Source organism: Labeo rohita, chromosome 16, assembly GCF_022985175.1.
Source record: "Labeo rohita strain BAU-BD-2019 chromosome 16, IGBB_LRoh.1.0, whole genome shotgun sequence".
NCBI classification, from domain to species: domain Eukaryota; kingdom Metazoa; phylum Chordata; class Actinopteri; order Cypriniformes; family Cyprinidae; genus Labeo; species Labeo rohita.
This window is the reverse complement of record NC_066884.1, coordinates 5,613,615-5,901,972: the sequence shown is the minus strand read 5'-3', so window position 1 is coordinate 5,901,972 and position 288,358 is coordinate 5,613,615. Positions and strand designations below refer to the sequence as shown.

Sequence of the window (288,358 nt, the reverse complement as noted above, 5' to 3'; positions counted from 1 at the left end):
TTCCTGTAACACATCAGAAACAGCTCTGTCACTGGTCACAGTTGGTGGACACACGGCAGCAGCTTCAGCTGAGCTCATCTGCTCCACTTGTTTTGTCTCAAATCAGTGTGTCACGGGATGCAGTTAGTCAGACCCTAATCCAAACATCTCCACCTCTCAACACGACGCAAAAAACATCCAGCGGCAACTGGGATGTGAGCTGTTTGTTTCTGAATTACATGCTTCCCTAAGGGTATAATGGGAGGAACTTTATATCCAGTGTCAGATGAATTATGTTTATGTTTGACTTCCATAGAAACAGCTGATGGAGGAGACATTCCACAATCCGGTAATCCACAAGATCAACACTGGCCCATGGAATAATGACAGCATATTCCATGAATGGATGTCCAGCCCTGTACAATTTGACCAGGGGGAATTTACCGGTTGTATTAGGTTATGCAAATACATTTGTTGTAGCTGGATGTCAGACAGTTTCTGTGCTTTTGAAGGAATAGTTCATCTAGAAATAAAATTCGATATAGTTAATCACGTGCATGGCACTCCAAACTCCTATGACATTTGTTTCTGTAGAGTGCAAAAGGAAATGTTTAGCCAAATGTTCATGCTGCTCTTTTCCAATACAGTAAAAACATACTAGTCCAGTGTTAGTATTATTCACTACAACTACTAACAATCTTATTTATTCATTTATTTATTAAAAAATGTGACCCTGGACCACAAAAGTAGTTTTAAGTAGCACGGTTATATTTGTAGCAACAGCCAAAAATACATTGTATGTGTCAAAATGATTGATTTTTCTTTTATGCCAAAAATAATTCGATATTAAGTAAAGATCACGTTCAATGAAAATATTTTGTAAATTTCCTACTATAAATATATCAAAACTTAATTTTTGATTAGTAATATGCATTGTTAAAAACTTCATTTGGACAACTTTAAAAGCAATGTTTAGATTTTTTTGCATCGTCAGATTCCAGATTTTTAAATAGTTTTATCTTGGCCAAATATTGTCAAAAAATGTACCCTTATGGCTGGTTTTGTGGTTCAGGGTCACAAATAATAATATTAATATTACATGAAAAGTATTACATGAAAAAACAATGTTAGTATTATCCATTAAAACTATTAACAATCTTTTTATTTAATTTAATTTTATTACTATTTATTTTTTATCAAAAAAGTAAAATAATATTACATGAAAAACTTAACTTGAATATTAGAAATGTTTTCTTGGCAACTAATTGCAAATACAGTAATAATAATATAATTAAACACACACAATACATTGACATATTAAAATTACTAAAACAAAAACTGCGATAAAAATAAATTAAAGCTAAATATAAATAATACAAAAATGACAAAAGCACACAATAAAATGACTAAAAACTTAAAGTTCAAAAGAAATAAAATAAACATTTACTTTTAAATAATTTATAAATATTAAAACCTGTAATAGTATATAAATATATTATAATTTTAATATTAAAATAACAACATGCTAATATATTAGAATTATTTTATTATACTATTTTGTGCATTTTAATTGTCCATTAAGGGCTTCATAATTACTAGAGGATTTAAATGGCAGTGCGTGCAAATAATAATAATAATAATAATAATAATTAAGTAGGTTGTTTCAAGGAATTAACATTGAATATTCACAAATGTTCATGTATAGTCTGTGTAATTTTTTTTCGGTCAAATAAAAGAATTTGATGACCAGTATAAGCATTTATATTTGTGAAAATTAATTATTGTCTTCATGTAGTGGAAAACATTGCCTGCTTGTCAAAATGATGGTTTACTAATTAAAAAATACCAGTCTTTTAAGCCATCTAGATCAAATAGCTGTATAAATACTGAGACATACTGCACTGTAAATAGCTAAAAACATTAAGAAAGAATGTGTTTGGGTCATCCAACTTTCGTCAAACCCACAGAGTATCTGCAGACAATAAGGAAGGGCTTTTATGTGTAGACATTGGCCAAGCATTTCCATCTGCTTTGTTTAGGCCGCTGTTTGTGCATGTGCACAAAGCGTGCTCATTTTCATACAGCTCCTCGTGTAACAGTCAACTCTGTGCCCCTCACAAAGCACATTCTGTTCTAGTTTCACAGCACCAGCCCCTGTGCAAAGCAAAGCACTGGACCCTTTAGAGAGTCAGGTACTTACAGCTAAACAGTTGAACTAGCTTCCCAGAGGATGGTTTTATTGCTCAGTGGTTGTGTGCAAAAAAGTTTTGCATGAAACCGTATAATGCAATGTCACCAGTTTGCCAAGTTATGTTCTCTGCTATTGGTTGAAAGAGTCAAATGGGAGCCATAACCGGGGTGTGCGGTGATGAAATATCTGAGAATGATATGGGTGTGAAAGCTTTAAAACATACGGCAGTTCTCGAAAGTCACACATGCTGTCTGTAATCGTGTCTAATGGAAATAGTATATAAAGCATTAAGCTGTAGTGTGTTTGTTCAAAGATGTGGAACATTATGCAATGGTAAAACCTCAGTGTCCCGTTTTTTATCTGTAGAAAGTCTTTAAAATCAGTTAAGAAGCTGTATGGTGTATGCTGGTTTTTTTTGTCTCACAGGAATTAAGGTCAAGTGCATTGCATTGCATTGTGGGATAAGCATTCCATACTGCAAATGACGTAGGTCATTCTGGGTATTCTGTGCATAAAGTTCACACTATCTTAACTTTAAATAATAATGTATATAAAAGAAAGAATGAAAATAAATGAATATTAATGTTAAATATAGAGTTGGTAAGATTTTATAATATTTTTGATTTTGATGCTCATTTATTTTAAAAATGCTGTAAAATTGTAAAATATTATTACAGTTTAAAATAGCTGTTTTCTATTTGAATATATTTTCAAATGTAATTTATTTTTGTGATGAAACCTGAATTTTCAGCATCATCACTCCAGTCTATGCTGATTTGCTGCTCAAGAAACATTTATTATTATTATTAATTCTGAAAACAGTTGTTCTGCATATTTTTGTGGAAACTCATCTTTTTTTTAAGCGTAGAAGGCACAAAATGTATTTAAAATCTTTTTTCTAATATTGTAAATGTCTTTATTGCCACCTTTGATTAATTAAATGCGTTCTTGTTGAATAAAAATATTAATTTCTTTTTAAGTAAGTGATTAATTAATTAATTTTATTTTACTGTATTCTTCCTGTGTAATTGTTGAGGCTTTTTAGTTCCTGTAATATTAATACAGTACTAACATTTTTTGGACAGTAAAATTTTCAGTGTTTTTTAAGGAAGTCTCTTCTGCTCAACAAGCCTACATTTATTTGATCCACAGTGCAACAAAAACAGTAATTTTTAAAAATATTGTTACTTTATTTTTATTTAAAATAACTGTTTTCTATTTGAATATATTTCAAAAAGCTTTTAGCATCATTACACATGATCCTTTAGAAATCATTTTAATATTCCAATTTTCTGCAAAAAAAACAAACAAAAACATTTATTATTATTATTATTATTATTATTATTATTGTTATTATTATTATTATTATTATTATTATGTTGAAAACAGCTGAGTAGAATTTTTTAAGGTTTCTTTGATGAATAGAAAGAAGAACAGCAAAATAGAATAGATTTTTATTTCAGATAAATGCTGATATTTGGATATTTCTATTCATCAAAGAATCCTTTAAAAAACTACTGTTTTAAATATTGATAATAATAATAATAAAATATGTTTCTTGAACAGCAAATCAGCATATTAGAATGATTTCTGAAGGATCATGTGACACTGAAGACTGGAGTAATGATGCTGAAAATTCAGCTTTGATCACAGGAATAAATTACATTTTAAAATATATTCAAATAGAAAGCAGTTATTATAGAAATATTTTCAAATTTTACTGTTTTGCAGTACTAAATAAATGCAGGCTTGGTGAGCAGAAGAGTCTTGTTTGAAAATCTTACTGCCCAAAAACTTTTGACTAGTAGTGTACATTTCATTTACATTTTTAGTACTGTGTACTGAAGTTACCAGTGTTAAATCCAGGTTGTGAAGCAAACCACTCATTCACAGCTTATTAGAATGGTTTTCAGTAGTAATCCTGCTTTCTTTTCACTGCATATGGGTCAAATACTCATTGTGTCTGTCTGTCTGTGTCTCTCTGCAGTGTTTCCTGCGTGGCGGGGGGCTGGAGAGGGTCATGGCTGGGGCTGGGCTCAGTGCGTGAGGTGGGAAGCCGGGGAAGGGGGCCCGTCCTGGGGTCTGGAGTGTCCGCTGTGGTGCGTCCTGTGTCGAGGAGGCAAGGAAAGACTCAAGCAGGCCTGCCAGAGAGGGAGGGGAGCGCTGTGCCTGCCCGCAGACATGCTGAGCCTCAGACTTCCGCAGCTCTTTGACATCCACCAGGTGCCAAAGGTGAGGAAGGGAGTATCTTTCTGAGCATTTGAAACTGTTTATTGTTGCACTTTGGTTCCCCTTTAAGGGAAATCCCTGGGAAGTCCTGCAGGTACTTAAAAGTTACAGGCCAAATGAGCAGGAGCAGACGGTGCAAGCCACCGATTTTAGTTCTGCTTAAATCTGTTTCCAGCACAGTTTCAGTAAGATTACATTAATTGAATGACTTGAATTCAGAGTTTTAAAGCATTAGCTCAGCTAAAAATGCATCTTCTAACCTTAAAGTACCATTAGTTCACCCAAAAAAGAAAGTTGTGTTGTTAAAGAAGTCCACTTCCAGAACAAAGATTTACAGATAATGTACTCACCCCCTTGTCATCCAAGATGTTCATGTCTTTCTTTCTTCAGTCGTAAAGAAAATATGTTTTTTGAGGAAAACATTTCAGGATTTTTCTCCATTTAATGGACTGATATGGTGCCCCAACTTTGAACTTTCAAAATGCAGTTAAAATGCGGTTTCAAACAATCCCAAATGCGATTGTAAATGATTAAATGATATTTTTATGAAAATAACAGATCGTTTTGCTAGATAAGACCCTTTTTCGTTGGCTGGGATCATTTGAAGCCACATTTAAACTGTATTTTGGAAGTTCAAAATTGGGGCACCATAACAGCCCATTCATTATATGGAGAAAAATCCTGAAATGTTTTCCTCTAAAAACATAATTTCTTTACGACTGAAGAAAGAAAGACATGAACATCTTGGATGACAAGGGGGTGAGTACATTATCTGTAAATTTTTGTTCTGGAAGTGGACTTCTCCTTTAATTACTCACTCTCATGTTGTTCCAAACCTGTAAGACCTTCATTCCTCTTCGGAGCACAAATTAAGATATTTTAGATGAAATCCGAGAGCTTTCTGACCCTGTATAGACAGCCACGTTCAAGGCCCAGAAAGGTAGTAAGGACATAAATAAATATGGAAAACTGAAAACCATATGTTGCCATAACTTATTGATCGTTTCGTTTTTTTTACAGTGTAGATGTTTGCATGTATTTTAGATGTTTGTGTGCGTCTTTGCAGGTGTTTCGGGAGGACGGCATCATGTCTGGGTACCGTCATCCTAGGAGCTCAGCGCTGGATTGCATTCTCAGCAGTTTTCAAATGACCAACGAGACGGTCAATATCTGGACCCACTTCCTGCCAACCTGGTAAAGCGCCCAGTTAAACATGTGATTCCTTTTTAGTGCCAGAAGTAGTGGTTTGTCAGCTTTGAAGCTTTGCTTGAGCTGCTTCATTATGCAATTAGGATCTAGCCTATGAGCAGACGCTTGTATGTAATATCCGATTTTACAAGCACTAATGCAGGGTAGTATGACCTAAATCTTGTTTTTGTCACATTATTATGTTTTACAAATTAATGGTGCTTTGTTATTTGGTAACGGTACTGCTTTGATTATTTTCTTATTTTTAAATTTGTTGAATGGAAACTAGAAGATTATTATTCATAATGCATGATACATGCAACATCCATGCAGAAACATCTTTACATTATGTAACTATTTAGCTACTTCTATAATATAATACAAAATTCTATACATCATTATGTCCTTTATTTAACCAGGTAAGAGATTAAAAATCTTTTTTTCAGAAGTGACCTGGCCAAGATGCAGCACAACATTATCAAGAGGAAAAACACAAAAACATTGTTACAAAACACAATTTAAAAACATTTACAAGTTGATTCTTCCTTTATCAGCTTCCTTTATATATAATAGAAAAATGTCTGTAAAAGTTATACATATATTTAAAACCTTATAAGAATATAGAATATATGTGACCCTGGACCACAAAAGCACGGGTATATTTGTAGTAATAGGCAAAAATACATTGTATGGGTCAAAATTATTGATTTTTCTTTTATGCCAAAAATCATTAGGATATTAAGTAAAGATCATGTTCCATGATGATATTTTGTAAATTTCCTACCGTAAATATATAAAAAACGTAATTTTTGATTATTAATATGCATTGCTAATAACTACATTTAGACAGTTTTTTTATTTTTTTTATTTTTTACATCCTCAGATTCCAGATTTTCAAATAGTTGTATCTCAGCCAAATATTGTATAACCATACATCAATTGAAAGCTTATTTTATCAACTTTCAGATGATGTATAAATCTCAATTTTAAAAAACTGACCCTTATAACTGGTTTTGTTTTCCAGGGTCACATATTAAATAAATCTATATGTATAAATATTAAGTTATGTTTATTTAACTTTTAAAAATATATATTAAATAAATTACAAATAAGTAAACAAGCTATTTATTAAATAGGGGATTGTATGATTTAGAAATTATTTTATATATAATATTTTTATATATAATATTTTTGAGTAGTTGTAAAATATGTTTGAATATTTTTGAAATAGTTTTGAATATTTTTAAAATATTTTTAAAATATATTTGAATATTTTTAAAATATTTTTGAATATTTGAAAAAAAAATCTTATTAAAAAAATTAAAATAACTGTTTTATATTTAATATTTTAAAATGTAATTTATTGCTGTGATGCAAAGCTAAATTTTAAATACAGCTTTCAGTGATCCTTCAGAAATCAGTGTAATATACAGATTTTCTGCTCAAGAAATGTTGATCAATGTTAAAAACAGTTCAGCTGCTTTTAAAACATTTCTTCCAGATTTATATGAATAGAAAAAAGTTTCAAAGAACAGCAATTATTTGAAATAAAATTCTTTTGTAACATTATAAATGCTTTGATCAATTAAATTGTTTTCAAATGTGTGTGTGTGTGTGTGTTTGTATATATATATACACACACATTAGATTTCTATTTCAGATAAATGTTGTTCTTCTGAACTTTCTATTTATCAAAGAAACTTAAAAAAATTACTCAGCTGTTTTCAACATAATAATAATGTAATAATGTGTTTTGAGCAGCAAATCAGATAATTAGAATGATTTCTGAAGAATCATGTGACTGGAGTAATGATGCTAAAAATTCAGCTTTGAAATCGCGGGAATAAATGGCATTTTAAAATATATTCAAATAGAAAACAGTTATTTTAAACAGTAAAAATATTTTAAAATGTAACTGTTTTGCTGTACTTTGGATCAAATAAATGCAGGCTTGGTGAGCAGAAGAATCTTACTGTTCAAAAACTTTTGACTGGTAGTGTGTATATATTGACAGTTGACAGTTTAGACTCTGATCGGATGTGACATAAATGCCCCATGAATGACCTGAGCTGTGCTGTTCTAGGTACTTCCTGTGGCGGTTCAGCATGCTGTGCTCCACTCTGGACTTCCTGACGGAGAGCTACACCTGGCCACTGCTTGTCTACATGCTTATGATCTGCCTGTACCCCTTCACCTCCAGCTGCGCTCACACCTTCAGCACCATGTCGGCCGAGGCTCGTCACATCTGCTACTTCTTCGACTACGGCGCGCTCAGCCTCTACAGTCTCGGTAGGCAACGGTTCTCACGGGTGATTCTGTCCTGTTTGTTTGGAGTGACATTTAATGTACTGTGACCAGTAGACCAGCACATTATTATCATTACAATCACACAGTGAGTGCTCTTACCAAATATTTCTTATTTAAACATCAGTGCATGCCGATAAGGGTGATTTAGTCATGCATATCCAGAGTTTTGACTAAAAACCTCATCTGTGGTTCACACTACGGCTTGTTTTACAACAATTGTTGATAAAAATAGAGCAGCAGACTGGCATGTAAAGCAAAGCCTGCCTGCATTTTTTTGTGACATTCACAACATAAATGAAAAAAGAGACTTGATGTATTCAGTGTATAAAATGTGCAGACATTTCAGTGCTGCTCTAATTTTATGAAAAGTGACCCATTTTACCTACCTTTACACTACTAAGTGTCTCAAACAAAACTTTCAAAATATACAAAAGTATTTATCATGTCTTTGTAGTACTTAAAAAAAAAAATATGCAACTTATCAAATTAATTTATTAGTTCATCAAAAGCACATATCATCTCAACCAAATATAAGATGGAAAACTTAAACTTAAAGAAAAAATAAAATTAGAAAGAAAGAAAATTTTGAAATATTGCATTGAAATATGATTAAGTTTAAACTAAAAAGATTAAACAAAAAAAACTAAAATAAAAATATAAAATAAATGAAAGCTAAATAGAAATAAAAAAAATGACAAAAGCACATTGCAAAAGTACAGTAACCTAAAATAAAATTAAAATGAACAAAAAAAGCCAATTCAAGATATTAACAAATACTGTAATGGTATATAAATAATTCTTAAATAATCCTGCATGAATTTTTGTTTTATTTATTAATGTTTATTTTACTATTTAAACACATATCAATATTTCTGAATAATATTATAGTATTTATTAATACATTGGAACTAAAATGATTAAAACTAAAATAAACTAAAATAAAAATAAATGAAAGCTAAATAAAAATATAAAAATAAATAAATAAATACATAAAAATGACAAAAGCACATTGCAAAAGTACCAAAACTTAAATTAAATTACAATGAACAAGATAAAAATAAAAGCCAATATATTAATTAATACTGTAATGGTACATAAATAATATGTAAATAATGCTGCATGAATTTCTGGGGTTTTTTTAAGTTTATTTTCCATTTTAAAAACATAATTTAATACTATTATAGAATTTATTAATAAGTTGACAAAAATTATTGAAACTAAAATAAAACTAAAATAAAAAATAAATGAAAGCTAAATAGAAATATAAAAAAAAAACTAATAAAAATGACAAAAGCCCATTGCATAAGTACTAAAACTTGTTAATTTTAACTAAATTAAAATGAACAATATAAAAATAAAAGCCAATTCAACATATTAAATATTATAATGGTGTATAAATAATAATTAAATAATGCTTTGTGAATTTCTGGCTTATTTATTATAGTTTATCATTACTTTTAAATAAATACCAGTATTTTTGTATACTATTACAGTATTTATTAATGCTTTGAATTGGCTTTTATTTGTATATTTTTAGTTTTCATTTTAAGTTTAATTTTTAGTAATTTTGCATTGTGCTTTTGTCCTTTGTTTTTTTTAATGACAAAAGCACATTGCAAAAGTACTAAAACTTAAACTAAAATTAAAATGAACAATATAAAAACAAAAGCCAATTCAATATATTAATAAATACTGTAATGGTATATAAATAATACTTAAATAATGCTACATGAATTTCTGTTTTATTTATTAAAGTTTATTGTCCATTTTAAATAAATACCAATATTTTTATATACTGTTATATTATTTATTTATGCTTTGAATTGGCTCTTATTTAAATATTTTTATGTTTTAGTAATTTTGCAGTGTGCTTCTGTCATTTATATAAATGTTTATTTGTATTTATTTATTAGTTGTTTTTTTTAAATGACAAAAGCACATTCCAAAAGTCTTAAACCTTAAACTAAATTAAAACCAACAATATAAAATAATAGCTAATTCAAGATGGTATATAAATAATGCTTAAGTAATACTGTATTAATTTTTGTTTTATTTATTAAATTTATTGTCACTTTTAAATAAATGCCAATATTTTTATATACATTTATTAATGCTTTGAATTAGCTTTTATTTATATATGTTTAGTTTCCATTTTAAGTTTGAATTATTTTGCAGAGTGCTTTAGTTTAGCCTAAACTTATTTTTATTTTAGTTTTAGTAATTTTCACTTAGTTTCCAAGTCAACATTTATTTTTCTTTTTATGTTTTTTTAAACGTAACGTTTTTTTTTTTTCATCTAATATTTATTTTATTTCAGCTTTATTTTTAGGTAACAAAAAATGATTTTTTAAAGTTTTAGTTAACAATAACACTGCATTTCTTTATCTCAAACAATACAGCATAGATCTAGCAACACCAGGGTCGTGGGTTTGATTTCCAGAGAATGCATGAACTGATAAAATGATAGATTGCACTCTAGGTTGCTTTGTTTAAAACAGCAAATGCAAATGCATAAATGTAAATGAATGTGACATGGTGAGATAACCATGAACTAGAACGCTTAGACACACACAATTCTGATGTAAATCCGATGACATGTCGGAGAAATTCACGATGACCGGCAGTAGAAATGAATGGTTGATGTGAGGTTACGGAAAGCCTGAGCTTTGGAGGAAATGAGCCGTCTAACACACTGCTGCTGGCGCTTTATTGTATGACTTCAAAGGAAAGAAAGCAAACGCTCTGGCTCCAGAGAAAACCTCTGCAAAGTCTGCATTGATAAAAAGTGAAGGCTGAAGAACTAGACGTATTGTTCGAGCCACTTATGAAGAGCTAGTGCAAAATATAAGCGCCATTTGAATATGAGCCGAACACTTTACCTTACATTGAGTGAGGGATTTTAATGCACCTTTTTAATGCACATTAAAGACTCATTTCCTTGATAAAAGAATGATTGTTCTTTCAAGTGGAAATCGATTTAAACGTATATTTGAAAAGTAAGATCATTTCTGCAGTATTTCCCTTCATTTGACTTCATCCGGCCTCTGTGCTGGATGACGGTACGGTCATCTGTTCAATATCCTGCGTGCAGAGCAGTGAGTTTTTGTTTTAAGCTCCTGTAGTCTAATAAAAATATTATTCTTTCATATGTGGAATCCATCTCTGCTCATGTTTTCCAGTTGTGGTAAAGAAAAGCCTCTTTTACTGCCTTTGAGAGAAGCAGAATAGCCGTGTATGTCCAGCATATGTGGATGTGGCACAATAGCCAAGCATTACAAAAGAAGAAATTCAGTATCACATGTATTTTATACAGTAACCCACAAACATGCTCTTTTTGTGCAGAATATGCCATATACTACCTACTGTTTTTCTTGAAACATTGCACAGTATGCAACATTACTGCACACGGTTTTTGGAAATAATTGTTGATTTGCATTTTTTCATTTTAAGTGTAACTTTGTTTAGGCAGTTCATCCAGTTTGGAACTTTTTTGTGACATATTGTCAACATAAATGATAAAAGAGACCTGATAAAAGTACCTTGAACACAACTTTACAAATATGCAAAAATATGTATCAGATCTTTGTATTACTTGCGTATCTAGCATATCAAATTTATTAATTAGCTCTTCATCAAAGCAATTATTTCAATCACGTACCTTGTAAACATGACATTTTTTGATTGTCTGTTTTACTAAGTTAATGAGAAAATAAAATACATATTAGATGAAAAACCAAAACTTAAAATGATGCCTTGGCAAATAACTGAATAATGTTTAAGCTGAAGCACTAAAATTATTAAAACTGAAAGAAAAATAAATCAATGCTAAATAGAAGAAGAAAATTGTGAAGAATAAAAAAAACTAATAGAAAGGACAAAAGCATATTTGAAATTAAAATTAAAAGTTTAAATATAAAAATAAAAGCTAATTCAGTACTAATAATACTATAAAACTGTATAAAAAATAAATAAAAAAGTACCAATACCAAAAAAAAACACTAACAGAAATGACAAGTGTAAATATAATAATAAAAGCTAATTTAATATTAATAATATATTATATTAATAAATACTATAATACTACATAAATAATACTTATAAATAATAAATAAATAAACACCAGTACCTTGAATTGGATTTTATTTTTATATTTTCAGTTTTCATAGAAGAAAATTACAGAAGAAAAAAAAATAACAGAAATGACAGAAGCACATTTAAAATTAAAATGAAAAGTGTAAGCTAAGTTAACATTAATAACACTATAATACTATATAAATAATACTTGCAGGAATAACCATTTTATTTATTATTGTCCTTTTTAAATAAATGCTGATGTTTTTATATACTATTACAATATTTATGATTATCTTGAATTGGCTTTTATTTTTACATTTTCAGTTTTCAGAAAATTGCTAAAGAAAAAAAACTAACAGAAATGACAAAAGCCAATTTAAAATTAAAAGGAAAAGTGCAAATATAAAAATAAAAGCTATTTAATAAATGCTAAAATACTATATAAATAATACTACAAACTGTAGGAATGACAATTTGATTTATTAACATTTATTGTTAATATTAGTTAATACTAATATTTTATATACTATTATATTTTATATACTATTTATACTATTTATGTACTAATGCTAATATTTATATACTATAGTATATAAAATGGTATATACTATATAATAGTATATACTATTTTATATACTATTACACTAGTATTAATTAATATCTTGAATTGGCTTTTATTTATTTTTCAGTTTTTATTTTCATTTTATTTGTACTATTACAGTTTTCAATATTTTATATATTATTATAGTATTTATTATTATCTTATTGCCTTATTATTGCCTTTTTTTTACATTTTCAGTTTTCATAGAAGAAAATGATTAAAGAAAAATTAATATAAATGACAAGCACATTTAAAATTAAAATGAAAAGTGTAAATATAAAAATATATAAAATAATACTTAACACTGCAGGAATATTTTTTATATACTGTTATAGTATTATAGTATTTATTTTTATGTTTTCATTTTCAGTAATAAATAATTCAATAATAGTCCTTTTACATTTTTAAGTGTGTGCATTTTTAAGTTTGCAATTCATCTAGTTATTTTTGGAGGAAAAAAGCACATACTATGCACAGTATGCATACCACATACTGCAGAAATGATGAAAGTATTTTAGTAATATGCTATTTAAATACATGCACTGAAAATTATTTGGTTAAAAATAACTGGAAAAAAATCAGAAATGTGCAAGCATCATACCATTTTTGTTTGATATTTTATGAAATAACACGATAACATTTTTCTCTCTAAATACCTTTTGGGACCATTGGAATTTGGAAATGTAATGTTTACAGTTTCTTTGTTTAGATCTCAATCTATTAACTTCTCTATTTATAAAGGATTCAGTTAGTCAACCAAGAATGTGCTCTATGCAGATCTTAAAACATATTGTAAAACTCAGAATCATATCCAAATGAAAGCATGCAGTAATCTTCAATGTTTTTGTTGAATAGAAATGCTTTGCAGTTTGGACATTTTTGTGACATTTTAAAAATAAATGATAAAAGAGACCTGATTGCATGTGCATCGACATTTTAACACAGCTCTAGAGGATTTTATGATAAAAGTGGCCCATTTTACCTGATTTCACCCTCAAACTTCATCAGAAGCACTCCTCATATAGACTAAGTTCTTATAACAAAAAACTCAGAATCATATCTAAATGAAAGCATGCATTACAATGTTTTAAATATGCCGCACTCTTTTCCAGGCTGTGCCATCACATACGGCTCTTACGTGATGCCTGATTGCTGGGTAAACAGTTGGCTTCATCAGCATTTCGCGACCATCGCCATCGGGAACTCGCTTTTTTGCACCAGCATGTCCTGCTACTCGAGGTGAGAGTGGTTTTAGAGGGTAATTAAGACTAGGGCTGTAGCTGTTGATTATCTTAGTAATCGAGTAGTCTACTGATTATTCGAGTAATTGGATAAGAAGTAATTTTTCTTTATTAAAGAGCAATTCTAAATATACAAGAGAAAATAAAATAGGTTTCTTAAAATAAACAACTAATTTGTTTCCTTCTTAGAAAAATTAACATTTTTATTGCTGAAATTGCATACATTAATTACCATGAAAACTAAACCCATTTTAATGCATTTTTTGCCAAATTACAAAAAAAAAAAATAAATAAATATATATATATATATATATATGTGTGTGTGTACATACATACATTTTCTTCATAAAGTTAAAAAACAAATCTAAAAATGTCTAAATTCCTATTTTTTATATGAATATTATTATTTAAAATAATAATTATATTTATATTATTATAATGTTTAGATTTATTTAAAATATTTGTTATTTTTGCATGATTAAGGTCCTTTCACATTTGCTTCATAAAGTAAATTGAAAAATGTCTAAATTTCTATTCAAATATTTTATATGAATATTGTTATTTAATATGATAATTATATTTATATTATTATACTGTTTAGATTTATTTAAAATATTTGTTATTTTTGTATGATCAGGGTCCACTCACATTTGCTTCAAAAAGTAAATAAAAAAAAATCTTAATTTCAATTTAAATGTTTTATATAAATATTATTTTAATATAATTATATTTATATTATTATAATGTTTAGACTTATTTTAAATATTTGTTATGTTTGCAGGATCAAGCTCCACTCATATTTTCTTCATAAAGTTAAAAAAAATTAACAGACAAAAAATTAACAACAAAAAAAATCTAAATTTCTATTAAGATATTTTATATGAATATTGTTTAATTGTAGTATTTAATATTTTTATGAATATTAATATTATAATCATCATCATATTTATAGAATCATAATCTTTATATATATGTATTTCTTGCAATATTTGTTAAATTTGTTTAAATATATTTCTAACATAAACTTTTAATCAAGAGTAGACAAATTGTAAATGTATTTATGTATTTTCTTGTTTTTTGTAATCAATTTTTAATGTGGTAAAATGAACATATCCATATGTCCAATAAAAACAGTAAGTTCAGTGCCAAGCACAACTTTCATTTTCTTCATTGAAAAAGTTTTACTTTTCTAAAAATGTTGTAAATGTAATTGTTTATTGTATTATATTAATATTTTATAAGAGTTTTAATATAATAATTTATTTGTAAATTTAAAATATAATTTTCATTTAAAATAAAAACTGGGTAAATATAATTCACTATATTATATTATATTATATTATTTCATAAAATACAATTTTTGTAAATATGATTGTTTAATATTTCTATTGTGTTAGTATTGTATATGTGATTTTAATATTAAAAATATATATAATTGGATAAATATAATTCACTATTATATTATATTATATTATATTATATTAGAATATATAGTTCATTAAATATTTTTTGTAAATATGATTGTTTAATATTTCTATTGTATTAGTATTTTATGTGATTTAATATTATATAATGATTTATATTTATTTCAAATATAATTTTCTTTATAAAATAAAAAATATATATAATTGAATAAATATAATTCACTAATTCACTATTATATTATATTATATAGTTCATAAAGTACAATTTTTGTAAATATGATTGTTTAATATTTCTATTGCATTAATATTTTATGTGATTTTAAATGTTATTGATGTTATTTTAAATTATATTAGAAACAAAACCCTAGCCACCACATAAAAACATCCTCGCTACCAACCACTGTACCTTTATTATTGTTCTAAAAGTCTTTAAATTTTATTTTATTTTATTTTATTTTTAACTATAAGCATAACACATTGTCTGTATTAAATAGTTTTAAATGAGAGAACATTGTCCTGTGTTTTGCAAGTTTGCAGTATTAGAAAGATGTTATTTTGAACATCTATAAATATTATTTTTTAACATTTCATGATTATATTACATATTTAAAATATTTATCTTAATTCATTTTTAACTAAAAACCCTATTTATAATAAATACGTTCTAAACAATGGTACATTTTCCTGTCTTTTGTACCAGGTTTGTAGAGTTACAGTTCCCACAGAAAAGTAAAGTCCTGCGAACGTCCGCGTTTGTCGTCCCCTTCCTCTTTGATAGCTTCCCGCTGTTCTTCCGCGTAAGTACGCTCACACCTCACTGTGTTTATGTGCATTCTAGTGTTTACACTGCAGATATGAATGCTCCCTTTCTCTTTCCACGTGTGTCTGTAGCTGCTGTCGTGCTGTTGGGGGAGCTGTAGTCCCAGCGAAGCTCTGGCCAGCCACTCGTACCATCTGCTCTTTGCGTTTCTCACATGCTTCCTGTTTGCGTCCCACCTCCCCGAGAGACTGGCCCCTGGACGCTTCGACTACATCGGTACCTCATTTTAATGATTTCACAGTCATCTTTGTTTAGTTCTCAAAGGTTCACATCACGGTTCTTTTGACCACTTTTTCCACTCGCTCTCCTCCAAGGTCACAGTCACCAGCTCTTTCACATATGTGCGGTGGTGGGCACCCATTTCCAGATGGAGGCAGTGTTGACAGACATGGCGTCCCGCAAAGATTGGCTGACGTCGCACTCCGTTCTACCTTCGTTTCTGGGCACCATGGGGGTTCTCGCACTGGGCATCCTGCTCAACCTGGGTATCATCGGCGTCTTTAGCGCCTGTTTACCGCGAATGCCTCGCCAAAGCACTTCGGCCTCCAGCGGCGCCCACCTTCATCAGGAGTAACAAGCTTTTTTTGACCACTCCACACCTCACTGTGCACCTTTCTGGACGATTTTACTCGATATCGCACTTACACAGTCACTTTCACTGATATATAAGCCTCTAGCATTGATACTTTTGTACTAAGAAGCTAAACATGTATGCTATTCAAGATTTATTCTAGTTATTATCTCAGCCGAAAACCCTAATGATAATCACGACCTTTCAGAAGTTATTGTTTTTTAGTCATCTATATGAAAGGTGAAGGGTTGAATGACGCTAATATCGTATATTCTAACATAGTTTGGTTTTTTTTTTATAAACGCAATATGATGTTTGCATCATTACATATTAATGTTGTGTAACATTAACTGGAAAGTGATTAAGTAGCATTAATCAGGGATTTTATATTTGTATTAATATCATCATGAGTAACAACATTAATATGATTAATCCAATTTTATGATGTGTTGCATATCAAAATATACAAAAAATTACTGGCGGGTGGGTGAAATTGTGCCCTTTTAAATACTCATATTTGTAACGTCCCTTTTTAGCGTTATTTTGATTCATTGGAATGCCTTTGAATAATCTCACAGATGCAACTAATTAAGGGCTATTTTAAAAAAAAATCATTTTTTTACAGTTTCTCTTACTAAACTGCATCTCATGGGAATATGGGGCTGCACTGGAGTCCTTCGCTCTCGTTTAGACGTTTCTTGGTGAACAGCTTTGAGTTGTGTGTCCTTCTCTGCATCGGCTCACACATCTGTGGTATTGTTTGTTCATTGCAGGTTTATGACATACAATACGCTCTGTTTATATTGAAGCACAAGGTTTTTATATTTAATGCATTTTATCAGTGCACTCGTGGATCCAGTGCAAACTCGAAATAGTATTTTGCTCATGTAACTCTCTGTTCTTAAACCAGAAGTCAAAGCTAATCGTTGCATGTGGCTAAGCTGTTAACCTCCGTCTTTTATTTTGTCTGACCTAGCGGTGCAAGACAGGTACGTCGGCTTGTAATAATTCAGTGCAATTATAGTTTTCGCAGAACCCTTTCCTAACAAGCTCTTAAGGTCAGTCACGTGGTGGAAAGTATTTTAGTTGGTGTTAATGAAAGGGATCTTGGGTTAAAAGGAAAAGTAGGTGCTTCAGTGGTTAGTGGCGGAAAGATTCTGCATTTCTCCAAATGCTTATTTGTAGTTCGACAGCAGAAATTCACGCTTACCGTTCGGTAAAAGTAGGTGTGTGTTTTTCCAGGCTTCAGCGCTGATGCCGAGTTCTTCTGCTCAAAGAGGTTTAGATGTGAATATGACTGGTGACACTAGTATTTTGTGCACTAGATTTAAATGAAATGTAAAAGGTTGTGGATTCCCAATCCCTGTGTTTGTTTGTTGGCCCAAATGAATGTATTGCAGTTTTAAAAACTGTGCCATTTAATGTTACAAAGTAGCATTTAAAATTGCCAAGGAAACTCTGATTATTTAAATTTTGTTTTAAAAATGTTCCAAAAATTTTTTTTTTTTTTTTTTTACTATGATGCTTCCCTTTAAATTTGAGAATTGAAATATGCAATCATGATCGCAATGCCTTTTATTTGCCATTGTCAGTTTTGAAGTGTTTTTGTAACAAATGTGAAGAAGTGCCTAGAATAAAACTGACTCATTGTTCACTACAGTGTTTGTCCAGCTGCTGTGGTTTCATTGAAGACAGAGCGATTACGCAAATAGCATTATTGGCTAAACACAAAGTGTATGAGCCAATTCTGTTCCTGTAATTTTGTTGTGTAACACATGTTTTTAATGTTTGCAATATACTTTGACCTCTTTCAGATTTGGTCCACAACCCTCAATCCAGTTTATAGAGAGTTACAGGTATCTCTGCCTTAAAACAATATTAAGTATTTTTTTAAACTTTTTTATTTTATTTTATTTTTAATTATATTAAGGTTTTTTTTTTTTTGTCATATTAATCATTATTATTTATATAATGAAATGCATTTCATTTAATAGTTTAACTAACACTATTATATTATTGTATATTAAAATGTTCACTTGTCACACAGCAGGAGCTTTAAAGTGAACTGCTGATTTTTTAAATTTGTGTATAATTACATAGTTTTTTTTTTGTTTTTTTTTACCTTGTGACCCTGGATCACAAAACCAGTCATAAGTGCCCATTTTTTGAAAATGAGATTTATGTGTATAAATAATCTTTCTATTGATGTATAGTTTGTTAGGATAAGACCATATTTGGTTGAGATTCAACTATTTGAAATTCTGAAATCTGATGGTGCATAAATAAATAAATAAATACTGAGAAAATCGCCTTTAAAGTTGTCCAAATGAAGTTTTTAGCAATGCATATTACTAATCAAAAATTAAGTTTTGATATAATTACGGTGGGAAATTTACACAATATCTTCATGGAATAAGATCTTTACTTAATATCCTACTGATTTTTTGGCATAAAAGAAAAATCGATCATTTAAACCCATACAATATATTTTTGCCTATTGCTACAAATATACCCATGCTACTTAAGACTGGTTTTGTGGTCCAGGGTCACTTATTAATAATTGAATTATTAATTATGTAATTAACTTATATAAATGAATGTAATAAGCAGTTGAACTAAAATTATTAGAAATTTGTATCTTAAAATGTCCAATTGGCAAGTTGTGGAAATCAATGTAAATTTATATAATCAATTTAAAAAAACGAGATAGATATATGTTTAGTCCTAAAAAAAATTATCTGCTAGATATTAGGGTATTTATTCATTTTGTCCAATCTCAATAAGTAATAATATTCACCTTTAACGTAGAAGTAAGCCTGTGGGTGAGACTTCCGGTTCATTAGCCGCTATAGGGAAATAACGAGAAGAAAAAACCTGCAGTAAACGGTAAAACTGTTTGCACTACAAAACAGTGCGCTCATAATTAAATATAATACGTTAAAATAATATGGTAAGACACACCAATGTGCAGTAACAAGCAGCAAAACAAGCTGTTTTGTACAAAAATAGCTGGACGCGGATGAGACCGGAAGCCATAAAATTTACAAATGGCCGCGCCTGCTCTTACGGTGATATAACTTAAATAATAGAAATATAACATTGCGAATGATGATAAATGTCCAATTCAAATTAAGAAACGGATAGTTTCGGTTTTGCTGATAGGTCAAAACAACAATACAGGTACGAATCGTATTACTTCAGAATACTTTTTCTATTTTACTGGTTACATTTATTGATTTTCTCCCCGTCTGAAGCTCGACAAGTGCTACCGTCAACATTATGTTCCACTGAAACGATTTATGTGATCATTTCTTCTTTTATGTCCAACGGAAAACAACGGTAGGCTTTTTTATATGACATAGCATTTGGAAACGACATGAGGGTGAGTAACGTTAACTAATGACTGTCTCTTTAATTGTGCATGGCTAGTCATTTTAGCATCTGAGGCAGGAATACACCGACTGCCTGGAAAAGAGGTGAAATGGAATAGTGGTCCAGACACAAATGACCCGTGAGAATTGAGTTTAGGCACCGCAGAGCTAACGATACCATTACCCAGAATGCATTACAGTTCTCTAGAGTCTATGAGCTGAGATTTCAGGCAAAATAAATGTGTGGAAGCGATAGTAGGCCTGTTTCGTCCTCCCAAATAGAGATATACTGGATATACTGTATGTGTGATAAGTGTTTGGCGTCCTTACGAAAGCAGTTCAGCACAGCGTCGTGAATAGCTGATTTGTTGTCGAAGATTCACAGATGCCACATTTCTAATGTACAGACTGATATTATGAAACAATGGGCTTTTTCAGGCCGCAGTACAGTATGTTCATGGTATGTATCTGTGTTGTAATCTGTAATGGTACTGAGGTTTCAACTTCACCTCCATCTGTCACTTTCTACCAGCATCTCTTCTGTCCATCTGTTGCTTTCTGTGAAGATTATCTCATATCACCTCTTCTGAGTTATTTAAACTCTAAACTATGTTTTTATTTATTTTTTAGTTTATTTTACATTTAAAATATTTACAAGTAAAGTGATAGTCCAACTTGAAGTAAAAATTTCGTCCTGTATGACATTATTTCTTCTGCAGAACACACAAGATATTTTGAAAATATTTTGTTGGTGAACAAACAGTATAGTGTAGACAAGAATAATATAGCAGTCAATGGGATCTGAAACTGTTTTAAGAAGGTGGAATTATACATAGGATGATTTGTGACCATAATAATGCATAATATTAAATATCATCTTCATTTTATAACATTACTTTGTTTTAAAATGTCAAAAAATACTGTTTATTTACAGGCCTAAATGAGATTTTGAATTTTGATTTTCAATGTGATCTCAAGACTTCTGGACGTCATCCCACTGCATGTATAATTCATTTTATATAAAAACAATAGCAGTCTAGGATGTATTTGTTGGGTGAAATGACTGATATTATACACATTTGTACACAATTCTACACATGTATACACAATATGAATATCATGCAGCAATAATGTAAGATTACCAATATTACGACATACAAAAACTGCCAATAAAATGTTGAAGAAATTAAGTTTAGTACAGTTATTGTACATTGTCCGTCAACAAAATCAAAACCAAAGTCTATACAAATTAATATTTATTTGTACAATGAAACAAAGATGCCAACACTCTGTGACTGTTGTTGATTAATTAATGTTAAAGGAAATTATGTTTAAAAAATGTACTGTTATGATTTCCAGCTTGTATTTGTGAAATAATAATTAATTTCTGAAACACTAGCTAAGATTACAGTTTAAAAAAAAAAGAAGAAAAAAAATAGAAAACACAAAAAAAGGATCAAAATGCAAAAGAATGCAGCCCAGTGACTAGGTTATGTACAAGAGGCACAAAGTGATGCACCCATTAATGCAATAATAAAATGGTAAACAGTGACCACTGCAGCTTAACATGCTGTATGATAAATAATATTTGATTGAGTGATTGATCTCTGCCCTTACACCAGTATCATGCTGGAATTCAGGCTGTGTTCAGAATTGCATACTAGCGTACTGCAGCGTGTGGCTCTATAGTGATTAGTCACATGGTATTTATGGCTTAAAATACAATAAGGCCATGACTGAGAGCCCATGAGCAGAAATGGCGTCATGCATGTTATGTACTTTCAGGGCTGTGTGTGCCTGCTGAGCCATTGAGATGAATAGGAAATGCTCATGGAAAGCAGGTATTATTATAAAATTCATTGAAATGGACATCTAAAATAGCAACTTTTTAAATTAAGGCAAGATACTACAGGTAAAATCTGTTTTTTTCATGCACCTGTCAATTTCAAGGACTATTTTGTTTGAAAAACATCCAAATTTTCAATCCATCCAATTACAATACAAAATGAGTTTTTCTTAAATACCAGACTATCCAGTTTTATTATTATAAATATGAAGGCTTTTAGAGAATGTTTTTTTCGTGTAACATTTGTCAGAGTGTTACACTACCAGTCAAAAAATAAGTTTTTTAAGAAGTCTCTTCTGCTCACCAAGCCTGCATTTATTTGATTTTGAAATATTTTTACTATTTAAAATAACTCTTTTCTTTTTAAATATATTTTAAAATGTAATTCATTCCTGTGATTTCAAAGCTGAATTTTAGCATCATTACTTGAGTCACATGATCCTTCAGAAATCATTCAAATATGCTGATTTGCTGCTCATTATTATTACTATTATTATTATTATGTTGAAAGAGTACCTTTTAGTAGTATTAGTCAGGTTTCTTTGATGAATAGAAAGTTAAAAAAATGTTTTTATCTGAAACAGAATAATAAATACTTTTTAAATAAAAGTATTACATTTCCAAAATTGATTAAATATATATATATATATATATATATATACTGACTCCAAGCTTTTGAATGGTATAGTGTATAATGTTACAAATGTTATAATGTTAGAAATTTAGCTTTGATTACAGGAATAAATTACATTTTAAAATGTGTTCAAATAGAAAACAGTTATTTTAAAAAAATATTTTAAAATTTTACTGTATTTTACTGTAATTTTGCTGTACTTTGGATGAAACAAATGCATGCTTGATGAGCAGTAGAGACTTCTTTAAAAAACATAAAAAAATCTTACTGTTCAAAAACTTTTGACTGGTAGTGTACATACTGTATATACCATTTATTTTTAAAAATATGATAAAAGTTATTTTTTTCAGGCTGTTTACAGTATTTATTGAGTGATAAAATAGGATAAATGTTCTGTAAAAGAAATTTAAACTTGGCTTAATCCAATGTTCCGATTTCTATTATGGAAAGCATAACATTTAATAAAACATATTATACAATTGTCTTAATGCCCTGTGATTAATCAAATGTATGGTGATTTATTAAAATCTTTACTCTATTCACCTGTAGCGTCTTGCCTTAAACATCTGACACAACTAGTGCTTGAAAACATTTCCGTTCCACACTTTATACGGTTTCAAATAAATAATAGTATACAGTAGGTTAGTACTTTATTCCGTACACAGCCCATGTGTCTCCACTGTTGTGTTGTTGCTGACCTTGTTGATGCTTTTGATATAGAAAATAAAGCAGAACTCTGAGCCATAACAGGACATTGTTGTTAAACATGGAGAGATGTACAATACATGCATGTGAAGATCACGCATAACAGATTGATGTAATATATGCATAGTCGCAAGACACAGAAAAGAAACGCGGTCAGATTGGCACGACATGTAAATCACAGTAACTTAAGGGTCTTTGTTCAGGGGGACATGTTATTAAGAAACTGCACATGATGGTTAAAGGTGAAGTATGTAATAAAGATGACATCAGAGAACCATATGCTAAAACAATCTGTATTACAGAAGCTTTCTATGGTAATTTTAGTGTTAAGATTTGAAATCAAGAGCAGAAAGTCTTGAATTCAGTCATCTGTGGCATTAAATATTAAATATTTTTATATTTATCTAAATATTCTTAAATCAAGATACATTTACTTGAGATGCAAAATGAAGGTATGGTTTTGTGAGAAATTGAGTGAGTTCATGCTTAAAACGAGAACAGATAGCTAACAATGAGTAGATATTTTGTAGATTTTTGTGCATCTCAAGTAGATATATCTTTTTGATTTATGAATCTTTAGAAGAACTTTTTTATTTTTTTGCAGTGTGATCAGTAGGTAGTCTGAAAAAGGCTCTAAAAGTCTTAAATTTACCTTCATAAATACTGCAGAAACCCTGAAAACAGATAGAATAGGATTATTATGAGTTCAGATGATTCTGTAACATAAGCCTTGGATTTCAGTCTTCCCATTGGTCAAACATACAGCAAGTCCCGCCCCCAAACTCACGCCATTGGTTGAGGCTGTTGCTATGTCCGGCTGGGCAGGATGCTCAAACAAACAGAGCCATGGTTTTTACTTTTATCTAGAAAATCAGTTTGCATATTAGACTGGGCTGAGAAAAAATTACACACTTCACCTTTAATGACCTTTAATTACAAGACCTTGACATCAGTAACCTCATATAGAAAATCTAAGTGTCTCTTCAGAGGTGAGTCATGAAGATCCATGAGCAATTTCCACTAATGCATATTCAGAGTGTCCACTGTCTATTTACTCAGTCCATCTATGCACATGGACACAATCTTACACCTCCAGTGGTTTAAAACGTACACATCAACAAACACTGGAAACGTTCATACTGCACATCTGAGACAGTTTGTAAATTGTGTCCTTCCAAAACCCACCATTGATTTCCTCCTTAAAACAACCTGCTTCCAGAAGTATGTCTTTTCCATGCAGGTTCGATCAGGGTGCTGCTACTCCAGGATGTCCAGATAGACGGGTGGGTTCTTGACGAGGGCCACGAGGCGGTTGTAGATGTCCTTGATGACGAGCCTCTGCTGCGGTTCTCTCTGCCAGCAGCCCTGCATGAGGAGATGCACTTCCTTCGGGCAGGTACGTGGCCGTTCAAGCTCTCTGCCCTGTGTGATGCACTCAATGGCCTGGAAATAGGGTAAATATTTCTTATTTACAGTCAGAAAAGTGGAAATGATGGTAGCATAGTAGTAGTGCTACTTTAATCTGCTACATTAACCTACTGTTTTCTATTAAAATCTATATGGCATTAATGTAAAAATGCCATATAATACCATAATGTGACCCCATTTAAATAATTGAAATGTGTGTGAGTATGGATATGCATAACAATTAAAACTATTTGTGAGCAAATATATCAATTGAAATATATAAACAGTTTTTTGTTTTTTTTTTATTTTCTGAGGTTCACCTATTGAGATTCTGGACAGTGTTTTTTATTCTTCATTTATTTTGAGTAATATATTGACTTTATTATTATTATTATTATTATTATTGATGATGTTTTTGTTTTTATTACCTGAGGTTCACCTACTGAGGTTCTGATATTTTTAAATTTGTCATTTTTTAAGGTAATAATATATACTTGATTATTATTATTATTATTATTATTATTATTATTGATGTTGTTTTTGTTTTTATTTCTTGAGGTTCACCTACTGAGGTTTCAATTTTTTTTTCCATTTGTCATTTATTTTACGTAATTATATTTACTAATTATTATGATTAGTTTTTCTTTTTCTTTTTTGTATCTCCTGAGGTCCACCTACTATGGTTCTAAACTTTTATTTATATTTTTTTTTTCATTTGTCATTTATTTTTTAAAACCATTTTCAACATCACTATGACCTTTTGAAATAAACTGCCCTCTTCTGCAGCTTTGTCTTTATGATTCCTATATAAGCATAACGTACAGTATTCATCTATCTGACTTTAGAAAGTGGAAGACATCTGGAACGAGCAGTTCGTTTAACTTATTGTCAATAAATGCTCTTTTAATGTGGAGGAAGTTCTAAACAATACGGTACATTTTAATAGCACATTACATGTATTTTATTTTTGAAAAAATCAAAGAAAATTGGATTTCTTTGACTCTACTTTCTACAGGCAGTAGTTGGCTATGAAAGCACCCTCCCTCCTCTCCAAGGCTATTCCTGGTGGCTATTTAAAACGCCAGTGACTTCAAGCCCTTATAACATTGCTTCTTAATCAAATGAGGTGAAGAGACTGTCAGCACCACACAACATCATTCTGAAATGGGCTTTCAATCACTGCAATAAATTAACAAAAATTCACATTGACCCCTCTGAAAGTCTGGCACCCTCTCTCCTCGCAGATGGAAAGTCACGAACGATCCGTCTCCGTCCCATACAATTAGGCTCTGGATAATTAGCTGTGTCCATCATGGCTCGAGAAGGATTAGGTTAACAAGGTTAAACAACGTCGGCCCAAGGCGAAGATGAGGTTTAATCGGATTAAAATCGAGTCGGTGGGAAAGTGATCTACCTCTCTGTTGAAAGAAGAGAGGCCTCTCCAGCGTAATAGTGCAGTTGTGGTCACACCAGAGTCCACTTTTTGGTGCCTAATCTGAGAGGTCTGGATCACTCTGGAACCGAAAAAAATCTATTGATCTTCTTGTTCATAAGTGCTTAAGAGCACCGTCTGATCAAGTCCAAAATGGATGTTCACATCACGGTGAAGGTTGGGAAAAGCTGCTCTGTCTGTTTGACTCACTGACCAACACTGATGCCATCAGACAGTCTAAATCACGTCTGTCATTGCAGGTAAACATTACAGGAATTGTTTACTGTCAAATGAAAAACACTCTTGACTTGTTGTTCTAAACCTGTATTTTTTATTTGTTTTTAGTTGAACACAAAGGCAAATATTTGTCAGAATGTAAGGTTGAAAAGCATAAAAGTCTCGTTAAAGTACTTCTGTATTAGATAAGAACATTTTTTACATTATAGCCTCATTCCTGAACAAATGAACTGTTCAAATGAATTGGTCAAAAAAAAATCTTAAGTCATGTCCAAATTAAAATGAACCACTGTTACTGTGTAATGGCTTATATTAGTTACTAATTACTGGCTACTATCTGAAAGCTGAATAAATAAGCTTTCCATTGATGTATGGTTTGTTAGGATAGAACAATATTTGTTCAAGACACAACTGTTTGAAAATCGGTAATCTGAGGGTGCAAAATAAATTAAAGTATTGAGAAAATCACCTTTAAAGTTGTCCAAATTAAGTTTTTAGCAATGCATGTTATGAATCAAAAATTACGTTTTGATTTATTTGTGGTAGGAAATTTACAAAATATCTTCATGGAACATGATCTTTACTTAATATCTTAATGTTTTTTGGCATAAAAGAAAAATTAATAATTTTTACAATTTGTCATATTGTTGGCTATAGCTACAAATATACCCGTGCTGTTTATGGGTTTTGTGGTCCAGGGTCACATAAAACAATTAGGTAAAGATATGATTATAGGTGTTTTGTTTGAATGTACGCGGTCATTTAAAAGTTTGAAGTTGGTTAATAAGTTTTAAAAAGCATTTATCTGAAATAGAAATATCTTTACTGATCAATTTAATGTATAATTAAATAAAAAATTATACTGACTTTTTTTTTGAACGGTAGTAAATTTGAGTAAAAATTTAAATACGTAAAGTAGCATTGTTAACTATTTTTATCCTTGAAAATACTACAAAAATAATTTATGGGATCAATCAACAACAATTGTTACATTTTTTTTTATTGCTATCCATCTACAGGAATGACTTGAGAGTGAGTAAATGACCGAATTTGCTTTTCTTTTTTTTTAATATCTGTTTGTTTGTTTGTATTGTTTTAAACACTGACAATAAATGAGCTTGGCATTTTGTTCAGCCACACATGGTTGATACTAACTTTGAACATTAAATGTGGCACTTTACCTCACTGTTGGATAGCTGATACCATGGTTGTTTGCCGTAGGTGAAGATTTCCCAAAGGACAACTCCAAAGCTCCAGATGTCACTCTCCGTGGTGAACTTCCTGTACATGATGCTTTCTGGTGGCATCCAGCGAATGGGCAGCATCGTCCTCCCACCAACCTGAGGACATGAATGACAACAGATTACAGCCAAACATCTCTGTTGTGGGTACATACACTTAAACAAAAACTTTTAAAGGAAAGGAAGACAAAATCACAAATGAGATCTCTTTAAATGATCTCTTTAAACTTGGATGTTTCTCCCAGACCTTATCGAGATGCACTTTTGTTATTTACAATTATTTTTTCTCAACTTTAGGGGGAAACATCTCAGACACTGTTGATATTGAAATGGTGTTGTACCCTGTAGTAATCAGTGCTGTAAATGTCTCTCGACATCCCAAAGTCCCCGATCTTCACCACCAGCCCTTCTCCGACCAAACAGTTCCTGGTGGCCAGGTCTCTGTGGACGAAATGAAGGGAAGCGAGGTACACCATTCCCGAGGCGATCTGAGCTGCGATTTGGAGCATCTGAGGAAGAGTCAACTGACCCATCAGAGGAACCTTCATCTCATCCAGGATACGAGCATCTGGACCGTGAGCCCTGTACAAAACACACACACATCATATAACAACACATAAGCATTAACCTGAAAAAAAAAGGATTTTGGATGTGTTCAAAACGCTGGGTTAAAAACAACCCAATTTGGGTCATTTTGGCAACCAGCGCTGGGTTGTTTTGACCCAGCGAGTTGGGTTGAATTATTTGACCCAGCATGCTGGGTTGCTTTTTTATGGTTTAAAATTACTATACTGCTAGCCTAAAATGAACCCAAATTGAGCTAGGCATTAAATCTACAAGTCTTGTTTATTTTAAAATCACTTTAACAGACAGAATGACTATCAAAAAGTAAATATTTATTAAAAACTACAACAAGAGAAAACAGTCAAAAGTAACATGCATGTGAGAAGAAATGCAGTAAAGTGTGGCATTACCAGGTACAGAGTTTATAAATGAAGGACTGAACATTTGCTGACATCTATAACGTTATATATACGTTTATAATGTTTCTATAGAACAGTGGTTTTCAAACCAGTCCTGTGCACATTTTCTGTGTCTTCCTCTTCTATCACATCTGATTCAACTTATCAGCTCATTAGTAGAGACAGCACGACCTGAAATGGGTATGTCAGATATGAAAGACCTCGCAGCACAGGTTTGAAAACCACTGCCACAGAAGAACAATTTTGGGTTCTCTAAAAGAACCTTTAAGTAAACATTTTTAAAAGAATAATTTTTCTCAGTGTGAATACATTTTAGTAATCTAAAGAACCTTTTGTGGAGTTGAAGAGTTCCATGAATGTTTGAAGGTTCTTAATGGAATCATTGATTCAGATAAAGAACCTTTATATTTAAGAGTATATGTGGAATACTGTATCCCACAATGCAGTGTGCTCTACTTCATTCTCAGTAGAGTGCTGCACGGATGATTTACAGTGGTGGCCAAAATTATTAGAACACTAGTATTTTCAACTAAAAATGGTTTTAATTCTGTTATTTTTATCTTTTGCTGTAGTGTTTCAGTAGGAAATATCAGTTTACATTTCCAAACATTTATTTTGCCATTAATTGTAATAATTCAGTAAGATTTTTGTTTGTTTGAAAGAGTCTGACAACAGCCAGTGCTCCACACAGAGATCTGATCTCATCATCATCATCCAGTCTGTCTGGAATGACATGAAGAATCAAAACAAACTGGGACAGACTAAATCCAGAAGAACTGTGGCAATCTTTCCAAGACGCTTCAAGAAACCTAACTGCAATGCAGTATTTTTAAAAGTTTTAGGCACTTGTGTAAAAATGCTGAAAAATTAGGATGCTGTCAAAAATAATGTCATAAATAGACTTTCATTATCAGTTAACTTCTGTTAACTAAATTAAATCAACATTTGGTGTGACCATCCTTTGGGTTTAAAGCAGCTTTTGCCCTAGGTGCACTTGCGCATAGTTTTTCAGGTAGCTTTGCAGGTAGGTTTCTTGAATTTTGCAATCCAACCTGGAAGTTAGCGTCACAGTTCCCTCAGGAAAAGCCCAATAGGATTTTTTCCATTGGCGTTTTGGATTTTTTGACGTTAATACAACTTTTGAAGCCTAAATTCAAACCTACACCACAGTGGCACAACTTTTAATCTGTACTTAAAATCTACAAGTTAAAGAGTTTGAGTTAAAAACGTTTTTATTAGCGCAAGTCTAAACAAAAAAATGAAAAAGCAACTAGTGAGTAGATGAGTTTTCCTGTTTGGCATGGTGACATTTAAAGGAATAGATAACGCAAAAATTACAATTCTGGCATTAAAGTGCTCCTATTATGCCTTTTCAAACACAGTAAAATTTCCATGTGGTTTATTTATTTTGAGAAGATGCTGTATCCTACGCTGTGAGAGTAAATTTGTTTTATATTCACTTCCAAAAGATGAATCTACAAAGATTGTATTTTCTAGCGATCGTTCAAAATACATAATTGTGTATGTTATGTTGTGTGTAACAACCCTGCACATGTCTTGCTATCCGGATAACTCATGTTTCTGTGGTTCTGTTGTTCAAAATTTGTGATTGATGCAGCTTGACTGTCATTCTGTCTCATTAGTTGGAATAATGATAAAGGATGGCGCTCGAAGCTGCTTTCACACTGAATGCGGAAAGAGCTGCGCTATGAAACCCATCTATTTCAATTGCTTGCGGCGCACGAGGATGGCTTGTTTCTGCATCGACCAAAGCGCACGCGCAGCGGAGCACACCACTTGAGCGCAAGGCATGCACGCTGCGCTCAAAGTTCAAATTAGTTGCCGCTGCGCTCTGAAGGGCTGCAGTTAACCCAGCGGCCAGCACAGCACTTTTTTTAATGCATTATACAATGTTGAAGTTTACAACATAGAGGTGTGCCCGGTTCGCTTACCTAAGCAAATTGCAAGCACTTTCCACGGCAGTCCGTGCTAACTTGTCGAGCCACTTCAGCCGTTTCATCGTCAGACTCCAGCTCGAATTGGTAAGGTAAAATCGATGCCATCTTTTCTATGTATTGACAAGTCTCCAGGGCTGTCATTCAGTTATGGCAATAGGCATTTCGTTTTCGACACGCGCTGTACGCGATAGACCAATCATAAAGGACTGTGCCATCTGACCAATCACAGCAGTGAGGGCTCACGGAAAGGAGGGGTTTAGAGAGACTGATTCTTCAAACTGCTTCGCACAAGTCGTTTACGAATCATGTAGAAATTAGGTAAATTTAAATCTATTTTTGGAGAAAACTAAAGTGTTTTTTGACCTTGTATACATGTAAATTTGTTTTAGGAGACTCATAAAACAATATTAGAAGCCTTTAAAATGGCATAATAGGAGCACTTTAATTACTCACCCTCATGTCGTTCCAAACCCCTAAGATCTTCGTTCATCTTCTGATCACAAATTAAGATATTTTTGATGAAATCTGAGAGCTTTCTGACGGTGCATAGACACTAACGCAACTGACACATACAAAGCCCAGAAAGGTAGTAAGGACATCATTAAAATAGTCCATGTGTTCGGCGCTGATAGCCTTGTGGCCTGCGCACCGATATACAGCGCCGTTGTGCTATGGGCTTCCCAAGTTTGAATCCCAGCTCGAGGACCTTTCTCGATCCTGCCCCCTTTTCTCTCTCCCACTTCACTTCCTGTCAGCTATGATCTATGATGCATTCACAAAAGTATCACAACGTATGTGTTATTTTTGTTTTCTTTACGCACAAGAAGTATTCTCATAACTTTATAACATTATGGTCGAACTGATGTTACATGGACTTTTTTAACAATGTCCTTACTACCTTTCTGGGCCTTGAACATGTCAGTTGTGTTGCTGTCTATGCAGGGTCAGAAAGTTTTAGATATTTTTAAGATTTCATCAAAAATATCTAAATTTGTATTCCGAAGATGAACAAAGGTCTAATGGGTTTGGAATGACATCAGGGTGAGTAATTAATGACAATTTTAATTTTTGGGTAAACTGTTCTTATAATGTCCCAGCAACCTCTTTAGACTTCAGGATGATGGAACTGGAAGTTTAAGAATGTCAACTTGCTTCCAGTTTTTAGGAGTCATTCATGCACCACTATATTCCGACTGTGACAAAAATGAACTGAAAGCGATATCGTGATCTTGGCACGTTATTTAACAAACTGATTAAGAAATTTTTACACAAAATTGAATTAAAAAAGTACAAAATTTGTGTATTTAGAAGATGATAACTGGATACCGCTCACTAGCAATATGACAACAATACAGCATACTGCTTTGTATTGTTATATACTGCATGCTATTTCACATTCCGAACCATTTTATATATCAGCATCCTTGTGGTTAAAAATCTAAATTGGTAAGACCAAGTTTGCATGAATTATGCTTTAAGCTTTTGAGCAAACTCCAGATTGAAGCAAGTGTACTAAAGGTCACTTTGTATAAGAAAGCATCTGCTAAATGACAGCACAAGCACCATTGGTCACCATTGCTTTGCGTGTCAGGCCTCAATGTGCAAACCTCTCTCACCATTCATCCTAATATAAACTCTCTGCCACTCGCTTGCCTTCTGAGGTTTAGTATGTGATCCCTATTAGTTTAGCAGGCAGGTGGCAGGATGGGGCAGCTGCAAGCGAGACTGGAGCCACATCCATACACGTGAAAATGCGATTTCATCTCCCCCTCAAACATTCACATGTCCCCACTCCCAATCTGGCCCCAGCAACCACCTGGCAAACAGACTGGATCTTTACGCACTGAGACTCAGCTGTGCTGGACATATGGTCAGTCAGTCCCCCATCAGCCACCTCATACTTCAGGCAACTTTACATCTTAATTAAGACTGGAGCATCACAAAGCTGGATCTGCATTTGGGCTCCATCGCTCTTCTACTTAGTTAGGGATTCGAGTTTCAGATGTGAATGTGGTTGAAGATGGAAATGTGGTAAACGAAAGGCCTTGAATTTGATGCAATTTTTCATGTACCTTCTTAAAAATAAAGCTTCACAGGGGGGTTTTCAGTACCTACAGGAACCTTTCAGTGAATAATAGTCTTAATAGTCTTAAAGTCTTAAAAAGTCTTAAAACCCTTTTTCACTATAAAGAAAGATTCATTATTGGCATCTGTGGGTCCATGAAGAACCTTTAACATTTCCATTGCACAACAGGTTCTTCAGTTCTTCAGATCATTAAAATGTACTTCACACTAAGAAAACAGTTATTATTTTAGGAAGTGATCACTGAAAGGTTCTTTGATGAACCCAAAATGGTTCTTCTGTGGCATCGCTGCAAAAACTCCTTATGAATCTTAAAAGTTCTTCTTGGAACCGTAGATTCCTATAAAGAACCTTTAGTTTTTAAGCCCAAAATGAAAAAGTTGACTTGCAGGCCAGATTATTAACTAGTAACACGAGGGTCTGAGGGTTTGTTGTTTGCTATAATGGAAAATAAATAAGTAAACCATGTAAATTACTCTGGTGTTTCCAAGGTTGTCTAAGAATGTCATCTATAGATTGAAGCTCCACAAAAGCTCTTCAGTTTCCAACCGCTGCACCACATTGCTAGCACTGTAGTTAATTCGCTGTGAGTGGCTGGTGGTTATTAGACTGACCTTAGAAAGCGGTTGAGGTCTCCGTGTCGCATGTACTCAAACACCATGGCCAGAGGTTCTCCGTCTGTACACACGCCATAGAACCGCACTATGTGTTCATGCTGAAGCACCGTGAGCAGCTCAGCCTCGCGCTGGAAGTCCTGCCGGGTGGACTCGTTGGCGACTTTCAAAGTCTACACAGACAAATTAGATATTAAAATATAGTGAGCATATGACCAAGTATTTAGACATTTTTCAAGAAATTGAACATTTGAGTTTTAGAAAATCAGTGTTTCTTTTTGTTGTTGTTGAAAATGGCAGTTGTAATTTAAATTGTTTTAAATTCTGTTTGCTATTTCAATTTTAAATTTTAAATTCAAATTGCAATTTGAATTTCTCAGTTCAGTTCTAAATGGCACTCAGCTCTGGTTTAATGCTTTGCAACAGTGTTAAGGTCAAAAGTTTACATACACCTTGCAGAATCTGCAAAATGTTAATTTTACCACAATAGTAGGGATCATACAAAATGCTTGTTATTTTTTAGTTAGTACTGGCCTAAACAAGATCAGTACTGCCCGATGTTCTTCAGAAAAATCCGTCAGGTCCCACAAATTCTTTGGTTTTTCAGCATTTTTGTGTATTTAAACCATTTCCAACAGTGACTGTATGATTTTGGGATTCATCTTTTCACACTGAAGACAACTGAGGGACTGAGGGAAGACAACTATTACAGAAGGTTTTCATTAAGAGCTGGGGGGTAAAAATATTTTGAATTTGAAGATCAAGGTAAACATGTAATTATCTTCTGTAGTTTCTGAAGGGCAAACATTTTGAAAAACATATGATATTTAGGCACAATAAGAAAAATGTACACATCTTCATTCTGTTCAAAAGTTTACTCTCCTGACGTTTTTTGCATTGTTTTTCCTGGTGGCGCATCAGTTAGGATTTGAACCTTCTGTAATAGTTGCATATGAGTTCCTCAGTTGTCCTCAGGGTGAAAAGATTGATCTCAAAATCATACAGTCATTGTTGGAAAGGGTTCAAATACACAAAAATGCTGAAAAACCAAAGAATTTGTGGGACCTGAAAGATTTTTCTGAAGAACAGCAGGCAGTTTAACTGTTCAGGACAAACAAGGGACTCATGAACAACTATCACTAAACAAGAAAACACAGCTGTGGATCATTCAGGTAACAACACAGTATTAAGAATCACGGGGTCATGGGGTCATTTTTATAAATTCAATTAATATTTTCTCCTGTGGACTATATGTAAACATCTTGTATGTGAAATATCTTATTCAGGTCAATACTAAATAAAAAATAACAAGCATTTTGTATGATCCCTCCTATTTTGGTAAAATAATTAACATTTTGCAGATTTTGTAAACTTGTAAAGTTTTGACCTCAACTGTACTATTATAGTATTTACTAATATTTGGAATTTTTATTTGTATATTTCAGTTATAATTTTTATTTGTTTAGATTTTAGTAATTTTGTTATGTGCATTTGTCCTTTTTAGTGTTTTTTTTTTTTATATCTGTTTAGCTTTAATGTATATTTCAGTTTTAGTCATTTCAGTATTTCTTTCTTTTTTATTTTAATTATCCAATATTTATATTTTAATGCATTTCATTTTTAAAACTATTTATTTTCTTCGATTTGCAAATGTAAGTTTTCTGTGGTTGTTTTGAATGTTGTTGCAAATTTTGCTTGTTTAACTAGCTAGCTAATGTCAATATTTGCTAGAATTGTGAACATGACTTGTGACAGACTTGAAGGAATCAGAATTGGTTGAAAATCAGTAATGTTTTGCATTGTATACCATCAGTCTTAAACAAATGTGTGGTGGTGCATATGTGTTAGCTCTAGAATTTCTGTAATAAAAGCATTTTTAGTGTGAAGAAAAAAAAGTAATATTCTGTAAAAAAAAAATGGAATATCTTTTCTGGAACATAAAAGTAAATTTCCTTAAAAAACATTACATAATGCTTATCTACACAAATGTTAAGAGCTGATAACATAAAGCATGATCGCAGACCTTGATAGCAACCAGCATCTTGTCAGTGTCAGGACAGAGATTGGCACATTCCGCCAGGTAAACCTTGCCAAAAGCTCCCTCACCCAGTTCCCACTTCAAAACAATGTCTTTTCTTTTAATGTGCTGAACACCTGCAAAATACAAAGAAGTTTTCACCACATTTAGTACAAATTGAATCAGCAAGCTGAAAACTTGTGTGATATTGTTGAATTGTAAGACACTCACACATGTCTTTATCTTTGATGATGCCACAGAAGTACTGCGGGTTCTCTACAAAGCTGGACAAACCAGAATCCAGCGTGCCGTCATCTGAAGACGGAGGACTTGCACCAAAGTTCATGAAGCGGAGAGATACGGCCAAATCATCCTCCGTGCCTAGAACAGATGAACCTGTGGGCACACAGATAGGAAGTGGTTCTCAAGCAGCTCCGGTTTGGCATATTCTTTTCCTTTCTTCACATCTATATCCTGACCCATGTTAGGTTAATCAACTTATTGGCAATCACTGAGTCATCTGAAGTGCTCTACAAAGCTTCCTGTGTATGGTTTGACAACATAATAGACATTACATTCTCTCTAATTTCCTTGTATATTTTTAGCCAGTCACGTGTAACATTTTCACAGCCGTTAACTGTTAAGTTGGTCACTTAAAGTGGTCTACACTGTAAAAAATCCGTAAAATTTACGGTAAAAAACAGCAGCTGTGGTTGCCGGAATTTTAACCGTAAAAAATACTGTAGCAACATTTTAGGTTTTATGGTTTTAACTTAAATTTACATTTAAATACTGTAATTTCATTAATGATATAATGTTAATATAGTAACCTATTGAAGTACTGAAATCTGTTTTGTACCTTTGTAATACACTGATAACTACCAAAAGCAGGTTGTGATTAGAAAATCACATGATGAACCGTAGTCCATCACAAGCAGCTTTTAAATACTAATGTATATAAAAGGTGCACAGTGTCATTCATACAAACACTAAACATAGCAATAAACAATTTAATTACATTAGACCCTAATGTATGTAACCCAACTAATAAGAAAAAACTAAGGAGAAACATAGTTATTTCAACAAATAAACATTAAATTTGAAATTTAAGGCAGGGAATTCTAGGAATGTCAATTTACAGTTATTCAATGTAAATTTTACGTTCTTTTTCACTTCTGAAAACTGTATGCTACCTTAAAATTACATGCAATGTTCAATATAGTTTTTCACCTTATATAGTAGGGGAACTTACCGTTAACCATTTAACAGGTTTTAACCATAAGTCTTTTACCGTTAAATTCACAATTTTTACAGTGTAGGTGATCAAATAACTAGATTTGGGCATTGTTATGTAGTTGTTTTTTAGAAATTTGGCTAATGTTCTGTCAAGGTTCTCCCAAACGTTCTTTCAGAAACACTTATAGAATGTTAATTTAAAGTTAATTGTCTTTAAAATATGTTCTCAGAATGTTTTTTTTTTTTTTTTTTCACACATTTTAATTGCCGGTTTAAATGTAAATTTAATGTTTATAAAAAATAAATAAAACAAAACAAAGTCAATTTGACATAACATTAAAATAAAAATAATTGTGATTAAATTTATAAATGAACAAAAGCATTTATTCGTATTTATAATAGAAAATGTTCTCAGAAAAAAAAAAAAAATTTAGAATGTCCAGAGAACATTCAAAAGTAACATTCCAATAATGTGTGAAAAATTCTAAAATGAATGTTTCTTTACAAGGGTAGTTTACCCAAAAATAAAAATTCTGTCATCATTTACTCTCTCTCTTCTTGTTCCAAACCTGTATGAGTTTCATTCTTCTGTTGAACACAAAAGAAGATATTTTGAAGAATGTTGGTAACCACACAGTTGACGGTAGCCATTGACTTCCATAGTATGGAAAAATACTGTGGAGGCCAATGGTCACCGTCAGCTGTTGTAGGGTGAGTAATGATGACAGAATTTTCATTTTTAAGTAAACTATCCCTTTAAGATTTGCATAACCAAGAAAAAATTAAAAAAGAAGAATTCAGAAATTATGTTTTTATAACTTAATGGGAACGTTAGCGAAATGTTGATAGAACAGTGGTTTTAACCTGGGACCCAAGGGAGTGTGGAAAAGATTAGAAAAAACATAAAAAATATTAATAATAAATAAATAAACAAACCAAAATCAATTTGACATAACATTAAAATAAAAATAATTTTAATTAAATGTATAAATGAATAAATGCATTTGTGTATTTATAATAGAAATTTGGTCACACTTTATTTTAAGGTAACAAACCATTAACTGTGACTTTTGCCTCAATAAACTACTAATTTGCTGCTTATTAGTAGTTAGTAAGGTAGTTGTTAAGTTTAGGTATTGGGTAGGGTTAGGGATATAGAATATGATCATGCAGAATATATGCTTTATAAGTACAAATAAATAGCCAGTATGTTATGAATAAGCAACTAGTTAATAGTGAGAATTGTTCCCTATACTAAAGTGTTACCATACATTTTTCACAATATACATTGGGTCTTTATAAATGAAAACATTACACAAAGATGAATAGTATTTGGTGGTTTCTGGCATCTCTGAAATTGAAATTCCCTGCTTTGAAAAAGTAGTATTACAACTTTCCTCAACAAGCAGCGAGTTTTGAGGTATCATGTGGCGCAAATGATTACATCGTGTAATTTAATACTTGAGGCTAGGAGTTTGTTCAAATCTGGAACCCTAAGTGTGAGAAGTAGTGCCTTGTTATATGTTGTTTAGAACTGACAAGAAAATGCATATACAAAACAGCATCTCCAAAACAGATATCTGTCCGAATGTTTACTTGAGCCGAAGCAAATCACTCTGGTTTTTAGAAAGCAGAATTAGACGCAAAAGCTTCTCCTTCAAATCACAAAACCCACTCAAGCTATAACCGCAGAGACCCCAGACTGGGCAGAGAAGAGGAACGCGGGGAATAGAGGGCGAGAGGGGAGGGAGGCAATCAGGTCCACTTAGGCACTTTGTGAGCGGAGCGAGTGGACCTGAAAAGCCTGGCTCCATCACTCTTCTTTAATGGCTCGCTCGCGGCTGGGGCTCCCGATGCTATTTACTTTGCATGCTGTAATTAAGACCTGGCAGCACTTTGCCGAGCTGTTAGGCTGACACTGTACAAAGTTACAGCTTAGAAGAGACTGTATTTCGCTGCCTTTTTGTGCCTTACTTAAAAGCAACACAATGCCTCCTGTGGAACTCATTCAGATTCCAAAATAATAATGGAGAAAGTCATTTTGGCATGGACTGTGATTGTGCTGTCTCCGGCTTTCATTTAACACTAACTTCTTCCATGTTGCGTGAGTTGCACCTGGTTTGTTTTCGCGACGCATTTGTTTGCGATAGTTCTCTTTCCCATGAAAGACCACAGCGTCTTCATTTGAGACTGATTTAGTCTTCTGATTAACTGCAAATTGATCTGGACTTTGAAGAAATGTTGAGGCGTCCAACTATGATTTGAAGATAAATTGTCGTACTTTTGATACATTAAAAAGAAATAAAGTCAGTCATATCAGTAGCCTAACAAAGCAGTTTTATCCTACAGATAGTGGCTGATATGTTTAGATCACATGTCTATGACTACTACTTCAACCAGTAATACGTAAAAAAAGTAATAATGAACTAAGGTCTTACGAGTTTGGAACGACATGAGGGTGAGAAATTAATGACAGTATTTTCATTTTTGGATGAACCAGCCATTTAATTACATGCCGTTACATGCCAAATTTGATATCTGGTGGGAGGACATTTGGATTTGTAACATCAGCTGAAAGGAAAGATGTTTTAGAGCAGTGCAGAGCAAGTTTGAAAAGCAACATGCACAATATGCGTCATGTTGTTCATGTCAGATTTTGTTGCTGTTTTGAACTGTTACTCGTGACCCTGGACCACAAAACTAGTCTTAAGGGTACATTTTTAGAAATTGAAAATAAGCTTTCAACTGATGTACGTTTTGTTATTATATGACAATATTTATCTGAGATACAACTATTTAAAAATCTGTAATCTGAGAGTACAAAGAAATGTAAATAATGAGAAAATCACCTTTAAATTTGTCTAAATATGTTCTTAGCGATGCATATTACTAATCAAAAATTAAGTTTTGATATATTTATGGTAGGAAATTTACAAAATATCTTAATGGAACATGATTTTTACATAATATCCTCATGATTTTTGGCATAAAAGAATCAATTTTGACTCATACAATGTATTTTTGGCTATTGCTACAAATATTCCCGTGCTACTTAACACCGGTTTTGTGGTCCAGGGTCACATTTTGCGAACATTTCCTTTTTCAAGTTGGACTCGCATACTGTCAAGTGAAACTGACTTTCTGTGATATGGACTTTAGAAATATGAAATCTTAATCACAACTCATTTTGCATTCATAATCTGTTGCGTTTCTGTGCTGAACAGGATGTTTAATGAGAAAAAAAATGTTTGTGAGGATTGATTGTGTCCGCTAAGAATTAATTTGATTTGAAAAGTGGATGTTACTTGTCAAAATGGGGTTTTGTAACTTCAGCTGAAAAGGAAAGTTGTTTCAGAGCAGTATGGAGCAAGGTTAAGAAGACCAAAAAAAGCATTATTAGGAATAACATGCATTAAGAAAGCAAATACCAAAATTTTGATTTCATGTTGACATTTAAGCCTATATGTAGAAGTAGAACTTACGGTGGATGCCAAACTTGGAGTGCTGTCCACATTTATTGATGACGACAACCATGATGACCAGAAATGTGCACGCAAACACAGCGAGACCCACCGGTACTGACACCTATGAATGTGCAAAATTACAGTGATAACTACTGAAGCCATTTCCGCTACTGAATAAAAAATGTAAAAAGGTAATTGCGACTTTTTATCTCACATTTCAGTTTTTCTTTTCTCACAATTGCCAGTTTACGTCTCACGGTTCTCAGAACTGCGTAATATAAAGTCAGAATTGCGAGACATAAACTGACAATTCTGACTTTTTTTCGCAGAATTGTGACTTTATAATTCGCAGTTGTGATTTTTTTTTTCTCAAAATTGCTTATATTAAGTAGGAATTGTGGGATGTGAACTCGCAATTCTGAGAACATATCAGTCTTTTTCTTCCCCTGTTTATATCTCACAGTTCTGAGAAAAAAAGTCAGAATTTTGAGAAAAAAAAGTTTGATTTGCGAGAAAAGAAAATCCAAATTGTGAGATACAAACTTGCATTTGTGACAAAAAGTCAGACTTTATAACACCAAACTGTGTTTATATTACGCAATTCTGAGAAAAAAGTCAGAATCGTGAGTTTTTATCTTGCAATTCAGACTTAATAACTAGCAATTGTGAGTTTGTATCACAAAATTCTGAGAAAAAAGTCAGAATTGTGAGTTTAAATCTCGCAATTCTGACTTTATAACTCGCAATTGTGAGTTTATATCATGCGATTCTGAGAAAAAAGTTTTTATCTCGTTTTTATCTCTCGATTCTGACTTTTGAATCGCGATTGTTTATATCATGCAATTCCAAGAATTTTTTTAATCTCTTTTTTATCTCGCAATTCTGACTTTATCGCGATTGTGAGTTTATATCATACATTCTGAGAAAATTTTTTTATCTCGTTTTTATCTCACAATTCGGACTTTTTAATCGCGATTGTGTTTACATCATGCAATTCTGAGAAATTTTTATCTCGTTTTTATCTCGCAATTCTGACTTTATCGCAAAAAAAAATTTTCTCGTTTTTCTTGCAGTTATGACTTTTTATCGCAATTGTGTTTATATCACACAACTCTGAGAAAAACGTCAAAATTGTAAGTTTATATCTTCAATTCTGACTTAACAACTAGCAATTGTGAGTTTATATCATGCAATTCTGAGAAAATAGTTTTTATCTCGCAATTCTGACTATATTTATCGCGATTGTGGGTTTATATCATGCAGTCTGAGAAAAAAGTCATAATTGTGAGTTTATATCTTGCAATTCTGACTTTATCGTGATTGTGAGTTTATATTAGACAATCTGAGAAAAAAGTTTTTCTTGTTTTCTCGCAATACTGACTTTATTTATCACGACTGTGAGTTTCACGCAAATTATAGAAAAAAAAAAGTCTGAATTGTGAGTTTGTATCATGCAATTCTAAGAAAAAAGTCAGAATTGTGAGATGAAAAGTTCCAATAACCTTTTTTATTTTTTATTCAGTGGCGCAAACAGGCTTCCAAAGATAACAGTTATAAAACAATATAAAAAATAATACGTTGTTCATCATATATGACACATCTCTTACCGCAAACACTCTGTTCTCCATTTTAACCGTCTCTGTTGACTGGTTAGTGGGAGCTGCTAATGTTAAAACATTTAATAAAAAGTTACTTTATGAACACTGCAAAAAATTACATTCTTACTTAAACTATTTGTCTTATAGCAAGACAAAAATATTAAGATTGTCATTTTATTATACAAATATATAAAGATTCTTAAGTCAAGATACATTTACTTGATAAGCAAAATAACTTAAGATAGTCTTGTTATCTGAAAAACATATCAAAATTAAGTGAGAAAAAAATAATCGTATTCTCCTATTGAATTTATTTCATTTTAATTAGTCATTTTGCCCATAGTCAACTCGATTTAGGAATGTTTAGATATTTGTACTGGAAAACAAGACAAATATACTGACAAAGTGTGCGCCGTGAATGAGATCAATGAGTATTTAGAACATTTGATTTAGAGGAACTTACTTGGGTCATCGGCAAGAACTTGCATGTGGAGAGAGATTATAACAATAAATTAGTCAATGTTCCACACAGCTGATGAATTACATGTTTTTGCATTGATGTATACTCACCAGGAATGATGCCCTCCGGGTCTAAGGGGTCAAAAGGATTGTCCATGAACTTCCCGTTTGCCGTCGCCTGGTCTCTACCCAGTTTATTCTCCACGATGAGCGTGTAGTTGCCGTTGTTGAGGTGCGTTGGCTTGTTGAGGAACAGGCAGCCGTGTTGAACGGAGCCGTCGGCCGCGTCTCGGATCAGTTCGGTGTAGGCGTAGCGTGTTTCGATGAGAGGCGTGTTGTTGTACAGCCATTTGATGGTGGCGGGAGGATTGCTGTCCACAGCGAATGGGAAACACCAGTGATGTTGTGACTCTGGGTCTTTTAGAAACAAGATCCGCACTGGAACTAAACACATATGGGGAATAAGTTCACACACGTGTGCAGTGAGACATAAACTGATATTGGATATTTAATTGTTTCAGCCTATTTTGAGATTTAGGTTACTTTTGATATCATCTTGATTCATGTAATGGGATAGTGACAGATTTTAGTGAACACTCGTGAAGAGCAATTCAGCATTAAGAGAGTTGTGTGTGCAATATAATAAAACGATAGCAGGGCTGTGTGCATATATGCATAAAAGAATTTAAATTTGTGTTTTTTTACTATTTTATTATATTTTTATTAACTTTATATTTTTAACATTTTAAAGAGACTTCAAAAATGATATTTTGAAAATTATTATTATTATTATTATTATTATTAAAGTATTTTAATGAACTTTAGTTTAGTTATTATGTAAGAATATGATAAAACAATAGCAGAGCTGTGTGTGCATATATGCATAAAATAATTTAAATTTGTGTTGTTGTTGTTGTTGTTGTTATCATTATTTTATTATTAAAGAACAGAATTATTAACTTTTTTATTATCATAATATATTTTATTAACTTTATATTTTGTAACATTTTCAGGAAACTTCAAAAATGATATTTTGAAATTATTATTATTGTTATTATTATTATTAATAAAGTATTTTAATGAAACTTAAACAATAGCAGAGCTCTGTGTGCATATATGAATAAAAAGAAATACTGCTGTTGTTGTTATTATTATTATTATCATCATCATTTTATTATTAAATAATAGAATTATTAACTTTCTTATTATCTCATTATTTAACTTTTTATTAACTTTTAAAATATTTTTAAGGAGGCTTCAAAAATAATATTTTGAAATTATTATTATTATTATTGTTTGAGTATTTTAATTTCATTTTGTTATAAAATAAGAATATAATAAATCAATAGCATTGCTGTGTGTGCATACATATAAAAAATAATATTACAAATATTTTCTAAAAAAAAAATATTAACTTCATATTTTTTAAAAAATTATATTTTGAAATTATTATTCTTATTATTTTAAAGTAGTTTAATTAACTTTAGTTATTATATAAGAATATTTAATGAATAACTATAACTTTATTTGTGATTTTTGTGTGTATTTTAGTGTCTCACTTTTTACTATTTATTTTATTTTATTTTATTGTATTTTTTATTTCTTTAAAATGTGCAACAGCCTTTATATATTTGACAATCTAATCAACTGTCAAGAGGTTCCTACTCTTATTATAAGCTTTTTTTTCAGATTTAAACCATGTATTTTGAAGTTGATTTTAAAAAACAGCATTTATTGTTGTTATTATTATTTTTATTATTAGCATTATTATTATTATTATTATTATTATTATTATTATTATTATTATTATTATTCATATACTATTTTGAAATCAGCTCTGTATTGTTTAAAAATATACTTTAAAATATATACTGTAATAATAATAATAATATTAAATACTATTTTTAAATAGGCTTTAAAATACAAAAATATAGTTTAAAATATATACTATTAATACTGATGATGATGTTGACGATGATAATAATAATAACAATAATACTAATGATAACAAATACTGATAACAAATAATGATTGAATATATACTTTGAAATCTATACTAGATTAATTTTAACAATAACAACTAGGGTTGCAAAATTTCTGTGAAAATAAAAAAATCTCCCTTTTTTAATTTCCATAATTGAAAAAAATATAAAAAATAATAACTAATAAATAAATAATTTTTACATTTATTATAGAAAAGAATATTTATTTAATATTTAAAGAATATCTTTCACACTGTGCTTTAAAACATGGTGTGTTAATTTGTGATTTTTTTTTTTTTGCTTTTATCCAACTGCTGTTCTAACTGTATCAGGCAGTTGCCTGCATTCCTATTGGTAGTCACTGCTCATCTGCATAAAGTTAAAACCTTTGGCATTCACGCTCAATTAAAAAAGTTCATCTAATGTTCTTATATGGCTAATGCTTTTCTATATGCAGTACCTGTTCATCAGAATAGCTCAAATGACCGGCACATCCGTCATAATTTTTTCCACGAATCAATGTGCTCCATCTCTACAGTAAACCTGTTGACCTGTTATAAATAATAAATTCCTGTCTGTTTAGGGGACCTAACCACAAGAGGCACTTGAGAGCCTGCTGAAGGTGGGATGCAGGAAATGGTTCTTTTAGCCGGGAGAACATGCTGATGCGCACGGCCCGCTCTCTGCCTCATAACCATTTCACTGCTCTTAACCCGTGACCCTGCCTGCGGAAAGTGCTTCGCACGGAGAATCGCAGTCATTTGTGTCATGGCCTAGAGTTCACGCTTAAAAACCGTCCTCGTTACACCGACCCCACGTTAACGGTCGAGTTCGGCTGAGATCGAGAGCCATCTGTGAACTCCGCTAATTGTGGTAATCAAAAGGAATTAAATAATTGAACCACCAGGTTGCGGTTAAAGTAGATAGCCGTAGGTGAATTTCATCATCTTGGAGCTACAGTTAGCAGTAAGTACAGTATGCTGGGGCCATTACTAACGCTGGGGAATTATATTATCGATTGGCATCTGGGTTTAATAAAAGAGGTTTTGGATCGGATTTATGCTTGAGCGTGCTGCGGGATTTTGCGAGCACGTTGCTGTAACCGGCCTGCTAATTTACGAGCTAATTAAGCAGCGGCCTTTGACGAGCCGTTGTCCACCCGTCACATGATTCTGATAGACTGGCATCTAGCACACTTGCTATCTGCCAATCAGTCCTCACAATTATATTTCCGGACTATGGGGGAGAGAAATCCATTAGTAGAGAACAAACAAGATCTGAAGACGGTTATCATCCCATTTTCCTGACAGTCATTATCGCTCCCCTGATGGCTATACATTTGTCTGAAGTCAAGCACTGTTTTTCTTCTTTCTGAAGAGGAGGTGATAAACAGTGATAATTGCTGTGGTGTGGAGTCCGGTCATATGGGAGGATTTTCGATGGAAAATCTTGCTTGCTGGCAAGAGCAGGATTATTATCCATTACTAAAACTATTAAAACATTTGTAAGCTTTTTTAAAGTTTAAATAAAATATAAATATTGGATGAAAAACTTTAAATGAAAATTAGAAATGTTGCCTTGACAGCTAACTAAAATACATTTAAAATTAAATTAATAATAAACTAAAATTCAAGTACAAATGAAACTGAAATAAACGAAACCTAAATAGGGTTATTATCCATAACTAAAACTATTAAAACATTTTTAAGCTGTTTTAAAGCTTGAATAAAATATAAAAATTGGATGAAAAACTTTAAATGAAAATGAAAAATGTTGTCTTGACAGCTAACTAAAATACATTTAAAATTAAATTAATAATAAAGTAAAATTCAAGTACAACTAAAACTGAAATAAATGAAACCTAAATAGGGTTATTGTCCATTACTAAAACTATTAAATCATTTTTAAGCTTTTTTAAAGCCTAAATAAAATATAAAAATTGGATGAAAAACTTTAAATGAAAATTAGAAATGTTGCCTTGACAGCTAACTAAAATACATTTAAAATTAAATTAATAATTTTAAACTAAAATTCAAGTACAACTAAAATAAATGAAACTTAATGGGGTTATTATAGTTCAATAAAAATAAAACACAAAAAAAGCATTTTTCTTAATAAATATTAACAAAAAAAAACCTAAGCTAAAATAAAATAAAATAAAATAAAAAACACTTTCAGCTAGTTGCAAGGCACCACTTTTTTTTTTTTTTTTTTTAATTTTAGTTTAACTTGATGTTTTAAAATAACTAAAAATTAAAATGAATTTTAAAAATAAAAACAGCCATTAAACAACTAATAAAAGTACAAGGAAAAAATACTAAAACTTTCAAATAAAAATAGAAAAAAAAACTGCTTGAAAATATTAAGAAAATCTATGATAGTATCACGTAAAAAAAAATAACACTGACTCTAGTAATGTTAAAACAGAAAAAGATAAAAGTACCAAAAGAACAACAAAATTACTAAATATTAAATTAGTAAAATAGTAAAATAGTTTCTATAAAATATATATAAATATAAATTCAAATAAAAGCTTTAAAGAAGTCTCTTCTGCTCACCAAGCCTGCATTTATTTGATCCAAAGTAAAGCAAAAGCTGTAAAATTGTTAAATATTTTTAAAATGACTGTTTTCTATTTGAATATATTTTAAAATGTAATTTATTCCTGTGATTTCAAAACTGAATTATAGCATCATTACTTCAGTCACATGATCCTTTAGAAATCATTCTAATATTCCGATTTGCTGCTCAAAAACGTTTATTATTATTATTATTATCATCATCATGTTTAATACAGCTGAGTAAGAGTTTTTCAGGTTTCTTTGATGAATAGAAAGTTCAGAAGAACAGCATTTATCTGAAGTAGAAATCTTTTGTAACATTATAAATGTCTTTATCATCATTTTGATCAATCTAAATATCAGATAAAAGCTGATCTTTGGATCTTTCTACTCATCAAAGAATCCTGAAAAATGTACTCAACTCTTTTAAATATTGATAATATTATTAGCAAATATTAGAATGATTTCTGAAGAATCTTGTGACACTGAAGACTGGAGTAATGATGCTGAAAATGTAGCTTTAATCACAGGAATTAATTACATTTTACCATACATTCAAATAGAAAAGAGTTATTTTAAATAGTACAAATATTTAACAATTGTACTGTCTTTGCTGTACTTTGGATCAAATAAATGCAGGTTTGGTGAGCAAAACAGATGTCTTAAAAAAGCATTAAAAATCTTATGGCTCAAAAACTTTTGACTTGCAATTGCAACTATTTTTGTGCTGTTTTTTAAACTTCACATCACAGTTACCTTTTTAATTACCCAGACGCAGAAAAAAAAGCTTATTTGCACTTGAATTCAGGTTTAAAAATGCACTAGCAAACATTTAAGCAAAACTACTTCGTTTTTCCACAGAAAAATAACAATGTACATAGTGTAAAAAAAATGCCTGTGATTAAAGGACAGAAGGTTTCAGCACATACATTCGATGTCCAGCTGCACCACGGCTTCTCCCATTCCAGCGCGATTCTCCGCCTCACAGGTGAGGTTGTGCAGATTGTCTCCAGACGACACGTTCCTCATGTAGAGAATCAGCTCCAGGCTTGATCCCCAGATCCCTCGCTGTGGACAACGATGGATGTGGGCAAGATTTAACTGATTGTCAGTTATATTTAAACAAAAGTCGTTTTTAACCAATTTTTCATGCATTCATTGCTCAAAGTGACTTGGAAATGAGGAACACTACAATACCAGTGATTCATGATTGCATGTTTTTTATGTTCCAGTGCTAAGTATTTAAGTATGTAAATCCAAGTACTTGGTTAATCACATTGGTCAGTTTCCAAAAATTTCAACTTGATTGACAGCGTCCTCATCTAAAAGCAGTGTTGTGTACCTGCAGGGTCCAGTTGGACTGTAGATGCTCTGTTCTCCAGCGGATCGTCGGTGTTGGTACTCCGGTCACCAGACAGGTAAATGTCAGATTTCCACCTTTTTGAGTGGTTAGTGTAGATGGATGAATTATGACCTCAGGAATACCTTCAGAAAACAAGACATTTTGCCTGTTTTAGTTGTAAGGACATTATCAGTATTAACTAAGCAGCAAATCAACATATTAGAATGATTTCTGAAGGATCTTGAGGCACTGAAGACTGGAGTAATGATGCTGAAAATTCAGCTTTGCATCACAGGAATAAATTACATTTTAAAATATATTCATATAGAAAACAGTTTGAAACGCAATAATATTTCACCATTTTACTGTATTTTTATAAATAAATAAATAAAAGTAAAAACAAAATGACTTAATATTAAAGTAAAATAATTAATTAAAAAAATATATAACTATTTAATATTTAAATAAAAGCTTTAAAGACGTCTCTTCTGCTCACCAAGACTGCATTTATTTGATCCAAAGTACAGTAAAAACAGTACAATTTTGACTATTTAAAATAACAATTTTCTATTATAATATATTTTAAAATGTAACTTATTCTTGTGATTTCAAAACTGAGTTTTAGCTGCATTACTCCAGTCACATGATCCTTAAGAAATCATTCTAATATTCTGATTTGCTGCTCCAAAAACATTTATGATTATTATTATAATTAATACAGCTCAGTAGGATTTTTTTCAGGTTTCTTTGATGAATAGAAAGTTCAGAAGAACAGCATTTATTTAAAATATATATTTTTATATATGTCTTTATCATCACTTTTGATCAATTTAAAGCATCCTTGCTAAATAAAAGTATATATATATATATATATATATATATATATATATATATAATACTGACTCCAAGCCTTTGAATGGTATAGTGTATAATGTTACAAAAGCTTTTTATTTCAGATAAATGCTGATCTTTGGATCTTTCTATTCATCAGAGAATCCTGAAAAAATGTACTCAACTGTTTTAAATGTCTATAGAAATATTTTTGATCAAATAAAAGCAGCCTTAAGAGATTTTTTTTAAAAAACTAAATTGTGCAGCCCCAAATTATTGCACAATGTAATACTGTAAAGTATCCATCATGACAATTTTGTTTCAATATCTTAAAGGTAAAGTATGTAATTTACCCTAAAAAATGATTAATTCAAACATGTTCCAATGGCTCTTTCCTAAGTTTTTGGAAAATCAATCTATGAATGGCTTGCGTACATTAAATTGGGATAGAAGAAAGTAAAATAACACACTTATTCCAGATGCACTTACTGCAGTTATCCATTTCAAATGAATCCAGCTGAATGTTGTTGCCATTGTACATGCAGTTTTGTTGAGAATCAATGTCGCTTTGTCTTTTTCTGTGCCACTGCTGAAGCCAGTAAATGTCACATGAGCAGGTGAGCGGATTGTCCCTCAAGATTCTGTGCGAAAGAGAGGCAGGTGACATTTCTTATGCTTATTTCACGCTTTCAGCAAAATAATAAATGCGTAGGACCTCAGATCTATCATTTAAACTTTTCAGACAGAGGTAAATTGTTCACATTTTCTGTCTGAAACCACCAGCAGAGCAGAATAAATCTGTAAATCTCAGTGCAGTGGGGAACTCACAGACTCAACAGAGGGACTGATTGAAACACCCTCCAACTGATGTGCACCAGTGAATTAGAGGCCAGGTTTCTGTAAAAGAAGAGAAGATGTGAATTAAGCACACCAAAGAGAGATGCAAATTCTCATGCATTCAATTCTACGAGCTCTGACGTATATAGTTAAATAGACTCTTAATAAATAGGACTATTTTGCTTTAAAAATGTTGCAAAAAATGTAGAGTTTAACCCGTTTGGAGGAATTTTATCACATAACTAGATTTTCCGAAGAGAGAAAATGGTGTAAAATATGCTGCTGTGATACTATGCCAGAAAAAAATTGGTATATGAACAAATTTCGCTCAGAAATTGCTAGTAAATTTAACAAACAGTTACAAAGAAACAGCAAGTAACACAGAATTACACCTAATTTTGAAGTAGAAAAAATATAATCGTATTTTCGGTAACACTTTACTTAAAGCCTTTAAGCATAATTCATTATAAATTATATCATAATATACATTAAAATGCAATATATATAATCAAAAATAATTGTATCCAAAGTTAAAATGCATTATAACATGGTGGTTTGTCATGTGTTTTAATGTAATTGAATTTCTAACAATGAATAGATAAGTATTATTAAATATTATAAATGTGGTTACAGTTATTCATGAAATCATACAATACATTTCAAGACATAACTAATGCATTAAAATATATTTTATAATGCATTGTATAAAGGCTTCAAGTAAATTGTTACTATATATATATATATATATATATATATATATATATATATATATATTAAAATATACTCCAATAAAATTGTATTTATTTATTTATTTTACCTTATTTTATAAAAACAAATTGGTGGTTAAAATTTTTTTTATTAAAAATAGTTTTTGCTAATTGAAATAAAGCTAAAATAAAATAGATAAAAAAATGAACATTTAATATGCCTTGGTAACCATCTAAAATAAAATAAGTTTAAGTTGATGTAAAATTAATAAACTAAAATAAATTAAAGCTTACTGGAAATAGAAATGCAAAAAAAATCACAAAAGCACATTAAAAGTTACTAAAAAAATAATTACTTAAAAAATTATTAACACCTAAATTCTAAAAACAACAACCAATTTAAAATAATAATAAATGGTCTAATAATATATAAATTATTCTAAAATAAGACTACTTGCAAGATGTATATATATATATATATATATAGAAAAAAAAAAAAAATAAATAAATGAAAATTTAAAATGCCTTGGTAACCAACTAAAATAAAATAAGTTTAAAATAAGTTTAAGTTTAAGAAATACAAAAAAAATAACAAAAGCATATTAAAAGTTACTAAAAATTCCAAAAACAACCAATTCAAAATAATATTACATACTCTAATAATATAAATAATACTAAAATAACACTACCTGCAAGACGTTGTCCTAGATATTTATTTTATTTTATTTTTTTATTTATTTATTAGTATTATTTATTTTTATTTTTTTGGGGGGGCATTCCAGCCACTTAGACAAGTAAAAGTACTATGATTTGAGGTATTTTTTATGTCTGCAGCACTAACATAAAGGATACTTATAAGCTTAGGCGTTTTATAAATCTCAACCCTCGCTGAGCAGTGCAGCAAAATATTTCATAATATATAACACTGGCACGCATCTCTCTGTGTTGGCTGACAACTGGACTCAAGCTTAATTAGTTGAGTGAATTTCTTCTCTTTCCTGCAGACAAGGTTTGACAGAGCGAGCGAGTACATTTTGAAGGCCTGTTGAGCGCAGACATAGTTTGAAGGATAGTTTGCATGGTTTTGTGTACAGAAAACTTCTCAGTTCAAGGTTTCTGAGATATTCGTCGTCCCGTCTAATTGAATTTGCGAGACGGAAGATGAAATCTAAAGCTAAATAGAGAGATTAGGGTCGACGGTGACGGATTTGCACGTATAGATTCTCTGTGGCAGGGCTAATGGGGGCCAGCAAGGGTTCAAATATTTGTTTTCCCTACTCCCAAAAGTTCATGTCAGATGGGTCGGCCATCGGGGCCTATCTATTACAGCTCGATTCTACCGTAGGGAGAAAGCGTCTGAGAATAGCAGCTGCCGTTTCATACTGGCGTCGAGGGGAGGGGGAGGCCGTGGATTAAAGAACCCAAGCCACGAACGGGTCAGGCGAATTAAAGATAGACTCGTTTACGCTTATGATTTTTCATACTGTACATCTCCATCGCCACACGATGAGATACAGACACATCTGGTGCTCGGCGCAGCCCTCTGTGAAATATTGATTGCGTGATAATGGACCCTTAGTGGAGTGTATTTATTATGCATCAGTTGTCAATAATACGCCAAAGTGGGCGAGTAAAAGGTGACTGCTGGATATGCTCTCATGTTTCCCCAGAACCCTCCCGTTCCCCCCTCCTGTGTGACCGCTTTCCCCCACATCAACAACAGTGGGCATGTCGCACACACTGAGAGATAACGATTACAAGATAGTGGAGATAAGGGTCAACAACCTTTCGGGCTAATGTCATTAGTGTTTTGTTGATGCCGTGATTAGAAATCTTCCCTGCAGGAGGGAATAGATGCCACATCTTTGAGCCTTAAAAAGAATGCTTTGAAAATAGTTACGCTTCTATATTGAAAAAAATTACAAGGAATCAAGTAACGAGATATATATACATTGTGATTTAAAAATAAATCTTCATACATGAAGACAGATATAAGAACGCATTCCATATGGGGACTATTTTCAAAGTGTTTTTTGAAATTTTGTAGACAAATGAATAAATAGATAAATAACTACACCCGGGTTTATGATGTGGTTTGTTGTATACATGAATTTCACGAAATCAAGGGCTTAGACTTAGGCTTAGAGATTTGAAGTTAATAATTTAAAAAAATATAATTTTAATTATTTACCCTTATATCTATGGAAGCCCGTTTCCGCCATTAATAAATAAATAAATAAATAAAAAGGTAATTGCGACTTTTTAGCTCACAATTCTGACTTTTTTCTTAGAATCGTGTGATATAACCTTACAATTCTGAGAAATAAAGTCTGAGCAATTCTGAGTTTATTCCTTGCAATTATGAGTTTATATCATGTAATTCTGAGAAAAACTCACAATTGTTTTTGCATCTTGCAATTCTGACTTTTTTTTAGAATTGCATGATGCAATACTGCCTCTTTTTCTTAGAATTGTGAGAGATAAACTTGAAATTCTGAGAAATAAAGTCAGAATTATGTGATATAAGCTTGCAATTGCAGGATAAGTCAGAATTGTGAGATATAAACTCACAGTTCTAGGAAACAAAGTCAGCATTGCGTGATATAAACTCGCAACTGGAAGTTATTAAGTCAGAATTATGAGATATAAACTCGCAATTGGAAGTTAAATCAGAATTACTAGATATAAACTCACAATTTTGGCAAATAAAGTCAGAATTGCATGATATAAACTCACAATTGAAAGTTATTAAGTCATAATTGTGTGATATAAACTCACAGTTACAAGTTATTAAGTCAGAATTATGAGATATAAACTCACAATTGTGAGTTAAGTCAGAATTATGAGATATAAACTCACAATTCTGGCAAATAAAGTCAGAATTGTGTGATATAAACTCACAATTACAAGTTATTAAGTTAGAATTGTGAGATATAAACTTGCATTTGGGAGTTAAGTCAGAATTGTGAGATAAACTTAATTCTGGGAAATAAAGTCAGAATTGCATGATATAAATTCGCAATGGCATGTTTTTAAGACAGAAATGTGAGATATAAACTCTTAATTCTGACTTTATTTCTCACAATTGATATAAACTCAGTTCTGGGAAATAAAGTCAGAATTGTGTGATTATAAACTTGCAATTGCTAGTTATTAAGTCAGAATTGTGAGATATAAACTCAATTCTGAGAAATAAAGTCAGAATTGCATGATATAAACTCGCAGTTGCAAGTTATTAAGTCAGAATTGTAACATATGAACTCACAATTGCGAATCAAGTCAGAATCGTGAGATATAAACTCACAGTTCTGAGAAATAAAGTTAGAATTGCATGATATAAACTCGCAGATAATACATAAGACAGAAATATGAGATATAAACTAGCAATTCTGACTTTATTTCTCACAATTGAATTTATATCATGCAATTCCGAGGAAAAAAGTCAGAATTGTGATTTTGTATTACGCAATTCTGTAAAAAAAAAAAAAAGGTCAAAATTGTGAGATAAGAAGTCACAATAACCTTGTTTCCGTGGCTGAAACAGGCTTCCATACATATCATTCCCAAACTAAAATGATGTTATTTTTCTAAAATTACTGTATTCATTTCCAACCAGTTACTATATATTCCATATTATTAAGTCTCATTTACAGCATGAATAATTAATTTCATAGAAAAAAATAACAGCATATGGGTTTTAGATGATAGGAAAGTGAATAAATAATGACAATTGTTTTGATTTCTGAGTGGACTGTCACACAGTTGCATTGCAAATAGCTAGTCAGATTAAACCACTGGATGTCACGTCCAGTGTTGCCAGATTAAAATTGAAATGGGAAAAAAATTGGACTGGTTTGGGGTCAGTTTGGTGGTTTTCAAACATCTAAATTGCACAGGATAATCGGTTAACAAACAAAACCAAACAAAAACAAGTGTGCATCTACTACATCCAATCAGTCAATCTCTTTGGTCATCCTCTTTAATGTATTTGCCCTAATTTGGTCTGTTATTTAGTTTTAAGAAGTTAAATATGGTCCTTATCAACTTTGATTGATATGGCAATAACGTTCAATCGCATTATTCTGACAGTTACATTTTTGGACGTTTTTTGTTGGAGTTTTGGTGTGTTTTTGGGCAGGAAATCGTCCATCCAATCTGGCATTTCATGTAATTAATAAATTAATATTTGTGAGCAAAGATGATTTTATGAAGTCTCGTCCACCCCACATTCTTACGCCCTTAGATGTGATCATGAAGAACAAATCTCTGCAGATTTCCTTTTGAATTAGAGGACTATTAATGCAATTAAATTATTTCAGGAAGTGAAACGTGGAAATGTTTTCCTCAGTAGTGATTTGGTTGCTAACTACCTTTAAACGTGTCTTGGGTTTTTACCACTTGAGACCAATAATGCAGCTTCACTCATCAGAAGGAAAGAGGGATTGAAGTGATTGACAGGTACAAGCCCTGAGACCCAAGTGTATTGTGGGAAGGCCAGACATATATGTATATAAGGAACACTCACACATACTGCAGCTTGAAATTATGCTGGAAGGCATTTTCAGAGATGTACACCAACCCACAATATGTGACCGTCCTGAAACACATATACGAATGCACAAAGTCTAATTAAAATCTTACATTACTTGAACATCTTTTGGAGTCTTATGTATCTTTTGTAGGCTGTGTTTTACTTACAGGTTCTTCAGCTCTCTGTAGTTGGCGAGGTCAACATCTGTGATGTTCTCCAGGTTGGCTTGACTCTCTATGTAGCTAGAGGGTTAAGATGAAAGCACAGGTTGAATGCAACTAAAATAAAACAGGCACCTCTAGTAATAATTATTAATTCAAATATGAAACTATTTACTGTATGTTCCTGATACAGGATATTTAATTGTGCACTTTATTTTGATTTTGTTTGCATCCTTCAACTTGCTTCATCTCTGAACTGACTTTCCTTTTCAGATAATGTCATGAAACAGCTTCCTTTCCTCTCCAACCATCAGACTCGTTTTTGGTATGTAACACCCACTTTTTATGATCTCATCAATTCCCATTTTACTTTTTTTCAGTTTTAAATATGTTGCACTATGGAAGTAGTTTTTGAGCTGAACTGAATTAAGAATTACCTTGATTTGTTGAAATAATAAAACACATGGAAGTGCAGCTACCTAAGTATCATAATAATGAAGTCATTGTGTGTGCATATTCATTTTATATGCATTTAAATATAAAAATAAATATTTAAATGATTTAATGTTCACTTTAGTACATATAGAAGAAACTTGTTTTGTCTCCACACTAAAACTCATGAAGTGTGCGCTTCCAAGTGTCTTTGAGTTTAATGAAATAGCGCTGTGCCCTTGCAGCCGTTAATATGAAGCATAAGCACCATCAGTGAAGTATTTTGAAATCGATTACTTTTCAGTTTCAGTGAAAAGCACTTGTACTTCCAGGAAGGAGAACTCAGATTCTTTTAGAGAAAAGTTTAAATGGTTTCTCCACAATAGCTCAGTGAATCAAACCATATAGAGCTGTATGACAATATGCATGCATCATATGATAAAAAAAAAAAAATATCCAAAGCCATGCCTGTGCACCATGTGCACCACGGTGAAACCAAGTCTGTAGTCATCTGGAACATTTTATTCTGTAGGTCAGTGTCAACTGACAGCAGCACTTGACAATGACAAAGCCAAATGAACCACAGAAATCCTATCAGAAATGTTTTTTGTAAACCATATGATTCTGAAGTGCACATCTGATTAAATTCAATTCAGTATTATGTTTTCAAGCATTTGCAAATTATTGCATTTACTCTGCATTCTGAAATATGGTCTTTAAATAGTTTGTTTTGTTGTATATTAATGCCAGGCAAATGATTGATTACAAAATATTGACCAGTACCAAGGCATTCAATATGTATGCTGTAAAAATGATTTTTCAAAGTTGTAAAGATTATTGGCTTATGTTTTGCAAGAAAATACTATATCATTCTTTCTATGTCGAAAACTTTGCATTGTGTTACTTGTCATTTCTTTCTTTTATTTGTGACCCTGGACCACAAAACCAGTCTTAAAGGAACACTCCACTTTTTTTTGAAAATAGGCTCATTTTCCAACTCCCCTAGAGTTAAACAGTTGAGTTTTACCATTTCCGAATCCATTCAGCCGATCTCCGGGTCTGGCGGTAGCACTTTTAGCGTAGCTTAGCATAGATCATTGAATCTGATTAGACCGTTAGCATCTCGCTCAAAAATGTCCAAAGAGTTTCAATATTTTTCCTGTTGACTCTTGACTCTTCTGTAGTTACATCGTGTACAAAGACGGATGAAAAATGAAAATTTGCGATTTTCTAGATCAATATGACTAGGAACTGTACTCTCATTTCCGTGTAATAATCAAGGAATATTATTGCGCCTGCTGCACCTATGGTACGGCAGCAAAGTTCCTTGATTATTACACCGGAATGAGAGTATAGTTCCTAGCCATATCAGCCTAGAAAATCGCAACTTTTCATTTTCCGTCAGTCTTAAAAAACAATGTAGCTACAGAAGAGTCAAGTTTTAAACAGGAAAAATATTGAAACTCTTTGGTCATTTTTGAGCGAGATGCTAACAGTCTAATCAGATTCAATGATCTATGCTAAGCTATGCTAAAAGTGCTACCACCAGACCTGGAGATCGGCTGAATGAATTTGAAAACGGTAAAACTCAACTATTTAACTCTAGAGGGAGTTAGACAATGAGCCTATTTTGGAAAAAAAAAAAAAGTGGAGTGTTCCTTTAAAGGGACAGTTCACCAAAAGATGAAAATTCTTTCATTCGAAACCAGTAAGACCTGTCCTCTGGAACACAAATTAAGATATTTTTGATGAAATCCAAGAGTTTTCTGACCGTGCATAGACAGCAACACAACAACCACGTTCAAGGCCCAGAAACGTAGTGAAGACGCCATTAAAAAAGTCCAGTGGGCCTTGAATGTGGAAAATACATTACTGTCTATGTTGGGTCAGAAAGCTCTCAGATTTAATCAAAATTATCTTAATTTGTGTTCCGCGAAGATGAACGAAGGTCTTATAGGTTTGCGTGAGTAGTTAATTACAGTATTTTAATTTTTGGGTGAACTGTCCCTTTAAGTAGCACAGGTATATTTCTAGCAATAGCCAAAAACATATTGTTTTTTTTATTCCAAAAATCATTAGAATATTAAGTAAAGATCATGTTCCATTAAGGTATTTTGTAAATTTCCTGCCTTAAATATATCAAAACCTAATTTTTAAATAGTAATATGCATTGCTAAGAACTTCATTTGGACAACTTTAAAGGCAGTTTTCTCAGTATTTTGATTTTTTTGCACCCTCAGATTCTCGATTTTCAAATAGTTGTATCTCGGCAAAACCATGCATCAATGGAAAGCTCATTTTTTCTTTAAAAAAAATGGACCCTTATGACTGGTTTTGTGGTCCAGGGTCACATTTGTGAAATTAACCACCAATTTAAGGTGCAGTAAATGTGCTGCCTTATATTCTTCTTGTCCATAAGTAATTTTCAAATATATATGTTGATAACTAAAGACATTTCAACTGCCTTTACTGGAATCCTTTGATCTGTGATTCTGTTCAGTGTTCAAGAAGCACAAACAGATATTTATTAGCATCTGATTGACCCAGAGAGCGTAATGCAATTACAGAGCAGGTGGAACGACATCTCAAACTGCTTTGGCTTATTGAATCGAGTCGAGTGGGCAATATTTCATCTATTGTTTTCAGCGGTGCATTCGCGAGCAATTCACAGAATGGAATTTACAGCATGATGAATGATGTATTTCTGCCGCTGGTATGAAGTTAATGGTCTCTTGTTTTCCTCCCTGGTAGAAGCACTGTTCCTCTGTACCGTGTCCGTCTCGCTAATACGGCGAAATGCTCCGTTTTTTTTATGGGCACAAAGTGTTCTGTGTAAACACGTGGCGAAAGAGCATTCTCATTTATTGATTGAATGCTTGTAGTAAATGTAAGACTCTGCTGGAGTTTAGAGAATCACACTTGAGCAGGTGTACTGAGAAAAACAACTGTGCAGAACTTAAATATACAGTGATGATGACGTCAGACATTGTGGGATGCATTTTGGAAACTATATGTTTTACATACAACTATGCTTAATATTATTCTTGATCAGTTGGTAGATTTTAATTCAACTTCTAAAAATGGCAAAAATCTGACATTTGCATTTATAAAATTGTACTGAAACATTTGTGACCCTGGACCACAAAACCAGTCATGAGGGTTTTTTTGGGTTTGTTAGGATAGGACAATATTCGGTTGAGATACAACTATTTGAAAATCTGGAATCTGAGGGTGCAAAAAATGTAAATATTGAGAAAATCGCCTTTAAAGTGTACCAAATTAAATTCTTAACAATGTATGTTACTAATCAAAAACTTTGATTATTTACAGTATATTTACAGTAGGACATTTACAAAATATGTTAATGGAACATGATCTATACTTAATATCCTAATGATTTTGGCATAAAATAAAAATCTATAATTTTGACCCATACAGTGTATTGTTGGCTATTGTTACAAATATACCCGTGCTACTTACAACTGGTTTTGTTGTCCACAGTCACATTTTGTCAATATCTGTCTATCTTTATGTTGCTTGAAACTCATTTTTTTCTCCATAGGAAACAATAGGAGTTATTATCAAAAAAAGCTTCTCACTGCATGTTGATCTCTTCCGTTTCAAGTTAAGCTTGATTTATTAAAACGTGATACATTAGCTTGGGATTTTAACCCAAAACAGTATTTTTTTTTTTTCCTTTTTTATGTCTCATCTCTTCCAGACAGCCAAGAGAGCCAGAAAACATGATCGCAAAAAAACATGGACAACTCTTCAGCATAATGATATATGAGGCACATGATGACGTACAGTTCATCAGAAATGGTATTTCCAGCATCTGTGACCAATAAATTAATGTGGAAAGCGCACATTGTGTTCCACAGAAACACAATCAAGGTAAAACACATCTAAATGCCAGTACATTTCATAAAACACCCCAACAGACATAATAAGAAAGAATTGCTGCATTGCTTTAAAAAACATATATATTGTTTTGTTATTGTTCTGACTGTAAATTTAGGGGGTTAATCACAGTTTCCACACAACATTATACATGTTTAACACAATATTATAGAGTAAAAACACATAATACAGTAGCTTTTCGTTGCATATGGTAAGTTAACTTAGAGTTAACCAATGTTCAGGCTTTTTATAGCATTTCTTTCCATTGAAATATTGCATTGGTTACGCTGAAGGGATGGGCAAGAGAAAAGGCATGAAAATGAGATGATTGTAAGAGGTGTAGTGATTATATTTCCTACTATAAGCATGAGTGCTATAGTGATATAAACACTATTCTGAATGAAGTGCACTAAACTGATCTCAAGTCCTGCACCTCTGGGAGCCATCCGTCTGACTGTACACACATGAATGTGGAGATGTTTTCTCACCATTTCCGAGAATAGATTATGTACCTGACACTCTTAAAAGCACTTAAAGAGAAGCAGCACACAGCTGCTCAGCAGCAATACGAAGTAGCAGGCCTTTCCTCTAGTACTTGACTAGTTCTCAAGGATTGAGAAAGTTCAGAGCATTACATTCTGATTCCACAAATGAACTGCAATGCTTTTAAAACCAATAAAAGCTGATGATAATTTAAATGGTCTGACTGGGAAAACCACTAGGCTACACCATGCACAAACTATACATCCAATTTCCCAGATTTCTCCATGAAAATTCATGAAGGCCAATCACTTTGATTGAACTTGCTGCCCGTTCCATCTCCTTCCAAGATCAAGTGTTGAAGTTCCCCAGAACTTCTAAGCTAGCACCAAACTCAACTTACATTTCAGTGACGTTTTCGCTCTCCTGCGCCGCTAGCGCAGGGATGCTGGTGATTCCGTCCGGCTCCAGGCATTGAAGCATGGCGAAGGAGCAGCGGCAGGCGCTCGGGCATCCGCTCAGGGCTGGTGCGACCAGGACGAGAAGCATAACCACAACCGGGGCCACCATACGGTCAGCCATGGTGAGGTTCGAGTGAGTTTTGTTATCCTTATGGAAACTCCACCCTGCAGCAGGAACTCTGGATGTGAGGAGAAGCGACTCTTCACTTTGGCCAGCACTCAGGGTTATGATCCCATCCAGGAGCTGAGCTATTGAGCCGTGTAGCAGGGCCCAGGGGAACGGTGGGCTGTTGCCTCCTCTCCTCCTCTCACTACCTCCCAGTCCGAGATGGAGAAACGGAGGGGAGGGGCAAAGCAGTCCATTAGTTGAGTGTGAGTGTGAGATGAGAGAGAGCAATGGTCACCAGACACCTCTGTGACACTCGCAGAAGCGAGTGGGTAAGCCAGACTGTGAGCTGCAGGTGGACAGAAGTGCTCCACCTGTTAGAGCTGACGGTGAACTTTGAGCCTGTTAGAAAAGTCATCTCCCTCCACTTCTAGGATTGTGCAAAGTTTATAAATCATTTACAATGTGTCATTTTACAATCAATCATTTACTCCATATAACCTCACTGAGAGCCATGTGAGATATTAAAGAGATGTGATTTTGTATCAGCATGTATCAGAGGAAAATTATGTTGCTCAGAGGCTGCTCTTTCATAACTTTGGGGATCTCAGATGTATCAGTTTTATTTTGGTTCATTAGAAATGTGACCCTAGACCACAAAACCAGTCATAAGTGAGATTTGTACATCTGAAAGCTGAATAAATAAGCTTTCCATTGATGCATGGTTTGTTAGGATAGGACAATATTTGACAAAGATACAACTATTTGAAAATCTGGAATCTGAGGGTATAAAAAATCGCTTTTAAAGTTGTCCAAATTAAGTTCTTAGCAATGCATATTACTAATCAAAAATTAAGTTTTGATATATTTGCGGTAGGAAATGTACAAAATATCTTCATGGAACATGATCTTTACTTAATATCCTAATGACTGGCATACAAGAAAAATCTATTATTTTGACCAATACAATGTATTGTTGGCTATTGCTACAAATATACCCGTGCTGCTTAAGACTTGTTTTGTAGTCCAGGGTCACATATATAAAGTTCTAAAATGAAAGTGAGTTGTTTGATGAGAAAGATGAGAAATGTTTGAGTTTATATTATATCTGACATTTCAGAAATTGAAAAGTATGAGTTCTCTTTCCATTTAACCTCTTTGCTGTCTTTAGAATCAACTGAGATATCAAAGAGATGCGATTTATTGTTTTCTTTCCTAGTTTTTCCTAGTGTGAGAGGAAAATTATACAGCTTTCATAGCTCAGAAGATCTCAGAGAAAATTTCATCTTGGATTTTTCCTGCTAAAATTTCTTGGATTCAGTAAAAATTATCAAATTTTACAGTATTTTACATTTGATGCCAAAAAATTGAGTTATATTGAGATCTCTGGTATTTGATTTCAGCCTTAAGGATCTTAGGAAATCTGAGCACAGTTTGAGATATTTTGAGATCTCTTTTGAAACTCTGAGGAGAAGTAGGAGACAAGCAGAAGTCTCCTTTTAATATTTATTGTGAATATTAATAAGAGATGTTGTGTGATTTTTGTTTTCTTTTCTACCAGTGATCCTGAGGAAATGATTTTGCTCAGAGGCTCTTGCGCTCTTGGAGAACCTGGATGCGAGTATTGGAATTTTCCTGCTAAAAATGAATAAAAATAGACTCAAATATTACAAATCTTAGTAGGCAGTAAATGTACAGAGCTATTAAATGAACGCGAATAACATACTTAAAAATCATTTGGCCTTTTTTCAGACTTTGAGTGTCTTAGGGAAATCTGAGCACAGTTTGAGACACTTTGAGATTTCTTCTGAAACTCATGGAGGCTTGTAAGTTTAGAAGAGTAAATGTGAGACTTAAACAAAAGTTTCCATTTAACCTGTTTTAAAGAAGTAGTTCACTTCCAGAACAAAAATTGACAGAAAATGTACTCACCCCCTTGTCATCCAAGATCCTCATGTCTTTCTGTCTCCGGTCGTAAAAAATTGTGTTTTATGAAGAAAACATTTCAGGATTCCTCTCCATATAATGGACTTCTATGGTGCCGCTGAGTTTTACCTTCCAAAATACAGTTTAAATGCAGCTTCAAAGGACTCTAAACTAACGATCAGATTATGTTCTGTTCAGGAAGTGAACTACTCCTTTAAGATCCAATTGAGATATCAAAGAGACTGCTTGTTTTGTTTTGTTTTTTTTTTTTGTTTTTTGTTGGGGTTTTTTCTGTCCTTCCAGTGGGCAGATATTGGAGGAAAATAGAATTTGACTCTAAAAACTCTATAGAGTTCATTTTGAGATCTCTGAATTTTGATAGCAGACTTTGGGATCCTGGGAAATTTGAGCACAGTTTAAGACATTTTGAGATATCTTCTGAAACTCTAGATGGATGTTTGGGATTTGTGTCTTTTTCTCAGGAGAATAAAAGTAGAAGTCTCCAGTTGCTCTCTATTGATATTTTTAAGGAGAAACAACTGAGGTTCTAAAGAGAAATAATTTGCAATTCTTTTTGTCCCAAAGAAAAGATGAGTACTCAAAAGTTGCTCTTTTATTGCCCATGAGACATTTACCGTAAGTATCAGTTTGGTCTCAGTTGTTTTCTTTTAATGTAATGGAGAAATAGAAGTTCACATTAAGATCTCAGACTTTGGATTGCAGACCTTGGTAGTTTGAGACATTCTGAGATCTCTTCTAAAACTCTAGATGAGACAAATGTGAAATCACTAGATCCTTTCTCAGAAACAATTGAGGTTACAAAAAGAACTAATTTGTGTTTTTTTCTTTTCTTCTTTTTGTCCCAGAAAAACGTTGTATGCTCAGATGCTTTTTTTATTGGAGATATTTACAGTAAGTATGAACTTTGTTTCAGATGTTTCTCTTAAAATGTAATAGACAAAAATAGACACTGGTTGACAAAAAAGGATATAGATCCATAAAATAAATATGAAGAAATTCAACAGAAAATATAGCTGTTGAATTTAATCAGCAATATAAGTTCATATTAAAATCTTTGACATTTGATTACAGAATTTGGCAAATCCGAGCACAGTTGGAGACATTTTTAGAAAGTTTCGTCTGAAAATTTACAGAGACCTATGTGAGATTACAGTGTCTTTTTCACAGGAGAATAAATCTGAGAACCCCGTTTGCTATTTATTCATTTTGTTATAAGAGAAACAACTGAGATTTAATAAAAGATTTTTTCTTTTCATCTTTTTGTCCCTTTTTGCTTAGAAGTTGCTCTTTTGTAGACTTTTACATTAAAGGAGAAGTCCACTTCCAGAACAAAAATTTACAGATAATGTACTCACCCCCCTTGTCATCCAAGATGTTCATGTCTTTCTTTCTTCAGCTGTAAAGAAATTGTTTTTTGAGGAAAAAAAAACAGCATTTTTCTCCTTATAATGGACAGATATGGTGCCCCGATTTTAAACTTCCAAAAGGCAGTTTAAATGCGGCTTCAAATGATCCCAAATGCGGTTGTAAACGATCTCAGCCGAGAAATATAGGTCTTATCTAGTGAAACGATCAGTTTTCATAAAACTAATACTAGTAATACCAAACGCTCGTCTTGTCTTACTCTCCCTGGACTGTTTTTGTTCCGGTTCATGACATTGAAGGCTATGTCAAAAAAACTCCCATCTCATGTTCTCCCTCAACTTCAAAATCATCCTATATCACTGTTTTACCTTTTTTGTTAAGGGTGTTTGATCTTCTTTGCATGTTCACTTTGCAAAGACTGGGTCGGTACTTCTGCAGTGATGTAGGATGATTGTGAAATGATTTTTGAAGTTGAGGGAGAAAATACGATTGGAGTTTTTCGACATACCCTAACTGCCTTGAACCAGAACACACAGAGTTCAGGGAGAGCAAGACAAGATCAGCGTTTGAGATTAGAAAGTATTCAAATTGTATTTTTTCAATTAGAATAACCGATCGTTTTGCTAGATAAGACACTTCTTCCTCGGCTGGGATCATTTACAGCCACATTTGAGATCGTTCAAAGCCACATTTAAACTGCATTTTGGAAGTCTAAATTTGGGGCACCATAGCAGTCCATTATATAAAGAAAAATCCTGAAATGTTTTCCTCAAAAATCATAATTTCTTTACGACTAAAGAAAGAAAGACATGAACATCTTGGATGACAAGGGGGTGAGCACATTATCTTTACATTTTTGTTCTGAAAGTGGACTTTAACAAAAAAGGTAAAACAGCAATATAGGATGATTTTGAAGTTGAGGGAGAACATGTAAGTTTGTGAGTTTTTCGACATACCCTAACTGTCATGAACCAGGAAAAAAAACTGAGTTCGGTCAGATTAAGACAAGACGAGCGTTTGAGATTAAAAAGTATTTAAATTGTATTATTTTTATGAAAACAACCAATCGTTGTGCTAGATAAGACCCTTCCTCGGCTGGGATCGTTTGAAGCCGCATTTAAACTGCATTTTGGAAGTTCAAAATCAGGGCACCACATCAGTCCATTATATGGAGAAAAATGCTGAAATGTTTTCCTCAAAAAACATAATTTCTTTATGACTGAAGAAAGAAAGACATGAACATCTTGGATGACAAGGGGGCGAGTACATCATCTGTAAATCTTTGTTCTGGAAGTGGACTTCTCCTTTAAGCTATCATGAAACATGTGAGATTAAAATCCAGAAATGTGCAACAGAAAATGATTTGGGTATTTCATTTTGTTCTCATTGATATAAAGTTTTAAAGTTTTTTTTTTCCTTCGGTGTGTTACAGATCCAGCTGTGCCTGTTGTAATTTTCCATGTGGTTTATACCTTCAGCTCATAGTCACTCGAGGCTTTCTGGTACTGAAAGGCTACAAGAGGAGGATGGATGTTGTTGGCCGACTGCTGAGATTGCGGAGCCTCTTCCTCCCATAAGGGATAAATATTGTGTCCCACCTCCCTCTCAGAGAGTCTCCATACACACAGCAGTAAGGTCATAGTGCCCTGACCACAATTACTGGCAGGACCCGAGCAGACCCTTTTTCTGCTGCAATAAGGACATAGTGATGGCTCCAGACTTCCTCCTCTCCTTCCCTCTTCATCAGAATCAGCAAAGATAGGAATATAGCTGGGGAGAGAGAGAGAGAATGAGGGGGCGAGTGAAAAATCCATCTATGGTGGTTTTCTATCCCGTGGCCCTAAAATGGCAACTCGAGAGTTTGGACGGTTCTCCCGTGCTCTTTAAAAGCTCAGCTTGTGAAGAGGCTTTTAAGACCATTTCGCAGATTCCGGACTCTATTATTGCCTCAGTTGTTTACCTCTTTACATCTAGCAGTGTACCTGTGTGCTTCCACAATCCATTGATTTATTTCAGCGCGTTCTCGCTCTTTTTGAAACAGCGAAAACCGTCAGAGGAGAGGCTGGCTGTTAATACTCCCTCTGTGTGCTTTAAAGTACAACTCACAGAAACATTCATGCTGACCGTTACACACCTCGCTGGTCTTTTGAATTTAGGAAATGGTTTGACAAAAAAACAACAGATTTTGGCATAATTTTCTCAGAAAGAGAGATTTTCAATCATATTTGGCCTCTTTTTCATTTCCTTTTTTAAAGAATCATAAAATAATCATAAAAGTAGACCATAAGAATTTGCAGAGGCCATATCATAGCAGATAAGAGTCAAAAGAGTCAGTATATTCATTCATGAATCAGGATGACTCATGGATGACTTGTATTGTGCTTTTTTGTCATTTTTGCAACAGACCTGCTGTTTTTGTGTTAAAAGGACTGTCATTATTTTTCGGCGTGTCCTCCCAGTCCATTAAAGTTAGGCGTAGGAAGTATCCGTGATTTTAAACAGGATATGCTGAATAAGTCCGTCAAGCCAATCAGAGCAGAGAATAATTAAATTACAGGCCAAATTCACCACTCCCACACAACAAAACTACTGCTAATGGGCTGCAGCTTCCAAATAAGAAGGAAACAACAGACCTTTCTCAGAGACTGTGTTCACAACCGAATACTAGCATATTGTTTAAATATAGTATGTGAAACAGAATGCATATGCAATGACACATGTTTCAAATAGTAATTAAAAAGTAGTAATTGTATTTAAAAATATCTTAAATCTTAAATGTTTGTTTGTTTTAAACACCATTTTTAACAAGTGCCATTCTCTCATTATTTATTTATTTATTCCTTCTGCAATTTTATTTAAAATGTCTTGATTTGGCATATTTTATTTGTTTATTTACTTATTTAAAATACAATTATATAACAATTGTTGTCCATTTATCTCATAAATACATATTTATTTGTGTATGTATTTATTTAATTATTTTAAAATACAATTTTATTCATTCATTTATTTATTTAAAATAAAATTTAAGAAACAAGCGCTATCCATCTGAAATAAATACATTTGTTTGTTTGTTTGTTTGTTTGTTTGTTCATTCTAAACTGCACATTTATTTAAAAAAAATGTCTTGATTTTTGGCTTATTTTATTAATTCATTTATTTAAAGTGCAACTTTATAACAAGTGTTGTCATTTATCTCTGAAATACATTTATTTATTTAAAAATAGAGTTTAATTTAAAAATGTCTTGATTTCTAGCATATTTTATTCATTCATTTATTTATATTAAATACAATTTTAGTAACAAATGCAACCCATCTGAAAAAAAACGTCTTGACTTTTGGCATATTTTATTCATTTGTTTATTTATTTAAAATACAATTATATAACAAGTGTCATCCATTTATCTCTGAAATAAATACACATTTATTTATTGATTTGGTCATTCATTTATTCATTCATTCATTCGTTTGTTTGTTCTAAACTAAAATCTTTATTTAAAAATGTCTTGATTTTTGGCATATTTTATTCATTCATTTAAAATACAATTTAATTTCCATTTATCTCTGAAATAAATACAGCTTTAATTTTTTTTTTTATTTAAAATACAATTTTAAAAACAAGTACTATCCATCTGAAATAAATACATTTATTTATTTGTTTATTTATTTATGCAATTATGTATGGTTTTATTAGTTTATGTATTTATTCATTCATTCTAAAAAATAATTTTATGTAAAAATGTCTTAATATATATTGCATATTGCATACATTTTAATACATTTGAATCGTTTTAATAATTTTTTATCTTAACTTTTCCCTCTTTTTTTCTTAAGCAGCAGTGATGAAAGACGTATGATGACATGTGGGGAGAGTAGTCACCAGGGTGCAGGTTACTCAATCCACATCAAACTAATGTCCTGCCACAGAGAGAGACCGGTGCGAAGTGGACCGATAGTAAAAGCACTCCTGGAACTGGGACAAGGAAAGGCTTTTACACCTGCGCTGGTTAATATATGGATCTCCACACTACTGCTGTCCACTGCCACACACAATAAAGCAACTCATCGACCTGTGTGTGAGGACTGCATTTGCATATCCGGTTAAGTTATGAGCCATGTCAAATTAAAATAACACTGGAACTTTGTGAATTTATTACACCCCCTACAATGTGACCCTTCCACCTCAGTCTGAAAAAGAATGTTTAGTGGTTCTTAAGCTCACAAAAGCACTCCCTTCTGTTTTTTTTTTTTTTTTTTTTTTTTTTTTAAATGGGATGAGAGTGTTTTTCAATGTTGTTGTTTTTTTTAGCAGGCTCTAAGGTGTTTTTTTTCTATGCAGTTGCTATGGTGATCTGAGAAGTTTTTATCATATGCTGTTTTACTTTGTTGCTATGTGGTTGCCAAGCAGTTGCTATGGTGATCTACGAATGTTTTTAGTAGGCTCTGGTGTTTTGGTTGGTTACTAGGGTGTTGCTATGGTGATCTAAGATGTTTTTAAATGGCTCTGGTGTTTTGGTTGGTTCCTAGGGTGTTGCTATGGTGATCTGATAAGTTTTTAGTTGGCTCTGGTGTTTTGGTTGGTTTCTAAGGTGTTGCTCTGGTGTTTACATTGGTTTCTAAGGTGTTGCTATGGTCTTCTAAGAATTTTTTTTTTTTTTTCGCAGACTCTTTTATTGTGGTTGTTTTCTAGGGTGTTGCTATGGTGATCTGATACATTTTTAGTAGGCTCTGGTGTCTTGGTTGGTTTATAGTGTGTTGCTATGGTGATCTAAGGAGTTTTTAGCAGATTGGTGTTTTGGTTGGTTTCTAGGGTGTTGCTATGGTGATGTAAGAAGTTTTAGTAGGCTCTGGTGTTTTGGTTGTTTTCTAGGATGTTGCTATGGTGATCTAAGGAGTTTTAGCAGATTGGTGTTTTGGTTGTTTTCTAGGGTGCTGCTGTGGTGATCTAAGAAGTTTTTTAGTAGGCTCTGGTGTTATTTTGTGTTACTGTGGCATTCTAAAAAGTTTTTAGCAGACCCTTTTGTTTTGGATGTTTTCTAGAGTGTTGCTATGGTGATGTAAGAAGGTTTTTAGTAGGCTTTGCTGTTTTGCTTGTTTTCTAGGATGTTGCTATGGTGATCTAAGCAGTTTTTAACAGGCTCTGTGGTGTTTTAATTGTTTTCTATGGTGTTGCTATGTGGTTGCTACGGTGATCTGAGATGTGTTAGTAGGTTCTTGTGTTTTGGTTGTTTTCTAGGGTGTTGTTATGTGTTTTTCTGGGTCTTTAACATGACCATAATATATGATTTCTAGGGTGTTCGAAGTGTTTGCTAGGGTATTGCTAGGTGGTTGCTAGGGTTGTGTCTAGGGTGCAAATCAAAGCAAGCAATGGAGCAGCGCTATAATGCATATTTCAGTTAACAGAGAATTCAGATGAGCAGTATACAGTTTTGTTTCTATGCCAAAAAGAAAACAACAGACACCAAGATGTTTTTTCCATTGCAGGGTGTGGCCTTCTCTGCCTCATCTTCCCCTCACATCATCTCTCTACCAGGAAGCAAACCCCATCAACACCCAAATCACAGCGATCAGAGCAGCAGTGTTAGTGAGACTCGCTGGGGTAAACCTGGGATCGATTGGCTCGTGCTGCTGGGGGTTTTGGTAATGTAACTGTATCTAGGTTCTCTCATTAGGGACACGAGAAGCCCGTCTTCATGCAGATGAGCCGAAACTCGAGGAGCGCTTCGCCAAAGACTAATGAACATGCAGCATCTCCTCTCGTACTCTCCATTCTGACTCTTACAGTTGTTGTCTCCATTTCTACCTCTTCCGTACGTATTAGCTCACTCTTACCATCTAATCTCCACTGCCCCTCTTAACTGAAATTAAAGCCTAATGAGTTCATTATGTGTTTTTTTATTTTCAAGAAGGCACTATCAGCAGCAGCACGGCTGCCTTGTAAATATTCTAATAGAAGCGGTATTAAAAAGTGCAGTGCTGAGAGAGAAATCAGAAGCGGTTTGCTCTGTATCGACTGATCCTATGTATCTCATCAGGCTTGGTCTTGGTCCGGATCCATTCAATTATTATAATGCATCATTATGAAATAGCCCAATTACATGACTGACCTCAATGCAAAAATAGTATTTAATTTCTTTAAATGAAAGGCTCCAAAAAAGCCCAAGGCTATTTGGTGGATCTGAACACAGCTTCAGGGCGCTCAGGGTCGATTGCCATTCACAAGAAGACATGAAATCTCCAGCATCTCTGATCCTTGAAGACACTACAAAAAAACAAAAACAGGTCTTTTCATCTGTACATTTCTGCTTCAATGATGACTGGTTAAAATAGATATTCTCTTGCGACTTTATTTTTTCAGAAAGTTTTCTGCTGTGCAGTTGCTTGCTGTTATCTATGGAAGCTTGTTTCTACCATGGGATAAAAAATAAAAGGTAATTGCTACTTTTTTCTGGTCATTTATATCTCCCATTTTCAGGTTTATACCTTGCAATTCTAAAAAGAAAAGTCTGAATTGTGAGATATAGACTCGGTGAGAGGTAAGAATTGTGAGGTAAGATGTTGCAATTACCAAAAAAAAAAAAAAAAAAAAAAAAAAAAAAAAAGAACAGAATTGTGAGATGTAAATTCAGAATTCTGAGGAAAAAAGTCAGAATTGCAAGATGTAATTTTAGAATTCCACGAAAGTCTACAATTCCAAGAAAAAAAGTCAGAATTCTGAATTTATATCTCACAGTGCTGAGTTTATTATGAAGTTTAATAAACGTGTTTATTTCTTATTTGTGACTCACCAGGTGCTCATTGGTACTGAATTAGTGTTCACACATGAGTATTTAAATTAAATTAAGTCATTATCAGTCTTTTTTGCATGAATAACACCCCCTTAATGTGTAAATTTGTATTTAATATTGTATTTAATACATTTATATGACAATATACTGCATATTAAGAGTGACCCTACTGCTATTATCATCATTTAAAATCATAGAGAATATTAAGTAATATTTTAGTGACAAACTAATGCGATTAAAAACAAGCCTTTTTCATCTTCTTAGTGTTTGATGGAGATCTATCGCTCGGGTGGTTTTGAGGCCAAACATTAACCAGATATCTGGGTGAGTGCATTTTCTTTGATTAATCTCATAACCTACCCAAGGGTTAAAGGTCTGTGGGCAGTATGGCTTGATGCATTATATTATCTTATGCATAATGATTTATTCATAAGTCCGCAATGATTTTGCAGTAAATGGAAGCTATTCCTAAACACAACAGTGGAACATTGCCTTTTCTGTCATTATTGGAAACTTATAGGGCCTGTTTGTTCCAGTGCAAATTAGAGGAAGAGTGGCCTGTGCATTAAAATTTTATTTAACCAAATGCCATAGTTGATGTACAGTTGAGGTCAAAAGTTTGCAGAAAATATATTTTACCAATATAAGAGGGATCATACAAAATGCTTGATGTTTTTTATTTAGTACTGACCTGAATAAGATATTTCACATAAATTATATTCCTATAGTCCACAAGAGAAAATAATAGTTGAATGTATAAAAAGGTTACATGTGCTTGATTCTTAATACTGTGTTGTTACCTGAATGATCCACAGCTGTGTTTTTTTGTTTAATGATAGTTGTTCATGAGTCCTTTGTTTGTCCTGAATAGTTAAACTGCCTGCTGTTCAGCATTTTTGTGTATTTGAACCCTTTTCAACAATGACTGTATGATTTTGAGATGCATCTTTTCACACTGAGGACAACTGAGGGACTCATATGCAACTATTACAGAAAGTTAAAACACTCACTGATGCTCCAGAAGGAAAAAAACATGCATTAAGAGCTGGGGGGTGAAAACTTTTGAACATAATGATGATGTGCAGATTTTTCTTATTTTGCTTATTTCTTATTTTGCTTTTTTTTTATTTTATTTTTTTTATTTAGTACTACCCTTCAGAAGCTACAGAAGATGCTTACATGTTCCCCAGAAGACAAAATAAGTTCAATTTACCCTGATCTTCAAATTCCAAAAGTTTTCACCCCCCCGGCTCTTTATGCATTGTGTTTCCTTCTTGAACATCAGTGAGCATTTGAATCTTCTGTAATAGTTGCATATGAGTCCCTCAGTTGTCCTCAGTGTGAAAAGATGCATCTCAAAATCACACAGTCATTATTGAAAAGGGTTCAAATACACAAAACTGCTGAAAAACCAAAAAAATTGTGGAAAAAAACAAAAAATTTAATCAGAAACGAGTTAGTTCATCATCAAAAATGAACATTTACTGTATGATTACTAAGTAAGTGACCATCCTAGATGTAAATGGCCCTTCAGTTTTAAATGCTGCTGTACATTGTGCTCTCTTCATTCTCTCACAGGAAGTAAAAGGTGTGTGTTGTGAATATGAGCGCACACCTTCAGGAAGACACTCAGGTGTGTTGAATGGCTCAAGTAAGTGTTACTTGTTTTATATGAAAATAGTATGTCACATTTCAAGTAAAATGATTTGCAAATGTCATTTCATATACTTTGTTTATTTTTTAGTCTGTAACTTGTGAAGCTTAGGATAAGATTAAAGTGTAACCTGTAAATGATCTCTCAGTCACTGACACTGCATGCCATCTCCTCTGGGAATATACCACAGATGGGTAGCGTCATGGTACACTTGTTCTTCCTTAAAAGCGTCCCATGCTCGTTCACTTTTGAGATCAGATTCACAGGCTTGCTCTTGCAGTATTTGAAAAAATGTCTGAAAAACAAATCTATAAATGTGGTTTTTCATTAGATGACTCACTGAGCTCACTAATGAATCATTGGCAGTTTCAGGAAAGAACTTAAGTCGGATGTAATCTAAATGCACTTGAATTGTCTTTGTGAGAAGCTTCAATTCTGATAAAAGACATGCTAGTCCTCGGCTGAATTAGCAGTAATCTGCCTTTTACGTCACTCATCAGGATTATGAAAAACTATACAATGTTTGCTTCAGGTATTGAAAGGATTCAATGAGGTATGTTTGAGTTCATGGGTTAGAGATTTATTTACTTAATTAAAGGTTTGGCCTCAGTAAAATTTCTTTGAAATAAATTCATGCTTCTATTCAGTAAGTATACATTAAATGAATCCAAAGTGACAGTAAAAACATTTAGAATGTTCCATTTCAAATAAAATGCTGTTCTTTTGGAACTTTCTATTCATCTAAGAACGTTAAAGAGAGAAAAAAAAATAGATAAATTAGAATGATTTATGAAAGATCATGTGAAACTGAAGGCTGGAAAATTCAGCTTTGAATCACAAAAATAAATTACATTTTTAAATATATTCAAATAGAGAACAGTTATTTTGAATTAATATTATTTTTAAAGGGGTCATCGGATGCAAAGTTCACTTTTACATATAGTTTGATGTGTTGGCAGTGTATGTACACATCTACCCTATAATGAAAAAAACCCATGCAGTGGGATTTTAATTAATCTGTAAAAATAATATCCCCTTTTTCAAATCGAGCCCTTCTCAAATGCCTGTCGGTTTGGCATCACATCGACAGAGGCCGCTCCCGCAATAGTTGATTGACATGAGCATCTTACCTCAAATCTGCTGTAACAGTCCGACCTCCATTGTTTTAATGCCGGAGCAGGGATGTAAGTTAGACAAGAATATCTCCAATTGAGGTGTTGTGTTGCTGGATGTAATAATGAACATCATTACAAGATGCAGTGGATTACGTTTGTTTGTGAAGGGAATGCGCCTCCCGATCTACATAAATGCGTCTATGTTCACGCAAATCATTTGTGATCCAGCTTCACTTACGGCAAAAGTGAGTATAAGGGGTTTTTTTTAATAATCTTTGCGATCGCTTTTCCTAATAATGTGCTAGTTAGCCAGTTTAGCGGCTTAACGCAGCTAAATGCAGCTAAAGTAAACAGGCTCATCACTCCACAGAGAGAAGAGAGGGGCAGGGCAAGCGGAACTCATTAACATTTAAAGCAACCTCAACCAGAACAGGATGAAAACAGGTGAAAAAAGGTGCTATTTACACTACCATTGAGAATTTTTAAACAAAGCATATTATAGACTTTTAATTAAGACCCTAAAGAATCATATCAACTTGAGGAAAATGGGCATCCGATGATCCCTTGTTTTTGAATATGTTTTTTGAATAATGTTTCACAATATTACTCTTGTTATTGTATTTTTATCAAATAAATGCAGTCTTGGTGAGCATAAGAGGCTTTCAAAAACATTACAAAATCAAAACCAAACTTCTGTACAGTATGTATATTCACATTTTTTTTAATTATTTATATTAAAGTAGATAAATTATTGTCTTTGTTACAAAAAGCTTTGACTTCCACTACCAGTCAAAAGTTTTCGAACAGTAAGATTTTAATGGTTTTTAAAGAAGTCTCTTCTGCTCACCAAGCCTGCATTTATTTGATCCAAAGTACAGCGAAAACTGTAACATTAAAAAAAAATACTATTTAAAATAACTGTTTCCTATTTGAGTATATTTTAAAATCTGATTTGCTCCTGTGATTTCAAAGCTGAATTTTTAGCATCATTACTCCAGTCACATGATTTGCTGCTCAAAAAACATTTATTATTATGTTGAAAACAGCTGAGTATAATTTTTTCAGGCTTCTTTGATGAATAGAAGAAGAACAACATTTATCTGAAATAGAAGTCTTCCGTAACATTATAAATGTCTTTAGTGTCACTTTTGATCAAAAGCATCCTTGCTAAATAAAACAAAAAATTACACTGACTCCAAGCTTTTGAATGTTATAGTGTATAATGTTACAAAAGCTTTTTATTTCAGAGAAATGCTGATGTTTGGATCTTTATATTTATCAAAGAATCTTAAAAAAAATGTACTCAACTGTTTTAAATATTGATGATAATAATAATAAAAATGTTTCTTGAACAGCAAATCAGCCTATTACAATGATTTCTGAAGGATCATGTGACACTGAAGACTGGAGTAATGATGCTGAAAATTCAGCTTTGATCGCAGGAATAAATTACATTTTAAAATATATTCAAATAGAAAACAGGTATATTTCAAAATTTTCCTGTTTTTGCTGTACTTTGGATCAAATAAATGCAGGCTTGGTGAGCAGAAGAGACTTCTTTGAAAAACAAAAATCTTACTGTTCAAAAACTTTTGAGTGGGTAGTGTATATTTATATGATTTTTTTAAAATATGCATTGTGATGCACAGGTATTTTTATCATATTTAACTGCTATATTGTTCTATTACATGCAGCCCATCTCCAGCCCATTTGTTTACTGTGTTTACTAGTAGCTACTGACCTCTTCAATTGTCTGTCTAAACACTCCACTGACCCTTGTAAGCAGATTTTCCGCTCCCGGTCAGAGCGCGGCTGTGCCAACAGGGACAGATCGATAGCGGCCGAGCCTGACATTGATCATGGCTAGAGATAGTCTCATCGTTCAGATGTACTCGCAACATGTTTGTGTAGTGGCTACATGAGCCCAAACCAGATTCTAGCAGATATCAATCACAGTCCGTCCAGCCGCTCTGCCAGCGTTCGGATCCCTCTGCTTCTGTTGTTCACAATCAAACAAACAAGATGTCAGCGTATGGAAAGAAAGAAGCATTAGATACAACAGGGGGGTATTGAAAGGGAATTTATGAGGAAAAATAAGGTGTGGGTGTGTGTGTGAGAGAGAGAAAGAGAGAGAGAAAGGGAGAGATGATTTGTGGGCCTCTCTTGTGTGCTAGCATTACAAGAATGGCCCTCATGGGTGGCATGAAAAGGCTCTTGATTGTAAGGAGTGGTAACTTGATATTCAAGCTCCTTGCCCTGATAGATTTATTTACATTCAGCGCCTCAGCTCTGTCTGGAGAGAGAGAGAGAGAGAGAGAGAGAGAGAGAGAGAGAGAGAGGAGGCGTCGCTGTTTGGTGATGATCATGTTTTGATTGAAGCTCTTTGTGCTTCTTGTGCAATTGCACTAATTATTTGTGAGACTGATTTTATATTATTTGCATGGAAATTTCAAATATTTATTTAAATGTCAATGTGAAATCAAAGATTTGATCTACTTGATTCACATTTTCCTTTTTTTTAAGTCCAGTGTTTGCTATATTGTGCTTCAAGTGGGTCTACTTAAAGTGGTTGTTTGGCTAGAATGTGAATTTCAGGATGTTTTTGACCCATTTACTGTCTTTTTACTCATGGAAGTTTATTGCTGGACAGAATTGTTTATGTGTTATTATGAGTTTTGATCTGAAAAACATTTACTGTATATTTGTAATTTTCAATTTTTGCACACTGTTCAAAGTTTGGAGTCGCTAAGATTTTTCTCTGTTTTCGAAAGGTGTTTTATATAGGGTCACAAAAGCTGCATTTATTGTATTAAAAATGCAGAAAAAACTGTAATATTATGAAATATTATTACAATTTAAAACAACTGTTTTCTATTTGAATATATTTAAAAAAAAATGTAATTTATTCATGTGATGCAAAGCTGAATTTTCAGCATCATTGCTACAGTCTTCAGTGTCACACATCCTTCAGAAATCATTCTAATATGTTGATATCGCTGCTCACATTTCTGATTATCAATGTTGAAAACAGTTATGTTGCTTAATATTTTTCTGGAAACCTTAGTATAATTTTTTCCAGGATTCTCAGGTATATAGAAAGTTCAAAAGAATGGTTAAAACCAGTTTTTGTTAAAAAATAAATAAAAATAAAAATAATAATATTAATTTATAGTAATGTGTATAATTAATAAGTTAATTATGCATAATTAATAATAGGTTAACTAAAATGAAAACCACAGAAAACTGAAACAATATAAATGTTAACTAAAATAAAAAAACGAATAAAAACTATATAAACATGAAACAAAAAACACATACAAACAACTAAATTACTTTGATTTAATTAACTTTAAATTTAAAATGAAAATGGAAAATACAAAAATACATGATTAAAAAAATTAATATACTCTAAAAACTGCTGGGTGAAATATGGACAAATTAATTGTCACACCCCTGTGGACTGTTTAGTTGGTTTTTCCCTCTGTTGCCCATATTTGGTCCTTCCTGTCCTTGTCAAGTCATTATTAGTTAATCATCACACCTGTCTTTGTTCATTAACCTGTCTTTATAAGTTGGATTCTATTCAGTGTTCGGTATATGGTCTTGTCAATGTATGCATGTTTTTACTGTCCTCCTGTGGATTCATCTGTTTTGGATTTACCTTTTGAATATAATAAAGACTTTATTTTTGACCTTTGTCTTTGTTTGCCCCTTCCTCGCACGATATGCGGCATTAATTGGGTTAAAAGTTTCGGTTGTTTTTTTGTTTTTTTTTAACTCAACTATTAATTAAAAATTAAATGAACTCAGCTAGTAGTTATTTGGCAACCCAGCACTGGGTATATATTGGTTGAACTAACCCAGCTGGTTAGTTTAAACGTTTTTACCAAACATGCTGGGTTATTTTAAGTCAACTATTGTTTAAAAATTCTTATTCTTATGCTGGCTTAAAACGGACTGGAGTTGCTAGAGGCAACAGCAATAATCAAAAGATGAGTATTTATTATAAAGCAAGAACACATGGATAAAATACAAGACAAATTGATTTTATTTGGGTGAAGGCATCATAGTTTACAATATTACAAACATTGTAACAAAATGGGCACCTGGGCAGATAAAAATTAAAATATCCCAATATATGACCCAACAACTTGAACCCAGCATTTGGGTAAAAAAAATATTTAAAAATAACCCATAAAATGACCCAACATGTTGAACCCAGCATTTGGGTTAAAAAAAATAACCCAGCACCTAGGTTAAAAATATTAAAAACAACCCAATAAAATGACCCAACAAGTTGAACCCAGCATTTGGGTTAAAAAAAAACAACAACCCAGCATTGAAAATGATGCAGGAACTTAGTTACAGAAAAATTGCCCAGCACCTGGGTAAAAAATATTAAAAATAACCCAATAAAATGACCCAACAAGTTGAACCCAGCATTTGGGTAAAAAAAATATTAAAAACAACGCAATAAAATTACCCAACGGGCTGAACCCAGCATTTGGATTAAAAAAATAGCCCAGCATTTTTTAGAGTGTACCCAGAAGGTTTATGTTAAACATTTATCCCAACCACTTGGTCAAAACTACCCAATTGCTGGGTTTGTCCATATTTCACCAAGCACTTGGTTATTTTTAACCCACCCATTTTTTTTTAGAATGTACCAAATCAACACTGGTAATGTGTTGATATTATATATTATTGTACATGTTTTATGTATGTTGTTTCACCTTGACATAAAAAACAAGAGCAAAAAAGCACAAAGTTTTCTCAGCATCAGCCCTAAGTGAAAAGAGAGAGAAACACTCCTCATTTAGGGCAGTGGACCTATTTAGCCTGACGACCATTAAATATGAATTAAAAACCACACAGGCCTTTTTGCCTCTAAAATGTCATTACGCATCTTTATGGCTAGCAGTTGTTGAATAAGCAGTTTGCAGGGCTCCCCGGGGTGGTGCTGCTGCTGGATGAGGGCCGTGTCTGCCGGTGAGTGCCACAGGGCCAGATGCGTGCAGTACTAACAGAAAGCTCTGGAAAATAAGCAGGGATAATAGCCACTGAAATGGAATTTACATTAAGAGCCCTAACCGAGTGGAACACTTCTGGTTCGGCCCGTCTGTGGTGCTGACGGGGGCGGGTGGGAGGGGGAAGCGTTGAGTGGAGCGGAGCGGAGCTTCACCATTTCCTCAGCTGGCTGCTGGGGAAAATGAAAATGAAATTGCAGCATTGGAACAGCAGGTACATTAATGGAGAAGCATTGTGCACCCATCAAATATGTCTTGCCAAACAACAGCGTGTAGCCGTGCTTAATATTAGAGCAGATTCATACAAAAAGAAATTTAAGGATTTTATACATGCCCATTATATGTTGCATTTTATATGTCCTAATCAGACATTTTGTTAGTTGTTTTCCTTATTGGGCGTGTTTCCTCCGAGGAGGCAAGGTAGTTTACAAGGGTGTTTCCTCCGAGGAGGAAAGGCAGTGCCTCCTCAAAATATTGGATGAAAAAAAATTGTACTACAAAAATAAAACAACACCAATAAAACAACACCAATATTACAAAATCTAACATTAAAAAGTCTATAAATCACTTGTTTTTCTAAGGAAACATTGTCCAACATCGACACCAGCAGGTGAAGTTAGAGCAGGAGTCAATGTCTCTCTCACCTCCCCTGAGCCCATTGAGTTTTAACAGACCCCCTAAAGTGTGAGGTGGGTTTTGTGGGGGGTAACTGAGAATGAATGGATGAAAGTCACATGTGAGGAGGCAATGCCTCCATCGCAATGTGATTGGATATGACTGGTTAAGTTTGTCAGTGAGTGGTTCATGTCATAAATCCCGCCTCTTGTGTTCATGCGAATGAAAATTAGTTTGAGTGAACAATACTTGAAATGGCTTGAAAACATGATCTGTGGGAGTTTTTAGTGAGTATTCATCTTGGTGAAATTTAAAGTAAATCTCTGATCAATATTTACTGAGCTTTGATGACTGATGATTTGAAAAATTCGAAAATAGTTAAAACTTGCCTTGATTTATTATTGTGGATTAAATGTAACTTGATGAAATTCATGCTTGGCTTTAATAAATAGAATATTGATTACATTGTTAATGTTATAAGATTAAAAAAATTCTGATAGTGTAAGTAATGTTTATTTAACATTATAAGAACATTGTAACATTATAAGAAATGTGACTCGGACATTCAATTAAAAAAAACGTGAAAGGCTCTAGAAATGTATTTAACTATAATTTTTCACTAGAAAAGCAAAGTATGTCAAGATAAGTTGGCTTTAAAGTTTAGAAAAATAAAAAGCCCTCAACCCCTAAAATACTTCATTTCCCAGAATACATTGCTTTTATTTGAATCTCATACTGCGTTTTGTTTACTTCGGAGATCAGATGTCCAAAATATACAGATGTTGTTGAATTGCTATTTAAATAATTACAATTTTTTACAAATGCTTGTGTTTTAAGTGTTGGAATCCTGGTTGAGAGATGATGTAACCTCCTAGAGGTGATTTTACAAGGGTTTTTTGATGAGGGTAAAAGGGCTGACATGAAATCAGGGGACACCAATAAAATGATTTATAGTTTATAGACAAAAGGCATACTTATGCCAAAAACACTGCTTAACAATGATACTATAATTAGAACAATATGCAAATTATTAATATTCATATCATTTTGCCGTCATTTTGCAGGTTAAAAGAATTAAAAGAAAAATCATAGTGAGAGGCAGGCCAAGAACCTTACCCTTACCCTAACAGTATAAATGCTATTTAAATGATTTAAAATAATATTTAATTGACTTTTTATGTAAAACTGATGAAAGCGTACATAGTGTTATGTTTTTAAATTGCACATTTATTTGTTGTTATATAAAATCTGTGTTTGATTATTTCTTAGGGACCCAAAAGGCGCCAATTTCATGGAAAGACCCAGTATTGGGAAGAGTGTGTGACTTCTAGTATGTGATTCTGAATTTAGCAACAGCCATTATGGATTCTAAATTGTTGTTGCAGTTCCTCGGAGTTTCTGAGTCAGACCTCAATCTTAAGTGAGTGCGCGTTCCAATTAAAGGTTCCTACTGGGAACTCGGAATTACCAAGTACAAATGGAACACACCATCAGTTTCTGTTTCCACTTCCAGTGTTGTGGCCAGTAGAGCCTTTTCTCAGACTGATGACGCATTTCCACAGTAAAAAATGGTGTGTACAGTTTTCATTTAGAAGTTGCTTGTAAATAATTAATTACAAAGAAACAGTAGGAACAGGAAGGAACAGAAAAAGTAACACATTGAAATAAACATGAATTTTGAAGTAGAAAGACTGAAGTATTTTCTTGTAAAATATTCTTCAACAATCTTTGTTTTATTTACAGCTTTGAAAAATCCATTTTTACAGTGATAGTAAATGTATTATATATATATATATTTGGGCTCTCAGTCGATTACATATTTTAATGTAATTAATCTGTGTTTGTGCAAATCATTTGTGATCCAGCTTCACTTACTGCAGAAGTTAGTATAAGTTTTTTTTTATGAATCTCTGCAATTACCTTTCCTAATAACATGCTAGTTAGCAAGTTTAGCAGCTAAATGCGGCTAAAATAAACAGGCTCGTCACTCCACAGAGAGAAGAGAGGGGCGGGGTGAGCAGAGCTCATTAACGTATAAAGCAGCCTCGACCAGAACAGGATGATTTTTGCAGAGCTGATTTTGGCAGGGTAAAAGGGTGTTGTTTTACACAACCATTGTGAATTTTTAAACAAAGTATATTACAGACTTCTCATTAAGACTCTAAAGAGTCATATCAGCTTGGGGAAAATGGGCATCCAACGACCCCTTTAAGCTCATGAGATCAGGACAAAATCAGCATCATATTGCTCTTGCTGCCTGTGTCATTTTAATTGTGTTATTTTTTCAGAACTAATTAATTAAGTTAACACGTTAATCTGACAGCTCTAATATATAAACGTATAAATATTTTCAACATTTAATGTACATTTTTTAAGTTAATGCTTTTTAACTAGTTAATGCTCCTGAATGATTGTTTCTAATGCAATGACTAAGGGAGTGATGGCAAAGACCAACACAATCATAATCTCTTAATAATTTTTTTCCTCTTTTGTTTTTGGAACACAAAAATGATAGTTGTTGCCATTTCCATTCACCACTATAGAACCAACTATGATGACGGAAATGTGAAAAGCGTCTATTTAACACATTCAATTGTAATTGTGTTCTTCACTTCGGAATTTTGCATAACCTTTGTAATTATCATATTCATAAATCATGATATTTTCAAGACACATGACACAATTTTGCACTTGCATGTCCAGAAAGCCATGACAATCCCATTGTGCTTCTAAAAAAAGCTGTATGGCAAAAGAACATTTTAATAAAAAGGTGTGGCCACCTTTAATAATTCAGCCTCATTTTAATTTCCTAATTAAGAAGGAGATGGGTAAGGGGGAGGGGAGCGGCTCCAGAGAAATACAATTAATTTAATTGTCCTTTTTAATCTTGGAAACGGCGCATCCTAGCGAGCCAGCCGTTGTCTTTCTCAGCGTCTCGCAAAGTGCACCTGCCTCCTCTGTCAGTACAAAAGAACAATCCTTCACTGCCCTGCCTCTCGCTCAACCGCTGGCTCTCTACTGTTTTCAAGTCTGTTCTCTAATTCACCTCCACTTTGTAGCTGAACCCATCAGTCATGGGCATAAAAGGCCCACTGTGCCTCTCAAGACCACTGGATGTGTATTAGAGCAATTTAGTGTAATTTACATTTTGCTGCAGGTCCCATTGTGAAGACCTGTCTAAAACTCACTGGGGTGCGTCAAACTTGCCTTATGCGTTTCTTTTTTTCCTGCCGTTAATGGGCTGACCTCAACTTAATGAAAGAATGGTCTTCTAATTGCTACGCGTTTGCCTTAGAAAATTGCACGTCTTTACCGCATAAGTTAAGTTGAATAACTTTGGTTCAAAAAAAGAGGAAAAAAAGCAGGAGGAAATGGTCTTGGTGATCTGATTCAAACCTGTGTTCATTTTTGCTACATGCAAAAAATTCCCTGAAGTCTCTGCATGACAGATTAACATTAACAATATATCATTTAAATGTACACATTAATTACATGTACTTTAATTAAAATGTCTAGCATTAAGTGTCATTTGTGCATGATGGTGCTTAGTCTTTGTGCCACTAAATGTGTTTATTGGCTATTGCCTATATGGCAAAAATCTATATATTTTTAAATACAATGTATATTTTTAAGTATATTTCAATATATACAAAAAAATGGCCAAAATATATATATTTGCTATTATTTTATTTTATTTTATTTTATTTTATTTTATTATTTGATTTGATTTGATGCCATATGGGTTTTCTTATAATAAAGTCCTCATAAATGTGTTTATTTTGTCCATATTGTCCACATAATCTATATTTTCAAATATACTTACAAATATATTTAAAAATATACAAAAAAAGGCCAAAAGATATCATTGCTACAGTATATAAATATATGCTGTAAGATTGGAAATGTATGCCCTAAAATACATTTTGAAATGTGTTTTGGTATATGAAGGGTAAAAAATAAATATATTTTCAATTTTAAAAATATATTTCAATGAGCTTCAATATATTTAGCAAGTTTTATTTTATTTTATTTTTTATTTTTGCCATATGGGTTTTCCTCTATTAAAGATTAAGTCCTCATAAATGTGTTTATTTGCAATTGTCCATATGGCAAAAAAATCTGTATTTTCAAATATACTTAAAAATATATTTCAAAATATACAAAAAATGGCCAAAATGTATATATGCTATATTATAGAATGTATACTGTTTGGAAATATATGTCCCTAAAATACATTGTGAAAAATATTTTGGTATATGATGGTTAAAAATTAAATATATTTTCAGTTTCAAAAATTTTCATTGAGCTTTTATTTTATTTTAGTTTATTTTATTTTGTTATATGGGTTTGCTTATATTAAAGTCCTCATAACTGTGTTTATTTGCTATTGTCCATATGGCACAAATCTATATCTTCAAATGTACTTACAAATATATTTTAAAATATACAAAAAATGTCCAAAATATATAATTGCTATATAATGGTTAAAAAGTAAATATATTTAAGTTTCAAAAATTTTCATTGAGCTTCAGTATATTTAGCAATTTGTTTATTATTTTATTTAGTTATATTTTATTTATTTATTTATTTATTGCCAAATAGGTTTTCTTATATTAAAGTCCTCATGTGGTCTTCTATTATTCTATTATTCTATTCTTCTGTATTATTATCATTATTACATATTATAGACATTTATTTGAATTTATATAAATACATTTTATATAAATGATATATTTTAATGTAGATTTAATAGTTCAAGTATGTCGGTATATTAACATTACATCAGTTAATTACAACAAAATGCGAAATTCTAATAATAATCTTGCTAATCAGGAAAAATTAAACTGTCACCACGGTGTAAATACATATGCAAAAGGTCAAAATTTAATTCATTTATACAGTTAATTTATTTATATGACATTAAAACCTCCAAAGAGTTTTACTAAAATCACAGTGAAGATGATCTCCATCAGTGTTTAGTTCAGTACATCAAGTTTAATTTGCTTTGCACTGCTCCTTTTAGCCCAAAAACGGCCTTTGGTTTCTAAGGAGGCCATTGTATTTCCTCCATCGCCTAGCAACTATCACCAAGGCCAGCGCTTCATTGTTGCTGAGGCAAAGCTCTGCGTGCTGCACTGTCTGTTTTCAGATTCATCTGCACACTTGCATTACTCTATAGATTTGATTAAATGCATCTGATGCCCAGCTGTGTTAAAAACACACACGTGCGCTAAATGGCACAAATAATGATTCAAAACAGTTTGCCATACGAAAGATCGAATGCATAGAAGATGGTTTAAAAAGACGGCAGCCTATAGAACAGATGAACTTATATACAGTGGAAAGAGAGGGCGGGACTTTTACGCTGAAAAGATTTTCAAGTAAAATTTGCTTGACGTCATTTTTACACAATATCCTTGAATAGCACCTGTGTGCAGGGGGGGGTTGTCTGTCTGTCAGCTTTGAGTAAAAAACATAACCCATGTCTGCAAAACCTACCCATTAGTATCCACCACTGACCAGAGACGCAGAGCTTTCCTCGAGCCCGGGGCCCTTCAGGACCAGCCGTTTTTTTGCAAGAGATAAGACTCCTCAGGAAGCACCGGCTCTGGACCGTTGCTCCTGCAGTCTTTCCAAAACAAACCTGTAGTTTTGCTCCCCAAATTTTCAGCTAAAGCACCTTGGAGTTTGTAGCAGTACTCCATTCATCTGGCCTCTGTTTTATTTTCAAGTGCTGCAGAGACTCCAATTATCAGCGGGAGCCTTATTTTTCCTTTTTCTTTGCCTATTTTTCTTTCTTTTTTCGTCAAAGGCAAGCCCTTTCCACTATAAACTGATTCCTTTGAGAGACGCACAATGGCTGTTCGTGGTGAGTACCAAGTGTTTTATTTTATTTTAAATTATTGTGAGATTGTGACGGGCAGGACATATTTTCATGTACGCTTTATTTGCTGCGTTATATCATCTGCTTCGTTTTCATTTTTCCATTTTTGATCCATCCCTATAGGTCACCAGCTATTCAGGACTTTGAATGCATATTTCAGAACAAGTAAAAGTAGATTAACAAGACAGAAAAAGGACAATCGTTGACTTGTTTTACATCCACCACATCAGGAATTGAAGTGAATGTCCTCGTGCATCATTCCGGTAAGTTTTGATCCATTTAGAGTCAGGAAAATACATTTTTGTATCTTTTTAGAGATTCAACACTACTGGTGATATTCTATAAAAAAGTAATTTCCTTTATTAAATTTTGTCAAATGATGCATGTTGTTGCAGAGACACACCTTAAAAAGCTTAACAAATGGCATTGAATTTCAAAAAAAGATGCAAAAATGCTTTATGAAGGCTGATGTGTGCATGAAAAGCTCGCTGTAGTTTATTTATCTCACTGTACAAGGAGAAGGTCATGTGGACTCACAGTGTGTCCCTCACGTCTGTGTGACCTTCACACCAGATATTACATGGTACTGGTGATGTGAGATGATAAACGACCAAATTATTGCTTTATAATGAGTTAAAACTCTGACGGATGTGTATAAAATGTCTGACACTGACTGCAGTCTGCAGGCCAAGTGTTGCGTTAAATCACGACTGGGGAGTTACGTCTCCACTGGTAATGCATGCCTTTTTAGTAGTTTTTTTTTTTTTTTTTGGAAAATAAAAGCAGCTTTTTGTTAGTTGGAGATGTTTTGATGACATCCATTGCCGTGTGGAAGACTAGTGATTTTGTTGTTTTTGTTATCTAAGGAGACAACAAATCATAGTCTGCCTCACGGCGCTGAGACAAATGCCTTCAATGCACAGAAAATAAGCAGAGTTTATTTATTTACACTGCCCTCTGCTGCCAAACCAAATGACTGACATGAACCGAGGATGTTTAATTGGAAATAAATGGTACCCAAATTTGCTCCTGTGGTTATTTAGATGAGTTGTGTGTTAGGTTTTATTTAGGATAGCTGAACTGACACCTTGAAGTGTTTCTGTCATTTTATTTTGTTATTGTGATGCTGTCTCTGTTTCTTGGCATAAAATGTGGTTCTGTATTAGAATTAAGTAGAAAGCTTTTTAAAGAAATTGGCTCCTCTGAAGTGTTTTTGTCATTTTTTGGCATTGGATGTGAAACTGAGATTCAACCAGATGAATTAAAATGACAAAATCATGTCTTACAGCATTTAACAGTTTACAACATTTAACATTTCAGACACAATATGGCCATTTTAGGTTATTTTATAAAAATAACCAGTTATAAAAAATGTATATATATAGGAGTTGTACAAAAAATGTTAAAATGCTCATAAATCATGCTCTTAAATCTTAATTCTTAAATAAATAAAAAACCCAGTCATGTTAATGTATCACTGATTCTTGAGATATGGCACAAAAAAATTCCAACAATTCCATTTTTTAAATAATAACATTTCTACTTTAAAATCAGTTAGTCCTAACACTAATGTACCTTTTTATGTAATTTTTTTTATTTTACAAAATGTATGGCATTGCCCTCAGAGCATACATATTAAATATGGATTCAAAAAATAAATCTAGGGGGAAAAACAAATAAATGTATGTGTGCGTGTCTATATATATATACTATATTTTTATTTTTATTAAGTGTTTCTGCTGTTTCACTTTCAAACATGTTTTTTTTTTTATTATTAAAAATTAATAATTTAGGAGTTGTAAAATATATATATGTTAAAATGCCCTTAAATCATGAAATCTTAATTTTACTTTTTTTTTACATTTTTAAAAGTTAAAAAAAAAAAACACTTGAGATACGGTACAAAATATTTCTAACAATTCAATTTTTAAAATAGTAACATTTCTACTTTTAAATCAATTAGAGATAATCATTAGAATGTTCCTAACATTAATGTGCCATTTTATTTAATTTGTTTTTTTTTTATTTGGCCAAATTTATGGCATTGCCGTCAGAGCATACATATTAAATATGGTTTAAAAAATATATCTCAGGGGTACTTTATATAAATATGTGACCCTGGACCACAAAACCAGTCATAAGGGTCCATTGTTTTTAGATGGAGATTTATGCATCATCTGAAAGCTGTATGGTTTGTTAGGATAGGACAATATTTGACCAAGATACTATTTGAAAATCTGGAATCTGAGGGTGCAAAAAAAATCAAAATAATGAGAAAATCGCATTAAAAGTTGTCCAAATGAAGTTCTTAGCAATGCATATCACTAATCAAAAATGAAGTTTTGATATATCTTCGGTAGGAAATTTACAAAGTATCTTCAAGGAAGGTGATCTTTCCTTAATATCCTAATGATTTTTGGCATAAAAAAAAAAATCAATCATTTTGACCCATACCATGTATTTTTGGCTATTGCTACAAATATACCCATGCTGCTTATGACTGGTTTTGTGATCCAGGGTTGCATTTAAAAATATCAGGAAAATTAAAGACAAGCTTCCTCCTGAACATTTGCTTTAAATAATTTTAGATTTGTCAACTCAAAAATGTCTTTAGACAGTTTCCCTCATTTTATGGAGGTCCTAGTAGTAGCACAAGAAATACAAAATGGCTTCTGCATTTAATGCATGTGAAATGTGCAAAGAAAAAAACAGTTTGTGAGAAAAAAAGAAGAAGGAGATTTAGCATTGATCTTTAAATCACTTTTATTGTTATTTTAAATACACATAAAGAGAACAAAATGGAAGATAACTAAGAAGAATTCCTGTGGTTTTACTGAGGAGGCAGGATGGCTTTGCTCTTGTCAGCCACAAACTTGAGGACATCTTCAACGTGAGTCTGGACCATGCCGGCCAGGGGGGCGACCTGAGCCTGAACGGAGGCGGCCAGAGGCTTGATGTGGTCTTCAATGTTGCTGAGGGGCTTCAGCTGCTCCTGGAGCTTCTCAACCATGGGCTGAAACTGGGCTCTGCTCTTCTCCAAGTAAGCGCTGCAACACAAACCGAGTTAATCAGCACTGCTGTTCTTTACTAACATTGTCTGAGTTGCAGATTCATCGCACGAGGATGATAATGATGGACTTACTTGGCCTTGTTGGCCAACTCAGGGCCTTCGACGTTCTTCAGGTTGTCGACGAGATCCTGGAAGTACTTGGCGATCTTCTCCAGCTCGGCAGAAGCGTCTCTCTTGACCAGAGATGCTGACTCAGAGCCTGGAATAGGAACAGAAATGTTAGATCAATACAGTCTTACATCTTAAATGGCATTACTCTCAGCCACTCAAGCTAAATCAGGTGAAAGACTGCATTTCTACAGGGCACTTTGTTATGTTAAGCACTTTACAGAGTAAAGATAAAATACCCACGACACACATTGTTCTAGTTTCTGTTACCATATTACATGCACAAAACATCTTGAGAGCATCACAAGTTAACCGTTTAAAGTCTCACCAATTGCCAGAGCTACAGCAAGGACGGCGATGAGGGAGAATTTCATGGTTGCAGGTTGGGCGAGATTTACCTGAACAGAAAGAGATAATTCATTTACATAAAAAATCAACAGCAGAGATGGTCGTGATCATATATACAATGCAGCTAAAATCTTACCTTGTGTCCTGAGCTTCTTAGTCCTGATGGATGTTGTGATGGTGAGTTCTCTAAAAATCCTTGGGGTTTTATAGTCCTGGAACAATGGGATTGCACCCGTTCAAAGGGTGACCCTTGTGCTGATGAAATCATCCATAGACGCAAAACCTTTAGGCTTTACCTGACACTGAAGTGATTGAATCAAAGTTCAATAGTAATCTGTGTTTGTGCTTAATTAGTGCATTTTTGTGGTGTTTCAGTCACATGATGACAGTTTTAATGACGACACTGCAGAAGACCTTCTGTGTGTTCAGAAACAAACTGGCTTGTTTTTGTACACAGAAATGAAGTAATCAATGTGTTTTTGCTTGAATATACTGTTTTGGAATTTTATTTAAATAAATTTATGCCCAAAACAGCTTGTGTGGTGATTTCAATGACAGTGTGATGATGTGAATGTGTTAATATTTAGTTTTATTCATGAACTTCATCACAGCTTTTACCTGACGGTAATTGTACCTTTGGGTTTCTTTTCTTTTTTTTTTTTTGGTCTCATAACTGTCTTAGAGTCTGTTCTTGCATGCATAAAATATTTTAATTAGGATGCCAGCCGACTGAGTGACACTCGCAGCATGGTTTCTATGAAACTATTTTTCCATTGCTTTTATACTTTGTCATTTGGTATTGGAATATAAAGATGTGGGATTAAAGAACGTAACTTACAATGACCAAAAAAAAAGTCTAAAAAAATTGGTTAAGACTAGTTTTAGCAGAGCAATCAGATTCCGTAAATTAGATACTTGTAAATATTTAAAAATACTCATAATCAGACAATTTATTGATTCACTCTAATTCCTCTTTTTCATCTTTTTAATTTCCTTTCTAAAATAGACTACTGCTTATATACACTCAGAAAGTCTTCAAGTTTTGTGGACATTCACATAAAGATTAGTCATTAGTAAGGTGGTGACACAGCATTTGACCATTGATTGACAAAAATCATTTCAGGTTTAATAAGTATTTCAACATTGCATCAACTACTGATGAACACATTCGTTTTTATTTAAATTATCACTCTATAGGTTATTTAACCGTGCATTTGGAAGGATTTTGTTTTTCAAACACATTAAAATGCACAAATTCACAAACCTTTTTGTCATCTGATCCTCTTACACCTAATATATGTGACCCTGGACCACAAAATCAGTCTTAAGTAGCAAGGGTATATTTGTAGCAATAGCCAAAAATACATTGTATGGGTCAAAATTTTTCTTTTATGCCTAAAATCATTAGGATAAGATCATGTTCCATGAAGATATAATTTTTGAATAATAATATGCATTGCTAAGAACTTCATATGGACAGCTTTAAAGGTGATTTTCTCAATATTTAGATTTTTTTTCACCATCAAATTCCAGATTTTCAAATAGTTGTATCTCGGCCAAATATTGTCCTATCCAAACAAACCATACAGCTTTCAGATGATGCATAAATCTCTGTCTCAAAAAAATGTACCCTTATGACTGGTTTTGTGGTCCAGGGTCACATATTTATATAAAGTACTCCTGAGATTTTAAAATAAATGTTTTAAGTATCACATTTGCTTGTTAATTGGTTCTCTGACATTGATTATGGTCACATGATATGCAGGTAGACAAATAAAATATTTAATAGGTTTTTTATTTTAAATGAATTAATTTATTTTAATTTAACATTTTTTAATGATTTACTTAATTATACGTTTTTTTATTAAACTCACAAGCCCCCTGCAGTTCCTTGTTAAACGCTAGTTTGGGAAACCTTGACGTAATATAATGTTCAATGCACTTCATGTTGTTAATAACAACAAATGGAATATATTTTCTTACTCTTTGTATTTTTATGTCAATATGGTTCCAAATGATCCTATTTAAAACAATGTGATAAACAAATTAGGTCAGAATCTAAAAGTATTCAAACAGTAGTCTTATTATGTTATCTAAAATGTGTAATGTAATGGATTACATTACTAACTGCAATTTTTGTCATGTACCCAGCTCTGATGATTGGTTAGGTCTTATTTGTTAACGAAAGAGTTAAAAATTAATAAACCCTCAAATCATCACCCACTGTAGGTACAGGTAGTTACAGCCATTCTAAAAATCCCTTTTTTCTTTTACATTTTTTCTCACAATAAGTGTTGGAAATTGGATAATTTTCAAAACATGTAAGACAATTAAATAACGAGCCAGTACAAAGTGGTCACATTTTAATCCTTTTTATTATTTCAAACATACCAGTATACATACGAAGAGATTGTGTCACAATGGAAAAGAACTAATAGTTATTTCTGTGGTTTTACTGAGGAGGCAGGATGGCTTTGGTCTGGTCAGCCATAAACTTGAGGACATCTTCAACGTGAGTCTGGACCAGACCGGCCAGGGGGGCGACCTGAGCCTGGACGGATTCAGCCAGAGGCTTGATGTGGTCTTCAATGTTGCTGGAGAGGGGCTTCAGCTGCTCCTGGAGCTTTTCAACCATGGGCTGGAACTGGGCTTTGCTCTGCTCAAAGTAAGTGCTGCAACACAAAGAGAGTAATTTAATACGACCAGTTCAAATGCATCATAATTGTGCTGATCATTTAAGATTCCTCCACAGTGCATAATGACGATAGACTTACTTGGCCTTGTTGGCCAGCTCAGGGCCCTCAACATTCTTCAGGTTGTCCACAAGATCCTGAAAGTACTTGGCGATCTTCTCCAGCTCAGCAGAAGTGTCTCTCTTGACCAGAGATGCTGACTCAGAGCCTGGAACATGAACAGAAATGTTTGATCAATATACAGTCTTGCATCTTTACACTCAGCCACTCAAGCTAAATCAGGTGAACGCCTGTTATGTTAAGTACTTATAAAATACCCACCGCACACATTCTTCTAGTTTATGTCATTTGACCCTTAAACTAACCAAGCATACACAATATACAATATATCTTGAGAGCATCACAAGTTAACATGGTTTAAAGTCTCACCAATGGCCAGAGCTACAACAAGGACGGCGATGAGGGAGAATTTCATGGTTGCAGGTTGGACGAGAGTTGCCTGAACAGACAGAGAAGATAATTAATCTCAGTTTCCATTAAGAATCAACAGAAGAGTTTGATATAACCATACATATAATGTATCTTACCTTGCTTGCAGGGGTTCTTAGAGCCAATGATGTGTTCTCCAAAGAGTCGTGGGTTTATATAGTCCCAGGACAAGTTCAAAGGGTGTCCTTTGCTGATGAAATCATCCACACACACTGAACCTTTAGGCTTTACCTGACACTGAAGTGACTAAATCAAAGTTCAGCAGTAATCTCTTTTACTCTTTGCACTTAGATGATGCATTTTGTGATGTTTCACATTACCTCATGAGATCAGTTTTATGTGAGGATGTATAGGGAGTACATTAAGCATCCAGTTAGTAAAAATAGCTTGCCTAATGCATTAACGAAGCACATTTCCATGCCTTTGTCTTGATCATAAACTCTTTACAACACTGGAAAGGTAAATCCAGATTATACTGGGTATAAAACCATGCAACCTTGCTTAACAGTCTTGCATAACTAGTGAATAGATTTTATTTTTACTCTGTGGAAACCTAATCATAATAAATCTACAATGCATAATAATTTACATCAACGGTTTTAAACTGCGGTCCATCAGAGGCCGTAAAGAATGCAGGGGGGTCCATGGAAAAGTCAGTAAAGTTAGTGAAAAAAAGTGTAAAAATGTTAAAACAAAACAACAACAACAACAACAACAAAAAACACAAATAAAATTAAATAAATTGATTTAAATAAATACATAACAGTACAATACTACAGTGAATATAAAAAAAGAATAATGTAATGTAATATATGTGTAAAAAAAGAAAAAAATTGGGGATGGGGTCTTTCACACTGGGATGATCATATTCCTTGGCATCTAAAAAACTGATATAGTTGACTTTGAATGTAGAAATGTAATGACAAACAATTAACAGACATCAGATCATATGCTTTGACTTCCACGTCCACACTGACCAGCTCAGCCGTTATTCTATCACAAACTGATTGTTTATCTAAGACTGCAGAGTGGGAAAAATATCTACAGCCAGGTATTCCTTGTTATCTTGTCTCCTTTTGCCCAATAAAAGGATTATTGGAGTTCAACGTTAGAAACAAGCACTGAACTTTATACTTATTATTTTGGGCTTTGTTTAAAGTAGATTGATAGATGAATTTATAAATACTTTGCCACTTAGTTATCATCAGTGTTGTTTAAATTATGTTACGTGCTGATTGTTAACAGTTTCATTTAATTGATATATACACTACTGTTCAAAAGTTTGGGGTCAGTAATAGTCTTTAAAGAAGTCTCTTATGCTCATCAAGGCTGCATTTATTTGATTAAAAATATAGAAAAAAAACCCAGTAATATTGCAAAATGTTTTTACAATATAAAATAATGTTTTTTATTTTAACATACTTTAAAATAGAATTTATTCCTGTGATGAAAAGCTGAATTTTTATCAGCTGTTACTCCAGTCTTAAGTGTCACATGATCCTTCAGAAATCATTCTAATATGCGGATTTATTATTAGAATGATCAATTTTGGATAATATCAACAGTTGTGCTGCCAAATATTTTTTGGAACCTGTGATTTTTTTTTTCAGGATTCTTTCATGAATAACAAGTTTAAAAAGTACAGTGTTTATTCAAAATATAAATATTTTATAACAATGTAAATTATTTATTATTAACTTTTAATAAACTTTTAATTATTAACTTAATACATCCTTGGTGAATAAAAGTATTAATTTCTTAAAAAAAGAAAAAAAGAAAAAGAAACAATAAAAATGTACTGACCCCAAACTTTTGAAAGGTAGTGTATATTTTTTTTTTTATAATTTTGGCTAAATTAAAGTGACAGTAATAGAGACTTGCTAAATAAAAAAGACACCAAGACATCATGTTTTTTTTTAGCTGTATGAAGTAATGAATAAGTGTTTTATTGTTTATTTGTGTTTATTTATGTTCATGTGTAATGTTTACTAATAAAAAAAATAATAATTCCTGCCCTATTCGTTCGTGTTTGTTATCTATATCGGGTTGTATAGTGTTATAGATTCAGAGACGTTATTATTTCCTCCAAAACAACAGATGGCGAAGTATTAGCACTGCGTGTGACGCACGGAAGTCGAACAAGACGCAGCGTTGCGTTGAGTGCTTTGCGCATGCTCGCTGCCGCATTCTCGCTCACTCGCAATCAGGCATCATGGCTGACGTACTGGATCTTCATGAAGCGGGAGGTGAAGACTTTCCTATGGACGAGGATGGCGACGGTATAGTGGTTATATATATTCAAACGGTGCACAGACAGTTTGTAATGTGATATGATCTAATTCCACCTGTTTATTAGTGTTGAGTGTATGAAATACGCTTGTTTATGTCTGGCGGGCCTAGTCCGATTAGCACGCGTGCTAATAGTTAGCTAATTCAAACGAGCCGCGCGTTGTAGCGATTCTGCTATATTGTTGCTTTGTTTTGGTTTTAGTTTTCTACACGTTTCGTTTTTTATGTTTTCATTGTCAAAAAAGTATTGTGTGGTCGATAAACACACATGCTCAGGTGTATAAGTTTATATCATTTGTTTTAGTGCTTCCAGTACTCAGTGCAGTCTTCTATGCTAGTTCGTGTTTATGTTTTCACGGTACACTTTTAAAAAGTTCATTCAGTACTTTGCAATGCTTTGTAAAAGTGATTGTTTTGCTTTGTTGTCCTTACAGAGAGCATTCACAAGTTAAAAGAGAAAGCCAAGAAGAGGAAGGGTCGTGGGTTTGGATCAGGTAAGTCACCTCTTCTCCAATCTTGTCTTGTCTCGTCTTAATAAATCATGTGCTGATGATGTTTGCTGCTTTATTTCAGAGGAGGGAGCGAGGTCTAGAGTCAGAGAGGACTATGACACAGTAGAACAGGATGGAGATGAGCCTGGACCACAGAGATGTAAGTCAAACTCGTGGAGCTATACAAGCGCACATTGCAAGTCATAAATGTATTCAGAGATGATGATAATGTCAGCATCTGATTTCTCTCTCTTGATCTTTGTGATTTAAATAAAGTCAGGTAGCTGTGGTTAACATGTTTTGGTGTCATTCAGCTGTTGAAGGATGGATTCTTTTTGTGACTGGTGTACATGAGGAAGCGACGGAAGAGGATGTCCACGACAAATTTGCAGAGTTTGGAGAAATCAAGAACTTGCATTTAAATTTGGACAGAAGAACTGGTTATCTTAAGGTAGGTTTGCAGCTTTTTGTCACTCTGGTTTAGAAAGTTTGGGATCAGAAAGATTTTTAATGTTTTCTTAAATAAGTTTCCCATCAAGGCTGTGTTTATTTGATCAAAAATACAGGGAAAAATTAAATGTGAAATAAAATTTTATGAAATAAAATGTGAAAAATTATGATGTAAAATAATGTTTTTCTGTTTTAATATACATTAAAATCTAATTTATTCCTGTGATGCAAAGCTACTTTTTCAGCATTATTACTCCAGTATTCATTGTCACATTATCCTTCAAAAATCATTCTAATATATTAATAATAATTTTGGAATCTTTGATACTTTTTTCTAGATTCTTTGATGAATAAAAAATGAAAAAGAACAGTATTTATTTAAATGTATTTCATTTATTTAAAATAGAAATCTTTTCTAAAAATATACATTACCATTCAAAAGTTTGGGGTCAGTAAATTTTAATTCTTTCCTTTTTTGAAAGAAAGAAAGAAATACTGTTATTCAGCAGTGTGTTAAATTGATTAAAAGTAATAGCAAAGACTTACATTGTTAGAAAAGATTCATATTTTGAATAAATACTGTTTATTTTTATTCATCAAAAAAAATATATCACAGATTCTAAAAAAAAAAAAATATTTGGCAGCACAATGGTTGGCAACATGGATAATTCTAATAATGAATCTGCATATTAGACTGATTTCTGAAGGATCAGGTGACACTTAAGACTGGAGAAATGGCTGATGAAAATTCAGCATTGCATCAAAGAAACAAATTCGAAAGTATATTCAAATAGAAACCATTATTTTTATGTTGTAATAACTTTTTGAAATATTACTGTTTTTCTGTATTTTTAATCACATAAGTGACGTCTTTAAAAACATAAGTCTTACTGATCTCAAACTTCTGAATGGCTGTGTGTAAAAAATTTTCAGACTCTAATAATTTCACTTTAATGGCAATGAAAAGTTAGTCAGTTGCTGAACTCCTTTTTTCCATTTTCAGAAATGTGAAATTTTATTTTCATAGGAGCCTGATAAAAATGCTCATGTAAAAGAATTTATTTATTCATTTATTTTTGCATCTGAAGCCTTCATTTATCTATTTATATACTCACTTTGCTTTTTTTATGCTGCTATTTTCTGTGTTAAAATAACTGATAACAGGCTTTTGTGGTGACAGTTTTGGAGTAGTTATTGGCTCAGGAAGGTATTTTTTTTTTTTTTTTGCCCTTCTCTCTGTATTTATGTATTGGCTCTGAAAACCTCAGTCTTTCTCCCAATTAAAAGAATTGTTAAATCTGTGGGATACAACAGCAATACACCTTATTGTGCTTTATTTTGTCCACCAGATGGCAGTGTTTAAAATGGAACATACAATGATTTTGAAAATTGTTTCTTATTATATTGATGCTTTTGTGTGCTTAAGCATTCCAATGATTGATTTGCACAATGTTTAGAATGTAGATTTTCTATTAGGTTAATATGTTTGCGGCATCTTTGCATTTGACTAACGAGGCACGTCTTTGATATTTTGTCTATTCAAGCATTTTCAATAAACTCGAGTGGTGGGTTTACTTTTTTGGTGCATGTGTGTCAGATGAAGTTGTTTAATCAATATATCATTTAGTATGTTATGTACAAAAAAAATCTCAACCTTGTGTCCTGGTCCCTTCATCTTTGTTCAGTATAGCTTTTTTTTTTTAATCCTGCTGTGCTCTGTAAATATGAGAGTGAATTTAAACATTTAGACCGCGTTTTGTGCATGTGTAAATGTTTTATGTATACCACTGTCAGCTATTGATAAACGAATTTTGGTCAGTCATCAAATTCAACCCTGCTTTTGCTAGCAGGTTCGTTTTCTCAAGTCAAGCTGACAAGTTAATGCATAAAATGTTTAGTTTGGCTTGTTTCAGGACAAAGAATGTGAAAAGCAGTTCTGGAACCAGGCAACCTATTGGAGAAGCATCCCTTTGAGGGCTTCATGTGTTGTTTGAGACATTATCTTGGCAAATAATGAGACTTGTTTTTCATAGGGTTATGCACTGGTGGAGTACGAGACCTACAAAGAAGCCCAGGCAGCAATGGAAGGGCTGAATGGCCAGGAACTTATGGGGCAACCAATCAGCGTCGACTGGTGCTTTGTAAGAGGACCCCCTAAGAGCAAGAGGAGGTGAGTCAGTTCCTGATTCTGTTAAACTGGATTTATATACTTGGGACTGTTTCACTCGCTCACACAAACTTCATTTGTAGTGGATATTTGTCTTCTATTGAATTTGGTAATGATACAGGTCGTAATAGAACATGACTAATGGACCGCTGTGCTTTTTCTCTAGGGGTGGAAGGCGACGCAGCAGGAGCCCTGACAGGCGGCGACGTTGATTTTCCGCGTTTTTTGACTCCAGTGTCTGTTTCCCAGCCAGGGTGCCATTGTTTTTCAAGACAGTTTGGAGTCAGATTGGAGTGTGCGTGCATCTCTTTACATAAGGATTTTAGTGTTTTTGAGGAGGGGGCAGTTTGTCTTAATTGTTAGTTATTCTGCAACTGTCTGTACATGTTTTGTTAAATGACAGACACTGCTGAAGCATACATGTGTTGAAGTTGTTGGTTTTATTTACTTTTTTTTTTTTTTGTACGAAGTGGCAGTACACTTTAAAATGTATGTAGACATTCACTCAGTAATTCACTCATTGAAACCTGTTATGACTAGCTATTTGTATATTTCCAATAAATTAATTTGGTTTGAGATCTTTGTTGGTTTCATACTTTGCATTTGAGCCCATTCAGGTTTTTTTTTACTGTTACAGTGTTTGCAAAGAAGTTTATCCAAATAAATGCAGTAGTTTTTTTTTTTTTTTTTTTTTTAAACATTCAAAGGCTCAGTGTCTGTATAATTATTATTTTTTTAAATTATAGAAGTTAATATTTTTATTTAAAAAATAAATAAATTGATGATAAAGACATTTATAATGTTACAAAATATTTCTGTTTTCAAATTAATAGAATGTTCAGAAGAACAGCATTTATCAAATCAAAAAACTAAAATTCTACTCTGCTTTTTTAACATGATGTTTTTTTTTTAAGCAGCAAATCAGAATATTAGAATGATTTCTGAAGGATCATCTGACTGGAGAAATGATGCTAAAAGTTTAGCTTTGAAATCACAGGAATAAATACGTTTATTTGAATTGAAATCTCTGTTGATTTCATACTTTGCATTTGAGCCCATTCTGTTTTTTACAATTACAGTTTTTGCAAAGAACTTACAAGTTTATCCAAATAAATGCAGTGCTAAAATAGGATAAATCTAAATAATAAAACAGTCATGTGTAGTGTTCATGAGTTTCTTTTGAGATTATTTTTTTTATTTTTATAATCTGTTTTGTGCAAATTTTGGCCATGACTTTAATGCACTGACAAATATTGGCCACAAATAGTTTCATAATTTAAAAAATTATTTTTCCATGTTTTTGTTTTTACTTACATTGTACTTTCTTGCTAGAAATGAAATAAAAATTAGGATGTAAAATGACTTTTTGATGTTTAGGTATTTGCATATTTAATTGCTAACTTTAAACTGAACTTAAAGAAATTATACAAATAATTGATACACTTTTCTCTTTTTTTCCTCATCAGAGGTGGAAATTGCACCACAGAGGAATGTCATCTCTATTAGGAAATGTTTTTAAACTAATTTTCCACTAAATCATAGGCGTTAACTTATCATCACAAAGGGAAAAAAACTTATGAGGTCATGCTGACAGAATATATAGAATTGACCAGACAAGACGCTGATGACATTTTTCCAGCATCAGCAAATTCGTGATTAAGCCGGTCCCCCTTAAGTAAAATTGTTGCTTATTGCTTTGTCACTGTCACTCAGGTCCGATTTTCTTTCATAGGCTCCTCGAACCGCTGCCCATCATGTACAATGTGGTTAACCAACCAGCGTGGAATACTGAGCTCCCACTCTCTCTTCACATTTGCCCTTTTCTGCCCACAGGCGGAGCTTAACAGGAAACTCCAACCGCCATTGGCTCACGCCTGTGCCTGTCAAACGCAACTCTCTCTCTGATTGGCCCAAACGGCCAGTTGAGTTTCCTTAGATGGGCGGATTTGTAGCGCCTTGGTTGACATTGTTGTTGTTGTGGGAGTAAGAATGTACTTAGTCGTCAAGTCTTTTTAAGACAAGTAGCTAGACGTATTTTTGACGTCTACACAAAGCTGAATACCACATTACCCCGGTGGAAGTGATTTTCTGCAAAAGAAAAGCCTGGACTGCGTGGAAATGAGAGAGAAATTCCGCGAGGCCGCTCGAGGTAAGCGCGCAACTGCATTAGCTTTAGCTACGAGAGCCCGAAAACCCCTCACGAACGTTTTGTAACGGAACCGGGTCGATTTTCATCAGCGCCTGAGTGTCGGTGGTAAAAGGAAAGTGTCCGTTAAGTGTTATTACCGTTCTGTCCATAGTTTGAAATCAGACTAGATATTTTCGGTTAAAAAACTGTGTGAAAGTAGAGCGTTAATAAGGGAAAGTTGGCCGTTAGGTCATGTTTTAGGCTGGACACTCTGAGGGGACGGTGAGCGAATGGCTGACCCTTCTTTAACTGTTTAAACTATATTAACTATCCCTCATAGACTATAAAAGTTCATTATAGGTCTTATTAAATGTTCTTAATTGTATATACCAAGACTTGATTCTCAGTTTGTGGGCTAAGGCAATATTTGTGCCTCAGCAACTTTGAGAGACACTCACTGTCCGCTAGCCGAGCAGCTAACCAACTGGTCAAGCAATGACAGTCTGGAGGAAAGACAAGTTGTGTAGTTTTAAAGGTTTAGATTAGTAAGAAGTAAAAATGTGGTATTGATTATTGACCACTATTAAAGCTGTCATCTATGGTTGTAGCCACTCCTTTCAGCCCACTGACCCGTCGTGCTTGTCATGTATGTTTGCATATGCTGACCTTTGCATCATGTTTGTTTACCATTTGCTGTATAGACTGTAGTTTATGTTATGTTCAGTGTCTCATACTGTAGTTTATATTATATTCAGTGTGTTTTATGATGACCTGGTCTGCATCCTTGGTTATCTTCATATAACAATTTCAGCTAAAGATTATAATCTTGCAAATAACAAGTGTTTTATATATATGTGTGTGTGTGTGTGTGTACGGTTTGGTCAGTTACCTCGATAAGCGGCCATATTGGAGATACTCCGATGTAAACAACAGTGTGGATTGCATGGATTAATGAATATGTTTTTCTGCTAATTTATGCTGTGTAAACCGTGGAAAAAATGTGTGGAAGCTGCTAAATCATATAGAGAAGGACTTAGTGAGCTGGAAAGGGTGCAATATTATGACAGACTAAGGTTAATAGGTGGTAAAGATACATACCAGCAGTATTAATTAAGATTTTAGCCTAATATTTCACCTACCTGACCAGAAATGATAAGAACAAACATGAATGTTGTCAAGAATTTTTTTTTTTTTTTTTGCACTCTTTCTTGATTTGTTATGACTTTTGGCAGTCTGTAGTACTCCAAATGCTTTTCTTGGTACGACCGATTAGTACAGCCTAAAACATGACAAAAATGGACCATTTTCAGCAGAAATAATCAGCAAAATTTGCTAGTTCTGTTTGGTTCACTGGCATTGTTTATGTTCACTGCCATCAGTATGGCCAATTGATGATGCATTGTGAATAGACTCTAAACGATGGGATATCGTTAGGCCAATAAGTAATAAATAATTAATAAGTGTTCGCTAAATGCAAATAAAGTCGTACTGATTGCGTCTTTAACTGTATATTACATCAGCCGCCTAATGACAGCTGAAATGTTTTGTTGTGTGATTGTGCCCATGTCAGTTGAGCTGCAGTGTTTTTCAGTGACCCAAATGTGTACTTTCCACAGCTGTCATTCTTTTTTCTTCTTTTCTTCTTCTGGTGGAATTTGACAGATCTCAGAGTGTGGGGCGCTCATTACCGAGCCCCGCTTAAAATGAAAGCTGTGGGCACTTGCTGCCATGGTTTGAATCCCTACAATGTGTGGGTACGGTTACACTCAGCCCTGAATTATTCAGCTCTGTATTTACAAGCTCTTTTGTCAGCTTGTTGTTTAGTGAAGGCAGCCACCCCTAAACATGAAAGTAGGACATGCAAACAAAGTCTTGGGGTTTTAGACAGCTCTGGCTTGTTTCTCTTGTGTGGACCTTGAAAATAGCAGTATATAAGCTTTTGTAGTTTGAACACAGACCCACAAAACAGCGTCATTATGATTTCGTATTTGTTTTTATATTTGCATATTTGACAACTGAACATGGACGTACTTTTTCCAACATGTTCTGTGACAAATTCGTTTTAAAAGTAAAAGTATTCCATGCAGTTTGTAAATGAATATGAAGTCACGTAAGCAGCATGAACAATAATTATAATACAATTTGAAAAATGCCGTTTGACGTTGTTTTATATGGAGTTTAGCATGTCACACCTCAAGACAGTTCACTGAGACTATTTTACATTGTCTTACAATTCTTGGTTTGTGTTTACTGTTCTGTAACTCTGTTAAACCTGTAGTTGTCTGTTAGTCATAAGCTTTTTTTTTAATTCAGGCTGTTCAGACGAATGTCTTGATTGTGTGTTGCTCTTGGGTTGTGTCATAAACGGTTACAGACTATAAGGCCTGCTTTAGAGATGTTCCACTGTTCTTTTTATTGTACAATTTACGCAGAACCACAAAGAGATTGAGTAATACCCAGAAAAGTGTGATGTTTTGTGTATGGTTTTGCAGTAAACAGGTTAAAAGTTACATGATCTTCAAGCTTTTTTCCTCTGAGTCATACTCTATTTCCAGCACACCTGAAACTGAAGAACAAGAGTGGACTGTGCTATGGAGGTCTATGCTCCATCATTTGTTAGTGCATGACATGAATGGTTTTTGTGGAACTTTAATTGTTAAAACAGTGTTTTAGAGTGTTAATGATGAAAACATGCTTGAACGTTCTGATAAGCAAGTTTAAGTGTTCAGCATAGTTCATCAATAAAGTCAGGAATTGTTCAATAATCATTTTTTGGGTTGGGCCAGTTTGCAGCATTGTGAATGTTTGTTATAAAAATGCTTTACAGTCATGATTTAATAGTAATAGTGATACCTGTGACCATGTCCTGGACAGGATGTCCAGGTTTTAGCTTTGTTTTCTATTATTTTCATTCATGCTGAAGGTAACGACTGAAAAGTAGTTTGACAAATAGCTTGCAGGCATTGTACATAAATGACCAATTGTGGTCTGTGAAAAGATGGAATCTGTTTTAGACACGTGATAACCAATGCTTATATTCAGTGCTTTACGTTTGGCTGTGTTTATGTGTAATTCTTTATTTTGTTTATTTATTTTTGACAGCTAATTGTGAGCTGGGTGTCAGGTAAGAACCTGCAGGTGCTACTTGTTAATTATGAAAATTTAAGAGGTGTCCCCTCACCAGTGGGCTTGTGAACAGCTGGTAAATGAGAGCAGGTGGGGCAGAGACTTCATATCACTTACAGTGTTAGCACTGAGCCAAAATGCTCCCACAACAATCGTCTGCCTTGATAAACACAGGCGCTATATTAAATTGATATGAGACCCTTAGCTGTTTAAATAGAGAGAAAATATATGTTTACATTTTGATATTGAGCCAACATGCACCATCAGCATTGTGCCTTTGAGCAAAGCACTTGGTCGACCCTGCATAAAAGCGACTGACTGCTCACATAATGTCTAGTCAAACAGCATCGCCTTGAATTTGTTTAATTGAGCTGTAGTTTTAAAATCCACGTTGCTTTTTCTACAGCAAGGAGCTTCTAGGAGCTAACTGTTCTCTTGGTTTCTCCAAAAGGCCATGTGACGACAGCCAGTGCCCACGGTTTGATTCATTACTCTGGAGAGTCCCGCTAACAGCATACCTCGTTGCCCCAGACCTATGCGTCAACTTCACAGCGTTCTTTACGCAACCGCTATTCTTCAGAGCACCACAGATTATACTGTGGAACAAAAGCAGAACCGCTAGTCTTAAACAGTGGCCAGTGAGTCAAATAAACAATATCAGCCATGCAACCATCAGTTTACCCAAGCCACCGGCACTGCGACTGTCACCGGGCCCAGTGCCTGGTGTGAAAGTGTGCTGATCACATGGCTCATTCCTCATGCCCTGAACATCAGTCTCGATCCAGAGCAGCCGTAATCCTATCCCAGAGAAGCTGAAGAGGAGTCTTTCGCCTGGGATGACATCACAGGGATTGACGCAAAGATGCCTGGCTGTCGAGTTAGCAGCACGTGGGGATTCACATGAGCAATAGATGCCTTAGGCTGTAGATAATTCGGGTTGAGCTGCTGTTGCACACACGTTAGACGAGTTGTATGGTATAGAAGTCCTTCTTGATTTGTACCCTGGTGAAAAGTCACTCCTTTAATTGGTTTGTTTGAAGTGTCTTATTTGAACGACAAAGCAGTTAAGCTTGACTTGCCTAAACATTTTGTACAGATAAGATTCTCTGAGTTTACTTATGGTCATGGTAGACGATGTTTGCTTTGTGAAAGGAATTACCAACACTAGATTAAAATCTCATTAAACACAAACGCCTTTTAAAAATGATGTGCAAATCAAAACTCGAACCACACCCTGCCACATTAATGTGGATTGCATAACAGCATCTGAGTAAATGCATGCTCAAATTCATCATTCAAGCAACAATAGCATCCTTTGTAGGAGACGCAGCTAGTTTCCCATGGCACACTGAGCATTGCACATTTTTCAAACGACAGAAGCTGCCTGACATGATCGTGCACTTCTGACTATATCTGGTTTTCTAAGGCGTGTTTGTGAAATTCAAATACACTACCAATCAAAAGTGTTTGAATGGTAAGATTTTTTGTGGGTTTTTTTTTTTTTTTTTTTTTTTTTTTTTAAAGATTCTTCTGCTCACCAAGCCTGCATTTATTTGATCCAAAGTACAGCAAAAATAGTGAAATTTTGAAATCTTTTTACTACTTAAAATACCTATTTTCTATTTGAATATATTTTAAAATGTAATTTATTACTGCGATTAAGGCTACATTTCTGAAGCATCATGTGACTGGGGTAATGATGCTAAAAATTCAGCTTTAAAATCACAGGAATAAATTACATTTTAAAATATATTTTACATAGTAAAAATATTTCAGAGTTTTTGCTGTACTTTAAATCAAATAATTCAGACTTGATTAGCAGAAGAGACATTAAAAATCAAAACTTTTGACTGGTAGTGTACATAAATGTTACGCAGTCAGATATGAATAGAAGAGGGGAAACCCAAACCATGTACACAGTCCAGTATGACTCGTCGTCCAAACATTGTTTAGTTTAGGTTGGCAAACTCCCCTGCACTGTGAAAACTTTGGAGGATTGTTTGCCAGGGTCAATGAAAACATAACGGTTGTTATCTTTTATTTTTATCTCTTATTTTTGTTGTCTTAGCCATGAAGCAGAATTGCCATTGTGCTACCGAGATGAATTTTTTCTGCATTTCCTTCACTGATTTTTGGTGAAAATCTGTGGAAGAATGGGTTTTAATTCAGTAAGTGGAGTACTGCACTGTTATTGGTAGCTGAAAGAATCTGTTGAGGCAGATGTTGTGTGGGTTTTCTGATAGGCTTATCTCTTAGTATTTGTATTGTAAGATATAAGTAGACTTTAGCAAACTCTTAACTATTTTCCATACAAACTCTTTAAGCTTTTTAAAAATGCACTGCCCTCTGTAGATGTCCTAGCTCAGCATCTGGTTACTAGCACAGTATATACAGTCTTAAACTCAGTGACACTTCAGGAATGAAAACAAGTTGACCACAATGACATCATTCTCTTATCTTAATTATTTACTGCATTTTTCGATAGAGTGGACTGTAGCTGAAGTAGAGTATTATGCAATTGACCGCGAGCTGGTCTCATTGTGGGGGAAAAAAAAAAACAATTCTCAGTCATATCAGTAAAGTGCATTGTGTTCCATGGTATTCACAGCGTGGGGGTTTGCCAGATTTCTTGCCCTCCTGTTTCCCCTCTCACTGCTGTCTGTTTTGCAGACTTTACTTTGTACTTTGTGTAGCTTTTTTTGGACTATGATTATATATGGCTATTTTTAGTAGTCAAGAACAGGCTTTTCTAAACTTGGCGCTTTGCTGATAAGAGCTTGAACGTGCATTGGAAGCTCTAGACCCACAGAGCGCTCCAAAGATATGTTTACATTTACAAGACACCTTGCTCATCAGACTTTTGACCCCTTTCCCAATATTAGGTTTGACATTAAAATAGTTTAGTCATCATGTTTTGCCACACCTGCCAATGACGGGTGATTGATTAGATCTTTTCCTTTTTCCCTTTTTAATTATGTGTACTAACCTACTTTATTTATTGTTTCAGGATGAACAAGGCAAGATAAGATAAAGCTTGACCTCTGTGCATTGTAAAACTTCTTGATAGTACAAAAACAAATTTCTTTTGAGACCAGAGAAGGGAGGTGACAGAACATAACAGGACAAGGCCTGTGTATTCTCTTCACAAATGATTTATTTTCTCCCTCTTCATTACCAGGAAATGGCTAACGCAATTGAGCATATTGATTAGGAGTAACAGGGGACTGCATTTGGATTGTTTAGCACATTTGCTTAACTGCAAATGGACAAATTAACGGTGACTCTACGCTCCTGCTAAACCATTGGTTTGCTTTGCACTAATGACTTTTTAATGAGGGCTGGACAGGATGCTGAAGTGCATATATCTGTGGTTCAGTCCTTGAATTTCCCAAGAGTGTACACATCCCCACCCAACCCCCTGAGACGGCTTCTTGCGTTCAGGCCGCAGTGTTTCATCTTTGCACGGCCTGTCTTTGTGCTGTAGTGAGAGGGTGCAAACTGGGTTTTGAGAACAAATCGGCTCTATCTCCTCTATGCTGCATCTCCTAGCAGTGATGTTACATAATAATACTACGCATCCCATGCCTAAAAGCATTACGCCAGCTCCAAGCACCAAGTTTGCTAGGCTCATCAGTTCTTACAAGACTTCATTGGACTGTTTGATTCATGCATTGGCAATAATGCTGTAATTTGTATGCACAAAAATGTGTATTTTTATTAGCAAGAAAACATTTTTAAAAATGTATTTTTTTATTTTTTTTTATTTCACTTTTTGTACTTTAGTCAGTGTGTGGTATGTATTACAAATCTCAAAGTCCACTCCAAAAGGAGATATTTAGTTTTTTAAAAAAATCCCTTTTCAAGAACTACAACGAACGGCTCCTTTGGACTATATCGATTTTTCCGTATGCAATGATATCACATCACTCCAAAACAAGTCCAACAATATGCATCCATCCATCCATAATAAAGTGCCTCACACAGCTCCGGGAGGTTAATAAAGGCCGATGTGTTTGATGTGTTTTTGTAAGAAAAATATTTAAAACGTAAGAATCACTTTAATCTAGCTTGCGCTAAAAGTTGTACACAAAACTTGCTTCTTTGACAAGGGGCAAGCACCAAGCATGAAAGCATGTTCTAGTACACCCCCAAAACAAAATCAAGACTTTGTAAAAGAGCATAATAGGACCCCTTTAAGCATCAAATATGTTCCTGTTGGCTGTGTTTTTGTTGCTTCTCTCAGCATTCAGTGAGAACAGAAAAAATTACTTGACACTCAAATGGTCGTGTCGCACCTGGTCAGGACATGGTGTGAGAGTGACAAGCATGAGTCAAGTTGTGATTGACAAGCAGCGTCTCCTGCTCTCAATCTCAGCAGTGGTGCTTGCTTCATACCAGTTGGGCTCATTAATGCAGCTCTAAAACCACGGGGATCATTCGTTCCATTACCCTTCATCAGTGACTTCTGCTACATCTGTTGAGGAGGTCTGCTCCAAACCTCAGAAATAATTTCAGCTCTGAGTTGCATTTGTTTTCAGATTATGATTGTCTGGCTTTCTAAGTTTAGGTTTTGTGTTTATTCTGACTTTAATAATTTAGATTATGAGCAGCAGATGGCTGGTTAGTGTTTTATCTTGCTCATTTACACTGGTGTTTGTCACTAGTGAGTTAGATCATTAGCTTTGCATGGGCAAACACCACCTGAAGAGAAACAGTTTCTATAACATATTCAAACAAACAAACCTCTTTAGCTACTGGTGATGTCATTAACTCCATGATTGCAGACATATGTTAGCAATGTTTAAATTTGTTCAATTTTGTAATACACTGAGTAGAATTTGGTGTGGGATTTGATGAATCAATTTTACTCAGAAATAGCTAGTTCCACAAATAATTACAAGGAAACGTCAAGTAATACATTGAATTGAACAGAAAGACTGAGATAGTGTTTTCTTGTAAACATACACTACCAAGTAGTTTTTTAAATTAAAATTCTGAAATATTTTTACTATTTAAAACAACTGTTTTCTAGTTTAATACATTTTAAATTGTAATTTATTCCTGTAATTTCAAAGCTGAATTTTTAGCATTATTACTCTAGTCACATGATCCTTCAGAAATCATTCTAATATTCTGATTGCTGCTTAAAAACATTTATTACTATTATTATGTTGAAAACGGCTGAGTACAATTTTTTTTCTCGTTTCTTTGATGAATAGAAAGTTCAGCATTTAGCTGAAATAGAAATCTTTTGTAGCATTATATATGTCTGTATCATCACTTTTTATCAATTTAAAGCATCCTTGCTAAATAAAAAAATATATATATTTTTTTATTTCTGTTAAAAATAAATAAATAAATAAATGTTTCTTGAACAGCAAATCAGCATGTTAGAATGATTCCTGAAGGATCATGTAATACATTGAAGACTGGAGTAATGATCCTGAAAATGTAGCTTTGATCGCAGGAATAAATTACATTTTAAAATATATTCAAATAGAAAATAAATGCAGGCTTGGTGAGCAGAAGAGACTTCTTTAAAAAAGCATTAAAAGTCTTACTTTTTAAAAACTTTTGACTGGTAATATACTCTCAAAAATCTTTCTGCAACTACAACAGCGTACAATCCTTTTGGTGTTTAATTTATTGACACGCTTGTATAGTCAGAGCAAATTTACTTTAACTTTAACAGTAATATTACTCTAATAATTTGTTAATGAATAATGTACTTTTCTGTAAGTAAATATTGTAAAAAATAAGTGTTCATTCAATTTATCTGCATTATATCTGTCATTGCAACTGCAGATATTATTCTCGTTTCTAACATACTCATATGTATATTTTAGCCTACTTTGGAAATAAAAGAAGTTAAATGTACTATGAGTGGTTTTTGCTTTAGAGAAGTAGATTGTTGTCATAGAGTAAGAACTTTGTCAACTCAGACTGTTTAAGATGTGACGCTCTGCTCCAGTGTCATATATTTATATTACCATGTCATAAGATATATTGAGGAGATCTGACACTGACAAGCAGATCAGGAGAGGCATGTCAAGTCTTGTTGCATGCATCAGGGCTCAACAGTGGGGATTTTTTTTTTCCCGCTGTCCCGGTCAGTATTTCAGGCTATTATCAACTCCATGACAGCTATAAAACAATGACGTTATTGCTTTGCATGTGTATATATATCCAAATGCATAAAAATATATATGATGCATATGAGCATTAAACATAATTACAACACAGACAATGTCAAATGACCTGGGGTTATCTTTATTGTTGATCCTTGATGCCCTTTTTTAGCGGTGCATAGGTTATGAGCGTTTGTGTTATTTCCACAAACTGATGCAAATCTTTGTTATTAGTTTAATCTGTACACAGTCGCAGCCATCAGTCATATAGGTTAGAGGGCTAGAGTCAGTGCACAAAGCAAACACAACCGTGTTGACCTCTGCTTGTGTGTCTCTGTTTCAATGATCCTGCTATCTTAAAGCACCCACGTGTTGGCAGCAACGCACGTTATGTAACCCACAAAAGCCCGGCTAGCCGATGCAGAAAAATCTGTTGGGTGCTGTCGGTTTACGATCCATCACCTAGGCGTCTCTAGCAAAACCTGAATGCTGTAATGATGCTACACATGTGACGTTGAGGGATCATCCAAATTGCCTATAAGCTGACTTTGTAAACAAGCTTTTTGTTAGTCATTTTTCCTTTATTAACCTGAGATTTTCAACTAATAGTTTGCACAAAAATTCAAATTTAGCTGGAAGCAATGGAGTAATTCTTAATGACAGATCGTTTATCACACTTACGTGCAGCTTTTCGCTTCACAAGACTTTTTGTGGGTGAACTATTCCATTAAGTCATCTTTGCCTTTTTTTGTGTCAGGTTTTCATGCAATCATTTGCAACTTCTGTCCTTGTGACTATTTTGCTTGTTGGATGGTTCTGCTAGGAGATGGGCTCATAATCTTGTCCTGGGGGCCCAGACCTCTGGAATTGCTTCCTTGTTGTGTTTGTTTGTGTTACAGAAGAATCTTACTCACTCTAACTAATGTTATGAAAGACGTGAGGTGAGCGTGAAGCGAGCTGTACGCTACTGAGTCATTCAAGGTTTTATTTAGCACTTCATATTTCCTTTGAACTTTGACAGGAACTGTTTTGAGTCGCTAATCTTATCCCCACCCAGTGGATTAGTCTGATTAGCAGCTCTGGGCAGGAGCTCTTTGCATGCCTAGAAATCATCAGATAGAGATGTTTAATCATGTTCTAGATTCAGTGGGTTCTCTTGTTTTCGTTGTTAGTCTTTCTCTAGTCGCTCTTCTGTAGTTGCCAAACAAAGTCGAAGCGAGAGCGAAAGCAGCTCCCTTGCTGAAAAGGCCCTTTATGTCCATCCGTGGAACTGTGAGCCGCCTGCCTTTTTGTTGGGCGTAGAGGTGGGGAGGGCCCAGTAAGGAATCATGAGTCATGGGCATTATGTTGAAAAGTTTGAGTCAGAGCTTAAAGGGAGGCAACGGCAGCGTGCTGACAGGATGTACCATTACAGCAGGGAGGGGAGATTTAAACTTGGGAACTTTTGACTGCACAGTGTCATCATCTACATGTGACGTCTCTGTTAGCAAACCTGTAAAGTGTAATCAGCAGTGATGAATCACTATTTAAAACATCAGAGGATTTACATTGACATTCTTGTTAGAGCTGATTTGCATTTTCCTCTTGAGGAAGATGTAATTGCCACTTTAATTGGATCTGTCATCCATAAAGCTTTGTTTCTTCAGCAGCCATTTGAAATGCTTTGCAACTGAGCAACTCTGCCTGAATAAGGCATTGTGGTAGGGCTGCACGATGTTCAAGAAAAATGTAATTACTTGTCAAATAATGTGATATGCAATACAAATCAATAAAAATTATACGTAGCATTTTAAAACTGATTTTTGATCTATGACCTCTGCTCATTGTTTGTTTTGTCTGTTTCTGAATTAATGTAATTATAAAAACTTACTTGTTGGATTATTCATACTCAAATGATATTATAAAAGGTCATTGTATTGTAGTTATTTTGAATATTTTTTTTTTGAATATTGCATTCCCTTTTTAGACTTCGACAAAAAAACACAAAGTGAAAGTGTTATGATATTTCTTTATATGAGGCGTGGACTTTATTCGGTACACAATCTTTTAGCCTAGGGTGAAGTCAGTATGTACAGTAACAACCTATTGGGACAAATATAATGTAATATAATTGAAAAATCAAAAATTTCCATTGAAAAACTGTGAAAACAATCCAACAAAGACATCAGTACACTATTGGAGAAAGTTTATTAATACACATTTGATTAATTCTGAGAATGTAAGTTGATGAATAATGAAAAAAAAATCTAATTGACTCTAAACGTTAATGTTCAAAATTATTCAACCCCTAAAAGTAAACTTTGGTGCAGAATCTTTTATTCTTTAAAACCACCAATAAACGCTGCTTGGATGTGCTTAGAAGCTTCTGTCACCTCTTTAATGCAATCTTGGCCCATTTCTTGCCTGAAAAAGCTTTCATATCACTGACAATCTTTGGTTTTCACTTTGCCACTGCTTTCTTCAAATTCAACCTAATATTTTGGCTTGGATCTCTGAACCAAGCATAAGTAGATTTAGATGTATACTTTGGTGCAGTGACTGAAGCAGAACAGCCATCCCAAAGGTATCATAATTCTTGCCAAAATGGCCTGATACTTCAAAGAATCTATGATATCCTTCAAACGATAATGTTTTCCACTTCCTGCTAGAGTAAAACAACCCTATAACAGGACTGACCCATCTCCATGTTTAACCATGTTCTTCTGCTTATAAGCTTTGCCTTTTTTGCACCAGACTTACCGCTGAGCCATGGGTCCAAAAAGTTCCAGTTTGGTCATATCACTCCATAAAACATTCTTCCAGAACTCCACAGCTCAATCCAAATGAATTTTAGCATGTTCAAGTCAGCCTTTTTTGTTCTTTTTGTTCAAGAGTGGTATTCAGCAAGACGCCTCAACATGAAGGCCAGTCTTGTCTTGTGTTCATCGTCAGGTCATCTTGCAAGTCTTTGGCTGTACATTGCAGGTTTTTCTCAGTTGCTCTGATCAAACATTTTATGATACCTTGGTTTTTTTGTTCAACGCCTTCAAAGGTTTTCTGGTGCAACACGTTTAAAGCTAAGGAATAAAGCTGCCAGCTGTGTCTCTAGGAGCTTTTAATGTCTTGGAAATCTTCATATAATCTTAGACTTTCTAGAGTAATAAAATTATATATTCTCTATAGCTCCTGTGAGAGATCTGTTGACTTTACCATGTTTGCTACTCAACTTCAGCACATGCATAGGCTTACTGTATGTGTAACAGCTCAAGCTAATTCTGTTTTCTAATAGAGTTTCTAAAGGTTTAATTGTGTTTTTAGACAATTTTGTTCCCCACTGTACAAATAAATGAGCAGTGTTGAATAGGAGTTGAATAATTATGACAGCTGTGTTATTAAAAAAACCCTATAACTCAAAAACATTATATTATATATTGACATTATTACTTTTATTATGCCAGTAAACTCTTGTAGATGCTGGATCTTCAGAAAAGCTTGTATTTGTCTCTGCAAATCTCTGCATATCTCTGCAGTCTCTGGGGGATTGAATAATTTTTTTTTTTTTTTCCCATCATTTTAATAACAGCCCTAATTGAGTCCTGGTGTAGTGGCATTGTTCAGCTCCTCCAGAGCTTTCCTGCACTGGCTTCTCAGCTGACCGCCTCTTTGTGTCAGGATGCTTTGGGCAGGACAGGTTTAGAGCTGTCATGCGCATTTGATTTTCTGCAGCCTTCAAGTCGTGTTGGAATGAATGTATTCTATGAGATAAGTGCGCATGAATGGTATTTTCTGTGTCATACTGTTTAAACTTTGAGCCCTGACTCTCTGGAATAGGGTATGTGAATTTAAGAGTCGTGGAGGTTAAAAATTAGTTTTGTAATAGCAAGCTGTAATTGTGAATTTTAACTGTACAATTTAGTCTGCGTGTGTTTTGTGTGCTGATGATGAGGAATGGCTATAATAGCTTGCGAGGCGGCAGACTTGCGTGACAAAACTAAATTTTCCATCATTATCTATGTATCATGCTTGTGCTGACTGAGAAAGCATCAATTACACATGCAATTTGCTCTTCATTGTGTTGCATTTGAACCAAAAATGCTTCCTGTCTTACATAAAATACAAAAGAGAGACATAAACATAAGTGGTAACACAACCATTTGATTCAGGCTAAATGACTAGTCTGAGCTAAAATCATTTGAATGCGCATGTTTATAATTATAACTTCCAGACGCACAAGTAGAAACTTCTCATGAGGACTCAGGAACTAAAACAATGTGTGAAGCTATGTTTGATTTGTTAGATTAGTTCAAACATTTAAAACATTATAAATGACATTAATGTCCCTTTTGATTAATTTAATTCTTCCTTGCTGAGTAAAAGAGTTAATTTCTTTAAAAAAAAAAAAAGAAAAGAAAAATCTTGTTGCTCTTTACAGTGTATGTTGCAAAAGTAAAAAAAAAATGGTGAGGTTAGCCTTTTCATTGATTTTCATTGTGTGTGTGTGGGTTTTTTTTTTTTTTTTTGTTCCTTCAGAAGGTCATTGCATTTATTTTTATTTTACAGATATTGAAACAACATAATTTGGGACTTTAAAACAGCCCTATCATAGTAGCTGTCTTTCTAATGAATTGCAAATTCTCTGTAATGCAAACTGAAGCGTTCAGCTGAGCTCCACAGCAGAGGTCACAGGAAAGACATGTGACTGCTGGAGTCAACAGATCTCTGGTAATGTGCACCAATATGATGCACAGACCCAAAGCTTAAACATGGCCTCTGTTTTCGTCTCTTGCTCTTTAGGTGTGGCCGAAACGGTCCTTCTGCTGTGAAGGAGAATTACTCTCCTGTCTTTTCTCTCTCCTGATGCCCCCTTCTGCACTGTAAATTCATGATCACATGACTTTGGATATGGACGCGGTCCTGTCCGACTTTGTCCGTTCTACTGGAGCTGAACCTGGACTGGCCAGAGACCTGCTAGAGGGTGAGCAAAAACCATCTTTTATTTTAATTTTCATTTATATTTTCAGTACTTCATAATTACATTATTTGTAACTTTTCTTGAACACCTATGTGTTACGTAACTACATTATGCAAATATTATTATGGATACCATTCTGACTAATTCTGTTTGGGTGAGCCATGTAGGGTTCAATATGGCATCTACCCTGACTAAGGTCTTTGCATAAGTGATTGCATAAGAACAAGAAACAGTTGCTTAATCATCTATAGGAACATGTGCAGTAAAGCCTTAACAAACCCAGTGCATGTTGCCTAGCAACACTGCAGATAAGAGAATGAGTTAAAATATGTATAGTTCTGCAGTGTGCATGCTTGACAGTCAGTACTGGCCAGTATTTGCACGAGCGACTGCAGCGGAATCTGTCATCGACTCTTGCTGCAATGCTGGGTTAATATATAAACTCCTAAGCAGAGGTGCAGTGGAACTACGAACTCTTATTTTCTCTCCTCGCTCTCCTTGCAGGAAAGAATTGGGACCTCTCGGCTGCGCTGAGTGACTTTGAACAGCTGAGACAAGTGCATGCTGGGAACCTCTCATGCACTTTTGCTGAGGAGAGAGAGTACCCCTCTATTGAGAAGGAGATAGCGCGAACAGGGCGGCCTCTCTTGCATCGCCAAGATGAGGTTGTGCAAGGTACAAAATGCACTAGAACACCTTTCCGCATGGCCTGACCTTAATTCTCAAGTGTGTTTCCTAATTTATGTAAATCATTTACTTTTAGTTGCATATGATGTCACTTTAAAGCCTTGCCCACTCTCACCTGACTCATGCTGTTTTCGAATTAAAGGGAGTGGAGGGCTGATAAGAATAGGTTGATCAGATAATAGGTTACTAGCTTCTAGTTCCATATTCTTCAGTATACGCAGTAATCTGAACATGTATCATGGCAGCAGCTACGGAGAAGCGTCTGTCAAGGGGAATCTCTCACGCCAGCTCCACCATCGTCTCTCTGGCCCGTTCACACGTGTCCAGTACGGGCGGCAGCAACGAGCCACTTCTGGATACTCCGCTCTGCACTTTCCAGTTGCCTGACCTCACCGTCTACAGAGACGACTTTCGAGGCTTCATCGAGAGAGACCTCATTGAGCAGTCCATGATGGTGGCGTTGGAGCATGCTGGTTAGTCATTTCATTTCAAGAATTTCTCTGATGACAGCTAAACCAAATATTTTGATGATATGAGTTTTATAGTCAGATATTTCTAACATAACGTTTTGGTTAGCTGCTTTATTCTCTGCTGTCTACATAAACACCCTGACTGAAATGTAACTTCATAAGTGACTGATTTGAAATGTCCTACATAGGCAGCATATAGTGCTTCTCATGTGACGCACACAGGACTTTGCCATTAGCGTGATACTCTTAGCTTAAAGATACACATCACACACAAATACTGTGTAAAATAGTCTTTTTTTTTTTTTTTTTTTTTAATTAGATTTGGCTCTTGAATCATGCGTGAATAAAGTTTATTTATGATTGATGTATCACTTGGTCCACCATTGCCCTTCCAGTGCTGCCTACGTAGGTAGCTCACTATGTTTTGGAAAACAGAGACCACAAAACCAGTCGTAAGTAGCACGGGTATATTTGTAGCAATAGCCAACAATACATTGTATGGATCAAAATTATCGATTTTTATGCCAAAAATCATTAGGATATTAAGTAAAGATCATGTTCCATGAAGATATTTTGTAAATATACTACCATGAGTATATTAAAACTTAATTTATGACTAGTAATATGCATTGCAAAGAACTTAATTTGGACAACTTCAAAGGAGATTTTCTCAGTGTTTATTTTTTTGCACCCTCAGATTCCAGATTTTCAAATAGTTGTATTTTGGCCGAGTATTGTCCTAACAAACCATATATCAGTGGAAAGCTTATTTATTCAGCTTTCAGATGATGTATAAATATCAATTTTTAAAAACATTGACCCTTATGACTGGTTTTGTTGTCCAGGGTCACATATACTCTCTGAGTATGTACTTCTTTTGAATAAGGAATTACTTAGTGACTGATAAAAATATGTTCTGTATAGTATGAATGTAAAACTGGTCATGATATAATTATGTCATTGTCATATGTACTACCATAGGTCCTTATAAAATCTGTTTTATTTTTTCCCAAATTCCGTTTTGCATAACTTAATTTATTAAAGATTATTTTTACAATATTTTTACAATATTTACATTTTTCTGGTTATCAGATGATGGCATAAAATATATAATTTATCTTTTAATCTAATGAAAATTAAACAAATTTATTTTGTTGGCAAACAAAGTTGCTATTCAAATCAAAACATGAAAAAAATAATAATAATATGTACATTCTACTAAACAATAGTAGTATATGTCTTCAAGTTAAAATTAAAGTTTTATTTTGATGGGTTGCTGTGAATACCTTTACATTTCTGTGTGTATATGATATGATGACAGTTTATCTCAAAAGAAGGAACAACTTTAGAGCAGTTCTGGAAATGTTGTTCATACATTAATGTCCTATTAATGTCCACACTTCAGTATGTGTGTAGTAAATGAAACCATGCATCTGCCCCATTCACACACAGAGACATGCACAACATGAAGATTCATATTTAAGTAGTCTTTTCACTTAATATTTAAAGATACTAGTCCATATAACGATTTGATTTAATTGTAATGACCTACTTTTGATTTATTTATCCAAACTTTGACAAATTCCGTGATATTCTGTGTTATACAGTAAATTCTGTTTTTATGACTGGATTCTGCAATTCTGTCCATGTTTTCCTCTCCTGTGGCCTCATGGGATGGTAAAGCATCCATTGGATGCATACTTCAGAATATTGACAGAAAAACTTTTATAACTGTTTTATGAATACTGTAAATTCAGTCATACTACTGTTTGCATATGTGTTTTTTTTGGGTTTTTTTTTTTTTTTTTTGCCTTCTAAATAATGGGGAAGTATGTGTTTTATTTTATTTTATTTTGTGTGTGTGTGTGTGTGTGTCTGTGTCTGTAATCACAAAGAGAAATAATTGTCATACCTTTTTTTTTTTTTTCCTTCTTCAACAGGACGGTTGAACTGGTGGACTCGTTTGGGAACTGGCTGTCAGAGTTTATTACCGCTGGCTACTAGTGGTGATGGGAACTGTCTGTTACACGCTGCCTCACTGGGTAAGTGTTCAAGCTGCTTTTTTGTTAACAAGCAATGAGCACGGAACTTCTGAGTTTTTAAACATATTTCTTCCAGTTTACAGCTTTCTGATAGGGTGTATAGGAGCTTTTTTTTATTTCATTTGTGACCTTGGACCACAAAAACAGTCATAAGGGTACATTTTTTTTAAAATTGAGATTTATACATCATCTAAAAGCTGAATAAATAAGGACAATATTTGGCTGAGATACAACTGTTTGAAAATCTTGGATCTGAGGGTGCAAAAAAATGAGAAAAATTGCCTTTAAAGTTGTCCAAATGAAGTTCTTAGCAATGCATATTACTACTTAAAAATATAACTACTTAAAAGTTTTGATATTTTCATTAGGAAATTTACAAAATATCTTAATGTAACATTATCTTTACTTAATATCCTACTGATTTTTCCCATAAAAGAAAATGTTGCCTAGATCATTTTGACCCATACAATGTACTGGCTATTGCTACAAATATACCCGTGCTACTTGCGACTGTTTTTTTTTTGGTCCAGGGTCACATTTGTAGTGTAGTGTAACTATATAACCATTATGTCCAAAGCTACAGTAAATGGTCTGCATACTTGTCTAGAAACCTCTGCCAGGTATAAACTTAAGATTTTAATTCGGTAACTATGTTTAAAACATTAAACATTTCTATGCAGGTATGTGGGGCTTTCATGATCGAGACCTGATGCTGCGGAAGTCTCTCTATGCACTGATGGATCATGGGCAGGAGAGGGAGGCTTTAAAGCGAAGGTGGAGATGGCAACAAACCATGCAGAACAAAGAGGTTAGAGTACTTTGTCTGTTGGTTAATTTTGTACAAATAGATGGCAACAGATAACACTAATCAATTTACTATTAGGCTTCTTCAAGTAAAATATACTCTTCCATTGAAAAGGATTGGTTACACTTTAGGCCTTTATATATAATGCATTACAAAAGTAGTTTTAATGCATTAATTATGCCTTATAATGAGCATTATGATGCATTGTATGATCTCATGAATAACCACAGTTATAATATATTATAATACTTATCTGTTCATTGTTACACCTTCAGAAAGTCTACTGCATTAAAACACATGACAAACAAGACTTCAAGTAGTATAATGCATTTTAACTTTGGTTATAAAATTTTCAGTCATTATTCAAAACCATAAAAAGTAGGACAGAAAGATATTAAGGAAAAATAAGAGCATGTGAAAGTGAAAGACATAGAATTTTTAGTTCATTTATTTATTCTTTTTAAAAGGTATAATGCACTAGAATTTAAATTATGAATACCTTTATAATGCATTATACTTAAAGGCTTTAAGTAAAGTGTTTCCAAAAGTTTTTTTTATTTATTTTTTTTTATAAGAAATATACTTTGATTTACAAAATAAAAAAATAACAGCAAAGACATTTATAATTGTCTAAACAATTAAAATTTTAAATAAACTTGTTTTGAACTTTGTTTATCAAAGAATTCTGAAAAATTCAGTTTCCACAAAAAATATTAAGCAGCGTGACTGTCATCAACTGATAATAATAAAAAATGTTTCTTGAGCAGCAAATCTGCATATTAGAATGATTTCTGAAGGATCATGTAACGCTGAAGACTGATGCTGAAAGTTCAGTTTTGACATCCCATGATGAAATTACATTTTAAAATATAATAAATAGAAAACAATTCCTTCAAAATGTAATATTTCACAATATTACTGTTTTTACTATATTTTTGATCAAATAAATGCAACTTTTTTTTTTTGATCAGATAAATTGAACTTTAAAAAAAAATTATATAAAAAATGTTACCAACTGCAAGTTTTCAAACAATAGTGTAATTTGAAAAATGAAAAAATCTGCACAAAAGTTGCCTTTGTTTTAGCCTAATGATGTTTATGTGTGTGAATTTGTACGCAGTCGGGACTGGTTTACACAGAGGAAGAGTGGCAGAAAGAGTGGAATGAGTTGTTAAAACTGGCATCTAGCGAACCCAGGATACACTACAGCACCAACGGCAGCAATGGGTGTGTTGATTACATCTGATTTTATTTTCTGAAAGCTGTAAACAGAGGTTTTCTGGAGTGTTTTGCTCATGCTGTGAGTGTGTTTTGTGTCCTGCAGTGCCGAGTCACAGGAGGAGCCGGTATATGAGAGCCTGGAGGAGTTTCATGTGTTTGTTCTTGCTCACGTACTCCGCAGGCCGATAGTGGTGGTGGCTGACACCATGCTGCGGGACTCTGGGGGAGAAGGTAAATAAGGACAGAATATTCATTCTCCTTCTTAAAAGGGGGAAAGGTTGATGCATTTTGAGATATTGTAACAGTCACAACTCAAAACTGCCTTTCTTATCTATTGAAGCTAAGTTGCAAAAATGCCTCAGTTGTAATCTTCATGGTTATAATGTAACCATGAGCACATTAGCATGACTGTGACTATAACGGAAGAATGCAAAGCACAAAAGTGTCCCTGTTAAAAAATTCCATTTATCCTCCCATGTTATAAGCAAGGCTTATCACTTTTGTTTGTTGTTTAGCTTTTGCACCAATCCCATTTGGAGGGATTTACCTGCCCCTGGAAGTACCAGCCAACAAGTGCCACCGCTCCCCTCTCGTTCTGGCATATGACCAGGCCCATTTCTCTGCCCTGGTCTCAATGGAGCAGAAAGACAGTTCCAAAGAACAAGGTGAGGAGTGGTTTGCATGTAGCAAATCTGTTTGCTTTTTTATAGTTCATGCAGTGTGCTGTTCTTGCCTGATAAACCAGTTTTCAAAGCAAGACAGAACAAAATCTGCAATAATTTATTGTTTCCAGAAAGTCTTTATCCACTCTAATCCAGCTTATTTCTTCAAAGGCCTTTGGGACTGTAGTCTTGGAATTCATTGGAATACTGTATTGTGTTTGTAAATAAGATAAATTATAAGTAGGGAATTAGTGAAATTCAGAATGGTACTGACCAATTGTTACCTTTTGTTTGGGAAAAACCTTCACAGTGGTGATCCCTCTGACGGACTCGGATCATAAAATGCTGCCTTTGCACTTTGCTGTGGATCCTGGAGAAGACTGGGAGTGGGGCAAGGATGACAACGATAATGTGATGCTAGCAAGGTAGAATTTCACTATGTACATTGGTCTGTTTAAGGACTGTTCTAGGTTTAAAACAAATTTGCTTTGTTACTTTTAATTCAGTGTGATTTTAAGAGTTTTTTGTGTCTTTTATATGAACATCAACATGTCCCAGCTTTTTGAGGCGCTCATGTTCTTTGCTCCACTGTCAGTTGTGCAATCCTCTGTATGAGTGTGCCACCTAGTTTAATGAATTGATTTATTGGAAATTCATTGTTTAAAAAAAGCCCATGCATATACAGTTGAAGTCAAAAGTTTACATACACCTTGCAGAATCTGCAAAATGTTAATTATTTTACCAAAGTAAGAGGGATCACACAAAAAGCATTTTATTCTATATTCTTTTTTTAGTGATGATAGTTCATGAGTCCTTTGCTTGTGCTTTTGAGATTCATCTTTTCACACTGAGGACAACTGAGGTACTCATATGTAACGATTACAGAAGGGTTAAACACTCACTGATGCTCCAGAAGGAAAAACGCTGCATTAAGAGCTTTCGAACAGAATGAATTTGTGTACATTTTTCTTATTTTGCTTAAATATCATATTTTTTTTTAAAAATGTAGTACTGCCCTTCAGAAGCTACAGAAGATACTTACATGTTTCCCAAAAGACAAAGTATGTTACATTTACCCTGATCTTCAAATTCCAAAAGTTTTCACCCCTACACTTAATGCATTCTGTTTCCATCTGAAGCATTAGTGAGTGTTTGAACCTTTTGTAATAGTTGCATATGAGTCCCTCACTTGTTCTCAGTGTAAAGAGATGGATCTCAAAATTATACAGTCATTGTTGGGAAGGTTTTAAATACACAAATATGCTGAAAAACCAAAGAATCTGTGGGACCTGAAGGATTTTTCTGAAGAACAGCAGGCAGTTTAACTGTACAGGACAAACAAGGGACTCATAAACAGCTATCATTAACAAAAATAAAAACACAGCTGTGGATCATTCAGGTTACAACACTGTATTAAGAATCAAGTGTATGTAAACTTTTAAACAGGGTCATTTTTATAAATTCATCTATTATTTTCTTTTGTGGGCTATATGTAAATCTCTTTAATGTGAATTATCTGAATTATCTTATTAGTGTATGTAAACTTTTGAACAGGGTCATTTTTATAAATTCATCTATTATTTTCTTTTGTGGGCTATATGTAAATCTCTTTAATGTGAATTATCTTATTCAGGTCAGTACTAAAGAAAAAATAACATGTATTTTGTATGATCCCTTTTATTTTGGCAAAATAATTAACATTTTGCAGATTCTGCAAGGTGTATGAAAACTTTTAACTTCAACTGTAAAGCTCAATGGACAACATTTTTGAGATGCTGTCAGTTACCACAGACAGTAATTTAGACTCAAAAGAATAACAAGCATAAATTGTTTACAGTAATAACCTTGCATGTTAAGTCTGAAGCGAGACATCTGGGAGAGTTTTAAAACAGAAATGCGTGGCTCATCTTTTTGTTAAAATTATACGATTAATTTCTCCATTTCTGCCATTTATGCGTGTTTATACAATCTAAGGGATGAGTCAAAATTATTTCTTGTGGTAATCAACCGCATGTCACACATACCACCCGTAGATTTTGACTTGTTTTAAGCTTGGAGCATTCCTGTAATTGCTGCATGTTGTGCATTTACCAGATTTGCTCAGAAAGATGTTTTCAAAGTATTCAGGTTATTTTGACTATGTCATGCAAAATTACTCAGCTCTGACTTATTTAAAGCAGAGTTTAGTAATGTCTGACCATAATGACGGCATTAGCCCCGTGGAGCCTGCTGGGACTGTGTGCTGTTGGCCAACACTCAAGATTAGCAACTCTCATTCTTTAATGCAGATTATCACTAAATGCTTGCTATGAATGGAACACGGAAAAGCTCTCAAATAGCTCAGGGTTGCATCTGTGTTATTCCCACGGCTTTCACATGTGTCACTATATGATATCTTGTTTTAAAATAATTCACTTATCTTGTTAAATATCTCTGTTTATATTTGTTGTTCATGAAAGTTGCTCATTATTATTTCTCTTCTTGCTCATTATTATTTCTCTTTTATGTGTTTGTTTTTTGTTGAATTGCCATTTTAAGTGCCACTTATAAGTGAATATCAGCGCTCTGACATGCCTCTTGTTTGGTTTTAGTGTAACCTTATCTCTGGAGGCCAAGCTCCATCTGCTGCATTGCTACTTGACTGTCACCTGGCTTCCTCTACCCTGTGAGGTACAGGTGAGCTTCGTGCTTTGTTTGACATGCTAAGAATAATTTAACTGGTTTAGTGTATGCTATCAGCCAGAAACCTTTGGTAAGTTGGCTCTGACAACGAAAAAGTACACCCAAAGTATTTTTATTGTAACACTAAAAAGGTTTATGTCTTTAGGGTGGTATAAATATGTTTTAAAGCTACTCTGTAAAAGTCTTAAAAAAAAAATTATGATTCTGATTAAATTGCCAAACTGGTTACTTCATACATAACAATTTATTTGAAAAGGGTTTGACCTTTTTTTTTTTTTTTTTTTTTTTTTTCTGATGTTTTTGTAAATGTATTATACAGGTTGTGTGTTAAATGTATACTTTATAATTATTTAAATATGACATTTATTTTTTTAATTTATTAGTATTATACACTACCAGTCAAAAGTTTTTGATGGTTTTTAAAAAGTCTCTTCTGCTCACCAAGCCTTCATTTATTTGATCCAGAATACAGTAAAAAACAGTACAATTCTGAAATATTTTTTTACATTTTTAAATGACTGTTTTCTATTAGAATATATTTTAAAATGTAATTTATTCCTGTAATCAAAGCTAAATTTTCAGCATCATTACGTAACATGATCCCTAAATTTTTTTTCAAGCTCAGATTTATCTGAAATAAAAGCTTTTGTAACATTATAGATGCTTTAAATTGATCAAAAGTGATAAAAAGAAACATGAAAAATTCTACTCAGCTGTTTTCAGTAATAATAATGTTTGCTGAGCAGCAAATCAAAATATTAGAATGATTTCTGATGGATCATGTGACTGGAGTAATGATACTAAAAATTCAGCTTTGAAATAACAGGAATAAATTACATTTTAAAATATATTCAAATAGAAAACATGAATTTTAAATAGTAAACATTTTTCAAAATTTTACTGCTTTTGCTGTACTTTGGATCATATAAATGTAGGCTTTGTGAGCAGAAGAAAAAAATATTAAAAATATTACAGTTCAAAAACTTCAAATACTGGTAGTGTGTATATATATTAAAAAAAAGTAATTTGGACATAGGTCTAAAATGTTACTTTTGCTTAATTAAAAATATGTAAATAAATAATATGTTATTATATGTTTCAAAACTATAATTATTTGCTTTTTTATTTATTTATTTTTTAATTCAAGACATTCTAGGGGGGCAAAATTCTTCCTTAATTGAAGAATCGCCATTGAGCTTGGCTTTCAGATTTTGTGGTGTGCTCTTTATTTGTATTCCAGCTAAATCATTTAGCACGTATAAAAATATTATTTCTTTTTTCCTGTATCCACAGCAGGCCCCATTGGCCCAGCCGGAGTCACCTACGGCATCTGCAGGAGAGGACGCCCGCACCCCACCAGACTCTGGAGAGTCCGACAAGGAGTCCGTCAGCAGCAGTTCCAATGGCAATGGAGACAGCAGCACTACTGGAACCAGTGGGACAACTGGCAAAACGAGTGGTGGATCGTCCAGCTCCTCTAGCTCATCCAGTAACAGTTCAGCAGGGACAACCGGCACAATTGGAAAAGAAAAGGGGAAGAAAGAGAAAGACAAGGACAAGGACAAGAAACGTGCAGACACTGTTGCCAACAAGCTGGGCAGCTTTGGGAAGAGCCTGGGCAGTAAGCTGAAAAAGAATGTGGGAGGCCTGATGACGGGGAAGAATACAAGTGGAAGTGGATCCAAACTGGAGGGTCAAGAAAAGAAAAAAGGCTCTCTGAGAGGCCGTAAGGGCAGTAAGGACAGCTCTCCCTCCATTCAAACCGGCTCTGAGGACTCTGGGAAAGGCTCACCCTCCTCAACCAGCGAGCGACAAAATGGAGGCTACACTTCAGAAGGTGATCCTTTTAAGTACAGCTCGGATGTGAAAGTGAGTCTTAGCATCCTTCGATCTGCTATGCAAGGCGAAAGGAAGTACATCTTCGCCGCGCAACTCACTACAAGCAACCGGCAGCCGTTTCAGGAGGAAATGATCCAACGATACCTGGTCGATGCTGAGGAGCGCTTCCGCACCGAACAGGAACAGAGAAGAGAAGCTGAACGGAAAGCAGCCGGTGGTCTTGTAACGACTGCGGGGTCCCAATTAAAAAAGGACGGGCCTGAGTTGAGCTACAGAAGTTTTGAAAGCAAAGAGGAAGTTAGTGATAACTCACCTCCTACCTTTAATGCTTTGAAGTCGTCGTCTTTCACCCCGGTTATGTACTCCGGCGTGGTCCCGATCCCCAGGCCCACCTTCATCGATCATTCTCCTACCCCACTCACGCAGCATCTTCATATGCATGGTTATTTGGATACACGGCGGCAGCTGGCAGGAGGTTCGCCGTCGTCTTACCCAGGTCTACCATCCTATGCTACTTTGCCCCGGCACTGTCCTTTAGCACAGGGCCCGCCCCATACCCAGTACCACCCACCCTCCACCAGCTTGGGCAGCCCATCCCGTATCATCAGCCCCTGCCTGACATCTTTTCCTCAAGAGCATGACCCAATTGATTACCCAACTGAACCTGCTGGAAGCTACACAAATGGCTTGCGGGACTCACGTTTCACCTTGGACAGCCGCAATGGGCCAATGCCAGTGAGGCATTACTCTTTAGGCAGTGCGGGTGGCCTCGCCACCCTGCAGTCCAGCAGATGCCGAACACCTACTTGCAATTACTATGGCCACCCTGAAACGGGCAATTACTGCTCGTACTGCTACCGAGAGGAGCTGAAGAGACGGGAAACGGAGCCGACCATACACAGGTTTTGAATGGACAAGCTCTGTCCGGTTTCTCTCTTATAGGACTCACTGGAGCCCGGTGTGTGAGCCACACCATATCCTGTTTGCGTGGATCTTGCTTTAAAACATACGTTCGGCCTTTCTGATCCAGAAAGAGACTTGGCGTCCACAATAAATGACCGTTGTGGGAGTAGGACTGCTGTTGTGTTACATTTGCTGTGGCTCATAGGCAGGAGCTTTAAGCTCCGCCCACATTTGCTTGACGTGGTCATCCTCTTTCCTGTCTCCTTGTCTCCTCCTAGTGACGAGAATGTAGAGCACAGGCAATAGACATTGGAGCACAGTGTGCTACATTGCATCACACAAACACGCTGCATACCCCAAAATACACGTTAAGCACAACCAGAAAATGCGTATTTATATCAGCTGCGTTTGTATACTACATAATAGACATTTCATGTAGGATTTCCGCTGTAGTCAATGCCATATTGCGAGTGTAAGGCAAAAACACACTGTTAACTTCAAGTGAGTGTTATCTGCATTGGCCCACGCTACAATACTTTAACTTGCACCCCTTTTGAAGCCATACCCAACTGGCATAAATTAGCTGAAATGGTGCTTTCTTGCTTCTAAGCTGAACCTTGATAGCCAAAGGTTTCGCTTTGGGTCTTCACTTGTCCATTTTTAAAAATAAGTTGTTTATGTTCTGTTTCTAGAACATTTAAAAGTGCAAAACCTTTAAAATTAGCGTAAAAAAGGAAGGAATCCGATTGTTAAATCAGAAATGGTACATCATGCAGAAGTGTTGTGTTAATAAAAGAGTTCTAGGTACTCGCAGGTCAAAGGGGGCTGATGTCGAAAAATGATTTCTGACCCCTTCAAATGTTACAGCCCCAAATGTTGTTAATCGATCGCCCCCCAAAACAGTCTCTGCACCAAATCAAGCACTTTTCTAATGTCCTGAGGTTGTGGCGTGTGGGCTTCAGACGTGACAATGAATAGACTGTTATGTTGCTGTGCTTCTAGTCTGGCGTTTTGCTCTGTTCCGGAGGCAGAGCTTGCAGGTCCGCTCGCGTGGACTGCGGAGGTCAGGGTTCGGCTGTAGGTGCCACTGTTGTGCGCAAGCTCACTTGTTTCCTAGTTGCCTTTTCAGTCTTAGTTCAGGGGGATTGTTGAACTGAATTTCTACTTTTGTTTGATTTTTGGGTTCGCAGTGCTGATTATAGTGTTGTCGATGTTTGTGGATGTAGAGGGATGCTAACAGATCTCTCGGTATCTCAATTACACGATGCACCGTGCATCGAGATTTTACCTTTTTAAAATCCAGTTACACTGTTAACAGCCTCCAATAAAGCCAGCTAGTTGTGTAAGTCAGCCAGAAATGAAAATACTGCTATGAACTCAGCCTTGCATGCCGTTCCAAACCTGTATGATTGGCAAATACAAAAGTAGGTTGTTCTTTTCCATATAATGAAAGTAAATGTGGCCCATATGCAGCTGAAGTCAAAAGTTTACATGCATCTTGTGGAATCTGCAAAATGTTAATTATTTTACCAAAATAAAAGGCATCACACAAAATGTATGTTATTTTTATTTAGTACTGACCTGAATAAGATATTTCACATAAAAGATGTTTACATGTAGTCCACAAAAGAAAATAATAGTTGAATTTATAAAAATTACCGTTCGAAAGTTTACATACGCTTGATTCTTAATACTGTGTTGTTACCTGAATGATCCACAGCTGTATTTCTTTGTTTAGTCATGAGTTCCTTGTTTGTCCTGAATAGTTAAACTGCCTGCTGTTCTTCAGAAAAGCCTTTCAGGTCCCACATATTCTTTGGTTTTTCAGCATTTTTGTGTATTTAAACCTTTTCCAGCAATGACTGTATGGTCTTGAGATCCATCTTTTCATACTGAGGACAACTTAGGGACTCATATGCAACTACTACAGAAGGTTCAAAGCTCACTGATGCGTCAAAAGGAAAAATTACGCATTAAGAGCTGGGGGGTAAAAACTTTTGAATGGAATGAATTTGTGTACATTTTTTTTCTTTTGTTTTTTTTTCTTTTTTTTTTGTTTTGCCTAAATATCACATTTTTTCATTTAGTACTAACCTCCAGAAGCTACAGAAGATACTTACATGTTTCCCAGAAGACAAAATAAGTTAAATTTACCCTGATTTACCCAAATTCCAAAAGTTTTCACCCCCTGGCTCTTAATGTAACACGTTTACTTCTGAAGTATCAGTGAGTGTTTGAACCTTCTGTAATAGTTGCATATGAGTCCCTCAGCTCTCAGTGTGGAAAGATGGTTTGTAAAATCATGCAGTCATTGTAGGAAAGGGTTCAAATACACACAAAAAAAAAACAAAAAAAAAAAACAAAGAATTTGTGGGACTTAAAGGATTTTTCTGAAGAACAGTGGGCAGTTTAACTGTTCAGGACAAACAAGGGACTCATGAACAACTATCACTAAACAAAGAAATACAGCTGTGGATCATTCAGGTAACAGCACAGTATTAAGAATCAAGTGTATGTAAACTTTTTAACAGGGTCATTTTTTATAAATTCAACTATTATTTTCTTCAATATGTGAAATATCTTATTCAGGTCAGTACCAAAATAACATGCATTTAGTATGATCCTTCTTATTTTTGTGAAATAATTAACATTTTGCAGATTTTGCAAGGTCTGTACAGACTTTTGACTTCAGCTGTAACTTGTGCATTATATTTCAAGTCATTATTCACAGAAAGTCTTCCGCTCCATCTCGCCTACTGACAAATTTGACGCCAGTGATGACAAACAGCAAGAACTGAGCACATCAAGCCAATGTGGATGTGGGAATGAGATTTTGGAGGGCAAAACTGCTAATATAGCACACACGCACACAGTTTTCTCTGAATCTGAGTCTGGTTGAGTCAAACCAGTCTGTTACATGTCATTTACAAGTTACTAATTTTGCTCAACGTTTTGACTTTGCACAGCAGAGCGCATGTCAACTATATGGAAAAGAGCAGTCTGGACATTCTGCTAAACATCTCTTTTTGTGTTTGACAGCAGAAAGTCAGTCATACAGGTTCAGAATGACATGAAGGTGAGGGAATGATGACAGATGCTTCATTTCAGGCTGAACTATCCCTTTACCCTCTCATTGCTCATGTGAAATGGGCTCTATAGTACTGTAAGAGGATGTTGCTGCTGTGATCATGTTCATTTGATGTGGGTAAGTGTTAGTGTGCTGCGTTGGTGGTAGATGTAGAGACTGTTGTAGTCGCAAGCAAACCCCTTCCGCTTCTCAAACGCTCAATACAGATGTAATCACTCGTATGCAAATATTTGTATAACTGTGTCAGCTCAAGGCCACAATGTTCCCACATTTGCATTACTGATTTGCACAATTAAATATAGGCTAGGTTAGTATCCTAACAAATTTTTAACATACCTCATCTGGTATCTCCCATGCGTTTGAAGCTGTAAGTTCTCAGATTCATTTATGTTTTGAAGCACTAAATATTTCTGACAGAGTGATGTTTTGCAGCAGAATAAGAACCTGAAGGGTTCACCCAAAGACATGTTGTTCACTCTCATAACCAATAGATGGCACACTTGTTTAGGTTTTTTTTTTTTTTTTGCTATCACCTTTATGTCTAAATCAAGCTTTTGAGACCCATGGCTGACATTTTCATAGTGTAAATAAGGGACGAAGAGTATGCTGCTGCTGCTTTTGGATTCGGAAAGTCTCAATCAAGCACATTTGAATATAAATTGCAAGCAATTAACTCCATTTACCCAGATTTCCATTCTGCAAAGTTGCAAAAAGGAATTCTGCCTGTGAGCTTGTCTGGTAAATTGTGCTTTTGCAGACCTATTGCAGCTTCGAGGCACAAACAAGAGGAAATTGTCAGTGAATTGACAGCTATTCTCCGTCGTCGCTTGCGTTTAACGGATCCAGTTATTTAACGAATGGAAAGCTCATTCAGCCACCCCGAGCGTTGGACTTCAATAAGAGCGCAAACATTTTTGTATTAAGAAATAAAAACGTTGTATAAATACGTTCAAGTTATTTTTGTAAATCAAACGCAGTTTTACAGTGTTTTTTAAAGATACGAATGTATGCTGTAGGACCCAGGGTTGAAGTCAGCTGAGTTGGTGGTGGAGTCAGTATTCGGGAGCGTACGGCGCAGGCTGACAAGATAAGCCTCTTAAATCCGAGCGTTTCTTGTGAACAAACTAATTTCTCCATCAGTGACAAGGTATGATTTGAAAATATATATTTGTAGTAAGATTTTTCAAAAAGTTTGGAATGTTTAGTTCTGAAACTAGGATGTTCTTTCTTACGTGGCTATAGTTGTCACAGACGGGCCTCTTGAAGATTCCTACTTTTGATTCTATTTTAAAGCTAATTATGATATGTAATCAGATTTTGAGTACATTTTTTTAAAGATGGCGGTGGCGTCCACCGCCATCAGTTTTCACACACTAAATTCTCTTATTTAATACAGTGGGCTTTGTTTTGTTATGATGTAGCTTACTATTTTTATATGGTATGTTTTCATGGATGTGACAGAGCTACAGTCATCAGCATTCTCCAATTTGCATGAGACTGAAACTGTTGCATGTACAGAACTGGCAGATGCAATTTAATCTAATCATATTTGTGCATTACTTCTGGCTAATTGGGCGATTTGTGTTTGTTTTCAGCCGTTTTACCTTTCTCCTTGTTTGAGAGGTGACCCCAGGCTGTGTGACAGTGCAATCTAGGTGGAAAGAACATCTGATTTTTATGTTAGGTTTATTTTATTTTATTTTTCTTTTCTTTTTGCACCGTTTTAATAAAATTCTCATTGTATTTAAACAGTTGTTTGCATTGGTTTTATTTTGCACACTCATTCTCTGTTTAACTATTGAGATATAACAAGCATCTTGTATTTCAGCTGCATTTATAAAACCTGTGAACTTTACCATTTTTATTAAAGAAATAGAAAATTTACTCACCCTCAGGCCATACAGGATGTAGATGAGTTTGTTTCTTCATCGGAACAGATTCGAGAAATTAAGCATTGCATCACTTGCTCATCCGTGGATCCTTTGTAGTGAATGGGTGCCGTCAGAATGAGTCCAAACAGCTGATTAAAAACATTACAATCCACAAGTAATCCACACCATTCCAGTCGATTAGTTAACATCATTTAATGTAAAAAGCTGTGTGTTTGTAAAAATGATGAAGAAACAAACTCATCTACGCTATCGGTCAAAAGTTTTTGAACAGTGAGATTTTTAATGTTTTACTTTTCAGAAGAGAGTACTTTTCTGCTCACCAAGCCTGGATTTATTTGATTCAAAATACAGCAAAAGCAGTAATATTGTGAAATAGTTTTACTTTTTAAAATAAATGCTTTCTATTTGGATATCTTTTAAAATGTAATTTATTCCCGTGGTCAAAGCTAAACTTTCAGCATCATTACAATCATTACTCCAGTCTTCATTATACACTATACCATTCAAAAACTTAGAATCACCATTTATGTTTTATGTTTGTTTTTGGGAAAGAAGTTATAGAAATTAATACTTTTTGCTTTACATTGATCAAAAGTGATAATAAAGACATTTATAATGTTACAAAAGATTTCTATTTTAGATAAATGTTGTTCTTTTGAACTTTCTATTCATCAAAAAAACCTGAAAAAAATCTACTCTGCTGTTTTCAACAATACTAATGTTTTTGAGCACCAAATCAGAATATTAAAATGATTTATGAAGGATCATGTGACTGGAGTAATGATGCTTAAAAATTTAGCTTTGATCACAGGAATAAATTACATTTTAAAATATATTCAAATAGAAAACAGTTATTTTAAATAGTAAAAATATTTCTACTGTTTTTGCTGTACTTTGGTGGGCAGAAGAAACATTATGTAATGTTTAAAAACATTACAAATCTTCATCTACAAATCCAAAAACTTTTGACTAGTGCACGTCTTGGATGGCCTGAGAGTGAGCACATTTTTAGCGAATTTTTACATTCTTGGTGAACTATTCTTTTAACAAGGTCTTATTTTGCAAAATAATGTTCTAAATTAACATGAACATAAACTATAGCTTCTATAACTTTAGCTAAAAAAAACATTTGATGTCTGTCCTTCCAGCTGTTTCAGAAATAAGTTACTCCAAAGTAAAGTCATTTAATTTTAATATTCAGCAAGCACTGTCTGCCATTTAAGACTGCTATTTACCACAGCATGTGATCTTTGCCTTGTGTCAGGACACTGTTAACAGGGTAACGCTTAAATAAAGTTTACTCTCCTTAATGCGTGTTTATATTAGATTGCTGAAAGCTTAATTTGAGCTTAATTGAGAAATTACCAGAGTAGTGCTCCAGATGTTTGTATTATTTATGAGGCATTTTTGTGGGCTATTGCTCGAGTTCTTTTGCTCTAATAAATTCGAAGTGAGAGTCTGATGAATTAGTAATAGCAACACTGATATCTTTGGGATCAGTTTTCATTTGTTTTTGCTTTGCAGGTATCCATTTCAGGTGGAAGCCTTTTCTACACAGTGCACACTGCATCATGTTCATATCCACCCGAGCGCTGATGTGGACGTACATCGTAATCTAAAAACGGCTGTCGCAGTCTCTCTGCTGTTTGGATGTTGCTGTGAAATGGTGCTTTGATACTGCGGTGAGAAGGTAACTAGGGTGTCAAAAATGATGTCAGTGTCAAGTGTGTTTGCTCATCTGTGAAGTGCAATATGTTTGAGCAGAAGATAATTGTTTGTAAACAACTATATGAATACTGACTGGTATTTTCCGCATTTAGATGCACTGATAATGCACAGAATGGAAATGAGATTTAATTACCTAATGTTCATGTAATAGGATTGGCAGAAGATTTATTTTTAGCATGCAACACCTTTCCAGGAATTGACAGGTTTAACTTTAGACCTTTGAGTTTAAAGGTCTAAAGTTAAACCAGCTAACATTAGTGCTGAATTGAGTATTTATCAAATAGTGTGCTTATATGAATGATAGAATATACATTTTATTCCATATATTACTCTATTTTCTAGTACCTCTAGTATATCTTTTTTTAAGCATTTAAATAGTTAATGTTATTGACTTCTTAAGATAAATTACATTGTATTCCTCTGTATTGCTTTGGAGAAATGTATCTGCTTGATAAATATATATACCTAGCAATTAAAAAAATATTTTATAGGTGCCTTTATACCATTGCATAATAATAATAATAATAATAATAATAATAATAATAATAATAATAATAATAATAATAAATGTTATGCAATGTATCTGCTTGATAAATATATTAATAGCAATTTAAAAATTATTTTATAGGTGCCTTTATACCATTGCTTAATAATAATAATAATAATAGTAATAATAAATGTTATGCAATGCATCTGCTTGACAAATATATAAATAGCAATTTTAAAATAATTTATAGGTGCTTTAATACTATTGCTTAACAATAATAATAATAATAATAATAAATGTTGCGCAATGTATCTGCTTGATAAATATATAAATAGCAATTTAAAAATTATTTTATAGGTGCCTTTATACCATTGCTTAATAATAATAATAATAATAATGAATGTTATGCAATGCATCTGCTTGACAAATATGTAAATAGCAATTTTAAAATAATTTATAGGTGCTTTAATACTATTGCTTAACAATAACAATAATAATAATAATAATAATAATAATAATAAATGTTATGCAGTGTAAAAAATAATTTATAGGTTCTTTTATACTATTGCATAATAATAATAACAATAATAATAATAATAATAATAAATTTTATGCAATGTATCTGCTTGGTAAATGTATACATAGCAATTTAAAAATGATTTATAGGTGCCTTTATAATATTGCTTAATAATAATAATAATAAATGTTATAAAATATTTTTAAAAGAAGTCTGATGCTGAAGCTACATTTATTTGGTAAAAACAAATACAAAAATAGCAGTTTTTTGTTTGATATAATTGCAATTTAAAATAATGGTTTTCCATATTAATATACTTTAATATACTACTATTTTTAATATATTTTATTTGTTTAATTATTTATTTATATGCAAACACAGACACATAAAACTTAAAATATCATAAAACATAAAATAATGGTTTTCTATTTTTACTTAGTAATATTAATAAATAAATAATACAGAAACAGCAGTAATTTAGTTTAATATAATTGCAATTTAAAATAATGGTTTTCTATTTTAATATACTTTAATATACTACTATTTTTAATATATTTTATTTGTTTAATTATTTATTTATTTATATGCTAACACAGACACATAAAACTTATGAAATGTATCTGCTTGATAAATTTATAAATATCAATAAAAAATATTTTATAGGTGTCTTTATACTATTGCTTAATAATAATAATAATGATAAATGTTATAAAATGTTTTTTAAAGAAGTCTGATGCTCATTAAAGCTATATTTATTTGGTACAAAAATACAGAAATAAGTTGTTTTGTTTAATATAATTGCAATTTAAAATAATGGTTTTCTATTTTAATATACTTTAATATACTACTATTTTTAATATATTTTATTTGTTTAATTAATTATTTATATATTTATATGCAAACACAGACACACAACTTATGAAATGTATCTGCTTGATAAATATATAAATATCAATTTAAAAATTATTTTATAGGCGTCTTTATACTATTGCTTAATAATAATAATAATAATGATAATAAATGTTAGAAAATGTTTTTTAAAGAAGTCTGATGCTCGTCAAAGCCAGTAATTTGCTTTAATATAATAATATAATTTAAAATAATGTTTTTCTATTTTAATATACTTAAAATATTAATAAATAAATATTTATGTATTTGTTTGTTTATTTATTTATTTATATGCAAACAGACGCATAAAAAACTTATTAAATGTATCTGCTTGATAAATATATAAATATCAATTAAAAATTATTTTATAGGTGTCTTTATACTGTTGCTTAATAATAATAATAATAATAATAATAATAATAAATTTGACAAAAGTTTGATGCTCATTAAAGCTATATTTTATTGGTACAAAAATACAGAAATAACAGTAGTTTTGTTTAATATTATTGCAATTTAAAATTACGGTTTTCTATTTTAATATGTGTAAAAAAAATAAAAAAATAAATATGACGATCAAAAAAACAAAACAAATCTGAATATATCATTTCAAAATGGTTGTAAACAGGAAAAGAGAGTGGCTAACTACGCAAACCTTAACCCCTTGGAATAACCTAATATCACATTTGTAAATAAAAGGTCAGATCTGGTTGGCTAGTCATACAGAAAATGTGAACGCTATTAATAGTAGCCTATGCATACTACAGTCATTATAAATAGTAAGAGTAGTCCGCTAGCGTGATATTTCGAACATGACCACTGATGTCCAAAAAAGCCACAGCTCACTAGGTTTTGAGACACAGATGGAGGCGCGTATTCAGTTTTGGCGGTACTGCCCCTTTAAGAGACTCGCTCCTGGTTTTTGTTACTCAGTAACACCCGTGTCATTTCACTATGGCGAAGGGGCTGTAAACAAATGCGGTGGGAAAAAGCGCGTCCTTTTTGTGAAAATAGATTTCCGTTAGAGATGATTTCGCGTTTGGTGAAGTATATTAACGTAGTACGGATGGAGAAATGTGCGAAAGCGCTTTAGTGATGCGAACAGGACGCGGACCATCCGATTTCAGTAACGTTAACATGGACAGGATCAAACCGTCAAACCTCTTTCAAATACACCATTTATCCTGTTAATCCGGAGCTGGTTTAGGTTGAAATCATGTTGACAGGGTCCAAAACCACCTTTAAAGTGAGACAGATGGTTCCGGACATGAAGGTAAGCTTAACGGTTAAATTTTAAGGTAACGTTAAATAGCTATCATTTATTTAGTAGCTTATTATTGTTTTCTCATTTCTGCGTCGACTGTAAGTATAATATATACGTTATAATTCAAACTACGTCCATATAAATTTTTTGTATTTCATTTGTGGGTAAGTTTATGACAAATGAGTTAATTTTTGTGCAACTTTCATGCAAATACAGTTAGTCACTTTCCCAGGAAAAGAAAAAAAAAACTGCATTCATTAAATTCGTAATTTTACCAGAAATAGGCGTAATGAATGTGACCACAATCTGCAATTGTGGTAGGAGTCATTTTTCCATTAAAAAAAAAAAAAAAAAAGTGAAAACTTGTCCAAGAATGGCTTATGTTGTCTAGCGTATGAAGCTCAGTTTAGCTGGATTAATTTTTGGACCTGCTAGGAGTTTTTTCACATGCTGTGATTGTGAATGATGGAGTATACTTCTCTGTTCTGTTCAACTCTATCCTCTATAATTTTCACCTTATTGTATTTGGAAACTGCATTGACATCATTTTAGTTTCTTTCACCAGAATCTCTTTAAATGGAATTGTCGAGGATCTGTGGGTGAGGAGTCAGTTTTTCCGTTTAGGAAAAAAATTAAATAATAAAAAACTCTCTGAAAGGAACAAGAAAGCGTAAGTCTGCTTTAGTGGGAGGGTAACGTCTGACTGGTTGTATTTGTTACTTAAAATGATGCAGTCTAAAAATATGTTTGAATAACAGAGCCTCCTTTATTGGATTTTCAGATGGGATTACAGTTTAGTTCTTCTGTTTGTGTACCTTTATCTCATAGGGTGTGGTGAGTTGATGTTTTTATGAATTTTTTATTTTTTTTTTAAATGGTAAGATTTTTTTAATGTAATGAAGTCTCGTCTGCTCACCAAGCCTGCATTTATTTGATCCAAACTACAGTTAAAAAAAAAAATAATAAAAGTAAAAATTTTGAAATAAAATAACTGATTTTTATTTGAATATATTTTAAAATGTAATTTATTCTTGTGATTTCAAAGCTGAATTTTTAACATCATTACTCCAGTCACGTGATCCTTCAGAATTTATTCTAATATTCTGATTTGCTGCTCAAGAAACATTTATTATTATTATTATTATTATTATCAATATTTAAAACAGCTGAGTCCAATTTTTTCAGGTTTCTTTGATATATAGAAAAATCCAAAGATCAGCATTTATCTGAAATAAAAAGCTTTTGCAACACTGGCTGAAGAATTTATAGACATTAATACTTTCATTTATTTCAACTTGATCAAAAGTGATGATAAAGACATTTATAATGTTACAAAAATGTCTATTTCAGATAAAAGCTGTTCTTATGATCTTTCTGTTCATCAAAGAAACCTGAATTTTTTTTTATTTATTTATTTATTTATTTATTTATTTTTTGAGCAGCAAATCAGAATATTAGAATGATTTTCTGAAGGATCATGTGACTGGAGTAATGATGTTAAAAATTCAGCTTTGAAATCACAGAAATAAAATACATTTTAAAATATATTCAAAAAGAAAACGGTTATTTTAAATAGTAAACATATTTCAAATTTTTACAGTTTTTTGCTGTTCTTTGAATCAATTAAATGCAGGCTTGGTGAGCAGCAGAGACGTCTTTTGACTAGTAGTGTTTTTTAAAAAAAAATTTAATTCATTTATTTATTAATTTTTGAGGATTGACAGTATACTGTAAGTTACCATTCACTTTTGTTGTATAGAACAAAACATTTATTTTGCACTCATGCTTTACAAATATTTTACGTTTTATTTTGTATTATATTTTTTTTATTTAAAAATGGTATTTATTTATTTTAGACATGTTCTATATTTATTTATTTATTTATTTATTTTTGGTTGGGAAAGAGCAGGTCGGACATCCTTCCTAACATCATCTTTGTGTTTCATGCAAGAAAGAAAATAATACATGGTCTGAATGACATGAGGATGAGTCAGTGATGATGATTTTTATTTATGGGAGAGCTAATCATCTCCTTTCTTAAGCTATAATCTCCTAACGCTCACCTCGCCTGCGTAACTTTTCTTCCCTGGCTATTTTAAGCTGCCTCGAGGGGGGAAAAACGTTAGCAGATGCTTTCACTCGTGGATTCTGGAGAGCGTGGAGGCCCTGATGTGCACAACATCTGGTTGTTGCCATGGAAACAGCCTACCCGGATCTCACTAGGTGTGGAGGTGGTGAATATGCATTGTTGAAGTGTCAGGCGTATAATGCAAGTGGCTCTTCCCTGCTTAGAAAATGAATCTGTGTCTAGATGCTGTGGATGGAGGCCACCCAATGGGCCAGCGTATATGTTCTTCCAGTGCTGTAAATGAACAGATGGAAAAGGAATTGTGAATGTAGCAGTTGTGGGAAGACTTTACCACACTGGCTTTTTCATTTAAAACACATTAAGCCAGTTCAAACCAGTCATAACAAGAAATTTTCAGAGCAGTTTCAGACTCTTTAAATGGGAGACTTGGAATCAGCTTGTCTGGAATGTGGATGGTTTAAAAAATAAAACTATAAATATGACTCACTGCTTCTCCCATGGGTTTAACTTCACACTGTAAATGCAAATATACTGCTGTAGAGCTCAAGAACGTCTCATTCATTGTTTGGTTGGAGTGGAGCACGCCATGTGGCGTATGTAATTATGTACGTTTATGTTACTGAAGTCAACGGCGTCATCTGGTTTCGGTGCATGTTTAAATAAGAGATTTGCTCAAGGTTTATTTTGACTTTAAATGATTTAAAAAGATGATGCATAACATAAACAAGCCTGCGACACACCCTCTAATTGACCTTGGAGCTTTTCCTGTGTTGCTTTTTTGAGACGTGGGTTTCTTAATAAGCTCCATAAAGACCATGACGACACCGAATAAGATTTATATGACAAAAACAGCTGGAGCAGTGGTGGTTTGTGCATATGAATTGATATAAAACTTGATTGCTTTTGCAAAATAGCTTCATAGTGAGTGATGTTTGCCTGTACTAAATCACTGTCGCAGTTCTAGGGTGTTGTGGTGTTGCTGTGTGGTTGTGAATGTGATCTGAATGGGGGTTTTAGTGTGTTGCTATGTGGTTGCTAGGGTGTTTTAGTTTTTGCTGGCCTAAGGTCTCTAGATATGGCTCACGTACTGTTTTGGACTTATTTTATCCCTGCTTGTTTTTTTTTTTTACTCTCCAAATGAAAATATTTAATCCAATTGTGATTTACGATTCATCAAATTCGTGCTAAGATTTGTGTTCAGATCTGTAATTTTAAATATGAGCAGTGGAAATCAGTTTATTTTAATATCAGTGAGATGGGTTATTATCATTAACCAAAAATAAAAATAAATACAAAATTTAATTGCTTAAAAGAAAATAAAGATGAAGTGAAATAAAATATGAAATTTGTAACCTTATTTCATTTCTATATAAAAATGTAACATTTCACACTTTTTTTTTTTTTACTTTAAGTATTAAAATAACAAAAAATAATAAATAAAATTATAAATGTCCAAAAAACACAACTAAAATTAAAGTGAGAAAAAAAAATATACAAATAAAATACAATTCAAAATATTCACAATAACTGTAACATAACAATATTTATTAATATTTAGTTTTTTTTTATTTTCTATTTTAATGTTTTAGTAATTTTGTTTGTGTTTGTTTTTGTTTATTATTTTTTAATATATAATTATATAATAAATAATATATTTTTTTATTATTATTAATTTTATTAGTTTAATTAATTAGTTTATTTTATTTTGTGTGTGTGTGTGTGTGTATACATACACATAACTTAAATTAAATCAAAATAATAAAAATTAAAATAATAAAAAATAATACAAAACAATAACTTAATAATAACTATATATATATATATATATATATATATATATATATATATATATATATATAAAAGGTATAATTTTATAATACTTATTTTAGTATTTATTAATAATAGATTAATTTATTTATTTTTCTATTTTAATTTTAAGGTTTTAGTAATTTTGTTTGTTTTTTATTATTTTTATTATATATATATATATATATAATTTTTTTTTTTTTTTTTTTTAAGGTTTTAGTAGAAGTAGAATAACCCTCATTATAATATTGATTTTTTTTTTTTTTTTTTTTCTTCCCCTTTATGGTACAAGCTGTTATAGCTGTGAGACCACTAGGAAAGGCAGCGTCATGGCTTGACTGGAATGATTTTTCATTTTAGGTATGTTTCATTTTCAGTTTAGGTATGAGAACGAAAGTGCTATTTTTAACCATCTGAACTGACATAAAGAGAAAATACTGCAAATGTTTCATAGAAATAGATGCATTGTTCCCGTTTGTTGACATTTCTCTGCAGCGGAGAGATGCACGCGAAGAGCGCATGAAAATAACGAGCCACCGAATAATAGCTCAGCTCTATAAAGCGTTAGGTTTAACCGTCCCACCGGGCTCTAGTTGCCTCATTTAGCTCTGGATTGATGCTCCGCACAAAGGCTTATTGTGCCTCTAGGCGATGACTAATAAACTTAACAGTGTGAGGTTTATATGGTGGCACAGTGCATTCCCACATTCCCATTGGCCGCCTTGTTTTCTGCGAGTCTGGCCTGGCTGATTCTGGGGAGAGGAGGCCTGTATGTTCCCTCAGCTGCATTCTCTGGCCACAGAAACCAGGGGAAGCCATGAGCAATGGAAACTGCAATGAGTCTTGGCTGCCTCTGCCCTCAGAAGCTGAGAGGAGGGAGGGAGGGATGTGTTTAATGGTGAAGAAAGCGGCAATGAAAGAGATTACACGATAGCAGTGGCGACCATGTGACTCAAAGAACTCAACCTCAGCAGAAATCTGCTACTGAGGGTTTTTTTTTCCCCTCTTCCATTTATCTGTCTTGCACTTATTGCACATGTATTCACTTCCTCAGAGATGTTAAGCAGTCCAGCTTCCTGGGCTTTGAATGCTTAATGATTCTTGTCTGTAGATCTATGTTCGTTTAGGAATACTTCAGGGTGGGAGTTTGATTTAAAAAAAAAAACATAAATGCAGATGCAAGAAAGTGCTTGTTTGTTTTGCGCTTGTTTTGAACAGTGTTGCTGATCACAGGGTGATAAAACGTGACCATTTAAAAGCTTAAGCCTTTAAAAATAAACAAACTAACACTTGTGCATGCATTTATTCTTGTCCTAGTTAAATTTTAAAAATGTAGCCTCTGTTTAGAAACGCTTTGTTGTTGTGTTGTTTTCCTTCAGGTCTTGGCTGGAACACCAGTCTTTAAAAGTTCAAAAACTCCATGCAAGATCTTTTAAAGGAAACCAGAATGAAACACTTCTTGTTCTACTGGATTTTTTTTTTTTTTTTGTTTGTTTTTTGTTTTTTTGCTGCTTTTAGACTGTGGTATCTTGCAAATGAATTTATAGAAACTGAACTGAAACTAATGAGTAAGCAGTGTTAGACTGTTAATATAAAGTATTTCCCAAAATAACAGAAAAGAATAGCATCGTGTTGTCTTAAGAAAACTTTTATTTATTTATTTTAATTATTATTATTCATTTATTTTAATTAATTGTTTTTATTAAGTAATTATTTTATTTTATTTATATTATTTTTTATTATTTATATATAAGAAATATATACACACAAACTGTAAAAAAAAAAAAAAAAAAAAAAAATTTGTTGAGTCATCTTAAAATAATCTGATACCCTTCTGCCTTAATTTTAAGTTCAGTCAACTAAAATAAGTTTAGTCAACTTGAAATGTTAAGTTGTATTAAGTAACAACTTAGATATTTGTGTTTGCTAAACTTAACAGATGGGTAAGTAACCCAGTTGCCTTAAAATTTTAAGTTGATTCAACTCAAATATCTAAGTTGTCACTTAGTATAATTTAACATTTCAAGTTGAATGAACTTTTTTTGTTGATTGAACTTAAAATTTGAAGGCAGCCAGGTTACACATTATTTTAAGTTGACTCAACAAATTGTTTTTTACAGTGTACTTGTGTGTGTTTAGAAATTTACACAGCACACACACATATTTTATGTAAACACAAACATTTATTTTGGAGACAATTAATCGATTTGACAGCTTTATTTATTAATTAATTAATTTATTTAAATTAATAAATTGTTTAATAATTAATTTGCTAATTTTATTTATTAATGTATAAACTTTTTTGTTATTGTTTATAGCATTGTCAAATTGATTAATTTTTCTTAAAAATATAAATTTATATTAAATACATATGTTTGTGTGTTTGTGAGGCAATTCATCGATTTGACAGCTTTATTTATTCATTTATTTGTCAGGGTTTTTTTTCTGTTAAACAAGGCAAAAGGTTAAAAAAATAATAATAATAATTTTATAATAAATTTGTTGATATCTTAATACACCTTTTTACTATGAAACATGTTATATCTTTGATATATATTAAATATCTTTGTTTTTTTTTTGGTTCTTGAATAAAAATTACCAAGGGTATAAATGCATTTTGAGTGGTTTTCTATTTACAGAAAATATTTTTCTGGTCATTTGAGAAGCCTTCATAAGGAAATGGAAAACAGTTCTCCACCTGTGTGTTGACGCTGGTATAATAACTGAATAATTGCAGTTATTATCTGCATGATGTGGCCAGATGGATCTGGTTCAAACTTGCAATATGAAAGTTACAGAGATGCTGATGCTCTTTCTCTGTTGAGGTGTGGTTTCAGACCTGTGGAAGTATTTCACCCATGTTAGACTGGTAACTTGCAAGTGAAAGACGCTTTGTTAGAAATGGGAGGATAACATCAGCGTGTTCAGTTTTAGCCTCTTGTAAATTAAGCTACTTGTGTGGTTCAGTTGCACTGTGGGAAACGAAACCTCAAAGACTATTTAAATGCAATTTAAATATAGAGCCAGGAAGTTGAAGTGCTTTCTTGCATCACGTTAAAAGCAAAACCATACTTCTGATCAGTGCATATGAATTTTAGGCCTTAATTCATGTATCAGAAGACAATTAAAAGCATGCATTAGCCAGACTAATAATTGGTTTAATATTTCGATTTTTTTGTTCAATATTTAGCATTAGTCCGTGTCTGCTTAATGTGTTAATATGAGTCAGAACTTCCTGTTTTCAGATATTTTGATTTTGAGTGACAAATATGTTGTATATACTGTATAGTCTAAAAGTGTTAGCACTTAACACTTTCTTTAACTTTCTATGGACTTTTGATGTAGTCACCTAACGTAGCTAGTTGTTGCTTTTGTTGGCATTTTATTCACTTTTAGTATCTGAATGTTACTGAGAAGAAGAAGAAGAAAAATAAAGTTATGAATATCAATCTGTATCAATTATGATTATATTTGGAGGGCATCTTGAGCAAAACAGCTCTATATTAAACAATGCACATACAAAAAAAGACCTGAAACTGAAGTGATGCGGACTGTTTTAAAGAATGCAGAAGTTTGTTATACATTTAGCTCCTAGTAATTTTACCATACTACATGAAAAGCTTAACTTCAGTCTTCGTATCTTTCTGTGTTTGCTACAGGAGAGGATGATGAGCCACAGTAGCCTTCATGCACGTGGGAGAGATGTGCTCGGCCTCTGCTGTTTACCGGGTAAATCTCACAATGCAAACTTTTTATTTCACTTATTTCATACCGTTCAAAATTTTAGGGTTTGGGAATTTTTTTAATGTTTTTTAATGCTCTTATACTCACCAAGACTGCATTTATTTGATCAAAAATTCAGTAATGTTTTGAAATATTATTACAATTTAAAATACCTGTTTTCTATTTGAATATATTGTAAAATGTAATTTATTCCTGTGATGCAAAGCTGATTTTTCAGCATCATTACTCCAGTCTTCAGTGTCACATGATCCTTCAGAAATCATTCTAATATGCTGATTTGAAGCTCAGGAAACATTTATTATCTTATTATTGGTGCTGAAGACAGTTGTGTTATATTTTGATGGAAACGTGATGATTTTTTTTTTTTTTTTTTTTTTTCCATGATTCTTTGATGAATAAAATATTTCTTTACTCTCAGTTTTGATCAATTTAATACGGAAGACTGTAAGGTAATTGTGACTTTTTATCTCACAATTCCATCTTTTTTTCTCAGAATTGTGAGATTATAACTCATGCAGAACTCATTATCATATAAGTCAGATTTGTGAGATATAAACTTCAGAATTGTGAGATTAAAAACTCGCAATTACCTTTATTTTTTTATTCAGTGGCAGAAATGGGCTTCCTTAATTTAATGCATACTTGATGAATAAAAATGAATTTCTATTCAGTATTAATTTTTTTAAAAACAGCACAACAGCAGTGCAAGTTGAAACAATTTTGGAATAGTGTTGATGTAACTACTTTTAATTATGGATAAATTGGAGCTTGTCATACTACAGTTTCATAGCTAGTAAATACAAATTTACTGTAAATAATTTTTTACTAGAAAACATTGAAAAGCATAAAGGCATAAGTAAAATGATGTTTAGGGACTTAATGTGTAAAAATTAATGAGTGATTCATGAATTGACAAATAGTATTGTTGAATCAGTTCAGTGAATTGGGTCAATTTACAAACAAACCACCCGAAACAAATGATTCCCTGAAAACCATAAGGGTCAATTTTAAATTAAGATTTTAATTAAGAATTAAGACTAAAAATTGTCCACATGAAGTTCTTAGCAGGGAATATTACTAATCAAAAATTAAGTTTTGAAATATTTACGGCAGGAAATTTACTAAAAATCTTCATGGAACATGATCTTTACTTAATATTCTGATGATCGATATTAAAAAATATATATATTTTTGGCTATTGCTACAAATATACCCGTGCTACTTATGACTGGTTTTGTGGTCCAGGGTCATATTTGAGAGAGAGGGGAATATTTTAGGTGAGTGTGTTTGCTTAGTACAGTGTGACATACAAAAACACTGATGTAGTGTTTTGGAATGCGACTCTGCTCTTTTTTTGGAAAAGCTACACTGATTTGACAACCATACTGAAATAAGTAGTCAAGTTAATAGCGGCTTTCAGGTAGTTGATCCCCAACAGGAAAGGCCAGGTCTGGATGGTTGTGGTCCGTCTGCCTCTGTGGGTGTGAATGGCCTCCGAAAACAATGGCTCAGTGTGCCGAGTTTGTGTTGAAGCCCAGCAGCCCTTCACCATAATCTCAGCGTCAGCAGTGAGTGTTTAAGCAGCAGCTTTACTCAGGAATGTTGGCAGGCCGTGAGTCCGACCCGGACAGCCTAATCTGTAACGCTTCATATCAGCACTTACGCTCAGTGGCCTTTGGGAGCATAGAGCGTTTCCCACCGCGTCAAAATTTAATAGAGCCGCTTAACTCAATGCACTCCACTCACACACACACACACAGCTCGGTCTGTGTTGATATTCAGCTTGCATAGTCTCTTACTGTTTAGACACCAAACACACACACCTGTCTGTATTTCCCAGCCACTGTTTTTATTTTCTTCTCAAGGACGTTTAAAATAGTGGCCCCCAAAATGTGTTTGGACTCCTGTGTTTAAAATGTCTAAAAGCTATTGCAGCACTTTATTTTTCAGAACTTTTTCTGAGCAATATTAGCTTAGTGTTTATGTGGTGTTTTTTTTTTTTTTTTTTTTTTTTTTTTTTTTTTTTTGAGTGAATGTGTGAAAGCACTTTTGTCAGCAAATGTGTTTTTAACACCTGCAAGGCTACCGTTAGTTCTAAAAGCATTAATTTGACAACCAGAAAGTGTCAGATTTTAATTCTGAACAGCATGCACTAGTGTTCACAAGTTTGGGGTTGGTAAGATTTAAATTAATATTTTTATTTGTCAAGGATGCAATAATTTGATCAAAAAGGACAGTAAAGACTTTATAATGTTACAAAAAATATTTAAAATAATTGCTGTTTTTTTTTTTTAACTTGATAAACTTTTTCTTGAGCCACAAGTCCATATATTAGAATGATTTCTGAAGGATCATGTGACACTGAAGACTGGAGTAATGATGCTGAAAATTCAGCTTTGCATCCCAGGAGTAAATTACATTTTAAAATATATTCAAATATAAAACAGTTATTTTAAATTGTAATAATATTTCACATTATTACTATTTTTACTGCATTTTTTAACAAGTAAATACAGCCTTGGTGAGCATAAGAGTCTTCTTTCAAAAGTGTATATGCTAGTGCAACATAAACACAAATGCTGTAGTAATTTAGAGGCAGTTATGGGAACTTCATTCATTTGAATTTTAGATGTCTTAAGTTATCATGTGCCACAAGACTCATTCATTCACAGTGGTTTATATGGATCACATAAACTCTGTTTAACCATTCAGAGTCAAAGGTATCACATTGCAAAGACCCATAGACACACACGTGCTCTTATGGTCAGTACAGTCGTGTGTAAGACTCTACTTCCATCCGCACGATCTCAGATAACCCTCGACGCAGGGCAGCGGAAACCGTATCGGTCCCTGGAGGTGAACAGGTCAGAGGAGTTTGAAAGAGTAGATTATACTGTACATACTGCTGACAGCTTGCTATTTAAAAGAACGTATGTATTATGCAGATGTAAATTATTCACACATGTATTATACTGTGTTGTTGTCACATGACCTCATGTTTCAAGATGAATTGAAAGAATGGCATCTACAGTTAAAATCAGAGGCATTTTCCAATTTTTGAACTAGTTTCCATTGCATTGTGTGATATAGTATTTCTGAACCATGCTTTGGTTGTATGCTGCACATTTTGTCAGATGCATTCTAAAAAGATTAATTGTGCATGATGCATATACTGCATACAGCAACAGTAGTATGGTAGTATGCAATTTTAAACATCCCCAGATGCTGCTCATTGTTTAATTGTTACGGAGTTAGCTTGTTCTTATTTGTGTTGTGGGTTTGGTGAAAAGAAAGGAATTTGTTTTTTTGGCAGGTACTGCAGCAGATGTCTTTATTTAGCTGTGTTAGTGAATTTTTTTTTATGTGATTTTGTGGTTTATTCCTGTAACCGGGACAAATTAGAGAAAAGAAATTTAGAGAAGGAAAAAACAGTAATTTTGAGCGCTAGCAGCAAACCAGCCACTGGCGGAGAGATTTTGTGATTGGCTAAACTATTAGCATCCCATGCATGTATGTATGTATGTATGTATGTATGTTCATTTATTATTCATTTATAATTATTGTACTGTTTATTTTAATTAATTTGTTTAGTTATTAATTTTGTAAGTATTAATTCATTTTATTTTAATTATTTTTTATTATTACTTTTATTCTATAATAATAAATAATCTTTTAAAATTATTTTATTTTATTTTATTTGCATTGTTGTTCACAAGACCAGGACTGTCAATTTTCTCTAGAAACCCAACTATGTAATATCAGAAAGTAAGGACATTATCTGTTATTAATATATTATTTATGTATTGTTTATTTTAATTATTTATTTTTAATGATTTATTTTGTAAGTATAAATTTGTTTCTTTTATTTTATTGCATTGCATTGCATGGCATTGCTCACAAGCTCAAGACTGTCCAATTTCTCAAGAAACCCATTTTCTGCATCATGTTCCATAGAAAACTGGTTTGAGGTCACTGTAGTAAAACCTTGCTCTGAATGTCTTAACTGCAAGCTTATGAAATAATAAGACAGATGTTTGCTCTGTTATCATTGGGAATGTGAGATGTGACCTTCCTTCATGGTTTCTCATTCACGTGACACCGTGCAGCAGCCTAAAACCTGGAACAAACCGGCTGATGTGACCCGGAGACATTTGACCAACATGGCATGACTCTGGTAGCACACGCTACTCTTTCCTGAAAGTGAAGTTTAATGGAAAACAAATGCTGGCAAGAATAAATCAAACTGGACACGTGGTTCAAATTAGTAAAGCAGCAACTCAATGAAATGCAACAGAACCCGGCGTACAATGGATTTGTGTTATTCATTATGACTGAAAGACTTTTATTTGAAGCTAAATCAACAAAAAGTGAATTTGGCAAACTGAAATGATTGTGTTATTTTAGTATTTCACAATATAACAATTAACTTACTGACTGTAAATGTATTTATACAATTTACAGGCCCCATGAGGTGTTAGGATAAGCTGTCAAATATATCAGCTATCACACAATAAATTTGTATCCTCTTCCTTGAATCTTTGTTCAGGATAAGTTTAGGATTACCTTAGGTTTTCATTTTTTTTTTTTTTTTTTTTTTTTTCATTTTTTTAAATTTAGCTTTAGTCATTTTTTTCATTTTTCAAAATATAGCTTTTATTTTTAATTTTATCAGTAATTTAATTTTATTTAGTACTCATTTATTTCCGTAACTTCCCAAGACAACATTTCTAATTTTGTTTATATTTAATATTTCTTTATCATTTTTTTTTATTATTATTTTAGTTTATTATATTTCAGTTTTATTTTATTTACTAAAAGCAATTTTTACTACTTTAGTACAAAACTGTCCAGTAAATCCTAAGTGCTCTGTTTTTGAAATAGCCCAGTAATCACCGTGATGGTCCGATCTCTCTGCTTCCGTCCGTTCTCTCTGACATCTGCATCCCATGATGCCTCAGGAATGAGCTTTGAGATCCAACGCACCCTTGAGAGTCATAAAATTAAGAAAGTTGCCTTTGAGAAGTGGCCACAAGAGCAGTAAGAGCAGCCCAACTCATTTCACGTGTGTGAGATCGTGTTCATGTCTGACTCTGGTGGGCTTAAGGGGCTCTACCGACATTAAATTCTGTCCTTTGCCTTCACTTTTTTTATGATTGTGTAAGTTTTATGCCAACAGGATCCTAATTTCCCTTCGTCTATTTTCAAAATACCACATATCCTTTATATATGTGACCATAATAGCCTACAGAGCCTTTAAAGATTCCCTTTGAATTAAAAGCCAGATGTTTGTGCAATTCCTTCCACAGATCACACTTTACGTTTTTAGCATAATAGATGACCTCCATGCTTACAGACATGACCTAAAAGTCACTAAAGTCACAAAAGCCATGTCTTTTTTTGTCCTTTTTGCAGGAGAGTGTGTGCTACAGCGAGCCGTGCTGGTGAGGAAGAAGCTGTCGGCTAAAGAAGGAGGAGGCTGGTTGTCTGGGACTCTGTTCTGCACTCATTTCAGAGTGGCCTTTGTGCCTCAGGACAGCCAGAAACCTGACGTGAGTGCCGCAGATTGCTGAGATGTTTCCGGAATGAGAATCCCAGCACTGTTTTTTCCGTGTAAAGTTGAGCCTTACTGTGAACCATGAAGCTGAAGTTTATAAAGTCTCTGGCAGTCTAGTGTAACATCCTCTGCAGACGCATTTATCTTCATGGCTTCTTTTCTCCTTAATCAGGATAACGCAGATCCTGTGCTGCTCGGAGATCATGACGTAGCTCTCGCCTCCATTGATAAAGTCGTGGCAGGTGAGCCAATCTCTACGTACGGATATTTTCATGAAACCTATCGAACATGTCAAAGTCACATTTTAACTATGTTTTGTGTTGTAGTGGGACCGTCTCGCACCAAACTAGTGACCCCTACATGCTCCCTAAAATTCACCCCGGAGGAACTGGTGTTGTACTGCAGAGACATGCGTGTTCTCTGCTTCCTGTTCGACAGACTCACGCCTGATACTCAAGCTGTGGAGGTTTGTCTTAATATAAGAAAATATAAGGGGAAAAGCTTGGGGTCAGTAAGATTTTCACTGAGTTTGTCAAAGTTTGGATGTTGAAATTAAAAGTAGGTCATTACACTTAAATCAAATCGCGATATGGACTAGTGTCTGTGAATATTAAGCTGCAAAAAGACTAATTAAATACGAACCCTACGTGTGTCTTTATGAATGAACAGCACAGACGTGTGGTTTTGTTTACTACACGCATACTGAAGCATGCAGTAATTTCAGTGTCTGTCGTTTCATTAAATGAGGACATAAATTCATGAACAACATCTCCAGAACTGCTCTGAGAGTCCCTTCATGAGCATTTTACAGTTTGAGTAAAACTAGCGTCATATCATATACACAAAGTGTAAATGAATTCATGGCAACCCGTCAAAAATAAAAGTCTGGTTTGTAGACGTGCCAGAAATATATTACTATTGTTCAGTAAAATGTACATACTACTACTACTACTACTACTACTACTACTACTACTACTACTACTACTAAAATGAAATAAACACTGTTTTTTTAAGGAATAAGCACACAACATTTCTTCCATGTTTTAATTCTAATAGCAAATCCCCTTTGCCAAAAAAAAGTAAAATCTAATTGTTTTGTGCCTTCATTTGATAACCAGAAAAATGTAAATAGACAGCACAGAGCATTTCATAAGGTTATTTTAAATATAAATTTGAGTAAATTAAGTTGTTTTTATGCATTCAAGCAAAACACAGAATTTGATAACAATAAAACATATGGTGAGAAAAAAATAAAACATGTCATAGGGCCCTAAATATGCAATTTTTGTTAAACTTCTAATAAATTGGTGTGAAATTGTGCAAGTTTTAATTATTATACATACATTGATTTAAAAATAATAATAATAATAATAACAACAACTTAACCATTAAAAAGGATATGAGAAAAATTAAAATGGAAAAAGACGGAATCCAGAAAAATTAAAACGGAAAAAAATGAATTTGAATGAATGAAATTTAGGAAAAACTAAAACTGATTTAATAGGGCCCTGTTTATTGTGTCCTTGCTAAATAAAAATATTAATTTCTTAAACAAACTAACTGACCCCAAATGGTTCAATTGTATATTATAGTATATTATATTATATTATATTATATTATATATGTTTACATTTTTTTCTGAAAACATTGCTGTTTTGAATATTTATCAGTAGAGAAAGTATTTATTTATTTATTTATTTATTTTATTTATTTTTTTATTTTTTTAACCATGATGCCATAGTGAGGCCATGCTAATCATCCCAACCTCTAATTTTGAGCTTGAAGTATTTGTTTTTACAGTACATTATTGTGTAGTATGTTTCAGGCCTTTGTTGATCATCATACTAACCAGTGCCACTACATTTCAACTTGCTTTCAGATCACATACACCATTGCTAAGACCTACCAACCACTGAAACCTGGAACCATCCTCTCCTTCCAAAATGCTGCTTTGGGTAGTATTGGTGAGTTTCTAATAATCAGTACAAAAAGCCATTATGACAGCGAGGACAGAAAAACCTGATAGCACACATACATCACCCAGACATCTAACTGATGTGTTTGTTTATTTTTTTATTTTTTTGAAGATATCATTTTTGCTCATTTGCAAAACAACTCCAAAACATTCCCTGAGGGTTGCCAGATGTTTTTGCAATGATTATAATTTAGAATAATATGTGAATATGGTCTTTTTAAGTTGTTTATCTGATGTTAGTACGTAATAATTAAAATGTGACACATTCCAGATTACATACTTTTTAATGGATAGCTTGCCGAAAAATGTGTGCTTACTGGGAGTTTAGGTTTCAAGTATAAGTGCACAAACAAGTTGGAAGTTGTTTTATATTACAGCTATTTTTCTAAATTATTCAGCTGATTTTGAAGAGTTTAGATTTGTATTATAGTTGTAGGCAGAAGTGGGCAGTTTATTATGTTATTTGTAGTACATGTACATGTATGAATTAAGATTTAGTAAATAATATGTAGGTAATTGTTGCTGTTAATTTATTACATTTTATTATACAGATTAATATAAATGTTAATGAGTCTTTTTTTTATTTGGTCATTTATTGAAAAACAGTGTGGAAAACATTCCTTAATTGTGGAATTATAATTATTTTGTACACTTTTTAGATAATTAATTATATTATTTTTAAAAAATGATTGTATTGTATTTTACTTTTCGCATTAAACATTTTAATACTAATTCCATTAAAAAAAAAAAAAAAAGAAAGAAAGTGATCTCAGAGCAAATAAATATTTTGATTTATATTGTCAAAAATCTGAAGAATATTGAAATATAATTATTTTCACCCACTCCTGTCTTCATGGTCCACACACATTTGATGTTCAAATGAATCATAGAAGGAAATGTGAGCTAAGCCACATCTCTGATAGGGAAAGTGACCGTCAACCGGATGAATAATGGAAAGTAATCTGAAACAGGTCACCTTCTAGCCCTTTTTCAACCTTGTCAAGGTTTGTTTGTACTCAATGCATGTTCATTGCACCAGTCCACTAGCTCTGCAGCGGGCAAATTGAGTTTGCAGCTCTCGGGAGGTTTTGCACACAAACCGAATCTTGTAACCAATCCAAACATTCAATGCTTCTCTACACGGTCTATAGAAATGAAGCAGTTCCTAAGCAACAGGCGCCGTGACCCTAACATGAACTGGTTTGAGTGTTCGATGGGATGGGAGCAGGAGCTGGAGAGGACGGGTGCCAGCGGCTGGAGGGTCAGCTCTGTCAATGACCGCTTTGAGATGTCCACCAGGTAGAGATCCTCTTTCAGACCTCCTGAGCTCCGTTTAGCATTGACATTAGAACACGTTTTTCTGCTTTTTAAACACGACTGATGTTCATTGTTCCATAATGGTTTGCTAAATGCTTTTCCTATACATACACTGTGATGAATAACCTTTTGTGTGTTCAAAAGTGCATACTACCACACTATTCATGCCATTGTGGCAAAATGCAAATAAACAAATTGAATGTAATGTGAGCTGCTTGATCAGAAAAAACGCATATTAGAATGATTTCTGAAGGATCATGTGACACTGAAGCCTGGAGTAATGATGCCTGGCGGAATGAATTACATTTTAAAGCATATTCAAATAGAAAACATCATTTTAAATTGTATTAATATTTCACAATATTACAGTTTTTACTGTATGTTAAAATGCAGCTTCGGTAAGCATGAAGGTCTTCTTTTAAAAACATTACAAATCTTACAGACCCCAAACTTTTGAATGGTAGTGTCGAAATTTAAGGCTATATATATTTGTGCCTGCAAGTACAGTGAGCTCACCACATAATATCATGTTTGCATAAGCATGTCCAATCATAGGCTCATCATGTTCCATGTGAAAACTGCTCGCACGTTTTTTCCTCCCGTGTTTTTGCAGTCTGCCCAGATTCAATGTGGTTCCTCAGAGGGTCCTGGACACAGAGCTCAAGAAAACATTCGCCCACTTTAATGAGGGTCGCATCCCAGTGAGTACATTCTGACATCCCGCTATAAAACACCAAGCTTTTTAAACACAGCATGAAAATAAAAGTAACAGTGTTTACTTTGATAAATGTTCCATAATGGAATGTTCCTAACTTTTGTGTTTATAATCTTTTATATTGTTACCATAATCGAAATGTAAATACTCTCTCACCAAGGCTACCAAAACTAACCAAAACCAAAGCCTGCTCCTCGCAAATCAAATCCGTACGGAAAAAAATCAGTTCCTACACATCATTTCCCACAAAATATTTCATTTCACTTAAATAGATAGTTCAGCCAAAAATGAAAATTATGTCATCATTTATTCATGTTGTTCCAAAATTCTAAGTCTTTCTACTGTGGAACTACTGTGGGACTTCTGTTTCTACTGATTTTGGATCACAGCTTTCTTTGAAATATCTTTTTTTTTATTCAACAAAGGAAAGGTGAAGTTGAGTAAAGTTGAGTAAAATGACAGAATTTTCATTTTTGGCTGAATTATCCCTATATAAATACATCACATTGTTAATGCTGTTTATGGCCTTACATGAATAGTTAGTAATAGTTTCCAAAGTATGTGTTATTTATTCTGTGGAAGACAGGAGGAGAATGTTTAAAGGATGTTTATGGAGCTGTTTTCCATGCAATAAAACAAGTCTGTCAAGCTCAAAAAAAAAGACATAAAATTAACATAAAAGTAGTTCATATGACGCACTAAGTACTTTAAAGCAGTTCAATTGCATTGTGTGTGAATATTCATCATCTGGGTAAATTACAGTGCTGTGGAAAAGTGTTTGTCCCCATCCTGATTTCTTCTGTTTTTGTGTGTATTTCATACTAAATTGTTATTTTTTGCTCCAATAATTAATATTATCATTTAAAGGGGACATCGGATGCCCATTTTGCACAAGTTGGTATGATTCTTTAGGGCAGTGGTTCCCAACCACGTTCCTGGAGGCCCCCTAACACTGCATATTTTGTATCTCTCCTTTGTCTGACACACCCATTTCAGGTTATGGAGTCTCTACTAATGAGCTGATGATCTGAATCAGGTGTGTTTGATTAAGGAGACATGGAAAACATGCAGTGTTGGGGGGCCTCCAGGAACGTGTTTGGGAACCACTGCTTTAGGGTCTTCATTAAATTTCTGCAACACACTTTGGTTAAAATTCACCAATGGTCATGAAAAACAACTCCCTTTTACCTTATCAAAAACAGCTCTGTTCACAGCAACCCATTTTGGTGCATGTCTCTTTAAATGATAATAAGCTACTGCTCATCATGCCCCTCTCTTCCATTCTGTTGTCTATTTGGTGGCACATTACCACCAAAAATAAAGCTAATCCACTGCGTCCTCAGTGGCTCTGATGTCGGAAAAATGAAGACTTATGTTCACTTTTACATAATGTTGTTGTCGCTACAACTGTCTGAGGGCGGAAATATGCTAATAAAGGATGGGCAGGGCCTGAGCAATATGACATCATACTGCTCAGAAAATCAAAAGGGTTTGATAATTGAGACTGTAGCTTTTTGGGGATTATAAAAAGGAGTGAGTGGACTTTTATCATTGTAGGGTGGTTGTGTACACTCTGGAGGTCGAACAACGGCTCTGACAAAAACTTTCTTTAAGTGCTTTTAAATTATTTTATCTGCAAATCGATTTTGAAATACTTAATATCAGCGCCAATAATTGGTCGCCCCCTAGTCCACACACTGCTAAGACACATTTATATGCAAACACCATGTGAAAGTGAATTTTGCAACCAATGTTCCCTTTAAAAACACTATTTTGTGTTTACTGAGGTTGCCTGTATGTATGTTGTATTTCGTCTGAAGCTCTAAATCTATTCGGTGTAAATTAAACACAAAAACAGAAGAAATCATGATGGGTGAAATACATTTTCACAACACTATTTAATACAGCACAGCTTGTTATAATGTATGTCAAAACAATTTATATTCAAGCATATTTTTTGATTTATTATATGTAATTTAACTCCTCTCAGCGCTGGTGCTGGCGACATCCTCATGGCAGCGATTTATTGCGAATGGCCAGCTTCCAAAATAACATCTACCATGAGAAGGACGACATAAGGTTTGTCATAGCATTTTTTCTAGGTAAATTAGACGTTCCTTTGGAGCGTTCGAGCATTCGTTACTAAACTGAACTCTTGTTGTCTGTGATCTGCAGGAACCTGGAGCTGGTGCTCTTCGGCGGACAGCAGCTGTGTGTTATTGTGGATCTGGGAGAGGAAATGCCGTCACCTGCAGACATCCAGCTGGCTCACACAAGACTCCGGACACTTTGTCTGGGCGGTGGGTAGTTTTAGTTGATTTTTGATGACCTGATGATACCCTGGAGCAAAAGCCATCTTAAATTTCCAGACAGGTTGTTGCTATTCCAACAAAGCAGGGTGTTCCAACATTTTAGCGGGGTGTTTTAAAAGAATAATTCTTCCAAAAATAAAAAAAATCCTTCATTTACTCACCATACCTGTATGGTTTTCATTCTTTTACGGACACAAAAGAAAATGCCGAGCAGAATGTTCTCTCTTTTTTCTATTCAGAGAAGCTTATTATGTCCAAATGCTGGCAAGCTTTGCAAAAATACAAATCAGCCCTATAAAAGTATCATAAATGTACTCTGTTCTTCACACAAACTTTTTGTATGACTTCCATGGATGTTTTTCATTTTTGAGTGAACTATTTTGAATTGAACAATTGGAATGTTTGGAATCGCAATGATGTCTTTTATCTTTCGTGGTTAAATGTCATAACAGCTGGTTTGAGACTACCAGACTTGGGTGTGGATTTAAAGATTTTGTGTACAGAGGTCAAGAGCTTCTATTGTTTGAAAAGATAAATTTTAGTCTTGCAGAGATAGAGACTTGTTGTTTTGTCTGGTTTCACATTCCTCCTGTGGTTGAAGCCACAGTGGCCTGAAACATTCCTCATAGTGGTGCGAGTTCAAAGAGCAGCTCGCCCAATCCCACCAATCCCTGACCAGACTTTTGTTTCTCACATTTTTCTTGAGTGCCCTGCATTTTTGTATTGTCAGTTGTGTGATGCCAAAAAAAAAAAAGACTGGAAAATTTCAACTGGTTCTGAGTATAAGGAAATGACAAACTGAAATTTCAGCCATTGTGAGATTGGAAACAGCATGGGCTGTGCATCATCATCTTACTATTATTATTATTATTATTATTATTATTATATTAAATTATTATATATTATTGTTAATAAAAAAATATATATATTTAAAACATAATTTTTGACCAGGTTTTAATATGTGAAATTAAATTAAAGTGTTTAATTCCGACAATTTTATCCATGTGTTGTTTGCTATAATTAAATGTTATGTAAATTGTGAATTATATATTAATATTTATTTATTAGCCACATTTGTTGTATTGTTTTAGTGTTTTTTCATATAACAAAATTTTATAGTTTACATTACAAAGTCTTTTTCAGGGCCAATGCCGATTATTACAGATCAAGTAGACCGATAACCGATATTTTGAACTGATAATATATATATGTGTGGTGTAAAAACGAAAATTAATGTCAAAATTAAGAATAACAAAGGCTCTGACAAAAACTTTATTTAAATGCTTTTGGATTATTTGATCACAAATCGGTTTTAAAAATTGCTGATACTGATAACCATAAAAATGCTTAATATTGGCACAGATAATTGGCCAGGCTGATAATCGGTCGACCCCTAATTTATAGTTATTTAAAATATTTATATGTATTTATTAGTCACATTTGTTGCTTTTTTGCATTTTATTGGAGCTGTTTAAATATATATATATATATATATATATATATATATATATATGTATATGTATAAAATTAAAATTAATGTCAAAATTAAAAATTAAAAAGGCTCAGACAAAAACTTTCTTTAAATGATTTTAAATTATTTTATCGGCAAAAATCGGTTTTCAAAATGACAGATACAGATATGCATAAAAATGCTTAATATTGGTGCTGATAATTGGCTGACCCCTGATTTATAGTTATTAATTTTATATTCATTTATTAGCTTCATTTGTTGCATTGTATTGGAGTTGTTTGATATAATAATGTTTTTTGGAAAATGTGCATTTTATATTTATATTTATATTTTCGTTATGTAAAATTATTTTACATTTAATTTTTATGTTTATATTTAGCCATTAACCAGTATTCTTGTTATTAAGTTTTAAAACATGTTGGTCAATAAAATGTATTTTTGTCTCTTTGCTCTACAGATATTTCATCATCTGTATCGGTACCTGATGACAAGTGGCTCTCCACTCTTGAAAGCACTCGCTGGCTCGACTATACCCGGTATATTTGTGCATGAATATAAATAGTGATCTTTTAAACTAAATAACAACATTTAGATGCATCATGTAGAAATGTTTTCTCTCTTTTGCCCATGTTTGCTTTCTAGCCAACATATAGTATGTATACTGTGGAAAGCATGTGAATCTTACTTAGATGACCTACACTTTATTTGCTAAAATGCGCAGTGAACAAAAGAGCATACTGCATCCCACAATGCAATGCTCTAAACTTGAACTTTTATTTTTAGTGTTGTGTATTTGATCTTGCATTTAGCAATGTATCCCGCTGTGTGTGTTTGTGTGTGCTTTGCCCTGCTGTGTTTGATGTGACTGTATCTCCACAGGTGCTGTCTTAGAAAAGCCGCAGAGGTGGCTTGTTTGCTCAGAGGAGGTCACATGACTGTTGTTCTCCAAGGTTAGTCACACTGATCATTAACGGCCATTTGACCCGACTATGAACTTTGCACCCTGCTAGCACACGATGATTCATGTTTGTCTTGACTGTTTAAACACGTACAGCAAGATCCAATCTGTGCCGAATACAGTGAGAAAATCAAACATTAATATAACCTTTGCCCTTTACATGTACATAGCGGGTCAGTAAGATTATTTAAAAATAAATTAATACTTTTATTCAGTAAGGATGCATTAAATTGATCAAAAATGACAGTAAAGCATATAAAATATAAAAAATATTAAGCAACACAACTGTTTTCAACACTCATAAAACAGAAATCAGCATGTTATAATGATTTCTGAAAGTTCATTTGACACCAAAGACTGGAGTAATGATGCTGAAAATTCAGCTTTGCATCACAGGAATAAATTGCATTTAAAAATAGATCCAATATAAATGCTAATAAATCAAATAAATGCAGCCTTGGTGAGCAGAAGAATAAAATAAAAAATAAAATAAAATAAAATAAATGTTATAAACCCCAAAATTTTGAACAGTAGTGTAAATGTGTGTGTGTTTTTTTTTTTTTTTTTTTTTTTTTAACTTTCATACTAATCTTTGCTGTATATTGCCATTTTTGTATATTGCTGTTTCAGTGTGGAAGCAAATGTGTGAGTCTTTGGCTTTGTTCATAATGCACTCAATCGCAGTTTTTCAAAGCTGATCTTGATACTACTTGAAATCTGATCTGACCCCCAAGCACATTTCTAAAAATCTTTAGAAGTCATATTTCAAACTACACAAGATTGCGGTTTGTAACAATAGGATTTCATCTCTTTTTTTTTAATGAGCTAAAGTTAAAACATACCACACAGTTGTGATTTATTCTTTTTCCAAACCCATAAACCAACAAACAGCGACATCTGGCAGTGCCCTTCAATTCTTTAAATTCTCATTTCACTTTACAGTCTTCTAAAACGTTTGTTTTCCTCCACGTAACCTGCAGCTGCCCTGCCCTGTACATCAATATTCCTGTGTATCTTGACAACCAGTGAAAAACTTAAGGAATGAGTTTCTCAGATGAGGCTGACGCACTCATCTATCACTGTAAAACCTGTTCGCCACATGTGCGCCGAGGAGAGACGCTGAGAAAGCACCGCGAGAGGGCAATGAAAGCCTCTGATCCACTGTTTACAGTCATTTTAAGTTTATAGCAGGAGTGTTTTGTAAATTCTTAGATGATGCATTGTGATTTGCTCTGTTTTTTCAGAGCCGGAGGATCGAGACATGAACTGTGTGGTCTGCAGTCTAGTGCAGGTGATGTGTGACCCTCACTGCAGGACTGTGGCTGGATTTCAGGGCTTGGTTCAGAAAGAGTGGATCACAGCCGGACACAAATTCCTCAGCCGTATCAACTACCACAGAGAAAGTGATAAAGAAGAGGTAAAAAATGAGAAGTGGGGAAAAATGTGCTGTTATGTAACCCACATACATATAAAATGCTTTATCAAAACGTTTGGGGTTGTTGGTTTTTTTTTTTTTTGATGATTTAAAAAACACTTCTTCTGCTCACCAAGGCTGCATTTATTTGATCATACATACAGTAAAAAACTGTAATATTGTGAAATAGTGTTCAATTGTGAAACATATTTAAATAATTTAAATAATATTTTAAAATGTAATTTATTCCTGTGATGCAAAGCTGAATTTTCAGCATCATTACTTCAGTGTCACATTATCCTTCCAAAATCATTCTAATATGCTGATTTGATGCTCAGTAAACATTTTGCATTATTTTCAGTGTTGAAAGCAGTTGTGCTGTTTAATATAAAAAAAAAGAACATTATAAAAATTTATTTTTTATGAATTGATCAATTTAATGCGTCCTTGCTGAATATAAAGTATTTGTTTCATAAATGTGACACTGGACCACAAAACCAGTCATTTTTTGAAATTGAGGTTTATACATCATGAAAAGCTGAATAAATAAGCTTTCCAATTTGTATGGTTTGTTAGGATAGGACAACATTTGTCAGAGATACAACTATTTGAAAATCTGGAATATGAGGGTGCAAAAAAACACTAAATATTGAGAAAATCCAAAAGTTGTCCAAATGAAGTTTTTAGCAATGCATATTACTAATCAAAAATTAGGTTTTGATATATTTACAGTAGAAAATTTACAAAATATCTTCATGGAATATAATCTTTACTTAATATCCTAATGATTTTTGGCATAAAAGTGTATTGTTGGCTATTGCTACAAATATACCCGTGCTTCTTTGTGGTTCACGGTCACAAATAACAATAAATCTTACTGACCCTATGCTTTTGAATGATAGTGTAGCAAGTTTCCAAATGAAAAATCACTTAAATTCACTCCTATTTTCAGGATGCTGTCTTAAAAGGCAGCTGCATATGTAGGCAGGAGGACAGCTAGGCAGATCACTAGGTTTTGGACAATGCCAGAAGATATATATATATATATATATATATATATATATATATATTATTTTTTTTTGTTTTTTTTTTTTTTTTTTAGCAAACATTAGTGTCATTTGCATCACTGATAAACTGATAATGTCCCCAGATAAACTGATGAATCATGTAGCAAAACTAATGATAGTGAACTATGCACAAAAAAAAATGTGCAGCACAAGGATGGGTGGAAGTATATTTGTAATTCTCTACTGATACTTGTCAGTTCTGATTTTTTGTTTTTTGTTTTTTTTTACTTTGCCTGTCTTTCTTACATGAAAAAGCTTGCACTGCATTGAAAATGCATTCTGGTATTCCCTTATCCTCAAAGCTTGGATGTGATATTGCCAAAAGTAAGGTCTTGAGGCATTTATGATGCCTAAAAATGTTGCCTAAATGAGCTGATTTAGTTGATTATAAATGGACTTTTTCCTCATTTCATTTTGAATTCACAGTAAGAGTCCTAATCTAAATGAGTTGCTTGATGTACCTTGCTCTCCGGCAGGCTCCTGTGTTCCTGCTGTTTCTCGACTGCGTGTGGCAGCTGTGGGCTCAGTATCCCGCACGCTTCCAGCTTACTGAAGACTACCTTCTGACTCTGCATGACAGCGTGCATCTTCCACTCTTCAGCAGCTTCCTGGCCAACAGTCAGAGGGAGAGATGTCGCCGTTCACAGGTATTAGCAAAACATGCCAAAGTGCAAACAAAAAGTGGCAAACTACATTGGAGCTATTTAATGCAGCAATGTCTTTGCCTTGTTACAGTTGAAGTCAAAAGTTATTTAGGAGGGATCATACAAAATTCATGTTTTGTTTTTTTTATCTAGTACTGACCTAAATAAGAGATTTCACATAAAATATGTTTATATATAGCCCACTAGAGAAAATAATAGCTGAATTTATAAAAATGACTCCTTTCAAAAGTTTGCATACACTTGATTCCTAATACTGTGTTGTTACCTGAATGATCCACAGCTGTGTTTTTTTTGTTTAGTGATAGTTGTTCATGAGTCCCTTGTTTGTCCTGTACAGTTAAGCTGCCTGCTGTTCTTCAGAATAATCCTTCAGGTCCCACAAATTCTTTGGTTTTTCAACATCTTTGTGTATGTGCACCCCTTCCAACAATGACTGTATGATTGTGAGTTCCATCTTTTTACACTGAGGACAACTGAGGGACTCATATGCAACTATTACAGAAGGTTCAAATGCTCACTGATGCTTCAGAAGGAAATGCAATGCATTAAGAGCCGGGGGGGGGTGAAAACTTTTTGAATTTGAAGATCAGGGTAAATGTAACTTATTTTGCCTTCTGGGAAACATGTAAGTATCTTCTGTAGCTTCTGAGGGCAGTACTAAATGTACTAAAATATGATATTTAGGCAAAATAAGAAAAATGTACACATCTTCATTCTGTTCAGAAGTTTACACCCCCGGCTCTTAATGCTTGTGTGTGTGTTTTTTTTTTTTTTGTTTTGTTTTTTTTTTTTCCTTCTGAAGCACCAGTGAGCGTTTGAACCTTCTGTAATAGTTGCATATGAGTCCCTCAGTTGTCCCCAGTCAAAATGATCCAAAATGGATCTCAAAATCATACAGTCAGTACTAAATAAAAAATAACATGCACTTTGTATGATCCCTCTTATTTTGGTAAAATAATTAACATTTTGCAGATTCTGCAAGGTGTATGTAACTTTTGACTTCAACTGTATGTATTTGCCTTAAGGGGTTATTTTTCAAATAAGACATAAAATTGTATATTTTTTATATATATATATATATATATATTTATTAGGGCTACACGATTAATCGCATGATATTGTGAGGCGCGCTTAGTCAATGAAGCCGGTACTTGGATTAGTAGTAAAGCTCCATCACGTGCGTTCAGCTGGAGCGGCAATTAATACACAGAGCCGTAAATCACTGACAAGCTACGCCAAATCACGTTCAAAATCGCATTCGATTTGAAGTCTGTGCTGTATTGCACTTTTTCCCTGCAGCATCTTCCCCAGAGCTACACCCCAGTAAACGGTCTGAGGGAATTGCCCATCGGTGCTCCAGAGGAGCCAGTAGACCCACCTTTCCCCCCGGTGTGGGACTGGGCCCTGCAGTACAGCAGTCAGAGACGAGCCCGATTCACCCAACCTGTGTCACAGCCCGCCTGTCCTCCACCCGTCCTCAACGGTAACCTCAACACCAACCTGGACCGCAGCTGGGTAAGACTGATCTGCTGTGAGGGCTATGCTAACCACATTTCAGCAAGGACACATTCAGAAAAATATTAAGCACCACAGCTGTTTTTAATATTGATAATAAATGTTTCTTTAGCATATCAGAATGATTTCTAAAGGATCATGTGACACTGATTCAGCTTTGCATCACAGGAATAAATTACATTTTAAAATATATTTAAATAGTAAACAGTTATTTTAAATTTAAATAACATTATGCAATATTACTGTTTTTTTCTGTATTTTTTTATCAAATAAATGCAGCCTTTGTGAGCATAAGAGACTTCTTCCAGAAACATTAACAAAATCTGACCCCCCAAACTTTTAAATAGTAGTGTAAATCACAATCCAAGATTATAATAGATAAAAAAAAAACAGGGTCGGAATGACATTAAGGTAAGAAAACGATATTTAATCTGTGGTTTCTCCAGAGGGATCGTCCCAGTAATAACTGCACTGTAAAAGCATCAGATATGACTATTAGTTTCTTCCTTCCCTTATAGAGAGGAACAATATTGAGTAGGGAATTGATAGTACAGGACAGAGAAAATTAATTATCAGCTAACAGGCATTGCTTGTGTCAAGCTAACGATCATTGATTCATGTTTTCTGGGCTGCCCTAGATGGCTGGAAATCAAAAGGGAGGTTCTTTAAAAACGAGGCCAACTAATAAACCTGTGCCAGAATTAGGTCATTTTTCTAATTGGGCTGTCAACTGACTGTACCGCTTCATTAGCCTGTAAAAGAGTGTGTTAATGCTGTTTATTCTCTTTCTCAGCACAATGATGGACTGCCAGGCTCTGTGTTCCTGTTGTCCCGTAGCACATTCTCCCATCCCTCCAACCTGCTCCCCTGGAGGAGCGGAAACTCTGGCTCTTACTGGAAAAGCCACCGCAGGGCTCCTTCCTCTGAGAGTTTGTCTGGACTTGAGCGTCTCATCAGAGCCTGTTCGCTCTCTGAGCCCTCAGAGAACCCCTCTACCCTCCACGACCCATACGAGCCCCTGCTGCCCCTGCTTTTAGGACCCTGTGTCAGAGTATGGAGGGGCTGCTATTTACGGGGCGCATTACACGCTCAGGTACATTGTGATTGTGTTTGGTTTTGGATGTGGCCAGATACATTATTTTTCTCTAGGTTGCAAATTTAATGTTTGCGAATAATGAAAATACAGTTTGCAAAGTTGTGTTTTTATCACAAGTTTTCAAGAAAAGAAAAGCATCACTTTCCACGGGAATTAGTGCAAAATAATTTTTATGTACTGTGAAAGCCACTGTGGCTCTAGATAGATAGATAGATGTACGGACGGATGGACGAATGGATGGATGGATGGATGGACGGACGGTCGGATGGATGGATGGCTGAACAGATGGATGGATACATGTATGGACTGATAGATGGATAGATGGATGGATGAATGAATGGCTGAACAGATAGATGGATATATGTATGGATGGAAAAATCAGTGGATGGATGGATGGATGGTAGATGGACAGATGGATAGATGGCTGAACAGATGGATGGGTGGATGAATAGATGGATAGCTGAACGGATGGATAGATAGATGGCTGAACAGAGATGGATGTATGAATGGATAAATGGATGGATGGATGGATGGATGGACGGATGGATAGATGGCTGAACAGATGGATGGATATGACTGATAGATGGATGAATGAATGGCTGAACAGATAGATGTATGTATGGATGGATAAATCAATGGATAGATAGATGGATAGATATATGGGTGGATGGATGAATGATAGATAGATGGACAGATGAATAGATGGATGGATGGATGGATGGATGGATAGATGGACAGATGGATAGATGGCTGAACAGATAGATGGATATATGTATGGATGGATGGAAGGATAGACTGCTAAAAAGATAGATGGATGGATGGATGAATGGACAAAACAGATGGCTAAACAGCTAGATGATTCATAGCTAAAAAGAAAGATAGCTAATGGATGGATGGATGGATGGATGGATGGATGGATGGATGGATGGATGAACAGATTGATGGCTAAACAGCCATAAGTATGGATGGAACAAATAAATGGAAGGCTAAGTGGATGGATGGATAGAAGGCTTAAAATATGAAAGGATGAGTGGATAGATGAATAGATGGATGAACAGATAGATGGATATATGGATGGATGGAAGGATAGACTGCTAAAAAGATAGATAGATGGATGGATGGATGGACAAAGACAGATGGCTAAACATCTAGATGATTCATGGCTAAAGAGAAAGATAGGAAAACGGATGGATGGATGGATGGATGGACAGTTGGATGGCTAAACAGCCAGAAGTATGGATAGACGGGTAAAAACAAATAAATTGAAGGCTAAGTGGATGGATGGATAGAAGGCTTAAAATATGAAAGGATGGATGGATAGATGAATAGGTGGATGAACAGATCGATGGATATATGGATGGATGGAAGGATAGACTGCTAAAAAGATAGATGGAAGGATGGATGGATGGACAAAGACAGATGGCTAAACAGCTAGATTATTCATGGCAAAAAAGAAATATAGATAAACGGATGGATGGATGGACGAACAGATTGATGGATATATGGATGGATGGAAGGATAGACTGCTAAAAAGATAGATAGATGGATGGATGGATGGATGGATGGATGGATGGACAAAGACAGATGGCTAAACAGCCAAAAGTATGGATAGATGGCTAAAAACAAATAAATGGAAGGCTAAGTGGATGGATGGATAGAATGCTTAAAATATGAAAGGATGGATGGATAGATGGATGGCTGAACAAATGGCTAAACAGATAAATGGGTAAATGGATAAAACTATGAATGGATGGATTTTAATATTTGATTATTAAAAACATGATTTTTAACATCCTAATGCTGTTGATGGCTTGTAATCAACAAGTTAGTTTTATAACATCCATCTCTCACTCCACTTCCTGTAGGCTTTCTCACACCCCACGTCTTCCTGCAATCAGCATCCATTAGATCAGCTTGCCTGGGAAGTGCAGCAGCTCCGAGAGAAACTGGCTCAGGCTTATCACAGACGCCCCGAGAACCAGACTAAACGACAGGAGCCACGCCGGCTGGAGTCCAACCTCAACCAGAACGCCAACAATGGAACCTTCCTCTTCTCCTCTTCCTCTAGAACATCTCAACAACAGCTGCCGCCGTCCAGCCGAGGTGCAGCCCACTCCTCCGTCCCTCCCAGAGCCCAGCGGACGGCATCCGACCCGCCCAGGCCTGCGCAGAGGAATAACGGCAAGCACACGTTTCTGTTCGGCCACCAAGAGCCGCAATCAGGGCAGCGTTACGTTCCCTCCCCTAGTGCCAAACCTCAAAAACGGGCCGGAAACTCACACTGATCTGTAGGAAGGAAAGAAATGGGTTGCTTTGGTGTTTGTGTTACTGAAACAATACAATACGGTACAAAGCAGAAACTCCACTAGAAACATGAGTTATGTGCATTTGAAAAAGCACAAATTGACATGGGCTGTTTATATAAGCAGCTATGTGAAGTTTAGCAAAAAAGCGTTAATCCACAACATGAAATTCTTCCTCTGTTGTGTTTTTAGAACATTTAACTACATAGTCTAGTTCACTAAAGGAGTAGTTCACTAAAAAATAAAGAATCTTGTGTTATTTATTCATCCTCATGTTGTTCCAAATGTGTATTACTACTTCCGAAGTCATGATTTAGTGTGAAAACGGAACAAATTTGAACTTATTATTCTTTGAAAAAAGTAGCAATATGCAATTTGTGAGTGAATCAATCTTTTGAGATGAATCTTTTCAATGAATCAGTTGATTTGGTTCACAGAATCAATCTAAATGATTCATTTGGAAGCTTGTAATTTGCACCGTATTTATCATTTTTCTTACCTTGTGTTCCATGGAAGAAAGAAAGAAAAGCAGATTAGGGATGACATGAGTGACTAAATAACATAATTTACTACTCCTTTAAATAAAATGTAAAAACTGTAGGGAAGCACAGAATGCTAGTAAAACGTGTGCATGTGAAATATTGTTTCTGAGGATCATGCCAAAGTATTGCTTTGAAATCTTATGTGTTGGTCAAGAAACAGTTTTAGCTTTAAGTAGCTTGTGCATGTAGCATTAGTTTATGGTACGGTAGGCTAGTAAAATAGCGATTTGTTTTTCCTCAACTAAAAAGGCGGGAAAATGGCTGCTATCATGCTAATAATATAACGGAGGTTGCAGTTCCCTGAACGGCCACAAGATGGACACAAGTAATCTTCAGCCTCCGTGTTGAATGCAAATAATACAAAATGCTGCCTTGCCTTTCAATATTTTCAAGCGACGGCACAATAATGTCAAGCGTGTTATGCATTTTTTTTTGTATTTTATTAAGTATTAATACAAGAATAGAAGATAAATGAGACTAGATGCAACATAAGTGATATTACAGTTATTTATATGCTGCCTCTGCCGTTCAAATGGATATTTGAGTGTTACAACGGCGATGTGTTTTTTAAAAAAGACTGAACTTAATTTGTGTATAAGGAAGGACAAAATTAGCACTCATGCTGAAGGACATTTTATATTCTCATTTTTATATTTTTATCTTCTGCACATTACATTCTAGGCTTTCAATCACTGTGGAGTTCCAGGACTTCCTTCAACATGTTTTTTTTAATTTCCTGTGGATTACGTGCATGATTTCTTTGGTAGGACTGATAGACTTCCTACAAATTACAGTGTTCAGAACTGCACATTCTGTTAATAGCTGACCCACAAATGAAAACGGTCATCCCAATGCTGTTGTTTTTTCTCTTAATAATAAAAAAAAAAATCCATTTTATTGTTCTAAGGACAAAAATAACAGCAATTGGAAGAATACAAATGGGACTGTTCTCATTGTTTTTATTTTAGGTGAATTGTTTCTTTTAGGTTTGATGGAAAGCTCTGAAGCTCCTTAGTGATGTGGGTTTCAAGACAGACCGCTTCAGATCTGTCCTTGTGAGACATTTTTCCTCAAAAAGCATTACACCACAAATGTCTGACAACAGTGATGTTCCAAAATTGAGAGAGTAGCTCCAGAGGTTTGTGTCCTACTTTTATTTCCCCTAAGGGGAAAAAAGGTGCTGGAAACATTAACATAAGGTACCGTGTTTCACTCAGATATCAGTGTGGGAAGATTTAAGAGTTTCAGCAGGAGAACTGCACTTGAAATATCTTGCATCAACATATTTCACCAGACTGAATTTAAGCAAACGTTTATTTGATGGCTCAAGAATTGCTTGTGCCTTAAAGCTGATTTCAGACTTAAGTTTTGTACTTTTCGTCCTTACATCTGCCACAGGAACGAATCATGACCTGTTTTCATGTTTTTCATTCTTTAATCTTTTATAACAACCTTTATTGGCACATTTTAGATAAATAAATACATCTTATAGTTCCTAGATACAACTGTTTGATGGTTTTCTTAACATTGGTTGTTCTGGCTTATTAAAAATATATGACAAATGAGCCCAATAGTTTTGACATAATCAAATCTTATCAAAATATAGATATTTACAACATGAGCACTTTACAAGAAGCATTACAACATTTAAAATTCATGAATTGTAAATTACTTAATAAATAAAAGTTTACATCAACAGCACTTATTACAAAAATAAATACACACTCAGGTAAGTTTTACTAATGTAGATATCATCTGGCATTAAAAACACAAAATACAAACTGAATCTACTGTTTGTTTAAATCACTTCCATCAGTAATAGAGTAAAATGCTCTTAGTATCAACTTACTTTTCTCAATTATGGCACTGGAGAGCGTATGAAACCTATTAAATGATTCACTTAACATTGTATTCTCATTTTACAGATAATAGATTCAGAATATTGAATCATGATATGAAGTCCAGTCACATTATCGCAGTGGATTTCAACTGGCAGGTCACAACCTGAAAATGAGTGACAGGTCTGTTCTGGTAATTCTGTATAGTTAAGAGTAGTAAGCTTAGAAACTTTATGAGGAAAGATGTAAAATCTGGGTCCTAAATCTACTGCAGGAGTAGTTCACCCAAAACTGCTGAAATTTTTTTTTTTAGCCCTCAGGCCATTGAAGATATAGGTCAGATCTTCATCAGAGCAGATTTGGAGAAATTTAGCATTACATCACTTGCTCACTAATATATCTTCTGCAGTGAATAGGTGCCGTCAGAATGAGAGTCACAATACACATCAAAGAGTAATCCACACCGCTCCGGTCTATCACTTAATATCTTGTGAAGTGAAAAGCTGCTTGTTTTTAAGAAACACATCCACCATTAAGACATTTTTAACTTCAAACCTTTACTTACAGTTTCAGTTCTTTATCCGTAATATTGCTTTCTCTAGTGAAAAGGTCATTTTGCCTGAATCAGGAGAGAAATATGCACAGATCAAGCACAGTTCACAAGCAAAAACTACAAAATAGTTCTAAACCAGTGGATTTTGATGTGAGAGAACAACAGGAGATTGCCTTTTTCATTGGATGAACCATTATTATGGATTATAGTCATATTTTGGTCAGATGCGATGGTTTAAAGTTTAATGATGGATTTGTTTCTGACGAACACGCAGCTTTTTGCTTCAAAAGACATTAATTGATGGACTGGAGTAGTGTGGATTACTCGTGGCTTATTGTGATGTTTGGACTCTCATTCTGACGCCACCCATTCACTGCATTGAATATATTAGTGAGCATGTAATGGTAAATTTCTCTGTAATCTGTTTCTGAGCAAACTCATCTACATCTCGCATGGCTTGAGGGTGAGTAAATTTTTAGCAGTTTGTCACTTTCTGGGCAAACTATTACTTTAAATGGCACAATCATTCCCACAGGCCTCCTTTCTCTTCAACTAGCTGCTGCTTTTGACTTCCAAAAGGCGAACAGTGGGTCATGCCTTGGTAGCTGTGGGACGAAGCGAAGCCTCCCAGGTGACGGAGGGTTTTGCACATGGGGCAGGGATATTCGGCCAGACCTTCTATGTCCTCAAAAGCCAGGTTGACGATTTGATCAGAGCAGGGGTCGCAGTAGAGGTGGCCGCAGGAGAGACGCTTTAGTCGGGCCTCGTAGGAGATGCAGCACTGGCAGTGAGGAACATCAGAGTTCAGAGACAGACTACCGGTCAGAGAACTGCTCTCCATGCTGGCGGCCTGACTCGAGCCCAGCTTTGTGGATGACCTGCAGGACCATGAGGAAAGAAAAAACATGATGAGATCTCTTTAGTATTTGAATTGTTTCTTTGTATTTCTGGTAAACTGGTCAATGCAAGGAAAATGTACACTACCAGTCAAAAGATTTTTAATGTTTTTTTAAATAAGTGTCTTCTGCTCAGCAAGCCTACATTTCTTTGATCCAAAAAACAAAAAAAATTAAATATTTTTACTATGTAAAGTAGCTGTTTTCTCTTTGAATATATTTTAAAATGTAATTTATTACTGTGATTTCAAAGCTGATTTTCAGCATTATTACTCCAGTTACATGATCATTCTATGATAGATAGATCATTCTAATATTCTGATTTGCTGCTCAAAAACATTTATGTTAAAAAGCTATGTAGAATTTTTTTCAGGTTTCTTTGACAAATAGAAAGTTCAGAAGAACAGCATTTATTTGAAATCTTTTGTAACATTATAAATGTCTTTATCATCAAAGCATCCTTGCTAAATAAAAGCATTAATTTCTATAATTTCTTTCCCTTCACCCTTTTCAAATATTTTTAAACAGAAAGCAGTTACTTTAAATAATAAAAATATTTTTTAAATTTTACTATTTTGGCTATACTTATTTAAAAATCACTTAAAATCTTACCGTTCAAAAACTTTTGACTGGTAGTGTATATAATGTATAACTTAGCTTTTTAAGTTGCTATATTTTTTGCAATTTAAATAACAGAGGAATTGGTTGCCTTTTTTCTTTTTTCTTTAATAGGCCGGAGGGTTTCAATATAAAATCAAATATTCATCATGCTTATAATTCATCTAAAACAGACCGCACTGAAAATATGGCATTCAATGACTAATTTTAAATTAATTTAAATAAAACAAATTTATTTTTAAAAATCTAAATAAACATTCTGTATTCATTTTAATTTGTAAGTTTTCAGTGCAAATCTTATGCTGATGGAATTTGTGATTTAAATCTGGAATAAATATTTATTTGAAATTGTAAATTAAGAAACGTTCTTTAATCTTTAATTTTCACATTTTCAAGCCAAATCTAATGCTGATTGATTGTATTTTTTCCCCTTTTTTTTTTTATAAGTCAGTGTTTTCACTATATAATCACAGACCACCGTGACAAAATGGCAATCAAATTCTAATTTATATCTGGGAAAAAAAATATTAATAAACTTAAATCTTTATTTTTAAAATCACAAGAACCCCAATATACTTCCGAGGTCAAATTATTATCTGAACTATGATGTTAACATAAAATGCAATACTCATACTGTGTGTGTGTCTCATTTACATATATTTTATTTGATTTCAGAAGACACGTCTGCGACCAAATAGAATCTGAGAGCTGACTCCTTCCCCTCCATTTAGGAGAAATATGACATGCTCACAAAGGAAGGTAGTGTTGCATAACCTATAGTGTTGTGACCCTGCGATGAATCTTCCCTTCACCAAATACTACATCAGTTAAATTCACTCTGGAATAACAGCTACTAGTTTAAGCTAGTTTTACAGCCTGATCAAGCTCAAAACACTAGACTAGATCAGCAAACCATCTTGGTCTATGATTAAAGTACATCATTATTCTATTTTGTGCTGTATATTAGATTATACCCATGCATTAGATTTGTATGCATCACGCATCATGCAATGCACATGCATCCTACAGTGACATCGCACAATCTCTGTAAAGATGATGTTCGCAGCAGGTATTGCCATAGCAACCCATTTATAGTCTGCCATTGTTCGGTCCGCCAACACGAACCTTGCATATGCATGCAAACATCTTCATACAGACAATAATGCGCAACGCTGACACAGTTATTGAAACATGACGTACCTGTGCGAAGACGACGGAGAACCTTTAAAACAGTCCAAGCTCCACGTCGCAATAATCTTCCAACACATGTTCAATTCTCTCATGGTAAACGACTGGAGTGATGTGACATCCGCGCAACCGACTCATAGTTTTGAAACATGTTTACGCTCGCGACCAGACACCCAGAGCTCCACGCGCCACCAGTAAATAGGTCATTAAAACGCAGTTCACGACGCGATCGGCGCTTGATCGTTCTCGAGGTGGGAAGCAGCTCGATAAATCAATAGGAGGCGATTGCTCTCGATGGTCACCGCCAATGAGAGGCAGACAGAAACTGAGCGACAGAAAGAAAGGGAAATGTGCTCTACAGAGCCACTCTCTAGTGAACAGCGTCTCTACAGGATCCTGTCTTCAGAAAGTTTCGGTCAAAACACGTAAATTAAAGCATAACTCGACTCTATTTTATTCGAAATTATAGCATCAATTTTATATATCTCATTTATTTCACTATTATGTAATAGGCTCTTTATTATTTATTGCTAGCAAGTAATCTAGTAGTTGCTGATACCTATTGCAGTTTTACACCTATTTTATTTAAATTATGCACGAACTAGTACTTTTGTGCAGTTACTATAAACTATTACAGGGTCATTCCACAAACCGGTGCCTTTTCCACTTTTTTAATATCCTTGAAATGACACCTTAAAATGACACGAAATTGTATTGTATGCCATTTATTATTTTATGACTATTTTTCCACCTCGTGTTTTGGTATTTTTGTCAACCCTGTTACCAACACAAGCATTACTAGATACTATAGTTTAATTAGAACTCATATGCCACTGAAGGCATTAGATCAATACTATGCGGAGGGTGACCTTTAAAATGTTTGAATTTTACACAGACAATCTTTGAAAACAGGGTCATCCCTGTTACCCACATGTCAAAACCTGTTACTCTAAAAAGTAACAGGTTTGATGATTACAAACAAATTTGCTAATTGTACACTTTAAAAAGAAAGATTTTACTTGTAGATATCGATTATATTAAATGTCAGAAACAAGTGTTTAAATTTTAAAAATGGTAACAGGATTGACATTGCATTATGGCCCCCTTTCAGTCAAACCTCATAAATATCAAAAATAGAACATTATAGAGGAGTGAGAAAAACATTATTATGTTTTAAGTGTTGGAATCCTGGTTGAAAGATGATGTAATCTCCTAGAAATGATGTCACTTGATAGTAACTTAATTTTTTAAAGGTTTTTTTTTTTTTTTTTTTTTTTGGATGAGGGTAACAGGGCTGACATAAAATCAGGGGACACCAATAAAATGATTTATATTTTATAGAAAAAAATGCATACTTATGCCAAAACAACAATATGCAACAATATGCAAATGTGATTTTTATATATATATATATATATGAAAAGTTCAGATGCAAAACCAGCTAAAAGCCATCTCGATCAAAAATGAGATAATAATATTGAGTGAATGCTCCTGACACATATTATATGTCCATTAAATACTTTTACTTCAACTCACTAAATTCCAGCCTCAGCCCCATTTAGAAGTACCAGTACTTACATAGAACCTATACAAAGTCAGATAAGTCAATAGCCAGAAAGAAATGCTAATTTTAAAGAAATATGTCAGATGGATTTAGAGGCTTTTGCATCTGAACTCTTCATATATATATATATATATATATATATATATATATATATATATAATTTTGCCTTCATTTTGCAAATTAAAAGTCCTGCTGAAAAATAAAAATCATACTGAGGGACAGGCCAAAAACCTTATACTTATCAGCATAAATGCTATTTAAATGATTTCAAATAATATTTAATGTACTTTTTTGATGTAATATTGATGGAAGCATACATAGTGTTATGTTTTTAAATTGCACATTTATTTGTTGTTATATTAAATCTATGTTTGATTATTTCCTAAGGACGCAAAAGGCACAGTTTTCGTGGAATGACCCAACAATACTTAGTACTGGCCCCACTTAGGCCCCATCATTTTGAGGTAAATGTGTTCAAACGTGTAAAAAAAAATTCTGTGTGTAACTTTAAAGGAGAAGTCCACTTCCAGAACAACAATTTACAGATAATGTACTCACCCCCTTGTCATCCAAGATGTTCATGTCTTTCTTCAGTCGTAAAGAAACTGTGTTTTTTGAGCAAAACATTTTAGGATTTTTCTCCATATAATGGACTGATATGGTGTCCCAAGTTTGAACTTCCAAAATTCAAACTTTAAATGTGGCTTCAAACGCTCGTCTTGTCTTGCTCTCCCTGAACTCTGTATTTTGGTTCAAGACATAGGGTATGTCGAAAAACTCTGATCGTATTCCCACAACTTCAAAAATCATTTCTAAATCATCCTACATCGCTGCAGAAGTACTGACCCAGTCTTTGCAAAGTGAACATGCAAAGAAGATCAAACACCCTTAACAAAAAAGGTAAAACAGCGATATAGGACGAAAAACAGTCTAGGCAGAGTAAGACAAGACGAGCGTTTGGCATTAAAAAGTATATAAATTGTATTATTTTTTTATTAAAATAACCAATCGTTACACTAGATAAGACCCTTCTTTCTCGGCTGGGATTGTTTACAACAATATTTGGGATTGTTTGAAGCTGCATTTAAACTGCATTTTGGAAGTTCAGACTCGGGGCACCATAGCAGTCCATTATATGGAGAAAAATCCTGAAATGTTTTCCTCAAAAAAACATCATTTCTTTATGACTCAAGAAAGAAAGACATGAACATCTTGGATGACAAGGGGGTGAGTACATTATATGTGAATTGTTGTTCTGGAAGTGAACTTCTCCTTTAAGGAATGTCACAACAGAACACCTTTTTTCTATAATTAAACACTTTTTTGGGAGTTATTCCATGACATTTTTTATATGTGTACAACTGTTCAGAACCGTGCTAGCTAACAATGCCAGTTCCAAAAGTATCTAAAATGTCACAACTGAAAAAGTCACTACTGAAACATTTGGTGAAGGTTCAGTAGTGACGTTGTTGACAACAATGACCGAAAAGTCATTGTTTCGGTAGAGACAAAACGGAACACATAATCCTTTATTTGGCAGAAATAAATAAAATTATAGTACAGTTTTAGTTTTATTTATTTTTATAAATAAAACTATAAATAAATTTATAAATAAAACTTTTATTAGTTTTATTTAGTTTTATAAATTTTTAGTAGTTTTAGTAGTATTTATGTGGTCGCTACCAAAACTTTCTGAAAATACAATATGAGAATTAACTGCACAATTACTAGAAACGTGTATCTTAGATATTATACAATTTGCATACAAACACAATTTGTGGAAAAAGCCATTTTTTTCAAGATGTTTCCAACTCTGACTTGGAACCAATTTTGTAGAATGGCCCATATAAATAAATAGAAATAAACAATTAAACATTTTTATTTTTTTATTTTACCATCCAGGACAGTACAACCTTCATGCTTTTGGCTCAGTGTTGTTTCAAATAAAGATAAATGCCTTCTTGCTTCATTTTATAGCAGTGTAAGTGTCAGTTAGATGCTATGCAAGTCTAAACTGCAGACTTCCATCTGGTTAATTGTTGAGGACCGTCCTGTACAGCTGGAACGGCTCTGATATGGTCTGTCTGTTTCCTAACAGGTGTTCATTTAGACATGCTGTATTTTGCTGATCAGCAGACTGATCTAAATTAGGATAATAACATTAAAGATGCTTTGAGCCAACAAGCCCCACAGTGGCCTACACCAAATAAACCAGAGATTTCAAAGACATTTTGCTACATTTTAGTCCATGCATTTTGGAAAATAATAACGAAAATAAGCAGAGAACATCTTTGGAACAGAAAAATCCAGATTGCTGTTCTGTCAACTGCAGCGTGGCACTTTTTAGGGCACTAAAAAGCCAGTCTGCAGGGAGCAGTTAACAAAAGTTAGTACATCTTTCTTTCTTTAGAAACGGCGGCAAGAACGAGGCCCACAGCACAAATTAAGATGTTGAGTCAGAAGCATCTGCTGGAGCTGGAGGTTTTCTGTTTTAATAGCTGAAAGGTGCCGTATCCTCATGAGGCAGAGAGGTGTAATTTAGCATTAATGAAGTAATCCATTGTTGTGACAAGGTTTCGAGGAATTAAACAGAACAAATAATTTTGTCGTTCTCTTCTAATAGCTTATTACAGCTTGATGATGATTACCCTGTAAGGATGTAGCAGCATATGGGTGATTTGGTTTCTTCATTTTCCTAGCATTCGCTTAAGAGGGAATCATATAAAATACAACGTTCTTGATTAAATTGTTTGCTTGCTCGCTAAATTTTAGGCACTTCTAACCGACCACAATGTAACTGAGTGCTTTGCATACTGTTAAACAGTTTCCAACCCATTTTTTAATTTGGAATAATGTGCACCAGTAAGATTTTAGGAGCTCTAGGTTTGCATGAGTAATTAGTTGCCTGTTGTTTTGATGTCGAGGTACTGTGGTGTATTAGCTACTTCAAAAACCTGTACATCAGTAGATACTCCTGTTGTCAGTAGGAGAGTGGTGACTTGCAGCCTTATTTGAAAACCAGTCACATCGTCATACTGCCTGTTGCTAAGCACTGCATTAGCCCATTATGTCTGATAATACTGGCACTTCTGGAACTACGTCTGACAGGCGTAGGTTTTGCAGCGCAGGTTTCATCGCAGACACCTAGTAATTCCACAAGAGACAGACAATCGCATCAAATAACCCAAAATGACGTGGAACCAGATTTTTCCAGTTTTGCGGTGCTCATGTTCCATCTTTATAGGCAGATGGTATTATGATTCATATGAGGTGTACTGAAAACCACAGCTTTTATAAATGATGTCAGAATTAGCATCTCTATAGCTAATATAACTAAATCATCTCATCATGGGTATTAGGAAGCTGCTGGTAATTACATACCAATTAAAGATATATTTGTTTTAAAATAATTACACTTACGTCATGATTTGGTCAGTTACCAAATCCATCAACAGCATGGATTGCAATGTACTACTGAATACGTTCTTCTGCTAATTGACGCTGTCTAAACCATGGAAGAAAACGTGTGGAAGCTGCTAAATCATATAGAGAAGGACTTAGTAAGCAGGAAGGGGTGCAATATTTTTGAAAAACCAAAGTTAACAGGTGGTTAAAGTAAGTATGATTAGTATTAATTAAGATATTAGTCTAATATGACCTACTTGACTGGAAATGATGAGCACAAACATGAATGTTGTCAAGATTTTTGCCCTGGAAATCCTGGTTCAGTTTGGCCAATCACAAATGCCTTTTGTTCCTCAGTTTTTTTGCACTCTTCTCCTTGACTTGTTATAACTTTTGTCAGTTTTTCCCAGTCCGACTGATTAGTACAGCACAAAACATGACAATAATTGACCAATTTAGCAGCAATAATCAGCAAAATATGCAAGTTTCGTTGTTCGCAAGTTTGTTTACATTCAGTGCCACCAATATGGCCGAATGATGATGCATCGTGAAAACACTCTATAGTTACTTTTATGGTTACCCCAAATCTAAATTCTGATTGGATGAGATGTGATTGTTGTAAAATGCCTATAACACCTATAAACACCATTTTACATTAATATGATTAGCATTGCTTGACATACATAAATGAATCGGACTTAACTACGTTATGTGACAGAAGATTATTTGTTAGTGGTTGAATAGTAATTGTTACTGAATATTGCTGTTTCATATTATTGATAGTGCTAGTATCATTTAAAAAACAAAATAAAAAATTGATGTCTGACTGAGTCATCATTGCAAAAGACTGTCAGTGTGGAAAAGTTACAGTCTTGTGGATTTTTAATTTATTTAAGAGGTTCTTGAGAGAAATCTTAGCTTATTTTTATTCAAAGAAATGTGATTCTGTTTTGATAATGTTGGTAGACTGTCCCGTAGGCGTCTGAGGAAAACAGTGTAAAAATGTATATATGTAATAAAACTAAATAATTATTCATTTGATTTAAATCATTTAGTCGATAAATATTTCACGTACTGTACTATAGTGAGTATGAAAAAATTCATATTTATTAATTTTTCACAGTATTGAGTCTTTATACATGATAATACATACCTGCGTTTTACATATTTTAGGGTCCGTGGCATCTAAACGATTAAAAAAACCTCTTCCCTACCTCTAACAGACAGTTATTAATTGGCAAGAGTGTTTTAACCTTTGATAACAGGCGGTTACGTCGAATTTACATTAATAACGGTCGACGGAGATGGAGAGAAAAGCGCAGAATGGTTCCGTCATTTCGGCCAATTATGTGCACGAGTTAGAGCACGTGTGCAATCATGCACAGACCAGTGATTTCAGACTCAATGCATGGTCTTAAAAGGCTTATATTTTAACCAAACATTATGGCATTAATTTCTAAAGAAACACGACTATTTCCGGACATTTTCGTAAAACCTTCTGAATGCAACGTGGATTAAATATATTTTGACGTTTTTCATCATATTAAAAATGCAGTATTTGGTGAACCTGCTAGCCTATTAATTTTGGAGAACGGTGCGCTCAAAATGAGGGAATCGCTAATCCTACTATGGCGACGGCTTTGCTTTTGAATATTAATTACGTAGCATCACGTTCGCTCAGTAAACCTACACCATTGGTTGAAAGCCGGACATTCTTAAAGAGCGCAGGTCAGCTGGCGTCATGAATATTAATGACGTAGCGTGACGTTCGCACGTCCGTTTGGTTAAAAGGCAGGTGTAGGTGAGTGATTGCTAGGTGGGTTGGCCTATGAACGATTTCTAGTACGGAGAAGGCTTGGCTACGTATACTAACTAGATTACGTAACTGGACGCTCCAGGAAGGTTACCATGCAACGTCAGCGTGCTGATTAATATTAATAAGTCAAGCGTTCGCCATAGTAGGAATCGTTAATTTTGCCTGTGTAGTAGGGTTGCACCCCGTTACACGTCACAAGCGCCTTCGTTACAGGGTGAAGATACAGGCAATGTCACACAGCCCTCCTCATCATCACGACTAAAAATTCACCGTATCTTATACACAATTATTTCTGGGAAAAATAACTGAATCGCACTGGTAAGTGACATTTATTGCTAATTAATCAGTGTTTTCGAGCTAATTTATAATTAGCGTGCATATACATACATATATATATATATATATATATAAAATGATCCAAGACGCTCATCCGTGTTTTAAATATACAACATTATGTATAAGTGAGTGTTTTAATATTAAACGTTGAATTTTATGATTCTGTTCTATTTGAAGCATGCGATTCATTCATTTGGAAAATAATGTGTGCTCATCAATGATGGATGCAAACGTAATCTTCATCAAAATACATGTTCACAATTATAACATTGAACGTAAATGATATAAAATCTGTTTTTAAGCCAAGCTTTTGTCACATGCATCATCTCAAGACATTAAACATCTTCTTTTTTCGGCGACCAGATTTTTTTTTTTTTTCGTTGAAATGCGCTGTTTTGCACCCAGAACGATATATTGTTACTGATTTGCTCTATGCATATTAATCTTTAAATGTCATGGGTTAAATAAATAGATTAAAAGAGTAATTGATAAAAGCCATATTCCCATAGAGACATACGGCACCTTAAGCCTCGCCCCTTCACCTAATATATCCATCAGAATAAGACTGATCGGGTTTTCCATTTTCCTCACTGGCTGATTTTAGGCTACAGTTTGATAAGCCACAAAAAAATGTGTATTAAAATGAGATCTGTAGCGCGTAATATCTTAAAGCATCAAAATGACCTTGCAGCAGACGTGAAGAATGGAAACCTGCTACATGCGTGCGTGTGTGTGAGTGAGCATGTGTGAATCTCCTCGATGATTTATTCCATTGCTGATTGCATTCAGTCTCGTCACGACAGCAAGTGTCGTTTGGTTTGACTGAATTCACAGTGATGCTCTATGTGCATCTACATGTGCATGTATCACTGCTGCTTTTCCACCGAAATAACGCCTTTGAGCAGGAAATAACCAACCATTACCGTTGAGTGCATGCAAATAATGATAATTGTGCTCTTTAGCAAGAGCAGATTGTGTAGAGCTTATTATTTGGCAGCTTTAATGGAATATGCAAAGCTGTATGCAGAGATTTCCAATGGAAATACTGTTGATAGTAGCCTTTATGTAGACTTTATGTTGGTAGTATTGCTATATATATGCATCCTTGTATTTTAGAGTTTTATAAATGATAGTATTGCTATTATGTAGAGCTTTAAGTTAGTTAGTTTTGATATAGATTTGTCGTATTTCTTGTATGTGGCTCTAATTGAGAGAAGAAATAAAAAAAAGAAATAATGTGATATGCAAAGAATTGAAAGTTTGATGTGCAATGACACTGGTCATTGGTAGGATGACCTACTGTGTTTTCATACTTCTAGATCGTAACTGATCTGGTCCGTTTGAAATTGGCTAAACACGTGCATGACTTAGAGAGAAGCTGTTTCACCTAATGTGAATTGATTTGCAGGCTGTTTGTGGTACGCAGCTTCTGGTGTCTCCGTCAGTGATGGTGCTGCTCAGGATTGCAGTTGTTCCTCAATCACTGTGTTCTCAGTGCGCTGCAGTGCTCTTTTCAGAGTAACCTTGAGAGGAATCCTCAGAGGAGTGATGTGGCAAAGGAGGAAAAGAGAGAGAACAGGGTCAGAAACAGGGTTTAACGGCGGGAGTGTTTATCATTGATCTGTGCCGGTGCTGATGTCTTATCCGACTGGGCCGTCGTTCAGAACTCATTCAGGAATCAGGAATAGGATTATCACCTGAGTTTAGTTCAGCACATTTCAATGTCCAGGTCACTCCGTGGATATAACCTTAAAATTTTCAAAGATTAGCTTTCTTAGTACAGTATTGCAGTTTAGCGATTTAAGGAATAGTTCAACCGAAAATGAGAATTTGCTGAAAATGTACTCACCCTCAGACCATTCGAGATGTAGATGAGTTTGTTTCTTCATCAGAACAGATTTGAGAAATTTAGCCTTACATCACTTGCACACCAAAGGACCCACTGCAGTGAATGGGTGCCGTCAGAATGAGAGTCCAAACAGCTGATAAAAACATCATAATAATCCACAAGTAATCCACACCACTCCCGTCCATTAATTAATGTCTTAATAAGTAAAATATGAATCCATAATCCATAATAACGCTTCCTTCAGTGAAAAAGTCCATCTCCTGTTGTCCTCTCACATCAAAATCCACCAACATATGTGACCCTAGACTGCAAAACCAGTCTTAATTAGCATGAGTATATTTGTAGCAAGTAAAGAACATGTTCTATGAAGATATTTTGTAAATTTCCTACCGTACATATATCAAAACTTAATTTTTGATTAGTAATATGCATTGCTAAGAATGTCATTTTGACAACGTTAAAAGTGATTTTTTTCAATATTTATTTTTTTTTTTTTTTTGCACTCTCAGATTCCAGATTTTCAAAAAGTTGTATCTCAGCCAAATATCGTCTTATCCTAACAAACCATACATCAGTCGAAAGCTTTTTATTCAGCTTTCAGATGATGTATAAATCTCAATTTCAAAAAAATGACCCTTATGACTGGTTTTGCGGTCCAGGGTCACAAATGTGTCATTTCTTGCAATAAAATTGCAAAAATAATGCTTGTTTTCATTTTTGATTAGAAATATGCATTTCTAAGAACTTTATTTGGACAACTTAAAAGGTTATTTTCTCAATATTTTGAATTTTTTGCACCGTCAGATTCCAGATTTTCAAATAGTTGTATTCCTGCCAAACACTGTCCTATCCTAACAAACCATACATCAATGGAAAGTGTATTTATTCAGCTTCTTTCATAAACTGACCCTTATGGCTTGTTTTGTGATCCAAGGTCACATATTTGTTTAGAGCATCTGTGGACTGTTTTTGCTTGTAAACTGTGCTTGATCTGTGTATATTTCTCTCCTGATTCAGACGAGATGACTTTTTCATTAGATAAAGTATTATGAATAGAAAAAAATGGCTTTTTAGGTTTGATAAATTTCTTCAAATCTCTTTCAATGAAGAAATAAACTCATCTACATCTTGGATGGCCTGAGGGTGAGTAGATTTTCAGCAGATTTTCATTTTAGGGTAAACTTCTTTAGTTTAATGTAATATTTCCATGTCTCCAGGTACCCCACTGACCTCTAATATGAAAAACTGGCAATTTATTAAGAGTTATTCCTGGTGTTTCTTCATTTTTGTCTTTCTCTAATGAAAATGTTTCAAATAAAACATTTTCTTGGGATTATTTCTTAGTGATTAGTTTATAGTGTTTTCCCTCAGTGTCTTTGAATACCCATGCACTTTCCATCTGTAAAATCACTTAAACCAAAATTCAAAATATACTTGCATAACAGCAATGATCCAGGTCAAAACTTGAGTAGATGTTCAGAGTGAAATCAAAGGCAGCCAAATCTCAAAAGGAAGCAAAATCTCAAAAGATGTATCTTTACACACAGAGATGGAGTCGTGTGTAAATACAATTCCCATTTACAAATGTTTGAACAAAAATCTATACCTTGCTCCCCAGCATATGTTCAGAGAGAGATTGATAAAGGCTGTGGACCTCTTTGAAGTGTAACAAGGTCCTCTATATATGTAAATGTCCTCAGTTTTACTGGGGTGAGGGGTTTCTTTGGAGCTGCAGTATGCTTACTGCATGAGTCTGCATATGACTGAATCATACGGTAATCTCTCACCCAGTAATCCCTGCGGTAAAATATGAGCTCTTATAGAGGGAATTCTCATTTCCCCTGGACTTCACTGTATATGCCACATAAAGAATATACGGTGACTGTTCTTGGGTTATTTAAACCTGTTGAGTTGCATGTCCTACTGTTGTGTAAGTTCAATTTAGAATTTAAAGTCATTTGCAGCCCAATTTCTGTATGTATTTCCGAGTGAAATAGGATACTTATCAAGACTTAATGGAGTAAATCTTGGCTTTATCAGCCTGGAATTGAGTGAATTGTAAAAAAAAAAAAAAGTGGATAGATCCAGATTGAAAGCTGGTTCGGCTGTCGGTTATCATTATGTGACATCAGTGGAAAAAGGACATTTGTTTCAGAGCAAGAGGAAATTGTACATTTGGAAGACATTAAATTATTTTTGCCTTAGAATTGCATGGAAAAAAAAATCTGGTTTAGTACTTTGAAACAGTTTCGTTTAGAAATTGCTGGTAAAATTTACAGAAAACATCAGATATTGGATTAAACAAGAAAATTTGCAGTAGAAAGACTGAAATAGTATTTTCTACTACAGTAATCTTAGTAAATTGGGTTTTCAGTGATTTTTTTTTTTTTTTTTTTTTTTTTTTTTTATGATTTGATGAATTTTTTTAGGGCTGTCAAACAATTAATCGTGATTAATCACATACAAAATAAAAGTATATATGTGTGTGTACTGTGTGTAATTATTATGTATATATAAATACACACAAAGTAATGTATATATTTCAGAGAAATATGTTGTTTATGTCCCAGATATCTATAATATAAATTATATAAAAATTATAATAAATGCATGTACTTGTAAATATACTTCTTAAATATAAACATGAATGTATATATATATATATATAGGCAAACTCCAACTTTTATTTTGTATGCGATTAATCGCGATTAATCGCTTGACAGCCCTAATTTTTTTTTTGTTTTCAAATACTTTATTTTATAATATGAAAACGAAATCATGAAATTTTGTCTCATTTCTGTAGAATAACGTGCACTAATGAATCATGCACAATAACATCAAAAACATATTCAGAAAGTAAAATAATTTATCTGTAAATCGTCTTTGGAGAATATTTATTTCACTTTTTAGTGTTCATTTAAATTTGCACTAATGCAACATAAGCACTTCCGTTTTTCGAATGAAATGTTGCATTGGCAACACCCGTCTAAATGTGGCTCAGTCCTGTTTGCGCTGGAATATTTTGGGCTAAAATGGAGGCAGGGCAGAGAGGATGCTGCTGGTGGTGCTGATGTAGCAGAGGGCAGGAGTGACTGTGGCCATGGTGACAGCAGCGCACACAGAGAGATTTGTTCCAGGGCTAACGTGACTCACAGCGGCTCTGTCCTTTCCTGAGAGACCGCTGTCGCGATGCTTCTAACCATCCGCTAACATCCTCCTCTCCTCCCTCTACTCCATCACACTCATTCCCAGATCCATTAAGTCAAGGCTTCTGCTGTCACTCTCACTCGTTGATATACACCAGATGCATTGAGCTTTGCCCTTGTTAGCAATACTTTATCTTTCAAAGCGTATGCCAGAAAAAAATAGAGGCTTTAAAGTTTTTGTAAGATTAGTTATTTATTAGTTTTTGTAAGATTAGACTTCAAAAAAACAAAAAAGGGTGTAGCATAGTAACATTAATTAATTATTAAAGATAAATATTAAATAATATAATAAATATAGCTTGTGTAATGTTAGAGTGCAGCAATACAAAAGATTTTAAATTACTTTTAAATCAAAATTAAAAAGTAGTGCAAATTTGAAAATACTATATTTTAATTACATAATTGTATAATATCATTATCATATAAAAAATTTAAGTTGTTTTAGTAATATAGTTATTTACACAGTCTAAAATATTTTAGTTTAATTTTTTTTAAATGTTGTTTAAAGAAGTAAATTAAAAAATTTAAAATAACTGTTTTCTGGGATATATGAATATACTTTAAAATATAATTTATTCCTGTGACGCAAAGCTGAATTTTCAGTATCATTACTATAGTGTTCAGTGTCACATGATCCTTAAGAAATCATTCTAATATGCTGATTTGCTGCTTAAGAATGGGATTTTGTTCTTTTTAATGAATAGAATGTTTAAAAGAGCAGCAGTTATTTTAAATAGAAATCCTTTGTAACAGTAAAAATGTCTTTACGTTTTATCAATTTAAAGGAGAAGTCCACTTCTAGAACAACAATTTACAAATAATTTACTCACCCCCTTGTCATCCAAGATGTTCATGTCTTTCTGTCTTCAATAGTACGTGAACGCGCATCCCAGAGCCTGTGCTACACAAGCTTTTGTGCTTAAAAAGTATACAAATTTGTATTTTCCGAAAAAAATGACAGATCGTTTTGCTAGATAAGACCCTTCTTCCTCAGCTGGGATCATTTAGAGCCTTTTGAAGCTGCGTTTAAACTACGTTTTGGAAGTTCAAAATTGGGGCACCAGTGAAGTCCATTATATGGAGAAAAATCCTGAAATGTTTTCCTCAAAACCTGTAATTTCTTCACGACTGAAGATAGAAAGACGTGAACTTTTTGGATGACAAGGGGGTGAGTACATTATTTGTGAATTGTTGTTCTGGAAGTGGAGTTCTCCTTTAATGCATCCTAAATTGAATAAAAATGAATATGTTTAAATGATTAATTATCATGAGATCATGGGAAAATACATTGTATTACCGATTATCGATATTTCTTTTATGCCAAATATCATTAGGATATTAAGTAAAGATCATGTTCCATGAAGATATTTTGTCAATTTGCTATTGTAAATATATCAGAACTTAATTTTTGATTAGTAATATGCATTGCTAAGAACATCATTTTGACAACTTTAAAAGTGATTGTTTTCAATATTTTGATTTTTTGCACCCTCAAATTCTTGATTTTCAAATAGTTGTATTTTAGCCAAATATTGTCCTATCCTAACAAACCATACATCAATCGAAAGCTTTTTATTCAACTTTCAGATGATGTATAAATCTCAATTTAAAAAAAAAAAAGACCCTTATGACTGGTTTTGTGGTCCAGGGTCACAAATGTGTAATTTCTTGGAATAAAATTTCAAAAATAATGCTTGTTTTCAAACACTCTCTCTGTTTTCCGTTGGTTGAACAAACAGATAGTCCCTCCCCAAACTCTTTCCATTGGCTGGATTATGCCCTGAACATGTTCTGAAGAGGTTTGGTTGAGATTCACCTACTTATACAGATAAATTGACTTGTTTGTATCAGGCTTACGGCTTCGTTATAGTTGCTGTTATGTCGTGGATGTTGGCATACTTATGTTTATCCTGTGGGAAGCCCCTGGGCTGTATGTGTGACCACTGTACACATATTCCATCTGTCTGGTGAATAATGGATAGCTTTTATTTAAAATTTTAGGTTCACAATAACCATTCACAATGTGGAAAATGGCTTCAATACCCTGATAAGACAAGTGACTCAGCGTGTATTGTTTCTGAAGGGCACGCTGTTAATGCTGAAATTGCTTTTCAAATTATTTAAATGAATAATTAATTAGCGCATTAAGTGTATTAATAGGGTTGTTATTATATGGGATGACATAGGATTTATAATGGATAAATTACAGACTTAAAATGACTAACAACAACTAACGAATCCTGGCTTGTGGTCCTTTGCTGATCCCACTTTTCTTGTCTGCTCTACTTGTCCTCTCCATATAAAGGAATAGTGAATGGGTGCCGTCAGAATGAGAGCCCAAACAGCTGATAAAAACATCACCCATCAATCCACACCACACCACTCAAAATTAATGCCGTTTGAACTAAAAAGCTGCATGTTTGTTATAGAAACAACTCCATCATTAAGGTTTTTTAAGTTTAAACCATCGCTTCCGGCTGAAATATGAGTCAATAATCCATAATAATGCTTCCTCTAGTGAAAAAGTCCATCTTGTTGTCCTCTCACATCAGTATCCACTGGTGAAAGGAATATTATGAATAGGACTTATAGTTTTACCTGGAAGCAACAGAAATGATGGATTTCTTTCTTACAAATATGCAGCTTTTCACTTCACAAGACGTTTATTGGCGGACTGGAATGGATTATTTGTGGATTATTGTGACATTTTTATCAGCTGTTTGGACTTACATTCTGACGGTACCCATTCACCACAGAGGATCCTTTGGTGAACAAGGGATGTAATGCTAAATTTCTCCAAATCTGTTCTGATGAAGAAACCAACTCATTTACATCTTGCATAAACGGTCACAAGTTGAAGTGTTTTTTGCCTTGTGTGTGTTTGCATTGCCGTCATTAGTCATGATGATGCTTTGGCAACGAGCACAGGCTCCTCCTCTCTCTCGACATGTGCTGCAGCTCTGTAGGTCACTGTTGCTGAGCAGGTCTCCTCTCTCATTGCCAACCTTCGACCGCTGGCATTTAACTGGCTCTGCCAAAGTGACCCTTCAAAGCAGCGCATGGTGGTTAAATGTCCTCCTGTAGAACAAAGGCTGTGGAGTATAGATAAAAAAAGTACTATTCGTGAGTCATTTTTTTAGTCTCATCTCAACAGTTGATTTCAGGAGAGTTTGGCTTGTGCCTGTTGCTAGGCTACACTTTTAAAAAATAAAGGTTCCAAAAGAGAGTTTTCAAAATGATGGAATAGAAGAACAATTTTGGGTTCCACAAAGAACCTTTCAGTGAACAGTTCTTAAAGGAACCATTTTTTTAGTGTAGAGAGCATTTTAATTATCTAAAGAACCTTTTGTGGAATGAAAAGATTTCATGGATGTTAAAGGTTCTTCATGGAACCATCAATGCCAATAAAGAACCTTTATATTTAAGAGCATAACAATACACAGCACACAGAACTGTTGAGTTAGTTTGTGCCATTTAAATAGACTTTTTATTGATGTTTGTTGTTTATCAAATCATATTTATAACCAAACATTTTCCGTTTTTTCTGCTCTAATGGATTTTTTTTACTACGCTCTTCATTGATTGCATTCTCTGTTAAAGATGCATGAGATGCTGCTTTAGAATTTGGTCAAAATATGGTCTTTTAGAAGGCAGCATAATCATTTCCTCTAAACGCTAAATGGGCATCTGCTTGTGTGTTTTGCTGAGAGGAGCATGCCGTGGGTTGATGCTTTATTGGAATGTAGTCACGGGTGCAGATGATCCTTAATGCGACTATTTATTTGCATGATTTTGGTAAAGAAAGAGAAAATTCAGCCTTCACACTGGTTTGACAAACCCTGTTTATTTCAGTGAATGTCAAAATTCTGTCAAAGCCATTTGATGTGACCAAGCAAACCATCATTGCTCTGATCCTAAACATCTGTGTGAGGGATTTTCATTAGCTACATTAGCTACTTGATAGGATTATTTGTAACACGTTATCAGATCACCAGAGAACACACCCAGACACGATGACTTAATAATCCCTGGCAGTGTTTAACCAGGCAAACAGATTAACCACGTCTGTACAGTGATCAACACAGCTTGAGCTGTCTTTAAGATACCAATGCTATGTCAGTGCCAATCTGTATGTATTTTACAAGGTGGGAGTAGGGGTATGTAGGCGTGGTCCTTCGTACAAATTGATACGAATTTGGCATCTCGTAAAATAAGTACATTGGTAGTAGGTTGTTTGTGCAAATTAGCCACACTCTTAAAAATAAAGGTGCTTTAAAAAGGTTCTTCACAGCGATGTCATAGAAGAACCATTTTTTAAACCATAAAAAAACAGTTAAAGGTTCTTTAAGGAACCATCTCTTCCTTTTGTGAAACGTTCTTCAGATGTTAAAGGTTCTTTATGGAACCATTTAGACAAAAAAGGTTCTTCTATGTCATCGTGAAGCACCTTTATTTTTAAGAGCGCACCTTTTCAAATACTGCAGTGAGACTGGGTTGAAGATACAGAAAATCACTATACAAAATAGTCTAGAATATAATCTGGTTTTATCAATAGTCATTTTCTTTGTAATCTGAAACCAGAATTTGTAAGATTGCTTTCATTTGCTTTTTAAAAATTGTATTGTGTGCTTTAAGTTAAATAAAGGGGTTTTACAAAAAGACTACGAAAAGTTATATTCAGGGAAAATGGAAAATTCTATTAAAAAAAATTAAAACAGTGTTCATATGAAAATATTTATTAGAAACATTTTGTTTACAGAAATTAATTAAATAATGAAACAATATTTATATTTTATCACTTTTTTAATGTTAGAACAGCAATGCTCAAACCAAAGTAGTTGAATTACTTAAATTCACTTCTAAGTTAAAGGGGTCATCGGATGCCCATTTTCCTCAAGTTGATATGATTCTTTAGGGTCTTAATGAAAAGTCTATAACATACTTCAGTTAAAATTTCTCAATGATAGTGTAAAAAACACCCTTTTTACCTTGTCAAAATCAGCTCTGCAGAAATAGGGCGGGTCTCGTTAGGGCGGGTCTAAGGTAAGACGGCTGTGTCAATCAATCTATTGTGGCAGTGGCCTTCATCTGTGTGACATCACACAGACAAGATGCTGAGAATGGCTCGATTTGAAAAAGGGGAAATTATTTTTACAGATTAATTAAAAACCACTGGGTGGATTTTTATCATTATGGGGTAGATTTGTACATGCACAGACAACACACATTTATGTTCAAACAGCATGTAAAAGTGAACTTTGCATCCAATGAACCCTTTAACGTAATTGTTACATTTTTCTAAAAAACATTGTTCCATTTGAAAAGGGGGAGTTATTTTATGTAAAAAGAAATAGTTTAACCAAAATTGAAAATTCACCTAATTACAGTGGTAGCCTGTTTCTGCCATGGAATAAAAAGAAAATTAATTGCAAGTTTATTTCTCCCAATTCCAACTTTTCTTCTAAGAATTGCGAATTTGCAATTATGCATTTATATCTTGCAAATCATGTTGCTCCAAACATTCTTTCTTCTGTGGAATACAAAATAAGATCATTCTGTTTTATTGTTCATATAACAACAGTCAGACTTTCAAAATGTCTTTTTGTGTGTGTGTGTGTGTGTGTGTTTCACAGACAAAAACTAATTCTTACAAGTTTGTAACAACAACAGGGTGACTAAATGACAGAAATTTCATTTTTGGGTGAACTACCCCTTTAAAACACCAAAAATCTTTTATTAACTACTCACCCTCATGTTGTTCCAAACCCATAAGACCTTCGTTCATCTTCAGAACACAAATTAGGATATTTTTGATGAGCTTTCTGACCCCTTATAGACAGCAACGCAACTGACACGTTTAAGACCCAGAAAGGTAGTAAGGACATTGTTAAAACAGTCCATGTGACATCAGTGGTTCAACCATAATTTTATGAAGCTTAAAAAAAACATTTGTGCACAAAGAAAAGAAAAATAATGACTTAATTCATATTATATTGCATGTGTGTGGTGCTGCTGACATGGACTATTTGAATGATTTTCTAACTACCTTTCTGGGCCTTGAATGTGTCAGTTGCGTTGCTGTCTATTCAGGGTCAAAAAGCTTCTTAAGGGATCTTAATTTGTGTTTCGAAGATGAACGAAGGTCTTACAAGTTTGGAATGACATGAGGGTGAGTAATTAATGACAGAATTTTCATTTTTGGGTGAACTCTCCCTTTAAGATATATATATGGAGACATGAAAATGTACTCTAAAACAGAAATGAGCCCCTCAGGTCTCTGCAGTGGTTTGTGATTTTCACTGACAGTTTATTTAGGCAAACACTGAGGTTCTCCAGTGCAGTCCCTTGTGCCTCGTCACACTCGAGCTGATGCGCTGCTTTACTGTCGTCTCTCGTTGTATGATGATCTACACTCCCGCTGGCGTCGACTCGGCTTCAAAAACTGAATTACATAATTGGGTCTTTCATCACTGGTGAACAAGAGGCAAAGCCATTGCCCACCCCTTATATCAGAGTTAATTTCCAATCAGCTTGATCCTAAAGAGATGTTAAGAATAAAGATGACGGAGAACCAAGATCTTTTACTGATACTTTGCAACCTCTCAGAAAATTACAAATTAAGAGCTACAGCATTCAACGCAGTTCACAGCTCATTTTACTTTCATTATCTAACATATTTCCAAGTGCAATGAGATTAAAGTCTAGATTTAAGATTAAAATATATTTGGATCATGCACAATAGGTGTAACTAAACAAATCCATTTAATAATCAATTTATGATTTTTTCTTTTTTTTTTTTTTTTTTTTTTTTTTTTTGATCATCAAGGCTGCATTTATTTGATTCAAAATGCAGTAAAAACGTGAAAATTATGAAATATTTTTGTAATTTAAAATAAATGTCTTCTATTTAAATATAGTTTAAAATGTAATTTATTCCTGTGAATCAAAGCTGAATTTTCAGCTTCATTACTCCAGTCTTCAGTGTCACATGATCAATCAGAAATTATTCTAATATGCTGATTTGCTGCTTAAGAAACATTTACAGTCTTTTTTAAAAATTCCAAGCTAATATATAGTGTATATATAAAGTAATATATAAAAGGCAAGTATTTTTGCAGTGTGCCATCTGTCTTGATTCGCAGCAGATCTAGAGAAAATCTAATTTATTACTAAGAAGGACATGTCTTCCTTGTCTGTGTTTTACTTTATTTTTGATCTACCACAGTCCTACATCACATCTAAAAGGCCTGTAATCTTATATTGCATTAGGGCAGTGTATCAGTGAGTATATTTGACAGCTCTGGGCTAGGCTTTGGTTCACAGAGCATTTAGGCCCTGTTCTTTAGCGCTGACATGTGTTCCCGTACGAGTCTAATTGAAACGCAAGTGTTCCACCAAGAGTAAGGCTGTTGTTCCCAGCAGAGCCATCTCACACACGCCGCTGCTCCTGCAAACCACTATTGCTGTCCCGTCTGCAGACCTGAACAGAGATGAGACGTATTTGGGAACTGTGGGGGAGACGGTTACCATGACACCATACAGCACACAGCCGGTGCGCTCTGCCCGCGCAGGACTAGTTACACGCCTTATTTACAGCTTTAATGCGTTGACATTGAATGTCATTGAGAGCTCTTAAAGGGATAGTTCACGCATAAATTAAAATTCTGTGATCATTTACTCAAGAATGGATTTGTTTGAGGATCACACTGAAATTTAAAGTCTTGTCTCCTATTTATAGCTCTCAAAACTTTTTGACAGCTTCATGGCGGACCATATTTCAGAAGACTTAGCGTACAAGTTGTGATGACTGCTTTAGTGGTCTTTTTTAGAAAATTTTTCATTTTGAGAAAAATTATCATCATATCGTATTCGTTTCACACCAACCTATTAAAATAAAAGTTCGTTTAACTTAAAGAAACTGTGACAGAAATGTATTCGCTGATGTAATGATAGTACTACTACTAATAATAACATTATTTTTTAAGGATTATTTACCAGAGAAAATATTTACTACAAAAATGTAAATACACAACAGTATTTTTGAAAAATAAATAAATAAAATAACAATATTTTTTTTTAATGAAGTCAGTTAATTAAAGAGGCATATGATTATTAAAATGTAGTGAAAACAATAAAATGGAATCCTAAACATTAATGGAAAACTTAAAAATGTACTTTTTTGTTACATTTTTAATAAATTGTTGTTAAATTGTGTACATATCGTGATTTCAGTTATTTATACATGCATTTTGATTAATATTTTTAAATTTAACCAATATATATATATATATATATATATATATATTAAGAAAAATTAAAAGAGAATACAGAAAAATGTAAACTAAGAAAAACAGAATGTGGAAAAAAAAAATTGAATTTCGGAGGGGGGGAAGTATTTCATAGGGACTTAAAAATGTATTTTTTGTTAAACTTTTAGTAAATTGCTGTTAATTGTGTACGTTTCGTGATTTCATTTAATTATACATGCTTTAAAAAAATTAGGAAAAATTAAAACAGAATCCAGAAAAATTTAAACACAAAATTTTAGTATTTAGAATTTTAGTATTATTTATATACTATAAATAATATTTATATACTATTATAGTTTTTGTAATTAATATTAGCTTTTATTTTTATATTTTAAGTTTGATGTTATTTTTATTTTGTTATGTGCTTTTGTCACAATTAGTTTTTTATTATTACTATTTAGGTTTAATATATTTATATTTCAGTTTTAATTTTAGTTAATTACCATTTAGTAAATTTAGTGCTTTAGCTTAAATTTATTCAATTAGTTGCCAAGGCAACATTTTATTTTATTTTATTTTATTTTATTTTATTTTATTTTATTTTATTTTATTTTATTTTATTTTATTTATTACAGTAACCAATGAATTTCTCAAACTCAGAGAAAATAAAATAAAGTAGTAAAATAAAATAAAATAATAGTAAAATAAAATAAAATTAATAGCAAAATAAAATAAAGTAGTAAAATAAAATGAAATAAAATAAATAAAATAATAGTGAAAAAAAAATAAAGTCGTAAAATAAAATAATATTAAAATAAAATAAAATAGTAAAATAAAATAAAATAAAATAGTCAAATAAAATAAAGTAAAAAACAAGACATTTTTAAAATTTCCTTTGTGCTCCACAAAAGAATTAAAGTCATACAGGTTTGGAATGAGGATGAGTAAATGAATAAATAAATTGAACTGTCCTTTTAAACTTTTATTTGTTTGTAATCGGTAAAAGCCAGTCTTTTCGGTCCAAAAAGCCTTTGATGTTAGCATAGTAAGAGAAAGAAACATTCTCATTTGTGCATTTTGAATGAACTCTTGGTTCCCTGAGCGAGGCTGCAGTGCTGATGATGTATTTGCATCATGTGTCAGCTCTATATTGATTAAATACTCGTCAAAACCCACTTGCATGGATTTTTCTATAACAAACATTGTTTAATCAGGCCTGAAATCAATCAATATTAAAAAAAGATTTTTCACAATGGCAGCTCAGGCCTCTATTGGCAGACGCGTGCACATGCGGAGAGAGCATGCGGGGATTGTACAAGTGAGAATGAAACCACCACAGAGGACAGCATAAGGCAGATCCATGCCGGCTGCCGCCAACTGGGCCATTTCTCCCTTGGACCAATCGGATCCGCTGATGAGCTCATAGCGCCCCAGATTCACCTTTACAGACATTTATAGCTTTACAACCATCTCGTCTATTACGCTGTGTTTACTTGGAGTAACAAGAGAAGCACGTCAATTTGTTTTATTGGTATTTACAGCTCTACAGTCCACGTGACTGCTCCGTTCCTGTGTATTCTCTTATCAGTGGCATGATAGCGTAATAGGACTTGGGCGAGGTGTTGAGAAGAGCAGTGCTGACAGATATCCCAGATTGCCTTTTTTTTTGTCTGTCACTGAGAAGGCCTAATGTCTGGCCGGCTCATTATCTTCACAGACACGAGGTGATGGGGAGCTGAATGGTAGCCGCCTGGCTGATGAGCTCTATTCAGAGAGGAATACATAATAAGAGAGAAAGAAAAGAACAGGCAAATGAGACAAGAAATGTGACTTATTTAGATGTAGTTTACTAAAAAGAAGAGTGGAGTCATTAGGAACGGGAATCATTAGGAATCTAACTCTGTATACATATATGAGACCCTGAACCACAAAACCAGTCGTAAGTAGCACGGGTATATTTGCAGCAATAGCCAACAATACATTGTATGGGTCAAAATTATACAGTTTTCTTTCATGGCAAAAATCATTAGGATATTAAGTAAAGATCATGTTCCATTAAGATATTGTGTAAATTTCCTACCGTAAATATATAAAAACTTAATTTTTGATTAGTAATATGCATTGCTAAGAACTTAATGTGGACAACTTTAAAGGTGATTTTCTCAATATTTTGATGTGTTTTTTTTTTTTTTTTTTTTTTTTTTGCACCCTCAGATTCCAGATTTTCAAATTAGTTGTATCTCGGCCAAATATTGTCCTGTCCTAACAAACCATACAATGGAAAGCTTATGGAAAGATTTCAGTAAACTGATGACTGGTTTTGTGGTCCGGGGTAACGTATGTATATATATCTATCTATCTATCTATCTACCTATCTATCTATATATATCCAAAAGATAATATGTGTGTTTATTATTATTATATTATATTATATTATATTATGTTAATGAATCATTCATTTATTATTATATATTATACTATATTTGTTATATTATTAAATTAAATTGGAAAATGTATTATATTTTATTTACCTTACAATTTATTTATTGTTCCAAATGATCCAGAATTTCCCCCAAATATTTTATTTTATTTTATTTTATTTATTTTATTTTATTTTATTTTATGTATATGCACACACACACAAATAGATAGATAGATAGATAGATATTATATTATATTATATTATATTATATTATATTATATTATATTATATTATATTTATTATATCATGTCATTATATTATTAATGATTATTATATTAATGGTTTATTTTATATATTCATTTATTATTATACATTATATTATAATATTTGTATTCATTATTAATTAATATTAATTAAATTAAATTAAATTGCATAATATATTATATTTTATTACATTACAATTTATTTAATATTCCATATATTTCAGAATTTCCCGAAATATTTAATTTTCTTTTCTTTTCTTTTCTTTTCTTTTATTTAAATACACACATACAGATGGAAAGACAGGCAGATAGAACAGACAGACAGAATAGACAGACGTTAGATAGATAGATAGATTACTTAGTACATTGGGATTTTCTGAATGATTCATTGTGTTAAAAAGTTTAAATTCAAGAAAATTTTTTAATCTTGTTTCTAATCCTGATTAGTTCAAAAGAAGTGTTATTTGCTCTAAAATTATATTACACTGGTTGTTCTGTAGTGAGGACAACTGAGCAGAAAGCAGCCAAGGTGTTCTCATCATCGGTTCTGGTTCTTGTTTCCTAACCTTAAATCTCATCCCTTTCAGAAAAAGATTTCTGTATCAGTGCTGTAGAGCAAGTACCCCTGAGATAATATTAATGTGGCTCAATTATGTATATTAGATTATTAATGCAATAACTGGATCCAGACCAATTTCAACAGATTGTATGAGGCAACACAGACTGATGGTTTTATGAATTTCCCTCGGGAACAATTTAATCGCCCTTTTTAGGGAAGCTCAATTGGTTTCTTAAAGTGTTTTCCTCCAGAATGTAAACTGGACGAAACAAGGTCATCGTGAGCTGCTGCACCTCTTTATATGCTGTCAGCGTTATCCATGTAGTCATTTGTAATTGTGCTCTTAGCTTACAAGAATTTTAATTCTATCTCTATTACTTTCTTGCTGTTACCACAAAGCTGTTTAATCAGAATCAAGTTTATTCAGGTAATATCACTGCTTGAAAATCCTGCTGAAGCCAAGCTCAGTGTAATAGCTGGTTTTAAATGATTTCTAATTGGTCTAAGCAGGTCATTAGATGACTCAAGCTGGTTTAGAGGGGTGATTAGCTAGAACCAGGTTTTTGACCTGGTAGACCATCTTTCTAGCTGGTATATCACATATTTAATATTGTGGGAAAAATGCATTGATGTGAACAGGTATTATTTAAAAAAGCAGCAGGTTTTGATCTTTATACTATATAGACTACCTGTATGATTCAGTAAAGAGTGAGATCTAAAAGAGCAAATCTTGCAAAAACAACTAATTTTATTTGCAGAAGTTGGATTTTACTTTAAGGCAGTGAAGCTCTTTTTTGACTTTTTGCATTTTCATATAGTTTTTTTTCCTTGTGACATTATTTTCATAACAATTAAGCACTTAAAATAGTTACTGTAATGCAGTGAATTGTAATTAGTTGAAATTAATTGAAATGTGCATAAATGCTGCACAGATAAACTATTACAAACATAATGTAAAAATACTTTAAACTTTGTATTTGTACTTAATACATTTTTAGGTATTTTTTATATTTTTATAAATTGATAAAAATATTTACTTTATTTTATTTTATTTTATTTTATTTTATTTTATTTTATTTTATTTTATTTTATTTTATTTTATTTTATGCATAAATGCTGCACTGATAAACTATTACAAACATTATGTACAAATATTTTACATTTTTTATTTATACTTAATACATATTTAAGTATTTTTTAACATTTTTATAAAATGTTAAAGTTTTATTTTATTTTATTTTATTTTTGCAAAAATGCTGCACCGATAAACTATTACAGACATTATGTAAAATATTTTACATTTTTTTTTTATGCTTAATACATTTTTAAGTATTTTTGTATTTTTATAAATTGATAAAAACTATTTTATTTATTTTATTTTATTATTTTATTTGTTTGTTTGTGCATAAATGCTGCACTATTACAAACATTATGTGATTTTTTTATTTATGCTTAATACATTTTTAAGTTTTTATTTTATTTTATTTTTTATTTATGCATAAATGCTGCACCGATAAACTATTACAAACATTATTTTGAAATATTTTAAACTTTTTATTTATACTTAATACATTTTATACTAATACATTTTTAATATTTGTATAAATTGCTTTATATATATATATATATATATATATATACTTTTTTTTTTTTTTTTTTATGAGAGAGTTGTCCAATAATTTTACTATTATTGACCACTGGGCCATACCTAATAACAAGGCATCTTAATGACATATGATATATTTGTAAATTGATGTGCTAATGTTGTAAAGTAATGATTTAATGCCTCACTCTTTCATCTTGAATAACAGCTTGTGTTTTTTTGTATTGTCAGACTGCCGTGTAGAGCTCTATGCTCTGGTAGGTGCTGTCCAAGGTCCTGAACTTCTTCAGCCCTGCTTCACTCTACTACATGCTAACAGGCAGCTCCTGACACCCAGTTCCAGCACTCTTTACACCAACGCACAACTTTGAACCATGGAGGAGGGTTACAGAGACCGTTCGGCCTTCATTAAAGGTGCTAAGGACATTGCCAAAGAGGTTAAAAGGCAAGCAGGTAAAAAGGTGGGCCGCCACGTGGACAGGATGTCCGACGAGTACACCAAACGCTCTTACACCCGCTTTGAAGAGGAAGACGATGATGATGATTACCCCGTCCAGGCCCAGGACGGCAGCTACTACCGCAGCAACAGCAGGGCCAACGACGACGAAGGGGCTCACAGCGACTCCACAGAAGGCCACGATGAAGATGATGAGATCTACGAGGGCGAGTACCAGGGTATACCCAGAAACGACTCCGTTGAGAAGGCCGACAGACAGGTGGGCGGAGTGGGACAGTCTCAGTTCCGGGATATGACGCAGTACGAGGGGGAGAGGAGGAAGGACCAGGAGGAGCTCGCCCAGCAGTACGAGACCATCCTCCAGGAGTGTGGCCACGGTCGCTTCCAGTGGACCCTGTACTTTGTGCTGGGTCTGGCACTCATGGCTGACGGCGTGGAGATTTTCGTGGTGGGCTTCGTACTGCCCAGTGCTGAGAAAGACATGTGCTTGTCTGAGCCCAACAAAGGGATGCTGGGTAAGTTGAGCTTTATCGCAGTTTATTAGCTTTAATCTGTGGTTTTTGTTATGAAGTGTTTTAGTGTCCGTCCACTTTTCATTATTCCCCAATAAAGATTTAAACAAAACAAAAAAAAACTTTGTTAAAGAGTAACAAGCCATGGTTCTGGAATTGTTGTTTTTTCTCTTTAGGGATTTTAAAAGGCCTTTGTTAAAGGAGTAGTTCACTTCCAGAACAAAAATTTACAGATAATGTACTCACCCCATTGTCATCCAAGATTTTCATGCCTTTCTTTCTTCAGTCGTAAAGAAATTATGTTTTTTGCGGAAAACATTTCAGAAATGATCTCCATATAGTTGGTGGCACCATTGGTAGCAATGGTGCCCGTGAGTTTGAACGTCCAAAATGCAGTTTAAATGCAGCTTCAAAGTGCTCTAAATGATCCCAGCTGAGAAATAAGGCTCTTATCTAGGGAAACGATCGGTCATTTTCTAAAAAAAATTAAATTTATAAACTTTTTAACCTCAAATGCTTGTCTTGTGTAGCTCTGCGTGAACTCTGTGTAATCCAGGTCAGTACAGTTAGAGCATAAAAACTCCCATCTCATTTTCTCCTTCAGCTTTAAAGGGGTCATCGGATGCCCAATTATCCACAAGTTGATATGATTCTTTAGGGTCTTAATGAAAAGTCTGTAATATACTTTGGTTAAAAATTCCCAATGGCTTTCTAAAAAACCCTTTTTACCTTGTCAAAATGAGCTCTGCAAAAATCATCCCATTCTGAGGGATTGTTCCTTTAAATGCAAATGAGCTCTGCTTGCCCCGCCCCTCTCTTCTCTCTGTGGAGTGACGAGCTGTGCTCGGAGAGATTGATTACTTTAGCTGCATTTAGCGCATTTAGCCGCAAAACTTGCGAACTAGCATGTTATTAGGAAAGGCGATCGCAAAGATTCATAAAAAAAAAACCTTATACTCACTTCTGCTGTAGGTGAAGCTGGATCACGAGTGATTTGCATGAACATAGACGCATTTATATAGATCAGGAGGCGCATTCCCTTCACAAACAAACATAATCCACTGCATCTTTACCGGCTCAGATGTCGGAAGTAAATGACGACCACTATGTTCGTTATTACATCCAGCAACACAACACCTCAATCGTGTGTGTGCTTAAAGGATTAGTTAACTTCTAGAATAAACGTTTTTTGATAATTTACTCACCCACGTGTTATCCAAGATATTCATGTCTTTCTTTCTTCAGTTGCAAAGAAATTACGTTGTTTAGGGAAACATTCCAGGATTTTTCTTCCTATAGTGGATTTCAATGGTGGCCAATGGGTTAAAGGTCCAAATTGCAGTTTAAATGCTAGATATGACCCTCATTCCATGACTAGAATCATGTAAAGCCCTTTGAAGCTGTATTGAAACCGCAATTTGGACGTTCAAACCATTGGGAACCATAGAATTCCACTATATGGAGAAAAATCCTGGAATGTTTTCTTCAAAAAATTTAATTTCTTTGTGGCTAAAGAAAGACATGAACATCATGAATGACATAGTGGTGAGTAAATTAACAGGAAATTTTTATTCTGGAAGTGAACTACACTATTAAAAATAAAGGCTACAAAGGGGTGTTTCTGCAGTGATGCCAAAGAAGAACCATTTTTGGTTCCCCAAAAAACCATTCAGTGAACAGCTCTTAAAAGAACCATTTTAAAGATCTAAAGAAACTTTTTCCACTATAAAGAAATTTTTTTGAATTTAAAAGTTTGCATGAATGTTCAAGGTTCTTTGTGGAACCATCAATGCCAGAAAAGAACCTTTAAGATTGTAACCTTTTAACAGATTTAATCAGGGAAATATCACTATATTATGATTATTGTTGGCTTATTGGCAAATTGCTTTTGTTCCTCTTTTGTAAATCTGATAAATTCATGAATGCAACATACTACAATCCCAAGAAGATATGTGAATGTCCAAAATAGTAACAATGGAAAAATTTTAAATGATTGATTTAAAGATTTTAAATATCTAGAGAGAAACATTTTACCGAGATTTTTTGGAAAACTGTATTTTAGGACTGAAAGACTAAGTGTATAGCAAAGAAATGTAGTGCAACTGAATTTATTTTCGTAATTATAAAGGACTAATTTACTAAAAATGAACCATTTTTCAACCCTGTCCTTTGAAAGACAACATGAGACGTTAGGCAGAATGTCCAAGTTACGCTTTCCTAAACACTGGAATCGTCTGATAGTATTTCAAGTGGTTTATGATTAGGCTGATATAAGATGTCTATTTTTCAGCAGAAATGTGTAAGATCTCTGTCCAGTGGTCACTGGAAAATAGCTTTTAACATATAAACAAAATATATCTTAAGGCCAGTTTCCACTGTCATCTTGTGCCCATTTCACCATCTGTCAGTCCATCCAGCAAGGACACACAATTCTCCATCCTGGTCGAACCCGACGCAGCATTGACGCAGTTTGAGCTATAATTAACTGACAATAGACATGCTGAACAGCACAGTGTGCTTTCATGGCTTGTTCTGGCTCCTTGTGGTATGTGATACAATTCTAGTAGCCCTTCTGAATAGATGGAGTTTTTGAATATCATGTTACATATCCAAAAAAAACAAAATATTATCATTAATCTTTGCAAATTGCTGTGCTCATGCATGCACACAAGTGTTGCTGCTCTTAGACCATATTTGTTCTGTTTCGTTATGTTGTCTATTTGATAAATGATTGTGTATGTGATTATTGGGACATTGTTGATGTGTTTTCTTGGTTGTAAGTTTCACACCGTCATGCTATTGGGTTACAATGTGAGCATGTGTGCTTATGTCAGTGCTTGTTCATTAATATATGCTCTGCGTGGGTCTCAGCAGAGCGTGTGTATGTGAGTGCCATTGGGGAGCAGGGCCCTTGGTCTCTCCCCTGTTACAAAACAGCCCTGACTCACGCAGGGGTGCCGTCTGCATCTCTGCTGGGTCCTAGTGCTGAAATGTTTCCATGCACATGCAGCTGCAGCTCTGCAGCAGAAATGCTTTAGCCTCTGTCACACGACACACTCCAATCAAATCCAACAGCGTGGATGTGTGGGATGAAATGGCCTGCGGAGGGTTTGTTTCTGCTCACTGCACCCAGCAGTCAACCTGCATGTTTCTCTACTGATGGCTTTAAATGCAATGAATGAGGCCTGGATGAGAAGAAACAGTTTTTTGTGTCTGTAATATGAAAATAAGATGGATGAAACACTATTATTATTTATAAAGGCACTGAAAGTAAATTGCCTCATTAAATGTTATGACAAATTAGCTGTCAGTAAAATTTTATGGTATGACAGATTTGTATTGAACATTTGTTTGGACGGATGGACAGAATAGATAGATAGATAGATAGAGAGTGAGAGAGACAGAGAGAGAGAGAGAGAGAGACAGACAGATAGATAGACAGACAGACAGACAGACAGACAGACAGACAGATAGATAGATAGATAGATAGACAGATAGATAGACAGACAGACGGATAGATAGATAGATAGATAGATAGATAGATAGATAGATAGATAGATAGATAGATAGATAGACAGACGGATAGATAGATAGATGATAGACAGACAGACAGATAGATGACAGACAGACAGACAGACGGATAGATGGATAGACAGACAGACGGATAGAACAGATAGATAGACAGACAGACAGACGGATAGATAGTCAGACAGACAGACAAAAAGACAGACAGATTATAGATAGATAGATAGATAGATAGATAGATAGATAGATAGATAGACAGACAGACAGATTATAGACAGACGGATAGAAAGATAGAAAGATAGACAGACAGACAGACGGATAGAATAGATAGACAGATAGACAGACAGACAAATTATAGATAGACAGACAGATAGACAGACAGGCAGATAGATAGATAGATAGATAGATAGATAGATAGATAGATAGATAGATAGATAGATAGATAGATAGATGATAGACAGACAAGAAGACAGACAGACGGATAGATGGATAGACAGACAGATAGAATAGATAGATAGATAGATAGATAGATAGATAGACAGATGTAGACGTAGACATAGATGCTATGTCAGGGCTCCTCTTTTGCTCTGCACAAATGCGGAGTGTTTTGTTTTGTGTGTTAGCATGAGAGCTCGGTTGTGAGGGTGAAAGGTGATGCTGCTGTATCTTTGACAGTACACATTTAGCCTGGTTCTCACCAGAACACCAGGTGCCAAACGGCACATTAGTCTGGGTGAAACTGAAGAACAAAATACACAAACCTGCCACAGTCCATTGCGCTCCCCTCAACTGTGACGCAGAGAGACACTCGCAGAAAGGAAAAAATGCCTCTATAAATAGTCTCCCGGCCCCTCCCCCGCTTTCTCTCTCTTTTTTCCCTCACTTCCTCAACCCTGAAGCCTGTGTGCTTTCCTGTCACTGTGCAGGAGAATCACAGCCTCCTCTCTCGCCCTTCCCCCTCTGCTCGCTCTCTCTCTCTCTGAGGAGGAAGAGGAGGCGGAGGTCAACTGTCTCCAGGCACTTGCCCCGCCCCTTCCCTCTCCTGCATCTCTGAGACCCCTGTGACATGATGCAGGAGGCCCCTCCCACTCCACCATCACCAAGCCCTAATTGGCTGGGTCATGTTGCGTCAGTATAGCAGTGGTAGTGTAAAACACAGACCTTCCTTCTGAATTCAAGACACGTGGTTAACCACGAGCACCGCCGTGTTTATTAATGCTGTCAGGTGAGCGAGTTGTGTAAAATCACACAGCACATGTGTTCAGTGTTGTCATCTCTATTGTTCAGGTCTCCCTAGCAAATGTTCTCTGCATCACTGCCTATGAAGGTCATAAACAGGCCTGCATGAATGCAGAATATAATGGAAAGCGCTGCAGAGTTCCACAGAATGCAAATTCTTTACACATTGCTTATGCTTTCGGCTAGTCTATAGTATGCACTAAACAAAACAATACTATCCTTGTAAAGTTGTCCTTTAACAGTTAAAACAACATTTAATATAGCAAAAATATATATATATATTTTTGTCTTGTTATCAAATTTAACCCAGACTGCAAACACAACTTGCAGCCACTGGTTAGAGAGTAGTCTTTCTTGTCATATTTAAATCCCACCATCCCATTTTAGTGCTGCTCCTCTCTGCTAATGCATTGCCCAATGGATGCAGCGCTTCAGTTAGTAGGTGCTGAGAGCCGCGGGCATGTCCTGTGCAGGGTTTGTGCAGTGCAAGCCAATGGGCCCTGGAGAGGAGGGGTTGAGATAACAGACCCCTGTGCTGCATTGCAGTGATGCCTATCAAGGCTCATCATCGCGGCTGTCTGCCATAGCGGCCCATTATGAGGCCAAGGTGAGAGAAAAGTAGTGCTGACAGCTGCCTCACCACACAAAGTCAGCTTTAATGCCACTTTAGCATTTGCAGCACCATCTCAAACTCTCAGCATAATTTCAGATCCTGCAGAAGCACCAGACACAAGCACAGATGCTCATCAGAGTGTAGCTGTTTATATATTAAAATGTATGCTTTAAATAAAATATGCTTTAAAGGTAAAAAAAAAAAAAAAAAAAAAGTTTCAAACGTTTTGGGTGAATGAAATATATTTCATCTATCTGTAGCTATAACTATATACACTACCAGTCAAAATTTTTTGAACAGTAAGATTTTTTATGTGTTTTAAAGAAGTCTCTTCTGCTCACCAAGCCTGCATTTATCTGATCCAAAGCACAACAAAAACAGTAAAAAATTTTAAATATTTGTACTATTTAAAATAACTGTTTTCTGTTTGAATATATTGTAAAATGTAATTTATTCCTGTGATTTCAAAGCTTAATTTTTAGCATCATTACTCCAGTCATACGATCCTTCAGAAATCATTCCAAGATTCTTATTATGATCTTATTACTAGCTGAGTAGATTTTTTTTTCAGGTTTCTTTGATGAATATAAAGTTCAGAAGAACAGCATTTATCTGAAATAGAAATCTTTTGTAACATTGTAATTGTCTTTATTATCATTTTCGATCAATTTAAAGCATCCTTGCTAAATAAAAGTATTCATTTCTATAATAATAATTTCTATATAATGTTACAAAAACTTTTTATTTCAGATATTTGCTGAGAAAAATGGCATCTTTCTATTTATCAAAGAATCCTGAAACAAATGTACTTAACTGTTTTAAAGTCCCCCGTAGTCAAAATTTTTATCCCCTAAAACTGATCTTTTATCATCAAAATGAAATATTTAAATGTTTTTTTCTTGTGAAAATAATTTTCTCATGCCTTAAAGGAGAAGTCCACTTCCAAAACATTAAAAATCCTTTTGTTACTGCTAGTGTATCTATATCTATCTGTGTACAGATATATAAGTATTCTTCTCAAATTAAAATATATATTTTGTCTTTTCCTTCAGTTGCCAATATGCAAAGAAAATACATTTTCTGTCTTTTGGGTGAAAGCAAAATGTGTTTTTAAAAATATATTTAGGACAGAATGGATACAAAATATATCACTAATACAGATTGATAGATATCTATATATTTCTGAATCAATTCTAAATGTTTGACTAATATAGACATAATATAAAATATAATATATACATAACATCTATATTAGAGATTAAAGGTTTCACTTCATTTCACTTCAGATGTTGCCTATATAGGCTGCAGACAGTAAGACAGCTTTTGAAACAAAGCCATTGTGTTTTGGTTGTTGGTGTGCTCAACTAGCTTCGCCAACAAGACCCAAGGTGTAAAATGATGTTAATCAGATGTGAAAGAGCAACATCTGAGGACTATCATTTTCCTTGGGTCATTCATATTGTATCCATGGCTGATTCACTGGTGTCTGTTTGCTGTGGCAGCACATCCATGCCAGCGGTGCCAGCAGCAGTCTGCTGTGGTGCTGCCGGGTGACGCCTGTCTGTGTTCACACCCGCAGTCACATGACCAGCTGGTGTCGGAGCTGTGAAAGAGTCATCAGTGTGAATTCACTCACCAAAGAAATCCTCGCATACGAACAAAAGACAAAATGATTTTGAGCTTTCAGGCACATAACAATGAAATGAAAATGTTCCATTCTATAAAAGCAGCACACCTTTGACATTTTAATCATATTTTGGCTTCAGTTCCAGAAATGTCATTTTACCCAACATACTGCTCTATCGGTCACTTTGATTTACTATCTTGTATGGAGTGTCACAGTGAGTCATTCTGATTGGGACAGGACGCTGGTATAGTTATTGATCCGCCTGTCTCTCTGTGTCTTTCTCTCGCAGGTCTAATTGTGTATCTGGGTATGATGGTGGGTGCCTTTGTGTGGGGAGGTCTGGCTGACAGAATCGGCCGCAGACAGACTCTTCTTATCTCTCTCTCCATCAACAGTGTCTTTGCTTTCTTCTCCTCCTTTGTCCAAGGATACAGCTCTTTCCTGTTCTGTCGTCTGCTCTCTGGTGTGGGGTAAATGCACACTTTACACCACCTACTCTCTTTTACACATAGATACATACATATACATATATACATATATATATATATAGATGTAGATAGGTAGATAGAGATAGATAGATAGATAGATAGATAGATAGATAGATAGATAGATAGATAGATAGATAGGTGGGTAAATATAACAAAAATTGGGACAGTGAGATTTTTAATATTTTGCAAAGTATCTTCTGCTCACTCTTCTGCTCATGCTAAAAATTCAGCATTGAAATCACAGGAATAAATTACATTTTAAAATATATTTAAATAGAACACAGTTACTTTAAATAGTAAAAAATTTTTTTGCTGTACTTTGGATCAAATAAGTGCAGGCTTGGTGAGCAAAACAGACTTCTTTAAAAAAACATTAAAGCTTTTGACTGCTATTGTATATAATTTACTTTTGCCCATTTTAAAATGCTATTTGAATTAGATTTTTTTTTTAATATTTTCAGTTGTCATAATTTTTATGTGCTTTTATGTGTTTAATTTTATGTGCTTTTGTCATTTTTATTACTTTTTGGGTTTTTAATGTTTAATGTATTAAAAATATTTTAGTAATAGTTTTAGTTTAGTTTTATTTTTGTAATACTAGAACTGCTACTTATTTTACTTCTGTTAGCTGTCAGGTCGCAGCATTTCAATTTAATATTTTTTTTATTTTATTTCAACTTTATTTCAGTTAACAGCAAAAAAAAATAGTTCTAGTTTTTGTTACCAATAACAACTATAAGATATATGTTTAGAAACTGTAAATGAATAAAAAAAATCTGGAGTATATTTCAAAAGAAAAATCTAAATTAGAAAGAAAAAGAAAATCTTTCTGCTTCATAATTTTTGTGTTTAATCAAGTGTGTTACTTGCTGTTTCTTTGTAATTTTAGAGTGAAAATTGTTTCATAACTAATAAATCCTACACAGAAGTAAATTCTACACCCATTTTTTCAGGATATATTATAAACTTGTTATGAAATATAGTGGAAGAATGCATTTTCTGAATGTATATAATTCATTAATAAATATTATATTTAAATACTCATTTCTGTAGGTGGCTTTTTAAACAAATGATTAATATGAAAATATAAAATATAATCTAATGATTCTGGAAATACCCCATATACTGGGTATATGACCATGTTTATTGGCAACATATAATTAAAGAAAAATAAAATAGTAATGACAACAGCAGAATTTGAATTTTTATTAGCTCAGTTCCAATTTGGAACATTATAATGGCAGGCAAAATATTACTCTATTATGTTTTAATATTAAATTAGATATTCTATTTTTAAAAAATGATGCACAGTATCCTAATACTGGAATCCCTCTCTGTCTCATCCTGTAGGATCGGTGGCTCTATTCCCATTGTGTTCTCGTATTACTCTGAGTTTCTGGCTCAGGAGAAGCGTGGTGAGCATTTGAGCTGGCTCTGCATGTTCTGGATGATTGGAGGCATCTACGCTGCTGCCATGGCCTGGGCCATCATTCCCCACTATGGTAACCATCATGCTCACGTTGTTTGGGTGGTGTGCTGTAGCTTAATGGTTAATTGATCTCAGCTGGTAGCTGAAAGGTTGTAGATCCATTAACTATCACCAATGTGCCCTTGAGCAGGACACTTAACCTCAGGTTACTCCAGAGGGGACTGAACCAGTAACATAAGATGGAGATGTCACAGAAAGTAAACCCATCAATTATCGCGTCATGTGGTGATCAATAGAAATTGTAGGGATGATCTGAAAAGTGGTTATAAATCTTATCAGTTTCTCTTCACAAGTATGACATGATTTTAACAACCTAGTTGCCATCAATACTTACCAGAAATATCAGTCACTTGAGCTTTCTGGTAACATTTTACTTAAAGCCTTTTTGTATAATGCATTATAATGGTATTAATAATGTACGTTGTAATGCATTATCTCATTATCTTGTGTGTTGTAATACATTATATCATTAACTTTTCATAAATAATTGTAACTAAATTTAAAATGCATTATATTTAATTTGTTTTAATGCATTATACTTTAAGAAGGTGTTACAGTGAATATATAAGTATTATAATGTATTATAACTGTGCTTGCAATTATTCATGAGATCAAACAGTGCATTATAAGGTCCATTAGAGGGCAGAATTAATGCATTAAAGCTACTTTTATAATGCATTATATATAAAGACTTTAAGTATGACCCGCTTTTTGTAATAATTAACCATGAAACATTGTCCAAATAATCCTGCTGCACAAACTGTGCCAGTCATGGCTTGGGTCATGATTGCTAATTATGATTGCTAATTATATGTGAATATTAATTATGCTCTGTTCCTCTGTTTTTATTTTTTTTATTTTTTTTTATTAGTTGGAAATAGTTGGTATTTTTAGCATTAACTCTTTCAAAAGTTTACAGTCAAAACTAAACTAAACTAAAATAAAATAAAATAAAATAAATTTACAATTAAATGAAATCGATTACTGTCAGTTGACTGTCATTAACATGAAAATGCATGAGAGGGCATTGCATTTAAGTCCTGTTTTTATTTGTTTAATTTGTATACTTCATTCAGGCTAATTACACTAATCTTGTGCACAAATTTCAGCTTTAACAGAATAAACAACATTAAACGTGTTGTAAATGCCACGTCATGTGAAGCTTTACTTTACTTTTGTTGATGTTAATTGAATTTTTTTGGCAACTGCATAAAGTATTATAATTGATTGATTCAATAAATTAAATAAATATAGGAATTTGACATAAAATATAAAACAAATACATGTAATATGGTAAAAACTGCTATTACAAAGGTAAAAATGAAAATTTTGCCCTGCTGGAAATCAGTTCCAGTAGGCAAATGGTGCACCCTGATTAAAAAAAGTTTGTTTCTGATTCATTGCAACTAGTTGAGTAATATATGCCCTTTCCCTTTAACCAGGCTGGAGTTTCCAGATGGGCTCAGCCTACCAGTTTCATAGCTGGCGAGTGTTTGTGCTGGTTTGTGCTTTCCCATCCGTCGCCGCTATCGCTGCACTGACCACCATGCCAGAGAGCCCACGCTTCTTCCTGGAGGTTAGTGACATCCCACATCCCGGCTTGGATCTGTGTTTTTTTGGTTCATGCTGTAGGAAAAACATGCCTAATAAGTTCCTAAATCAAAGATAATTTTGCTAAAATATGTGTGTTTTATCAGAACGGGAAACATGATGAAGCTTGGATGATTCTGAAGCAGGTCCATGACACCAACATGAGGGCCAAGGGCTACCCAGAGAGGGTTTTCTCTGTAAGTACCGCTAGATTCACCATCAGAAAGAACAAGAACGTTAGAACGAAAGGGATCTGTGGAAATTTTAATTTCTCAGTATGAATAAGAAATGAATTATGCAGCCACGCTAATGGGTTTCCATTTATCTGGTCGAACTGGAGTCAGATTGGCTTTCATGCACATTTAATGAAGGTCAATAAAGTTATTATTTAGATGTGAATTATTTTGGGAGTGTAAAGAACGTACTGTAATTGTTATATGGACCCTTTAAAAGTCTGCAGTGATTAGCATTGTAAATCTTAATCTGTTTGCTTGAATAGACACGGCTCACCTCTCATTGTCAAACCGTTAATATAGGCTATTCATGAGCAGATTGCCACCAATTAACTGCACAAAACTGAGAATATTAGTAAAGTATTAAGGCAAGTTTTGAAGCATGCTGTTAAATCCCCAGGTCACCACTATTAAGACGGTGAAACAGATGGATGAGCTGGTTGACATGGGTGGAGATGCTACAGCTTGGCACCAGCGCTGGAGGATCAAGCTGACCAACCTCTTTCATCAGGTAGAGTACGATAAACACTGCCAAAGTCACTGAAACGACAACTACCATATGAGATCTTGATTTCAAATCATCTAAAGAGGACATATTGTGTACTTTTGCACATTATTTTATATTAGTGAAAAAAATTTTTTACTACAGTTTTTGCAAAAATATTAAGCAGCACCAGGGATAGCAATTTTGTAAATTATAAAATAAAATAAAATAAAATATTAGATGAAAATCTTTTTTTAACATAAGTTAACTAACATAAGTTTATGTTGAAACACTAAAATTCCTAAATGGAAATAAATAAAAGCTAAAACTAAAATAAAAAATACACAGAACCTAAATAATAACATTTAAAAAGAACAGAGACTAATAAAAATGCAAAAGCACATAACAAAATTACAAAAAAAAAAAGAAAAAAAAAAAACACTAATATTAAAATAATAAATATAAAAGTTTGGGGTCAGTAAGATTGATTTTTATTTATTTTTTTTGTGATAGAAATGAAGACTTTTATTCAGAAAACATGCATTAAATTAATCAAAAGTGACATTTATAACGTTACAAAAGATTTCTATTTAAATGCTGTTCTTTTGAAATTTCTATTCATCAAAGAATCCTGAAAAAAATGTACCACAGTTTTTACAACAATATTACGCAGCACCAGGGTTGTGTTTAACTAAAACTAAAAAAATGTAAAACATTTGGAAATTATAAAATAAAATGAAATAAAATAAATATTAGATGAAAACCTTTAAAACTAAAACTAAAATAAAAAATAAACAGAACCTAAATATTAACATTTAAAAAGAAAAAATGCAAAAGCACATAAAAAATAAATTAAATTAAAATAATAAATATAAAAGTTTGGGGTCAGTAGGATTGATTTTTTTTTTTTTTTTTTTTGTGATAGAAATGAACACTTTCATGAACACTTTTATTCAGAAAACTTGCATTAAATTGATCAAAAGTTACAAAAGTACAACTGTTTTCAACATTTTTAATAATATTAAATATTTTTTGAGAACCAAGGATCATTTCTGATTGATGCATGTACAACTTAGATTTCCATAAATCACTGAAATCACACTGAAGTGTGTCTATAGTGCATCACACTGTTAGAAAATCCTGTTTTCCCATTGTTTATCTTGGGTTTTCAGGTGTGGAGCAACTTCCTGACAGTGTTTAATCCAGAGTACCGGAGGATCACCTACATGATGATGGCCGTGTGGTTTTCCATGTCCTTCAGGTAAACTACACAGAACAACTTGCATTTCCCAACCCATCCTACGACTTGTCCCTCTGCATCATTTCATGTCTGGTTGCTCTCTGTCTCCAGCTACTATGGATTGACTGTTTGGTTCCCCGACATGATCAAATACCTGCAGAAACAAGAATACTCCTCACGCACAAAGGTCTTCATCAAAGAGAAAGTGGAGCATGTGACCTTTAACTTCACCCTGGAGAACCAGATCCACCGGAATGGAGAGTACTTCAACAACAAGTAAGAGCTGCTCACAGGCACTATGCCAAACATATTTCAGTAAATAGGCCTGACCTTTCTATGAAAGGTGAATTGTGTTGTGACATTTTCTTGCTTTTTAAAGGCATATTCCAGATTAAATGCAATTTATGTGTGATAGAATGACACAACAACCTTGTCTTTTGAGCATGCCTCTGTTTTTCTTATATTTATGGCAGAATTCACCTACTGTAGGACAATGAAAATTGGTTGCTATTAGCGTTTTAGTAAAAGAAGTTTTAAAATGTACCATGCAATATTTGATTTCTGTTCGAAAGCCTAGTCAGTTGCCTACCAAGATATTTATTAATATTAAAAATATTTATTATTTTTAATAGCAATTTAAGACATTGAATGTGTGAAGACAGCCTTTTTGGGCCAAAATCTAAGGCAGCATTTTTCATTTTATTTTATTTTATTTTATAATTTACAAAATTGCTTTTAATATTTTTAATAGCAATTTAAGACACTGAATGTGTGAAGACAGCCTTTTTGGGCCAAAATCTAAAGCAACGTTTTTGTTTTTTTTTTAATTTACAAAATTGCTTTTAATATTTTTAATAGCAGTTTAAGACACTGAATGTGTGAAGACAGCCTTTTGTGGGCCAAAATCTAAGGCAGCATCTTATGCATGTGTATTATTATTTTTTTTTTTTCAGCTTTTATTTATTTCCTTTTAGTCATTTTAGTGCTTCAGCATAAACTTATGTTGGTTAACTTATGTTAAAAAGGTTTTCATCTAAAATGTATTATTTTATTTTATTTTATTTTATTTTATTTTATTATTTATTTTATTTTATTTTATTTTAAATGTGCATTGCTTTTAATATTTTAATAACAATTTAAGACATTGTGTGAAGACAGCCTTTTTGGGCCAAAATCTAAGGCAGCATTTTTTATTTTATTTTATTTTTACAAAATTGCTTTTAATATTTTTAATAGCAATTTAAGACATTGAATGTGTGAAGACAGCCTTTTTGGGCCTAAATCTAAGGCAGAATTTTTTATTTTATTTTATTTTATTTTATAATTTACAAAATTGCTTTTAAAATTTTTAATAGCAATTTAGGACACTGAATGTGTGAAGACCAAAATCTAAGGCAGCATCATATGCATGTGTATTTTTTGTATTAGTTACAGTAACAACCCTGATCATACTGTATATATATCGTTTTTCAGAAAGACAATCCCAGAGCTTGTTGCTAAAAATCATGCGATGGCAGAGTTGTGAGAAATACATTTCTTTCAGGTGGATGCCTGTAAAACACCTCACTAGAGTTTTGAACAGAGCAATTGTCCCTCAGAAGCTTTCATGCGAAGCCTGTGATAGTGTGATCACCCTCCAGCCCTTTTATGAAACCATTAATCAGTCTGTGTCCTACAGTTTTGTTTAAATAATGTGTCCCAATTATCAGCAGCTGTTCCACTTCAGCTCGATTTGTGGGAAAGACTTTATCTAGTTTATGTTTAGCTAATCAGGAATGCGGTTTTATATACAAGCTAATCTCTCTAATCAGTCTTATCTGCTAATGCTTTTAGTATGTTAACCATGCGGTTTTAATTTCATGAAGTATATATATGGATTTGTCCCAACATGCACAATATATCCAGTAGCAATGACTCAAAATCACAAACGAAATCTGTTTAATATCTTAATTGTTTCTCCATAAATAGCTTTGAGATTAAATAGAGACCAGATGGAGACTTTTACTTTGGTTTCTCACTGTATATTTTTTTATTTATGCTACAATAGTTTAGGAGAAGCATTTAAAAATACACTACCAGTCAAAAGTTTTTGAACAGTAAGATTTTTAATGTTTTTTAAAAGTTTTTAAAGTTTCTTCTGCTCACCAATGCATTTATTTGATCCAAAGTACAGCAAAAACAGTCTTTTTTTTTCCTACTAAAAGTAACTGTTTTACATCTTAAAAAGTTATTTGTTCCTGTGATTTCAAAGCTGAATTTTTAGCATAATTACTCCAGTCACATGATCCTTCAGAAATCATTCTAATATTCTGATTTAACATAAAAATATGTTATATAAAAATATATATGTGTAGTGTTACAAAAGCTTTTTAATTCAGATAAATGTTGATCTATGATTCTTTCTGTTCATCAAAGAATCCTGAAAAAATGTACTGAATTGTTTTAAATATTGATAATAATAATTGAAAAAAAAAATCCTCTTGAAGAGCAAATCAGCATATTAGAATGATTTCTGAAGGCTCATGTGACACTGAAGACTGGAGTAATGATTTTGAAAATTTTAGCTTTGATCACAGGAATAAATTACATTTTAAAATATATTCTAATAGAAACCAGTTATTTTAAATAGTAAAACTATTTCACAATATTCCAGCTGTATTTGCTGTATTTTGGCTCAAATAAATCCAGGGTTGGCGAGCAGAGGAGAATTGTTTAAAAAAACATTAAAAATCTTACTGTTTAAAAACTGGTTTCTATATTTTTTATTTGGCTTGTACTGTATTTCGTCTTTGTTGTAGTTTGTTTTATTGTTTTGGTGCTTAATATTATTTATTTTTATCTGTTTGATGTCTAATGTTTCATGTTTAAAATGTGTTTTTGGTGATTGCATTATCCTTTATCTTATTATCTTTACATTGTGTATTTATATTTGGGCCTCTTTGTAGAAGCGAAATGATTTTTGAATACCTCTAAGCGAATCTTTTTTTTTTTGCCATTAAAGGTTCTTGAATCTAAAGATGAAGTCTATGGTATTTGAAGACTCCCTGTTTGAGGAATGCTACTTTGAGGACATCACATCAAGCAACACCTTCTTTAAAAACTGCACCTTCATCTCCACCCTCTTCTACAACACTGGTGAGAAGACCACAGGTTTCACCCTCCCGGCTATAAGCAAATATAGCACTACTGTTGAATGTGCAACTGACACATTGAGCTGTATATAGTCGTTTCAGCTTTGATCCTTCAAAAGAAGACACTCGTATGACATGTTTTTCTTCGGGTAAAATGGCTCCAGTTTCTCAAGCTATTAAATGCATTGAAAATGTTTCAGGTATCCTAGCAACACCAGCTCAGATTCTTCCTCTGCCTGTCTGTGAAGGAATGACAATCTGCTTTTCCCGATTCAGTCGTGCTGGGCGTTCATGATTGTTTCTCTGAGCAGCTTGCAAATGAATGATGAGGCTATGAAACAAAGGCTTTGTTCCAAAACCTACCTAGACAGAATTTTTACGTTTGCACGAATGCATTAGCAGATGCTTTTATCCAAAGCAACTTCCATTGCATTAAATAGTCACCATCAATCACCCTGTTGATTCTTAAAGTAGTTTGACCTATAAGTGCTTACCTACTTAAGCCAGTGTAATGTAGGAATATCTGCTGCTTTGGTTAACAAGAGCCCTCATTTGCTTCCAGACTTGTTCAAGTACCGGCTGATCAACAGCAAACTCATCAACAGCACTTTTCTGCATAACAAAGAGGGCTGTATGCTGGATTTCAGTGATGAGAACAATGCATACATGATCTACTTCGTCAGCTTCCTTGGCACACTTGCCGTCCTGCCTGGGAACATCGTGTCTGCTTTGCTCATGGACAAGATTGGACGTCTAAGAATGCTGGGTAAGAAAAACAAGTTGCATAAGTGCTGAGCAATTTTTGGAGCTCAGAATAAGGTCTTTTTTAAAATAATAAACATCTCCTTTCACTTTACAGCGGGTTCCAGTGTGATTTCCTGCGTCAGCTGCTTCTTCCTGTCATTTGGAAACAGTGAATCTGCTATGATCGCCCTGCTCTGTCTATTTGGGGGCATCAGCATTGCGTCGTGGAATGCCCTGGATGTGCTAACGGTGGAGCTGTACCCCTCGGACAAAAGGTGGGGCAAGCTTATATTTCTGTGATTATTGTGCATCTATCACAATTGTCCCCTTTTCTCTTTGCATGTGTATTAAACAGTGATCTCAATACATATTTGGGCACTTACATCACTTTAAAATGTATAATTGTCAAGGAATTGGACAGAAGTGTTTTCATACTGTGTAAAATAATTAGAAAGATGAATAGATCAGAAGTATGCCAGTAATTCTGTGCTGCATTGCCTCTGCAGTGCAGATCAAATACATCATAATTTAGGGAATATCTAAAAATTCTCAGTCAAAATGAATGAAGTCTCAGTGGCTCTGCCACAAAGTGCTATGCATTATTTCTAAGAAAACATGTTGACAGTGCCTGCTTAACAGTGTGTGCTCTTTAGCACCCCCAAGAGTTCAATCACTGAACAAACACTTGATTTCAAAAATGTTTTTCAGATTGACAGATGCTGGAGTTCTTAGGCATATTACACTCGTAAAAATAAAGGTTCCAAAAGGAGGTTTTTGCAGCAGTGCAACCATTTTAGGGGAACCTTTTGGTTAACAGTTCTTAAAAGAGACATTTGTTCTTAGTGTAAAGTACACTTTAATATTCAAATTAACCTATTTCCAGTATTAAGAAGCTATTGTGCAATAGAAATGTTACATGGATGTTAAAGGTTCTTTATGGAACTACAAATGCCAATAATGAACCTTTATTCATGAACATTTATACGGGTGTAGAATAATTTCTGAAGGAGTAATGATGCTTAAAATTCATCTTTGCCATCACATGAATAAAATACATTTTAAAATATATTCAAAATAGGAAAAATGTTATTATAAATTGTAATGATATTTCACAAAATTACTGTTTTTACTGCCTGTAAAGACTGCCGTTCAAAAGTTTGGGATCAGTAAGATTTTTTATGTTCATCAAGGCTATATCTATTTGATACTGTAAATTTGTGAAATATTGTTTCAATTTAAAATAACAGCTTTCTATTTTAATATGCTTTAAAATATAATTTATTCCTGTGAAGCAAAGCTGAATTTACAGCATCATTACTCCAGTGTTCAGTGTCACATGATCCTTCAGAAATCATTCTAATATGTTGATTTATAATCAGTGTTGGAAACAGTTGTGCTCCTTAAGATTTTTTGGGACCTGTGATACTTTTTTCAGCATTGTTTGACAAATAAAAAGTTAAAAAATAACAGTGTTTATTAAAAATACATATTTTATGTTAATATGCACTACTATTCAAAAGTTTGGGGTCTTTTTTTTTTTTTTTAAAGAAATTAATACTAATTATTTAATTTTATTTTAACTTCAGCAAGTATGTGTTAAATTGATAAAAAGTTCCATTTAACACATACTTGTGGAAGTTAAAATAATTTTTTATTAAAAAGTGATCGTAAAGACTTACATTGTTAGAAAAGATTGATTTTGACTAAATGCTGTTTTTTAACTTTTTTTCACCAAAGAATCGAAAAAAAAAAATTATCACAGGTTCCAAAAAAATATTAAGCAGCACAACAGTTTCAACACTGATATTAAATCAACATATTAGAATGGATCATGTGACATTGAAGACTGGAGTAATGGCTGATTAAAATTCAGCGCTGCGTCACAGAAATAAATTATATTTTAAAGTATATTAAAATAGGAAACCAATATTAGAAATTGCAATAATATTTCACAATATTACGTTTTTTTTGTTTGTTTGTTTTTTTCATATTTTTTTATCACATAAATACAGCCTTGATGAGCATAAGAGACTCCATTAAAAGAAAAGTTCACTTTCAGTGAAAATGTTTTTTTTTTTTTTTCAGTCGTAATGAGATTATGTTTTTTTAAGGAAAACATTTCAGGATTTCTCTCCATATTGCTGACTTCCGAGTTTGAATTTTCTAAAATACAGTTTCAATGCAGCTTCAAAGGGCTCTAAATGATCCCAGCTGATGAAGAAGGGTCTTATTTAGCAAAATGATCAGTTATTTTCTAAAAAAATTTATATACTTTTAACCTCAAATGCTCATCTTGTCTAGCTCTGCATGAACTCTGTGTACTCCGGTTCAAGACAAGACAGTTAGGGTATGTCGAAAAAAACCCCCATCTCATTTTCTCTTCCAGCTTCAAAATCGTCCTACATCGCTGCAGAAGTACCGACCCAGTGTTTACAAAGTGAATGTACAAAGAAGATCAAACACCCCTTACAAAAAAAGGTAAAAAAGCGATGTAGAACGATTTTGAAGTTGGAGAAGGAAATGAGGTGGGAATTTTCAGATATACCCTAACTGTCTTGAACCGGAATACACAGAATTCACGCAGAGCTAGACAAGGTGAGCATTTGAGGTTAAAAAGGATATAAATTGTCATTTTTTCAAAATAAATAATTGTTTCGCTGGAAAAGACCCGTCTTCCTCAGCTGGGATCATTTAGAGCCCTTTGAAGCTGCATTTAAACTACGTTTTGGAAGTTCAAATTCATTGGCATAATAGAAGTCCATTTTATGGAGAGAAATCCTGAAATGTTTTCCTCAAAAAACATCTCTTTACGACTGAAGAAAGAAAGACATGAACATCTTGGATAACAAGGGGGTGTGTAAATTATCTGTAATTTTTTGTTCTGGAAGTGACCTTTCATTAGAATTTCATTACAGACAGATTCATTTTATGCAATTTTTCATCTTTTCCTCCTTTTACACAGAACTACAGCCTTCGGCTTTCTGAACGCCCTCTGTAAGTTAGCTGCAGTTCTGGGCATCAGCATCTTCCAGTCGTTTGTGGGCATCACTAAAGCGGTGCCCATCCTCTTCGCGTCGGGGGCTTTGGCTGCAGGAAGCTTCTTGGCTCTCAAGCTCCCTGAGACTCGCGGTCAGGTGCTTCAATAGTGCAGCGTTCCAGCATGCAGGTGGCGGCGTTTGAGTTTGACCCTGTCCGTGAGTGAGCAATGCTGGAAGCAGCCGAAAACAAATCCTACATTTACAGATATCCTCCAATATGTGCAATGGTATTATTATTTCAATTTAGTTTGATTTCATTCAGATCTACACGTATAGATATGTTCCCTGCTGATGTCTCACTGTCAGGAATATCGGAAACCCAGTGTGTATGTGTGCGTGTGTAGAAAACTGCCATGTTAAACACATTCCAGCTTTACGTTATGGAACGAATGTGAAATTTAACATGTTCATTTTGACTTTCCCTTTAATCTTCATCCAAGCCATCACGTGATTTGAAAACCATCACTGAGGACCCGTGAAATCAGTAGGTAGATATATTTGAATGGACAGTGTTGATTTAGTGGTGCTGGTGATGGTTATTGTTGTTGCTTTACTCTAGTCCGTTGTGTCCCAAAAACGTAAAAAGCGTGCAATGCCGCAAACGTCTGCAATATCGGCTCAAGCACTCCTCACTTTTTAGATGTTTTAATGCATTAACATTGATGTCATTTTTGACTCATTTTTGGTTTTACTCCATCTGAAGAATTAGGTCGTTCTTTCAAAATGTCTGATTATCGACGGTGTTGTGCATGCAACGAAGCGTGACGATTCATAAGAATATGCTTGTGAACATAACTGATGAAAGTGGTCTGTATTACCTATGATGTAAAATATGAGATAAGTGACATGATGGGTTGTCATTTGTATGGTTTAGTATGCCATTGTTCATCTTTGAGATCCAGAGTAGTTTCAGTTGCGTCGCTTTTGAATGTGCGCAAACATCGACACGAAGGTTACATCGCCCCGTTTTCATACGAAAAAATCCATGGGAAAAAACTAAAGGAAAAAATAAACAAACGAAGCACAATGTGATTTGATTAAACTGTCAAAACAATAGTTTATTTTGATGATTATGTAAATTATGTATTGAATATAAATATATAAAAATTAGCTGTAATTCAAGTCTGTCTGTTTGAACACTCAAACTATTATTAAATATACAAACATATATATATATATAAGAAAAGATATTTACATGTTCAAATGTTGAACTAGTCTCAACATGTCTTAGATAGATTCCATTTGATGTATGTATATACAGTTTATCTGTTCATTAAGGGATTTTGTTTTTTTATCAAAGCAAATATATTAAAAAATGACTGGACAAGTCAATCCACTGATTTGCAGCACACACAAACGCCCTCCTTTAAGTTTTCTCTTGTGTTCTTGTAAAGAAACAGAGGTATCCGTCTGTGTGTGGGTACGTGTGTAAGTACGGAAGTATGTGTGCTTGCATGTGAAACGTTGAGTGTTCTCTGAATATTTGTATTTATTTATATAACTGTTTATGAGAGTTTGATTTTATAGTATTTTTTACTTTGAGTATCTGTAGAAACAGATGTAGTGCCACATGCAGGGTGAATTTTTTGCTGTATCATTGTTGACCTGATGTTCAATTCTTTGGTGACTTGGTAGCAGTAACTGAATATAGCATCAAAAAAAAAAGAAGCGAAAACCCAATGGATTTTAAAAATGAAGCATTTGATAGGAAGCAAAAACCAAGGATATTCCATTCTGCTACATTTTACCAAGCACAATTAATACTGGAAAACTGGTATAAATAACCAGATAATGAAGCAAAAAATTCTGAGAAGACAAAACCCCATTTGGCTGGAAGCTATGTTTCAGCCCTGTTGCTTGTAAACACAGCCAGCGCTTACACAAAAACGTCTTTTGGTGTCATTCAACGTTCTTTACTGCCATTTTGTAGGATAGCAGCCATATTATGTGCTCAGAGTAGACACACAATACAACCAACCATTTTTAGATTTAAAAACACTTCAACCAAAGCGGTTACCGAACTTAAACTATTAATTTTAGGCACAAATATAAAATGTTTATAACAGCCTTACAGCTCATTTCAATTGGAGAAAAAGTAGAAACTGCCATCCCTGCCGTGACCGTCTGTCACCAGTAGTGTCACAGATGCTGTAGTGACAATCTTTACGTGTGCCATGTGTGACCGTGCGCATCTTTAATTGCCAAATATTTTCTACGTCCTCTGTTTGTATTGGCAGATCTCACATCACGGCATAGACAAAAATGTGATTTGAAAAAAGCAGGATCCAAGCAGACAAAAGATTCTGAAAAACAACCGTTTTGAGGCTTACAGACATATCTCTCTCAATCAGGTGTTTTACTAAGATGGGACGCGCTTAACGCTCTTGCAAACGTTTAAAACGAACCGGAAGCTGGTTGCGATTTAAAGAATGCTTGAAAACGCTAACTATTAAAGATTTGGTTGGTCAGTAAACTAGATAATTGTTTGTACGCACATATATATAGAACATCTTCGATGTCACTGTCAAAACGGCCCATCGAAAGCATTTCCAAACGGTCCTGCAGTTTGTAACCCTTCATATGGTCGCATCTCCAACGTGTAGCTGTTGTTCCCTTCATTGAATTACGATGAGTATGTCATAATTGCTGTTGTATGCTGTGAATTACAGTAACTAATCTCAGTGAAGCTATGACTTATCTGTGTACAAGCAGTCCTGGATTTGGTCCTCACTTCAGATTGTGTACTGGTTGGGTTTTGTTACAGGGTCTTTTGTATTTCTAAATGTGTTCACTTAGCAACAATCAATCTCGTGTGCAAAAAGAAATCAAAGCAATAAGTGGTAAACATGTTCGCTCTGCCCCCAAACTACTGGGCAAGAAAGCACACTAAAATATCCGCTGGCCATATTCGATGAAACAGCAGGCGAAAGAAAACAACAGGCCGACATCCGTGTACTCTACAAATATACCATAGGTCTTCTGATGCTTTTGTCAGTTTCAATGTATTGCCATAATTTAAATGTGACAGAGAGTTTATCACCTTATCATTGTACTGTGCTGTAGAGGTTGTAGATGTTTGTATGTAAATGAATAATTATGTGGAATAATAAAAACAAAAAGATAAAAATGTTGAACATGAGAAATAGAGTACTATTGTATGTTGTTCATTTTGTGATTTTTTTGTACATGAGAATGGAAATGTTGACATTATCGCTGAATATAGAGACTATTCCATCCTTACCAAAATGGTTCTGTATTACAGTTTGTGAGAGATTTACTTTGCGTTTTTTGACTCGTATTCTGGGGATCGGACTGCGCTTGTGCAGTTAAAACTGTCCCTCAATGGATTTAAAACATACATACGAATAATAAACAAATGGTATAATGCTTGAATAGATTATTGGAATTCTTCATGCACCACTCAGACAAACCTTATTTGAATACTGAAGAAAGTTCTGTCGTTGTTTACTCACCCGAATAGCTTCTTTTGTGAGACACAAACATAAGGTCTTCTGTTTCACAGAAGGTCCAAGACCTGATTTCCAGACAAATAAAAATACTTAGTTGCTGAGTTTGCCTATGTTTTGGAATCAGTGTATAAACATCCAGTACGTAGTTTGGCATACATACAATTAATGCAGTGGGCACAGCCATTTGTAAAGTTTATGGGTCAGGCTTTAATTCTCTATTGCATCCAGCTATTTTTAGCTGTACAAAACAACTCGTTTTGCTACTTAATATTGCAAATTGTTGTCTTACCATATTATTTTAATGTATTATCTTATTTATGAACACACTGGTTTGTAGTGCAAACGATTTTACTCTCACCTATAGGCTTACTTCTGCGTTGAAGAATAAGGTGGATAATTACACTCACAGACTTCAAATTTTGTTTTTGCGTCCGTTTAGCAAAATAAAATTAAGAAGATATAACTGGAAAAGGATTGACAGATTTATCTCTTTACACGTACATTAGTATACAGAATGCTTAAGCGTCTAGTTCTCAAGAAAGCAAATTGTGATTGGGGTGCCAAACAAGTCAAATTTTTATGTATACAGTTGAGGTCAAAACTTTACATACACCTTGCAGAATCTGCAAAATGTTAAAAATGTTAATGTTATTTTTCATTTAGTACTGATCTGAACAAGATATATCATATAAAATATGTTTACATATAGTTCACAAGAGAAAATAATAGTTGAATTTAATAAAATGACCCGTTCAAAAGTTTACATATATTTTACCTGAATGGTAACTGAAGTACCCACTGTTCTTCAGAAAAATCTTTCAGGTCCCACAGATTCTTTGGTGTTTCATCATTTTTGTGTATTTGAACCCTTTCCAACAATGACTGTATGATATTGAGATCCATTTTTACACTGAGGACAACTGAGGGACTCATATGCAACTATTACAGAAGGTTCAAACACTCTTGATGCATTAAGAGCCAAGGGTGTAAACTTTTGAACAGAATGAAGATGAGTACATTGTTGTTATTTTGCCTAAATATCATTTTTTTTTTTTATTTACTGCCCTTCAGAAGCTACAGAAAATACTTACGTTTCCCAGAAGTTGTTACCCTGATCCTTAAATTCCAAAAGTTTTCACCCCCAGACTCTTAATGCATTGTGTTTTCCTTCTAAAGCATCAGTGAGCATTTTAACCATCTGTAATAGTTGCATATGAGTCCCTCAGTTGTCCTCTGTGTGAAAAGATGGATCTCAAAATCATACAGTCATTGTTGGAAAGAGTCCAAATACACAAAAATGCTGAAAAACCAAAGAATAAGGATTTGAAAAGCAGCAGGCAGTGTAACTGATCAGGACAAACAAAAGACTCAGGAACAAATATAACTTAAAAAAGAAAAAAACACAGCTGTGGATCATTCAACAACACAGTATTAAGAATCAAGTGTATGTAAACTTTTGAACAGGGATATATTTTCATAAAGTCAACTATTGTTTTCTCTTGTGGACTGTAAACATATTTTATGTGAAATATCTTATTAAGATCAGTACTAAATAAAAAATAACATGCATTTTGTATGGTCCCTCTTATTTTGGTCAAATAATTAACATTTTGCAGATTCTGCAAGGTGTAGGCCTATGTAAACTTATGACCTCAACATTTAATATGTAGCCTTAATCTACAAGGCTAATGCTAAAATATAAAATAACAGTATTGTTGTCAACTTACGAAAACGTACCGTATGAAATCACTGTATAAACATTATGTAGAATTCAAACTTTATTAGGCTACACTTTAAATTTATGCAGTTGCTGTTTTAGAACCCTCAGGTAAATTCGAATTCTGTTCGTGAACGTTTATTTGGCGCCAAATTAAAATGCTGGCTCTGACTAAATTATAAGGTGTTGCGTTGTCTGAAAACGAGGTTGTTTATGTAATGACTAAAATAGAGGTAGAACAGTGCCACTGCCATCATAGCCTCATGTATCTGACGCAGGTTTCTGTGCAGCCGTTAGGCGGCAGTAATGTTATTTCAACCATTCGCCTTCTAAACAGTGAAAGAAGGATCTGCATGAAACGCTTCCTGTGTGTTATACGAAAACAACACGCTGGAGACGAAAGGTGAGTGAAAGAATTTGGACATTTGGTCATGCATTTTCTTTGTCACTTGTCACTGCGCTGAAGTTTGCTTACGTAAACCTGTGCAAGAAATTAAATGAAGTTTGCGGCTTAAATTAAACCATTTGTATAACATTTAGCCATTGCTAGAGTGATTAGAATGATTTCTGAAGGATCATGTGACACTACAGACTGTAGTAATGATGCTGAAAAATCAGCTTCCCATCACAGAAATAAATTGCATTTTTAAAATATATTCAAATAGAAAATGGTTATTTCAAATTGTAATAATATTTCACAGTTTTTCTAATTTTACTGTGTTTTTGAGCATTAAGACTTAATTAAAAGCATTAAAAAAATCATTTCTATCATTCTATCTGTCTATCTATAAACATAGACATCCATCCTTGTTGATAAAATCACAGAATCATATAAGTATGTTACAGAAGTCCTTATGAAGACAAATTGTGTTTGTGCTGCCAAATGACAACCTCAACAAATCACTCCCTGACAGAAATTTCTCATTAATCTTTGATGTTTTCCTGCAGCTGGTGTGGTTTGCGCCTGATGTTGTCCAGTGCTCTCCGCTGCCTGCGTCCCTCCACCTGCACCCTTGCCTTAACTAGACAGCTGACCTATCGCCGGCCCCACATGGGTCCTGTAGAGACCACAATACAGACCAAACTGACCCAGGCCCTCAAACCTGAGCACCTGGAAGTCATAAACGAGAGTCACATGCACGCCGTACCTGCTGGTTCAGAGTCCCACTTCAGAGTTCTGGTGGTGAGTCCTCAGTTTGAGGGTCTTTCGCTCTTGCAGCGCCATCGGCTTGTAAACGAGACTCTGAAGGAGGAGCTAAGCACCTGCGTTCATGCCCTTGCCATCCAGGCTAAGACGCCCCAGCAGTGGAGCAGCAACCCCAGCCTGGCCAAAAGCCCCCCTTGCATGGGAGGATCCAAGCATGATAACACAATGGCAGAGAAACTGAAGGCGGGTCGAGACTGACTGTCATTTCAAAAACAAGAAGTGTTGATGGATATTTAATATTATAATAATCAGATATGAAGTTAATCAGTTGGTGCCTCATGCATATTTCTCATCTGGAGCTGAGCGGGACTAATGCTTACAATTAATTTGCTTCATACAAACATTATTATTAGTAGTAGTAGTATAATGCAGTTTGTTCTTAATAACTTGGACTGGTTAGGTGTTATAATAAACATTATTTATGCTTAATTTACATCAGAGGGACATTTCTTTTATCAATTGAAATTAAAATGATTGTTAAATTTCTTTATTAATTTTTTTTTATTTCAAAATTAATGAAAACATTTAGTAAGGATAAGAAATAATATATAGTGCAGCCCTGCATCTTTCAGAAAAAAAAAAAACATTTCTGGTGATTTGCCAAAAAAAAAAAAAAATTAATTTGTTGATGAGTTCAAAAATATAAATAAAAACTTTCCTTTACCTACTTTTTTTTTTTTTTTCACAAAACAAGAATGAAAATCGTTCATTATTCATTATATATCAACTTCAACTTCAGTGCATTTATCAAAATAACAATATTAGTCAAATGTCAAAAGTTTTCATTTTCATGACTAAAAGAAATATTCAAAACATATTGTTTAATTTGCAATCCACAAAGGAATAAATAAATAAATGAACTTTTTCCCTGAATATTTTCTGTCGCTTTTTGGATGTACACCACCACTCAAAAGGTTTTTTTATTTATTTTTAATTTTTTTTCTGCTCACCAAGCCTGCATTTATTTGATCCAAAGCAATAACAGTAAAATTCTGAAATATTTTTACTATTTAAAATAACCGTTTCTATTTGAATATATTTTAAAATGTCATTTATTCCTGTGATTTCAAAGCTAAGTTTTTAGCATCATAAATTCAGTCACATGGTCCTTCAGATATCGTTCTAATATTCTGATTTGCTGCTAAAAAAAACAAAACATTTATTATTATTATTATGTTGAAAACAGCTGAGTAGATTTTTTTTCAGGTTTCTTTGATGAATAGAAAGTTCAGAAGATCAGCATTCATTTGAAATACAAATCTTTTGTAACATTATAAATGTCTTCATCACTTTTGATCAATTTAAAGCATCCTTGCTAAATAAATGTATTATTTTAATTAATACAAATCAGCATATTAAAATGATTTCTGAAGGATCATGTGACACTGAAGACTGGAGTAATGATGCTGTAAATTTAGCTTTGATCACAGGAATAAATTACATTTTAAAATATATTCAAATAGAAAGCAGTTATTTTAAATATTTCACAATTTTACTGCTTTTGCTGTACTTTGGATCAAATAAATGCAGACTTGGTGAGCAAAAGAGAATTCTTTAAAAAACATTTTAAAATATCTTACTGTTCAAAAACTTTTGACTGGTTGTGTAGTAAAACACCCACAGGTGTAGCAGAAAACATCTGGGTCATGTTTGCATTGTAATTTTTTCCTTCTGGCTTCTAAAACTGCATTGTATTATCTTGAATCTGTAGTGTTTGTACAGTAACTGGCAGAAGTGGTACCACCAGAGGGCAACAGAACACCAGAGTGCAGTTATATGTGTATAACATGACATCTGTGGAGTGCTGCCTCTTCCACTTGAAAATCACATCTGGTTATGTAATTGAATATAAGCAGAGATTCATTTGTGGCAAAACAAGCTTGATCTCTGTCTGACAACGCCAGAATTGGTTCTGGCGCTATCTATTTTTGTGGATCCCCCCACGTTAAATACATCTAAAAGAAGTTATTTATTTAGCAAAGCAGTGTGAAAATGATTAATTAAAGCAACAAATATAATATGTAAGCTCACAATCCTTATGTCAACTTTCATAATCTAATACCTAATACAAACATCAGGTTATAGAGGTGATGGAAATATGTTAAGCTTTTGTTATGCTTTTTTTTTTTTTTTTTTTTTTTTTTTTTTACTTAATTTATCAAGAGCACAGTAAAGTCTGCATACCAAATCTGTGTGCATTCTACCTTATTCTTGATCTGCTTGTTTTTATATGCATACCCAATAATTACTTACTACATGTATTTTGCCACAGAACTTAATTTATTATGTCAACTTAATTTATTGCATGACTGAAATGACTGAAAATTTTGGACAGGTCGACTGTTTCATTGTGTTCTAGTTTCATGTTTCTCATATCACAATATGTTCTTCTCAAATTCTCATATTTTTTAAACTCAAATGAATATTAAATGTCTATTTTTTTGTTTGTTTGGTAAGTATTGATGTAAAGTACCCAGTCATTATGTAAAAATTAACTTTCTCTTCGTGTCATGATCATGCTTTGTAATAATAATCGACTTACTGTGCATCTTAGTGATACTTAATCACTAGTAAATATTGACAATGAGGGAATTTTGTTATGAACATCTAGAGAATACGCTGTATGTTATAGAACCAGTTTGGCATTAAATATTGATGTACTCTATTATTCAAAAGTATGAGGTTATTAAGATTTTTTCAAATGATTTAAAGTTTCTTATGCACAACAAGGTTGCATTTATCTTATTAAAAATACAGTAAAAACAGCAATATTGCAAAATATTATTTCAAATTGAGAGAACTATTTTATATTTGAACATTTTTAAGCATAATTTATTTCTGTGATGCAAAGCTGAATTTTCAGCATTATTACTCCAGTCTTCAGTGTCACATGGTCCTTTAGAAAAGTCTAACATGCTGATTTGCTGCTCAAGAAACATTTTTTTATTAGTTTTCAAACTGTTGTGCTATTGTACAGCTGTGATACTTTTTTTTTTAGGATTTATTTATACATAATTTTACTGTATGTTTAATCCATTTAATGCATCATCAAAAAAAAAAAAAGAAATCTGACTGAACTTTTCTAAGTATAATTCATGTTATGCCTTCCTGAGATAGGTAGATGGTTTGTCATCAGTGATGAGGGGTCGCTGCTGGAAAAGTGGACAGAACTGTGTTTCATCACTTTAGTATGGAGTCAACAGAAGGTAAAATAGGTTTCCCTCCCGAGTTCCTCCATGCGGAACAGATGACTCCGATCACAAAGCCAGTGAGGAATCAGAACAACTGGTGTCGTCGTTTGGCTGGAAAAACAGCAACATGACCATTTTATGGCTCTGTCCATTAGAGAGAGCCCTGGGGTGATCCCACACAGGTCAAACCAAAGTGTGTTTAACGTTCACCGTCTTGGGAGTGCACGGACGTTACTGAAAGTGTGATTTGTGTTCTTGAGCACCAGGTGCGGCGATGCCTGAAAGATACACGATTGTGATGCAAGCCAGAACAGGAAGGCCTGAAACGCAGGTGGGGTTATATGGCCGAGCGTCAGAGCGGCCGAAGGCTGATGTATCCCGAACGGGGTCACGGGGGCTTGCCAGGGTGGCATGGTTCAGTGGGAACCGGCCTGGTAGTGCGTCACTGCGGGGAGAGTGATGGTGCCAGGCCTGGCTGGGACCCTGGACGGTGCGCCGTTCCCGCCGGCGTTTGATTTACAGGCTTGTGCTGGATCTGGGCTCCCTGACACAGCTGACCTCTCTAGGTTGAGGGTCAATAGGTTAGGGATGGGAGCACCAAATGGCCGTCTGAAAAGGCTCCTATAGAGACCGTCCGTCTCTATGGAATAGTCGTCTGTACCATTCCTCCGTCTGATGCACTGTTTGTGTACTGTGGGGGGGTGACACGTTTACCATTTGCTGGGAAACGTTCACATGTAATGTGAAGAAAGCTCACCAAGTCTGTGGTGCTCAAAGGAAGAGTTCACCCAAAAATTAAAAATCAAACACTCATGTAGGTCCAACCCTGTATTACTTAAAAAAAAAAAAAAAAAAAAAAATCTATACTGCTTATGTGTTATATTTGTAAGTTATTTGGAAATTACACTACCAGTCAAAAGTTTTTGAACAGTAAGATTTTTTTTTAAAGTTTTTTAAAGAAGTCTATTCTGCTCACCAAACCTGCATTTATTTGATCCAAAGTACAGTAAAACAGTGAAATATTTTTACTATTTAAAATAATATTAAATATGAATATATTTTAATATGTAATTTATTCCTGTGATTTTAAAGCTGATTTTATTCCTTGATGAATAGAAAGTTCAGAAGAAAAGCATTTATCTGAAATAGAAATCTTTTGTAATGTACAAATGTGACCCTGGACCACAAAACCAGTCTTAAGTCGCTGGGGTTTATTTGTAGCAATAGCCAAAAATACATTGTATGGGTCAAAATTGTTGATTTTTCTTTTATTGCAAAAATCATTAGGAAATTAAGTAAAGATCATGTTCCATGAAGATATTTTGTTAAATTGTATCTACTGTAAATCTATGAACACTTAATTTTTGATTAGTCTTATACATTAAGAACATTATTTGAAGAACTTTAAAGGCAATTTTCTCAATATTTTGATTTTTTGCACCCTTAGATTCCTGATTTTTAAATAGTTGTATCTCTGCCAAATATTGTCCTATCCTAACAAACTTATTTATCCAGCTTTCATATGTTGTATAAATCTCAATTTTGAAAAAATGACCCTTATGACTGGTTTTGTGATCCAGGGTCACAAATGTTTTTATCATCATTATTGATCAATTGAAAGCAAAAAAAAAAAAAAAAAATAATAAAATAAAATAAAATGTACTGACTCCAAACTTTTGAATGGTATAGTGTATAATGTTACAAAAGCTTTTTTATTTCAGATAATTGCAGACAGATCTTTCTATTCATCTAAAGAATCCTAAATGTTTCTTAAACAGCAAATTAGCATATTACAATGATTTTTGAAGGATCATGTGACACTAAAGACTGGAGTAATGATGCTGAAAATGTAGCTTTGATCACAGAAATAAATTACATTTTAAAATGTATTCAAATAGAAAACAGCTGTTTTAGTAAAAATATTTAAAAAATTTACTGTTTTTGCTGTACCTTGGATCAAATAAATGCAGGCTTTGTGAGGAGAAGAGACTTTACAAATCATTACAAATCTTGGTAGTGTATATGATTTTTTTTTTTTTTAATCTTGGTATTTAATGCAAAATTTTCCTTTCGTTGTAGCTCTCACATCATATTCACCCTCATGTTCAGATAAAAAAAAATGTCTCCTTTACACACATGGCAACAGGTTCAACATAGTTAAGAGCAGAAAACATTGGTTTCTGCATGTCTTGTGGCTTGGTATTTGTATATATGTTGCCAGTCAAAAGTTTAGAGTATATAGAGGATATACTGTCTATTTAATTTCTATTTATTTGATTAAAAAATACAAGAAAAATTGTGAAATATTATTACATTTTAAAAGAAGTGTTTTCTATTTGGATATATTTTAAAATGTAATTTATTCCTTTGATGCAAAGCTGAATTTTCAGCTTCAGTCTTCAGTGTCATGTGACCCTTCAGAAATTATTGTAATATGCTGATTTGAAACATTTCGTATTATCAGTGTTGAAAACAGTGCTGTTTAATATTTTTGTGGAAACCTTGATACATTTTACATACGTTATCACGATTCTGTGATGAATAGAAAGTTCAAAAGTACATTTATTTAAAATAGAAATATTAATGTTCTTACTCTCATTTTTGATTAGTTTAATGTATCCTTGTTGAATAAAAATATTAATTTCCCAAATACGGGCAGGAATATGTTTAATGCACGAATATGTGTACTTTTATAATTTTCTATGTGTGTTTGTGTGTCCTTTTTAGAGCTTGAGTATTCAAAGCATTATCCACTTTACTGCATGCATGACAAAGAGCAGCTGGGGCATTCTACATAACATCTCATTTTGTATTTTACAAAACGACATGAAGGTGAGTAAATGATGATCGTTTTCGTTTATGGCTGAATTATTCTTTTTGTGTCTGATTTTTCCATCACAATCATGTGTATCTTTGTGTTTCAAACAGGCCACTGTTAAATACATGAGCTCTAAGCAGTTTGCATTGTTTTCAGATTTCAAACAAAGAGTTGAAACAGTGCATTCAGAGAGGATCTTCTCTGGATTGTTTATCCGTTTTGTCATTTTGGAGGCAAAGTAGACAATTAGATTGAAGGTGAGAGTAATAGCTCATTGAGTCTTTTTAATTTGAAGGATTTTTTTTTGTCCGGCTGCTCGGCAAACGAATGAGACTAGTGAATGAGAGGAAAGACAAAGCCGAAATGGGGAGGACAATATCCTTGTGTGGGAGAATTAGTTACACTCAGTAGTCCAAGTATTCAAAGCAGAGAGGAGATCAGCAGGGATTAAGACAAAGTCTACACAGGTGGGTGATGGGGGTCACATGACAGGACATTACCTCGTTTGGGACATTAGCGAGTAAGACAGGATGATATTTGAGTGTTATTTAATGACATGGCTCATAGTGAAACACGATCTGAAGCATACCACGCTAATAAAAACAACAAAAGACTTGTAAATCTTTCCTAAAATGTAGTTAAAATACAATCCTCTTTTAAAGTTTACCCAATCCATAGGGAGAGTTCCTAAAAATGTAAATATGTTTGGAAAAATAGCATTTGTATTTAAAAGTGCACCTAAATTTAGATTCTTATATACATATATTCTATATCTTATATTTATACATATATTCTATATCTTATATATATATATATATATATATATATATGTATATATGTGAAAAAATATGAAAAAAATTCAATGTAAATATGAATTCAATTTTTCACAGTGTAGTTGTACTTGTTTTTATATAAATATTATTTATATTTATTTGTGTGTGTGTGTGTATATATGTATATATGTATATATATATATATATATATATATATATATATATTATGTGTGTATATATATGCATTTAATGTGTGTGTGTGTATGTGTATATATATATATATATATATATATATATATATATATATATATATATGAAAAATGATTAAAAAAATAAATGGGGAAAAATTAGCAACAAAGAAATGGCAGTTGAATTACATGGAATTGAATTAAATGTAAAAAATAAGAAATCATTATGTTTATAATTTTGAAAAATCACATTTTTTCACAGTTTAGTTTTTACTTTTACTTAGTAATTATTTTTTTAATATATATATATATATATATATATATATTTAGTGTGTGTGTGTATGTATGTATATATATATATATATATAAATATATAAATATATAATATAATTTAATATATAAATATTATATTTTAATAAATTAATTAATAAAGATAGGATGTCCTAGAGTCCTTCCACATAATTCTATTCTATTTTATTTTTTTTAGACATTTGTTTTTTAATATCTACCAGGCAAAAGCAAAATCACTCAAAAAGTAACCCATGCATGATTCGATGAATAATTCATGTTCGTATCACGAACTTTAGGGTTAAAGTTTGTTTAAATCACTAATCCAAATGAGAAAGTTAACTAAAACGATAATTTTCGATGTTTTACTACATTTTACTATAAAATACTATTTCAGTCTTTCTACTTCAGTACTTCACTTAATGTATTACTTGCAATTTCTTTGAATTTCTTGTTAATTTTTCTAGCAATGTCTAAGTGATAATTGTTTCTACAGCAAATTTCAGTGTAAAAGTAGCTAAATAAGGGCTGTTTATTAGTCAGAGCTCTCTACATTGTACTGAGAGACATCTAATTGAACTCCAGGTCAAAGTAACACCGCCTAGTCGAATGGCCCTTAAATACCACCATTTTAACGAAATCTCGTTATACAAGCACACTTCATAAGAACACAAAAGATGAACGATGACCCCAATTTGAATAAAGAGCACACAAACCATGACTGTCCAGAATTGCGAGGAAAAAAAATTGCAGCACGTTAGTGATGGTTTCTAATTCCCCTCATTAACTTTGACCCTAAAGAGCCCGGGATAATGTTCTTCACCTGGAAATCTCCCACTCAGGGTCTAATTGTGTGGACGCAGCCAGAACAGAACAGACGCGGAGGTCATCTGCCGAAAGCAGGCCAGAGAATGGAGGGTTAATCTGCGGCGGTCCAGATGCGTGGCCCGCTGAAAAGAGTCAAAAGCGCCTCGCACGGCGCAGACAAAAACCCGATCTATTGTTGGCACGTCAGCGCCGTGTGATATATTCTATCCTACATGCATGGACAAGACGGATCTGTGATTATACAAGTGCCTCGCTCCCTCTCCATCCGCGTCCGCTGAAGAAGTTCTGGACACCAGGCCGTTTGACCTCTAGGTCTTCTGGTCTTTGTTCCAGATGCCCTCTGTTTTTCACCCCGCTCTGAACCCGAGGCTCCAGCGTTCCCTCTCAAAATAAAGAGACGGAGGCCCTGCGGTTTATTTTCATTAGTGCTTTAAAACGAGGCCTTGGAGAGCATAAAAGGCCAAATGAAAGAAAGGCTTAATGTGGTGATTAGAGGTTAAATAAAACATTTGAGCAAACAAACCTTGAGGTTGGCCGAGGGTTTACTGCATTTCCTCTCACCCCTTTACTTTTAACACAAGATCTGCTCCTCCGTGCTGGCAGCTGATCTGATGTAGAGATTGTCAGAGTGTTCAATGGCTTTGTGGAGGTGAATTGCATCTCCTGTTTCTCGCTCTCCATACATTAGTGTTGGTTTGGTTAGGAAGAGGTCCGCTCTGGTTACAGCCCTGAGGTAGTTCACGCCACATTACAACCCCTGACCCTAAGCATTAAACTTTGGCACGTAACTCGCCCCGCACCATTTGTGAATGAAACCTCAAATCGAGCAGCCTGTTGAAGATAAGTGTGCTTGTGCCATTTTTACCATAAAATCAAGTATACTTGTTGATGGAGGTATGTGAGCCATAAATAAAGGCTCCAAAAGCGGGTTTTCACAATGATGCCTTAGAAGAACCCTTTTGTGTTCCCCAAAGAACTTTTCAGTGCACAGTTCTTAAAAGAACCATTTATTTTCCTAGTGTGAAGAATATAGTCAAAAGATTTTTCACATATATAGAATCTTTTGTGGAATGGAAAAGTTCCATGGATGTTCCATTAGATGCCAATAAAGAACCTTTATTTTTAAGAGTGATAGATATCCAGAACATTGTAGAGATTTGAGGGTGGGCTCTTTTGACAAGCACCTAGCAACAACCTAACATTTCCATAGATATATCAGAACAGAACAGCCTATAGGATTAAAAAAATAAAGGCTCCAAAAGGGTGTTTTTGCAGTGATGCCACAGAAGAACCATTCTGGGTTTCCCAAAACAACCTTTCAGTCAACAGTTCTTAATAGAACATTTTAATAATATATATAGACTAACAATTATATAAGGCAGTGGCTATATCTCTATCGTGTAAATAGTGATAGAGGCTATTTATGTTAAGTGCAAATGTGACCCTGGACCACAAAACCTGTCATAAATGTCATAATTTTTCGAAATTGAGATTTATACATCATCTGAAAGCTGAATAAATATGAAAATCTGGAATCTGAGGGTGCAAGAAAATCAAAATATTGAGAAAATTGCCTTTAAAGTTGTCCAAATGAAGTTCTTAGCAATGCATATTACTAATCAAAAATTAAGTTTTGATATATTTAAGGTAGGAAATTTACAATATATCTTCATGGAACATGATCTTTACTTAATATCCTAATGATTTTTGGCAAAAAAAAAAAAAAAAAAAAAAAAAACGATTATTTTGACCTATACAATGTATTTTTGGCTATTGCTACAAATATACCCGTGCTACTTAGGACAATGGATTCTATTTACACTAAGTGAAAATAGCAGTATTTTCTAAGCAATATGCATTTTAAACTAAGTGGAAATAGCTATAGATTTTATTTACACTGTGTTAGCAAGATTTTCTGCTATTTAGAATACTTATTGCAAATAGTGGCATTTATCTGCATCTTAGTATTGTAGCATATTATAAAACAGTATGCAATAATATCCTGTTGAGTGTAAATTATAATTTTAATTCAGATTATTAAATGGATACCACCTTGTTGGGACAATAAAGCCCACCCTACATCTGCCCTAACCCTACCTGATACTTTATTTGCAACTTTTTGATTATTTGTGACCCTGGACCACAAAACCAGACATAAGAGTACATTTTTTGATATTGAGTTTTATACTAAACTTAAAAAAATATCTTCATGGAACATGACCTTTACTTAATATCCTAATGATTTTTGGCATAAAAGAAAAATCAGTAATTTTGACTCATACAATGTATTTTGGGCTATTGCTACAAATATGCCCGTGCAACTTAAGATTGGTTTTGTGGTCGAGGGTCACATTTCCTTAATTTGTATTGAAAATAAATTCCTTTCCGATGTGATATGAGATTTGGGAAAAAAATCTTGGTAAAAGGTGGATTCGAACCCGGTCTATCGCATCTGCAGCACACATTTTACTATCTGCATAACTGGAGCTATTGTTAGACTATTGTCTTTTGTAGCGTTGACTAGCCCAATCACATTTGTGTAATGTAGTTAATGTAAATAGCCTCTGCCAACAAGGTGGGCTATTTGCACTTAGTGTAAATAGACACTCTGTTTATGTAATTAATAATAAACGTTTTTCCACTTTAAAGACCTTTTTCTGCAAGGGAAATTTCTTAATGGAACCATCGGTGGCAAAAAAAAGAACCTTTTTAAGAGTGAAGAACCATTTTTGGTTCCCCAAAGAGCCTTTAACCTTTTAAAACTTTTTTATTATTTTGTACTCTTTTCTGAGGTCCACTTATAATGTTATCAAGATTTTTAGATTAAAAAACATCATAATTTAGAACTTTAGAATTTTAGAGTCAGAAGTAAACACCAAAGAAAGACCATTCACTCCTATATTTATGAATTTGAAAAACTGCAATGCGCAATATGGCGGAATAGTCCCGCCTTCTAAATGAAAGAGCCAATCTGATGGGTAAAGTCACTGCGTCACTGCAGCGGCCGTTAGAAGCCCATAAAAACCTGAGACTGGACCGGCCAATGCGCATGTGCAGTCATAAGCACATTGTGGCTGCGCATGCGCATTGGCTGGTTTAGCTTGAGAAATCAGCTTTTTAAACACCATGTGAGTATAGGAAACAACATTCATGGGGCTGTTCATTTCAGATTTTGTTGCTGATTTGAAATATGTGATTGGCTAACAGCTGTGTATGTTTGAGAGCCAACATACTTCATAGATGGACGTTATGTTATTTAGGTTAAAAATGCATAAGCACTCAGTGACCTCATAATAAAAAACAGTTACTCACACTTGTGTTGTGCAACATTACTGTCGGATCAACTATAGTTGGCACAGCATCATCTTTTAGTTTCAACATTTCTGAAAATCCTGCGTCAAATTATGCTTTGTTTGGAAATGAATCCGCAGTGAAATGATGTGAACAAAGGACCAAATTTTATCTGATGCAGTCCTAATGATGCTTCCTAATGTTGAGATCAGAAGGACTGTGTTTTTCCACAACTTGGCACTACACAGCATCTTGTCTTCGTAGGCCTGCATTTGTGTGAATCAGTGGGCGGGGCTGAACAGGCAGTGATGTAGAAGCAAGCGCTGATCTTCTTCTGCGGAGGCGGGATTTAGCTACACTATTACATCAGAGTTTTGGCAGATTGGCTTCAATATAAGCTGTTTTTTGACTAATGAGAATGTTTTAAGTTACATTCTGAGTTACAACTTACAGGATGTTTTTATAATAGACCTCTTGTAAATCAAAATATCAAGGACAAGATTTAATGAACCATTTTCTCAGGCTGTGATGATGCATTTGCTTAGTTATTAAACGGACACAATTTCTATCAATATCATGTTAATCTTGAGTACCTACAGAGTTGTATTGCATCCTTCATATCTTAAAAGACTCTTTAGTTTTATCAGATTTATAAAAGACAGATACAGCTTTGGTCATGTTTAGCATGAGATTCCAAGTGTTATGTACAGTACATTCATAACTACTGTACATTTAGTGTTGTATTACCTTGGCATAAAATTACAGATAACTGATGCTGCCTAAGAGTTTCTAATACAAAAGTTAAGGGAGTGACGGCAGATTTGACTTATTTCTTCTGACCCACATAATCTGTCAGTATTTTTTTCCACTTTTGGTTTTTGGGCAAACAGGAAAGCAAAAATTATATTTGTTGCAGTTTCCATTGACAGCTTGAAGTTTATCCAACTATGACAACTTCTGAGAACCACGGAAATGTGAAAAGGCGATCTGAAGAACCTTTTCCATTATAAAGAAGCTACGAAAAGTCTCAATGAATGTTAAAGGTTCTTCATGGAATCACAGATGCCAGTAAAAAGCGTTTATTTTTAGGAGTGTAGCATTATGTTATGCTTCCTTAGTTCACTTTTGTGTTCAGAACTCAATTCCCCTAAACTTTTGGACATGACTGTGAAGGTTCTTGACCGCTTGCAAAACAGACAAACAGCCGTTCTCAGAAACCCTCACCCTTCACACGCACACACACAAACGAAACCTCCCCACATTCATGGCTTTTTGTTTGGACTCGTTTGACCATAAAATATCCTGCATCTACCAGCAGAAATGCATCTTGCTCTTTGACTTGCTCTTAAGTGCACTATCTGAGCAGCTTTCTGACAGCCTGCAATCTTCTTTCTGGTCTTATACCTGAGGCTCAACAGCTTGGCAGACAGGTCTACGAGCGGTTCAATTGTTTAATCCAGGTCAGCGATGATGTTAAAGAGGAAGAAAAGAGAGATGTGCAGTTGTAGGTTTGGCCCCAAGTCAGGTTAAATTCCATATTTGTTTTTTTATTTATTTTTTTATTTTTTTATGGAAGCTATGAACTAAGATTTTGAATTTTTTTTTGTGTAAATTTCAGAAGTGAGTGTCCTTTTTCCTCTCTTTCATAAGCACAATAGCAAACAGTTGTTCCTTTGTTTTTCCCTTGATCGTTTTCAATAGCAAGCATCAAAATCCTAAAGTATTAGTGTTCGCTGACAACAAGAAACATATGTGAGCGTGGCCTACAGAATTTCATCTCGCTCTTTTAAGTGGCTTGCTCCGGGGCGACCAAGTAGGTCAAGAGAATTGACATGAGGTGAAGAGGTTCACAAAAGCGTGAGGAGAAGGTCAACCGTAAAAATCCCCCCCACTTTGGTGTGGAAAAGGGTGGGACACAGAGACAGGAGACATGGAGGGTGAGTTAGAGCGAACACTCTTGTCAATGTTCTCTGTCGACCCCCAGTCAAAACTACTCACCCCTGTCGCACCCCTGCTCAGCGCTGGCAGCGGCGGGCCGCTTTCTCGCACTTTCTTTGTGTCTGCGGCAGCTTACAGTATGACTAACCGTGAGCCTGAACAACAGGAAGCATGTCTTCCCAGCAGAACAGTGGTAGGAACTGACCCATGCTAAACTTCAAATGTCAACTGTTGCTTATTTTCTTCCATAAATACAGTCTCTGAAGGGTGTAGTCATTATGATGAGCACATTCTCCCTCTACTTTTAGAAATTTGTATATATTTGTAGAACTCCCTGAGTTGTGTGTGTGTGTATATATATATATATATATATATATATATATATATCAGACTACTTTTTACTGTTGATATAACTTAATTTAATTAGGATAATCTTGTACCATATTGATATAAAAATACAAAGAGATTAACAACATGAAGTCACCATGTGAATATTATGTAATCAATATGTAACATGTAATTAATACAAAAAGTACCTGCAGTCTGATTACAAGTATTGTAAAATGTAATATAATCTGTTACATTATATAATCTATCATATTATGTAATCCTGATTACATGTAATCAGTGTGTATATAATACAACAATATATGTGTACAAAATTAATATAAATTATAAATAATATAAATTTTGTTTGATTTTTAGTTATATGAAAATGTGTTTGTGTGTGTATATATATATATATATACAGTGGGTACGGAAAGTATTCAGACCCCCTTAAATTTTTCACTCTTTGTTATATTGCAGCCATTTGCTAAAATCATTTAAGTTCATTTTTTTCCTCAATTATGTACACACAGCACCCCATATTGACAGAAAAACACAGAATTGTTGACATTTTTGCAGATTTATTAAAAAAGAAAAACTGAAATATCACATGGTCCTAAGTATTCAGACCCTTTGCTGTGACACTCATATATTTAACTCAGGTGCTGTCCATTTCTTCTGATCATCCTTGAGATGGTTCTACACCTTCATTTGAGTCCAGCTGTGTTTCATTATACTGATTGGACTTGATTAGGAAAGCCACACACCTGTCTATATAAGACCTTACAGCTCACAGTGCATGTCAGAGCAAATGAGAATCATGAGGTCAAAGGAACTGCCTGAAGAGCTCAGAGACAGAATTGTGGCAAGGCACAGATCTGGCCAAGGTTACAAAAAAATTTCTGCTGCACTTAAGGTTCCTAAGAGCACAGTGGCCTCCATAATCCTTAAATGGAAGACGTTTGGGACGACCAGAACCCTTCCTAGAGCTGGCCGTCCGGCCAAACTGAGCTATTGGGGGAGAAGAGCCTTGGTGAGAGATGTAAGAAGAACCCAAAGATCACTGTGGCTGAGCTCCAGAGATGCAGTCAGGAGATGGGAGAAAGTTGTAGAAAGTCAACCATCACTGCAGCCCTCCACCAGTCGGGGCTTTATGGCAGAGTGGCCCGACGGAAGCCTCTCCTCAGTGCAAGACACATGAAAGCCCACCTGAAGGACTCCAAGATGGTGAGAAATAAGATTCTCTGGTCTGATGAGACCAAGATAGAACTTTTTGGCCTTAATTCTAAGCAGTATGTGTGGAGAAAACCAGGCACTGCTCATCACCTGTCCAATACAGTCCCAACAGTGAAGCATAGTGGTGGCAGCATCATGCTGTGGGGGTGTTTTTCAGCTGCAGGGAGAGGACGACTGGTTGCAATCGAGGAAAAGATGAATGCGGCCAAGTACAGCGATATCCTGGACGAAAACCTTCTCCAGAGTGCTCAGGATCTTAGACTGGGCCGAAGGTTTACCTTCCAACAAGACAATGACCCTAAGCACACAGCTAAATAACGAAGGAGTGGCTTCACAAAAACTCTGTGACTGTTCCTGAATGGCCCAGCCAGAGCCCTGACTTAAACCCAATTGAGCATCTCTGGAGAGACCTAAAAATGGCTGTCCACCAACATTTACCATCCAACCTGACAGAACTGGAGAGGATCTGCAAGGAGGAATGGCAGAGGATCTCCAAATCCAGGTGTGAAAAACTTGTTGCATCTTTCCCAAAAAGGCTCATGGCTGTATTAGATCAAAAGGGTGCTTCTACTAAATACTGAGCAAAGGGTCTGAATACTTAGGACCATGTGATATTTCAGTTTTTCTTTTTTAATAAATCTGCAAAAAATGTCAACAATTCTGTGTTTTTCTGTCAATATGGGGTGCTGTGTGTACATTAATGAGGAAACAAAATGAACTTAAATGATTTTAGCAAATGGCTGCAATATAACAAAGAGTGAAAAATTTAAGGGGGTCTGAATACTTTCCGTACCCACTGTATATGTGTGTGTGTGTGTGTGTGTGTATGTATGTGTATATATATATATATATATATATATATATGTGTGTGTGTATATATATATATATACTGTATATATATATCAATATACGTGTATATATATATATATACACACACATATATATATTCCAAATTAAATGACAAAAATTGTAGTTAATAATTATATATATATATAATATAATATAATTACATTATATATATCTAATAAAAAAACAACATAAAAATGTGTGTGTGTATATATATATGATCTTTGCTGACATCTTAAAATAGCTAATAAAATATAATAAAGTAATAAATCTATCAATAAATAAATATCCATGTTTTGACGCCTAAAATCACATGGCGTTTAATTTTAAAAATGGTTGGTTTAATTTTTTGTTATATTTTTAATTAAGAAAAACAATATACAATTTTAATATTGGCCATTTAAATTTAAAATTGACTTATTAATATCAATCAGTATTTAATATTGGTGGATCTGCTGTAAAATGTGTAATTCATACGCAAAAATAAATAAATAATGTTTCCAAACAGGTTTTCAGGACACTAACCCCCTATTGGTTGAACAAACAGATGGCTCCGCCTCAAACTCATACCATTGGTTAAGGTTTGTTGCTGTTTCTTTCTGTGTAAACAAACAAAGTGATGCTTTGTTTTGACTTTTCAGGTGACTCAACTAACAAATTGTTTATTTATAGCTGTGTCTGCATGTAAAACTGGGTTACAAGAAAGTACTTTTCTGAGTTTGGTAACTGCATATACCTCAGGTGAAATGCCTCGCTAGCACAAAACTGTCACCCAAAGCGATGACAGTGTCATTTACTGTAAAGAGCTGTCACATCAGACCGTAAAGTGAGAGCCGGCACTTTTGGGAGGTGTGGAAAGGGGAGGAGACGTGAAAGGAGGTAAAAGAGAAAGGTGGTGGGTTAGCTCCTGCTCCTCCTTTTTGTCAGGGGAAAGAGGATGAAACCTGTCATTAGGAAGGTTAAATGAAGAAAGCCCTCAATGGGGAGGCCATTGTGTTGGAGCAGTGAGGAGGGTTAACTCTTTAGTGCCTCAAATAACATGGCTTGCTGCTTTGTGGAGGGCTGAAAGAGACAGAGGGGGGCCAAACGGAGGCCCCGGCGCTAGAGAAAAGCCCTGTAGGCCGGGCCACAGTGGGGGTTGACGGGGAGGACAGGGACCTTTGGGGATTTTTTCATCTCTTGTTTTTCTTTCTTTCTTAGCAGCTCATCCAGAACCTGCATTTTTTAGAAACTCCCTGAGATGGTTCATTCTCGGGAGATTCCGCTCCCTTGTGTTGAAAAAACGATCCTGAATTGAATGCATACTTCGCATTTAAGCCTCCCCTCAATGCACGGCTTAGAGATTTACTCATCCCAGTGTTAAATGCTGTTTGGGGTCAAAAATCTGTTGGATTGTAGAGCGCCGTCATAATGACGTCCTTCACAAACCGCTGAAAATCAGATCGAGCAAACGAACGTAAATAAATATGCACCAGAGCAATTCCGTTGGGTTTGTGGTGCCACGGGTCCATTGTAGTCATGTGTGATCTTCTTGAGTGTTTGTGTAATTATGCCATTAACTAGCTGGTGATTTCAGAGGTTAAAAGAGGAGGTGGCTGTCCATTTTAGCAGAAATAATTATAGATTTGGAAGATACAATCTTGCCAAAAAGTATCTACAGCTTTAGAACTGGAAAATGAACCATGAAATCTATTAATTTTAACTTTAGTATTGCTATTAGCCATAATTTTTTTGTATTACCAGGTCCTAGTTTTTATGTATAATTAAAATTTTATTATGTGTTAATATTTCAAATTAGTTTTTTTAGTTAAAGTTCCTTGCATTTTTGTTGTCGTGTTTGATGTTATTATTTTAAAAAAAAAAAAAAAAAAAAAAAAGCTTTTTATTAAATTTTATTTTAATTTTAGTCATTTTAGTTTATCCGGTGAAAGTAGATGACAATTAGAAATGTTGCCTTGGAAAGAAGCTGAAATAATTTTTTTTTTCAAGTATTTTATTTATTTATTTATTTTTATTTTATAATTATTATTTTTTTACTTTAGTTTAGTTTAGTTTTAGTAAACTATTATAAACCTGCTAGGCCCACACAGAATCTACATATTTTGTCTTATTTTCTGCTCTGATTTTGGGGGAAATATGTGCATATTTATTTATTTATTTTTTATTCATTTAAAATATTTCTTAAATAACACATTAAATATTTTGAATGCGTTGACACTTCTGGTGCAAGCGCATATTCCCAATCAATGAAAATTAATAAAAAATTAATTAAAAAGAAATCTGTATATATATATATATATATATATATATATAATTTTAAATATTTCTTAAATATTCTATAATATTTTGAATGTGTTGATACTTCTATATATATATATTTAATACATATAAAAATATCTATACTTTTTTATCATAATTTGCAGCCAATACATTTCACTAACTATACATTTTAAAATTGCATCTTTTCTTTTCAGTTGCATATTTTTGTATGCACTGCAATATTGTTATTTTTTTTATTATTAAAAACATTAATTTATATTACATTTAATTTTATTCATTTAGCAGACATTCTTTCACACATTTTTTGTTTCTGCAAAAATTAGTAATTGTAAATGCAAGCCTTTACTTTTACAAGCCTTCTTTCAGTTTCTGCAGAACATCTCCTCTTGGCTTCACAAAGCTTTGATTCATTTACTTTTGAAAGCCGTACTCCATGATATTTTGGCATATCCGCTTTAACTTGACCCTCTTTGTGAAAAAAAGTGTTTCACAAGTTCACATAATCTATAAGAGTAAACACATTTGGCACAGTGGAGGGGCTTTTTTCCCTCCAAATCTAACGAGGAGTTGTAAAGGATAATGGATTGAGAGTGTCACACATCAATTGGCAGGATTAGATGAATGGCTCTGTCCAAAATTAAATTTGCAATGCCTTTCATGCATTTAGAAGTAAAACTGAGGTAAATGCATGCATGTTCAGTCTCTTGAGCACTGTTAGAATGAGTTTTATTGTTCTAGATCATGTTTGAGTTACATTTATTAATTAATTTATTAATGTGTTAAGTGACCATTGTGAAGGGTTTTTGAAATTGGGGTCTTTGCTAGGAAATTTCACACGATTACAAAGAAATGGCAAGTAACACATTGCATAAAACATGAATTTTTGAAGTAGAAAGAATGGAACTGTACTTTAGAGAAAAGGAGGTTTATATGGAATTAAATTTATTTAACCTCTTCTAACTAGTCCCATCCGAATAAGGCTTTGGTTTAACATCTAGGGTCACATTTGCTTATCCTCCCTCTGTACCCGCTTGCCTTATAAACCTATTTGGCCAATTAGTGACTCCATTGAATGGCGCTCATTCAATGCTAGTGCAATCAGTGCTTTAGTAGCTCAATAAAAGCCCAGTTTAGCTTGATCAGGATTTGCTCCTACAGAGAGCAGAAGCTGAGGTCATCAAAAGCCCATTTAAACCATCATGCAGTGCCAGCATTCTCATCATGCAAAATAAAGACAGCTGAGTCTTGCAATGCTCCAATGTTTCTTGTTAATGGCAACCTTTGTGCTCTGTAGATGAATTACCCAGAGACAAATTGAGGATCAAGTGGATGGTCGGCGGAGCTGGTTAATGAATACTCGCTGAAAAACTATGGTGCTTTTCTAGTTTGTCGACACGCCAAAAATGTTGAAATGTCACGTCAAGTCAAAATGTATTGTAGGTTAATTCGCTGCGTGGCGATTTTGAGAATTTCAGACCTGTAAGGTTTTGTTCAATTCATAACAGTTTGGTGTAGTGACAAGCTTAATTAAGAATAAGAGAGAGATATAAACTCACAATTGTGAGAAATTCAGTTAGAACTGAAATGTCAAAACCTTTTTTCATTGGAATAAAAAATAAAAAGGGAAATTACAAGTCTGTATCTTAGAATTGGGACTTTTCTTCTCACAGTTGTAAGTTTATATCTCACAATTGAGACTTTTCTTCTCTGAATTGCGACTTTTTGTCTTACAGTTCAAACTTTGAGTTTACAGTTCAACAACTGTGAGTTTATGTCTCATAATCGGGGACTTCTCAGAATTGTGCCTTTTTTGTCTCACAATTCAAGACTTTTCCTCACAATTGTGAGTTTATGTCTCATAATTGGGACGTTTCTTCTTAGCAGTGTGACTTTAGTTCACAAATTAGACTTTTCCTTACAATTGTAAGTTTATATCCCACAACTGGGACTTTTCTTTGCTACATTGCGACTTTTTGTCTTACAGTTCAAACTTTTTCTCAGAATTGCGAGTTTATATCTCACACAATCAGGACTTTTCTTCTCAGAATTGTAACTTTTGGTTTCACAATTCAGACTTTTTCCTCATAATTGTGAGTTTATATCTCATAATCGGTACTTTTCTTTTCAGAATTGTGACTTTTTATCTCACAATTCACAACTTTTTCATCACAAATGAGTATATCTCATAATTGGGACTTTTCTTCTCAGAAATGTGACTTTTTATCTCAAAAAACGACTTTTCCTCACAATTGTGAGTTTATATCTCACAATTGGGACTTTTCTTCTCAGAACTGTGATTTTTTAGCTCCGAAATCAGGCTTTTTCTCACAATTGTGAGTTTATATCTCATAATCTGGACTTTTCTTCTCAGAATTGTGACTTTTTATCTCACAATTCACAACTTTTTCCTCACAATTGAGTTTATATCTCATAATTGGGAATTTTCTTCTCAGAAATGTCACTTTATTTCACAAATTAGACTTTTCCTCACAATTGTGAATTTATATCTCACAGTTGGGACTTTTCTTCTCTGAATTGCAACCTTTTTGTCTTACAATTCAAACCTTTTCTCACAATTGTAAGGTTTTATCTCACAATTGGGACTTTTCTTCTCGGAATTGTGACTTTTTATCTCAAAATCCAAGACTTTGTCTCACAATTCTGAGTTTATATCTCACATTTGGGACTTTTCTCTAAATTGTGACTTTTTGTCTCACAGTTCAGACGGTTTCTCACAGTTGTGAGTTTATATCTTATAATTGGGGCTTTTCTGCTCAGAATTGCAGCTTTTTATCTCACAAATCAGACTTTTCTTACAATTGTTGAGTTGATATGTCACAATTGGGACTTTTCTTCTCAGAATTGCAACTTTTTTTTATCTCAGAATACTGACTTTTTCTTGCGAATGCAAGTTGACATTTCACAATTAAGACTTTTTTTTGTCTCAGATTTGTGAATTTATATCTCACAATTGTGACTTTTCTTGTCAGAATTATGACTTTTTATCTCACAAATCAAACTTTTTCTCACAATTGTGTGTTTATATCTCAAAATTACGAACTAAGTCAAATTATTAAGCAAAAATAATATTTTTTTCAATAGCTGAAACAACCTTGGGATAACAATAATAATAATAATTTGTGACTTTCTATTCCACACTTCTGACATTTTTCTTGCAATTGTGAGTTTGAGTTGTGACCTTTTTTCTCATAACTGGAAGTTAACATCTTGCATACTGTAAGATGTGTATTGAGTGTCATATCTCCATTAAAAAGGTTGCACCTTTCCTCGGTGGAGGTTGTTGTTTGTGGCTGACTGTGAGAGGAGGGTAGCTAATCACTTTCCCTTCTGCCTCTTCAACAGCCAGAGTGAAAGATCACAGCGCTAGCGGGCCGTCCGGCCCACTGGAGCCCGCAGCTCCTCCTCACCCTATTCTCTCGCTCCTGGGGAGGCTGGTTCAGGCCGCTGAGCCATTGATCGGGTGAATGATGGCTTCATAAGGCAGCCTGTCGCGGGTGGGACACTCGTGAAGGAATGTCATCCCACTCTCCCTTTAGGCAGGAGACAGATGCGGAGGCTTTTTCCCCTCTGAACTGCTTTCCCATGATTCCCTGGGGAGAGCGTTAGGACGGGTTGTGATGCTCCTATTGTGAGTCCTAGTGTTTGTTTCTGTGTGCTTATGATGCACAGGCGTGTGTAGCCATGTGTCGATTTGAAGATGTCGAGGGGGGGAAATGCCTTCTGTGATCAGGGATGACCATGATAACCAGTTTGCGGGATCCTTTTCTTTCTGCCCTCGGGGCCTTTGGGGCGACAGCACACACTGGTTTCCCTCTGGCTCTCCATTCAGGCCGCGGCTCTCTAAGCACAGGCGTAGAAATCGGCTACATTTAATCAGACACGGTGTGGAGGATCAGGAGAGCTTTTCCTTCATTGATTTTCCACAGTTAAGGATCCACCACACTTGGTTACTGAGGTTGAAAGGGTTCCTCAAATAACAGAGTAAATGAAACCACATGCTGTCTTTACAGATTTTCTACTTTTATTAATCCAAACAGCATAATTAAAGCAACTCAGAGGTATATTTTATTGCTCAGCGGTTGCTCTGTCATAGCTCAGGAGACTTAATTGAGATCTCAGCTGTTACATTTAAGTATCAAGATATAAAAAGTCTTGGTTTCCCAATTCTAAAGATGAAGCCATTTGAGGAGCATTTGATTTTAGGTTTAGCTGACGAAAAGTTGATACTTTAATGTAACATAACTGAGAACTCCATCAAGTCTACTATTTTGGAGACTGTTTGTTTTAAAGTATCAACTTTGTCTGAGATGTTTAACCTAGAATTCCAAGGTTTAGTTGTTGGGCAATTTTAGTCTATTTAAAGAGGAAAAGTTTATTGTAGTTGTTCATTCATAGCTCATGAGATATAATGAAGTTTTGCTTTATGTTCGTTATGAGTTGTTTCTTCTAGAATTCCCAAAAACGCTTGAGTTATCAAAAAAAAAAGTTTTATGACTGTTTCCTGATTGCCTCTCAATGTTTCTTTTAAAACACAGCACAGTTTGACAATGTTGAGAAGTGTCTCTAGGGTTTCAGAAGACTTCTCAACAATGTCTCAAAACTGTGCTCAGATTCACCAAAGTCTTCAAATAAAAGTCAAAAGTCTCTTAGATGTTTTTGTTTATTTTTATTTCTCTGTTCAAGAGAAACATCTAGGGCAAAACTGATATTTGAAACAGACTAAAATAATCTCCAAAATACTAGACTTAGCTTAACTTAGCTGTCGGGCCATTTTATACTTTTTAAAGATTGCAGTTGTTCGTTCATAGCTCACAAGATTTATTGGAGTTCTCATTTATGTTAGATTTATCAACTTTGCCTGAGATGTTTCTCCTAGAATTCCAAAAAACACTTGAGTATTCCAAAAAGTCTTACGTCTATTTCCTGATTGTCTCTCAATGTCTCTCTTAAAATACAGTACAGTTTGACATTATTGAGAATGTCTCTAGGGTTTCAGAAGACATCTCAACAATGTCTCAAACTGTGCTCAGATTTGCCAAAATCTGTAATTAAAAGTCAAAATTCTTTGTTTTTATTTCTCTTTTCAGGAGAAATATCTCAGGCAAAGCTGATATTTAACCAGACTAAAATAGTCTCTAAAATAGTAGACCTAATGTAGTTCTCAGTTATCTTTTATGTAGGTTTCACCTTTTTCTCAGATGTTTCTCCAAGAATTCCAAAAAACACTTTTTGGACTGTTATCAGATCTTGAAGATGAAACCATTTAAGGATCATTTGATTTTAGGTTTAGTTGACAGGTAATTTTAGTCTAGACAAAGACGAAAAGTTGATACATTAATGTGACGTAACTGAGAACTCCATTACATCTACTACTTTGGAGAATGTCTCTTTTAAAGTAACAACGTTGTCTGAGATGTTTCTCCTAGAATTCTAAAAAACACTTGAACATTCCAAAAAGACTTGTGAGGGTTTCCCAGTTCCAAAGATGAAACCATTTATGGATCATTTGATTTCAGGTTTAATTGTTTGGACCATTTTAGTCTAATTAAAGAGGAAAGGTTTATTGCAGTTGTTCATTCATAGCTCACATGATTTAATGGAGTTCTCATTTATGTTAGATTTATCAACTTTGCGATGTTTCTTCTAAAATTCCAAAAAGTCTTATGTTTCCTGATTGTCTCTGTGTTTCTCTTAAAATAGAGCGCAGTTTGACATTATTGAGAAGTGTCTCTAGGGTTTCAGAAGACATCTCAACAATGTCTCAAACTGTGCTCAGATTAGCCAAAATCTGTAATTGAAAGTCAAAAGTCTTTGCTTTTATTTCTCTTTTCAGGAGAAACATCTCAGGCAAAGATGATATTTAAAACAAACAATCTCTAAAGTAGTAGACTTGAAACTTGAATAGTAGATGAAACCATTTAAGGATCATTTGATTTCTGGTTTAGTCTTCGGGCCATTTTAGTTCATTTAAAGAGAAAAAGTTTATTGCAGTTGTTTATTCATAGCTTACGTGATTTAGTTCACATTTATGTTCAATTTAAGTGTCAACTTTGCCTGAGATGTTGCTGCTAGAATTCTCAAAAACACTTAAGTATTCCAAAAAAGTCTTATGACTGTTTCCTGATGGCCTCATAAAGTTTCTCTTAAAATACAGCACATAAAGACTCTCTATGTCTCTATGTTTCCCTAAAAATACAGCAAAGTTTGACATTATTGAGAAGTGTCTCTAGGGTTTCAGAAGATATCTCAACAATGTCTCAAACTGTGCTCAGATTTGCCAAATTTTGCAGTTAAAAGTCAATGGTCTCTTAGATATTTTTGTGTATTTCTCTTCTCAGGATAAACATCTGTAGGGCAAAGCTGATAATTAAAACAGACAATCTCCAAAGTAGTAGACTCAATAGAGTTCCTCAGTTATCTTTCATGTAGGCATAATCTTGTTCCAAAATCTTGTTTTGGACTGTTTCCTGATTTTAAAGATGAATCCATTTGAGGATTATTTAATTTCAGGTTTAGTTGTCAGGCCATTTTCATCTATTTAAAGAGGTTTCAAAGTTCGTTCATAGCTCACAAGATTTATGGAGTTCTCATTTATGTTTTATTTATTTTATTTATATTTGATTTATCAACTTTGCCTGAGATGTTTCTCCTAGAATTCCCAAAAACACTTAAGTATTCCAAAAAGTCTTATGACTGTTTCCTGATGGCCTCATAATATTTCTCTTAAAATACAGCACAGTTTGACATTGTTGAGAGTTGTCTGTAGGGTTTCAGAACACATCTCAACAGTGTCTCAAACTGTGCTCGGATCTCTTGGATGTTTTTGTAAAATAGTCTACAAAATAGAAGAGTTAATGACGGTAACTTAATAATCTAGGTGTCACCAAAGATGTTTCTTTTTGCTTTCCAGATCTTAAAATGAAACCATTTAAGGAACATTTGATTTTAGGTTTAGTTGACAGGTAATTTTAGTCTAGACAAAGACAAAAAGATGATACATTAATGTAACATACTGAGAACTCCATTACATCATCTACTTTAGAAATTGTCTCTTCTAAAGTATCAACTTTGTCTGAAGTGTTCCTCCTAGAATTATCAAATAACACTTGAACATTCCAAAAAGACTTGTAATGGTTTCTCAAAAATGAAACCATAATGGTTCATTTGATTTCAGGTTTAGTCGTCGGGACATTTTAGTCTATTTAAAGAGGAAAGTTGTTCATTCATAGATTATTCATTCATGAGATGTTTCTCCTAGAATTCCAAATATATGTATATATATATATATATAAATAAATAAAAACACTGGAGTATTTCAAAAAGTCTTATGATTGTGTCCTGAATGTGTCTCTCAGTGTTTTGCTTACAGTACAGCACAGTTTGACATTGTTGAGGACTGTCTCTAGGGTTTCAGAAGACATCTCAACAATGTCTCAAACTGTGTTCAGATTTTCTAAAGTCTGCAATTGAAAGCCAAGGGTCTCTTGGATATTTTCTCTTTCAGGAGAAACATCTCAGGCAAAGCTGATATTAAAAATTGAACAAAGTACACCTTATTGAGTTCCCAGTTTTTCTTTCATGTAGGTATCACCTTTTTCTCAGATGTTACTCCAAGAATTACAAAAAACACTTTTTGGACCGTTTTTAGATCTTTAAAGATAAAACCATTTAAGGATCATTTCATTTCAGGTTTAGTTGCTGGACCATTTCGTCTGTTTAAAGAGGAAAAGTTTATTGCAGTTGTTTATTCGTAGCTCACGAGATTTAACAGAGTTCTCATTTATCTCATTTGCCTGAGATGTTTCTCTTAGAATTCCCAAAAAAAAAAAAAAAAAAAAAAAAAAAAACAGCATTCCAAAAAGTCTTATGACTGTTTCCTGATTGTCTCTATGTTTCCCTAAAAATACAGCAAAGTTTGACATTATTGAGAAGTGTCTATAGGGTTTCAGAAGACTTCTCAACAACGTCTCAAACTGTGCTCAGATTTGCCAAAGTCTGCAATTAAAGTCAAAGATCTCTTGGATGTTTTCTCTTTTCAAGAGAATCTCAGGCAAAGCTGTATTTAAAACAGACCAAAATAGGTTCTAAAACAATATACATAATGGTATTCTATTTCATCTTTCATGTAGGTATCACCTTTTTCTCAGATGTTTCTCCAAGATTAAAAAAAAAAACTTTTCGGAATGTTTCATGATCTTAAAGATGAAACCATTTAAGGATTTCAGGTTTAGTTGACGGGCCATTTAAGTCTAGTTAAAGAGTTGTTACCCATTCATAGCTCAGTAGACATTTCAGTTATGTTTTATGATTTAATTGCCAACTTTGGCAAATCTGAACACAGTTTACATAACAATGTTGAGATGTGGCTTTTCTAGCTTCAAAGGACATTTCAGCAATGTCTCAAACAGTGCTCGGATAGCTCTGCAAGTTAGTTAAAAGTCAAAAATCTCAGTGGGATCTCAAATATTTGTATTAAAATCAAATCATCTGAGCTCCTGTCCACATCAGTTTCTTCTCTATACTTTTATTGAATGGCAACAATTGTCTTTTGTTTATTTATTTATTTTACTATTTCTCAGATATACATAAACTATACTGTTTTTGAGTTTGTTTGTCTCTACAAAAGACTCTACAGTTATATGAGAAATGTTTAACTACATACTCAGAATTTGATTGCTAATTTGATTGCAAACACAGTTTGAGGCATTGAGATGCATTTAATACTCGTAAGCCATTGTTCTCAAGTGAAAATATGAGAAACAAGTGATTTAATGCATGTTTGTTTTGTTGTGTATTAATTTTGTCTCTCATGTTTCTCCTAAAATAAAAGGAGAAATAAAAATAAACAGAAATGAAACCATTTTTGAACCACAGTAAGAGTATTAGAGGTAAATATGTCTAATTATATATCAAATTTTTGGTATTTGGTGAATTTAAAGAGATAATAATGACTTTTGATTGCATGTTTGTGATCTAAGTTAGAGATACTTAAAATACTCTAAAGGTGATGGATTACTGTTGAATTGAAATTTTGTTTGCTCATGACTAAAATGTAAGCAGAGGACCAAAAGTCTCCATTCTCAATCTTAATGCTGAGCGACTGGGATAAAAGAGATCCCTTTTGACATTGTTCTTTCATACGTGTTTGTCTGTTAGGCATCGACCGGCCGAATTTCAAGTAAAAGGGAAAAGTAACAAAGCGAGATAACCGCTTGACAAAGTGAGGCAGTATATCAAATGGCTGGACACTCACTCAACAGTCAGTTTGTTGTGGTGCACATGAATGGAACTAAAGCTGTGCGCACACACTAGCAAGGCAAGAATTACTCAGACGCAGTACAAGAAGCCTTTTCAGTCAGGCTCAAACACTGATTACATTGTAATGGTGCAATCAAAGAGGAAAATGACAGAGGAGCTCCATAATACACCACTCATAATGGTCAGATGGTTCAGAAAGCATTGTGCACAAGCTTTTAAGTTGCACTAGACTGTGGGCAGTTGAACAGGAGAGTGGGAATCGCACTTTTAAAACGCTCCCTTGATGTCACAGACTATTAGCCAGATATTATATGTAATTGTGCTCCACGGATCACAGGAACAAGGGGTATACATCGGATAGTCATCCCGAAAGTGTTTCTGTGTGTGTCCGTGTGTGTGTGTGTGTGTGCGAGTGTGTGGGAGGCTTGCAAGAACAGGAGATTTTTTGTGTTGGAGAAAAAGAGCCTTGGACACTTCATCTTCTCTTCTGTGCGCTGCCAAAAAGGCCAGAGGTCAAATGTCAGGGTGAATGAAGAATTCCGAACTGCATGCCGACAGATCGGGTTTCAGGGCCGGGGGAGGGTAGGGAACAGCCCTAGAGCAATAGGTGCCAGTATATGTGTGAGCAACTTTTATTTAAAACATCTCCAAACTGCCCTTTAGCTCTGAGGCTTTATGAGGTTTCACTCAAAGTTGCGCATATTTTCTCCAGACAAGAACATTTTTTTGCCTCTGAACGCATGATTTCCCAATAACCACTGACCCCTGCTTTACTTGATGAACTCTGTTAAAACAACAGACGTAATTAGTTTAAATGTGCGTTTTAGTTTAGCATTTCATTGAGGGCTAAAAATAGTTAAATGTAGTTATGCACATTTTTGTGATATTCCGAATGCTCAATATCATTTTGAAAAAGAAAACCAAACTTTTTTTTTTCACTCTGAGCAAACATTGTGATATTTATTTATTTTTCATTCATTTTCGTCATTTGCTCAACAAAAAAGATATTTAAATTAATTCTACATTAATTGTTTTTCTTTCTTTCTACTGTTTTAGTGGGTTAATTTTTACCTTTCTGCTTTAGAACATCAAACACAGGCAAACAAAATCAATCTTGTAACTCGCCCTGGCTTTTTGTTTGTTAGAAAGCTTAGTCTTGGGCTCTATGAAGGATAAACAGTGTCAGTCTTCTTTACTAGTCTTTCTATTGTGAACTCTGTAAATGATCGTCATCCAACATGTGCTCTGTCTCAGAAGTGACTCTCAAGTCTGAAGGGATTTAAGAGTAAGAGATTTCATCTTTTTAAACTGTATGGTTTTTGCTGCACATTTATTTAATGTATGTTTTTCACCTGAAGTTGCATTGAAAAAAAAGGTGGCTGCTAAACAAAACCAGTCATAAGTAGCACAGGTATATTTGTAGTAATAGCCAACAATACACTGTATGGGTCCAAATTATTGATTTTTCTTTTATGCCAAAAATCATTAGGATATTAAGTAAAGATCATGTTCCATGAAGATATTTTGTACATTTCCTACTGTGAATATATCGAAACTTAATTTTTGATGATTAATATGCATTGCTAAGCACTTCATTTGGGCAACGTTAAATGTGATTTTCTCAATAATTTTATATATATTTTTGCACCCTCAGATTCCTGATTTTCAAATAGTTGTATCTCAGCCAAATATTGTACTATCCTAACAAACCATACATCATTGGAGCTTATCAAACTTATTTATTCACTTTTCCGATGATGTATAAATCTCAATTTTAAAAAACTTGAGATTGTGTATGTGTGTGTGTGTATATATATATATATATATATATATATATAAGAAAATTAATATATGTTTTCTAGTTTGAATTTATTGATTTTATAAATTGTTTTAATTATTTTAATAATTATATTAAAAATGAAATAAATTTTAATCAATTTATTTATGTATTACCATATTAAAAAATCTGCCAGATCACCCATTTATGACTATTTGTCTGTTAATAATTATTTACTAATTATTTACTTTAATTTAATTTAAATCCTTTCATATTAAGTAATATTCCTAGGATAATACATTCATTATTCAGCATTTCATCATCTTTGACTGTTCTTAACCCCACTGCTGTGAGTCATTGCCCTGTATAATGTTTTTCTCAGCCCCTCTAGAGAGTGTAATGTTATTGTAGAGTGACATCGGCTCTGTTCCAAATCTGAGTGATCTGTCTTGCTGTCTACTGGCTGTCTATCTTCTAAGGCAACATCCTAACTCAAGTGGAACTTCGTAAGTGACTGATTTAGAACGCTCTATATGAGCAGTAACCTAAAGGTAGATTTAGAATGTTTTTGATTTTTGATTTGACTTTGGCAGTAGCATGTTGCTTAGCTCCAAAATGCACAAATATAAGGTCAAATAGCTTGTTTTAAATAGCGTTATGCTTCTTTAAAATGCTGCCTACTTAGGGAGCCAACTAGGTTTTGGAACAGAGCCATCCTCTCCACCCCTCAGAGCACTGCATCCTCCACTACAGTACAGCCTGCCAGAATGAATCACCCATAATGGGGCATTTTACAGTATCACATCTTTAACCTCTTTCATGGACCACCTGCTCTGCAAATGGCCATGGATCATGAAGGACCCAAACAAGTTGTTGACTATTCAGATTGGGGTCCAAACCGCAGAGACTTGGCTTGACACCCAGCCCTCAGGGGGACTTTGAGTTCCATCCCATCTGAGTCCAGATCTTGGACTAATGGGGCAGTTTGTGGAGTGGAAAAGCTTTGATGCTGGCCTTTTTAACAACGTGTCCTTTCTATGATTGGGGTGAGAATTGGCCAGCAGGGTTCCAGGAGGAAAATGTAAACCACGGATTAGCTGGACTAATGACCCCTTGCCTGTCGTTGATGTTAATTAGCGTTAATTGGGGCCCCTGCACAGTTTCAGAGGCTTTCGTAAAGAGAAGAGGGGCCGACCTGCGCACGGTGGAGCTTTCAAACACCAGAGCAGAAGCACTTGTGCGCTGACGGCGTCTCTCTGTTTGCTCTTCGCTCATTGTCAGAGCCGATTTGTTTTCGCCACAATGATTCCCATTCACTTGGCTTGATCTTCACAGTTATTCAAGGGGTCAGCTTTTTTTGGTGGTGGTCGTGGGCTTTGAAGCCCCATCGCCCCCTCCCACCTCTCTCCATCCCAAATCTGAGCTAAGATGCCTTTAAATTTGCATACTCAATCCTCAACGGATTAGGCGGGTACCAAACTGTTGTGGCTTGGGCCGCCACGCTCACCCGTACGGGGTTTCTTAGTGTGAAATGGGGCCCCGATTTGGTGGATTTTTTGGGAAGGGGGCTAGCTAACACCTGGTATCACTTTATTTACCCTTGTCCGTCTCAGGTCTTGAAAGCGCAGGAACAGCGGGGCCATCGGGGCGGCCCCCGTGGACGTCAGGACTGCCTTTGAAGGGGGGAAATGATGCCCCGCATTGGAGCCTCGCCGATGACTTTACCAGTACCGTGACCTTCGTGACCTCATATCCCCCTCCCCACAGCTGCTGGCCCCCATTGGCCTCCACTGGACTGCGGTGGTGGAGTGAACAGAGAGCACTGGATGGGGGAAGAACGGCGAAAGGTCAACCGGTGGTCAGAAGGTTTTTATTGGGATGGGGAGGCAGAGGGAGAGGGAGAGAGAATGTGTTAAAGACCACCGTCTGAGATTTTAACTGCAGGGAATTTGGCCTCCCTTCTACGTGAAATCCAGGCCGCTTGGACACCGTGTCTGATGCAAGCGCAGATTCTTTATGCACCTTTTGGTTTTAGAAAGAATCTTGGCTTGCATCAACAAGTTTGTTAGGAATCGAACCCATGACCTTGGCATTGCTAGTACTGCGTTATACATGTTGAGCTACAGTGCATTTACATTTATGCCTTTGGCAGAAATGTTTAAACAAAAGGAGTTACATTGTATTCAATGTATACATTTAATGCATATCCTGGGAACAAAATCCATGCCTTTGGCATTGCTGCCACCATGCTTTACAGTTTTATCTACTAGAATGCTAAATTTAAAATTATTGAATGATTACTGTAAGCTATACTGAAAAACCACACCTCTAAATCTCATCCATAATTTATATTTATGCATTTACAAGACAGTTTTATGCAAAATGACTAAGAACCATAAGCAGTTTGTGACTGAGCCAAAAATATTTGCAGTATATTGTGACACATTTATTAGACCGCTAGATCAGAAACAACCCAAAGCAGAGAAAGAAGTTAATTCCACCAGAGACTCCAACTCCATGTCTCATGGTGAAGGTACAACAAGGCGCCGTTCATTCAGTGACCATAGCAATAATGGGATGGAATAATTTTCGTATTTTGAAATTTTGTTTACCATGTTACAGAACTTTCTTTGTGTCAGGATGCATTAAAAAACATAATGTAAACGTCAAGAACTGTCAAATGAAAATCGATACTGATGCAAATATTATGAAGACATGTCCCAATTGTATTCCTATGAGACTATGACTATAATAAGCTTGACCATAACTTGACTCTTAATCTGCTCCAAAGATCAGCAGTTCAATTTTTCACGATTCCGCACGTTCCCGCTTATTTCCTGTTTTTGGCCTCTTTATCTGCTGCTGGACACAAAAATGACACGAACAGAAACGTTCGGCTAAAGATGTATTGATGGTACGTGTCAGCACTGTTCCACCCAGAGCAGCTTGTAACCCTCCATGGGTGGGTAATGTGTGCTTTCCAGGGCGGCCGCCATGTCGGAGAAAAACAGTGAGAAAACACAAGGTTATCTGCAGATGTGACCCTCTATGTCACGCTCTCTCCACTAGAGCCGCAGTGCAGAGTCACAAGGACTTTCCCTCCAGCGGGCCTGCTTGAGTAATTTATTGCTCCATCGCATGACTGAAGTCCGGGGGTAAAAATGGCCATAAACATCACATTATGGCAGAAAGGCTGGTGGGGGTGTTTAGCAAATCTGTTACAGCCCAGTATTCTGCCTTGTTAAGCTCATTGGTCACAGTCTTCCAGTCTGATAATTTATAATCAAATATCTTGCTCTGGTGACGCGTTGTACATGAGCGCCACGTTTTGTGTTTCACAGAGTGGCAAAGTCCATTTCCCCGTTTGAGAATCAACACAAAGTGCAATGGAAGTAGAAAACCAAAGTTGTGATTTATGTCCCATCATGAATTAAATTAATACACTTCTCTAGACGTTACACTTTCACTCCTGTGAGTATTTTTCATGCTTAAGTTTTGGCTACAAAAAAAGCCATTAAAAATTTCCACTGTTACGGTTCATTTAACACATGTTGACACAGTAGTGGGGCATGTTGTCACACTATATATGTAAGTAGCCACAGTGTGGACCTGCTAATGGCCAGCAAAATGTAAACAGTAAAACAATTCTACAAGACAATTCTAACAATTCATAAAGCTGCAAAACTGGAAAAGTAACACAAAAAACAATGCAATTAGTAATCTTTTATGAATCTAATTTATTAATAATTATTAATTAATAATGGTCAATGTTAATTTATAAATACATTTTTGTTCATTTTTAGCATTTATGTTAGTTCATAATGTATCGACTAATAGTAATGTTGCCATTTTTAATGTTAAAATGTATTAGAAAATGTAAAACATAACCCAAGATTACAACATATTATAAAAGTATTGTTCATTCAAAGCTGTTTCATTTCAACTATTACATTAACTAACATTAGAAATAATATAAAAATTGCATAAAGTGTAAAATTGCAACATATAAAACACGTGACTACTTGCCCCAACATATGAACACATGAAAAATACCCTTGCCGTGAGAGCAGTTTATATATCTTGTATTATCTTTATTCATATAGTGTCTTTATTGTGTTGCATTATGGTATTAAAAACTAAAAGAATTACAGAATTTATTCAGCTCAGTTAATGTTAATTTATAAATGCATTTTTGTTCATTTTTAGTTCATGTTAGTTCATAATGTATCGACTAATATTAATGTTGCCACTTTTAATGTTAAAATGTATTAGTAAATGTGAAACATTAAACAAGATTACAACATGCTATTAAAGTATTGTTAATTCAAAACTATTTTTTCAACTATTGCATTAAACAACATTATAAATAATATAAAAATTCCATAAAGTATAAAAATGCAACATATAAAACACGTGACAACTTGCCCCAACATATGAATACATGAAAAATACCCTTGCCTTGAGAACACTGTTTATATATCTTATATTATCTTTATTTATATAGAATCCTTATTGTGTTGCATTATTGTATTAAAAACAAAAATAATTACAGAATTTATTAATCTCAGTTAATTTACACATACATTTTTGTTCATTTTTAGCTCATGTTAGTTCATAATGTATCAATTAATATTAATGTTGCCACTTTTAATGTTAAAATGTATTAGCAAATATAAAACATTAACCAATATTACAACATGCTATAAAAATGTTGTTCATTCAAAACTATTTCATTTCAACTATTGCATTAGAAATGAACATTAGAAATGAAAAATTGCAACATATTAAACACATGTGACAACTCGCCCCAACCTCTGAACATATGAAAAATACATCTTCATGGAACATGATCTTTACTTAATATTCTAATGATTTTTGGCATAAAAGAAAAATCGATCATTTTGACCCATACAATGTATTGTTGGCTATTGCTACAAATATACCCGTGCTACTTATGACTGTTTTTGTGGTCCAGGATCACATATATTATCTTTATTGTGTTGTCTTGTTTACCCCAAAAGCAATTACAAAAGTTCAGTGATTACTGAAATGTTATTTTGAAGGATAGAATATACAAAAATGATTTAAGAGGGTTTCGAACTAGATGTTATAGCTATTGTTGATACATATAAAACCATCATAGTTACTGAAATGGAGCACATATGATAGTCTCCTTGTGTGACAACTAGCCCCGGTCTCCTCCATACCAACTACACATACTCTTTATATCTTCATTATCTCTTGATTCTCTTTTGGCTGCTTTTTCCCTTCTCTATAGGCATCTTTTTATGGAACTGACATTCCTGTCTAAAACAGAAGCTCTTGTTTAAGGAGTCACCCTCCTAACCAATCCCTTTTTTCATCTTCCTAGGTTTGAAGCCTGGGAGCAAAGGTCAAGACCCCCTCCAGCTTCAGAGGCATGTCAGGTCATGCTAGCCACATACTGTTGCTCTCCCCGTTTAGCCCAGAAACTCCCAACAAGAAATGTGTGTGTAGACAAGTGCCTGTTTTAGGTGTTGCTTCAATGAGGTTAGTGAGAGTTAAACCTGTAAACCCGGAAAAAACTTTAATTTTGTTCTCAAGGCCTTCTTGAATGGAAATAGGATGGAAAATGAACTTCAGATTCTTCAGTTTGAAACCTGGAGGTTATTTTTCTCTGCGGTATGTTAGTTGCAGCAGTACAATGCAGAACGTTGTGGGTTGAGCTTCGGGCGGGTGTCCAGGTCATGAGGGTCATCAGCGCCTTTACCCGTATTTTGACTGTATCAGCACATGGCAAGAGCTTCATATTGCTACCGCTGTGAAAAATGAGACTTGGATGCATAAACAGGAAAAAATATTAGGGAGAAATGCAAGACTCCTCAGAATAGATAAACAAATAACCAAATAAATCTAGAGGACATTGGGGTGAGGGCAGGCAACCCCATAGAGGTCAGTACAGGAACAGATAAATCTCAGTTAAAGACGCCATGCTTCACAACGTCTAACCTCTTAATCAAGTCTAATCGGACAGAGGAAAGAGCACACTGTCCGAACAAACCACAATATGAAGCACAAATGTAAAAGCATGCATCCAAAATGTAAATCTGTCCTTATAAGAGTGTGATATTATAAATTGACTTTTTTTAAAGATAATTGTTTCATACTTTAATAGACAACTACCAATTTATTGAGCTTTTTTATTATATAAACTACCAGTCAAAAGTTTTTGAACAGTAAGATTTTTAATGCTTTTTAAAGAAGTCCCTTCTGCACACCAAGCCTGCATGTATTTGATCCAAAGTAAAGCAAAAACAGTAAACTTGTTAAATATTTCTACTGTTTAAAATAACTGCTTTCTATTTGAATATATATTGAAATGTAATTTATTCCTGTGATCAAAGCTACATTTTCAGCATCATTACTCCAGTCTTCAGTGTCACATGATCCTTCAGAAACATTATTTGCTGTTCAAGAAACATTATTGTTAGTAGCAGTAGAAGTAGTAGTAGTATACAAAACAGTTGAGTACTTTTTTTTTTTCAGGATTCATTGATGAATGGAAAGATCCAAAGATCAGAATTTATTTGAATTAAAAAGCTTTTGTAACATATATATATATATATATATATTTTTTTTTTTTTTTTTTTTTTTTTTTTGAGAAAGAAATTCTAGAAAATAATACTTTTACTTTTTATTAGATGCTTTAAATTGATCAAAAGTGATGATGATGTTACAAAAAAAATTCTATTTCAGATAAATGCTGTTCTTATGATCTTTCTATTCATCAAAGAAACCTGAAAAAAATCTGCTCGGCTGTTTTTAACATAATAATAATAATAAATGTTTTTTGAGCAGAAAATCAGAGTATTAGAATGATTTCTGAAGGATCATGTAACTGGAGTAATGATGCTAAAAATTAAGCTTTAAAATCACAGGAATAAATTACATTTTAAAATATTTTTATTTGTTATTTTAAATAGTAAAAAAAATTCAAAATTGTACTGTTTTGCTGTACCTTGGATCAAATAAATTCAGGCTTGATGAGCAGAAAAGACTTAAAAAAACATTAAAAATCTCACTGTTCAAAAACTTTTGACTGGTAGTATATATGTGTATATGTAGACAATGCCTTTATATCACTTGATTGTTGAAAATGTTAAGTTTAAATACAGCAGAGAAATAATTTAACACTTTTTCTGAGCTGATGCTTATTGTGCTTTTTTATAGAATGTGCATATATATATATATATATAATTTACATTTTAAAAGTGTTTTTAAAAGTTTCTCATTTCCAAGTTTAAAAGTTTATGTTCTTAGCTTTTATTTGGTCTGTGAAGAGGTGAAAAAATGGCATCTGATCATTCACTCTAACTTTAGCTTTGTCCTTTCAAACAGATCCTGGACATCCAGAAAGTTGGACCTTCCAGGCCATATTTTGCTTCACACTCAGGTTACCTAAGTGATTGTTTACTGGTACATTTTTGGACTGGCTTGTCTTTCACGTCAGAAACGGGGCACTGAATCATGGGTCACAAACTGTCAAAGCTTCCATAAATTAACCTGCAAACCAGTGGCCTTTGCATTTCCTAGGCCATGCTATGTGGACGTGTTTACTCCCTGACCTCAATCTGGGAGTCACTGTGCCAGTTGCTGCAGTCATCAGTCACCTCATACTAGGCATGAGCTCCCTGTGCATTTATCATGACAATCAATCAGAGCCAGAGATGCATCTGACATATGCATGTTTGTTCTGGTGATGAAAATACAATCTGATATAGCTCCACTTAATAAAAGAGTGGCAGTTTATGCAGATTCAGATATGCTCTAAACCTGTATGCTGTTTTTTATTCACATTCAAATTCAGGTTCTCGCTTGTGTTGTGATATATCATATTGTGTTTTTAACTTTTGTTGTATATAGCAACTGAAGACACAAGTCAATCCGCACACAATTTGGACTATGTTTCTGTTGTTTTTTGTCTTCTTGAAGCTTGACAGGCTATAAACTGCCTTATATGGAAAATAGCTGCATGATGATCCTTCAAAAATCCTCCTTTTGTGTTTCACGGAAAAAACAACAGTATACGGGGGTTTGGAACAACATGAGAGTGAGTAAATAATATGAACCTTTAATTTAATGATATTAAAAAACAAACTTAATTTAATTTAGACATTTTAAATGCCATCACTGTATAGAATTACACATAATCACCAAATAATGCCCTTGGTCACTATGCCACAGAATGATCTAATAGCCAGTCAAAAGGCTAATTGGAGGACAGGTAGGGTTACATGTGACAACAATTAAGCTAAGCTAAAGGCCAACTTTATGGCCTCTAGCGCTAGAAGTGCTGTGCTAAACAGGGACAACAATAACATCAAGTTCTTTTCTTTGCATGCTGCCTAATTGGGGACCATATGTTTTGTGAGTATGTAAATAATTTATTTTCTTTCATTTCCATTTATTTGCTATATGCTTCATATTTAAACATGTTTTAACTCATTGTAAATAATGCTGGCAGTGTTATGATTGTTTTATTGCTATTGTTTTGCTAAGGCATCAACACAAAGATGAGTGTTTACTTAGCATGTAATGTTGGATAGAGAGGGAGGCATAACTGTTTAAACTGGTTTAATGGAATAGTGCACGTACTCACTGAGGGAAATTTCCCACTGTGACGGAGATGGGAAAATATTAATGCATTTCTGTGGAACTGGGGTGCTCTTTAATAGAAATATTTAAAAAAAAAAAAATCTAATTTAGTGCTTGTTGCATAATACTTTTAACATTTAAGTTGCCGTCATAATTTATTTTCCACAGTATTAGTAATTTGTGTATCGTAATTACTTGTCTCAGTGCAAATGGTATGTAAGAAGTAAACAAAAGTGGGTTTTTTTTCTATGTAACACATGTAGTTTCATAACTTTTCCATGATGTAGTAAAAGAAGTGTTTGCAAACGTTTTTTTTAACCTTCTCTGTCTAAAACTAGTTGGAAACATTACAAAAACCTAGAGCGAAGCTTTAAAAGGTTGCATTTTCGTTAAGCAGTCAAAAATAATTAAAAAATAAATCTGCAATAAATTAAGTAATCATTTACTGCATGAATATGCACAAATTATTTTAAAGAAAACCCCCAATAAATTCTTGTTGAAGTAAATTTGAATTATTTACAATTTTAATTTGCATGCAAACAAGGCTTTAAATAGTTCTGATGTCAGTTAGTTAGTTCAGTGCCTTTAACTTCTACGCTTCCTCACAGCTTTTAGGTGTAATGGTAAAACCCAGTGCATGTCACTGTAATTTACACTGTGGCCTTTTGTGCATTAACAGCTTCCCAATATGCTCATTATAGACTAAACTAACAGAAGTGAAGACTCCTGCAAGGAGCCTTTGTCATATGGTGTGAACTCTAACACCTCCACGACGCACTAATAAAAACAAGGTAACTAACATGCAGATCCCATCATTTTCTATCACTATAATTACAAAGTACACATCAATAGACATTTAGTTTTGTTTATTTACTTTGTACTATAGTAATTAGGTGCACAAATCAAGTTTATGTATTGGATTCAGATCTAAAGTCTTTTATGACAAAAATGTTTCAATGCAAACTCCTATTTGTATTTTGAGAACTAACTTCTCTGATTAGAGCAAATATGTGTCAGAAGTTTTTAATGTGCAGTAGTTAAAAAACAGTCTCTGTATGAAGCATTAAATCATTTATTCTAGAACAGAACATTATGAAGTGTTAGGTTACAGATTAAAACTGAAGAATTTACATTTGCCTCTTATAGTAGGCTGGTAAATAATGATAAAAAATAAAAAATAATCAGTGTTAATGTCTCTTCTCAAGATCTCTTGAGATTCTCTCTGCTTGAGATTGTTAAACAATTCACATTAATTGTGCAAGAGCAGCGCCTTTGTCCAATTGGACAAAGACTTTTTTTCTAGCACCTCCACTGCCCAGTTGAGAAGCTCAGCGTATCTAAACCCCGCCCCCTGCGAAGGCGTCATATACTAATATGGTCACTATATCCTTATATGCAATGCTGTGGGCGGAGCTCCGGTAACCACGGCTGTTTAGTGTCACTTTCACCGAATTCTTAACTACGGTTCTCAGAGATGAGTCGGACAGCTGGCGAGTGAAACACGCTGAATCTCCTCTTGTAAACAGAACCGACAAGTTTTGACGGATTATTTAGGAACTTTTCTGGCGCAAAGAACTGTGCCACGCGGAAAGAATTGTTAGCGTTTATGCAATTTTATTTTATTTACATGTTTTTTTTTCCTAATAATATTTCGCGTACGCTCTTGTTTGGACGGAGATCAGCCTACGATTTGGTATCGCATCAGTGTGATGATTGGAAAGCGCTCTTTATTTTGTCTTTCCCTTTAAGTGCGTAATAATAATACATTACGATTGCGATTCATCTTACATTTAAAGCAAAACTTCACACGTGGGATTTCGAGAAGATTGTTAAGTTTCAAACGGATGGTCTTCTCGTGTTCGCTCGGACATTCTCACTCAAAATAGACAATATTCGGAGCTTCTGAAACTTCAAGATGAACATGTTTTTGGGATTTCTCTCACAATAATTATGCCACCTTCGTGTTTACTTTGTAAATATTCCAAGACCTCTTCTGAGTAGAGAAGTAAAGTTTCGCAGTATCAAGATCTCAAGGTGGGAAGCGCTGCGCGCCTCGTCTAGATCTTCTCCTTATTCAGGATCGTTTGAACTCTCCTGCCCGCTTGAAAGGAGTCGCATTGTATCGGTCGTCACCACAGAACGTGTTGCGGGATAGCATGGCAATGGTAGTAAATCAGTGGCAAGAGAACATTTCGGCTGATCCCGGGTCCCAGCTGCAAATGTGCAGTCAGGAGCCCGGCGGGACACCGGGAACTCCCTCAGGTTCTACCCCGGGCAACGACGCGCTCTCCGGGGACAAAATTCCCAATGTGGACTGCATGGTGTGCGGGGACAAGTCCAGCGGCAAACACTACGGCCAATTTACCTGCGAGGGCTGCAAGAGCTTCTTCAAGCGCTCGGTCAGACGGAACCTCAGTTACACCTGCCGGGGGAACCGCGATTGTCCCATCGACCAGCACCATCGGAACCAATGCCAGTACTGCCGACTGAAGAAGTGCTTGAAAGTCGGAATGAGGAGAGAGGGTAAGATCTTACAGTGTTTTAACTGCTGCATGCACTACACGAACACATTTTTTTTTTAAATCCTGTAGTAGGATAAACCTGGTCAGAAATGTAAAAAGATTTGAGATGTTATTTCAATCCAAACCACGGTGTTTAAAAAATATGGTTAATCAGTGGTTCTTTGGTTTTATAAGATTGTTGAGTTGCTATAGGGTTCTTTTAAGATTAAAAAAGTTCTGACATTAAAGGTTTAAGATTTTTGATTTAAGTTTTGTTCTCTGGGTTCATTAAAATTCCAGTAGGCGGTTTTCCAGCTAAAAAAAGAACCATTACCATGGAATTCTGGTTCTATTTGGAACTTTGAACTTTTACATAGTTGCTACAATTATTGTTACAACTAAAACATATTGACTTCAAATCAATTAGGAATCTCTTTCAAGCAGAATACTTCTGTAATTGTTCTGAGATGATGTTTGAGGTGACAGATATCATGTTACCAAAGTGTTTTTGTTAACAAGTGTTTTAACTATATTTTAGTGGAAATTATGGTTACTTTTGATTTTTTTTTTTTTTTTTGTATTCTACCTTATTGTACACATACTATTATTTTTTTAATAGTAGCCTAGAATTCCCACTAGAATGTAGAAATTATGCATAATTGCTGCTTGTAAAATCAAAGTGGCGATGACTTCACACTTTGTTTTACCTTATTACCAGGAAAGAAATTTGAAACTTTCAAAACTCATCAAAACTGTGCCGAAAGTTGTACAGATAAGACAAACATTATTGTGTAATGGCTGTATTACTGTCAACCAAAGGTTTCACCTAGAACCATAAAGGGGTTTGAGGGCAAAGTTTCTCAACTTCTTTGTAACGTCAAAACTTTTCTTTATTTTCCAAGAACTAAATGTCAATGAATCCTAAAAACAAATAGTTCTTCGTAAGGGTGATTAATATAAGAACCATTAATAAATGCTTATTTTATGAGTATAGTGATGGAAAGAGTTGTTTTTTTCTTTCAGTTTCTTTGTATAAAATCTCAGTTTTAATAATGTAGCTATTTAATAATTGTCTTGCTTTAAAATATAATTGGGAATTTGACTAATCTCTCTAATTTGCTTTTTAATTGCTCAAATAACATTCAACAGCAACATATACTACAAATGAAATAAGAAGTTTCCTTGTTCGCAGATTAAGATGAGATAACTGGAGTTTAAATACTCATTTGTGGCATAATAATTTTGAGAATTCATCTTCAGAAATGGTCCATTTCAAATTAAGTTTAAACAGTTCTTTTTTTAAATTTATGGCAGTGGATAAGCTGTTATCCAAATTCCTCATTCATTTGGGTTATGAAAATGACTGCAGGGTAAATTCATTTAGTCATGTTTTCAGACTGAAAAAAATGAGAAAACCTTCATTCTCTAGTCTGTTGACCTTTAATGAGCTTCATGTTAGTAGACAGTTTCAATGATGAATATGGCCCCTATTCTGTAGCCACTTATATAATATTGCATTTCTGTCAAAGTAGACACTAACCTCTGACTCAGTCCTTATTGTATTGTATTTCAGGGATTTTCCAATCATCCGTAATTGCCTGTTGAATTAGAACACTATCAACATCTAGTTTTCCAAAGCATAGTGGAGACCGGGTTTAGATGTCACAAAGGAATAGTAGTCATAAGTTTTAAAAATCCAGTTACTCAATGGTTTATTGTTTAATTCCAACATTGTTTTTGCATTTATATAATGTATTAATTATAATTTGTTTAATGACTTGTTTTGTCTGTCGTAATTGAATGAGTTTACATTTTTAAAGAAAAGGCTGATTAATAGCATATTGCCCCATATAGTGAGATGAATTTATTTGAAACTAAAACGCATTGAAATCATTCAGAATGGCAGTCTTTGTGTACACTGCATTTTGTTTTACACTTTTATTTGAATTTGTGAAAACATCGGCCGCCTCAACAGTGTACTTAAGACTAGACATTGGTCTGCTTTACCTGTCTGCATGCATTCACTCAATATCAGTCAGTATTGCATTTTATCCTCACTCAGGTTGTTTTGCATTTGTACAGACAAAACAGATATAGACAGGAACACACGCAGCCTCGCTGCTTCTTTTCATTCATAAATGATGTCTTCTCTGAATTATGCAATTCAGTCACTTGCAAAGAGAAGCACCTTGTACTGAGCCATTACAGATAATCTGCAGTCATAACATAGTTTGAACCAACAAACACTTGGTTCATACTATGGTCCTTGTGTAAGTTTTATTGTACAGTACTTTACATAAAATATCCAGAAGGTCTTCTTTTGGCAGCGCATGCAGGGATTCACATGAGTGTAGTATGAATGTGACATAAATCAGATTCTGTTCACCTAGTTATTACAGGTTGATCTAGTTTACTAGTCAAGTGCATTAGTTCTTGTGCGATATAGATAATTGGAACTCAACAGATCAAGAAAATGGTTCAAATATCAGATTTTGATAGTATAGATCACTGGTAGCCTTGAAACTTTTGAACTTTTGCATGGTTTGCTTGCTATAGATGAGCTCAAACGCATTTCTCTGTAAGGTTCTTTGTTTTCTGCAGTGCTCAGAAATCCCACTCTCTCCTCCTACGAGTTCATCACGTGCGTTTGGTAATGAATGGGGCAGAATCACGCTGCCAGTTACACAGATGCTCACATATACTTTTTAGTGCAGATTTCAGACAGCATAGATGAACAGAATGTGACCTTCTCGATTAAAAATAGATGGTTTTACAGGCCGATTCCACATGTAGAAGCTTCAAAGTAGCCCGAAGTGTGTCATTTTGATGAAACATCACTCATCCTAATATTGTTTCAAATCCATATGCTCCCTTTTTTTTCTGAGGAACACAAGGGAACATTTTGAAAATTCTTAATTCATAAATAATAAGTTTGGAATCTACACTTTTAAAAATAAAGGTTCCAAAAGTTTTTTTTTTTCCATAGATTTGAATGAACAGTTCTTGTTGTGAAGAACATTTTAATAATCTAAAGAACTTTAGATTCTTCATGGAACCCTCAACGCCAATAAAGAATCTTTCTAAGAGTGTAAATGTAAGTCATACCAGACTCAAGACTGAAGGATTCAGCTAGTGCGTTCATGTCTTAGACTCACAGAGATGGTCTTCCTCCTAGCGCTCCTCTTCTTCGATCGCTCTACCTGTTTTTACACCTTACGGCTTCTCTTGACATGACTGACATTCCAGCCTGACAAAGGGCGCCTCTGATTGAAAGAAAGCAGTGTGATTGCCTTGTCAGTTCCACAGGCTTCTGCAAGTACGTGCATCTGCTGGAATGTTCCATGTGCAAGGCCGTGACCTTTGTCAGAGCTAGAAAACGACCAGAATGGACTGAATGAAGTCTGACATTCACATGCAAAAGTGCTGGCATACAAAATCTCATAGATTTATATTGAATGAGGGACTTGAGCCATGATTTGGGGGTGGGAACTATGTAATCCAAAAAGATTTTTTTTAATAAGATTTCATGCAAAATGGTCCAGGATGTCAAAATGTCACTAAATGCTGGCAGCATGTATTACAGATGCAGTAAACGGTGCATGTCCGCCACGTGACGCTTCTGCCGAGCGTCTCTGGAAATGTGTTGAAGCTGTGACTTCATCCCATGACCTATAAGTCAGTCACTTCCCATGTGCAGGGTGAAATATAGGTCAATGGAAAGTAAACATTAATAATAGACAGGATCATAGCAAAGTCCAAATGTGACGGCTCTCTGCGGGGTTTGGGTAAATATCACTCTGCCACCTGGTCGATTGGGTAATCCTGCTGTTCAACCCGTTTAAACAGGTGACCTCCGGCAGAGGTGACTCTTCCTTCTAGCAGATTTGCTGTGTAACGTAAAGCCTTATGATTCTTCAGACACAGTGGTATTTAAAAGTCTGAGACCTCTAGGTATTTTCTTTTTTTGAAGGGATTTAAACTGAGACACAATAAAAAATATTTTTTTCTACATCTAACTAAAAAAAGCGTAGTCAGTGCTTTTACTCTAATGTTATCACTGATAATCAGTGTTATTGTTAACTGAAACTAAAACTGTAAAACATACGTTTCAAATCAAGCCTTAATGGGGGAAAAAAAAAAAGATAGACAAAAAAACCCATAAACTTTGAAAGGTTGCTTTGGCGTACTTCAAGTACTAAAATTACTTAAACTAAAAATTAAATGAAAAATTTATTAAAGTGAAATATAACTATTAAAAACGAAAAATCAGAAAAAATTATAAAACCTGAACTGAAAATAAAAAGTTATTTCAAAATAGTATTCAAAATTGTAATAGTATATAATACTATAATAACACTGCTAATAATATAATTACTAAAATGCAAGTTTAGGAATGCTGTAAAATTATACAAGAATGCATTTTTGCAATTGTGACCCTGGACCACAAAACCAGTCTTAAGTAGCATAGGTATATTTGTAGCAATAGCCAACAATACACTGAATGGGTCAAAATGATCAATTTTTCTTTTATGTCAAAAATCATTAGGATATTAAGTAAAGATCATGATCCATGCAGATATTTTATACATTTCCTACCGTACATATACCAAATCTTAATTTTTGATTAGAAATATGCACTGCTGAGAACTTCATTTGGACAACTTTCAAACCTTTTTTTTTTTTTGGCACCCTCAGATTCCAGATTTTCAAATAAATGTATCTTGGTCAAATATTGTCCTATCCTAACAAACCATGCATTAATGGAAAGCATTCCTTTTTTTTTATTGATTCTTATGACTGGTTTTGTGGTCCAGGGTCACAATTGTTTTCTGTTAATTTTTTTAGTGCCATATTCTGTGAAACCATGCACCTCATTCAGTTTCTAATTAAAAATAATTACGTTAGTAAGGTTTATTGGATTTGCACACCTGAGTGATTAAGTGCTGTGCAGAAGTGTTGTTGAACACCCAATGTCACACATTTTCACTCAGCAAATATTGTGCACCTGTCCCCACCCTCCATGTCTTTCGGTATGCCGGAGCTCCATCATAACCAGTTTCAGGAAAGAACGACAAACAGTGAAAACAAACGAGGAACAGGAAAGTCTGGCTACCGTAACTTTTGACCTCTGAGTGCGAGTCAAGTGTTAATCCTCTGACAAATGTGAAGCGCGTTCACTTACTGATTTATCAGAGCCTCATAAGAATGCAGCTCAAGGCTCTGAAGAAATATATGCTGCTAGAGTGCCTGAGTTAGCTCTTGTTTGCAGTTTTAAGTCCTGATTTTCCATTCTGTTCTGTTATTCAAAGAGAAATAATGTGAGAAAAAGTTACAAAAGTTTTCACATAAATGCAGTTCTTCTTAACTTTCTATTTATCAGAGAATACCAAAAAAAAAAGAAAAAAAAAAAAAAAAACATTTTCCCCAAAAATATTAAGCAGCATAATTGTTTTCAACACTGATCATTTTTCTGAGCAGCAAATCAGCACATCAGAATGATTTCTGAAGGATCATGTGACACTGAAGACTGGAGTAATGATGCAGAAAATTCAGCGTTGCATCAGAAATAAATTACATTTTGAAATATTTTAATATTATTTAATTTGAATGTTTTTTAATGTATTTTTGATCAAATAAATGCAGCCTTGGTGAGCAGAAGAGACTTTTTCAAAATAATTGTACTGATTCTTAAAATAACTGTACTATTGTTTGTGCACAAATGACATTCATAAAACATAATTTTCACTTAGTAACTGTGTAAAACAAGGAATAGGAAAAGCTTCAGTCATAAATTACTTTACTGAAGAATTCATTATGTAGCTATAGATTCCATAACAAAAGGTTTTGAATCCTCATCATTCTGCTTCTCCACTGCTTCCTTCCTTCCTAAAGGAAACATGATTGTATTTCATATCATAATGAGAGTGCAACTTGTTCCTTCCGTTTAATCTTTATTGTTATCTTCATTGTTGATCTTGTGTGATTTCCTAGCTAGAGGTTAGTGAGTGACTGTATTGTTTGTCTTAGTGGGCGGTTCTATCACTGGATGCCCTAATCTGATTGGTGGGCTGATGCTGACAATCTCAAATATCAGCTAGTTAATCAGCCTGGATCTGATATCTACAGTTTCCTCTTTTTAGTCATTCTTTTAACCTCATCTCCCCCTTACCGTTCATCTAAATTCTTAAAATGTGCCGTTGGCTAAATATATTTTATTCAAATGATTAAAATAAAACAATAATGATACCTTCAGGTCCTGGTCTGTCATTTATGAGAAACAACTGAGATAAAGTTGCCACTTTTGAACTCTATTATGTCTATGAAACCTCTGAGCAATAACATTTTCCTCAGTTTTTGTCAGTCTCTCTTACACACACACACAGTCTCTTTTTCATTCTGTGTTCATTTCATGCTCCCTCTGGTTTATAGTAAATGGAGTTATTGGCCAGACAGCAGGATAGTTAACAGGTGTTTCCCAAATGGGCACTGAGCTGCGTCGTTACAGGAATGGCCTCTGTTTTGCCCTTCGCCTCTGGCTGAACCATTTGTTTGAAGAAGTGTGAAAAACACCATTTCACCCATAGTGTTCACTCACTCATTACTCGTTGATGGATAGCATAGGGGTCGGCATCTCTCTGATGGGTTTCACAGATGCTATGACTGCAGTCGCTTAGACAAAAGCAGATGGGGACTTGGATGGATTTGGTTGTGTTTGCAAGTAAACACATCAATATCCACTTCTAACGGCTCTTTGCTTTTTATGTTCTCTTCCTCAGCTGTGCAAAGAGGTCGTATGTCCAACTCGCAGTCCAGTCCAGGACAGTACCTGAGCAATGGGAGTGACCCATACAATGGGCAGCCGTATCTCTCAGGCTTCATCTCTCTGCTCCTAAGGGCCGAGCCGTATCCCACGTCCCGCTACGGAGCCCAGTGCATGCAGTCCAACAACCTAATGGGCATCGAGAATATCTGTGAATTGGCCGCCCGTTTGCTCTTTAGCGCTGTGGAGTGGGCGAAGAACATCCCTTTCTTTCCTGACCTGCAGCTCATGGATCAGGTAAATCAAGTTCATTTTTATTTTATTTTATTTTTAAAAAAATTATTATAAAATAAAAAAATAAAATTATAATTTTTTATTTTATTTTGTGTTCTTAAATATTTTTAGATCGTTATTTTGTATATATTTATAAATGAATAAATATATTTTATTTTATAAACTGGTAAATCAAGTTATTTCTTTATTTTTTATATTTTAAAATAATTGTTATTTTATTTTATTTTTATTTTATTTATTTTTATATTGAAAAGTGGTAAGAATGCCTGGTAAAGTCAGTCAAAAAGAAAAGTTACGAAAATATTTTTCCTGGGCTGGGAGTAACATGCATAATCTATTGTAACATATTGTAACAAAGTAATACATTGTTACTGTTATTTTTACAAAGAAGGAGTGATTTCCCTGAAACCCACTGCAATGCACAGTCTGGAGTGATATATTGCTACAAGGAAAGCAATACAATAAAAGACAGAATTGTTTTAATTATTATTGAATTTTTATTGAATTTAAATAAATTAAATAATTGGATTATATTTATGTAATTTTTCTGCTAAGTAATATATATATATATATATATATATATATATATATATTTACTTTAAACAAGTAATGGATATATTTTTGTATTTATGTATTTTATAGCTTTTTTTCAATATTTTTCAAAAAACAAAAAATCTGTTGCAGTTTCTCACATGCTTTTTTTGTTTGTAGGTGGCGCTCTTGCGCATGTCGTGGAGTGAGCTGTTTGTTTTGAATGCTGCTCAGTGCTCTATGCCGCTGCATGTAGCGCCCCTGCTGGCCGCTGCAGGTCTACACGCCTCCCCTATGTCAGCAGAGCGGGTGGTGGCCTTCATGGACCACATACGCGTCTTTCAAGAGCAGGTGGAGAAACTGAAAGCCCTTCAGGTAGACACAGCTGAATACTCCTGCCTGAAGTCCATCGTACTCTTCACCTCTGGTAAGAACAACTAAGCTTAAGGCTACTTGGTTTAATTAGTATTTACCGTATGCACAGTTTCCACCTCACTAATACCATTTAGAAAACACCTGGAGCTGTTTTGTTGATCTGTTTAGGTCTAGTTTTGTGAGGTTTCCAATCGTGTTTGTTACTAAATAAGCACAATAAATAGAAAGGTTACCTGATTACATAACACACGTTACAGTACAAATAATGGGTGACACCCAAAACATTCACGATGGGCAGGATTTCCTGTGCCGCTGCCAAACGCTTTGGTACAGAGCTCCAGACTCGGAGATGTCTTGCCCATTGGTTTAGATTATTTCTGATTCCCTGCTCTACCTGTCAGAAACCCTTTTCCAGCCCAGACCTGCACTTTTTCAAATGGATGGCTGAACCCACCGCTCTCGATTCATTTTTTTATCACTCAATCCTTCACGCTTCCATCTATTATTGAAACCAGGCAAGCAGCCCCCCGCCCCACCTCAACTTCCACCAACATGACTGAATTATGCATGCTGAGTTGCAGCAAGAGGGATTCGCTTCAGTCTGGCCGTGACCTACATAACCTCTGTAGCCCAGGGCATCAATGTGATCCATCCTGCAATTCCAGCCAAAGCCCCCCTCCACCCCCTGCCGGGATCCGCCGACATGAGCTAACAGGGACAGACAAACTCTTGTGGCCCGTAACCTCAGCCCAAACCTCCTATCACCTCACATCACCCGACAGGCCTCTAATGTCAGCCAGTCGCCCCGATTGCCCGACGCAGTGCAGTGGCAGCTCCCAGCGCGTGTTCACACTGTGAAACACAAAGAGAAAGGGGGGATGCCTTTGCCGTGCAACGCCAGCGTGAGGGGGACTGGTGCAGAAGCACGCAAGGCTTGTCACCGCTGACATTACGCCAGGGACTGACGCATCAGTGCCCCCCTTACAAAACGCTGCCTACCGTAACTATAGATGTCTTTATCTAGACTCTTGGGACAGAAGTGGCGGTTGTGTCCCACTCAGCGGGTATTCTTGCCCTCATAGAAATATAAAGCAATTAATCTTTTGTTATCAGAACTGAAGCTCAGCAGGATTAAGTGTATGCGTACACCAATTATAAGTAGCGTGACAGAGAGAATGACGAAGGGAATCATGCCTTAAAAATCTGTAATGTATGGATAGATAGATAGATAGATAGATAGCTTTACAGTAGATGGTGGATTGATGGGTAGATAGACTGGTTTATGTAGATGATAGATAGATATATAGGTAGATAGATACATACATAGATACATAGATAGATATATATAGACATACATAGATAGCTTTACAGTAGATGGTGGATAGATAGATAGATAGATAGATAGATAAATATATAGATAGATAGATAGCTTTACAGTAGATGGTGGATTGATGGGTAGATAGACTGATTTATGTAGATGATAGGTACGTAGGTAGGTAGGTAGATACATGGATTGGATTTACAGTAGATGGATTGATGGGTAGATTGATGATAGATAGATAGATAGATAGATAGATAGACAGATAGATTGCTTTACAGTAGATGATGGATTGATTGACGATAGATAGATAGATAGATAGATGGATAGATGGATGGATTGTTAGACAGATGGATAGATGGCTTGATAGATACTGCAGTATTCGTTAATTTTCCCATCTGTTTTTATTTTCTTCTTCAGATGCCATGGGTCTGTCTGATGTGGCCCATGTGGAGAGCATCCAGGAAAAGTCCCAGTGCGCTCTTGAGGAGTACGTGCGGAACCAATACCCCAATCAACCCAACCGATTTGGCCGCTTGTTGTTACGGCTGCCCTCCCTGCGCATCGTTTCTTCTCCTGTTATTGAACAGCTGTTCTTTGTGCGGCTGGTAGGCAAAACGCCCATCGAGACCCTGCTGCGGGATATGCTGCTTTCCGGCTCCAGCTACAACTGGCCTTACATGCCTGTCCAGAGAGACCGGCCCATCTCGCTCCATTACAACGAGAACGGGCCCTGATCCTGCCCCCTATAATCCATATCACACCCCTGCCACCATGGGGTCATGGCCGATACAGAGAATCTGTCAGCAAGCCACGCCCCTTTCTGCCACATCATCACCTGCTCACTTACCTGAAGCACCAGCTGTTTGTTCTGTCAATGGGAATGGACCACAGCGTTCATATAGACACCGAACTGTTTCCCACAGAGGTAATCTATGAACAAGGACTGTTTGGCCCAAAGTGCATCGTCCATTCCTGATTATGACTCAACCAGAAGCCATTAAAGCTGATGCCAAAACTTTACCAGAACAGCTATTAGATTGACCTCGAAAACCACACCACTTGTATTAAGGAGAGTCAAGATTCTGTCCGATGGTTTGCTGAATTTCAACCTGAGAGAAAGGCATGACTCTTGCAGGACTCGTTGGAGAGAAAGCCATTGCCAAAGTAGGACAGGCAGACGAACTCTTGAGAGCATTCATGGAACTGATGACTGAGGTGAAATTCCGTTTGTCTTGTTGATTTTTGCGTTTGGGTCTCTGATGAAGTGGGAAGACTTGAAAGAGGCACTTGAAACCAGCCAGATAACCCTCACTTTCTGTGCTTTTCTCAGCTGCATCCAAATACTCTGCACATCTAGACAGAATGTTGCCGTGTCAAGCACAACATGCGTCTTGTTATATACAGGTGTTTATCTCCTGTAGCTTCAAAAAAAAAAAAAAACACTACACTCTTAAAAATAAAGGTTCTTTATTGCCATCGAAGGTTCCATGAAGAACCTTTAACATCCGTGGAACCTTTCAAATGCAGAAAAGGTTCTTTAGATTTTTAAAATGTTTCACACAATCAGTCTTTTAACAACTGTTCACTGAAAGGTTCTTTGGGGAACCAAAAATGATTCTTCTATGGCATCACTGCAAAATCACCTTTTTGGAACCTTTATTTTTAAGAGTGTAGGGTAAAATAGGGTATTCTGGGACATTTGGGAACGCTCCGGTATGTCCAACTGAACCAAGTCTCTGTTAACTTTACCATAACCTAGCTGGGTTTTCATAGGATACAGTCAAATAAAGGTAACAGTCAAACATGCAAAAATGACCCAGATTACCCTAACTAACCCAACAAACTCAAGACCTCAATTATGCCAATAGTCTGCCTTTGATGACCAGGTATATTGTGTAGCATACTGTAGGTTTCATCAAGTATTTTTGTTACTTTCTTGCTCGTTTGAATATGTTTAAACCCCGTTGTCACATTTTTAACATGGCACTACAGCTTTTAAGGCAGCATTTGGATATAAAAGCCATTGGGACCTTTGAAAGCAGGACCTGTTGTATTAGTTCACAGAATATTTCTATCAAAGTATGTTTTTCTGTATTTTAGGTTTGGAGAAATGAATTAATGAAATAAAATCTGTCATGCACAGAATTGCTGCCGTTGTTTTTGTGGCATTTTGTTCCTGTTTCACCTGTGACATGAGTCACTCACCCTCATGTCATACCAAACTCGTAAGACCGTAGTTCATCTTCAGAACACAAATTAAGATATTTTTGATGAAATTCGAGAGCTTTCTGACCCTGCATAGACAGCAATGCAACTGACATGTTCAAGGCCCAGAAAGGTAGTAAGAACATCGTTAAAATATTTTGAAAACAATATTTTTGACTTTCAAAAGTCGTAATATTTTGAGAATAAAGTTGAAATATTTTGAGAATAAAGTCAAAATTATGAGAATAAAGTCAAAATATTTTAAGAATAAAGTCAAAATGTTTCGAGAATTAAATCATAGCAATTAAAGTTATAATATTTTGAGAGTATAGCCTATATTGCATATGCAAATGGCCCAGATTGGGAGCACCAGGAGAAGTTGCCAGGCCACCGGAACTTATTTGAATATATATGGGATTATTAGCAGAAATCAGACCATGTGTAATATACTTGCAGGAACAGTATGCTTGCAAATAATATTTCACATCTTCGATTGCATTCATTTGTAGTGCGCCTGCCAGCCAATAATAGTGATAAGCTTTGTGCTTTTGGTACTTTTAATATAAAACAAAGTCTCAGCTTTCAAAATCTGTCAGTTTTATAGCGAAATACAAACAATGTCTTGCAATAATGTGTTTTTCACACTATTTAATGTGGCGGGACAGATCGCTGTACTCATGTGAATCAATCGTCTTTGCGATTACAATGAGACATTCGTTTCATTAAATTATACTGTGTTCTTTGTGAAAATTCCACCACCTACTGTGCAAAACATCTGTGGTGTCCAATCTTTCATTCCTCACATGTATTTAATTAAAAACAACAATAAAACGTTCTAAAGGTTAAAGTGGACTCCGACTCGTTAACATAAGTTGTAATGTTGTCTTTTCTGAGGTGTATAAGTGGGTGTTTTATTCACGGTATAATACAGTAAATGATTGGAAATAATATTTAACGGCTTCCTTTCTATATTTGTAGTCCGCCTGCCACCCAGTAATCGCAATAATTTTGTGCTTTGTTGCTTGTAATATAACACAGCTCAGCTTTCAAATTCTGTCAGTTTTATCACAAAAAACAAATTATAAATGCGTTTTTACTCTTTATTTTAAGTTTATAGCATGATAGAAATTTGAAGGAACATCAGAAGGAATGAAAAAAACAGTATAGCCTAATTTAATGAAATGAATGTCTCATTGTAATCGGAAAGATGAATGATTCACATGCCGTTTAAAAGACAAATACAATGATTTGTCATGCCACGTTAAAGAGTGTGAAAAACACATTATTGTAGTAGACATATTGTTTGTATTTCACTATAAAACTGACAGCTGAGACTTTGGAATATCTACTTTGCTCCCAATCTGGGCTATCTGTATGCACAATAGGAATATACTCTCAAAATATTATAACTTATTATGACTTTATTCTCAAAACATTTTGACTTTATTCTTGACAGATTTTTTTATCGTAATTTTGACTTTATTCTCAAAACATTTCAAATTTATTCTCATAATTTTGACTTATTGAACTATTTCATCTTTATTATCGAAATATGTCAACTTTATTGTCTAAATATTTCAACTTTATTCTAGAAATATTTAGACTTTCTTCTTGTAATTTCAACTTTGTTCTCAAAATATTACGACTTTAATCTTGTAACCTTATTTATTATTTTTTTATGTAGCACTAAAACGCAGTTGTAGTAAAATGTTTTAGGTTTTATCATGACTTCATGTTTGTCATTCTTTTGAGTGGATTTTACTAAAATGCTAAAATATTTCCCTAATTTTCTTAGTTTGATTCTTCATGATGGTTTCCTCCATTTTAGTTTATTGACAAAATGTTCCTCAGCTTTTTAATTTTTTAGGGCTGTCAACGATTAATCGCGATTAATTACATGCAAAATAAAAGTTTGTCTTTACATAAAATATGTGTGTGTACTGTGTATATTTATTATGTATATATAAATACACACAGACGCATGGACATATTTAAGAAAAATATGTTATATTTATATAGAAAATATTCATATTTATGTGAATATAAATGTATGTATACATATAAATATTTTTAAATTACACACATGTATGTGTATTTATATATACATAATTACACATATATTATATAAACACAGAATTTTATTTTGCATGCGATTAATCGCGATTAATCATTTGACAGCCCTAATTTTTTTCCCAAAATGTTCTTAAAGAGTTAGTTCAACCAAAAATGAATATTCAATACAACTTCCATGTCCAAGGCTGATATCACAGGCTGAACCATTGATGTCACATGGACTATTTTAACAATGTCCTTACTGCTTTTCTGGGCCTTAAATGTGGTATTTGCATTGCTGTCTATGTAGGGTCAGAAAGCTCTCAGATTTCATCAGAAATATATTAATTTGTGTTCCAAAGATGAAAAAAGGTTGTACGGGTTTGGAACGACACAAGGGTAATTAATGATAGAATTTTTATTTTTGGGTGAACTATACCTAGCTTTTCTATTTCCCTTGGTGACTTAATTTCATTTTCAGTAAGTAAATACATTGGGCAGCTGTGCTGTTTTTTACGGTGCATTATTTTCTAAGGAGTGATTGAGACATACTGTAGCCACTGTGATCTTTCAAGATGAATACTTTTGGGGGAATTGTATATTTAAATGAAAGATTAATTAATTATTAATATTATATACATTTTACAAGACATCTAAATACTTCATTTTAAGATGTTAGAATATACTTTCAACTTAATTTTGTCATTCTTTTATAAAATTCACTAATGCATAATGTTCAGACCTCTGTTGGCAGACTTATAAGTCATGCTTGTGGCCTTGTGGTCTCCAGACCCCTTCCAGCAATAGAGCGGCTAGTATGAAAATTACTTACACCTTAATTTCAGACCTGTCACTCCAATTCAACAGTGACCTCTTCACCTCAACAACATGCAATATTACCCAACTGTGAATATAAAATGTATATGCAGCAGCATGTGCCCCGTGGGTAAGTTAAATGTCTGTTTGAATGTAGATGCATATTGGTTTTTATCATCTCATACATATTTCAAGCACCTAGGATGCTTGTTGTATTTTACATCTTTGGTTTGATAAAAAATTCAGCTTCAGTTTTACCAGTGTTTAGACTCTGACATGTTTTAGTAGTCATTGTGGCTTGTGGTTAAAATGACAAATCTGGTGTCATGCCCCATAAATCATTCAGACGTGACAGTGATTGTTCCAAACTCTACTATAGCAAACAAATGGGGTGTTGTTGAGCAGTGCTTGAGTCACACACACGTTTAACCTCTGATGTGACAATCTCAATTTAACAAGAGGCTCGGATGAACTATAGCAATGCACGTTTCAAATGTTAAGAATGAAGTCGCCCGCAGCTATAGGGCTTAAACTTGAACACTGGCCACAAGGGCAAGTGGTCTGTCTCTGGGAGGGTCGGCCAGCCAGATCAATAGTTGAGACGTCAAACTGAATTGAGGTCAGTCTTTGTGCATACGAGGTCTCTCATTTTTGGCTCTCTGTCAGGAAGCCAGCTGCTGAAGCGGAGCTCCTGCCTTGCGGCGGTTTGAGGGAACGCACAAAGCCTTGCTGGAAAAATTTGGGACAATCAAAAACCCCATTTTTAGGTGTTTTTTATTTATAAAATGAAATCAATTTTGTTTTCCAAACCAAAAATCCAGACCAATCACGATCTCATTAAACGAACGACCGTGACTAAAAGAAATTCCTCCAGCAGAGTCACCGGGACCAAAACATCTATAGCATTTTAACAAAGTCGTCTACCCTTCCTGTAGCTGTTATAAATCCTTAAAGAGGGCCTGACGAGGATATGTGGCAATGGCATCAATATTGATGTGGGAGAAAGTCCCTCCAAAAACCCGGTTAAGCTGCGGGGCATCAATATTGATGGTGTTGCGTTGCCTCCCAACTGCCCCAGGGCAATTCTCAAATAGTGATTACCAAAGCGCCAGCGTTTCATTACATACCTAAAACAGAGATCTTAAACGTAATGATTTATAAATCTCCCTCCAAATTTTACATTTTAGTTTCTAAAATGAGGATTCAAAGCCGGTCTGTATGTTTATCATTCTCCTATTTGTGTAATCTGTGAATAATAAAATACAATAAAAGCCTATATTCTAATAGTTTACTAGGCAGTGAGATCTAGACATCTCTTAAAGGAACAGTTCACCCCAAAATTCACATTAGCATTTAGAATCAAGACACATAGCAGTGGTTTGTACGGTGGCCGAGAGAGCTCAATGTGCTGCAACTTAAGAAAACACATGCAAATAGAAAAAACGACAACAAATTAAGAAAACATGTTCATCAGTTTGACAACACAGGCGCTGCAAATCCTCGCAACGCAAACACAAATACGGAAACGCGCTGCAAATTCTCACAACACAACCAAACACACAAACGCGCTGCAAATAGCACGGACCACAGCAGAAATGTTTCAGGGGGACCTCAAAAAGTGACAAACCCAGCTGGGACCTGAATTTTTGTTCAGCGGCTTTTGGTCAGGGAAGAGGTGTTGTCGGTGAACTAAAAGGTGAGTTCTTTGTTTATTTTAACATCCTGATCATACGATTCATTGGTCTTATGGATATTATTAGACTAATCTGACGAATTACACACTTAACTGTGAAACATTATTAACTTAATTGCAAATAAATATATAAATAAATAAATATATACAAATAAATATAACGTTCAAAGTTCACGAAAAAATTCTGCAATGCTTCATTAATGGTTAAAATCAGGTCAAAATTCAGGTCCCAGCTGGGTTCGTCACTTTTTGAGGTCCCCCTGAAACATTTCCGTTGTGGTCCGTGCTATTTGCAGTGCGTTTGTGTGTTTGCAGTGCAGTTGCAGTTGTGTTGTGAGAATTTGCAGTGCGTTTCCGTGTTTGTGTTTGCGATGCGAGGATTTGCAGCGCCTGTGTTGTCAAAATGATGAAGATGTTTTCTTAATTTTTTAATTTGTCATTTTTTGTCATCTGTTTTCTTAGGTTGCAGCGCGTTGAGCTCTCTCGGCCACCGTAGGTTTGACATTCTGTTTCTTACAAATGCTTTTCTATGAATCCAGATGACTAAATATAAAGTGATTTTATGTTAATTTTATGATGCTTTTCCTCTGCTTGCCTTCATTGTATAGGACAAAGCATGCTGGACTATCTGCCAAATTTTGTGTTCCACCAAAGAAAAGTTTGGAACAACATTTTTGGGGTGGAAGATTTTTTGAGCCCCCTAAAAATATTCTCCTGAAATAGTCTGCAGTTTGGAGTCATGTATTGTAAATTTATTCGTACCGAACCATCACGGTACGGACATCTCGGTTCGGTACATGAGGCCTTACAGCGAATACAGGCAATTCACCCTCAATCCAAAAGGGGGTGCCCGCAGTGATCAAATGCTGTTTGATAATCGCTGGCAGAAGAACAGCGAATGCCACGAGTTGCGCATTTGAAAACAAAGTCCACTAGACCGTGATCATGTGCTGATTCTGAACACGTCTCTCACTGACAAAGGAGTATAACGTTATTTTAAAGGCTTGCGCATTAAACTGTTTGCGAAATGGAGCTTTGTGCTCATGTATCCTACCTATCTCATTCGGCACAAATCCAAATATTCCATAATATTTCCATATTTGCAATGTATCCTAAACTATTACATACATTATTTAGTATGTAAATTATAGGCTTTGTACTTCAGTCATGTTCCAACATTGAAACAATGAGGCGGGCGTATTTGGTTTACTGTATTTTATTTTGATGAAGCACCAACTGCGCTGTCAAGTTTGCTATGCTAGAAGCCTGGAACTGATATGTTTTGTGTGTGTGTGCGCCGGCGCGATTACTTTAACTGTTTCATTATACCAGCAAAATCAACTTCAAACATTGTCATTTATTGTCTTATTCATAATGCATCACCGTAAAAGGTCTTTTTTAAATTAAAGAAAACAAATAAAATGTCACTTTCTGCCATTTGAGTGAGAACATTATAATTTGATATAATATTTAGTATTTTCACATCTAGGTGGAAAAAAATTGTAATTTGTACTACTGCTTATTTATGTTTGTATTTATTTATAAAAAAAAAAAAAAAATATATATATATATATATATATATATAATGATAAATAAATTAGGGCTGTCAAACGATTAAAAAAATATCTGTATGTACTAGGTGTACTGATGTTGTACATATAAACAATATTAAATATTATATTTAAGAAATGTTTACAAGTATATGTATTTATTATAATCTTTAGAGAATCTATATTACATATAAATAAAAATATTTTGTGCATAAATAACATATTTCTCTTAAATATATACATTAATTTGTGTGTATTTATATACACATATTAATTACACACAGTATATTAGACAAACTCAAACTTTTATAAATACATAAATAAATAATAAAAAAAAAACCCAACTGCAGACTTTATTTTTTATAGAATTTATTTTATTATTTTTATTTTTTTAAAGCATTGACTACTTTTATTCAGTAAGGATGCATTAAATTAATCAAAAGTGACAGTAAAGAAATTTATAATGTTACAAAAGATTTCTATTATGAATAATTGCGAAAGTATCGTAAAAAAAAATGTATCATGTTTCTTGAGCAGCAAATCAGCATATTAGAATGATTTCTAAAGGATCATGTGACACTGAAGACTGGAGTAATGATGCTGAAAATTCAGCTTTGCATCACAGGAATAAATTAAACTATATTCAAATAGCAAACAGTTATTTTATGTTGTAATAATTTTTCACAAAACGTACAATTTGTAATGTATTTTTGTTCTTTCACTGAGTTCCAAAGGTTTCTCGATATGCACAGTTTCTGCTCGTCATTAGCTCATCTGTTTGCTTGTGTTCACGAGGGCTCTATGAGTCACGCACTGAACTGATGCCCAGTGACACACGTTGCGTTAAAAGTTCACTAATTCTAGACAATTCTATAAGAGTGGACAGAGCGATTAAAGCGTCCCGGATTCACAGGATTTTTCTTGGCTACATGTTTGCAGGCGAATTTCCCCGGGGGTTTCTTCTTCCTGTTTCATTATGATTTCCATACTCCACATTAATGATATCATACTCTTGCTGTTGCCGACCCCTCTGCTGGAGCACAGATATGATTACAGTGATGCAGTTTCTGGGTCAGTAAGTTAAATATTTCAGATGGTTTATTTTTAGGCACGTCTGTTTCCACTTTGTGCGTGCTCTCCCCCCGTTTTGCTTCCCTTCAGTCTCTCTCTCTCCCCCATCCTTTCTGCCTGTCTTGGCTTTGGGCAGCATTTGACCTAGAAAGTCATCATCACATGGCCTTAAGGCCTGTCAATGTTACCCAGAATCGGTGTGTGCCATTAGCAGAAAGTGCTGCGGTGATGTTATAAGCATTTTCAACGTGCTACATGGGGTCCAAAAGTCCATTTGTGCATTAAAATGCTTCTGTTTTTTATCTTTTCTTTTTAATTTAATACTGTTTTTAATTGTATATCATATTATTAGCATAACTATTTAAAAAAAAGGATACAGAATACTGAATAATGAATGAATTTCATAATTTATTAGCATTTAATGTGTCCCCTTTTTGCTTTAATAATAGCAGCACTCAAGCTGACATGAACAAATATGATGATCCATGTAAAAAGAAGTTAACTTTGCCACACATTAGTTTATTTTTAATAAGTAACCTAAATGGTGCATAAAATTATATTAATATTACATCTTAAAGTATTATTTCAATTATGTATTTATAAATTCTGCATATTTTTTAAACAAATACTAATTTAAGAAGAAATTAATACTTTTATTAGAGCAGGATGCATTAAATTAAACAAAAGTGACAGTAAAGACATTTATAATTATAATTTAACAAAAAGATTTCTATTTCAAATAATTTACTACTATTAGTAATGCTTAATACAATAAATAATAATACATACAAGTTTAAAATGTATATTTATTAAATTTTATATTAAACAGATTATTATTAAATAAATATTAATATTTTATGTCAAATATGAAATAAATTATTGTCAGAATTATTTTTAATTAAATAATTAGTATTTTACTAATTCAGTACTACTTGTAACACTAATTAAAATAAATACTAATAATAGTTTCTTTGCATTAAATTAAATTATTATTTAATTTTATATTAAACTATGCTTAAAAATACTATAATTAAATAAATATTAATTTCTTAATAATGTTTAATAATGTTTCTTTTTTCAAGTGTAAAAAATATCAAAATTATTATTTAATTTTATATTAAATAAATAATCTAAATATATATTATTAAATAAATATTAATTTCTTATTTATTTTTTTGTCATTTTTTTTTTTTTTTACGTTTTAAAATCATAGGCATCATTACTCCAGTCACATGATCCTTCAAAAACTATTTTAATATGCTGATATTTTTATTATTATAACTACTACAACTTTTTATTTTAAGGTTTAAATTAGGTTTTGAATCTCTGATTTTCAGAATTTTGGACTGAGAATGTTTATAACTGTGTAACTGTGTCGTTTGAGTTTTACATATCTTTTACATAGTTTTGCATGCACAGACTCTGTATATGCCTGTACATCACTAACAAACTCTATGCCCTTTGCAGAGCTGCACATTGATTCCTGATCTCTGTGTGAACTCCACTGCCATGACACCAGCACTGATGGATCTACTACATTAGATCACAGTCATATTCTATTGAGTCGTTCGGTACAGTAAGGACAGGGTAATTGTTGCAGAGATGACATGTCATTGAACTGTTAACAGAAAGGGAACAAGCTGAGATGAGATACAGCGCTCAGTCCTCGTGGCCTTTAGGCAAATTTCCTATCATGTTCACTTTGACGATTGACAACATCTGCCACTATATGCTGTGTTTGCCTGAGCGGTTAGTATCTGCATGTTTAGATCAATTAATATGTTTACTTAACTGATTTTTAAAGGAATAGTTTACCTAGAGCTGGGGGATTGGGAGATATCAGGCTCTCCCAAATGGACAAAACTGTCTATCTGACCATTTTCAGTCAGCTATAACACACAGAAACCAATGGTGTTTGGTGTTAATGACTATTTTGATGTACCAATGCACCTTTTTGGAAACAAATAAGATTTGACTGGTGATTTCCCAGATTGGTGTTCCCAGTCAAAAATGGATAGTCTTTTAAAAATTGCCAGTAAATCTCTCATTATGCTATATTATCACCAAATTATGGATTATCTTTCTTGTTTTCTTACAATGAGCAAAGGTTTTGTATTTCTGTATTTTTGGAAGCTATTGATTGTAGGCCTCACTGATCTGAGCTTACGCTCATGCAAGTGAAAAATATATTATTTGTGGTATATTTGTAGCCAAAAAACATTGTATGTATATATTCTTTTATGCCAAAAAACATTAGGATATTAAGTAAAGATCATGTTCCATGAAAATATTTAGTACATTTCCTACCGTAAATATATAAGAACTTAATTTTTGATTAGTAATATGCATTGCTAAGAACTTCATTTGGACAACTTTTTCTCAACTTTTTTTTTTTTTTGCACCCTCAGATTCCAGATTTTCAAATAGTTGTATCACCGCCAAATATTGTCCTAACAAACCATACATCAGTGGAAATCTTATTTATTCAGCTTTCAAATAATGCATAAATCTCAATTTAAAAAAAATTGACCCTAATGACTGGTTTTGTGGTCCAGGGTCACATTTGTGGATAATTTTGGCAATATTCATTCAAAAACTGAGCTGCATAATCTCAGATCAATGAGGCCTGCCATCAATCAGTTCCAAAAGGAAATGCAAAACCTGTGCTAGTTAAAAAAGAGAACAAGTTAATAAAAATATTGAATAAAATTTGGTAATAAAATGGCATAACATGAAATTTATAAGGAATTTTGGTAGGCTGGTTATTTTTGACACCACAAAAGTAATAGGTTGGGGAAAAAAAAAAAAAAAAAAAAAAAAAAAATATATATATATATATATATATATATATATACACACACACACATATATTTTCTTTGTTCGCCGAAAATCCTAGTTAAAATAAAAAAGTATATATATAAATATATATATATATATATTACAAAAATATATAAATTTTAACTTTTTAACTAGAATTTTTGGCAAAAAAAAAAAAAAATCCCCAAAACACAGCATTTTTCACAGAATATTTAAACTATATTTATACTACATTCTAGGATTTTATTTACACAAAGCGATAGCAGTATTTTTATCGATATGCTATTTACACTAAGTGCAAATAGTGATAGGTTCTATTTACACTATTTAAAAATAGCAGTATATTTGCTACTATAATATACTACTTCTTGCAAATAGTGGCAAATATCTGCACCTTAGTATTGTGATACATTACAAAACAGTGTACAGTAATAATGTAGTGAGTGTAAATGATCATTTTTATTAAAATTATTAAATGGATGCCGCCTTTTTGGGACTATAAAGCCCACCCTACACCTACCCTAACCCCACCTGATACTTTATTTTCAACTTTTCAAGATGATACAAGAACGAGATTGGTAAACAGCGGAATCGAACGCAGGTCAATCGCGTCAAAATACCCGCGCTACGCGCCTTACCATCTACGCCACAGAATCTGTCATTAAGAAGCCTTCTGTTTTAGATCTGTCTAACCCAAACACACATTGGTGGGTGGAGTTAATGCAAATAGCCTCAGCCAACAAGGCAGGCTATTTGCACTTAGTGTGAATAGACACTCCGCTATTTTTATCTTTTCGAGATTGATAATAATAGTCACTATGAACCGTCATAATTATTTTGCATCAAATGACTAAATAAAGAAATTTAAGATACTATTATGCATATATAATATCGTAGTATCTTGTAGGGGTGGAATGGTTCAACTTACAGTTCGGTTTGTATCATGGTTTTAGAGTCACGGTTTCGGTACGGTTAGGTATGTTTAGGGAAAAACTTTAATGTCAAATAAAAAAAAGAAAATAAGAATAATCTTAAACTACAAGCAACAGCACAAATAAATACAATAGAGTAAAGATACAAATAAAAATATAGCTGCAAGCAGCAATTGCGGGGGCAAGCACAACAGAGGCATTTTGGTGTCATTATGCCAAAGCTTTACAGAGATACAGCCTCAGAATCATTTTGGCATCAAGCCTAAAATATGTAGTGTCACTGTACGAAAACGGTTTATTCTATCTACACGAAATCCATAACTTTGAGTCAGGACAGTCCGAAGATGATCTGACTCAATTTTGGTGAAAATCGGATCAACAGTCTAGGAGGAGTACGAACAAGTAGGTTTCGAACATTAATCAAAATGGCGGAAAGGAAGTTCGGCCAAGTATGGTATAATTGGTATGTATGCTGTCGGCATGACCCAAGGAATATTTTGAGACCAGTTTTATTACAGTAGGCTAAAGCAATCACAAGTTATTAGCATTTTTGGAAATTTCATTATTAATGTTTAATGAATGGTGTATTACTTCTGACCAGTAGGTGGCGCTGTTACCAAATTTATGTGGCGTGGTCAGGGTGTGGTGACAATAGCACATATAAAATTTGGTGTCAATATGTCAAGGCTTTGCAGAGATACAGCCTCAGATGTAATTTGGCATCTTTCCAGCAAATTCGTTGAAGCGCTAAACGAAAACGGTTTCGTGTATCGACACGAAATTCATAACTTTTTGCCAGCATGGTGTGAAGATGATCTGAGTCAAATTTGGTGAAGATCGGACTAACGGTCTAGGCGGAGTTCGAAAAAGTAGGTTTTGTACATTAATCAAAATGGCGGACAGGAAGTTTGGCCAATTTCGGCATAATGGTTATCAATGTTCTCGGCTTGACCCAAGGAATCTATTGACATAAGTTTCATTACAATAGGCTAATGTAAGCAGAAGTTATTAGCATTTTTTGTAAATTTCTTTATAACTTTTGACCACAAGGTGGCGCTGCTCCCAAACGTTTTGATGCCTGTCAGGGCATGGTGCCGAAGACACATACCGAGTTTTGTAACGATACGTCAATGCGTTTGTAAAATATAGCATTTTTGGACAAAATTCAATATGGCCAACACCCAAATTGGCTGACATGGGAAAATTAGATATGGTTCGACTCGGCATGATGCACCGAATCTAAAGAGACCAGTTTCATGATTTTTGGCCTAGCTACTCAAAAGTTATAAGCAAAAATACCCATTTTTCATATCTCCTGACCACTAGGTGGCACTGTGCCGAAACACTGCACATTGTCTCAGGTCCTGCTTGTTATAACACACACCAAGTTTGGCCTCAATATGCCAAACCGTTGCGGAGATATAGCCTCACAACCATTTTTGCGTGCTTTTCGTAGAAATCGTTCGCGCGTCATTCGAAAACGGTTTGACTAATCAACTTGAATTCCATAACTTTTTGCCAGCATGGTCTGAAGATGATCTGAGCCAATTTTGGTGAAAATCAGACAAACCGTCTAGGACGAGTTCGAAAAAGTATGTTTTACGAACAAAAATTTATAGAAAAAAAACTAAACCTTACAATTTTTAAATTTGGGGCTTCATTCGACTCGGCATGAGCCAAGGAATCAGAGAAAAAAAGAATTTTGATTCTGTGCCTTACGGTTCAAAAGTTATTAGCATAAAATTATTGAAATTTTGGACAGGTGGTGGCGCTAGAGAGTTTGAGTTAGAGACTCCAAATTTGCTATGGTCAATGATGGGACTGTCCTCTATCAGTGTGCCATATTTCACAACTTTCCCGCAATCGGTTCTATGGGCTGCCATAGACTCAAGAGCGGAAGAAGAAGCGGAAGAATAAATATAGCTGCAAGCAGCAATTGCGGGGCCAAGCACAAAAGACGCAGAATGAGGAGCTAAGCATGGCAATGAGCAACAGACCGACTACAACAATGAGTAATTAAAGCCATTTTAGGATGATATAAGTTAAAATGGCTGAAAAATCATAAAAACAACAACTAATCATATAATTTAATGGCTTATCACATTTGACCAGTAGGTGGTGCTGTTTTCAAATTGATGTGACGTGTTCCGTGTGAGGTGACAATGACACACACAAAGTTTGGTGCCATTATATCAAAGCTTTACAGAGATACAGCCTCAGAGTCATTCTGGCATCATGCGTCAAATGTGTTGTGGCACTGTACGAAAACGGTTTTGTCTATCGACACGAAATCCATAACTTTGTGTCAGCACAGTCTGAAAATGATTTAAGTCAAATTTGATGAAAATCGGACCAACGGTCTAGGAGGAGTTTGAAACAGTAGGTTTTCTACATTAATCAAAATGGTGGACAGGATGTTTGGCCAATTTTGGGATAATGGGTATTAATGCTCTCGGCTTGACCCAAGGAATCTATTGACATGAGTTTTTCAATAGGTTTGCAATCAGAAGTTATTAGGGTTTCAGAAGTTACTAGCATTTAAGGAAATTTTATTATTAATGTTTAGTGAATGGTGTATTACTTTTGACCAATAGGTGGCACTGTTACAAAATTGATGTGGCGTGGTCAGTGTGAGGTGACAATGGCACATATAAAATTTGGCACATATAAAAGCACAAAAAGAGGCAGAATGAGGAGTTAAGCACAGCAAGGAGCAGCAGACCGACTACAACAGTGAGTAACTTAAGCCATTTTAGGATAATATCAGTTGAAATGGCTGAAAAATCATAAATACAACCAATCGTAATAAAATTTATTGGCTTATCACTTTTGACCAACAGGTGGTGCTGTTTTCAAATTGATGTGACGTGTTCTGTGTGAAATGACAATGACACACACAAAGTTTGCCGTCATTATGTCAAAGCTTTGCAGAGATACAGCCTCAGATGTAATTTGGCATCTTTCCAGCAAATTTGTTGATGCGCTAAACGAAAATGGTTTCGTATATCGACACGAAATTCATAACTTTTTGCCAGCATAGTCTGAAGATGATCTGAGTCAAATTTGGTGAAGATCGGACTAACAGTCTGGGAGGAGTTAGAAAAGTAGGTTTTGTACATTAATCAAAATGGCGGACAGGAAGTTTGGCCAATTTCGGCATAATGGGTATCAATGTTCTCGACTTGACCCAAGGAATCTATTGGCATCAGTTTCATTCCAATAGGCTAATGTAAACAGAAGTTATTAGCATTTTTATAAATTTCATTATTAATGTTTAGTGAATGGCGTATTACTTCTGACCCATAGGTGGCACTGTTACCAAATTGATGTGGCTTGGTCAAGAGTGTGGTGACAATAGCACATATAAAATTTGGTGTCAATATGTCAAAGCTTTGCAGAGATACAGACTCGGATGCAATTTGGCATCTTTCCAGTAAATTCGTTGATGCGCTAAACGAAAACGGTTTCATGTATCGACACAAAATCCATAACTTTTTGTCAGCATGGTCTGAAGATGATCTGAGTCAAATTTGGTGAAAATCGGACTAACGGTCTAGGAGGAGTTCGAAAAAGTAGGTTTTCAACATGAATCAAAATGGCGGACAGGAAGTTCAGCCAAAATTGGCAAAATTGGTATCGGTGTTCTCAGCATGACCGAAGGAATCTATCAAAATCAGTTTCATTTCAATAGGCTAATGTACGCAAAAGTTATTAGCATTTTTCGAAATTTCGTTATAACTTTTGACCACAAGGTGGCGCTGGCCCCAAAATTTTTATGTACATTCAG

General features: G+C 34.1%; 10 protein-coding genes across 17 annotated transcripts in view; 7 read left to right on the top strand and 3 right to left on the bottom strand.

The window, feature by feature from the left end:
- The window catches only part of paqr6 (progestin and adipoQ receptor family member VI), a 26,529-nt gene extending 8,245 nt beyond the window's left edge, over positions 1-18,284 (top strand). For both annotated transcript variants that reach the window (XM_051131078.1, XM_051131077.1), the window contains exons 2-8: positions 4,158-4,402; positions 5,466-5,593; positions 7,671-7,876; positions 13,682-13,808; positions 15,935-16,031; positions 16,126-16,270; positions 16,369-18,284. In XM_051131078.1, the coding sequence (XP_050987035.1) occupies positions 4,352-4,402; positions 5,466-5,593; positions 7,671-7,876; positions 13,682-13,808; positions 15,935-16,031; positions 16,126-16,270; positions 16,369-16,628 (1,014 nt within the window). In that variant the 5' untranslated portion in view covers positions 4,158-4,351 and the 3' untranslated portion in view covers positions 16,629-18,284. The remainder of the gene's footprint in view (positions 1-4,157; positions 4,403-5,465; positions 5,594-7,670; positions 7,877-13,681; positions 13,809-15,934; positions 16,032-16,125; positions 16,271-16,368) is intronic.
- A 2,951-nt stretch (positions 18,285-21,235) lies between these two features.
- ntrk1 (neurotrophic tyrosine kinase, receptor, type 1) lies at positions 21,236-60,645 on the bottom strand. 2 transcript variants are annotated; one of them, XM_051131075.1, is made up of 17 exons: positions 60,078-60,645; positions 54,869-54,943; positions 54,696-54,767; positions 49,455-49,523; positions 49,116-49,267; positions 47,796-47,938; positions 47,383-47,521; positions 42,022-42,354; positions 41,915-41,932; positions 41,461-41,516; positions 39,872-39,974; positions 35,385-35,549; positions 35,160-35,290; positions 33,137-33,309; positions 27,840-28,080; positions 27,439-27,597; positions 21,236-24,624 (listed from the first exon to the last, which is right to left on the bottom strand). In XM_051131075.1, the coding sequence occupies exons 1-17, from the start codon at positions 60,254-60,256 to the stop codon at positions 24,439-24,441; spliced, it is 2,394 nt and encodes a 797-aa protein (XP_050987032.1). In that variant the 5' UTR covers positions 60,257-60,645; the 3' UTR covers positions 21,236-24,438. The 2 variants fall into 2 exon arrangements, with proteins under 2 accessions (XP_050987032.1, XP_050987033.1); XM_051131076.1 differs by having other exon boundaries at positions 41,461-41,513.
- A 26,086-nt stretch (positions 60,646-86,731) lies between these two features.
- Positions 86,732-88,431, bottom strand: LOC127178568 (type-4 ice-structuring protein LS-12-like). The gene is made up of 4 exons (XM_051131524.1): positions 88,300-88,431; positions 88,144-88,213; positions 87,780-87,933; positions 86,732-87,684 (listed from the first exon to the last, which is right to left on the bottom strand). The coding sequence occupies exons 1-4, from the start codon at positions 88,429-88,431 to the stop codon at positions 87,468-87,470; spliced, it is 573 nt and encodes a 190-aa protein (XP_050987481.1). The 3' UTR covers positions 86,732-87,467.
- A 2,107-nt stretch (positions 88,432-90,538) lies between these two features.
- On the bottom strand, positions 90,539-91,497 carry LOC127178898 (type-4 ice-structuring protein LS-12-like). Its single transcript, XM_051132073.1, has 4 exons — positions 91,444-91,497; positions 91,286-91,355; positions 90,938-91,064; positions 90,539-90,835 (listed from the first exon to the last, which is right to left on the bottom strand). Exons 2-4 carry the CDS (start codon positions 91,329-91,331, stop codon positions 90,616-90,618), a joined length of 393 nt encoding a protein of 130 aa, XP_050988030.1. The 5' UTR covers positions 91,332-91,355; positions 91,444-91,497; the 3' UTR covers positions 90,539-90,615.
- Positions 91,498-93,471: 1,974 nt separating this feature from the next.
- rbm8a (RNA binding motif protein 8A) lies at positions 93,472-97,318 on the top strand. The gene is made up of 6 exons (XM_051132459.1): positions 93,472-93,624; positions 94,069-94,128; positions 94,208-94,285; positions 94,440-94,576; positions 96,609-96,745; positions 96,909-97,318. The coding sequence occupies exons 1-6, from the start codon at positions 93,558-93,560 to the stop codon at positions 96,952-96,954; spliced, it is 525 nt and encodes a 174-aa protein (XP_050988416.1). The 5' UTR covers positions 93,472-93,557; the 3' UTR covers positions 96,955-97,318.
- A 1,351-nt stretch (positions 97,319-98,669) lies between these two features.
- otud7b (OTU deubiquitinase 7B) lies at positions 98,670-129,223 on the top strand. 4 transcript variants are annotated; one of them, XM_051131377.1, is made up of 12 exons: positions 98,670-98,891; positions 112,898-113,078; positions 113,580-113,750; positions 114,011-114,235; positions 116,173-116,274; positions 116,955-117,082; positions 118,200-118,306; positions 118,404-118,531; positions 118,816-118,965; positions 119,273-119,387; positions 121,554-121,632; positions 122,938-129,223. In XM_051131377.1, exons 2-12 carry the CDS (start codon positions 112,994-112,996, stop codon positions 124,390-124,392), a joined length of 2,745 nt encoding a protein of 914 aa, XP_050987334.1. In that variant the 5' UTR covers positions 98,670-98,891; positions 112,898-112,993; the 3' UTR covers positions 124,393-129,223. The 4 variants fall into 4 exon arrangements, with proteins under 4 accessions (XP_050987334.1, XP_050987332.1, XP_050987333.1 ...); XM_051131375.1 differs by having other exon boundaries at positions 121,554-121,638; XM_051131376.1 differs by having other exon boundaries at positions 114,008-114,235.
- A 1,693-nt stretch (positions 129,224-130,916) lies between these two features.
- mtmr11 (myotubularin related protein 11) lies at positions 130,917-166,314 on the top strand. Of its 3 annotated transcripts, none has more exons than XM_051131554.1 (17): positions 130,917-131,056; positions 141,802-141,871; positions 147,299-147,435; positions 147,613-147,682; positions 147,767-147,906; positions 149,320-149,404; positions 150,567-150,714; positions 151,346-151,433; positions 153,438-153,526; positions 153,623-153,747; positions 155,688-155,766; positions 156,110-156,180; positions 157,433-157,605; positions 159,146-159,316; positions 160,634-160,849; positions 161,643-161,942; positions 163,811-166,314. In XM_051131554.1, the coding sequence occupies exons 2-17, from the start codon at positions 141,808-141,810 to the stop codon at positions 164,228-164,230; spliced, it is 2,376 nt and encodes a 791-aa protein (XP_050987511.1). In that variant the 5' UTR covers positions 130,917-131,056; positions 141,802-141,807; the 3' UTR covers positions 164,231-166,314. The 3 variants fall into 3 exon arrangements, with proteins under 3 accessions (XP_050987511.1, XP_050987509.1, XP_050987510.1); XM_051131552.1 differs by lacking the exon at positions 130,917-131,056 and adding an exon at positions 133,869-134,256; XM_051131553.1 differs by lacking the exon at positions 130,917-131,056 and adding an exon at positions 135,060-135,081.
- Positions 166,315-176,856: 10,542 nt separating this feature from the next.
- Positions 176,857-218,958, top strand: sv2a (synaptic vesicle glycoprotein 2A). Its single transcript, XM_051131541.1, has 13 exons — positions 176,857-176,986; positions 195,387-196,127; positions 203,418-203,598; positions 204,967-205,118; positions 206,548-206,681; positions 206,803-206,892; positions 207,329-207,439; positions 208,585-208,673; positions 208,764-208,928; positions 211,654-211,787; positions 212,346-212,549; positions 212,643-212,802; positions 215,490-218,958. Exons 2-13 carry the CDS (start codon positions 195,530-195,532, stop codon positions 215,671-215,673), a joined length of 2,202 nt encoding a protein of 733 aa, XP_050987498.1. The 5' UTR covers positions 176,857-176,986; positions 195,387-195,529; the 3' UTR covers positions 215,674-218,958.
- A 2,075-nt stretch (positions 218,959-221,033) lies between these two features.
- bola1 (bolA family member 1) lies at positions 221,034-224,107 on the top strand. The gene is made up of 2 exons (XM_051130446.1): positions 221,034-221,155; positions 221,701-224,107. The coding sequence occupies exons 1-2, from the start codon at positions 221,106-221,108 to the stop codon at positions 222,155-222,157; spliced, it is 507 nt and encodes a 168-aa protein (XP_050986403.1). The 5' UTR covers positions 221,034-221,105; the 3' UTR covers positions 222,158-224,107.
- A 36,998-nt stretch (positions 224,108-261,105) lies between these two features.
- nr2f5 (nuclear receptor subfamily 2, group F, member 5) lies at positions 261,106-273,581 on the top strand. Its single transcript, XM_051131767.1, has 4 exons — positions 261,106-262,176; positions 268,931-269,211; positions 269,920-270,166; positions 271,853-273,581. The coding sequence occupies exons 1-4, from the start codon at positions 261,810-261,812 to the stop codon at positions 272,167-272,169; spliced, it is 1,212 nt and encodes a 403-aa protein (XP_050987724.1). The 5' UTR covers positions 261,106-261,809; the 3' UTR covers positions 272,170-273,581.
- The last annotated feature ends 14,777 nt before the right edge of the window (positions 273,582-288,358 follow it).

Bases quoted from the DNA above. Each gene is read 5' to 3' on its own strand.
- ntrk1 (XM_051131075.1), bottom strand. From the start codon at position 60,256: ATGGCTGACCGTATGGTGGCCCCGGTTGTGGTTATGCTTCTCGTCCTG. The intron at 49,268-49,454 runs GTGAGTTCCCCA...TCTTTCGCACAG, and splicing joins TCAGTCCCTCTGTTGAGTCT to AATCTTGAGGGACAATCCGC. The intron at 35,550-39,871 runs GTAAGTTCTACT...GTGTGCCCACAG, and splicing joins CTCCAAGTTTGGCATCCACC to GTTCATCTGTTCTAGGCACG.
- LOC127178568 (XM_051131524.1), bottom strand. From the start codon at position 88,431: ATGATTTCATCAGCACAAGGGTCACCCTTTGAACGGGTGCAATCCCAT. The intron at 87,934-88,143 runs GTGAGACTTTAA...TAAGACTGTATT, and splicing joins TGCTGTAGCTCTGGCAATTG to GATCTAACATTTCTGTTCCT. The intron at 87,685-87,779 runs GTAAGTCCATCA...TTTGTGTTGCAG, and splicing joins GAGTTGGCCAACAAGGCCAA to CGCTTACTTGGAGAAGAGCA.
- LOC127178898 (XM_051132073.1), bottom strand. From the start codon at position 91,331: ATGAAATTCTCCCTCATCGCCGTCCTTGTTGTAGCTCTGGCCATTG. The intron at 91,065-91,285 runs GTGAGACTTTAA...TTCATGTTCCAG, and splicing joins TGTTGTAGCTCTGGCCATTG to GCTCTGAGTCAGCATCTCTG. The intron at 90,836-90,937 runs GTAAGTCTATCG...TTTGTGTTGCAG, and splicing joins GAGCTGGCCAACAAGGCCAA to CACTTACTTTGAGCAGAGCA.
- rbm8a (XM_051132459.1), top strand. From the start codon at position 93,558: ATGGCTGACGTACTGGATCTTCATGAAGCGGGAGGTGAAGACTTTCCT. The intron at 94,286-94,439 runs GTAAGTCAAACT...GGTGTCATTCAG, and splicing joins TGAGCCTGGACCACAGAGAT to CTGTTGAAGGATGGATTCTT. The intron at 96,746-96,908 runs GTGAGTCAGTTC...CTTTTTCTCTAG, and splicing joins CCCCCTAAGAGCAAGAGGAG to GGGTGGAAGGCGACGCAGCA.
- otud7b (XM_051131374.1), top strand. From the start codon at position 112,994: ATGACTTTGGATATGGACGCGGTCCTGTCCGACTTTGTCCGTTCTACT. The intron at 116,275-116,954 runs GTAAGTGTTCAA...ATTTCTATGCAG, and splicing joins GTTACACGCTGCCTCACTGG to GTATGTGGGGCTTTCATGAT. The intron at 121,639-122,937 runs GTGAGCTTCGTG...CTGTATCCACAG, and splicing joins CTCTACCCTGTGAGGTACAG to CAGGCCCCATTGGCCCAGCC.
- mtmr11 (XM_051131552.1), top strand. From the start codon at position 134,200: ATGTTGACAGGGTCCAAAACCACCTTTAAAGTGAGACAGATGGTTCCG. The intron at 156,181-157,432 runs GTTAGTCACACT...CTGTTTTTTCAG, and splicing joins CATGACTGTTGTTCTCCAAG to AGCCGGAGGATCGAGACATG. The intron at 160,850-161,642 runs GTAAGACTGATC...TCTCTTTCTCAG, and splicing joins CCAACCTGGACCGCAGCTGG to CACAATGATGGACTGCCAGG.
- sv2a (XM_051131541.1), top strand. From the start codon at position 195,530: ATGGAGGAGGGTTACAGAGACCGTTCGGCCTTCATTAAAGGTGCTAAG. The intron at 206,682-206,802 runs GTTAGTGACATC...GTGTTTTATCAG, and splicing joins GCCCACGCTTCTTCCTGGAG to AACGGGAAACATGATGAAGC. The intron at 212,803-215,489 runs GTGGGGCAAGCT...CCTTTTACACAG, and splicing joins CTGTACCCCTCGGACAAAAG to AACTACAGCCTTCGGCTTTC.
- bola1 (XM_051130446.1), top strand. From the start codon at position 221,106: ATGAAACGCTTCCTGTGTGTTATACGAAAACAACACGCTGGAGACGAA. The intron at 221,156-221,700 runs GTGAGTGAAAGA...GTTTTCCTGCAG, and splicing joins CAACACGCTGGAGACGAAAG to CTGGTGTGGTTTGCGCCTGA.
- nr2f5 (XM_051131767.1), top strand. From the start codon at position 261,810: ATGGCAATGGTAGTAAATCAGTGGCAAGAGAACATTTCGGCTGATCCC. The intron at 262,177-268,930 runs GTAAGATCTTAC...TCTCTTCCTCAG, and splicing joins AGTCGGAATGAGGAGAGAGG to CTGTGCAAAGAGGTCGTATG. The intron at 270,167-271,852 runs GTAAGAACAACT...TTTCTTCTTCAG, and splicing joins CATCGTACTCTTCACCTCTG to ATGCCATGGGTCTGTCTGAT.